Source organism: Phyllostomus hastatus, unplaced genomic scaffold (assembly GCF_019186645.2).
Source record: "Phyllostomus hastatus isolate PE091 unplaced genomic scaffold, TTU_PhHast_1.1 phas_contig_283, whole genome shotgun sequence".
Lineage (NCBI taxonomy): Eukaryota > Metazoa > Chordata > Mammalia > Chiroptera > Phyllostomidae > Phyllostomus > Phyllostomus hastatus.
The window spans coordinates 12,389,104-12,595,067 of record NW_025333833.1 but is presented as its reverse complement, the minus strand read 5'-3'; the positions used below and the strand labels follow the sequence as shown (position 1 = coordinate 12,595,067).

Sequence of the window (205,964 nt, the reverse complement as noted above, 5' to 3'; positions counted from 1 at the left end):
TGTCAATCTAACAGCAAAACATTCAAAGCTTAAGAGTCCCACCAGAGTACCTGGATTTGTGGTGTGTTAGCAACCCTTGGTGTTCCTCGTGTGGTATTAGTCTTTAATACAATAACAGATGTTGCATTAATCGTAATTCATTGTGTATTTAGCATAGCCCCTCTTGGACCATAATAAGAAATTTACGGGAGAATGGGAAGGGTTTACAGGAACAAATTTAAAGGACACATGGACAAAAACTAGGGGGAGGGTGGTAATGGGAGGGAAGTGGGGAGGGTTGGGTGGATGGGCTGGAATGGGAGTAAAAGGGAGAAAACTGTACTTGAACAATGATTAAAATTAAAACCAAGAAATTTACATTAAAAATGTTGTGTTGAGTCACTGAAATTTATTTAACTGAGGTCAGCAGCATTGGTCAACCAAAGACACGCATTCTGTGGGTCAGGAGACTTCTAACGAATCCATATCTGAAATCCCTTCTATGAAGGACACAGAGAGAGAAAAGCTCTGTCCTTTCACCTGTGGTCAGGGCGCTGTCGGCGCCCCTTGTCCTGGTTTGTGTTCACAGGTGGACGGGCAGGAGCCAGAGCCAGGAGCGCTGCTCTGTGGTATGAATAGGATTAGGAAAACAAAGGAGTGATGATGGAAACTCAAATTTTTCTTAATGCTGACTGTTAGGAAATGAGTTCTTTAAATGAGTGTGCATAGCTCTTTGTTTCGGGGAAAATGAAAACCAGCCACAATTCAAAAAATAATGTCTGGGAAATCTGTATAGGTCATCAACTAAAACATAAGTAAGGTTGTTCTTTGAAAAATAATTTAAATGTTTCTTGCAAGTATTAAAACTACTTAAAACTAGTGGCATGTTTTTTTTTGTTAAGTAGGCTAAAGCTACCTTAATTGTATCCGTTCAGCTCCCTGAGCCTCAGTATCAACAAAGAAGCTGCCTTAATTCCTAATTTCAGATAAAACACCACGGTGCAAATGTGTATATTAAAGCGAAAAGCAGTGGTGCGTGACACAGGCTCAGTGTATTAAGAGCATAGGCTTTTGAGCCAGAAAAATTGAGTTGATGTGAAGTTCTAGCTGCTGTTTAATTTGGAGTGAGGGACAACAGCCTCATATCCTGAACCAGGGGTGTCCAACCTTTTGGCGTCTCTGCACCCCACTGGAAGAAGAAGAGGTGTCTTGGGTCACACACTGAATACATTGTGGCACATAATCACATAAAAATCTCCTAACATTTTAAGTAAATTTACGATTCTGTGTTGGGCCACCTTCACAGCCATCCTGGGCTGCAGTAGCGATATATATATTCACCTGCAGCCAGGTCGTGAGGCTTAGATAACGTGCATCCGAAATGACTAGACGTGATAGATGGCTAACGAGTGTTACTCGTTTTATTATTCAGCGTGTTCTTGGTAGATAGACCAGTGCACTGATCTGTACTTGTCTCGCTATTCTGTCCTCATCAGGATTTGACTTTAGAGTAATAGAATTTGCTTAATTATATGTAACAACTTGTCATCCTCACTGAGAGTCCTGTTAGATGGGAAGTAAATAATCCGTAGCCCGCTATTTTCGGCAAGCAGTCATTCCAGCCGGGGTCCAGATGATGAAAAACAGAAAATGGAGATGCAAGATCCGAGGGCGAGAGAATAAAAAACAACTCTTGGACAACACTGAGGAAATGGATAGTTTCAAGGCAAACAATCCATTCAAAAATAAGAAATAGCATTAGATCTGTGTAGTGAATTTTGTGTTTTGAGCTGACATGGCCAGTGCTAAAGCCTTTCATATATTTAATGACCTTGTAGTCTGTTAAGTAGCTAAGTGATTGTTATTTTTATGTATTTTATGCAGCAAAATAAATGGCTATTTAAGTGCTTTTTGATGTGCGAAGCAATGTACTTGTTAATTGCCACTAGGAAGTGTCCTTCATTTAGTGAAATCTCTCCCCTGTCTGTTGATGGTTTTGCTTCCCTGGGCTGCCAGCCAATGGTCTAAGGCAATTCTGTTGTTGAAGACTACCCAGACTGGAAAATCGAAAGATCTCTGCTGGGCATTAGTAGCTCAGCGGGCTGCTCTGTTAATGATTCTGGTTAGATTTTACATCATTGTCTCTTTGACATCATTGTCACTACTTGAGCAGTGCCAAGGCCAAACCTGGACCCTGTGATTCTAAGACGGGAGGAAACCTGTCGATAAGTCACGTCCAACAGAAAACCCACGGGAGTTATGTTCATATTCATTCATTCTTGACAAGCCCTCTTTTTTCTCAGGTGAGGGTGAGGAATAAAGACTATAATCATTTTGGCCCTGACCTCTGTGGCTCAGTGGTCACACCAACCTGTGAAGCAAATGACTCCTGGTTCGATTCCAAGTCAGGGCACACTCCTGGGTTGCAGGCCAGGTCCCCAGTAGGGGGCATGTGAGAGGCAACCACACATTGATGTTAAAAAAAAAAAGACTATAATCATTTTGAGAATAGTAAAACATCTTTTTACTAATAATACAAAAAGAATAACCTCGTACAAAGGTCATTTTACAAGTATACAAATAATCTTATATGATACATTGCAAAAGTGGAATGGCTTTCTCCGGGAGGATGCACATTTTAATGTTGATGGGTATGCAAATTACGATAATTTCCACTCTGGCCAGCAATGTATGAGAGAGCCTGTTTTCCACACTTTCCTCAACAGGGGATGGGATCCAGGGAATAGTACCTCAGTGTAGTTTCAATGTGAAGTTCCCTTTTTATGAAAATTACGCATCTTTTCTTATACTTAAGAGCCATTTGTTTGCCAACACACCTATTAATGTGCTTTATCGTTTCCTATTTTGGTGGCGGTGTTTTTTCACAGACTTAAGGGAATCCTTTATGTATTAGGTTCATCTGTGGTTCAAATTGCAAATTTTTTCCAACTTTTTGTTTGTCTTTTGACTTGTGATATTTTTTAATGGAGAATTTTAAATATTTATATGGATTTATCAACTTTTCCTTATGGGGCCTCCAGGTTTTTTTAACGTTGCATTATAGTGATAATGAAATTGACATCTTTAAAACAAATCAGATATCTAAGAAATTTTATAGTAAAGTAAAAAAATAACCCAGGCCCTGGCTGGTGTAGCTCAGTGGATTGAGTGTGGGCCGTGAACCACAGTGTTGCAGGTTCAATTCCCAGTCAGGGTACATGCCTGGGTTGCAGGCCATGACCCCCAGCAACCGCACATTGATGTTTTTCTCTCTCTCTCTCTCTTTTTCTCCCTTCCTTCCCTCTCTAAAAATAAATCATTAAAATCTTTTTTAAAAACCCATCTTATTAAAAAAATAACCCAATGGGCATAAAGTTATATTCTTATACGAGGTACCTTTAGGGTGTATATGTTTGGTATCCTCTTTTTTTTTGTCTCACATAAACATTGCAACATGACTTAAAGTGTGATGGTTTATTCAACAATTATTCCATCTAGATGGGACCTCAAAACTTTTGTGTCGAACTTGGAAAGGCTTTCACTAATTCAAGATTATAGAAGAGTCTTCCCATAGTTTTGTGCAGTACTTTTTAAATTATATTTTCATGTCTCAAGAATCTATTTTTATGTAAAGTTTGAGGGTTTTTTTCCCCAGGTGACTACCAGTTGTTGCAATAAAATACTATAAACCAGTTAAAATGTTGTTGGCTGTAAGTGACAAAAGCCAACAACAACAACAACAACAAAAAACAGTTTAAAAATTCAATACGTTTACTGACTCACATAACAAAAAAGTGTGGGTTAGGGTCATCCCAGAGTTAACTCAGGGGTTCAGGAACGACCCTGGTTCGTTCCACTTTTTCAGTGTGTTGACTTCATTCCTTTACTCAAACTGAAAGGCTGTGTCTTTTTTACAATGTACTCAAAACAAGCTTGGTGTTATGTCATTTAATAAGATAACGAAATGTTTGTACCACTAAACTTAGATGGCCAGGTTTGCAGAATCCTTTCACACTGTAAATAAATCAAACCACATCTTTCAAAAGTTTCAGGTATTGAGTCCATTACAACAAAAGTGACTTTATTATTCTCATGGAGGCTATGTGCTTACACCCTGGAGCGGAATTTGGGAAAATTGGATTCAACTACCGCGGAATCAGCCATGAACTACCTCAGCTCCTTACCAAACCCCACAGCCCACCTGCATGTGAACCCAGGCCCCTGTCTCCCTAGAGTTATAGTGGAAGATGCGTCTTTGCTCTGTCAAGGCCGAAGTCCAACCCTTCCACTTGGCTGGGGAACTTCGTTACTCCCTTGCTCTCCTTTATCACCCAATCCTTTCCCTCTGCTTGACTGTTTCCATGAGCAGCCTAGTGTATCTCTCCTGGCCCCCCACCTCCCTCCTTCCACCACTCCATCTTTCTTCCTCCCCCAATGGAAACATTTCTGAAAGCTACTGTTTGTCTCCCCTCCCATTCTACCTCCTCCAGCTTCAGTCAGGCTTTCATTTCCCCACTCTCCCACCCCCACATTAATAAGAGACAATTCCTATTAAGGTTGCCTGTGGAGACATCCATGAAGTCAGGCCCTTCTGATTTTCCTCTGACTTGCTGCCTGCTGGCTCTTTCTCAGCCCTTTTCCGGCTCCTCTGCCCCCAGCATACCTCTTGCAGAGCTCCAGGTTCCAGTCTCCCTCAGGTCTTCCCCTTAAATACCTGCACTCCCTCCCAGCGGCAGGACCTTGAATGTATTCCATTTACAGATCACTTCCCAATCCATGCCCCCTCTCCTGTCCTGTAGCCAGCAGTTCATGCTAATTTATACAACTACTTTCAGGCATTTCCACTTGGGTGTCAAAGTCAACATGTCCAAAGGAGAACCAATCATTTCTCCTGTCCTCACAAGTCATTCTTCCCAGAGTCTTCCTCATGACCAATGAGATGCAAACGGCATCTTCACTTACCCAAATGCTTATGTGCATTTACCAGCAAGTCTCCTTAGAGAACGTGTCTTGAGTCCAGTTACCGCTACCCCCTAGTTGAAGTGAGCGCCACGCAGCCTGGGTTACTGGGGCAGTCTCATCCTGCCCACAGCCTCCTCTCTCCCTCACTCCACTCTCTTCTCCGCACAGCAGTCAGTGTGCTTTTCTGCAATGAAAACAGTTCTATTTCCCCCTCTTCTCAAAACCGTTTCAATGGTGTCTCATTGATAGGGCACTCAAAACTTGGAAAATTTTAGCTTAAGGCAAATAGCCATAAATCTAGCAAGTAATGTGTATGTTAAGCTTTTTGTTTCAGAAACTACAGATAAGGCCCATCTGGTGCCTGAAGAAAAAAAAAAAACAGTTGACCTTCTGGGGTGCTGGCTGGAGATACCGCATGGAGACATCTGTACCAAGTGACTACGCCTCCCCTTGGAATTTCAAGGCTTTCGCCAACCCGTTTGTCCTTCCCCAACCCCCTTATAAAAGATCTGGCCAGGAAAGAAAGGGGAAGATGGTTTGTTAGGGTATGAGCCCGCCATCTTCTTGGATTGCAGGCCAGCTGAATAAAGCGCCTATAAAAGATTCAATCACTGTCATTGCTTATTGGATTTGGTAGTGACAGGCAGCCGAACGCCGGTGTCTTTTCTGGTTAGATCATCACCCCCTGTAACAAAATGCAGCTCCTTTCCCCGATACACAGGGCTCTACAGTGTGCGGTGTCACCTGCCTAGCCTCATCTCTGTCGTTTTCCCTCCTCCTCCTTCCAGGTGAAGCACGCGTATTGTTTTTCTTTCCATCAAGCACGCCGAGCTCGTTGCCATCTGAGGACCTTGGCGCTTACACTGGGGATACTCTTCCTCCATACGTTTGCATGGATGTGTCCTCATTATCGGGGCTCAGCTCAGGTGAGAGTTCTCAGCGAATCCTGTGCTTAGTAATCTGATTCAATTTCTCCCTACCCTCCATCTTTCTCCACCACAAAATTCTATGTCAGTATTTACACAGCATTGTTGTATAGGACCCGAAATTATCTTACTTATTAACACGTTAATCATCTCTCCCCACTGGAAGGTAAGCTCTTTTGAAGGCAGGGACAGTGGCCGTGTCATGCTCTGCTGTACCCCGGTTATCTGAGACAGTGCCGAGCATGCATTCAGTAGTGGGCATCCCATACGTGTTTGTTAATGATTTACTCCCCCATCTCTGTTTTTTTAAAGATGTTATTTATTTATTTTTAGAGAGGGAAGGGAGGGAGAAAGAGAGAGAGAGAGAGAGAGAGAGAGAGAGAGAGAGAGAAACATCAATGTGCGGTTGCTGGGGGTCATGGCCTGCAACCCAGGCATGTGCCCTGACTGGGAATCGGACCTGAGACACTTTGGTTCGCAGCCCATGCTCAATCCACTGAGCTATGCCTGCCAGGGCCCCCATCTCTGTTTTGTGCAGTCACTTTACCTCTGCTGATCTCATTTTACTCAATATGAAGATAAGGAAGCTTAAGAAAAAAAGGATACCTGAAATGCCTTCTGGCTCAGTCTACCTCAATGACTATGTCCTATTAAAAGAAAAATCTTGTTCCACCAAAGATTTGTATCTATTGTAGACCTTTCGTTCATTCAGTAAGCCTTTCTGAGTGCTGACCGTAAGCCTGGTACTGTTCTAGGTATCAGAGGCCAACTCAGCCGTCAGGATGACAGTGCATCAGTCTTAACAAACACACCAACAGAAATCCAGAGGACGATGCTATTCTTGTTCTCCAGGCAGTTATTTACTGATGCTGCATTTTCAGGGCAGCTTCCTTGATATTATCCACACTGGGCTCTCTCTAGGTCAGCTATTACTCTTACAGTAGTTAATTGCCAAGAATTCTAGGTCAATGGATATAATTTATGTGGCTATAACTTTAGTGAAACCATGTAAAACTTAGCCATTAAGGCTGCAAAATTTCTGCAAATCTGATTTAGTTCTAATCCAAACTCTGCCATGCTTCCTAATTTAATTTCAGCATGACTTGAAATAAGAAAATTTGAATTTTATGAATCTAATGGTTTAAAAAATGAATAAAATGAGAGTAAAAAGGGACTCTATGTATATACAATCAGGTCATGATGGGCGGAAGAACTGCTAATTCTCTTGTCAAAATTTGAGCCGATTTAAAATCTGAATTGGAATGAGTGTGTGGGTAGAGAGAATACTTAATCAAGTGTCTAGAATGAAAATAAATCACTTTCAGAACTGACTACAGAGAATGAAAAATAGCTAAGAAAAGTGAATTGTAATACATTGTCATTTGCTGCCATTTGCAAATGGCATTGTCACTGCCATTTGCTGGCATATGCTGCAAATCACTCATAGAAAGCAATGTGTGCTTACATTTGCTTTAATCAATTATATAAAAGGATAGAATATAGTTATAGAATGCTTTAATCTTGACTATAAGCCCTATATTTAAAGCCTTATATTGGTCAAAATGCTTGCGGTTGGGAAGGAAAACAGAAATCCAATACAAATTCACTTAATAAACAAAAATGGGGAGCATTTATTTTTTTCATGTAACTGGGCAAGCCAAAACACGACTAATGTGATGTCATCGGTGAATTATTTCCTTCTAATCAGAGGGGCTCTCCTTCTGGTGGCAGCTCAGCATTCACATCCTGCCAGCTTATCAAACCCGGAAAGTCTACTGCAGCTCCAATAAAGAAATCCTAGGCAAGATCCCAACTGGCTGTTAGGAAAGACTAGCCAAATGTATTTAAAGGTGCTTCTCCTAGCTTTTGCTTTTCTCCTTCAAAACTGCTATTCCTGTAGTCAGCTGAGTTTTAGGTAAATTTTAGGAGGCTGTAATCTGACTAAATGGATTCACCTTAAGATATTTACTGTGATAGCTTTATCATTTGTAACCTGAATGAACTGAAAATTGGTATAACATCAAAATAAGAAAGGGAATTTAAGGCAGTGTGGATGAAGACCGTTGTAAGCAGGTACAAGAAGTTAACCCAACATAGAAGATGTTGTAGTCTTTCCATACACACGGCATGCAAATCTGGCCATCTCTGCCCGACTACCCACAACACTGGTGAGAGCGAATATTTGGAGGTGTACTGGGGAATGCTGTGGAAATGGTCTACCGTTGATTCAGTCTGTAAGGGTACACTGTCTGTAGAGAACAGAAAAGCAATGACAAAACTAAGTCAGCTTGCCTTATTTTTATCGCCATGTAGGGAAATTCTAAACCTTGTCAGTGATACAATCTCCCTCCCCACCTTGATGGACCAGGCCCACTGTCCCTGCATCCCCTTGGAGTTTCTTGCCAATACTTCCATGTCCCCATTCCAGCGTACCAGAATAGAAGTCAGAGCCCTGGCATACTGTTTTCTGCAACTATTAACACCCAACTAAGAGAACTAATGAGTTGGTGACTTGCAGTACAAGGAAAAGAGTGAACTATAATTCCAAGAAAATTAATCCAAAGACTGTGCTTCATAAAATGGATTACAATTACTGTCAGAGTATGTTATAAGCTGCCCTGGCTGGTGTGACTCAGTGGATTGAGCACTGGCCTGCGAACCAAAGGGCCGCTGGTTCGATTCCCAGTCAGGGCACATGTCTGGGTTGTGGGAGAGGTCCCCAGTAGGGGGCGCATGAGAGGCAACCACACATTGATGTTTCTCTCCCTCTCTTTTTTCCTCCCTTCCCCTTTCTAAAAACCAAATAAATGAAATCTTTTAAAAATGTGTCATAAGCAGTAAATACAAGCTTGGATCATAAAATAATAGAATTAGACACCCAAATTAATTCAGATGAGCAAAAGAAACTTGTGACAAATAGCTGAATAATGTTAAATAACTGTTAAACTAATTTGAAAGCAAGCATATGAATTTGATTTGGACCAGAGGCTGTGCCATTTCCCTCATGACCTTGTTAAGTCCTGCCCCTGCATGGAGTATCACTTCTAGTCCAGCAGGTGGCACTCTTCCCTTTGTGCACTAGTACTAAACTAACCACTTGCTGTGTACAAGGTAGAGTTTAGAGTCTTGCCTTCCGGAGAACCAGTAGAGTCTGCTTATCTATGGCAATAACATGGTTATAACTTTTATAAGGGCAACTGTGCTGATCTGGTCTTTGTCAAATCTGAAGATTGGTATCTATGAATCTAAATGCCCCTTGGTTCTAGAGTTTGTCATTCTTAGTTCTAAGCCTTTCCTGGTTTTTTGTTAAAATACTTGGACTCAGTGTCTAGGGTCTTATGCAATGCTAGAGACCCATATAAAATTGTGACAACTCATATTTGAAAATTATGTTGAGCAAAAGCAATGTTTCTCAATTTAAAAAATCTTTTTCTAATAAAAATTCCACATCCTCCTGGAGCTCCTGAAAACTTCCCCTGAAGAATCATTGCTGAGCCCTGGCCAGTGTGGCTCAGCTGGTTGAAACATCATCCAGTGGACCAATGGGGTTCAATCCCTGGTGGGGGCACACACGAGAAGGTTGATGTTTCTCTCCCTCCCTCCCTCCCTCTCTCTCTCCCTCTCTCTCCCTTTCTCTCTCTCTCTTTCAAAGGAATGAAAAAATGTCCTCGGGTGTGATTTTTTTAAAAAGAATCATTGATGAACAGAAGTTGGATTCCACCTCCTACCCTTTCTCCCTAGAGATGATTTTATCCAGCTTAGTTTTCTATTGTTTGTATTATGAAAACAGCTTTTTATGTCTTTCAAATCTACACTTAAATATAAGACGTACATGTTTTTCCTTTTCAAAATTGGCCCTGGTGCCTTGCCTCCTGTAAAGTGTGATTTGGTGGTCACAAAACAAAGGCACTATGATAAGAATAAGAAGAAAAAGAACAATTATTAATATGTTAGTAAAGTAGTTAATAAACAGTTAGACATCTTTTCATGTATTCTTGTCACACTAGCTTCATTTAGGGAATACTAAATATGTGCCAGGCATAGTAATATACATATAGTGAATTACATCTATGACCTCATTTAATTTTCACGGATACCCATTTAAAAAATGAGGACTATAAGTCTTAGAACACTTATGTTATTTTTCCCAAACCATGTGGCAAGTTAATATCAGAATGAGGACTAGAGCTTCTAAAGCTTATTTCCCTGAGAAAGACGGAACATATTAGATTATTCCAACAATCTTGCTAGTAAGTGAAGGAGCTTCACTAAGAAAAAATTATACAATGACTTTCAATTTTATAGTTGACTTACTTTGTAGAACAACCTATTAAAGATATTGTTGATAGGGTGAGGCGTTCTTCCGAAACTGTACAAAGAAGAAAGTGTTAAGGAAAGGAAAGGTAGGAGTGGGGCAGAGACCAATTTAATTGATTTTATAGTTTCCCTATGGTTGGCACAATCTTCAAAGAAGATAATTCAATAAAGAACATAGGAATAGACATTTTAATAGGCAAAATGTGTTAATTTGCAAGGTGTGTCACAGTAAATGGGTCAATGTGTTCAATATGTAGAAAGCTCTTCCAGATCAATAATAAGAAATAAATAGAAGAAAGCCAAGTACAAGAACAGTCAATTCACAGAGGAACAAGTATAGCCAGAAAACCCACAGAAAAAAATAATTCTTCCTCTAAATTAAACAATAGGAAGTTAAACAATAAAGTGAACTCCCTAATTGTCAAATATTAAAAGGGATCATGAAAATAATGGTGATAAGAAAACAATGAAAGAGATGAAGATGTGGTTGAGGAACAGGGGAAGAGGTATGCGTACATTGCTGGTAGATAAGTGAATTAAACCACATTTATTCAATGAACTATCACCGACCTGGGTCTAAATATTTATTTAAGTGGAAACTTTGCAAATGAAAAATTATGACACAAATTATAGAATACATACATAAAGCATCATTTTGTTTTGATAAACAGGTAATTATAAATAAGCTTATATATAACTATAAAATATAATTGCATATATGTAAATCTGTAGGACTATAAATCAAGCTTGGAGTTATTTGTAATTGGGGTTATCTAAAGATATTGATGGTGAGATTTGGGTGATGGTCCCCTTTTTCACCTTGTTTATCAATAGTTTGTTTACCAATAGTTTCTAATTTTCTATAGTAAAACCTAGATTTCTTATGTAAATAAACAAAAGCAAGATTTAAGGTAAAAGCAGTAGGGCGGTGGTTGAGAGGATGAACTCTGGAGTCCGATAACCCCAAGGGGCAAGTGGCCTCAGATAAACCCCTTAAACGTATTAACCTTGGTTTCCTCCTCTGTAAACTGATGACAATGATGGCGCCTACCTCAGCGGGTTTTCGTGCAGGGTATATTAGGTAAATATGTAACTCTCTGTGTACTTATTAATCAGTCAAGTCATTACCAAGTTCCTGCTTCTGTGTTACAGGGCAGTGCAAGGTGCCTGGGGCAGTGCAGAGACGTTGGAGATGGTCTCTCCTCTGCAGGCAGCTAAATAGACAAGGGTGCTCACTGCCCAGATAGGCAGATGTCACTGAGTCCAATGAGAACGTGGCAGCCAAGAGAGTCGTGGTTCTATGACATGCAAGAGAATCCCAAAACACACATTTGAGAGGTAATAAATGTCTATTTAACTAATTTGCTCCTTTAAAAAAAGGTCATCTAAATGGTGAATTTTATGTATATGAATACATCTCAATGAAGATGCTTTTAAAAGGCAATGATTTTAGTATGTGTTCCTTACCTGAAAGAAATGGTCTTAAGAATATTTCAACACAAAATACACGGATACAACACGAAACCGAACATTGCATAAGAAATTTTCTAAGCTAGCTGATTTGAGCCATCCGAAGTTGAATCTGGTTCATAAAATTATTGAATTGCTTGGAGACTCATTTTTAGTGTGTGATTAATAAAATGATGCCCACATAGGATTTGCGAATGTTAAATACTATGACTCAAATAATGAATTCCTTAATTTTTCCTGTAAACCGATTGGGAAAAAAAAGTGCTTTATTTGTTTGGGTGAAAAAGGGAACAGAAGTCCTTCTGATTTTCAAGGTCTAATTAAAGTTCCGCTCTCTCTAGAAAATCGCTTCCTGGACCACCGTTGTCATTATTGATCATAATAGCCCCAGCTTCCATCTACTGAACACTGTGATCCCAGGAATATGGTATGTGCCTCACAGACCAGATCAAATTCAATTTTGACAATAGCCCATGACGTGTTAGTAGCTCTATTTAATAGATGAGGAGACTGAGAGAAGTAAGTTAAGCAGCTTGCCCAGGTCCAATGGCTATTAAATTATCAGGTGAGGCTTTGAAGCCAGGACTGTCAAGTTACAAAGCTTGTTAACACTACGCCACGCAAATCCGTCCTGGCACCTCGTCCCATCAGTGCACGCTGCAAACGAGCAAAGAATGGTAGATCGGAATAATCAGTCTTTTCTTCACGTGTTCCCAAACAAAAGGTGACAGGCTAACACTATGTTCTGGCAGAAGATCCAAATTAGTTTTCTTTAATAATAGCAGTATTCTGAGACACAATTATAGCAATTTATATAATGAAAGGAATTACTGCTCCGAGAAGATGTGCTTAATTGTAAAAGCCAATATTGAGAAAAGAACTGAACACTGAATAGTTTAAATCATTGTGTAGGTAATGATCTGGAGATGCTCTTCAGTCACTGAGATCACAGCTTGTATGGAGTCCAGATTCTTATATTTTATATTTCATTCATTCACTTATTCAGTGGCTATGTACTGAGGACCTACTATGTGCCAGGTCCTGTTTTAGGCATTTGAGATACATCAGAGAATATAATGAATTCAAATCCCGCTCTTAAAGAAAAATAATAATAAAACAAATAAAAAACAAACAAAAGAAATAGCATCACCAAAGAAAATCCCTGACCTTATGGAGTTTCCGTCTCAGTGGGCAGAGACGAACGGAGAAATATTTGCCAGATGATACTAAGTGATACGTACAGACGTATGAAGCACAAGGAGCAGAGAGATGAGGGCCGGTGTTTAAACAGGGGGTCAAGAAAACCCTCTCCGAGGTGTTAGTGTGTTCGGGGAGGTTTAAATGAAGTGGGAGGCTTAGAGAGTGAACCGTGTGAACGTCTGAGGGAAGAGTAAGGGATTCCCAGGCAAAGTAAGAGCTGGTGCAAAGGCACCTGGTGTGGTCCTAGCGGAGCAAATCGGCCACCAGGCCTGGAACAGACAGAGGAAGGGGAGAGTTGTCATGATCAGGGCAGAGGAGAATGTAGGCCTAGTATCGGTGACAGACTGTGGCTTTCTCTCTGAAGAAGGGAGAACAGTTAGTTAGGAGGCTATTGTGATTGTCCAGGTGAGAAACGGTGGGGGTGATAGCAGTGCAGGGGATGAAAAATGATTGGGTATTGGAGCTATTTTGAAAGTACACGACCCTTGAACAGTATAGGGGATCGATTAGCGGTATCAACCCTCCCATTCGCAAAACTCACATATGACTTTGGATTCCCCCAGTACTCAGTATCCCCAGGGGACTAGTCACAGTATCCCCACAGATACCAAAAACCACGAATTTGAAACTGGGGGATACCCAAATCTGACTCTATATTTATTGAAAAAACCCTGCATATAAGTGGACCTGCAAGGTTTGAACCCATGACATTGAAGGGTTCACTGTAGAACTGAGAGAATTCCTGGACGAACTGGAGTGCAGGGTGGGAGAGACCGGGTGTGAGACGTGAGAAATCTTCACGTGAACGTCCTGGCGGGTTAACCGTGGAGGGAAGAGCCTTCGAAGTCTGGCTCTGTGTGCCCAGGCCATTTGACCTTGGAGGTTAAGTCAACAGGAGTCATTAAAACCCTCACTACTAAGAATAGGAAGAAATGAGTGATGTCCCTTCTGCCCAAGCTGGTTCTTATTTGGGAGAAGCTGCCAAGCTAAATTGTGGCCGTGGGAAAAGAACAGATGCCCTTTCTAACGAAATATTTTCGATCTGTCAAGGAGATAAACTGCACCTAGAGGTCTAAGAACAGGCTGATCGAGTCTAAGCTTTGGGGCTGGGAGCACACTGTAGGACCCAGCCCCGGGTTTTCCCTAAGTGTTTCGATTTCTCATTCTTTTTTTCCTTTCATGCGCCACTTCCTCCCTGGCCCAACTTCTTGCCTGCAGGAAGGTACAGTTTACCCTTGGTTCTCAAACTCCAGCAGGTGTCAGAATTAGCTGGGGGGCCTGTGGAAACACAGATCACTGCGCCCACTCCCAGAGTTTCCAACTGGGGCAGCGTGTGGTGGGGATGGGGGGGCCTGAGGCGGGAGGGAGCCGAAATTTTGCGTTTCTAACCGGTTCTTGGGTCATGCTTGGGAAGAGCTCTTGCTGCTTGCACCAGAAGGTGTGCAAAGCGATGAGACCTAGAACTTCACCTGGTGGGATGTTAAGTGGGTAAGGTGCCAGCTCACAGATGTCTCCAGTCACCAGGGAAATGGTCCATTTACTCCAAGGTGTTTCTGGGCGGCCCTAAACTTCTGAGAATAAGAAGCAGAAGCCGACGAAGAGAAGAAGCAGAAGGTCCTTCCAGACTAGACACCCCCTTGCAGCTGAGCGCAGAGGCGAGGGCGGGAGGAAGGCCCGGGGCCAGCCCACAGCTCCTCGGAGGGCGCGGACCTGGAGGCGGCGTCCCAGAAGGCGGCGCCTCTCGGAGGAAGTTGGTCCTTTAACTGTAGAGCCCGCTACCCGTCGCTTCAGCCTCCAGAAGCGAGCAGCGGGCACGCACCGGAGTCGCCAGTGCCGCCTGACGTGTGGGCCGGGCCGCCACTGCGCTCAGCACCCGCGCTCCCCGCAGCCATGGGCGCCTCGGCCTCCAGCCAGCTGGACGAGGGCAAGTGCGCCTACATCCGAGGTACGCCTCCCGGGGGACTCTTGGGACGGAAGGGCCGCCTGTGCACTGGCCCCAGAGGGGACGTCCTGAGCAGGTGCCCGCAGCCCGTCCCGGCCTCCACGCCCCGCTCTCTACCTGCCGGCGTTGGGGGTCCCTGTGTTCCACCCAGGGCGGGTGCAGCTGGACGGCGCGCCCCGGTCGGGTGGGGCCGGGGATGCTCGGGGAAGCGCCGCGGGAGGGCTGGGAGAGACAGGTGCAGGCTGCGGGGTGGGGCAGGACCTCCTTCCCTCCGCTGCGGCCGCCTGGGGCTCGGCTCCCCCAACCGCCGACCCACCCGGGCCAGAAACACCTGGCTTTCCTGTCTCTGGACGTAGTGGTTCTGAGCTGTTTCGGAACTTGCCGCAGAACACCGCAGGGGGTATCCCCCGCTTCTGGAGATTTCCCTGGGGATTCCTGACCTAGCGAGCAGAATTTCCCTCCTGGTCCTTCGGGTCTGGTTTTGTAAAACGCAGCCTCCGCCACAGCTTCACTTGAACTTCAGAGCGTCCCTTGCGGGGATGATTTCATCAGAGGCAGGAGGGACAGCGTCATCAGGCTCCCAGGTTGTAGGGTCCCCTTCCCTCCCTGGAGAGGGTGGGGGCAAGCAAAAGAGGAACAGGAGCATAGCTTGTAACTGTTGCAAAAGTCATAGATGGGGAGAAACTCATTTTGAGAAACTTTCAGAGATGTGGTGATTCAGAAAAGAGTGTGAGGCAGAAGAAGAAAAAAAAAAAACCCAGACTGAACTGAAACTGCAGGAAATCATGACTCTCGAGCTCCTGAGTACGGTGGGCCTCCCCGTCTCCCCTCCTCATAGCCTTGCCCACAACCGCCACCTGACACTTGGTTGTCTTGAGAAGTTAGTGTTTCTCTGGCGCTCGAAGTACCTTCTAAACGGGGCATGACACCCTAATTCTGTAAAGAAATGATTACGTTCTTCCTGATACCTCTTTCTGGCCCCTGAGCCTTGTGCTAAGAAGAAGGCATTTATTTGTGTTCTTATAATCCATATATATTTTTTTTAGCACCATAACACCTAAACCCACTTGGAAAGTCAGGGCACTTCAGCGCCGTGTAATTGATTCTGTGGATTTCCGCGGTAGTGTTTTCGGCACTTGAAGGTCATCCACATCCCATATGGTCAGGGGATAAAACTTGGTCAAGGATCCCTTTGCTGTTGTTTATTTAAAATGGGAAAAAGACGGATGACCTGTTTACATTAGCAAAAGAGCATAAAGTAAGCTGGCCTTAGCCGTACATGTTTGGCTACAGTCTTGTGGTACAGGGCACTGAGTTAATATACGTAATAGAGCACGTGAGAAGGGGCTTGCATGGAGCTATTAGCAAAGCAAGTTTCTGGCACTTCTTTTATAAGACTTCATCTCACCGCAAAGCCTAGAAACACCGGAAGTTGGAGCTTGGCCATCTGTAGTCATCAATGGAAGTCAGCAATGAGTGAGTTAACTAGCTTGAGAAGACTTCATGGTCCTGACTATCCTTGATGCCAACGTCGTACTCATGATAAGAGAATGTGTTATCTCCTTATTCCTGAAATTAGATTATTATACACACAGAAGGATGAGATAGCTAGCACCCAGGAAGGACTTACAGGACAGTCACCGCATCCTCTAGTTTTGTTCAACTTTATCTCCTCATTCTTTGTCTGGGAGGGCACTTTCAAGGGGTGTAGGGACAGAGGGAAGAGTTAACGTTAGAATACCTCCAGAGAAAATGAGACGTTGCCTGATTTGAGCGCACAAGTCTTGCCAAAGAAGAAAAGTGTGTTGGAATAACGCATGGGGTTGTGAATTGTTAGTGGATGAGCAAACAAAAGTCATGGGACTATGATTTCCTGATGGCTTTGAAGCCCCAGATCCTGGGGGGAAAGAATGAGGCAAACCATAACCCTACCTTCACGTCTTTGCCCATCCTTCAGCCCATAAATTTCTCAAGCTAGGATTCAATTGTAAGCAGAATGATTGAAAGTATGATAGTAAAGTTTAAATACATTTTATGACCCGTTTTTCATAAAGTAGCTGCCAGTGAAATATTTTAGATTTGAAAGCTCTTTTAGCTGAGACAATAACTTCCTTTCAAGCTTGATAAACTTGCTAACATATGGAGAATAACTTGTCAGTGTATGAGTACTTGGAGTGCGTTTTGTTAACTTAATCTTGTATGTGTTAGAAGCAGCTGTCTGAATCAACATTTACTTTTAGATGAATCATTTGACAGCTGCCATTTGGTTTGTGTGCCTCGAAACTTGTTTTAATAGGGACTGTTGTCACATGGATGGGTAAAGGGTTATCAGAAGTGTTACGGACTTACTTCATTTCTAAAGATGTTAGTTTTGCAAATTATTTCAACACTCATGTTTCTTACAACAAAATAAAGTTTCAGGAATGTTCCTAGAAGACTTTCAGTAATTTCCCTCGATAAGATGCTTTTATTAATGAACAACAGAGACCAACCTGTGATCACAAGGGCAGTGTCATCTGTTGGCTTTCAGTGAGGACCTGAATGTGTCCTTTAATGAGAAAGAAAGCTCAGGGGCCAATTTAGGACACTTCTCTCTCTCTCTCTCTCTCTCTTTTTTCTTTTTCAAAGATTTTATCTAATTTTAGAGAGAGGGGAAGAGAAGGAGAGAAACATCAATGTGTGGTTGCCTGTCACATGCCCCCAACTGGGGACCTGGCCCAAAACCTAGGCACGTACTTTGACTGGGAATCGAACCAGCAACCTTTTGGTTCACAGGCTGGCGCTCAATCCACTGAGCCACACCAGCCAGGACACTTTTCTTTTTTTATGCCTTATTTCCTTTTTCTTTCGAAACCGTTGGCATGCCTGAAAGTGAATTATAACTTCAAAAATACAATGCTTTCCTGTTTAAACAATCTTTTTTTTTTCTTTTAAAAATTACCATTGAATTGTAATTCAATGGGTGGGGGCTGGTGGACACTTCTAGGCCTGGTAGCAACAAATAGCAGTTAGGGAAACTGTTCTTTTCCTGGACTTACTCATAGTCAGCCACACGTATCGTATAAAGAGCCCATTGGCTCCCTCTGAAATGCTCATTAGTGATCTGATGCTTTAAAGTGAGAAATGAGTTTCTGCTTAAATACAACATGTATTTCTCTCAGGGGAATTTTATCAGATTTATACGGTAAAGGTTAACTTGGGTGACTGTATAAGAAACTTATGCAGGTAACAGTGTCTAACGTGAAGTCTCCAAGGACGAGGTAAGTGAAAGGTGGGAGAGCTGTACATGTTTGCAGGCTTCTCAGTCTGGAAGTGTGGTACCCGTCCACACATTTGCTTATTCTCCTGCCAGGGTTTGTTGGTCAGAGGTGGGCAGAAGACCTGATGTGATTTATCTGGATAATTGTGATAAGGTGATCTTAGAGCTCAATTTATCTGGCTAACAATGGTAGTAGGAAGTGGGTAAAGATTACACCACTGCTATTTATCTCAGTTCCTAATTTGTAGAAAGGAGTGGATTCTCCTAAGAGATGGGGACCTGCAGCTCTCCAGGTGGGAGGGGCAGGGATAGGCGAAAGAAGGAGAGGACCCAGTACAAACAATGTACAAACATATATCGACCCCAGTGTATTTTGATTTAAAAAAAATGCCTTTAAGCATGCCAAACTACTGATGAAGCTAGTAGGAGTTTAAAATTATGAAAATGATTGCAGATTGAGAATTTCTAGTGGCAATAATTACTTTCTACCACCTTTAGTTTTTGTGACTGGAAACCAAGAGTTTGGAAACATAGTGTGAATTGAGAATTTCTGAAGTTCAGCTGAAATAAAGACACAAAACCGAGACAGATTTACATTTTCTCCTGTACTTGGGGAAGAAACTGTGACCTTCCTTCTTGGGTCCCCATTCATGCTTTGCTGAACTCATAGAGTCAGTCAGATAGTAAGTCACGATCTGCTCTTGATGAAACACATCTTTTTGCTGTGAGCATTGGCTGCAAGAGGACCTCATCCCCAAAGCTCCTTTAGGGGCAGTAAGTCCTAACGTGACAGTAGCCATTTTCCTGTCTGGACGTTGAAGTTTCCTTTTGCTGTGGACTACTGAACTGACTGTAGGTTCACTCCGTTGTAACCTTTGGGCAGGGCTGAAGTGGGTTCCCAGGGAGAAAGTGCAAGAGCAGGAGCTCAATTTGTAACAGTAGTTTCTAATATAACTAAAATAAATGCACCGTGAAAGTTTTAGAAAATATGCAGTGTGCATTGTGGTGGTGAATTTTAATCTCCTAAAGGGAAATTTTAATTTTTTTTTGTCGATAAAGCTAGGTGATACCATTTAAAGAAAAAAGATACACATAGCAATTTTTTTAAATTTTATTTTAATCATTGTTCAAGTACTGTTTTCTGCCTTTTACTCCCATTCCAGCCCGCCCACCCATCCTTCCCCACTTCCCTCCCATTACCACCGCCCCCCCCCCAGTTTTTGTCCATGTGTCCTTTAAATTTGTTCCTGTAACACAAAGCAATTTGCATTGTGAAATGCAAAATGGAGGTGGAGAGAAGGTAAAAGAATAATGGAAAGGAAGACAAAGGAATAAAAGGGCATGATTAATCTGTTTCAGTCTATTTAAGCCACTCGAGTAACGCTTAGGACTTGAGGGCTAAAATTCTAACAGTTGCAAACTAACATACACACACACCACCACCACCACCACCGTCACCACCACCGTCACCATCACCACCACACAAAACTGCAAATGCAATACAGATTTTCTCCTTGGAAAATGAAAATTCATTTTTAAAAGACACTAGCAAGTTGCTGCCAATAGGAAAATGCAAGCCAGCTTATAAAAGTGCCTATTATTTTTTCTTGGTCCTACATGTTTTTTCTCACTTAGAGGAGAGAGGGAAAGGTTTAGGGATGTGAAAGCAATTAATTCCGTTCAGGATATGGCAAGGTCTAGGACCCGAAGTTTATGTTTTCGTGCTTGATGTTGTTCGGATCTTGATGTCTGCAGGATTAGAATAAATTAATAGTTTTTACTAGGGGCCCCGCAGTGATTTAGAAAAAGTCCATAGCCTGAAGGAATTTTGGAAAAAGACTAAATGTCCCTATGCCAAATCATGTGGATTTTTCCTTTTTTTTTTTTCAAATAAAATATAGGTTTGGAAAACCACATGATACAAATGCTGAGCTTAGTGAGTCATTTTCAGGCCCGTATCCTTGCACCATCACCCAGGTCAAGAAATGAAAGGGCTTCACGAGCCGTGGCAGACGCCTTCACTCGGGGGCTCCGTTCCCAGTCCTGGACCTTTTTGTCTCTCCCCCCAAATAACCATTGCCTTCAGTTATCTCTTGCTGCCCCCAAGCTCCCCCAAAAGATCATTGCTCTTACAACAACTACTTATTTGCCCACAATTCTGCTACCTGTCCTAGGTCCAGCTGGGCAGTTTTACACTTTGTACTGCCCGGTAGGTATCCATTCCTGTGGCTGCTTTCTGCTGGCAGATTGGCTGGTGGCTGACCTCAACTCGGAGGGCTTTCTGTCCCCCTTGGTCTGGGTGGCCTTTTTATCTGTGTCTCCAGTAGGATACTGGTCTTTTAAAGTGATAGGTCAGGATTTACAAGAGTGCAAAAGTTTCTAGAAGCTGCCAGGGTTTCTTATGTTTTAGGCCCGGAACGGCTCAGCATTACTCGCTACATTCGATTGTTAAATTAAGTCTGAGGCCAGCCCTAAGGCAAGGGGAGGGGACTCTGCAAAGTCAAAGACACCACGAGTTAAGGCTCCTTGGAGGTGGCTGCGGTAGCCGACCACCACACCACTCACTCATCCAAGATTTTATAGGAATGGCATCCTTGTGTTACCCCATGGTTCTATCACCCAGCTATGCATCTTTAAGCACTGTAGTGTAGTCTTGCCCATTTTAAAAAATATCTGTTTTAACTTTCTTTTAATCTGCAGTTTCCCCCTCCATCTCTGTCTCTTACTTGCTTATTATCTGTTGAAGGATCTGGGCCATTTGGCAGGCAGGGTTTTCCACAGTCTGGAATTTGCTAGTGATGCAAATGCCACATATTTCTCTTGGATTTCCTGCAAATTGACAGCGTGACAGTGAGACTTGATCAGACTGGGGATCCATGGTTTTGAGAAGACTACAGGTGGTGCTGTGTCCTTCATCTGGGGGCACATGGCATCTGGTTGTCTCTTTTTGTGGTGTTAGCAACCGTTGAAGGTCATTGCCAGGACCCAACACTTCACTGGGGGGGTTAGATTATGGTGCTGTTCTAATTATGTCATTTCATTTTTATTTATTAGCCAGAATAATTTTATAGAGTGCTACTTCCCTTCACTATATTTGGTTCCTCTGTGTTATAGTTCATATAGGAAAGGCAGGATTCAACCTTTATCCTTTCCTTTCATTTACCAGTTTTCCAGGTGATTTATTGCTTTCCTGTCATCCTCTGAAGGTGATCGAGTAACTTAAGAAATATTATGAATCCATGAATGCCACTAGAATTCTTATCCTCACTGAAGCTCCAATTTTCCATCGGCAATGAAAAACTCTTCAAGTTGGCTTCCGAGTCCTTTTGAAATACCCCTAACCGTATTTGGTAGCTTCCTTGCCATCTGGTAGGTCAGGATGTATTCGAGGCTCATCTTGTGTATTTCCTATCCTATCTTTACAAAAGAGAAATAGTATCTTAAGATGACTCTTTCTCTCAGTGGGAAATACTAGTCTAAGATGACAGTTTGGGCCTCAGGAGGCTTATTGCCATGACTGGGTTGGCCATTGTTTCGGGACCTTTCTGGTAAACAAAACTAGGAAAAAGTGTATATTTCTTACATTATATTTATATCTCATTTTTCTTGGTTCTCAAAACACAGAATGAAAGAATCCCCAAATTCACATTTGCTTTAACCCACCCAATATATACAAGAGGATCCGGCAACAACGTGAATGCTACCACCATCAGTTACGGTTGTAGAAAACTATTGAACTGTTTTAAGAAAGAGTAACAAAATTTTTGTATATGCTGTCTCCATTCTCTGCCAATTTTGTTTTAGAATTTTACTAAGTCAGAGAAGTAACCATCGTATTACATGTCTTCCCTTCCCTACTCATTTTTAGAAATAAGTATTATTTAATACCTCAGTCCTTATGGTGCTCTCTCTCTGATGTTTGAAGCTCAGGGTCTAGTAGGTTCCTCAAGAAAGCTCATGGGAACAGAAAAAAGTAGGAAGATAGGCTAATTTGGTGATACAGCGTTATCGCCAAAGGTCAGCTTATTTTTAATCTTTCTACCCTCTTTCTACTAAGACTGGCTTCCCTTATGGTTGCAAGATGACTCGAAGTATCACGTTCTTAGGTAAAACAGCATCTCAGAGGCTGGAAAGAGGACTGTCTCTCCTTTGAGCCTCTTCATGCGAGCATACCATTTCCAGATGCCTCACTAGCAGACTCCCACCGACCAGAACTGGGTCACATATGCCTTCAAGCTAATCCATCCCTGGCAAGAGTGTGGAAATATCACGATTTGGTTAGATGGATCCAGATTCACCCCAGGGCTGGGGCCAAGGGCGGCCTTTTCTGAAGCATTTGGCTGTATGGAGTATCATGGATACCGGAGCAAAATCAGGTTCAGTTAGCAAGGAAAAAGCATGAATAGCTAGTAGGTAGATAACCAACATTACAGGTTTAAATGTCATGCAGGGGATAAAAAGGGGACTGAGACAGTAAACCAATGGTAATGATGGGGCAAGGAGAAGAGGTGTACTTAGCCTAGGGTGCTCAGGAGGACGGTAAGTGAGTATTCACGTGAAGAACCAGGGGAAGAACATTCTGAGTAGAGAGAATAGCGTGTAGAAGGGAAAAGAGGGGGTGAAGCTTGAAGGAACCAAAGAAAGGGGGTACGGCTGGAGCATAGGAGCGTAGTGAGCAAGAGAGAGAGGGCTTTGATGGGAGGGGATCCTCACAGCACTGTTGCCAAGAGACAGGTGATGTGATATGTTTACTTGTTAAAGTTTTATTCCCTATCTACCACCGCCAGCACATAAGCTCCATGAAAACAAGACGCATTGCTGTTTGTTCTCAACAAATAGATCACCGCATGGTGCATGGTTTGTTACCAATAAATATCTGATTAATAAATGAATGAAAGGAAAACAAATTTTAAAACAATAATGAATATTCTAAAATATAAGAGAAGCATTGAGTTTGTAAAACAAGTTCAGGATGCAGTGAAGAAATGACAATAATAGAATAAGAAGTAGCTCTTGGAGATTAAATGTCTAATGATGGATGTTTTACAAAACCCAAGTGTTGCTTTGGAAAATAAAGTTGAGGAAATCTTGTAGCAAACAGAAGAAAAAAAATCAAAAGATGGAAAATAGAAGAGTCAATATTAAAAGCAATTAAAGGGTCAATCTAAAAATTTTAATATCTGACTCACAGAAGTCCCAGAAAACAGAGAACATAGAAAATGAAAGGGAGAACATTATTAAAGAAATAATACAAAACCTTTCCTAGAACAGCAGATGGTGTGTGTCTGGATCTATAGAGCCAAACAATTCCTGGCACTCATCCAGGCTGAGAATAGTCCATGTTCCCAGCATCCAAAATAGAAAGACCTTGTAATACACAGGACATTGTATAGAGTTCGCAGTAGTAGTGAGCAGAAATTAGCCCTTGACTACAAGACTGCCCTGGACCTGCTCTCATAAAAAAAAAAGATGTAAAAACAAACCTCAGCAAGACCAAACTGATCCTAAATAACTTAACTGCATGCCTGAATGAAGTCCAACATTCTTTATAGGAACACAACAAAATACGCATCCAGCAATGTAACATTCACAATATCCAGTATCCAATCAACAATCACCAGGCACATGAAGAAGCAGGAAAAGATCTGTAACTCTAAGGGAAAAGACCCACCTACAGAAACAGGAATCACAGACATGAGGAAATGAGCAGACGAGGATGCTAAGACAGTTTTTAGAAAAATGTTCCATATGCTAAAGGGAAAGACGTGGACACGATGAGGAGAGAAATGGAAGATGTGAAAAATGATTCTCCTCTCCAGTCCTTAGGAAAGAACAATACGACTACTGTGCTTTCGCAGTCTGTGGGAGCGTCTGTTGGAGAGCGCAGGGCACCCCCTGTCACCTGCATTCTCAGTAGGTCCGGGAGGGAAGCGGAGGGAAGCGGAGCGGATCCGCACGCACGTGGAGCTGCTGACGCGTGCTGGTCCGGGGCCAGAACCAATGAGCAGGATCGACTCAGCAGCAAAACTGGGGGCATTCTTTCACAAAGGACAGTGTCGGGAACGGTCCTGTGCCATTATCTTTGGGGGTCACACAGGACGGGTGTTAATTTCTGCGATTAGCTCAAAAGAATTCAGAGGTGTGCCCCAATTTCAATGGAATGCATTTGTTTTGAAAGGTTATTTCCTGCGTACGTTATGCTGAATGAGTTAGATAGGTATGACTGAGTGGTTGCCTGAACAAAACGGACACGGGCGTGGAGTTAGGTTAAGATAAATTTTCTGAGCAACAATGGAAAAACGCGTGATATCTGCTGTATAAACACCTAACATGGTTTCATCAGAGAGCATTATTAGTAACATTTATTAAAAGGTACTGTTTAAACTTAAAGTAAGTAAGAATTTTATAGCATGACAAAGACCTAAGAGTATGACTGGGATGTCAATTCTTGTTTTTTATTTTGATTTTTTGATTTATTAAAAATTGTTTTTCAATTACAGTTGACATTCCATATTATTTTGGTTTAGTTTCAGGTGTACAGAATAGTGGTTAGACAGTCATACACTTTACAAATGTCCCCCCTGGTATTTCCAGTACCCAATTGGCACCATACAGAGCGATTACAATATTGCTGACTGTGTTTCTTATCCTGTACTTTACATGGGATGTCAGCTTTTCATGAAAAATGATAACTTCGAGTCTGTGGAATGATGATAATTATAAGAATAAACACTAGTATTTATCGAACACTTACGAAGTGCCAGGAAGGAGCTGTCTCAGAGAAAAGTTAACAGGATCGCAAATGTTCTTTCAGAAATAACCAGAGCTTGTCCATGTAACCTTTTCTTTCATGGAAAGAAATATCAGCTCGATAGGATTTGAACAGTGATGTATTTACTTTATGAACTGAACCAGTAATGTGTCCTTTGGTCTAAATTGAAACATTTACTAAACCCTTGTTTCTGTATCTTCCTTCTAAATAATTGGACTATTGTTCGAAGTGAATATTTTCGGAGGATGAGATTATAAATAGCTTAATCCAGAAATTAAAAATCTATCTAAATGTTAGCAAAACATAACACAGAATTTACAAACAGGTGCAAGCAGGTCTACTGTGTTAACTTTAAAACTTGAAGTAAAATGGTTGCTTTAGGTACCTTCTCTCTTAAAGAAGAAAATATTTACGTTTGTGAAGAAAGCCACAAAAGACTCATAAGTGGAGCTTTCAAACTTGAAAAGCAGACGTGACAGTAATCTCCCGAGGACTCACTGAATCCGAAGCTGGATTCTCTGTAGGTACTGCATCTGCCGTCTGGCTGGCTTCAATTTCTGAGATGTAAAGTGAGGACAGGAATGCCCAGTGGGATGGAAAGAGCTCAGGAATGAAGGTAATGCGATTCGCTGGTCTCCTGATCCTACTGTTATGCTAATAAATTTGTTTTTACTATCAGAAATGGTACCCGGCCTTCCCAGAGTGAATAATTGGCTTTCAGATGCTGCCAAATAATACCTATCTCACACATTGGTTCTGCACGCAGACTAATTAATGTTTCAGTGTGTTTAAACACAATGCCTCTACAGAAGCAATGGCATTATAATTTGTTGGGACACTCTAGGATTGTAATTAGTACTAATTAGATTCTTTTCAGCAGCTTGTGGCATTTACAAATTACTGCATCGAAGGTATTTTGCTTTATGTATTCATTATGAAAGAGTCAGGCACAGTTGCTTAAACAGGAGTCTTTAAACAATTATTCTCAAGATTCTACCATGCTGCTCCCCTCAAATTAGGTGAGGGCGGCAGCAACACAGCTTTCTAGGCAGGGTCACGGGGGAGAGCGGGCCCCGTGGGGTGCCAGGAATGGGCTCCCACTGTCTGGCAAGCACTGGATCTGGGCATCCCTTCTGGACTCAGAGTTTAGGGACATCATGTTGGGAGCCTTGCAATCAGCCTCGCCGGTCGTTTTGTTTTGTTTTGTTTTGTCTTGAGACCCAGCTTACCAGCACGCACTGCTAGTGCCCCTCTCTCTCTTCAGGGCATGGAATCCGGTTGCTGTGAGAAGCGGTTGCTGGCAGCCAGGAGCCATATTTCCGTCGTAGCTTGCACTGGGCTGACTGCCGAAACGAACACTCCCCAGACCTCGGGAGCTGGACGTGATAATGATTTCTATCTCACTCATTACACAATCCAATGTGATTCTCCACGGGACAGAGACAGGGTGGGGTCATCCAGGGCCCCAGACTCCTTCTGTCTAGTGCGTCGTGGCATGGGCCGCCGGGCAGTCTGGTGAGCCCTGTGGATCCCTTCTCAGAGTGACATTTTTAAATGAAAAAGAAACAGACGTACAAAAGAAACCAATTTTACGACAATGCAGTTATTAATTTTGGGCCATTGTGTATTTAAATTATATTTACGATAAGAGTTAAGATTTTTAAAGGCCCTACTTTAAATGATATATTACCACTGTTTCCCTTGGAGGACTTTTTAATAATGTAAGTGATTTTGAATCATATACCTTGCTATTGAAATTGAAATAACCTAGTACCTTACTCAGACTCTTTGGGAAAGATTGTATGTCCTCTGCATTCTGGGATGTTCCATGTTCTCTGTCCTGGCATTTCTCTGCATTTTCAGTGGTCTACAGAATGCTAAGTTCTGAGAGGAGCCATAAGAATGCCTCCTGCTCTATGATAACGTTAGTGGCCCACCTTCCAACATGTTTCGTGTTTGGTATTTCCTTCTCCAGTATTATAAGAGAGACTCTCGAGGCATAGCACAACGACTTTGCTTACTTCAGATCATCACAGCTGTGGGCGTTGATGGATGTCCAAGAAAGAATGCAAGCTCTTGGTGTTTCCATGTGTTTTTTTATGAAAATACAAGATGCCGTGAGAGGTGTTGATAGCCAAACTCAGCATTTCTCTGGGGATAGTTTTAATCTTTGCATTGTTCATTAAAAGGAGAAATATATACATATGATATATTTTGCAAATGAGTGTAAGACATTAAGATTTATAATAAAAGCTTTCAAAATGATACTTATGATATGTCTGACCCATTTTCAGAAAAGTAGACAAAATAAAAAGAACTTACCAAGCAGATGGGTCCTTATGAAACATTCATCATAAATGTTAAATGTACAGCTTTCTTGATTCGTCAGACCGTTGGCTCTGCAGGCACACCCCCCAAGTTCAGGTACGCCAGTACCCGTGGCTTGCTAGTGTGGCAACCTTTTGAAGTTCTCTAATCTCCTCTAACCTTGGTTTCTGCCCCTGCAAAACGGGGTTCATGGTACTGCCTGGAACTGGGACTGAGCTGATATACATTTTCTATAATTTGTGGAGGTAAGACTATAAAGCATGCTCCAGATTCATTAGAAAGCATGGACTTTTGGGACAACTACATGAAATCTGCTACAGAAGCGGTTGTTTGAAGCTTGGTTCTCATACTTACCATGGGACTCTGGGCTTGTCTTTAGGCCTCAGTTCTCTTCTTAGTGAAAAGGTTGTTTAATTGATTAAGACTCTCCAAAGAATCTTACTGAGGAGGAGCATGTAAAACGTCATGGAACACATCGATTTCTGATGGCAAGGCATTCATGTCATACCTTTTGTTCTAGCCATCAGGTAGAATGTGCCGTTCTGTGAACTGAGATGCATAGAACAGACTGAACTGCTCTCAAGGGACTTCCTTATGGAGATGGTAATGGGGAGAAAGAAGGAGACAAATAATTAGATGGTGCATGGTAATAAAATTATGGAGATACATAAGAGCAGGGAAGAGAAAAGGGTGTGGTGAGGTATGCCACTTCAGACCAGGGTCAGGGAATTCCTCACTAACATCTGCATGAAATGCCGGAGTGGGATGCGGGAGCATCTGGGGGAGGTACACCCCAGGTAGAGGAAATAGGAAGTTCAAAGGCTCTGAATTTGGAACGGAGCTTGTCTTGTCTTAGGAACAGCATTCTTGCTGTTCTGAGGAGGCGCACGCCGTGTGTGCTAATAAAGATGGCATGGAGGTAGGTGGGGCCACATCACAGAGGGACTCGCAGGCCATTGTAAAGACTTGGGCCTGAGAGATCCTGGGGAGTTCCAGGCACAGGAATGACATAATCTGATTTCTCGGAGGGGCAAGGGAGGAAACAGGAGGCCAGTTAGGAAGCTAGAGCTGTAATCCAGGTCGGGAGGGCTAGGGCTAGGGGGTTGCTGGAGGTAGTGGAAGTGGTTGGGTTATCAATGTATTTTGGAGGCCGAGCTAACAGGTCTGTGGGTAGGAGGAAGTTAGTGACTTCAACACAACTCCAAGGTTTCTGACAGGAGCAATGGAAAGAGTGGACTTGCCACTTGTTGAAACAGAGAGGGCCGGAGGTGGGGGTGTGTGCGAAAATGAAGACTTCACTTTCAAACATGCTAAGGTGGATATCCAAATGGAGATATCAGATAGGCAGATGGCATAACAATAATAATGAAAATAATAGTAATGATGATGATAACTGTTTTTTTTGTTAAGCAAGGCTTTTAATCAGCTGCCAGGCACTATGTTGAAAACTTTATATGTGTTACCTCATTTAAATCCTCACAATAATCCTCTGAAATGGGTACAACCTTTTGCAGATGGCAAGAGAGGCCCAGGGAGGTAAAGTCCATGGTTAAGGACACACGTGGAATCCTAAACGGATGACATTCTCCCTGAAGCCAGTCCTGGCCTCAGGTACCACATCACTGTGCAGCCACAAGAGGCAGAGACAGGACTCAGAATACCTGAGCTGACCCCCTCCTTTCCAGAGGAGTTGGCTGAATGGCTCTGTGTCGGTTGCTTTGACCTCTTGGTGTCTTAATTCTTTTTGGCACCTTGGAGGTTGTGGAATTCTGGTCAGGAGCGTCATTTATTATTTAAGAGCGGAAAGATGCTGATGATATAGCATTTACAACATATTTCACTTCTGAGGAATGCAAATGGTTTTTACTGCCAAATACTATAATTTCAGGAGAGCAGTAAGGACTGTCATCTGATGAAATTATTGTTTTCAAAGGAAATAAGCTTGGATGCTGATCTATGTCCATTATTGTCCTCTTTTATAGCTGCATTAGGCATTGGGCCATGAATTTTCATTTCCAGCCTGTCCTACTCTGAAACCAGCTCCTTATTTGTGATGCTACGAGCAAGTGAAAATTTTCCCTCTGTATACCATGATAGCCTCTAGACGAAGCAGAAGTATAATCATGATGTTCTCATTTGCATAGGCATCTCCCTGACAGGTCATCAGACATCTTTATTGTTCTTGGGTACATTTCATGGGCTGCTGAAGGCGTGTATAAACATCCCCAGCAATTCGTCTTCTTGCTTAGTTTAATGGCCCCTGTTACATATCAGGAGAATGATGGGGTGGAAAGGCAGCGTGTCCAGGGCTTGCCTGCCTGAGAATATGGAGTACATCACAGTGGAGAATCACTTACATTAGCTCTTTCTCATTAGTCAGGTACCTTTTGCAAATTCCCCCTCACCAGGTTCAACATTCGTGGATGGCCTAGAAAAAGCACATTTGTGTACCTTCTCACCAACAGTCTCAGATTCCTCGTTCAGTGTCAAGCTAATTCAAGGGTGTCAAACGCATTTTCCCTGGGGGCCCATCAGCCTCACAGTTGCCTTCAAAGGGGGGAATGTAATTGTAGGACTGTGTAAATGTAACTACTCCTTAATTAGGGGCAAGGAGCTCGGCTGGGTGCTGCCACTGGGTAGGAACAAGGGGCCGGGCCAAGGTGGAGGGCTGAATTCGGCCCACGGGCCTTGTGTTTGCCACCTGTGCTTATAAGTGGTCAATCATGAGACCATCAACTTCTAAATCAAGGAAGACTCCTCCACTCTAGTGAATGGGACTAATACAGTCACTCTGGTTGGGAGTGGGTAGGCTCCTTACTTTATAACCCTTGATTCAAAAAACTGGTTTGGAGATAAAGCAGATAAAAAAATCATTATCTTGATTGAGTTGTTTTAAGTCAGCACTCCATAGAACAATCTCTTTATTGCGTCTTTCTTGGCCTCCACTCAACGGTGATGATGGCGATAGTGGATGGTGATTTTCGCTGTCTGCTTCCTGGCCCGAGAGCCTTATTTATGGCAGGTCTGTGGCAAAGCAGGGACCCCCATCCCAGTGCTACATAATTTTCTATAAATATTATCATCCTCAATTTCCAGATTAGGAATTGAGACTTAAATTCCAGTTTGGGACTTCACACTTGAATATGTGTGATTTATGCCCCTTAGCATTGCCCTAGCTCAGTTTTGATAGTTATTCTAAGAAAAGCATGATCACAAGTTTAATGACTGCTTTGTTTTGAGAGGAAAGTGCACTGTGTTATCTCCTTGGGTCATATTCTTATACAAGTCTGTACACTGCTGCTGCACACTGTATCACAAACAATTCCCTTACCACTACTTCACTAAATATTCTTCTAAAGCTTAAGTTTTATTGGCTGTGGAGTACTCCAGCTTCCACACGGCCTATAATTTACTTACCCATTCTCCTCTTGTTAGACTTGAAGGTCATTTTCAGATTTTTATTATTATAAATAATATTTTGGTGAGCATCCTAATGCATAAATATTTATGTGCCTCCGTGATTATTTTCTTAGAAGCACTTCTTAGATGTCAAAGAGTGTGAACAATTTTTAAAATTATAGCTTTAAAATGAAAGGCACAATAGAAGTGCCATCTATCACTCACACTGTTTCTGAACCTCCTGGAACACAGTAACTAATCTGAGCTCTTGGTAACGGAAAATGTGTCTTATTTTCCTATCCTTTTTGTATTCCATGATCTGTCCTCAGGACTTGTGTGTTGAATGAATGAATACATCAATAAATAGACGCTTTGAACTGGAGGTGACTGAATCTAGACCTCAATGGAAATGTATCTGAATTAGTCCTGTCTCAGCACCATGTTTACCTATGAATCCCTTGGGAAAAATCCATAAACATATGCGATAATCATCATCATATTTGACAATTCTTATTCCTAAGGATTTTTTCTTCTGGCTACATATTTTTGAATATCTTGATTGCGCTTAGCTGGGAGCAGTAGAATAACTAATTAATCTAAGAAATTTTTTTCATCCCCATTATTTTTCCACTTCATCACTATTTGGGGTTATCACTCTATAAGCCTCATAGTTTAAGGAGATTTTGTGAAAAGAACAAACATCACTTGCTCGCCGCTCAGGAAGGGAATTTGAAGGAAGTTAAAGGTCAGCTTAGCTTGAGTGCCCTTACTAAACCCATGAGCGGTTTTCAAGATAGTATGTCCATTGGGAAACTCATTATCTCCTAGTAGAGGTGTTCAATGGGCTGCATGCGGCCCAGGGTGGCTATGAATGTGGCCCAACACAAAATCATAAATTTACTTAAAACATTATGAGGTTTTTTTTGTTTTCGTTAGTGTTTGTGTATTTGATGTGTGGCCTGAGATAACTTTTCCTCTTCCAGTGTGGCCCAGAGAGGCCAAAAGGTCAGACACCCCCATACCTACAGCCAGTCAATTGGTGTCTCAACAGCTTATTTTGTGAGTGAACTGTGCCAGAACTGAATTCTTCCTCATTTCCACCCCTGCTGCTTGTCTCGCACCGAGCTTCTGGCCCAGGCCTTCTGCCACCCGCTCTGACTGCACACCAGCCAGTTCTCCCCGTGTCTAGTCCCCAGTCAGCTCTAGTTCCCAGCGTGTAGGGAAGGGGCTCAACCTATAATTCTGGGACTCAAACCCAGGTCTGTTTGGTCAAAGCCAGATCTCTTTTTCATTGTGGTAAAATAAACATAACATAGTATTTATCATTTTGATCTTTTATAAGTGTATAGTTTGGTGGCATTAAAATATTCACAATCTTGTGTAACCATCACCACTCTCTATATGCAAATTTTTTGCACCATTTCCACTATAAACGCATGTAGCATTAAATAATAACCTTTATTTTGCTTTCTGTCTATGAATTTGTCTATTCACTTCATATAAGTGGAATTATACAAGATGTATGATTTATCCTTCTGCGTCTGAAGCTGGACTTCTTTTTCCCACAACACCCTACCTTCACGGTATTGTTCTCCATCACTGATGCATGTTGCCTATGTAGCTTCCTCAGCTAGGTTGGTTCCAAAAACTGCCACACTTCTATGAGGATCTCAGATGTTTTGCCTGAACGTCATTTGCTTGACAAGAAAGCAAGGCAGGAGACACAGTGCTTTCCTTTGTCTTAAACTCTGAGCTCCTCTTCGGGCACTTTCTCCGTTCTGTTGTACCAGAGTCGCTTTTATGAATATATGGAGAATGGGGGATATTGTTCCCTGCATCCCCGGTAGCAATCGGTCTGGTTTTGATCCTGCATAGTTTGTTTTTTTTAAAGAAATGGCTCTATTTTTTCTCCAATAGATTTGATCATTGCTTTTAGTTTGAAACAGAATCTATTTATGATCTATTTTTTATTTTGAAATTTCAAATGATCCCATTAATAGCAACTCTATCCTCTTTCCTGGTATTAAAAAAATTAAATTCAAAGGCCTGTAGTTGCAAAATCTGCATTCACTTCTCCTTTTTATTTATTTGTTTTTTAAGAATCAGGTCTACCTTTGTCTACTCAGCTCTCCCAGAACCTCTACTGGTTGGCAATAGCTTAGCAATCTTACTTGTGAATTTTCTCAACACACAGGGTTATAGTTACTTTACAGCCCTGTGTCCTGCTGCTCACTTTAAAGCTCTTTATCAATTTCGGATTTTCTTTTTCTCTTATCATACTTAGACTTCTATTTTAAGTACAAAAATCATTTTTTAAAATATTTTATTTATTTATTTTTAGAAAGAAGGGAAGGGAGGGAGAAAGAGAGGGAGAGAAACATCAATGTGTGATTGCCTCTCATATGCTACTTGTTGGGGACCTGGCCTGCAACCCAGTCTTGTGCTCTGACTAGGAATTGAACTGGCTACCCGTTGGTTCATAGACTGGCACTCAATCCACTGAGCCACACCAGCCAGGGACAAAAATTATTTGTTTTTAATGTATTGACTTAAGAGAGAGAGAGAGAGCGCAATCTGTGCTTCCACTCATCCATGCACTCATTCATTGATTCATTGATTCTTGTACGCTCCCTGACTGGGGATTGAGCTGCAACCTTAACATAAACTGCAAGCTTGCTGTATCAAGATGATGCTCCAACTAACTGAACTACCAGGCCAGGGCTAAAAAGCATTCTTCATGGAAGAGAAGACAAGGATAAAAATAATAACGGAGCCATTTTTCTTTCTCTCTGTTATTCCACCAACATCATGTCATGGGTGCCATGCATCTCATTTATCTCTTCCTCACATTCCTTATGTCTCTAACATAACTAAAAGACACTCTGTCTATCTGTCACTGTTTTTGGAGAGCCTGAGCACTCCCTTACATTTTTTCTTGGGGAACGCCCTTTTCTAATTTTTTTATGCTAGCCCTGTTGAAATCAGAGGTCACGATAAAACTATGTACAGGAAACCCCGTCACTGTCCCGTGGTGGAATCACAATACGTGATTGTGCAGACAGAATCACAGACTATGTGGGCAGATGGGCACCACTCAACCCTCTGCCAGAGTCTGTTGCCGCAGAGTCATGGTCCTGCTTCTGCTGAGCCTCGTGAATTCCGCCTCCTGGAAGGAAGTTCAGGTGTTACCATCACAGTTTTGACCACCCGCTGCCTGACTGTCAAAATTGCCGAGATACGAGCCTTTTATCTGTTGCTATTGGAATGAAGTCTGACAATTAATAAAAGAGACAAATTAGCATATTATAAAAGGATCATATGTCTTGAATATTTTAACTTAAACCATATTAATGAAACAAATTTATTCATTCCCAGTCATTTGGCATACAGCAAAGACCTTTCAAAAAATTGATTAGAGTTCCTACTGTCATTTTTGGTATTATCTATAATTTTCCGTTTTTATTTCAAGTTGGGTGAGTCTTGTTTTAAAGATTCTGGTCACAGCATCCAAGCACATCTATACATTTCATGGTTTTTCAAATGATGTTCACTGTTGAACTGCCTATACCTCATTTAGCAATCCTTTTTAGAACTCTTTATCAAAACCTTCCAAAACATTTAACTTAGTTAACAACAGTTCTTTTCTTCTTGCACTAATAGTCAGTTTGTGTAATATTAAATTTAAATTACTTATCCACAATAATTGCAACTGGGATGAATAGGTTTGGAAGGAAGCACAACCGATAGGCACACAGCTTGGAGGTGAAGCAGAGGTAATAGAGAGTAGTCTGTTGAACTTGAACCCCAGGTCCCTGTGCATCAGCAAGTTCATTTTACAGACAGAATGAAAAGCCTTGGGTGAGTGGAGGATGGCTAAGAAGGCTCTGTCATACGCTACCATGACATCATTACTTTCACCCAAAGTTTATTTCATTTCACTAGCTGTTTAGAATTAGATCCAAGTAGCAGTTCCCTTGGTTTTACTTCCTCTCTGTACAGAGAAATAAAGTTGCAGCACAGGCAGTAATTTGTGAGACATTCTGCTTTTAGTTGAGCGTCTCCAATTGAACGTTTGGTCATTGACATTTCCCATTCCAACTGTTTTTGCGCCTCCGTGCCGACATTGTAAACTAACTCAGGAACACATCATCCCTTTCCCCCATTGGGCCATCTAGTTTGTTAATGTCAGTTTCGGCTACAGCATGATATCTTCTCCTCTCATCGAATCCTTATTCAAATGCCTCTTCATCATCCTTACTACCCAGGTTCATGGATTTTTCACACAGATGGTGAGTGATATTTCTCTACCTCCCTTCCTTACAGGTATTTCTTTGGAATACTACCAATTCCCAGCAGTTATAATGTGATTGTGTTTACCATCTTATTCTCAAGTTACCATGCTTTGTGCTAGTCCCACACAACCGTGAGAGCCTTGGGAATATCATTTTTGGGAACTTTTCCCAGTTGTTTTCTTACAGGAGCATTATGGCTCTTCTTAACTAGTATTATGGCTCTTCCTTAACTAGTATTATGGCTCTTCCTTAACTAGCCTTCTTGGTTTCCCCATGACATGACTGCAGACCTGTCTGGTAACTGGTTTCACGGTTTTACATGTGCATTGCTTTCTTTTTTTTCCGTATTTAATTTAAAGACCAACTAGTCATCCTCAAGGCTTTCTTTCCTATCTTCATGAAATGTATTGCAACCCAACCCTAAGTCCATCATCACAGTACTTTAAGGCATCAAACAGAAAATGACATCCTATGCTCCAGTCACCTCTTCACGGTCAGCTGTTCGCTGCTGCCTCAGTATTTCCACTTTCCCAAAGTCCTAACCATTGACAGGAAGAGGCATCAGAACCCTGCTTGTGTTCCTGGGTCTTGTAGTCTCTAGCCTGTGACTTCCTTGGTGCAAATGATGCTCTTTGTGCACCCTAGTGATGTGATCCATTCCCATGAAGATGCAAGGTCTGAATCACGGGTTAATGGGGCCTAGAATATTCCCGTAGACTATTATATTCCAGAACTAGGCCCCAGAAAGATGGACAGCAAGCACGACTGACCAAATCTTATCTGCACAGAGCCCTTTGCACTGCCTGCTAGGAGTGGTGACCGTTACCCATCCTTTTCTGCCCAGGGCTGTAGCAGGTTCCTTTATTCCAGGGGTGCCCGGATGTTCTGCATCTGCCTGCTGATGCTCCACGTACACAAAGACAGCACGCGGTAGTGTCCACAGAGGCAACTGGGTAGCGATGGCTGGACAGCGAGGCAGGGATAAGAGTAGTACATGAGTTTTTCACTTTTTTTTTTTTGAAGATCATCTTACTCACTCTACCTCTGATTTGGTCATAAGCTTCAAATCCTGAGCTTTCTTTCCTCGCTCTGGGTCATATTCTCCCATAGTGAACTGTATACCCTTTTATATCACCCACTGTGTCTAGTAGAGTGTGCTCGAGAGTTTAGCACTAAGGAAAGATTTTTAAGGTTAATTCACATAAAAGCAAAGGTTTGGGAAGTCATTTTTGAACAGTAGTTTGCAGTTTGCTGAGCTATTGGCTTTGACCTGCTACGCTGCATTTCCTTAGCAAGCTGCAAATAGGCAGCAAGAGATGTGGTCGACTTATAAATAGTCTGGTTGTTGTTTAGTTTTTTGTTTTTTGTCACTCAGTATGAACATGTGCTGGCTTTATAACTAAATCAGATACAAGCTGTCTGTCGTGTCTACTAGTAAAACAGAAATTTCTCCCTAAGAAATGGCATTGATGCATCGGTATATTAAGGTTGCTGTGACTGTGGACCTATTAATTCCGAAGAGTCATCATTTTAAAAATTGAATTTAAAGTCTGAACAAAAACGTGAAATAACGTTAGATGTAATTTCCTCTTTTCCTTGACTCTTTCGGGGCGAGCCCATTGGTTTTTCATTTGTGGGCCCATGCGGACTTCCCACAGACCTCAGCTCATGCTCATCTAACTTTCTAACAGAACCTTGTTCTTGCAGGCCTTGCAAGGATGCTTCACAGACATCTAAACCAAAATCTTTTCATTTGGGGTCAGGGAATTTGAAGTGGCAGAATTTTGTGGTTTCATGTATTTTTCTGGCACCCAAAACTATCAGCCCCTTTATTCTTAAAGCGGCCTATGATGAAAAAGCCAAACCATTTTGCTAGGCATCACAGGTTATGAGAAAATGTATCCCTTTCCAAAACAAGCAAAACACAGGCTCACATTCTCATTGGTGTTCGTATCTTTGTACGTTTCTTTTTCCTGTTCTGGGTTGAGGGTTTTTCTGAAACATCATTGATTTTCAAGTCCTCTGGAGGTATTTGGTGTGACAAGTCACAGGGGCTGGTTTTCTTGTTTGTACCCGGAGATGGGAGTGAGAGACTGCGCCCACCAGACACGACCTCGGTGCTGCATGCGGGCACTCAGAGTTGTCAGCAGACAGTGTCCCAGAGAAACACGAGTCTTTCAAAGGTGGCAGGTCTTACAAATGCTGAGTGAGCGCCCAGGGACCTATAAAGAAGGGAGAGAGTATTACTGCATTTTTTTGTTGGGGGGGGGGGGATAAAAACTAATGAAACTCAGTTATTTTTTTTAATTTAATTTTTTTTATTGTTTTTAACCTGCCCCACTCATCCCCCATCTTCCACTTTCAATCTTCCTCCCATTTTCTTTGTCCATGGGTCCTTTATACATGTTCCTTGACTTGACCCTTCCCCTTTTAGAAAGCAATGTCGAAACTAATTTAGTATGTAGAACCTGTCCCAGGGTTCCTGGCCCTGACTGTTGTCCCTGACCTTTATCCTGGATTCTGAAAGTAACCAGGAACCTGCTGGTCTTCTTTCTAAAAGGGCTTTGTCATCTGAGGGCAGTGTCGCTGTCAGAGCCCCGGCCCCGGAGGACAGCACAGCCCAGCTAGTGGGAAATGATTTCCTTTATTTTTAAAGATGTAATGTATTTATTCTTAGAGAGAGGGGGAGGGATGGAGAAAGAGAAGGAGAGAAACATCAACCAGTTGCCTCTTGTACTCACGACTTGTTAACATGGGGTAGCAGGCCAAAGAATACCCCCTAAAGGTATCAGGTCTGAATCCCTGGAACCTGTACATGTTACCCTATTTGGGAAAAGGCTATTTGCAGATGTGATTGAGTTTAAGGATCTTGAGACAAGGTCCTTAAATGCAGCCACATGTATTCTTATAAGAGGGGTGGAGGGAGATCACACACATGTGTGTACACACGCACACACACGGAGATGGCAGTGGTGTTGCTACACAGCACGGAATGCCAGCAGCTGGAAGAAGCAAGGCACGGGTTCTCTCCGAGACCCTCTGGAGGGAGAGCGGGCCTGCCAGCAGAGGGTGGGCCGGCTGACACTTTGATTTCATCCTCCTGATACTGATTTAAACTTCTGGCCTGCGCAACTGTGAGAGAGTACATTTCCATTATTTTTAGCTTGTGATAATTTGTTTCGGCAAGCACAGGAAACTAATGCACACTGGGAGGCGACAGTCTGGGGATAGGGTGAGTGTGAGGCCCCATCATACTTCTGTGGATGGCTCTTCATCCCTCTTCCCCTGGAAAGCTTTCTATTTTCCCTTTCCAGGGGGTCAAGAAGAGAGTGTCTACCTCTTGAACTGTGTTCCTGGAATTCTCGGGCTCTCCAGTAGTTCCTTCCTTTTCCAGGGTCCTCTGATCCCGGGCCCATCCCAGGTTGGGCGGGGCTTGTGTGCACGGAGCACAGAAGGCTTTCACTGGCTGGTGATGGAATCCGGGAACACAGCTCTATTTGGATGAGGTCAGTTACAAGTGGGCAGGCTCGTGTTACTTAATTAGCTCAGCATACATGTAAACCTTTAAATAGGCTCAACTTTCCCCTGCCGTTGGGTCTGTCACAAGAATAGGTTTGATTAGATAATGGCTACAGATCCTTCCAACTCTGAAATCCTGTCGCGCTCTCACTTGTCTGTATTTGCTTTCAACCTCGGGCCTGTCGCTTTTTGTCATTGTACAGCTTTATCCTCTATGGTTAGACCCCAGCTGGGCTCTCTCTCAGCTAGTGAGTTCCTAGAGAAGGAGGATTGTTTTTCTTTCTGGATCCCAGATCCTGGTCAAAGCTTCAGAAAATAACTTGGTTCTTGACTCACTTGGCCTTCCTGGATTCGGGGGTGGGAAAGTACCCGGCTAGGCTTTCCTTGGTCACAGGTCCTTCCGTTTCACCTGGTGTCTGGGAACAGAGTTTCATCAGGCCAGTCTGAATTCTTGTATACTTGCTTCTCTTTTCTTCTCGTGCATTTCTAGCTTGTTGTTTACTTTAGACTTCCCGGTCTCTATCAGGCCAACGTAAGTTATTTCCCCTTTCTGGGACCAGTGATTTTCTCACGTACATTCTGGCACCCTTCGCAGCTCTCACCCCCAGTTCCAACAAGGGGCCCGTACGTGCCCACGTCCCACAGTGTCAGGAGGGTCAGCTGGTGCTCAGACCCTCATCTCCACATTATCATGAACCAGCCTTGTATTCACCAGAATGCTCAGAACTCAACTTGCTTTGTATATACATTATGACCATCTATTATAAGCCAGACATTTCATATAGTTAGTGTTCAAAGTACACATCAGAATGTTTTAAAATTCCATCCTAATAGAGAAGGTTAGGTGACCACACACATAATAAGGTCAAGTGAATGCTGCTGAAATAGTGATGGAAATAAACCTAGTCTCGGCCCCCAACTTGCTATGAATGGGAATTGGCGAGCCCAGGTTTTCCCATGTGCCCAGTGGGTCCATGGAGAGTCTGCCCAGTGACGCCGTTGTGAGGATTAGATGATGTAAGTGTGTGTGAAAGTGCCCGGGATTAGCCCTGGCATATAGCAGGAGGTCAGTAACAGATTCTGAAATTGAAATAATAAAAGAGAGGAGGACTCCAAGGAGGGAGAGATCACAGCTGAGTGGATACAAAAGGCTTTGTGGAAGATGCCGCTTTGAAGACAGGTCAGGCGGGCGGCTCCTCGGGGCAGGCACCTTCCGAATGACCTTTTGAAAATCCTTCTTGTTCTGCACATAGACTGTGCTGAATCTGTGTTGAACAAATGGACTGTGAAGGATGCATAGGATTCTGGCGGGTTGAACTGGACTTGGAGGAAGGGCGTTCCAGGCAGAGAGCACGGCGTGCTGGCAGGACCACAGTTTGCCTGGACTGTAGGGAAGGACAAGACATGAGAGTGAATGTACGCTGGGAGTATTATGTGGGCACTGAGAGGGCTCCCAGTGTTAGACTCGGGGGGTTGTACTCTTTCACGTATTGTTAAGGAAAAAAGTGTGGCCAATTACGTTTACCGATCATCTCGCACTGCACGTGAGTTGGCCGTACTGGCCCAGTGTTGCTTTGCCGCTCCTGGCCTCTCTTCTGAGATATTTAGCTCTTTAGCTTGCTTTCGACTGTATTATTTAGTGCAAAGTAAACAGTCCTTTGCATGTATCTTTGTAACAAAATGCAACCTTGATTTTTCTACCACTTGTTTAGATCCCCAAAAAACAGTTGATTGTTGCTTTGCAATCAAATAAGGAATTGTTATTCCACTAACCCCAAATTTACCCTACAACTCCCTTTCCATGCCTTTTTATTCCCACAATAATTTTTGTTTTGACATTGATAGTCTTTTAAAGGATAGTCTTTTAAAGATGCATTAAAATGATGATTAAACTCAGTGCCACCTACAAGCAAAGCCCAGTTAATGTGGCAGCAGACTGAACAGCTTTGATCCGGGTTTGTGCAGATGCCACCATGTCGCGATAGCCACTTCGTGGAAGACAGTTACACGGCCCTATTGATTAGAAGATGCACTCCCAGTTTAGAGACATCAAGATGTGAAGAAGCTATGCATTTGAAGAGCAGTGAAATACACTTGCATTAAAACATGCCCAGGGACTCACCGACCACTGACTGAAGTATTGCCTCTGTCACTAAACTCTACACGGACTGAGCCACATCCCTTTGTGGTTTCTTGTTGTGCACTGACATGTGTCCTAAAACCATAATATGTATTGGGTGACCACAGCCATTGTATCAAAGGGGTCTGCCAGGAAGGACGCTGAAACACTGAACATCCAAACTCCTGGACTCTGCTTCCCAAGTTGGTGGTTGTGTTTACGTGTGGGGGCACCGTAGACCTATTCGCTCTTGCTCCCTTCCATCTATAATATGCGTGTGCTGCTTAGGTTTATTTAGTCTTTAAAGATGTGTTTATTTACATGGCCAACAGTGTGGTGATTGCTGGGGGGAGGTGGGGAGAGACAGTGGAGGAGGGGATGGGGCGATAAATGATGACGGACAGAAACGTGACTTGGGGTGAACACACAATACAGTGTCCAGATGACGTGTTGTAGAGTTGTGCACCTGAAATCTGCGTAATTCTGACACCCAGTGTCACCCCAAGAAATTTAATAAAAAATAAAAATAAAAATGTGTATTTCGTGGATGCTTTTGTGCGTGTCTTATCTGATTTTCTTCTTGATGGTCTTCACTTAGTGAAGCATATTTTCATGTACACACAGGAAGTGCAGAATGAAATCACATAACACATCTCTGAGTCAGTTTCATTTCTTAGCACTTTGAGCATGCTCACTTCAGGCATCCGTGTACCTTGCAGTGCGCCCCACCAATTGAGATGTGGGAAACCTGCTGAAAGAAATCGAACTGTCAGTCTCTCTATCTCCCAGGCTGAGGATTGACAGACACACCTGTTTTGGCAGCCTTCACTCTGCATTGAGGAGATTTCAAACTTTCCTGCCAGTTAGTCTACCTAGATTTAATCTCTGAAGACATTTATTTCATTGCTGATCCTTTAAAAGATGGAATGGATTTGCGTTTCACCCTATTCTTTTATCCCCCAGTTATTTACTGGTAAAAGAAACCCTGAGTAGGAAGTTGTGCAAGAGGATAAAGCAACACCCAGCAAACTGGAGAGCGCTGAGACGCCTGTGAGGGACGACACGTAAAGGAGCCAGTGGGGGCTTTGTGGTTTGGCAGCCAAGTTCCTCGGAGAATGAAGAGGACACCTTCAGCTTCGAGCAGGGGGCACCGATTCTCTGGGCGTTCTCTCAGGGTGAAAGCCTTCTTGATTCCTGTGTTTGATCTTTCTCCTGTCACTCTCTTCGGAGCGTTGCTTTTGTCCTGATCTGCTAGCCTTGTGGCTGCTTAGGTGATGACATGGGACCACTTTTAAAGCACCAGGCACATGGTTCAGTAAAAGTTTGACAAATCTTCCTGTGAGCATTTCATGATAATTTAACCTGTCGGGCACGGACGAAGCTGACACAATGAACCATCCTTTGTTTTATTGTTATATTAAGGAAAAAGGTTTTTTTAGCCCTGGCTGGCGTAGTTCAGTGGATTGAGCGCGGGCTGAGAACCAAAGTGTCGCAGGTTCGATTCCCAGTCAGGGCACATGCCTGGGTTGCAGGCCATGACCCCCAGCAACCACACATTGATGTTTCTCTCTCTCTCTCCCTCCCTTCCCTCTCTAAAAATAAATAAATAAAATCTTAAAAAAAGAAAGAAGTTTTTTTAAGTGTGCATATATTTGGTGGAGGAAAAAAGGACATACTTTTAGAGGGAAATTCCTATTACAAGTGAGTTTTGTTTCTTCAAAACTAAATGAATGCTTTAAAACTTATATTTCTTCATTTTTGGAGGTACAAAACATCTTCTAGGAAGTTGTTATTTACAAACACTAAGTGGCAACAGCCTTCCTTTCGAACTTTTAGAAACCAGACTTACTCAGTCTCACTCAATACATCACAGGCAACACTATCTGGAAGCATTTTAAATATTATGACTTCAGGATACTTAAATTGTTTTTTTAAAACTGGGTTTTGGGGAGTGATAAAGATATTTTATATCATGATGATGTGGTAGTTGTAAAATTATAAACATTTGTCAAAACTCATTCAGTTGCACTCTTCAAATTAGTTTTATTATATGTAAGTTATACTTCCATAGCAGTGACAAAAAAATGTTTTGGGATTTAGAAAAAGACAGGCTGGGACTCCAAGGAAGGGTGTGTCTGTGAACAAACAATGACACCAAGATTATAGCTGGGAACAGAAATTATTGCTTTAATCAGAAGCTGAAAGTAGTGAAACTTAAGAGAAATGATCGAGGGTCGTTGTGTTTTATCTGCTTATTGCACTTCCCGGGCATTTGAGCTGTTTGCCCAGGGATGTTACAACTGTCTCTGTGTGGAGGTAGAGTAGGAGGGGGTGATGGGGTGGGGGTGGGGTGCCTCACCTGAGGTTGAAAGGAAGGAAGAAGGGAATCTGTGGGAACTCTGCCCAGTGGGGAGAGTTCCTTCTTTTAGCTCTGCCCCTGTCAATTCACTTACTAACATTTTGTGCTTATAGCAAACATTTAATATATAGTGAAAGAGTCACTTCAAAATTGGGATGTAAAAGCAAAAGCAAGAAAAGAAACAGCTAAGCCCAAATTGCTCTTATTATATAATCACTGGTTCTTTAAAGTTGGGCCACATGGCTAAAATAACCAGAACACAGAATCATATTTTAGCTAAACCAATTGCTTATTTTAACTGGGTAAATATGCCTGAAAATGATGGCAGAATTGATGCTGTCTGAGAGATTATTATTGATTATTTTTACTCTTACAATGATTGGATTGATTTTGCTGTGTTTTGGCAGTTAATGGGACACCATTTACCTTAATTTTTAAATACTAATTTAATAATATGTAATGTTTTTATTTGGGCTGGCTAGGTAGGTTTTTTTGGACCTTAACTAAGCAGGTTATTACTTTTTCTGTACTGTTTCTCTGGATAAAGGGTTTTTTGTTGTTGTTGTTATTCCCATTTTAAAATGAAACATGTCTACAAAGTATGGCCCTTATAAAAACAGAAGGAAAAAAATTCATCCATGGGCCTATTACTCAGGGATAACCACTGTTATTGCCTCCATTTTGTTCCTTCCAGTCTTTTCTCCCTGCCTAGCTGGTCTTGTTTCTTTTATATCTTTGTGTTCGTCTCTCCTGATAAGTCTGTGGTCACTTTTTGGGTGTTGTTGCTTACTTTGATGACCTGCATTTTTACATGCTAGTTTCTTCTCATAAATGTATTTTTAATGGTAGCATTCAACTGAAAACATACCGTATTTACTCCCTTGATCGTACCACTTTCTTATACTTTATTTACATAATTAAGTAAGAAAATACATTTCTTTTTTGATGGAAAAAGTTCTATTTGCTTCAAATTTTATATTGAAACTTTAGTGTCAATAAACAAATTGTATAACAATTAAGATACCTAAGGTCAAACTAACACATTTTAAATTATCTCAGATGTTTATATAATTTAAAAAGGGCTATTCTCATTTCACATTTAAAATGTTTTCTTTAGATTTTTAAGGATTAAATGATTTGCATACATTTGGATGGAAAATTTCAAAGGTTTTGTATGTAATACACCTTCTGTCTTTTTGATCTCTCTTGATTATCTTTTTATATCTTCAAATAACCATAAAAGGCTGTTTGGTTGGATTATGCACATCTTTGTGATAGTTTAGTCATGGGCTCTGAGTTTCTTTCTTAAGATGGGACCCTTGATTTTCCATTTTTACACTTCTTGTGGGTTTCCTACTCCTCACTCTCCTCCGTTGCTGATGCAAAGCCACTTCCTCTTAAAAGTTTGCCTCATTTCCTGTCATTCATTCCGCTGGTTTTGGTTGGCAGGTCTTATTTACTGACAACCATAACAACTAAGATAACATACGTGTGTGTGTGTGTATATATATATATATATTCCCCCCTCTTTCTACCCTGGGGCAACTTAACGAGACAAGATTTTTCATTTCTTTCCCTTGTAAAGGAAGCCTCCTCAATCTGGAGATATTTTTGAGAATGTGTGGTTACATTTTTTTATTATTGTTTGTTATGTGTTTTGTTTGTTTGTTTACCTGGAGATAGAAGGCACTGTGTATTCAAGTATAGTTTGCACTCATTACCTGCATGTTTACAGAACGTCCCCTCCCCCCAGTTAACATGCAGCAGCTTTTTGCTCCCCGCCCGTTGCCGTTACCCGGACACAGCGGAGTCTGCAGACCCTTCCTGGAACAGACACCCTTCCTGGAAAATGGCGACACACATGACAACAGAGTTCACTTCTCTTCTCCTAAAGGTCTCTCTTTTAAAGTCATTCCCAGCATAAATCTGGGTCTGTTTCATTTTTCTAAAAGTAGTGAATTTCTAATATTTAGACTGTTTAAACTAAATTCTCCCTCCCCCCGCACTTGTTAAATTGGATTAAATCAACCAAGAGCTTTTTTGTGCCACATAAACATGGTCTTAATCTAAATTTTCATCTCATGGCTTGCTTTGTAGAGGTAGTTGTGGTGACTGGCTCCCCCCAAACCAGTGAACTTCAGATCCGATTGGGAGAAAAGGGATAAAAGGCTCCTCCTGCGCGAGGTCCCCCCCTGCAGCCCCAGGCTGCTGGGAGCTGGCCACCCTGATTCATCAACAATCCAGGGGTGTCCAGTTTGTACCAAATCACCACATAGCTAAACATGTTGCTTTAGGACAAGTCTTTCTGACAAATCACTATTTATTTGAAGTCTTTCTGGTTATCTAACGAAGGGAAAATAAGTTCACAGTATGTAAGAAATAACAGTTTTGAGATTATAGAGAAAACAGTTTTAAAGGATTATAGAGGTGCCAGTTTAAATGGAGGGAGAGGGAGACTATAAATATGAATTAGATAGAAGGAGGAGAGAATGTGGTAGGTAAGGAGTGGTGTTTTCATGCACACCCAGTTCGTTCCTTCATACATTCGTTTGTTCAGTAAAAATATTTATTTTTGTTCTATTATTATAAATATTTAATATTTCATTACATTGAATGGAACAAACAACTTCCAGTCTTATCTCAGAAAATCAAATATGTTACTTCTTAAAAAAAACTCTCATTATAGCCCTGGTTGGGTTCAGTTCATTAGAATGTTGACCTCATCCACCAAGGTCCTGGGTTTGATCCCCAGTCAGGGCACATAGATAAGTGGAACAACAAATCAATGTTTCTCTCTCTCTCCCCCTCCCTAAAATCAATCAATAAAAAAGGATTTTAAAAACCTCTTACATTAAAGCTTTGGCCAAGTTATATGTAATTTATTTGGTTTTCTTAACATAATCAATTATTCAAAGGGGATAAGGAAGAATTAATGAATTATTTTACATTTCTGAATATAGCTGGGTTATCTTCCATCTGCTGTAGTAGTAAAATAAAAGTTAAATTTTGCAGTTAGCCAAACATTATAATATACATACAATTAAAGAAAGTGAAATTTAAAATGTAAACGTGAGTGAAATTCCCAGCCCACACTTCTTTTAGCTTTACTGGCATATACTTTTTTTTTTTTTACCTCATTGCAGTTTCCTTCTTCCCCTCCTGATCATCCTTGGATTCCCTGGTTTTGATATCTCTGCTACAAAGAGACCCAATGGCATCTATACAATTTCAGATCCATTTTCTTGATGAGAAGAGCCCAGAGAAGCCATAATAGACACTTTTTAGCTGGTGATGTTTCTGCTTCTGCAACTAACACCCTTAATGTTTAATGTTTAATCTTTTATTTGGAGAGCCTCAAGTACTCTGAAAGAATCTCATACATTCTCTTAAAGAAAGTAGAGAAGCAGATGGTTTCCATATCCACAAAACGGGGATGCTCATGGATTCTGGAACTACACTGAAATTTTAGAATTCCCTCTGGTGGTTGTATAATATGTTCCTTGAAACAACAGCAAATTCAGGAATGGACTAGAATGCAAGCCATTTGCCCCCCCCCCACCCCGCTTCCCCCAAAAGCCATTTTTTAAATCCTATTGAGATCTTTCTTTCCCCTAGTTCATAAAGTTAACAACTTTGACATTAGTAAAGCCTTCACTATGCAAAAAAAATTTTTTCTGCCCTCCCCTCTCTTTCTCTCTTTTACTTCTGTTTTTCAAATTACCTTGATGGTATAGTTACATGTTAAATTGGAGTTTTCTATTTCCTCCCAGATTTCCAAATCCCCTCACCAGATTTCCCATAAAATATACCCCTTCCAATAGAGGTGAGATCATCCGGTCTTCAAACTACTCATCATCAGCTTCATACCTTATATTGTTCTATTTCTTCTCATTGCAACAGAACAAAGGAAGACTGGGCATGTGCTCTCGGCCTTCTGAGCACCCTGACACTCAGACGTTTTAAAACTAGACTATCTTACCGTACATCAGAGACCTTTGGTTGGTGTACTTCCCTCTGCCCTCTTAAAATCAGTGGCTGGGGCCTGTGATTTAAACTGATAAAAGGTAAAATAACAGGAGAAAACAAACATTTTCTTATGCACACAGCACAAATACACACAGGAGTGATCAGTACATCTCAAAAGAGTGGTTACCGTCTGGGACTTGTAGATCGTGTTAACCAAGGGTGACACGTTTGTGGAGGAATGACAAGACAAAGGAAAAAGGGTGTGGGCTTTAGGGAAGTAGATTGTGTCGGTAAATGTGTGGGGGAAATGAATGAAAGTTAAGGGGTAGTTTCGTAAGATTTGTCTGTGCAGACCCATCTGGATGCCAACTTTCCGTCCCCAGCAATAATGGTGGTTTTCTTCCTCCTGGTGTGGGGTGGGGGACACACTCACAAAGGGAAATGTATGCCCCGCTTTGCGACTATTAGGGGGCGGCAGAAAGCTCTTTCTGCATTTGCTGCTCCTTAATTGCCTTCAGCTCAAGATAAGCCTTATGTGAAAGCAGCATAGCTTGGGGTTGCATTTTCTGAGCCCCTTCAGTACTTTAGATCCTAGCGAGCCCTGTGTTAGCCCAACTCTCGGACTTCTGCAGAGCATGCACCTTCTTGCTCTGGGGTGTGTCGTGTGCTCAGCAACTTGCAAATACTTAACAGATATCAGTATCTAGTCTTTATTGCAATGCTGTAACTTAAATACCACAATAACCAACTGGAGCAACATATTGAAAATACCGGACTTCTAGTCTCTCCTGGTACATTCTGACTCAGTGGGTCTGATGTAGGGAATGGAATTTTATCCGTTTTTACCAGGCAGCCTAGGAGAATCTTGACCAGTAAAATGAAGGAAAACACTGAGATTTTTATCCCCATTTTAAGATGAAGGCATGGACGTTTTCTAGAGCTTCGCAACTTAGCATGGCAGCCATTAACCCCCATGTGGTTATTAAAATTCAAATGAACTGAAACTGGCTAAAATATTAATTCAGTTTCTCTGTCCCACTAACCACCTTTCAGTAGCCCTTCTACACAGAACGGGTGCAGAATGTCTTCATCACAACAGAAACTTCTACTAAACAACACTGTCCTAGAGATAAAGTAACTTGCCTCGGGTCATAGAATAACGAGTGGTGAGGACAATTTAACGGGCATTTGGACTTAACACCGATTGGAAGCAGAATCCTTTGCCCCTGGATGTCCAACTGGGTTCAGCAGACGATGGATCTGTCCAAGGGAAAGGCTTGAAAAATTGCTCTGTGCTCAGACTGAACCCGCCATCTTCAGAGGTGTCTGAAACCATAGACTTCCCCCTTTGGGGGTGTTAGTTTTGAAACCAGATGGGCCCCCTGAGACTGCTTGGTGTGAACCTCAATAGTTGGGGCCGTGCAGATAGATGGCAGCCACAGATGGGACTGAACGACAAGTGAACTTGCGTCCACGCGAGCAGCCTGCCTCTGGTGCACATTTAGTCAGCATCTGGAAGTTCACGGGAAGAGAGGGTCTACTTTGGAAATGCTTCCCTTTTGCGGCGACTTAGTATAATAACAGTCTCTCTTCTCCTGTCTAGACAGCCCTTCGTGGACTTCACATGTTTCAATTATGTGAGTGGTTGGGATTTTGCAATACCTTTCTTCCCCTGTGGAGACAAGGTTATAACTGTTGGCTGATTTCCAGGCTGGCCTACAAAAAATCTGCAACGTATGTAAGAGAAATGATCACTTAAATTACGGAGGTATCAACACAATATTAGTTATACTTAATTGCCATTTACCAGTCTTCTTTTCAGGCTATTCAATAAATAGTTCCAGAAGAATTAGTTATCTGTGTGGAAATTATGTATTCCTAAATCATACCCTACACAAAAATTAATTCTAGGTTGTAAAAAGCTGTAATGCTAAAGCACTTTTCGAAGAAAATATAGGAGAATATTCTTATGAAAAAATCGTAAGGAAGGAAATTCTAAGCCATACCCTAAACACACAAACTAGGGAGAATAGGGTAGTTAAATCTGACTCCTCCACTGAACTTTAAAACTTTCGTGCGGCACTGTCATCAAAGGGAAGAGACAGCCGCCAGGTTTACAGCTGAGAAGCGTGCGTGCCCAGAATGGACAGGCAATGCCCACACATCAGTAGGGAGAAGACTGGGTAGCGAGAGGCTGGACCCAGAGAGTAAGAAACCCGTATAGGCAATAAATATAGGAAAAGATGCACAGCTCACTGGTAATCGGATAAACATAAATGAAGGCACCATTTTTTAAAAATCCATCAAAATAGACACAAACGTGTAAGTAGGACAGTACCTAGAGTTTCTAAGCATTGGGAGGAGGAGACTCTCGTGCTCAGCATGTGACTGTCAAGCTACTTTGGAGAGAAATTGAGGGGATCAGAGGCAGGTGAAGATGCCCACTCTTCACCCTGCTATTCCAGACACACACTCTGGAAAACTCCCCCATTTACGTACCACATACGTTCACATCAGTATTGAGTGTAAGAACAAGAAGAGAAGAAACACATGGGAGGTCCATCAACACGGAGTTAAATGAGTTGTGGTATATATCAGAAGTATAGATAGCAGCTTACATTAGGAAACTAGAATTAAATATCCCATATATGAGATGCATGATATCTCTCTATCTGTAATAATATGGTAAAAAATAAAACAAGCGACAGAATGACAGGAAGAATCAAGTCTGAAAATATGCTTAACAATGCTATTGATTATGTATGGATACATATGCATATGGTAAGGGTCTAAAATGATTTATAGGAACAGACATCACTCTGAGCATTAGTGATGTGGGGTGGGGTGGGGGTCTACAAATGTAGCTGCAGTGTTTTGTTTAAACATTTTTGAGGCAAGTATGGCCTAATGTCAAGATGTATTCGCCTGGATACTGGAAATGTATGTTACTTCCCTTATTGTCCTGTATGTTTGAAATAGTTCCTAATTTTAAACAACACATCATACAGAACCCTTGTTATTAGTTGTCTGTGAGCAACATATCTCTTGACTCATATAAATTAACACAGAGAGAAGAAACTAGAGACGTTTTATTAAACACATTTCAAGTATCATGCAGGTGGCTGGGCTGGTTCATAGCAGTACCTTTTAACCCTAATTTGGTGCAAAACTGATTCTTAATGAGTAGATAAGAAAATCTACTTAGTGACTTTCCCAGGGAGTCTTCTATCAGCCAGCAGCTTTGATAGAGATGGAGACGCCGCTTAACTGGAGCACATGATGAGATTAAGGGGCACACAGAGAAGGGCAGCTCGTTTCTCCTGTGCCCGGAGCTCTGCTGGGCCTCTGCCTTCTTGCTGGCCACGTCTGCCAGTTGGGAGGAACCCGAGCCAAATGCTTTCGCTTGTACTGCAGGGTGCTTTCTGAAATGCAGTCACAGGCTGGTTCGGCCGATAAAGTGAGAACTCATGGCATTGAAGCACTAAACATGTGTATTGCTCTTAACTTGTCATTGATCCAATAGTTTAATATTCATTAAATAAGTTGATAATTATGCTGGGACTCAGTATGTATTCCAGTGGATGATCTCTGCCCATAAAAAGAAGTGCTTAGATTCTTCCACAAAAATCAATGTAGTATTTGTAGAGATAAAAACTGTTAAAAACATTAATATTGTTTTTTCTTTTCATACATATCCCATTACTGACTTGTGACCAGGGGCCAATTAATTTCTTGATCTGAAAACAGGAGGACGCTAGGATGGAAATAAGCATCACCATCCCATCCGGCTCCAGAAGCCTGTCATCTGTGGTCTTTTCGTCAGTGTGGGGAAGCTGGAATGTGACTGCCGTCGGCCTGTCTGTGCTCCCATCCGGAGGACTCAGGCTGCTTTCTTAGGGGCACGGCGGAAGGTGTTCTCAGTTACTTACGGTCCTACTTGCTTGGTGCATGTCACGACTAGTTAGAGTAATTGAATCTCACTTGTGAGGCTTGGACTCCAAGCAGAGCTAATCTTATGAGCTTCTAGCACACTTATCAAGTGCCATGTGGACTCACTTTATAGAAGAGCAATTTCTATAGAAATAAAAGGGGTGATTTTAAAGAATTTGGGAATATCTAAATAGTTGGTGCTATCTCTCTCTCTTCTCTCTCTCTCTCTCTCTCCACCCTCTGTCTCCATCTGTCTCTTTCTCTCTGTTTTTAGAACATCACATAGCTTTGGATAATTTTTCACTACTGTATGAGGTCTGTCCAGAAGGTAGCCAGCCATGTAATATGAAAAATAGAGACATTTATTGAGAAAGATACAAGATGCAAGGAACATTGTACATGGGACAATGATGTCGCAGTCTCCTTCAAAGTAGGCACCTTGGGACCTCACACAGTTCTTCCAAATGCCATCAGCTGCCCCATCGTATTTTCCTGAATCTCATCAGTGATCTGAAATCTCTTCCCTTTCAAAGGTGATTTTAATTTTGGGAAAAGCCAGAAGTTGCAGGGTGTCAAATCTTGGCTGTAGGAGGGCTGAGTCACCTGGGTAATTTGATATTTCACCAAAAAACTGCACGGGATGTGATGCATGAGTAGGCACGTTGTCGTGATGAAGCTGTGAATCACCAGTTGCCCATAACTGCAGCCTTCTGAGTCATCCGAATAGTTTCCACAGGGGAATGTTCAAGCTTAATGCAAACTTTGATGCAGATTCATTGTTCTACTTGCTCAGTCATTTTGAATGTGACAGCCACACAGTGCACATGCTCACTCAACAGTGTCTTCCACCCCCACTGACTAGAATAGTGAAGTTGTCACTGTTCACGCATGCACATTCCAGTCCTCTCTCCTTAGCTGCCAGGTTACACCAATGTCTCACAAACCATTCTCGTTATATTAACAATGGCTGGACTTTCTCTGGGTAGACCTCGTACATCGCCCACGAATTTTTAAATGCAGTGATTAACTGATCCACTGACTGACAGTCCTTACATTGTCAAAAAAGCAAAATTTGACTGTGTGATAAGCTGACCTTGGGCTGTGCTAGGTCAGACTTTCTTATTGGAGATGTTTGGTTTGTTATCAAGAAAACCACAGTCGGAGGACACAGAGCCTGACCACATCTAGTGGATGCGAGTCACAGTCGCTTTGGCAGTTCTCGCATTCTTGTGAGGATAAGTCAGTGCCTGTTAAGATCATTTTCCCTAATGAGTACCTCGTCTGCCTTATAAGTCGTTTCCGAAAGTCAGCTGGCCTGCATACACGTGGAACGGCATATGAGCGCTTTCCTGGACTCCCCGGCCCCCACCCGCAAGCCTAGCAAGGTCACCTTTCATTTTCCCAGCCAAGCCCACTTTTCTCTTGTTGTCTGTAGCCCCAGAATAACACAGCACAGGCATAGCTGGGCCCCAAGCGCAGTTCTCCAGAAATGTTTTTTCTTTCTTTTTACATTCATGGTATATATTCTCGAGAGAGAAGTAGAAACTATAAGAGAAAGCATTTCAGATGGATATCCTTCTGTGTGGAGAGAAGAAAAGTGGAAAGTGGAATGAAGAAAAAGAAAGGATATAGTTAGGAAAATAAAAAAGAGAGACCTGGAAGAGACAGCAGAACTTATTGGTTTGGAAGGAGAATCGCTTAGTAAAATTCCTAGGCTCGTTGCCTGGCTTAAGTCTGGCCTGATTTCTCTGAATGTTCCTGCTGTGCTCGTTTGCACAGCCACCGTCTTAAAGCAAAGCGTATTTTCAGGATTTTGGAATAATCTGAGAGCCTCTGATAAAACATGTGTAGAGAGAATTTAATGACTATAATTAGACTGAAAAAAAAAATCAAAGGGAACCTCACTATTTTCAGTTCCTGAATTGGAGTGATCTATGAACTTCAAAACCCCAAACAGTTGTCTAATGGGCAAAAATATTATTATGCCTCCCGAATTCATAGTTCTTGTGATGCCTTCAGAAGATGTATTAATAATATCTGTGTCAGCTTGATTCAGTTTTATCTTTCACACTCTTCCCTCTCTTCTCTGTGAAGGAAAAGACAGCCGATCTTCAGCTCCCCTGGAGGACACTAGGCAGCTCGGGAAGGGGCAAAGTGAGCACGACTCACTCTCATCAGTTGTGCCGTAAGCACTGGATGTGTGCTGTGAGGTCATGGGAAAATTATCTTGAAAATGTCCAAGCACTGCTTCCAAACGAAATGTGAGGAAGTTTCAAGTTAGCTTCTGTCTAATTATGGCTAAAGAAAGACACGTGCATGAAAGTATGGGCATGTATGTTTTTCCAGCAATGCTATCGGTTTCTTCCTCTCAAAAAGAGGAGACAAGACTTAAGCATCCCAGTTCCAGAAAGCTGTTCTCTGGAATAGCTGACCACAGTGAAGACTGTGTTTTGTTTTGTTTTTTTCATAAAATAAGATAAAGGGAACTGTAGCTTATAAAATAGCAGTGTATTTTTCCTTTTTAAATGTCTCCTGCCATGTCTCTCACTTATATTGAGCTGTGAAGGTATTGTCCTTCTCCATAGCAGAAAATGGGAACCTTAACTTATTCCAGTGGCTGTGATCGCTGGCAGAAAGCGCTTTAACTTCAGCCTCCCCACTGGAGCTGGTGCAGCATCCTAAGGGCATGTGGCTTCACTGAATGCCCTTCGCGGGTTAAGTTTGCAGCCGATTAAAGATGCTGGCCTGCTTTTAGAATAGGAATAGGGAAAAACTGAGGGTCTCTCACAGTCCAAGCTCAAGTACGCTGCAAGCCTGACTCAGAGTTTGGATCTCCATGAGTGTGAGTTTTGGAAACCAGGAAACAGTTCTGTTGTTTGTCCCTAAACGCGTCTGCTTTCCCTCCAGATGCTTTCTGAATCTGGAGAGGGTCCTGGAATGACTTTGGTGTATTTAATATAAGCTCTGGGAATGTAACTGTTTATGTTTCTCTTCTGTGGATTCATATCTGAAGTAAATCATAGAGAATGCAAGTTGATTTATATGTCTCTTATTTTTAGCTCAAAGTGATGTTTCTGTTGGGTACAATGCAGGGACTTACTGCCCGGGAAAAGTTTCTGACTCTGCCTAGTAGAGGCTGTGCAAAAATCTGCCACTCAAGCACCAGTAATAAATGTGCTTAAACACACACACACACACACACACACACACCATTTAGTTCAATTATGATGAAACTTATTCCCATTCTCCAAAGGCAGAGATTTTCAACTAGTGTGCCAGGGCACACCTGTGTGCTTCAAAAATTTTGAAACCATGCAGTACCTGACTGTTTAGTCAGGGGCACTGACCTCTTTTTCCTTAGATCGTAAAATTAAAAAAAAAATGACGGCCCTGGCTGGCATAGCTCAGTGCATTGAGTGTGGGCTGCAAACCAAAATGTCGCAGGTTCGATTCCCAGTCAGGGCACATTCCTGGGTTGCAGGCTACGGCCCCTAGCAACCGCACATTGATGTTTCTCTCTCTCTCTCTCTCTTTCTCCCTCCCTCTCCTCTCTAAAAATGAATAAATAAATAAATCTTTTAAAAAATGACAAAAGCCAACATAACAATAGCTGACTGGTGTGAGTAAATCAGAATTATACCTGTTTTTTTGTGTGTGTCAGATTGGAAAAATATTTTTTTGACGTGCTGCAGAATTTAAGTAATTAGTTTATGTGTGCCATGAGATGAAAAAAGTTGGAAATCACTGCTCTAAGGCATTTACTAGAAGACAGAGAGAACTCCTGGGCATTATTCTGTGTAATTAGATTTTTGCACCTTTGTGTCGTGAATTGGGATTTCGATTTTTTTCCACCCGAAGGTGCAAAGTGATGGTGCTTAGAAACCTGAGGATAAAGCTGATGCTATAATTCATCAGGACTTTTAAGCTTTTATGACCTGAGAAACTCTAGGGAAAATAAACAATAGCGGATAGTATATGCTATTTTATAAATACACTGGGTTAAAAATAGTCTTAGAGCCACTTCCTTGTTTCCCCAAATGAATCTTCACCTGAAACCTCAACAGGTTTTAAGAAAACGTTCCAAAGGCCTAGTTAATCCTCTCTCCCAGGCGGATTTGCCGGCATTCCCAGGAAACAGCCACTTTGTTAAAATAAACCTACTTTTTAAATTATATATTTCTCTTTCTTTTTTTAAGATTTTAAAAAAGATTTTATTTATTTATTTTTAGAGAGGGAAGGGAGAGAGAAAGAGAGATAGAGATAGAGATAGAGATAGAGAGAGAGATAGAGATAGAGAGAGAGATAGAGAGAGAGAGAGAGAGAAACATCAATGTGCGGTTGCTGGGGGCTGTGGCCTGCAACCCAGGCATGTGCCCTGACTGGGAATTGAACCTGAGATGCTTTGGTTCGCAGCATATATTTCTCTTTCATAGTAACAATAAAAATGTAACATCTTTAGAATATTAATCTATTTTGGTAATGTCATAGGAAAAAACCCAAAGGTGAATGTTACGTAAATAAAACTGGATGTAAAATATAATACATTCAACTATTTAAAAATAATTGTAAAAGGAATTAGAAGGAAGTACAGCCAAAATAGTGTTTGGATTTTTTGATATCTTTCTGTACTTGTGAGCTGCTTTCCTAAAAGTGATTGAATAAGGAAAGAATCTGTGTATTTCAGGGAAGATTCTGTAATACATCATATAGTTGCATTGACACCAGGAATAATGGGGGAACCAGGAACAATCCACTATAGACAGTATCTTTCAAGGAAGAGAACTAATGAGAAAGACTAGATTTGAGTTGAACCAGTATAGAATTGGCAGGTTAACAAAGAACCTTCTAGAACGAGACACTATACAAATCTTTTAGGCTCTTCAGACTTCACGGTAGTTTCACCTAGACCTTTATATTATATAATCCCATGTTTACAGACTACTCAAGAAAAAGGAAGAAAAGCTTCTGTGGGTAAATAATTTCCCACCTATAATTTCATGGACAAAATTCATTCAAAAACTTAGGAGGAATTAATCAGGAAGAGTCTGACGTTTTTCAGAAACACATAGTTGAACTTCAAGAGCGCGTATTTTTAATAATAAGTATTGGAGCAGAGAACTGCGCATCTCTCCTTTCACGGGGTACTGCCATGGGTCCCACGATTATGAGGCATTGTACTTTGCTTCCCTCTTAAACATTTACACAGCCACTCTTTTGTTCATCCGACAAATATTTGCTGGGTCCATAAACACGGTGTACCCTTGGAGGAGAGATAAGCCGTATTTAAACAGCTGTAGCAAATTGGTACACAGTTTCGGGAGAATACAAGAGAAGGAGAGTGCTTTCAGCTGGGGAGAGCCAAAAAGGCTTTTTCTTGGGCTGGGATTACCCTCTGGGTGGGAAGGGTCTGGCAACGGCTGGCAGGGTGCTTCTGGGGAGGTGGAGGGCTGAAGGATGGGCATGTCCAGGGGACAAGGAGTAGAGTTGGAGTAGGAGGGGTAGGAGGTGAGGGCAGTGGGAGCCAGGTCACAGGCTAAGTGGTTACTGCCCTGGGGAGTAGCAGTGGGGGGCTGTTGAAGGTTTTCACAAAGGTAGTGACATGGTCTTGAAACGACATGACAAATGAAACTTGTCAGAGAGGGACACAGAGGATCATGCCTCTGCTACTGGAGATGTGACTCTTAGGGCGCTCAAAGAGTTCCCTGGCAGTGCCGACGGCAAGACTTGGCTCTGAAAGACAGCTCTCCACTCACACCTTGGCCCTCGGTGGCTCATGCCAGCTTTGCCTTGAGTGGCACGACGGCGGCCGGCTTGGCTGCAGCCTCCCCTGTTCTGCTCCGTCGGCCCTCCGTTCAACACTTTCTCGGTCCAGCGCTTCCCAGAACCTGCCTGTCTGCCACCCTGACCACACTGTGGCTTATATCCCACAATCCTCCAGGGTCCGTGTAACAGCCGCATCCCTCCTTCTCCCACTCGGGTTTTGACTTCTCCGTTGCTCTTTTAGGACTGGATGCTACCAAGTGTTTTGGCGCTGCTGTGATAATGACATAGGGCAGACGAAGAGACCTTACAGCATTCTTAAAAAGATGATAAAGACTTGGTTAAAGGTGTATGAGATGGGGAAAAAGGGGCGGATTCAAGAAATACTGTGCAAATAGAAGTGGCAAGATCTGATTATTGAATCTGGGCGTCAGGGGGAAGGAACCAAACAGCAGTGCTGAGATTTTGAATTTCTCTGAATCCAAATGGTTGTGAAAGGGCCAGAAGACACTTTCCTTAACTTTGACAGAGCTGAACTGAAGCTAAGTGTTGTGGTCAGAGCTCCGGAAGAGGCTGTTTTAAGCTTTAGGGACGATTATCCCGAAGGGTGTTGTGAACAGCCTGGTGGAGTTAGTTGTAGCAACACCGTGTCCGGCACAGGCAGTAATAAGGGGGGAGGACTGGGAGAAATATGCACCAAAAATGCTGCTGTGACCAAGCGTGGACAAAGTGTGGCCCTTCTATTGTTCTAGTCTTTGTATTATGGAGTAACATCCTTTCAGTGCGAGGCCTGGCCCTGCGTTTTGCAAACAGTTCAGGAAAGGGAACGCGATTCTAAATTGGGAAGAGGGACGGGAATGAAGACACTCCTACACCCAAGAATCCTGAACACTGAAAACAAGCCGGCTCAGCCTGTGTGCCAGTTCGCTTTATTTGAATGCTTTCTCAGCCGAATATAAAATAATAGTAATAATAGTCAAAATGTATTGAGCAACTGAAGTGTCAGGTGCTGGTCTAGGCTCTCTTTTACCTGAACACTATCTCATTTCGTCCAGACAAAGTGTGAAATGACTGTCTTACTACTCCCATTTTACAGGGAAGAAAATTGAGGCACAGAGAGAGGGGCTTGACGTAATACAGCTCCTAACTCGCGCTTTTGCTTTGGCTCATTCATGCCAACGTTGTATTTCACTGGTTTCAATTCAGGGATGTACCGCGGGCCTCTGATGTGCTGATGAGTGTTCCTGAAACATCTGTGACAGTGTAGGTTACGTTTGTTTGGAGCCTGTGATGACTGGGACCATTGTTTGCTGTGCATCAAACAGGGTGGCCCCAGGTACAGAGCTGCTGTGGACAACCTGCTCTTGGCTTCTCCTTGATTTCTTTGTTCAGCTGAAGGACATTCCCTTGGTAGTTGGCTCTGGTGCTCCATCCTCACCATTATCATCAACTTAATTACTGTGGATTATTGAACACTTTCTATGTGCCAACGACAGTGCCAAGCCCTTGCCCGCATTATTTCCTGTCATTACAATAACACTATGAGATGGCTCTACTTGTCTTCATTTTACGCAAGAGGAAGCTGCCACTGCTGGTAAATAGCAGAGATGGGACTCAAACCTACGTCTGTCTGACTCCAGAGTCCATCGTCCTAACCACAGTGACACGCTGCTCCAGCACGAGGCTTTTCTCAAAGGGTCAAAGATCCCTACATTGGGCTTTCCTTTATTTGGGCTTAGAGAGGCTTGATCTGAAACCTAGATGCATTTTAGAAATTGCTTTAGGTTTTCCTTCCCCTAGAACTTGTGATGTCCTGAATAAACTGTTTTATTCCCATTTTGAACCAGTCGTTAGGTTAATTACCCAAGGAAGCTGTATCCCCTTTTTTTAATAAGTGTTGCCTGGTGGATGATGTGCTGATGGTACCATGTGCAATTTTCAAATCACAGAGGCACTTTTCTCATGCAGTGGGAGGGAGTGGCGGCATCATCACACTTCAGTAGGAGCCAGGCATCCTTTAAGAGGCTGGGTGATGGAGCAGGAAAGCAACTTTCAAGGCTTTGTAAAGCTCATTATAAAACAACAGCCATCTCCTTTCATTTAAATCCAAGTTCTTGCAGGAGTGCAAAAATTAGCATCAGAAATTAACAGGCTGTTCTTCTGCCAGACAAAATAGTGGCTACTTGGATCCAAAGGGCAAATTTTGTTAATTGTTCGTGTTTCGGCGAGGTGAGACCCATTCTCCTTGTGGGAATTCTTAAGGATGTCCCATTCCTATGTAAGCAAATTATAAGCAAGAAGATTGAAGTTTACTTCTTATGCACTCTATAAAAGTTAATGAAAATAATAACCAATTAGGCAGTTATAAAGCCCAAGCGTGTTAAGGTGTTATGCAAATATTGATTAATAGTAATACCATAAACTCATAGAGCAAGCAAAAGCATGCCTGGTTCAAATTATAGGAGCTTTCATTTGCATTTCCACAGAAACTATTATTAGTGGGTCTCAAAGCACCTTACAATGAATAACTATTAAAGCCCATAAATATGGTCAGGAAATATCTTTTTATTGAGGGCATAAGCAAGAAGTTCCCTTTGCCTCACATATATCGTGAGATCTAAATGCCTGAGTTAAAGTAAACTTCTCTATATAAAGAGAATTTTCATGCATTATGGGCTTTGGGGTGTGTTACTATTGGCTAGAAGTTGACAGCTACGGATCCAAGGTTCTTGTATTGAGTATCTCAGTCTATGTGGTTAGAACTCTCTACTTATTTTTAAAATTTTATATGTGCAATAGCTCTAAGCAAATCTTGACAGTATGTTATATTTTAATATTTCTCTGTTGATGGTGATATCAAGTTTGAAAACAAACATTATGCCAAATTCACATGAAAGTATTTCAAAATACTTTGGAGTGTTGTATCAGGTTTACTTTTTCTCAGGCTAATATCTTATTCCAAGGGCTGAGAGCTTTTAAGCACAGTCCAAAGGACCTGTATTTATTTCTATACTCTGCAGCAAGGGCTCGAAAGATTGTGAAGATTTCTAATCTGCTTTAGAATACTCCTTGGCCCTCTCTCCCTTATTTGTCCTCCCTTCTCCTTCCTCTGCAACTACCCTGTTCTCTAAAGGTAAGCACAGGTTGGAAAAGCTCAAGAATATTCCCAGTGCCTGGCTCTTCCTCTCCATCTCGAGTCCTCGAGCTGCCGCCCCATGGCTGTTTCTCAGCTTTATTTTCTGCTGGCGCTGAGAGACCGTATTGTTGTCACGGGTCACTATTATGAGGCCACTGTACATTCATGGTTATACTTCCAGTTCACATAGATTCCAAGAACAGGGTGGACTGGTTGGCATTTTCCTTTAGAGTTAGGGGGTTGTGAGAACCTGGGCAGAATAAAAGATTTGACAGAGGCCCTGCAGCCGGTTTCTCTCTTAGTAGAACTGGGACCAGAACTCAGGACTCTGGACTGATAAAGCTTTTCTCTCTACCTCACAGAAATTAGGTGATGCTTTGAACCACACACAAAGCATTATACTGAAACATAGGACCAGAGCTAGAAGAAGTAGTTTGTTGATATTGCATCCAGGGCTGTGCATCAGCAGGAGGAGAGGGAGGAGCCTCAGGGCTCTGAAGACAAATGGAGTGAGACGAGTGCAGAGCTGAAGCGGTGGGCCCTGGCATGATTGCTGTGTAGGAGCTGAATGATAGAGGCGAATGAAGAGCCAGTGGAAGTGAGAACAGGGTGAGGGAGAGTGGGAGTTGTAAGGGATTGGAAGGATGTTGAGTTATGGCCATGGCAATGGGTTGTTGATGTAAAATGAAGAAAAACTCTCTTGGTGCCCAGATGGATGGATGCTGTCTAGGGACAACAGAGTATCTCAGGATGGTCTCAGAAGAGAGGCAAGATAAAGGCATGTGCAACAAGCATCATAGTTCTCAGGGCACGTGGACCTTCCTGGGGGACAGCGGTGTGAGGGAGACGGGAGGAGTGATTACGGAATGAGGTAGACACGTGTCTATTCTGTGAGAAAGGCTACATTTCTAAATTCTGACTTTTATGTTTCCCCAGGGAAAACTGAGGCTGCTATCAAAAACTTCAGCCCCTTCTACAGCCGCCAGTACTCGGTGGCTTTCTGCGATCACGTGCGCAGCGAAGTGGAGCAGCAAAGAGATGTGACATCACAGCTCTTGAAGACCAAGGTAACCCATGGCCTCCTGGCTCGTGCATTTCTCCCCCTGCGTACGGCTTTATAACTCGTAATAGATCCGAAAGAAATAATCATTTGAATGGCTGATTTTTAAAAATATGCTCTCAAATCATTTCATGCTCAAAACGCTCTATTTACCTGGGAGTTAGAACATATGAATTTTTGTTGATGGTGTAATCTGTATTTAAACCCCCCCCCAGCATGACCCATTTTTAATATGTTTTCCCCACATTGATGCTTTGATATCAGGAAATTTGACTTGCTCTAGTGAAATTCAATTTTTTAAAGTCACTTATTCTTTTTCTTTGGCTCCATTGTAATGATTATCCATGATCTCAGCAAATAACTGTGGACACCTACTGTGTGCCAGGCCTTATTCCAACAACTGGGGAAGAAGTCAAATTCTCTGTCTTCCTATTTATAGTCAAATATAGGAGACAGACAATAAACGAACAAATGAATATTAGGGGATGTCAGGTGAGGGCAAATGCTACAAAGAAAAATAAAGCAGGAAGCTTATTTTAGAGAAGACGGTCAGAGAAGCCCTCTGCGGGGGCGACACTGGAGCAGAAATGGGAGTGAAGTGAGCGTAGGCTGTGTGCGCGTCTGTGGGAAGAGTGTGCCGAGCACGTGACAGGACCAGTCCAGAGACCCTGCAGCAGCCTCAGGCACACCAGGAAGGTGGAGTGTTGAGGGCGGTATAAGCAAGGGAGCAGGGACGAGAAATGACTGCAGAGTGACAGGTAGGGACTAGACCGTGTGGGACCCATGGACTACAATTGGGTGTTTATTTTCAGTGTGGTAGAGAGTTATTGAAAGGTATTGAATACAGAGTGTCTTCTAACTTGAAGTGATCTTTCTGGCCTCTCTACAGTGAAAAGACGATGGGGAAGGACAAGGAGGGAGATGGGGGACCAGCGAGGAGGACAGCATAGCAGCTCAGGAGAAGGGTGATGGCAAATGGCACTGGGGTGGTGATGGCAGCAGTTTGAGGACAGGTCCAGGTCAAGGTGGTTGAGACAGAGCTGACAGGACTTGCTGATGGCCTGGAGAAAGGAGAGTAAGAGAGAACAGAGAAGGGAGAAATCAGCGTTGACTTCTTGCAAGTAAGTGGATGGAGGTGCCTTTCAGATGGAAGAGTTGGAAGTGGATAGGAAACATGAGTTCACTTTTGACATCTTAACTTTAAGACACTTATTTAATATATATTATGGAAATTTTGAGGAGGTAGTCGAATCCTCTGATCTGGAGCTCCGTGGAGAAGGTGAAGCTAGAGAACAGAAATTTGGGATTTCTTAGCTTATAACTGGTAGCAAAGCCATGGGACCTAATTGAGAGAGAATATAGAGGAAAGAAGGGTTTCACGACCAACCTTTGGCCCCTTCAATAGTTGGGACTGGAAAAGGAAGAATCCTGCCAGGTGGACAGAGAAGAAATAGCCTGCAGAGTAGGAGAAAAGCCATGGATGTGAAATGTTCCAGAAGGCAAGAAAAAGGAGTTTTAGGAAGTTGGGAGTGTGAAATGGGTCACGTACTGCCGAGAGGTTGAGTCAGGTGACTGATGGGTTTAGTAGCGTGTCTGTGTAGGGATAACTGATTGTCATCTCCACAAAACAGTGGTTCTCAAAATTCAGAGAGACTGTTAAGATACACATTCTGGCCCATACTCCTAGAGATTCTGTTATAGTAAGTCTAGGGTGAAGCCACATTTTAAACGAGCGTGTCAATTGATTTCAGTGGCCCAGGCTTAAGAAATGCCACACATAAGGACTGTAAAGGGTTCCGCTTACATATGGTTTCAGTCTCCTGTAGAGAGAAAAATGAGGTCCTCTCAACCTGTTAATGAGGCAAGATAAGAGACTGCCTTATTATTTGTGAGGACAGAATATTAAGCCCTGGACTCGGGAAAGGAATTTATTTCATCCCTCAGACCATTCTCAGAAAGATTAGCATATCTACCTGCTCAGTGCTGTTTTCGAAGCGGAGGGTTGAGTTTCTAAAGGCGGTAAGATTTTTTTAATAAAGTTAAAATAGACGTAAATTCACGTGGAAGACAGAAGGTCCATTCCTGCATTTTGAGATAAAACAGGAATTGCACCGGGAGGCAGGGTGGGACTGATTCCGTGCACGGTCAGCCAGGTGGGAGACGTAACTGGAGGTCTCCCAGAGACTCCCCTGCAGCACCCGGGGCCACCAGAATGCATGAGAAACCCTCAGACTTGTAAGTACCAGGGGCAGAGCAGAGCTGGTTGTCCTGCTTGTTCTTTGACCAGAGAGCCAACGTATTTTTCTTGAGAACAGGCACGGGTTCAGTGTGTGCACCCTGAGTTCCCGCAGCCTTGGGCCTGGGAGAACCACTCAGCACTGACTCTTGAGGATGCTTGGAGGTGTGGTGAATAGGAGAACAGCCTGTTAATTCTCCAGTCTCTGGGGGATTAAACCTGAGGCATATTCCTGGTGTCGGGATAGAATTCTGCAACCTATACCTAACTGCTTTGCTCCCTCTCTTCCACAGAGTTTATCAAGGATTTATTAAGTGCCACATGTATACCAGGCACAACCTTATTACCATAACCCCTCCCACCATTTGCTGCTGTTTCTATAGCATAATGGAGGGAAATGAGAGCCACAAAAATATTGATAAGACACATATGTGCGTTTGGACGGGAGGAGAAGGAAAGGGAAGTGTGGAGGGAGGGGAAGAAGCAGCCACTTCGCCAGGATTTCAGCCCAAGACAGTTTCCTAAAATAGTCCTCGACATGCATGGGCAGACTTAGTGGTAGCACGGTATGTCAACTTCTATTATCATGATTAATTGTTTTCATCTTCTTTAAGCCACCCTTGGATCCTGGCACTGTTTTATATGAAGCAGAACTATCACAGTTTGCTGAAGACATAAAGAAATGGAAGGAGAGATATGTCGTGGTTAAAAATGATTTCGCTGTGGAGAGCTATGAGAACAAAGAGGTGAGCTATTTCCTTGTTACCCTTGGTTCTTGCAATATTCCTGAAAATCCGGTGGATTGATTTTCATGCCCTCTTCCTCAGAACTGATGGTTTTAATAAGGCCTCACTCTCGAGCAGGTGCTCATATCAGGTAACAGATGTTTATTGAGTGCCTATTATGTGCCATGTCATGAGAGGTTCTGGGCATAGAACAGCAGGGCAGAGAGATGTTTGCAGTCTGGTGGGCCAGAGAGACTTTGAACAAGCCATTGCAAATGAGTGTGAAAATAGGTCATGCCAGGTGACCAGTGCAGGAGCCTTTCCTGCAATTCCTCGGCTTCAAGGTCGCTGTCCTGGTATCTGTCCCTTTGCTCTGTGTCTCCATGTCTTCCCATTCTTAAGCCTCCTACAGGACAGGTGGCTGAGGAGTTATTTAATAAGATTGTGGTTGAATTTGCATGAGTTCCTAGGAATTCAGGACACTTCATATACTTATTTTGCTTATATTTTACGGATTTTTTCCTTCTAACCAATTCTTGGTTATCTCATTCTTTTTCTTGTCTGTGAAATGCGGAGAAAATGAGATAATGTATGTGAAGTGCCCAGCATGTGGGAGAACGTCAGTTTTTATGGGCTCCTGTTTGTTTCTCCTGCGGAGAGTATAGTGCTATAGAGGGAGGAACACTGGGCCGTGAACTTGGGAAACTAAAGCTTAGTTTGGGTTTCAGTGAAACTGGAGAGTTAGGCTGAATGATCCTAACGATTCCATTCACATGGAATCGTACATATTTTAAATCTACATAGATTCTCAAGCTGCCTTTGAAATAAGTAGCTATTATTTATCAGTTAAAAGTTGTAACCAATCGAAAACTCTGCTCTCTGGACCCTAAGTTCAAGAGCAGCCAGGACACCACCACAGATACTCTGAGCAATATCCCTGATGCTAAATCTTTAGGAGGAGGTGTCAGGCTGACAGACCAAGGTGTTTCCTTCCCACTTCTGGTGGAAAATAGAAATAAAATGCAATACAAACTTATTCCGCAGGCAGCCAGGTAATGCCATCTTGAGTAGCCTTATTCTTTTCAACACTCATTAACTAATATTTTCTCTGTTTATCTATGTTAGGATTTTATGCAACTCTTGACATGCTCTCTCAAGCAAATTCCCAATGCACTACAAATAACAATGACAATAATAGCAAATCATTTTTATGTTGTATGGCACGCTACGCTGTCCTCTCAGGGAAGCTTGCAAAGAGGCAAGATGGTGTAATGGTTAAGATTGTGGACTTTGAATCACACCTTTATCTGGCACTAGATGTGTCCTTTCATTAGCTGTAAATCTTCTTGAGCCTAACCTTTCTCATCCGTAAAATGGTGAGCGTGCTCCCTTGCTCACAATGTCGCTGTGAGGATTAGACAAAGGAGGGCATTGAAGTACTCAGCATGCGGCTGAGCGCTGGCAGAGACCGATATAGGGCAGCTGTTGGCACAATTACCACTCGGTCGTTGGGAGGAAACACTCAGAGAGCTTCCTCTTGGATTTATTATGGTTTTCGCCATATTTGGCACTAACCGAAGTTTCATTTTGAATCAAAATGGGTGTTTTTCCTCTTTTCATTTTTAAAGCTTTCTCCCTCAATTTTCAATTTATTTGCTCCTTATTTTCAAATGAACCTGTTTGGATTTCCAAGATATAGTTACTGAATTGGATAATAACCAGGTATAAACAATTTTTTTGCTCATCATTTTCAAATGCTCCTGTTTGGATTTTTAAGATATGGTTACTGAATTTGATAATAAACAAGTATTAAAGAAAACTTGGAAATTAAGAAAAATACCATGCAGCTTGCCATGATTCCTCTAAGTTTTATTAATGTCTTATTTTTCATTTATAGAATGTGTTCTTAAAAATTATACCTAAGAGTTATGCACAAAGTACCTACAAATTGCCGGCTATTTTATGGAGGGTTCAGTTTTGGCTGGTAATTGAGCAGGAAAAATAAGCAGTCTCAGTTGATAACCATCTCACTGGTGCACCTGCGCTGGACTGAAAGCCCAGGTGCGAATCCAGGATTCGTCACCTACTCACCGATGGGCCGTTGGCAGGTTATTTAACCCCTCTTCTCATTTATGAAATGGAGATAATAGCTAATTCTTAGTGTCATTTTTAAGATTAAGTAACGTCATGCTTATAAAAGCCCAGATTGGGGCCTGTTATAACAAATAAACACAGTTGAGGTTTGAGGTCAGTCAATCACACAACTTTCAATTCTCTCTGGGTCCCTGATGCTCATAAGCAGTTGAGTAGCAGTTGAAAACGACCTTCTTAGATATATGAGAGTTTGTTTTGTCTGGGTCTCTTCAGTCACTACCTTGTTGATGGAGAGTGTGTTATTCTTACTCTGATTATGTGGCCCCCTGATCAACATTGGTTCAGTTATTCCCCTGATCAACATTCGTTCAGTTATTCCCAGGAGTCCACTCTATGTTTTGGGTTGCCCAGTTCCTCGGTGTCAATTCCCAACTGGCCTTTAGTTTGTCATTCTCAAACTTTTGCCTTGACTTAGGCCCTGCCGTCAGCATCAGATGCACCCACCTAACTGTACCTTAACTGTGTGCCCTTGCGGGCCTCTCTGCTTTGCAAATGCTTTTCAGTGTCTTAGCAATGCTCTGCACCTGAACCGCAGAGCTTTCTGTCTGCTGGCTGGCCTGTGTTACGACATCATGATAATGCCCTTCCAGCCCAGATCATGTTACTATAAAACAGTCTCACGCCCCGGGGCCAAGTGGTGGCATCTTCATCATGGCAACGTGTTTTTGTTTTTGGTGGAAATCCATGGCAACTGTGATTGCAGTCACCTGGCCCACAGTCTGGTTAGTCACCAGTCAGCCGGCATAGTGAACGTCTGCGTGTACATCACCCTTGTGGGTATCAGAATGATTCGGCTGCCAGTGCCTGCGATGGTATGGTGCAGGACTTCTGGAAATTACTAAGACGGTGTTTTCCTCATCTGAGAAACATACCTACAGGGAATCTCCCCGAGATGAGGGAGCCTGATTTACCATGTTGCGACCATCACACAAAAGCACTAAGGGAATATCTTGCAAGCAGCAGTTATGCAAAATGTATTTTATTAAGTGCATGGCTCGTACTCAATAACATAGGGTGGGAATTGCTTATCTTGGAGTGTCTGGGTCTGTCTATTTCTAATATTCCTGATATTTTTCAAAATGCCAAATGGGGGAAAATAATCGCTCATGTATGCTTTTCCCTTCCCAGGCCTATCAGAGAGGAGCTGCTCCTAAAAGCCGCCTTCTTCCAGCGGGAGGCAAAGTGTTAACCTCAGAAGAGGAATACAATTTATTATCTGATCGGCATTTCCCAGACCCTCTTGGTGAGTGGCTGAGCATTCTTTCCCAAGGCAACATGCCTAGACTTGCTTTGTTTAGCTGGTGGTTCTCAACGGGGGAGGGAGATCTCTCTCTCCGGGGACATTGGGCAGGGTCTGGAGACATTTTTGGTCGTCACAGCTTGGAAGGATGGTGCTTCAGGCATCTGGTGGGCGGAGCCCCATGATGCTGTTAAACACCCTGCAATGAACAGAGCCAGCCCTGAAAATGGAGACTTATCTGACAGAAAATATCAGGGGTTGCTGAAGTTGAGAAACTCTGGGTTAGATACACAGGCTCCACAGACAAATGGGAGACGTAATTTTCCTAATTTAGGTAAACATTGTACCACTTCTATTATTTTAAGTCACGTTCAGTGATATGTAAGTCCGTTCCTGTGTTTCTAGTGCATCGAGAGCGTGCCACTGGTTGGCGTCTTAAGGCTTTTGGAATACATTGGAGGCTTTGGCAGCACTGCCCAGGAGAGCAGAAATAAATAGGTGGGGCTCAGTCTGTAAAATGTTCAATCTTGTCTTCCAGTAAGCATGTCAAGGGAATATCACTTTTCTAATTTTAGGAAGATATGCAATAGAATATCCCAACCCGACAAAATGTTTTTTAACAAGCGTTACAGTAACTCATAGCTACGGTGTAAAAAAGCATTGTGTTAATTAGCATTTTTATAAATAATGGCCAAATGCTGCCATGGAAAGCACGTTGAACTGAGAACTGGAAGACCAGATTTTTATCTGGTTCTAACTGTGCCCCTTAGCAAATGTGTATCCTAGTGTTACTAAACCTCTGTGATTACTGTTTCTCCAATACCAGGGCCTTGACCTTTGAAAATCTAGAAGGATCTTTTCATCTCTGATGTACTTGGATTCTCATTCATTCTACCTTTTTCACGTAGAGAAAGTGATGGATAACATGTGTGTATAGACCAAGCAGTGCATTTCATAGAGATTCATGAACTGTGGATAATGCAATAATTCCATCTGGCTTTGTGTAAATCACACTGCACAGTAATTACTTGGTTTCTTGAAGAGAGTGCTGGTTCTTATTAATGGATATAATCATTTCATTAGAATTTATGGAGAAAATGGAGTCATTGTTTTCAACTGTTATTTTGGCGCAGAATTCTCAGCATAGTGTTTTTAATGGCACTATTATTAGATTAGTACATGGACCATAAACCTAGATCAACAAACTATTATTAAATATGCAGTAACTCAAGCTAAAACAACACTTTATATGCACTATACATATTATTATATTTTCTTTTGACATCTGCTTACATGTCACCTTGGCTCTGGGGCTGCCGCTGGAAATGGGAATACCAACATGCTGATTCTTCGGAATCTCTCCGAAAGGACTTTCCAATGGAATCAGTCAGAACAGACAATATATTGACTGGTTAATTGATGAAATCATGTCAGAAGGAATGAAGAGGAATAAAAAACACAAGTCCTGTGTGACCAATGCCGTTTGGCTCAGGGCTTCCGATCGGGGCATTTCATGACTCTTTCCTTATTGTGTGGTGTGGCCTTCTGAGTTTTAAAAATAAAACATTCTACAGTAGATCATTTGTGAAAGTCTTGTAACTCAGCTCAGAAAAAATGCCGACGAATGGCATCTGGAAAATTGTTGTAAAAGGTTAAATAGGAGTGTGTTTTATGGGGCTTTCTGAAGCTTTTAAATGCAGAAGGTCCATGTTCCTGTCAGTTGTTTGTATAAAACTGTGACATCTTGGAAAGGGCAAGAATTGCTTCACAGAGCCGCGTGAAAAGAAGGACTCCCCGTGTGACACTAATTCGACTGGAAAGGATTTTACAGACTGGAAAGGCACAAGAAAGATGGAAGGAATTAACCTCACTTGAGAAAAAGTACTAGAGGCTTGTCAGTGAATACGTCTTTTTACTAAGATGATGTATTATAGGTGCCCTCATGTCTTGCTGAAGTGACTCATTTATTTGGCATTTTATTAGTTAGAATCTAGTTTGCCACACACAACAAAAAAACTCAAATTAAATACGTCAAGTTCTATTGTCTTGCTGAAAACATTTGACTTTCGCAGTCCAGGGCTGGCAGGACAATTCCATGAGTGTCAGGGACTCATTCTAGCTTTCTCCCCCTTTATTTCTAAGTTGTGGCCCTTTTCACATAGCCCAAGGTGGCTGCTGGAGAGCCAGCCGGGCGTTCTCCTCCCAGGCAGCAGGAAGGAGAGAAGGGGAGGAGACAAACGCATTCCCTCCCTTTAGGGATACTTCCAGGAAGTGTCGCTGCCTCTTCCATTCCGGGGTGTCCAACCCACACCCTGTGGGCTGCATACAGCCCAGGATGGCTAATGAACGTGGCCCAACACAAAATTGTAAATTTACTTGAAACCTATTTTTTTTTTGCTCATCAGTTTTCGTTAGCGTTTGTGTATTTCATGTGTGGCCCAACATAACTCTCCTTCCAGTGTGGCCCAGGGACACCACGAGGTTGGACACCCCTGCCACCCCATTAGTCAGAACTTACTGGCTGTGGCACTCGAAGCTGAAGTGAGGGCTGGACATGCAGCATTTGCTGAATGAAAAGTCAAGGATTTTATTCCTGAGAAAGAAGGGGAAATAGACACGTGTTACTAATAGAGGTCTCTGCTACAGCATTCATTCATTCATTCATTCATTCATTCATTCGTTCGTTCGTTCGTTTGTTCACTCACATACTGACTCATTCTTAGGTTGTTATGGGCCAGGTATTTCGCTGGTGGTTCCAGCGCATTTTACTAGGAGACCTACAGGTTTCAGGACATGGAAACATCGCCCACATGTGCGCAGGGAAATATGTTCTTTTTCTAAGCCTATCTTGACTTATTAACTTGCCAGTAGCAATGCTCGGGTGTGGAGCCACCCTTATGTTGTGTTCCATTTCTTTGTATGCCTAGAGCTTTCTTTGGCCTTTTGGAGGGTCCTTCTTCTCTTCCTTGCCCTGAGATCAGAGCGTACGGTATAGGCGGGGTGCACAGGGATAATTTTTCATCTACGTGTTCTCCACAACTCAAGGGAGGAGCTGGGTTTCATTTAACCAAGCGCAATGCCATATCATCGTAATGCATGAAAGGGAATAGAGCTTAGGTGGGGCATCTGAGTACTAGTACGGCTTAGCATGAGTCTCTTGGAATTGAGTTTGAGGAAAGAGGTAAAAGTCCCCATTATTTAAGCCCTTTAAAATTTCCTTGGACAACGTAGCACATTCATTCATTCATTCAGTAGTTCCACATCCACTAGTTCCATGACTGTGCCGTGAGTGGAGGGTACAAAGATATGTCAGATGCAGTCTCCCTCTCCTGGGGCTCCCAGGGCAGTGGGGCAGCTTCCTGGGGGGAGCGTCAGTGCGAGAGCTGCTGTCAGTCTGTGCCCCTCGCCCTCAGTGTGGGTGCCAGACGTGGAAACAGATCACTACTATATTTGGGGAGAACAAGGTAGGGAGCACCCAACTCTGTCTCTGGTAGCAGGGGAGGTGCCAGCAAAGGCACCTCAAAGCAGGTGGCTTTTGCATTGACTTTTGCTGGATGTGAGACGTCCCTGTGCAAAATTGTGATGGGAGGGAAGGAGGAGAGGTGACACGAACAGCAGAGGCAATCTGCAGAGTCATGGGGTGGATGGTGGCACCTGGGGAGAGTGGAGACCAGGAGTGAAGTGGACACCAGGACAGAACAGGGAACAAGTGCCCTCACTCACCTGGGGGATGCAGAGAAAGGGCAGAAGAACCAATAAAGGGGACAAAGAAGGAACACTTGTTTAAAAGCACGAAGGACACCAGGAGAGACATGCTTTTAGAAGTCATGGCAAGGGAATGTTTTCACAAGACGGGGTAGCCGGCAGCAACAGATGTTTCAGATCGGGTTAACAGCATAGATAATAAAGAGGAAGCCACAGGCTGGCAGCCAGGGTGACATGAGTGACCTCAGCAATTTGGTTTCTGGGCTGGCGGGGCAGGAACAAGACCGAGGTGAGAAGGGGGGTTGGCGGGGTGAAGACAGTGGGGGCAGGGAGGAGGGACAGCGTGCAGGGTAGAGAGCAGATCCGGTGGCGCAAGAGCCTGGGGCTGGGGGGAGAAGTGTGACCATCTGCACGGGTGGTCAGGACAGCTTGTGGAGAGCCAGTGGGGGAGAGGGAGCTCTGTTTGCTGATTTCGTGGATTTGGGGAAGTCTGGAATGATCGTGTCTGATGGCCTTGGTGGTCCCCCAGGGGTAGCAGGTGAGGCCACCTGCTGGAGTGAGACAGGTGAAGCTGGCGGAGGGATACAGGAGGAGCCTGGACTCTCATTCCCCCAAGCCCCCCCAAACATCTCACAGCACCCTTCCACCCCGTGGCCTGCCCTAGAGAACTACCTCCACAGCCTGACATAAGTAGTTTAAGAAAAGATGTACATTTTGAAACATCTTTGTGTCTTCAATATCTCTGCAGCATCCGTTGAGAAGGAGAACGCCCAGCCCTTTGTGGTCCTGCCGAAGGAATTCCCCGTGTACCTGTGGCTGCCCTTCCTCAGACACGGCTACTTCTGCTTCCACGAGGCCGCGGACCAGAAGAAGTTCAGCGCTCTCCTGAACGACTGCATCAGACATGTCAACCACGGTACGGCCCGCCCGCCCCCAGCTGGGCTGCTTCTTCTCAGTTGACCTGCTCAGTCATCTGTTAGAGTGCTTCCTAGAAAGAGCCACAGGTGGCGTTGCCCCCCTGGGTGTGCCGAGTGAGAGTCTTGCACGCGGGGAGCGTGGAGAACCTGCCGGTTGTTTAGTCTGGTCTGCATGTCTCTGTGGGACCGAATGCGGAGCAGGTGTTCGACCCCACACGTAGGCACGCATTTGAGGCCCCATCTTCCACACGTAATTTTGCATATAATTCATCCTCCTCCTTGTAACTGATGGTTTAAAATCTACATGACAGCAAGAGTGTATCGGGTGTCCCTGGCAAAATCCCAGTCCTTATGACATTTCTTGCTTATTCCTGCCTTCCTCTGAATACTAGTTACTCAAAACCTTAAGGTACGTAAGAATCACCTAGAGAACTTAAACACAGATTTGGGGGCCCAATTCTCAGCTATTCTGACTCACTGGGTCTACAGCGGGTCCCCGACTTTGCTCATCTAAACAAACTGCCAGCGCTGGTGGCACTGTTGGCCCCCCGGGCCACGCTGCAGAGGCGTGGCCTCAGACCACGGTGCCTCGAGGTACGCATTCAATTAACTTTGTGTCTCTAATAAAGCTTTTCATTCCGATACATCATGTTTTTGCTGACTGGATGGGACTGCTGGTTTTCTGGCCCCCATGAGCCTTCAGTTACAGGCACTGCAGGAGAGAACTCGGTAGTTATCAGCGTGTTAGGGAGTCACTAGAGGTTACCACCCAGGGAGGAAGGGGCCTCGGTGCTTCAGCCTCTTGGAGCAGGTAGCAGTGGAGTTGCCGCCTCATCCCCTGTGCCCTGACTTCCTAATAAGGCTGATTTCATTGTGCACTTAGTTTAAAGCTCTGGGGTTTCCCTGAGGGCATCAGGCCAACGGAGCACGAGTCACTAGTGGCGCCTGTCAGCCCGTTCTTGCTTTTCGCTTGTGTATTGATAGACCAAGTGGAAAAAGATAATGTCACTCGATTTCACTATAGCAACTCTGAACAACATGGGTCATAATATTGTCTCATAACCAGCTAGGGACTTTATAAAAGTGACACCCTTGTTAATATCTTGCCTTGTGGTTTTGGTGTTTTAGAGACAGAATCACCCTGCACTGCCGGCGCTGTCTGGCTCATTTCTCAGCGCACTCCCACCTCTGGGTCCGGGGCTTTGGTCTAGTACGAGCATGCACTTGGCACTCAGTGCAGACAGCCACAGAGTTTCCTAAGCAGGGAGTATTCTCGGCCCAGCCAGATGGGACTTGCTGCACTCCCCTTCCACGGACATAATAGGAATTTCTCCGGGGAGTCTTTGGATGGCGTGCGGCCTGCGTTCAGACTCCATTTATGGAAGTGTTCAGGCGGCTGAGAACCCAGCTCTGCTCTCCAGTGTGTTATCTCGGGCAGTAAGATCGTGAGGCCCTGTTGCACGGTCCTGCTTCCGAGTCACATTCCTCTGTCCCGAAACCACTTTTCCTGACGGGGGGCTTTATGCAGACTTACTGTGATTTGGCACAATTTCCAGTAGCTCCAGTCAGAGCTGGAGGCGATCACAACATCTCAGGGGACAGTCCCTGACCCTCCCGGCGATGAGCTCATGGGTCTTTCCCTTCTGGCCTGCGTTTGTGGGTGTTGGAGAGCACAGCACAGCCCCTCCCGCCTTCATCTCGGTCTCCACCTGTTGTTATTCAATGTGGGATCTTGAGTAAACTAGTAAGAGAATTCTCAGACAGCTAGTTACCCATTATTCTTTCCATAATTGCTAGAAGGGATGAGAAGTTAGGGCTGTGATACCTGCCAGAAACCTGGAGGGGACTCAGGAAGGTGGCCGACTTCTACCCCCAGGTAACTGGAGTAAGCCCCGCCCCCTGCTTCCCTGCGCCACGGACTCCGGCCACTGCGCGCCTCTGTTGAGAACTAGGAGTAAGGCATCAGCTGGTGCTGGGCCCTGTTGACCCCGTCTGCTCACAAGTCCTCAGGGGTCCTTCCCCTCCCCAGTTTTACTGAGATGGAAGGGACATATAATATTGTAGCAGTTTAAGAGGTATAGTATACTGATTTATGCACATTTTGCAAAATGGCCACCAAAATAATTTTCGTTAACATTCGTCACTCACATACTTACAATTTTTTCTCGTGATGAGAACTTTGAAGATCTACTCTCTTGGCAGCTTTTAGTGGACAGTAAAGTAACGTTAACTGGAGTCGCCACATCGCAAGTGACATCCCAGAATACCTTTGGGCCCCTTTTCACTCATTTCTTCCACCACCTACCCCTTGCCTCTGCAACTACCAATCTGTGCTCTGTTTCTGGGAGTTTGGTTTTTTAAGATATCAAGTGTCAGTGAGATAGCACAGTATCGGTTTTCTCTGCCTGGCTTATCCCACTCAGCTTGAAGCCCTCAAGGGATGTTCCAGGGAAGGTCATTTCATTGCCTTTGGGCTGAGTTCCGTTGAGGACGGCTGTCACTTGGGGTTCCAGGATGGTTCCTTAGTGCTCAGATCCGACCAGAGCCCAACCCACTTGCCCCGGGAGTGCTGGGCTCGGACTGGTCTCGGTATCCACGTCCATTTTGAATCCAGAACTGCTTCTCTTGTTCTTCCTTATGGGTTAGGCTCAGTTCTTATTTAACCCTGACAGAGGGCCTGATTACACCCTGTTCTTGGAAAATACGTCCTAAGGGAGGGAAGGATAAGTAGAGGACTCGCTGCTCCTCCTTCCTTCAAGAGAGGAAGCTGCTTCTGGAAGCCTCAAAGGTTATTTACACTTCTGAGTAGCACGGAGGCAATGTGTGTTGTGTGTGTGTGTGTGTGTGTGTGTGTGTGTGTGTGTGTGTTTTGTTTCTGTTACCTCCTCACTGAACAGGCATAAGAAAACTCCATGATGAACCTTTAGCAGAACACCTCCCTCCAGCACACTGGACTAAATATCCAACTCACTGCGTAACCTGTGCCTACAACACCTGCTGACTCATGAGCTTTGGAACTAACCCCATAATCCCTTGTCCCAGATGAGGCAAGGCCAGGATCTAAATGTCCCACACCACAAAATGGGATTTATATAAAGCCATGATATTCCAAGATGGTTCTGTTGCCCAAAGTTCAGTCTATTCTTCAGAATTTTATATGCGAAATATTGAATCTATACTATACTTCAGTTACAGGGATACAGCTGAAACTCATATTAATGCAGAGGGTGGTACACATGCAATGTGGAGTGATGATCGTTATTAATGCGTGTCTGTCCTTGCAGCTCCAGATAATCCTTTTTCGGCGTGGGAATTTGCTGGGAAGGGGAAAAATGTTTCTGGCAGGCAGAATAGGGTATGTAGAGGCCAGAAAGAAAGGGTCAGAGCATGGACCATTAGAGGAACTGAAAGGACCATTTTGTGTGGCTGGTGCTTAGAGAGGAGACCCAGCCAAGTGAGGATGGGAAGACGGGCAGGATTCAGGCCATAAAGGGCTTTGCAATGCATATTAAGGGATTTGCACTTTATTCGAACAGCAACAGGAAACCATTAAAGGGTTTTAAGCAGATAAGCCACTCAGCCTATATTCATTTTAGAAAGGTCACACTGGCTGGTGTGTGGGCAGTGGAGGGGAGGGTTGCATGCCAGGAGGCCACTTAGGAAGTTTTGGCAGCAACAGATGGTGGTAGCATGCCCCGAAGAGGTGACTGTGGAGATGGCAGGAGGTGGCTGGGTGAGAGAGTTATCCAGGAAGTTGAGTCAACAGAAATTAAAGGTAGATAATGTGGGGAGTGGGGCAGCAGTGGGACAACCCAAGAAGAGCTCCCCATGTTTCCGCCATTCTCCAAGATGGGTCTTTGTGCGAGGAGGAGTTGTGTCCAGGGAAAGGGGGTGGTGTCCAGTGTTGCAGATGTTGTGAAGGAGATCTCTGGGCACACTCAGGTGAGAAGGTCTCTTACACAGATGCATGGACAAGGCTGGAGAGAGCAGGAGCACACACTGATGTGGAGACACAGCAGGGAGGTCAGCTGCCTCGTGTGGTCGTTGAGGGCAGGGCTGACTCTGTAGGAAGGATCTCGCTGGCAAGCTCCCTCCCTCAGAGGCACAGGCTCTCTTTTATCTCTGTATCCCTGGCAAATGGCCAAGGGCCTGGCACCTGGTACAGGCCCTGCAAATATGTCCACCCTCCATCCTTAGATGGACTTGCAAACATGCCCATGTGGGAAGAAGCGTGGGGCATGTGTGTTCGTGCACCTCACAGCTGCTTGTACTCAAACTTTAAACATGAAAGTAAAACTTTCGTGTTTAAAACTTTAAACATGGTGCTTTTGTGTTAAGCACTAACTTATTCACTCACTACATGGACCTATGATTTTACCTTTGGAAGTTTAAGCAGCATATTTGTTAGGAATCCAAAGCCCTCGTGAAATTCAGTGACTCAGGCTCTTTGACTCACCCTCTTTGTACTCAATTGCCAGTGTCTCTTCTGTGCTTTATTTCAAGTTCATTGCTACCACCCTACTTTGGGACTCATATAAAACATGTCCAGAGGTTTTTAGTTGATCTTACTTTTGCCAGTTACTGCCACCTCCTTCTGCATGTGACAGTCAGATGAACCATCTCCTGAAGCACAGTTTTTGATTACAATCTTTCAATGACATTGCTATGGTCCGAAAGAGGAAACACTTCATTCTAAAGACACTGACTGGCTGGGTCTCATTTCCTACTGTCCTCAAGCATAAGCCTACTTCGCCCCCAACCTTGCCACACTCTCCCACCCGCCCGAGTCAAATGGAATTTTTCCATGCACATCTTTGGCCCTTTAATATACCTGGAACAGCCACTCCTCACCTATTCCAATTCTCTCTTGCCTCTTTAAGAATAAGTGGCAGCCTGACCCGAGTCATGCAGGTCACAGGGAGGACTTCCCCAGCACCTCTTATCTGTCCCACTGACGGAGCACTCACTGTGTCCCTCCTTCCACTATTCATTCTCGTGTCTGGTCGCCCTGCTTCTCTAGCTCTACCCCACTGCCTCAAGGGAGATCTCTTGGCACACTTTGTCCCCGGCCCTGCTCAGATATCTTGTGTTTTCTAAAATGGTTTGAAGACACTAACGATTTCAGAGTTTAAGTGTGATTTTAGGAATGGCAATTATAACTGTGGTTTTTGGGCAAACTCACTTTGGCGTCAGTGAGTGGAGGAATTGGTCACTATGACAGTGTAACGCTGCCAGGCACTGCATGAGTGGTGATTCTGGGAAGGAGAGGGGATGCGGGTGAAGTCTGGTCCAGCAGCACTGAGCTAGCTTGAAGGACAGCCAGGGTGGCCACTAAACAAATGCCAGCGTCCCCATCACCATGAACACTAAGGGAGAGGGGACAGTAGAGTGTCTGGGAAGCATGAAGGTGCATGAGTTGAGAAAAATGAGTATAAAAGAAGAGCTCAGAGGATTCTGATGAAAAGAACACAGTCATGAAATGAGACTCTGCAAACCTCAAGTTGAGTCTTCAATCATCCACGACAAGTGTGGCATTTGAGGGTGCTGGTGATGGAGTGAGCCAGGCTGGGCCTGGAACTGACTCGGGCATCGGTTGCTGCGGGGTTGTACGCCTGGGCTCTTACCCCAGAAATCCCATGTCCAATCAAATGCCCTCATTACATTTGATGTTGACGCTTGCACATTTTAGTTCAGTGTTGCTAAATCAAATTGACTTTTAAGACACAAAAGAATCTTATGATTCAAATGAGAGCAAATCCTTTCTGGTGTGTTTATTTAAGCACAATGTTCTGTACTCTTGGTACTCAACAGCAGATCTGAAATCTTTCCACTAACGTAATTTCTACTCGGCTGGTTATCATCTAGGAAGCGAGTTCATTACTTGAGGGACTAAGTGATGTGGGCATCAATTACTTTTACTAAAAATGTATAATGAGTTTTATTTTGTTACATATGAAAACATACTTCTGATTTGTGGCACATGCTTATATTTACAGGCACATCTGTGAGTCTGAAAATTCTAACTATGCTTGGGCTCTTTGGGACACTGCAAATGAATAATATTTGGACATAGATAAAGAAAAGTACAATTTTTATAAATATCTCTGTATGCTTTTACTTATATAAGGTATTCTGTGGTGTACTTTGGTCAAAATGCATAAAAACTTCTTTGCATTATAAGCAACAGTACTTGCTAAATTACTGTTTAATTCCAGTCTCCATAGGATTGTCCTAAATGAAATTCCTTAAAAGGACTCACTCTGCAAGGAGACTTCATTCTTTCCTTAAATTTAATCTGTGCTCTTTGCCTCACACAGTTAATACTCTACAAATTATAAATGTTTCTCTCTTTCCCTTTGTGGCATGTTTCTCTCTTTCCCTTTATGGCATTTTCTCTTAAGTTATCACTTCCCCTCTCTGACCCTTGCTTACTGTTCATAAAACTCTAAATTTGGAAGGAAACTTAGAGGTTACCTATTCTAACCTTTCCGAGTAGATTTATGATAAGGTTAAGATAGGGACTTACTTGCCCCAGGTGACAGCTAGTTAGAGGTATAGGGCCAGTTGTCCCTCGACACCTGGTTCTTGACATCAGTTTCAATTGTACATATCATAGTGTCTCTTCAGCATTACTTTCGAAAAGACTTTCTCATCTTTGTCTTTTAAAACTCATCACCATTAAATCAAACTACCCCTGCAGTACGTTTCCATGACCCAAAGAGAAGCAAACCCGGGCGTAGTCACCTCAGGTCATGTGAGACGTGGGATAGGTCTGATTTCCTGATAAGTAATACGGAGTTTAACTCAGTATTTTGTTCACCAGCTAAGCATGAGTACATCTTCTAGCTTAGATACGCTCTGAAGATAAAATATTTGATCATGTAGCTTGTTTACTGGTTAAATTATGTGCAGTGTAAAATGTAAACCATATATGTAAATAAAAGCAAATATGCTTTTAGGAGGGTTACACTGCTTATAAGGACATGGGTTGGAATACTTTAAAAATAACAGGTCTAAAATAAGCCAGACAGAGGAAAACCAATATTGCATGGAATCCCTTATATAGGGAGCCTAAGAAAAGGTGGAGTCGTAGAAACCCAGGAGAATGAGGTTGCTGGGGAGGGGGAGAGGGAGAACTAGGGAGAGCCTGATAATAGGACATAAAGTTTCCGCTGTCAGATGGATTAGGTCCGCTGGTCTCAGGTCAAACGTGGCGACTATATTGATAACACTGTGCTATGTAACTGAGATTTGCCAAGGGAGTAGAACTGAAATGTTCTCACCCCCACAAAAAGTAAATGCGTATGATGATGGATAAGTTCATTAACTAGATGGGGGAATCTTTTCACAATGTGTGTATATGTATGTCTCAAAGCACCATGATGTACATTTTAAATATCTTCTAATTTTATATGTCAAGTATACCTCAATCAGGCTGGAATAATAGATCCAAATGCGGTTTATTCAGCCATATTATTTATCCTTATGGATAAACAATACTTTAGTAATAATATCCTTATGGATATTATTTATCCTTATGGACCCTATGGATATTATTTATCCTTATGGACCTTATGGATATTATTTATCCTTATGGATAAATAATACTTTAGTAATAATATCCGTATGTAATAATACTTTAGTAATAATATCCTTATGTAACAATACTTTAGTAATAATATCCTTATGGATATTATTTATCCTTATGGACCTTATGGATATTATTTATCCTTATGGATAAATAATACTTTAGTAATAATATCCGTATGTAATAATACTTTAGTAATAATATCCTTATGTAATAATACTTTAGTAATAATATCCTTATGGATATTATTTATCCTTATGGACCCTATGGATATTATTTATCCTTATGGATAAATAATACTTTAACCACTTTATAAATAATACTTTAACCACTTGAAGCCTTCAAAATAATCTAAGAGTTAGAACCGACAGAACAGGTCTCCGTCAGAAGCTGGAATAAACAGAACTGCTGTCTCTTCGCCATTTAGCATGTGTCACCTCCAGTACATGCAGAGACTTAGAGTTATTTGTTGCCTAAAGCTACGTTGTCATGGAAATACTTCTCAATACTTCTTTTGGCCTGTGAAACACAGCTATCATTTCAGTAAACCATTGATTCTTGCCCATGCCCCCACTACTTCCCATGAACCAATAGCTATCTCGGTAGGAGGGTCTAAAAGTTGTGTTATTGTGGTAGTTAAGGGTGACAAATTGCAACAATAATAAAAAAGACTAAACAGAGAGTTGAAGCTAATTCAAGCAGTTTTTTTTTGTCTGTGCAATTTGGACTGGGTAAATTCCCAAATCACTGGACAGTTCGTGATGTTATTAGGATGGACTTTGCGAAGCTTAAATAGCTTTCAAGTTTTTTTTTTAGTTGTGGGTGGAATACAGTGAGATTGGACACACTTCTTAAAATGACAGGGCAAGTGGGATGGCTGTTTTAACATGTGTCTAGATAACCAACATTATGAAATAACTCTATTTGGCCTTCATTTCCGGACTTGTTTTAAAAATCAACAGTCAGGGGAGCTTGGAGAAAATTCTCACCGAGTGTTATGTAATGGTGGGCCACAGCTCCCCGCCTCAGACTGAGAACAAGCTTAGAGAATGGGAGATGGTGGAGAACCATGCTAAGCTGGCTTTTGTGCATTCTATGAGATGTTTGGAGTTTTTACATTAAGTATTGAGTAGTCCTAAAAGAATGCTTATGAAGTATGGAGAGCGTTACTGCTACTTCTGTTATTTCCCCAGTGCCCCAATCCTATTACCTCTTTTTCCCGTTGACAGAGCACCATCCTGGATTTTGTGTTTTGCTTTTTATTTTTTTTACAGCTGTATTATGTATGTATAATCAATTTTGCATGTCCTTAGACTTTATCCTGTGGAATTTAATTACATGTCTTCTTCCATGACCTCCTCTTTCAATACTATACTCCAGTGATTCGCGCCCGTTATTCCTTGCAGCTGTATTTCATTGATTTCACTGCAGAATATAATCTATTCTATTAACACACCGTAATTTGTAATATCCATTTTACTGTTGACAGGCACTTGGGCTGTGTCCATTATTTATTAATAACAATGCTGCCATGAACACTTTTTCTTTGTTGCTGGTGTATAGAAACATAACTTGGATTTGGTTTGCCTGTATTTGAAGGAATGTTTACATCTGTGTTTGAGTGCGTTTTGCCTGCAGTTGTTCTATTTTGCAATGACATCTTTAGATTTTGCTGTCAGGATCAACCTGGCTTCATAACACGAGTTAGAGAGTTTGCCCCGTCCCTTTTTCTTTCTCGATGGTCTACACTTGATTGTGCAGAACTGAAATTATTTGTATTTTTAATATTTGAGGGAGGTATCTATAAAGTCCTCCTAGCCTGGCTTTCTTTTTTTGAGGGGAGATGTCAAACTCCTGACTTAGGTTTTTAAACTGTTAGAGGGTTATTTAGTGTTTCTATTTCTCGTCAGTCTCAGTAGGTTGCAGTTTCTAGAAATTTATCCACTTTGTTTATATTTTAAAATTTAGTGGCACAAGTTATGCATAATATCCTCTTATTTTTAAGCCCCTGTTATTCTCTGTGGAGTCTGTTGTTGTCCCCTCTTGATTTCTAATGGTGGTTCCTTGTACCTCCCCTCTGTTTTTAATGGTCAGTCTCCCTAGAAGTTTGTCAATATTGTGAACTTTTCTAAAAACCAAACTTCAGCTTTGCAGGTTATTGCATGTTTGTCTTCTGTGGTGCTGATTTCTGATGTTATCATTTTAATTGCTTGCCCTCTATTTCCCTGGGCCTTATTTTGCTAGGTTTCTCCCCACTCACCTCTAAAGGTAGCCGCTTAGCTCATTGTGATTGTTTTAAAATGCTTGCAAATTCTTGGACACGCTTTCCTTCAGAAAGTTGGGGCCCAGGTTTCCTCCTCTTGAATGTGGGCCAGGCTTGGTGACTCACTTATTACAAATTGAATGTGGCAGAAGTGATGGCAGATGACTTTCAAGAATAGGTCACAAAAAGAACAGCTTCTGCCCGGCAACTTTTCCTCTTCTGGGCCACTCACTTGGGAGAACCTCGCCGCCATTAGGGAGAACACACAAGCGACCCTCTACGGAGGCTCCTGTGGAGGGAAGCCTTGTTGGCCACGGGAGGGAATGACCTAGGAAGTGGGTGCTTCTGCTTCAGTCAAGCCTTCCGATGACAGTAGCTTTGGCCAACGTGCGACTGCAACCCCACCAAAAACCTTAAGCTGGAACCATGCAGCTGCGTGGCTTTTGAATCCCTCACCCATGAACTGTGAGATGGGATAAATACTGATTGTTGTTTTAAGCCATTCGCCTTTGAGGTAGTTTGTTTTGTAACAAGAGTAAACTAATAGCCCTGGCTGGCATAGCTCCGTGGAGTGAGCACAGGCTGTGAACCAAAGCATCGCAGGTTCGATTCCCAGTCAGGGCACATGCCTGGGTTGCAGGCCATGGCCCCCAGCAACCGCACATTGATGTTTCTCTCTCTCTCTCTCTCTCTTTCTCCCTCCCTTCCCTCTCTAAAAAATAAATAAATAAAATCTTTAAAAAAAGAGTAAACTAATATACTCACTAATCATCAGCCCTTTTGGGGTAGTGTGTTCTGAACCTTGTTACTCTCTACCACCTTTCCCTTAGAGATAGCTATAAAATCTTAGAACTAAACATATACCTCTAGAAGTTATGCAGTGTGTTCCCCTTTCTGTTCCACTGTCTTGGAAGCTGTGCTTAGTGAGGGTAGGAACCTTGTGTTTTAAAAATTTGAGTTAACCCAGCTACTGCCTTTCAGTGTTATACAGATCAGTAGTCATAGTAACAGGAGTTAACAGCCAGTGAGGGCTCTCTGAGAGCTGCCGTGTGCATGGGAATAAAAAGAACTGTGCTGTGGTCCTGCAAAGGAAGCTCAATTGGTTGAAGCATCGTCCCTGTACGCCAAGGTTGTGGGTTCGATCCTTGGCCAGGGCACATACTAGAATCAACCAATGAATGCATAAATAAGTGGAACAACAAATCGAAGTTCCCTTCTCTATGCCTTCCTCTCTCTCTAAAGTAAATAATTTTTTTTTACAAAGGAATGGTGCTGTCTGCTCTAGAGACATTAACTCAATGATTCTCCGACTCCTGTGGGCATCAGAATCCTGTGGAGGGCCTGTTAAAACACAGATTCTGGGGCCCCGTCCCCAGAGTCTCTGAATCAGCAGGCCTTGGTCTGGCACTAAGAATTTGCATTTCTGACACGGTCTTTGATGACGCTGATGCTTGTACTAGCAACCGTACTTGCAAAACCACCGAATTCACCCATTTGCTCCTCCCTGCAGCCCTGCGAGGTGTCACTCTGATCCTCATCCTCTCCATTTTATAGGTGAGGATCTTGAGGCAGCTGCGGAGGCAGCTGGTGATTAGTGTGTTGTAAGCCCAGGTGGCTGGACTCTAAAGCCCATGCTCTGTCCAGCCCTCTGTGCCATGTGACTTTTTAATCAGCAAGTACTTATTAAGCACCTACTGTGTACCGTGTTTGACTAACTACTATAAAAACAAAATTGAATCCAGTTCTTATTCATGGCCAGATGATTTGGAGTTAGTCACATCTTACTGAACTGGACCCAGCATGGCTAGTTTCATAATGTCTGTCTAAAAGGGAAGTCAGATGTTGCACATTTGTTGAAATCCAGGTGGCAGTTGAGAGATAGAAGTTTAGGTTTTTCCGCTGCTGGGAAACGTGAAGTTGTGCCTTAACCCAGATGGGCGTTGCCATGGTAAACCGTGAACTGTAAAAATGCTCTCCAAAGTCAGAATGTTCTGGCTTATGTAAATACGCTGCTGAGAATAATTTTGTGGGGTGTGTTGCAGAGGTGGGGTTGAGACTTCATGGCACCTTGTATGCATGACCATCTCCTTATGCTTGAAGTACTTAGCCCTTAGTATTATTTTTTCCTTCCAGCATTTTCGTATGCTGACTGGATCCCTACTGTGGCTACTGGTTGGGGGAAGCTCTGACTTGACCTGAATTTTCAGTGGAGACCACACATCATACTTCAAGTGACCGCCATCTGGCTGTTGGTGGGACCTTGCTATTTTGAGGGACTTAGAACAGGAGATGAAGGAGAAGGAAGTTGGAGCAGAACAGTGACATCATAACATCCACTTTCAGGCCCAGCTACTCCCCATCCAGTTCCCTTTTCTGGGGGCGATCAGGGCACGGGCTCTGCATGGAGAGCGAGGCTAGGAGCTGAGACTTCTCTTCCTTCGTACTTCCCTGTTCCTTCCCCAGCTTTCCCCAGAAAGCGGAAGATTGCCCAGACTGCCCAAATGCCCCATTTCGTGTATCTATGTGATGGGCAAATGATGGGCAAATGAGACCTTAAATGGCAAGGCAGGCAAAAATGGGACATAAATACCTTTATTCGGTGTCTACCGTACCCAGAACATTGTCTTAGGTGCTGGATGTGGGAAACAAACTAGAAACGTACAGCCACTGCTTGTAAACAAGACTCAGGTGTAAGGGTCGCCTGTTCAACCAATAACGGAGATATTTGGGAATCATTTCCTCCTGGCTTTCAAGGAGACATGAGGTAAAAGAACCTGAAATTAGACGGGGAACATCATCTCACCCCATTCCATCTCCCTTCAAGTCGGCTCTTGCCCAGGCCAAAGCAGCTCCGTTCTAAAGAACACGGTGAGTCAGACCAGATGCCCTCCGGCAACACATCTCGTCCTGTCCCGTCCCGTCCTTCTTCAGTCCCTGGGAGGAAGATCACAGCGGAGGGTCGCCCGTCTTTTTTTCTTTTTTAAGACACCAGATGTCTTCAGTGTTCTGAGAATCGAAAGCCTTTGCACGAAGTTGTAGAGTCCTCTGATAACAGCCGTGAGTCATTCTTGCCGGGAACACAGGTAGCCGGCACCCGTCTAGCACTTCGTGTCGGAAGGAGCCTCCCCTACACAGGCTGAGCAGCACTTCCTGGCGTGGTGTGCCCCACTCACAAACCACACAGTTCTGCCACTCGGCGCTCAGCGAGGGCGTTCGGCTGGGCCACTTTTGATAGGTGTATTGTGTGTGGGTGCACGCATGCGTGGGTTGTGTTGTGTCCGGTGAGGACCACGCCCCCGCTTCTGGTTGGCCTTCCCGGTGCCGCTCCATTCACGCAGGTGTGCACCTCGTATCCTTAGTGCGCATGCAAGTCATCATATTGGGTTTTTGCCTTTAAAGCGAACCAGCCTCCCCGCGTGTGTGCTGATGAATGAGCAAGGATAGGAGGAAAAAGAGATACTGACTTCTGGTTGTCTGAAGCAGGTGCAAAACTTCCAGTGTTTCTTCTCGAAGGAATTTGCAAACAAAAGCTTCTTAAGATTGCCAGGAAGTTCTAAATATCTTTGATTTTGAGATAGATTGGTTGACATTTGTGGTTGGGTTTGTTTGTGATGAATTGTAGAGAAATATCCCGCATAGGTGAGTGAGTTGCCCTTGAACAGAGAAAGTGGCCTAAAATCTTTCTATCTCTGGTTTCTCTTCTGATTGGTAGTTTTATGTAATGTTTTGTGGTTTTAAATGAATCTGGTACTACTCTATTCATACTGTTTGGCCTTGTACCAGGTCAGGAATCTAAGTCACTTATGGCCTGATTAAGATGTTCCTAGAAATGTGAATTTAATAACTGGAGAGAACAGAGCAGATTAAAAATTGAGATATTAAAAAAAGAGAGCTAACAGTTGGGGCTAAATGGACTGTTACACATTATAATCTTGAAATTATATTTTTGTCTTCTTAAGTTTCCACCAAAGAACATACCCTTGGATTATGATCTATTTTCACCACTTTGTGCTGCTTTCTGCCTTAGAAATAAATCCTGGGCCAGTAGCTCACTCGGGGCTCCTTAGTTTGATTTTTCTGAAAGCCTTAACTTACATGCAATTACCCCTGGAAAGAGTTTCTTAATCTTGATGAAAGCTCCTCTGATTTTCTTCTTTCTATCCATCCATTCATCTTTCCTCCCTATTCTTGCTTCTACCACAGTGCTTACCACGCTTTATTTTCATGGACTGCTTGCTGATCTAACTCCTAAAACTGGAAACCCTTTGAGGCTGGGCCAATGCCCTTCTACTATTTCATCTCAGCCCCTGTCACCAGGCCTATGGTATAAAAAGCATTTTCCTTTGTTTTCACTTTCTTTTATTTTATTGTTGTAACTCATTTTATTTTAGTCTTGTAACTGAATGAATGCGTGTAGAGAGGAGGAAGTCATTATTTGAAGAAGCGCCTGGAAATAGTATGCATGGTTAATAAAGCTGCCCAGGGTGTTTGCAAGAAGGGTCCCGTTGACTCATGATCATACTGAAGACAGTTTCCTTGGAGGATTCTGCTTTCTTCCTCAACTGTCCGAGGGGTAATTTGCTTGCTTTTCATTGCCCCAAAGGTGCATCCACTTTGCAACTTTTTCTCACGCTCTTTGTCACTTCCTGTCATTTCTGTTTGGGCTTTCTTCTTGATGTAAAACAAAACTTTTGCCTTATTTTCTGGATGATTTGTGAAAACCAATCTTACTAGTCAGATTTCTGACTGCTGAGACTGGCCAGGCAAAGGGAAATGTGTGGCATTACCCATTTATTTAAATGAATCCCTTCGCTGGCTCTGCTCCATTAAACAGCCCTTCATTTTAGCTAACAATTCCTTTAGTATTTTTTATGTGCTTTCATTTCACACATACTTCTTTACAGTCACATTGTTAACTTAACTGTCACTTTGGTAAAAGCAATTTAGGAAGAGAAGAATGCGAACAATATTGCTTCCCTTCCTGGGCCTTTTCCTCTCACATTGAAGTGACTCCTGAGACCTCTCCCTTCCATGCAGCTTTACCGGAATGATGCAAAGGAGGACAATACCTTCTTCCAGTCCTACCCTGTTCAAACATGCAGTTCACCCTTGTTCACTAAAATAATACATGTATAGAATGTTTATGTATTATTACGTAACTCATGGAGGAAGGAAATGGAAATGAAATGTTTTATACATTATAGCTTGTCCGAGATAAGATTGCCAATTGTAAGGGTAAAATATTAGTTAACACGGGCTAATGTTTATTGCACACCTGCTATGTGCCAGGCATTGTGCTGAGGCTGATTTCAACTGTGTGGATACGGCTGTTCTCCTGAGGAATCTGAGGCTTGGACACATAAAGGAACCTGCGAGAGGTAGACAGTTACCAAGTGATGCCCTCAGAATTCAGTCCTGAACCTTTGACGCCAAAGCCCACGTTGCTAACTGCTGTGTGATAAATAGCTCAGCACCTGGAGACTTATATTTAGTTTTCCCAGCCACAGTTTAGAGGGATTTTTGAAAGTAATAACGTAGCACCCAGTTATTGAACGTCCGCTAAGACAGCTAAGGTACTAGGTTCTTGATACACGGCTCTTTTAATCCCCATGACAGTTCTAAGGAGGACTCATCTTTAACCCCACTTTGCAAATGAAGAAACTGAGATGCATGGAAATTAAAAATTTGTTTATGGTTACCAGCTCTCAGCTCAACCTGATCCCTGCACAGGCCTGCATTCTGGCTGCTGCAGTGTCAGAGTGTGCTCAGAGGGGTGCTGAATGAGCGGGGTCAGGAAACGAGGTGGGGGACGGAGGGCTTGGCGGATGTCGTCAACGCTCTGAAAGGTGAAAGTGTCTCTTGCACATGATCCAGATTCTGAAATCCCAACTGCAGCTGCAGACATTGACTCTGCAATTTAAAACTGAGGGCTGTTCAAGCCCGAGAGTGGTTTCTGTTACATGCATCTTCTAAACGTGCGTCTGCGTTGTGTTCGAAGGAAGGGCGCTTCTGTACCAACAGAGGTAAAACCAAGGTTGTTACATATCTGCACAATGAAAACAAAAATCATCTCACCTTTCTTCTTTTTGTCCTTCTAGGAAGGAGGTGTCCGTAGTTGCAAAGGAGCTGGTGGGGTAGACGAGGGGAATCGCCTTAGTGCTGTAAGCCTGCATCAGGCAGAGGGCAGTGGTCAAGGCAACCACAACACCCGCCCTAATAGTGTGGCTACGAGGTGAGAGTCAGCTGCGAACTGTGACATTTTCGGAGCTCCCTAGAGGAGGCACGTGAGGTTAAACTAATAACACTCAGTGAGACATTGAGCGCCGACCAGGAAGGGATGTGAAGGGGATCCAGACCCAGCTCTGCACAGCCCGAGAATTGGCTAGTCCCTTCCTATCACAGTACTGTGGCTGATGTCAATAGGCCAGGGGGAGCATTTAAGGAGAGACTGGCAGTGCCCAGGGCAGGTCCACAGGTGGTTTGCTAATACAGACTTGGGCGTGGTCTGATACTGACTCGGTATCAGGGAGAGACCCGCTGCATCTTACAGTGGGCGCCCTTGTACTTGTGGAGGAAGTGTAGAAAATGTGTTTTTCATTTACAGAAAAGGACTCTGGGTCCTTTGGTTCTTCATGGTCCTGTAAAACTGCGCAGTACTAGTCACAGAGGCGCTCGGGAAGGTCTGTCGAGAACGCACTAATTCCATCCAGAACACAGAACCAGGTGAAGTAGGAGGAACTGCCGCCCCCACCCCCATTCCCTCTGCCAACTCCCTGAGCACCTTTTGTAGATCAAGTACTGGACAGGTGCTGGAATCCAGTGGTGTACAAAGCAGATACGGTCCTGCCTTCTTAGAAGTTGCAAACTAGTAATAATGAAGAAAAACTGAAATGTATATATGAAAGATTACAAAAAATTATAATGGCACGACTTGATTTTGATTGGTCGAAGGGCAGGATTACGTGAAGGAGCAACATGCAAATTAGCCCTGAAGAACCTGTGGGCTCCAGGGAAGAGCTGGCCGACTGCGGTCTGCAGGCCGCATCTGGCCGCCACCTGTTTCTGGGTGAAACTCGGCCACACCCTCTGCCTGGGCATCCTCTGGCTGCTTTTCCTGCACTGATTTGGGTACTTGCAGCAGAGACTGTGTGGCTGCAGAACCTAAAATATTTCCTGTTTTGTGTGTAACAGGAAAAGTTTGTTGACCCTTGGTCTAAAACATGCTTGAAAACAAGAGCGGTGGTATTTAGTGTGACCCATACATTTTCAGGCACCATGGACCGTAGAGGGTGTGACCGAAACATCTGTGCACACAAAGTGTTTGGACAAGAATAGTGTATGTCTCTTCATGAAAAAGGCTTTGAGCGGACAAGAAACTGTCTTTGAAACTTGACATTGCCTATTTCAAATGGCTTTTCTGTTTGTGGAGAATATTAGGCCATGGTGGTCCTAAGCTTTACATTTGGAATCAGATAGTTTTGGATTCAAGTTCTGGCTTCACTGCTGAGGTTCTCCTCATTCCTCTTCAGTTCTCTCATCTGTCAGGCAGAGGTACTCTGAAAACAGGCCCAAGAACTGTGGTGTTGGGGTGGGTTGGAATTAAAGCTGTAGGATTAATATATTTATTTTGTGAGATCTATTTATTGTGAAAATTATAGGAGATAATGCAAGAGAGGACTTAGGGCAATGATTGACACACAGTAATGCAGAATTCATATCACATATTATTACTATACACAACTATTTTCATAAAATCATGTGTCAATCTTGTAATGTCATCCCATAAATAATTCACATGTTTTTCTTTGTTTTATTTATTTATTTATTAAAGATTTTATTTGTTTCTTTTCAGAGGGGGGAAAGGAGGGTGAAAGAGGGGGAGAGAAACATCAATGTGTGGTTGCCTCTCACACGCCACCTACTGGAGACCTGGCCCACAACCCAGGCATGTGCCCTGACTGGGAATTGAACCAGCCATCTTTCTGTTCGTAGGCTGGTGCTCCATCCACTGAGCCACACCAGCCAGGGCTTTCTTTGTTTCATTTTAAAGCAAAAATTTTGATGATGCCTAGGATAAATAAAATTGGTGACTACTCAGTCCCAATTTCATAATCTTATTATGACACCAATCTTACAATACTTTGAAATGTTTAGCCATGTTTACAAAATTAAATTCCTTTTACTCTGGAAATTTAAAGAATTTTCCTACTATGCCCCCACTACCTTCTTCCCTACCCCGCAGTGACATACATACTTAGGGGTGGGTGTGTACTTCTTACTGAACTCCAATCCTTACCTCGACTGCCTACAGCTTTGCTTTGCATATCTCTAAATACCCATCAGTGCATAACTTCCTTCTCACTGCTTCCTCAGTCTACAGCCCTGACCTATATTAATCTTAGAGCTTTTTTTTAAAGATTTTATTTATTTATTTTTAGAGTGGGGAGGGAGAGAGAGAAAGAGAGAGAGAGAGAGACATCAATGTGCAGTTGCTGGGGGCCATGGCCTGCAACCTAGGCATGTGCCCTGACTGGGAATTGAACCTGCGATGCCTGGTTCACAGCCTGCGCTCAGTCCACTGAGCTACGCCAGCCAGGGCTATCCTAGAGCTTTAATTCCAACCCCATTGACCACCACAGTTCTTGGGTTTACTTTTAGCTCGGTATGAGAGGGCCTATTCTTCCAACCTTTTATTTTTTTCTTTTTCTGTGTCATCTACAGTTCTGATCCATCCACTCCCCCAACCTCACCCTAACCCATTCTGCCCTGAAGTCCTGGCTTAGGTTCCAGTTCCTGTGTCTCTGATGTGCAGGAGCACATGGGTGCTGAATGAATGTCATCAGAAAAGCTGGGAGGAGAATGGGTGGCAAGGGTGAAAGCTGACTGCCTGCCTCCCACCCACCCTGGTCAGCTGTCCTCTTTCCTGTTCCAGGTCTCAGTTCCCTTGCTGAGCCATGGAGTTCTCACCGTGCTGCTCATGAAACTGGCACCCAGCTTTCCCTTAAAATGATTATTGCGTGGCCAGCAGTCACCCGACAGAAATGCAGTCAGCATTGCGGAGCACACCAGCAGTGCACAGCAAGTGAGCGCGTGTACACCACAGGGAGGGCCCCATAGCATCATGAAAATAACAATTGGCTTGATTGCCTGGTCAAGGAAAAAAAATGAGAATGGGTAAAACAGAAACCAGGTAGTGGAATATCGTCTGTTTCTGCTTTCTGAGCCTGTTTGATTTGTTGCCATAAGCTCCATGGTGACTGGGGCAATAAAAACGTAGCCTTGTGTTCTCTGAACTGAGTGACGTGGGATGCAGAAGCATCAAATGATGTCAGAGCTGGCAAGAGCCTTAGAGATTGAGTGCACCCCTGCCACCCTTTGACAGACGAGGACCCTGGGAGGTTGAGCACCTCACCCAGAGTCACATGGAGGGCGAGCAGCATGGACCACTGTGGGTGGGCGGCGGACACATTGGCCGGCAGCAGAGAGGGTTTTAATGAGCCAAATGATTCTCAGAGCCAGATTTTGTTTCCTTTTGTTTTACTTTATTTAAAAATTCTGTCATCTGCCCTGGCTGGTGCAGCTCAGTGGATTGAGCGTGGGCTGTGAACCAAAGTGTCGCAGGTTCGATTCCCAGTCAGGGCACATGCCTGGGTTGCAGGCCACAGCCCCCAGCAACCGCACATTGATGTTTCTCTCTCTCTCTTTCTCCCTCCCTTCCCTCTCTAAAAATAAATAAATAAAATCTTAAAAAAATAAAAAATAAAAATAAAAAATTCTGTCATCTATCCATGCATTCATCCACTGATAGATATCTATAAAATATACACACATAATTTTATATAAATGCGTAAATTTGGATCATATTACAAACGCTAGGCTATTTTTTCTTGTTCTCTCCTCCAATTCTCTTCATTCCTCCATAAACAATATTACAAACTCTGAGTCTTTCCATTTCCCCCCGATATACGTCTATACATTACAGGTTTGTTGTTTCGTTAGGGAGGGAGGGGTTGGTCACCGTTGTGTTTTTTTTTTTTAATCAAACTGTGTGATACATACTTTTCTGCCTTCTGATGTTCTTACTCAGGAGGGCTTCATGGACATCTATCCAAGTCATCTGACATAGTTATAAACTGTTTATTAGTGACTACGTAACACCCTGCGGTTTGTATTCTACCTTATTCAACCATTGTCCTATCGATGGCCCTAACTTTCTCTCCAGCTTTTCCGCTATAATTCATCATAAAATGAATATCTGGTGCATAAATCTTCATGTTCTTACTTTTATGAGACAGTGTCCAGGAAGTGGGATTGCTAGGCTTAAAGGTAAATCTATTTTTGATTGAGTGGATGTTGCCAGGTGAGTTTTCAGGGGGACCGGCACGTTTCGCATTGCTGCGGGGTAGGAGAGCATCCCCGTGCTGCACCCCTGCCACCCGGCCTCGCTGCTCTTCCTCCTTGACACGCTGAGAGGGGAGGAGGGAGTCTCCCTGTTACTCTGACTGCCTTTCCCCGACTGCCAGTCAGTCTGAGCACCTCGTCCAGTATTTAGTACCACTGGGATTTCGTTTTATTTGAATTGTTCATCAGCGCTCTTTGCCCATTTTCATTTATCCATTCTCTTGTTCTTCAAAGAACTCTGTAACCATTTAGATATTAACTCCTTTCTGTATTTCCATGAAAAACATTTTTCTCAAATTCATTATTTGTCTTTATCACTGATGAATTACATTGTCATTAACCTTTAATTATAATATATTTTGCTGTGCAAAAGTATCTCATGTTTATGCAGCCAAATATGGTCATTTTTTATGGCTTCTGAATTTCCTGCTTTTGTTAAGATTTCTCTGCTCCTCGATCATTTTTGTAATTACTTTTATTTTCCTTGAAGTTTTTATATCGCTTTATTTTTAACATTTAAGTCTCTAGTGTGCCTGGAAGTCATGTGTATCTACATATGTCAGAAGTCTAAAATTTACCCTTTTAATGAATAAGCAATTATGCCAGCACCGTTTCTTAATTATAACCTCCCCCATTGAATTAAGCTACTATCTTTCCCATTTTAATTACATGTATAAAATATGTAATATCATATGTTATCTAGAGGTTGTCTAAATATCTTCTTTTTCATTGATTTATATATTCCTACATTAATGTCATTTTGATTCTATTATAGTAAATTTCTGTTGTATGTTCTTACCTGATAAGAAAAATTTCCCCTTATAATTCGTTCCTAGTATACTTTTTTAACTCTTCTAAGGTATATATTTTTTTGGTGAATTTATGTTCATTGTAGCTAATTATCCCTTAGCGCCTACTGGGATTCTAATTGCAATCACATTAATTTATAAATTACTTTAGAAAATATTATTACCATATTTCATGTTCTACTCAGTGGCAGATTTTAGAAACTAATTTTTTCCCTTTACTTTTATTGTTGACACTGTTACAGATGTCCCCGTTTCCTCCTCCCCTCCTTTGCTGCCCTCCCCCAGGCCCCGCCCCCCTGCCCTCTGGCCACGCCCACACTGTTGTTGTCCGTGGGTTATGCCTACCTGCTCTTTAGCTAATTCCTTCACGGTCTTTCATTCAGTCTAAAAATTCATTTTAAAGACCAGACTCACACCGATGGGGATAGTCTAAGTGTAGTAACTCAAGTCTGCAGTCAGGACGCTGAGTGGAGGACAGGAGGGAATGCCACTAACTGCCATGGAGGCTCCGCGGGTGCCAGGCTGTGAGCTCCTGGCATCTCACGTCCAGACAACAGCACTTGGGTCCCGTCAGGAAGACCCTGGGCCTCTTGGCCTCCAGAGCCCATGGGCTTGCACCCTGTCTGTCTGAAGCCTTTGTAACTGCAGAATCTTATACTCGCCCCTAACATGAATGAAAAACTCTGCAGGTTGGTTTGAAGATTGCATGGCTTGGGGGTTTAGAAACGGAAATGCTGTGTGGTTTACCTGTGTGCTTTGGGTCGGGATCCGCCTTTCGCCTTGGACACAGTCCAGCCTCCCCCATCGGTTTAGCTCCCTGCTCCGGGGCGATGTCCCCTCCGCATCAGAGAGAGCCCACCCCTCTGAACTCCCAGGGGCCTTTGCTTCTCCCAAAGCCCTTATCCCAGGCTTTGTTGTACTGTGGATAACGGAGCATCTTTTTCACCAAACTTTTACCAGACTGAGCATCTGCCTTGTGGTTGTGTTGGGGTGCTGGAGGTACAATGGCGAACAGGTGGTGGATTTATCATTGTTTCCCACAGTGAGCCAAAGCTCGTTCCCTTGTCTTCAGAGCGCCCTCCACAGTGACTCAGACACGGAATACGTTCACCAGGGTTCGGTCAGTGGGTGAATATGCGATGGGGATTAGGTCGTGAGAGCCATAATTCTGGTTGAAATATGGTTTTCTCAGCTCTACGTCAATTATCATTTTTTCCTTAGCTTTTACATGTTTACCCTTGTTTTGAATATACTGTATTTGTTGACTTTTTTCCCCCTCAAATATCCTTGGTCAGATTTTTCTAAGTTTGCCAGAATTAATTTTTCACTAGATAAATAAATGAATTTAGAGCCTTACTATATTTCAGACATCAGATAAGCTTTGGGGATAAAATCCAAATCAAAAATAAACTCACATCAATAGGTCTGTTTTCTCCAGATGACATGTAGGCACAATATTTTTAAATCTAAAACCATGAAATCTAACATAATACACAGAAAGATACCAGTCAGGAGCCTAAAATAGATTTAATATTTTATTTCTATATATAAATTGAGAAATGAATGAGCATAATTCTGAACATTGTAGGCTTATCAACTCAGTATTTATTATTGGGGGAATACAGGAATAAGTTAGAAATAATCAGTACTCCTAATTCTTCATTCTAAAGAACCTAACTTTTTAAAGAATGAATTCTACCAGTATAACCCACTTTCTTCTATATTGTAATAAAATGAACATTTATTTTGAATTTAGACATTCAATTTTGTCTTGCCCAATATACTTATCAATCAAATAGCAACATGGGTTGGGATAAATACTTATATATTCATTTAATTTGACATTGTGTGGATTTACACTCATCAGATCTACATTCATTTATTCAACAAATATTTGTCGAGCATCTCCCATGGCCACACAGTGTTCTGGGCTCTCAGGATACAACAGGGAGCCGAACAAAGATCCCTGCTCTCGTGACACTTACATTATAGGTAGACACCAATGGTGGAGACAGAAAGTAAATCATAGACATAATAAATACGCAAATTATGTGACATGAGAGAAGGCACTGAGTACTATGGAAAAATAGTACAGTAGAGAAAGGGAGTTCAAGAGAGCCGGAGGCGGAGGGGGAGGGCAGGCTGCAGTATATAATAAAGTCATTTTAAACATGCACAGAATTAAACAAGGAGAACTATGCCTCACATAAACCCACCTAAAATGTAAGAGATGGAGGTCTGGCTGGTGCGGCTCAGTGCATTGAGCATGAGCGTGAACGTCAGCCTGTGAACCAAAGGGTTACCAGTTCAATTCCCAGTCAGGGCGCATGCCTGGGTTGTAGGCCCGGGATGTGTGAAAGGCAACCACACATTGATGTTTCTCTCCCTCTCTTTCTCCCTCCTTTCCCCTCTCTCTAAAAATAAATAAATGATTTTTTTTAAATGTAAGAAATGAAAAAAAATTTTAAGGGGGTGGAGTGGTAGGGGAGGCAGAAAACTGTACTTAAACAACAATAAAAAACATAAAAATAAAAAATAAATAAAAATAGAAATGTAAGAAATGGAGTTGTACAGTGTTGGAGGAGATCCGAAAACGAAGGCATGGGGTTGGAAAAGAAACACTGTAAGGAGTGCGAGAGATGCATGTGTTACTCAGCTTGAAATAAGAGGTCTGAGAGACACAATGATTTTGCAATGGTACTTCTAACTCCGCTGAAGATGCTACTTGCAAAAATGTCCTAATTGTAGTCAATAACATGAGAAATGCAGGTCGCCCACGAGAGAGAAATGCCTGATAACGAGAACTCCTGTACTTTAAAATGTGGTCTATGGAAGGATTAAGGGGACGTCTTCTGAAGGAGTTAAACTTGATGAATTTAAATTTGTAAACCCACATGGAATGCGTTACTTAATAAATATTTGCTCTTGCAATTTTAAATAATGAGCATAGGTCTGGAATTAATTATATGCTGTTTCATTTATTTAATAAATAAATGCCACACTATTAGGAGAGAAATGAGTAGACATTAAAAGCCCATTCAGATTCTGTGGCTCTATCATGTCTTTCTTAATGGTAAAAATTCCATTAAGAACTGCGAACAATCAAAAGACATTTCCTTGTAAGTAACATGTCTATCAGAGGTGATGTGCACATACATCCTCCCTGTCTCTCCCTCCCTCCCCCTCCTCCCTCCCTCCCTCCTTCCTTCCCCCACCCCTTCCTCCTTCCTTCCCCCACCCTGTCATACATTCAGAAGCACTGACACTTCCAACATAGGAATTGAGGTTTTGTTTTCATTTCCTCTTTCTCTGATATGGGAATTAGATCATTGGGCCAATTCTTCCAAATAGTTTCACAGGATGAATTATTTGCATCATGTGCGTCGAGTCTACAGCAACTGCGGAGATCGTCTGCAGTAGGAACAGGAGGCACCTAAGTCCATCAGGCATTTCAGTTGTTTCTTTTTGGCAGCGGGTAAGAGAGGGGTGACCAGTTTGTTACAATAAATATAGCAGATTGTTGTAAGGCTATATCCTGTTTGGAAGTGATCTCATCTAATGTGCCGGTTGGTGGTTAGCAGTTTTCTGCTACACAGGACCGTGGTAGCGTGGCATTGTGAAAGCTGAAGCCCCGAGGATTCCTCACGGCCCATACTGCAGGGTTTCTGAGTGAGATATCATTGTCAGGGCTCTTAAACCCTAACCTTAGTGCATACAGGGACTTGTTACAAGTCATCTGATTGCTTATTTCTGTGCGTTACTTTGACCCGGGGCTTGTTCTGTTAGATGAACTGTGCTGTGTGTATAATGATGAAAGAGAAAGTCAGAGGCCTTCCTTCTTTATTGATTTAGAGTAGAAACATGTCAGGACAGATCCACCTTGTCATAATGCCGTCTGAACACGGTTTGGGTGTCTGGTGGCACGCCCACTTTTACCGCCCTCTGCTCTGTTCCCACGCAGGTAAGCCGTGTAACTCCTAAACCATGGACATTTACAGCTGTGCTGTCCAGGGTGGGGGACACCAGCCCCACCCGGCTGCTGACCACTTGAAATGAGGCTGCTTTGAAATGAAACATGCCATAGTGTAAAATACACGGGATTTCAGAATCTTAGTCCTGAAAAAAGATGAGAAGATGTCTTGTGAATCACTTTATAGAGCTTGCGTATTTCAGGTATATTGGTGTAAATAAAATGCACTATTAAAATTAGTCTAAACTGTTTCTTTTGACTTTTCTGATGTGGATACTATAAGATTTAAAGTTGTATATGTGGCTTTTATCACATTTCTATTGGACAGAGCTGGTCCAGAGTGTCTTCACCCTCCCACTTCCCCTTTCCTCACCCTGGAGGAGGCCTTTACAGCCAGTAAGGACTACTGTCTGCAGCCCAGGGCAATACTTGTGCCTGTGTTGGGGGCAGGAGTGGAGACCGGAGAACGTTCAGGGGGAAGGAGGAGGAGCAGAGGGAGGGAGAGAAGTGAGCGGTTTCGATCCATTTTGGTCTGAGATGCCACGCAGTCTCGCTTGAAGAAGGAGGAATAGCTGAGCCAAGTCAGTTCCCCCCAAGGCCGCTCTGCTCTTTGTTTTAAAATAGGCTGGATCACTGGGACGGCGGACTCATCTGATTGCAAAATAAATACATGCACAGCTTCTGTAACTGCAGCACAGAAAAGCACGCACCACGTTTGAAGAATCATTGTCGTGGCTGTCCTTAGTCAACAGAGATCATCAAGGACTGGCTTGTCCGCCATTGGATAGTTCAGATTTGGACAAAGGACGTGATCGTTTTTGTTCTGCCGCATTTCGTAAAAGAGAAATTTCTCACCGATGTCTAATTTTTAATGGCTTTATATATAGTTTAGACTCAAATAAACACCTGAGAGGATAAAAATGGTGGTTTTTCTGGAGAACTGGAAGAATTTTTGAAAATCACCGTGCTTTTGTGAAACGTTAAATGAAGAGATACCAGGCGGTTTCTCCTTTTTCAAGAGGAAAGAATCGGTATTTTAGAGACCAAGCCCATGGGATCACCTAAGTTGATGATTTAGTGTTTTAGATGAGACAAACCAGTTCTATTATAATCTTGTCATAGACCATGAAACGGCAAACTTGAATCTTTTCACTCTTTTATTAGCTCAGTTAATTAAACAGCCCATGTGGTGGGCCCAGGGGAAATGCCCATGAATTGAACTGTCATTCAGGTGAAATGGAAAAGGAAAAGGGAGGACGAAGAGCCCCAGATCGGAACAGAACTATGCTGAGAGCCGCATATGTAATTCCGGGTTTCCCAGTAGCCATACCGATGACTGCCTGCATCCCGGAGAAAGGTGCGCATTGGAGCGAGAGAGGGTAGTGGGGAGGAAAGGGTGAGGTGGGCCTGCAGCTGGAGCTTCACGCCCCCAGCTGGGAGCGCTGCCACGGGAAGTGCTACCCGAATGTCGATAACCTAGCTGCACTTGCAGCGCCGCATCATAGAATGACTCTATTCCAGAGCTAGAAAGGGAGGTCCGACCACCAGTCTCTCATGTCGAATGCGAGAAACTGGGCCCAGAGGGGCAACGTGGCTCACCTCGGTTCCCACAGCCCAAGGGGCAGCAGTAGCAAGAGCACCCAGTTTTCATGCCCACCAGACAGCCGTCCCACTACTGCGTGCTGCCTCCGTATCATTGAGTCACTCATTTCTCTGCTCCCTGGCCTATCCAAAGAACACTTGGTGCCAGGTGCTGTGCTGTGGCCTTAGGGTTCAACAATGCATACGACAGACTTTGTCCTCAAGGACATTATAGTGTAAGGCCTACGAGTCACCCAGTTGCGTCTCAGAGGGACCTCCTGGAACCATCCCCCTGACCTTGCTCTGCGTTCATGGCAAGCAGGGGATCCCAATACTGCTTTAAAGGACACTTGTGACAGGCCCACAGGTGCTTCAAGGCACAAGGGTTTCCCCTCCATTGATGGGAAGAAAACACATGCAGGAGGCAGCAGAAACCTCTTCTGAGTACACCGCACTGAACAGTGTCTTTAAGGAGAGGAAAAAGGAATGACTTCTTCGGTTGAAATCCCACTGGCACCTGCTCAGTGGACTGAGAGGAGGAGCCAGGCTCGAGGTCCACCCCTCCTGGAGGAGAGAAAGGCTGTTTCACTCTCGTCTGTGCATTCACTTCACAAGCACCTCAGTATGGACCCTGGAACAGGCCACGATTCGGCAGCTGCCGGTGCTCAGGCGCTCTCTGGGGGCTCTCGTTGGCTCACTGCTACCAGACTGTTTCAGCTCCGGAAAGGCAACTATTGTTCATGAGCAGATGGGTTAAAAAAAAAAAGTCATTAGCTCAGCACAGATTTTCCTAAGAATAATAGCATAACACTTCATAACGTTTGACCCACAAATACAAAACCCCCCATAACTCACTTTTCATTCCTCATGCATTCCTTTTTGATCGTTGCTCTTAAGGGCGAAGATCTTACCTTGCTTAATCAGGATGTATGCATAATTTTTATAATCTGGTTTCTGCAATTAAAATGATCTCCAAACCACTTTTTCATGATGGGCCTAAATCATCGTAGTTATTATTTTAAGGGCTGCGTAATACTGCATGTAGTAATTCTATTGTGGGTTACTTAAACTTGTTATTAACCAAGCTACCCCTTGGACTTCACTGAAAATACTTGTGCATGCTGAGACTTTTCACAATCAAATTGCACATTTACTTTACGAGTAAAGCCACACTCAGCGGACCCCGTAGCGAGGCAACTTAACGCTGATCCAGAGTCACAGGCCTTCAACCACCCCAGTGTCTTTTGGCTTAAAGCAATCACGCAAAGCTGGTACACGTTGTGGGCTCAGCTAACCCAGAAATTAAAAAGAATTCTGTTGGCAGCCCTGCCATTTCTGTAATAGGTCTGGAATGCAGACGCTGTTTTTATTGGTGCATGACTGCTCAAGTTTCTACAAAACGATCTGGTCCCCAAGACCTGGAGGCCTGAGTTGCGTGCAGCCTCCTGAACCTGAGGAGGAGGCCGCGAGATCAAGCGGGGTCACGTGCCCAGTCAGGTTGTCCGCGGCTGCCTCTTTGGAAGGGAATGGGGCATGGGTCAATTTAATTTTTTTTAAAGGTTGTATTTATTTATTTTTAAAGAGGGAAGGGAGGGAGAAAGAGAGAGAGAGAGAGAGAGAGAGAGAGAGAGAAACATCAATGTGCAGTTGCCGGGGGTCATGGCCTGCAACCCAGGCATGTACCCTGACTGGGAATCGAACCTGAGACACTTTGGTTTGCAGCCCATGCTCAATCCACTGAGCTACACCAGCCAGGGCTCAATTTAATTTTTTAGGTCTTTGGGGAAATGTCACAAATCAGGAAACTGAGCTATTTTATCCTAGACAAAAGTAGATACAACTTCTGCTGCAGTTGCACGTTTTAAGTGAGATTAGGTCCTTGTGGAAAGTGAGTCTGTATGAAACCAGACATTTGTTTTATCCTGTTATTTTCTTACTCTCACTTGCTGACCCAGTAAAATGAGTGGCACATTGATATGACACTGGGCAATGACTCACACTTCTTTGATTTTCAGTTGTTACTATTTTCCATTTTCTGCCTGGGAATGATCACCTTTGGCTTACCTGTCTCCAGAGACGGCTGTGAGAATCCAGTGAGATGTAAACAGTAAAATCTTCTGACAAGCACCAACTGGATGCCCTTCTTAACCACTGCGGGTGATGATGAGCGGAAAATCCCCTGAGAGCCCCATCAGAGAGCGCGGTGCTCTGGGGGTGTGCCTGGCTGGGATCTGATGATGCCGGTGGACACCGGGGATGTGTTCTGTGAGGCACAACCGGCCGTCACTCCACTGTCTGCCTTTATTTGTAGGAAACTCGCTCCCCTGGGTGAGCGTGACACGAGGCAAGGTGTTCTGAGCTCACGAGATGAAGGGTGCCCACATATCTGTCAGGAAGAATTTCCTTAATATGCTCGTGTGCTCCAGTGACAAATTCAACCAAGACCTGTGCATGAACAGTCATTTCCAGGAAAAAGAGAAAGTGTCATAAAACATAAAGCACGTGTCCGTGGCTAAATGGAGCATCTTCTCTGTTTGTTTGAAAACTCAAGCTGCCTTCTAGGGGTGTCCAGGTTGTGCGGTCAGTGTCTGCCTGTGGGGACTCGGCCACGCGGCTCGCCACAATGTCACCAAGTAGCACATGACCCAGTTTCTGGGGTCAGGGCCGAAAGATCGCCTGAGCCTCTGCACTCCCACAGCCGTTTGTCCCACTCCACAGCTACCGCTTTTTTCCAATTTACTTTTTAAAGAGGAAATTCGATCATTTGCATTTGTTTTGCTCAGATTTGGGGGTATAATTTATTTTTCCTCTGAGGGCATTTCAGCACCATCTACCGGTAGTTATTAAGGGGTTGGGTGATAGTTCTGCACTCACTGTGTTAGAATACACAGTCTCACCCATGAAAGGCCATATGTATGTGTCCTGGGCTGATAGGAAATAACTGTGTCCTTGTTCCCTTGGTCAGACACTGCCCAGGGATCAAAGGTGCGCAAGGTGACAGATGAAGAAGACTTTGGGGCCAAGGGCCACATATTTAGTGGACATGGCTTCAGGGCTGAGTACCTTCATGGTATTCGGAAAGGAGAAACCCTCTCTCATCCCTTACTTGGAGTCTGATGACGTCATCCCTAGTTTCGGAAGGGATGGGAACATGGGTCATTTTTATGTTTTTAAGGCTTTGAAAAAAAGACTTTAAGTAAAGGAAACTGCTAGAGGAAAGAAGGCTGCCACAGAGAAAATACAGTCCACACAGCCACTGAGTGCCCAGAAAGGGAAGAGGAGATGCACCAAGGTGACCCCTGAGGATTTATGTCCAGACAAGATGATTGCTTCTAAAGGAAGTGGGCGTTCCCTCCCACGGGCAGAGTTCTAGCTGTTTGGGATAATAATGTCCTTATAAACCGGCCTGAGGTGGTGACTCCTTACCCGCAGGCCTTTTGATAAAGCTTCATCATAGCACTATTTTTATATACCACTTTGAGGAAGTTTCAGGGTTCATCTGTGTTAAGTGGGTGAGCATTTAGAAGTGGTATTTCTTAACCTGATAATGAGGGGGCGAAGTCGTTAAGACCCTGCTTAGAGTCTGCTTCAAGAGTTATGGTCTTCCGTTGTATCTTTTCTAGGCATATATTTTTTCTCAAAATACGGTCTGTAAGTCACCTGCAACCGAATCACCAAAAGAGCGTCTTTAAATGCAGATTCCTTGGTCACCCCTGGGCCTGCTGGGTCAGAATCTCTGGCACAAAGTTAAAAATCTCAGTGTTAATGAGCACTCCAGTGCTCATGAAGCATCTCCTCTCCTGGGGGGAAACTTTTGACATCCTATTGCAGCGTATTTTACCTTGTATCGAATCAAAGTCTGCCACTCTCTACTTTATTTTTTTTTTAAATTTTTCACCATTGTCCATAATGATAATAATAACGTATTTTATTTTTCTTGTTTCTCCTCCTTTTTATTTTTAGGTTAAATAAATGTTCAATTACAGTTGACATTCAATATTGTATTATTTCAGAGGTATAGCGCAGTGATTAGACATTTGCATAACTTACAAAGTGATCCCCCCAGCAGGTCCAGTCCCCACCTGACACCATGCATAGTATTTCAATATTATTGACAGCACATTATTCTGTGTCCTGTACTTGGCATCCCTGGGACTATTGTGTAACTGCCATGTATGCTTCTGAGTCCTTCACCTTCTTCACTCAATCCGGACCTTAGTACTTGAATCCACATATAACAAGTCCGTTCCTCTTGTACATCGTAGATCTTCCCATCGATGAAAATCTCCTCCCTCCAGGCTGTGTCTTGGAAAGAGACTGGGAGATTCCTCATTCATTTGGTTGTCTTCAGAAGTACTCCACCTTTTTTTTTTCTTTATTTGAAAAATGTTTGCAAAATCTGCTGCTTAGCATGAGCTAGAAGTATGAAACAATATGCTCAGAATCCATCTACGACTGCCCCTGTCCTTGTCATTTATACTCCACGTGCCTGTGGCCCATCCCCACCTGCTGTGCGACCCCGGTGTCCCCCCACTGACTTGCACTGACCTCACAGTTAAGTGAGACCCTGGATTCATCTCTCTGCCTGTCTATTACCTTTCCCCAGTAATTGCAAATGTTTAAGGGCAGGCCCTATAGATTTTCCTGTGGGGGATCAGTAACCTCAGCCTTTGAAACAGCACCTACCATGTAGGCTGCTTAATTCTTTGATTGCATTCATTGCCATTTCCAACCACTCTAAACTTTTTTCAGTATGTCCATCAAAGTCATGCAAGACTTTAATTGTTGCCTTGATAAAATCTAGATGCAGGATGCCTCCAACGGCCTCCTCTCCCACCAGTCTGATATGTGGGTCTAAAGGAAGTGAGCGCAGCCTGTCTTCACGCCTGCTAGTAATCGCCACTTCCTTCTCCCTGCTGACAAACCGCCTTCTGCTGCTTGTGGGCAAGTCGGGGATTCGTGAGCTGCCCTGTTCTTAGTCAGATGAGGTGTGCGGCATTTTTCTGTACGCTTTCAAATTTTAGTCAAAACAATATGCGCACTAGAAACTTCCATTTCTTTGGGAAGCCTTTTATATTCTCTGTGGGAGACCAGAGCAAGAGTATTTTCACCCAGAGCAGTACTGTTAGAACCCATCTCGGGGTCCCTGTCTCTCGGTGAGATACATATTTTTTTCTTGGCTTATGCCTTTTCTCTTCCTGGTTGGTTGTGTGTCCACTAACACAGATGTGATCTGGTCAGCGGGTGGACACTTTAGTCTAGTAGTTTTCAAGGGGCAGTTCAGGAACTTCTAAGTGATCCTGGGGCTAGTGCTCAGAAGGGTTATCACTTATCAATGGCAATAAATATTTGCACAGGTTGGTCATGAATAAACAAGACTTGAATAAAAACCAGAGCTTGGATCACCATTTCGTGAAAGTGGACATCATTCATTTTTAATTCCAGGGAGGGGCATTTATTTTGTTTTATTTGTAATGAGGTCACATCACATTCTGTCACTCATTAAATGAGTGAATTGGACTGGATGGCCGCTCTGAAATACTCAAACTCTGGAATTATATGATTCTAAACTTTGAGAAGGGAAGGATATGTAAGATCATTTAAAAACACAAACACACACCCGTGTGCATGAGCCCCCATATTGCAGTGATGGAATCTGAATGCGGCGGTTAGGTTGTGACGACGTCAGTGTCTTGGTTGTGCTATTATATTATAGTTTTGCAAGATATTCCCATGAAGAGAAACTGGGTGAAGGCAGAAGCCTTAGATATATCTGTATTATTTCTCACAAAAACTTGTGAAGCTACAGTTTTCTCAAGATAAAAAGCTCTTAAAAATCAAGCCATAGCGTGTCATAACAGGACTCTGGAAGTAATGAGCCTTTCTGAAACTCAGTTGCTTTGCTCTAAGTGGGGGATGAATTCCTGCCTGATGGGATTGTCGGAAGGATTATGTGAGACAACAGTGTGTGTAGACATCTCACGTGGTTCCTACTCCATGATGGCCTCCAGTACACGTTGGTTACGCTCCCCTGTGCTTCTTGGTCTTTGTCTTAGGGAAGAAACCAGGGCAGACAGGCTTGCTCCAGCTCTCCTAGCAGAGACACATGGCCTGAAGCTAAAGGCAGTTTAGAAGCAAACATTAGGACGCTGAACCTCATAGCCGTGCAGTGAGTAATGCTGTTACATAACGCTTGCAAATCGCCAGGCGGATCAGCTAACAGGGTTTGGCGCAGCTGACCGATGAAACCAGGCGGCTTCCAAGCCCAGCCCCAGCCAGGGAGTCCCGGCCGAGCAGCCAGAGTCGAATCTGGAGTAACCACACGGGCCTCGGAGCTTTGGGGTTGCGTTGGCCTCAGACGTGCTATGAATCTGCGTGAGTGGAAAAAACAAAAGTGATTTCTCTCTGGCTGATCCCCTGCCTGACTGTCCCCAAGGGGCCTGGAACAGCTTTCCTTCCCTCGAAAAATCCGTAATCACATGTCCTGAATATGAGTTTTCCAGGCAGCTGCACAGATGAGAGGGAGGGAGAGATGGCAGAGAAGAGCCGTGCCTTGGTCCTCAGGATGTGGCCGCTGAAGGAATGGCCGAGATGTGTCTCCCACACGTTTCCCGAAACGTTTAGACTTTCCCAGGGCTCTGTCGCTGCCCTTGACCTGACGAACGTTTGCAGCGGTCAGAGGGGGGAGGAACCCCAAGGGCAGCCTCGCCGACATTTTTAATGACACCGAGGCGAAAGGGGGTTCGGGGACAGAATTATCCTTTTTAAATGTTTTTGGCAGGTTCTGGGGCACTCAGCTGATCACAGTAAGTTGTAATTTACTAGGGGGAATGTCTGAACCTGCCCCTCAAAATCCAAAGCCAAGTTCAAGTCAGGAAAGGCTTAGATGAAGAAGGGTTTTACATGAGAAAAGGTATAGGGGTTTTATTTGGCTACAGAAAGGTATGAGTCAACGGTGTGAGGTGGCTGTAAAAAAAAAAGAGGTTAGGGACCTGGAAAAAGAAAATAATCTTTCTACCTTATGTAATTTGCACTAGTTAGACAATACTCAGAGTGCTATACTCAGGCTAGGGGCCAAGTTTAAGAAAGATATTGACACATTGGCATTGGTCACTAAAGGAAGAAAGGAAAAAAAAGGACCACGTTCAAAAACTCCAAAAACTCCACTCTTTAAAGAATGGCTGAAGGAAAATAAGGCTATTTAGCTATCTTCTGCAGTTACCATATGGAAGAGAAATAAACGTCTATTTTGCTCTGAAAGACGGAAATGGGATTAATCAGAGAGAGTTCATGGAAACAGATTTTGGCTCCATAGAAGGAAAAATTTTCAAATAATTGGAGCTGTCCAGTGACTAAAAGGACCACTTCATTAAATTGTGAGGTCCTCATCCCTGGAAATACTCCAGCTAAGGCCGGACAAGGGTCTGTCTGGGGTTCCGAAGGCCCTCGGCGTTGAAGGAGAGCTTGGGGTCGGTGATCTTGAAGATTACTTCTAATTCCCATAGTTTATGATTGAAGTAAGCATGAATGCCAAGGTCACTTATGACATGCCAGAGCCACTTTTTCAACTCTTGGCTCTGATTCTGACCAGCTGTGTGACCTTCAGCTGAGAAATGAACCATTTCTTCTTCCAGTTTCCCCAACCGTAAAACAAGGGAGCTGGATTTAGTAATGACGTCCGAGTTCTCCCCAGCACGTCTGTCTCCCGAAGCATCCTCACAACGACAGCACGACAGCACGTTTGGAAAGGAGACTCTGAGCTGATACCTGGCATTTCTTCCTAGGTCTGCTTGCAGGGAGAAGGCTTTTAAAGAACAAACACCATTGTTGATTCTGGGGCCATTGAACCGAAGTCTCAATTGTTTGTTGGCAGGAGACTGGGTGATTGTGACCCTAGCTAGAACCTGCTCCCACGAGACCTGAGGCAGGAAGTTGATCGAATGACTGGTAATCTGCTTCCTCTCAAACACCTGTGCTTTTTGGCTGAGTTCAGCAATGCCTTTGCAAACAACTCAGAAGAAATGGAGATCATGTTACCATTGCAACATAGTTGTGCATTTTGCAAAGCAAGGCTTTGTTCTTTATGTCCTCAATAATCTAGCTGTTGCTGCTGAACGGTGTTTATAATCATAAAAACCAGTGTCCATAAGGCAACTTACTATGTGGCAGACAGTGTTCTTAAAGTTTTATATAAATTAATTTAATTTGTTTATAAGATGAAAAATCGAATGATGAATCAGTAGATTAGATCCTTCTTCCCCTCTGGAAAAGGATTAGTTAAAATCCATTAATGTCTGTCTTAACGGTAAGGAGTCCAGAATTCAGATCCACACCCTCATTCTTTCAGCCATTACTGCTGCTGTTCAACTACTGTCATTTCTTCTGGGGTCCATTTGATCACCCATACTTTTCTCCGGCTCTGTGAAGGTGCCCTGCCCTCCCGCACGACTCCCTTCCATCACTTCTGTGTCTTCTTTGACAACACTCTGACTCACACCTCGTCGTCTCAAATCTCTTTCCTTCAGTTATTTTTTTCCCAGCGACTTCCAGTGATGCAACCTGCAATGGGAGTGTCATCATTTGTTTTGCTATAGAAATAAAAAGTATGTACAGGATTTCAAGTACCTCCTCCAGTTACTGAGATCAATGGGGGAAGAACTAAGTACACTTATGCTTCTTGTAAGGACGGAAGAATTTCACACTTCATTCCCAGGCTCTCTCGAGGGTCTGGCACCACTCACCCCATCCAACTGCCACATTTTACTCCACCTCTCCATTTCCCGAGGTCGGGAATGAAGACAGCTGGTAAGAATAAGAGCACATGAGTCAATCTTGAACTTCAATGTGATCATTACAGTTTCCAGCTCGGTGGGCAAAGCCCCTCCCAATGTTGTGAGCTCACTTACTGTCAATTTTATATGAAGACCTTAATTTTTGTTTTCCAAGGCTCTAAGATTAAAGACTAAATCAATTGCCAAACCAGAAAAAAAAATAACAAGGAAAAAAATGCTTCGACTTAAAAACTTGAGTCTTGGGACATGCTTTGAAAACTCTGATTTAGATTCTGACCACATCTCTATGGTGTTACTAGAAATATCAGTTACTGCTCCACGTTTTTGAAGACGGAGCTTCTAGGCTTCTCGGTAGCCTCACTGTGGAGAATTCTGCTTGGGCTCTCACAGAGGCGATGCCTTGAATTTTGTTTTCTCTTTCCCGTGACCTAATATACCAATCTCAGAAGAGTCAACCACAGCCTATTAATTGTCACATTTCAGAGCACATTGACCCTTATTTAGCTCTGCTCAGTCCCCACATGAGCCATTGAACCCCTGACTGTCTCAAGCTCGAAGGTGCCCAGTGAATCAGCTGACAAAGCGAAGATTGCCGTAGAAATGCAGATCCCGGGCGACTGGCCAGAGAACTGTGTGCCCTACATGGGCAGCAGCAGGGGGTGCAAGACGCGGCTTGGAATCACTTAACTCTGCCCACTTTGTTTCCCCTTTCTGCAATTTGATTTCTTTGTTGTTAGATGGTATTGTTATCATAATTCATTTTCTGCTAAGATATGTATAATTCTGTTATCACTGTACCCTCCAAGAGCTAGTTTTTCGTGTTGAAAATTGTCTTGGTCAGTTTGGACTGTGGTAACAAAAATGCCATCGTCTCGGAGGTCCAAGATGGAGGCACTGGTAAATCCAGTGTTTGGAGGGAGAGAGGGGCAGAGGGAAGGGAGGGGGAGAGAGACACCACGTTTCCTTGTGTGAGGGCACTGACCTGGGCTCCGCCATCATAACCTAGCTACTAGCTACCTGCCTTTCGCTCCATCTCCAGATGCCATCACGCTGAGGATTAAGGTTTCAACATGTGAATCTGGGGGGACAAAAACACTCAATCCATAGCAGAAATGAGGACATTTGCATGCGCATTGTGACTTGTGGAATTCTGGGATGACCATTCAGCCACAATTAAAATCCTATCATTAGATATTAATTTCTTTGTGGTGGGATATTACCTCTCAGATATGACACCTTTCAAAACCCACTATGCTTGCTGGGGTGGACCCATACAGTTCATATGTGTGGTAGTAGAGTGTGGTTGTTAGAAGCAGGCTGTGCATCAGACCACCCAAATTCACATCCTTACTAGTCTTATGACCTTGGGCAATTAACTCATCTCTCTGTGTTTTGGGTCTCATCATCTGTAAAACAGGGATGGTAACTTCTCAGAGGTTTTTGTGAGGCTGCAATGAAATACGTGATGAGCTTAAAAGAACAACAGCCTGCTCTGTACATGTTTGCAATGATCACTCTGTGTTTGCATAAATCAGCATATGGTATGCATGTCCTTTAGACAGTGAGCTGATGTCATGTCACAGAGAAACTGGAGTTTTGTTCAGGGAACTGGGAAGGAATGGAGACCATGGGTACACGAGGCCTCATTGAGGAAGGGCTGGCCTCAGTGTGAGGGGTTGCAGTGGATCGTGTAAGGCCACCAGGTGCCTGAGACAGGGAAGCAATTATGAAAGAGAGAAAGAGGGACGGATCCGCCTGTAGTCCTAGCAAGTACGCCCAGTAACTGCTAGGCTTAATCAGCTAGTACGGTGAGCAAGTGGCATGATGTGTACACCTGCAAACGAACTCTGAATTCAGTATCCACTTAATCTTTCTGTCTCGTAATTCTGCTCCTTGTAACAATCAGGTAATGCTAGGTTTCTGAACCAGTACGTGTGAAGAACCACAGACACATGTAAAATAAAGTGTTTTTCTTTGCTAAATGCCCTTGCCTCTTTCTTTTAGATTACATGAAGCAGACCACGTTTGAAGCCCAGGCCTTTTTAGAAGCTGTGCAGTTCTTCCGGCAGGAGAAAGGTCACTACGGCTCGTGGGAGATGATGACTGGAGATGAAACCCAGGTGACACGGAGCTCAGGGGTTTGGATCTCGTTCTCTGCCTGGGAGGCAGGGGGTCAGGGTCATAACAAACAATCAGACAGACAAAGTTGCAAGAATGGAAGCTGCAGAACCAAAGACCATTTCTCTCAAGGTCTAGAAAGTGATCGTCAGCCTTTATCATCTCATGGCACACACGAACTAATTGCTGACATTCTGCAGCATGCCAAAAAATATATCTTTTGCCAATCAGCCAAAAATAGGTATAATTTGAATGAATCAAAATTATACCTATTTCTCTAGTATTGTCCTGTTGGCTGTTGTCATTTTTTTTATTTGACAGTCTCAGGGAAAAGAGGGCAGTGCCCCTGATTAAATAGTCGGGTACTGCATGTTCTAAACATTCTCGCACACACCGGTGTGCGGGGCATGCAGCCCCACCATCGCCGGCCTAGAAGCATGGGGTCTGCATGCCCACAGCCGGGCACCCATTCCAAGGACCGCCAGCTGGGCACGAAGCAGGGCAGCCAGACACTGCACGGGCAATGAGGAGAGCTGCTTCTCCTTGTCCTGTGAAAGTGATTATTCTCTCCGATGACCTCCTGCTTCCAGCGCAGAAGCAAATGTGAACAGCATGGTTGAGTAAAAAGTCTGTGGTGGGGGTTTGGGGCAGCGGCCTTGGGTTACATCTCGCCAAGTTATTTCACCTCTTTCAGGCTCAGGTAACTCCTCCGAAGGAAAGACACATTTCGGCTTGCAGGGCTGGGGGAATTAAATGAGATGTTTGGGAAAACAATCTGGCACACAGTTGTCTTTATCCTTTGAGTGATGGATAAATGAAGTCATGAAAGGAGACACATTTTAGGAGCATGAGACAGTTTTCATTTACATTTTCTAGCTTTCCATTCTCTGTGGCCCAGTATAATTTTTTATGACCTTAATGAAATGCCAGTCATAGGCTCAATGCCATGACTGGGCCCCTGGGACCTTGTTACGAATCTCTAATGAAACCGTGTCTCACGACGTGAGCCCGTCCTGCACGGGGACAATGGTCACCGAGCCGATTTGGCTGGTGGGAGGGAGGGAGGCTGGGCATGGCCGTTGTGTAATTAGAGGCACACAGGAATGGTGTTCGTTAACTTCCCCTCATCTTCCAGAGTGCCTCTTGTGGGGGCCAGTGAAATTTGTTATTAGGGGACAATATTCGGAAGATGCCAGATGGTGCCTTGCCTGTGGATGGTTATTAAACAGCTACAGCCACAGACACTCTCAGGATGATGGGGCTGTTCTTTATGGTTTTACCATGTGACTCAGAATCCTTTTATTCTTTTTCGGTGGATTCTAAACTCCTTTATTTCCTGCCCTGAGACTTATTCAAGAACTTGAACCAATTATTTTAAGCAGTATTTTTAAATGTTGGAAGAGGGAGTGCCTTTTTAAAAAAAGATTTTATTTATTAATTTGTTTGTTTTTAGAGAGAGGGGAGGGTAGGGAGAGAGGGAGAGAAGCTTCAGTGTGTCTTTGCCTCTTGTGCGCCCCCTACTGGAGGCCTGGCCTACAACCCAAGCACGTGCCCTGACTGGGAATCGAACCAGTGATTCTTTGGTTCACAGGCTGGAGCTCAACCCACTGAGCCACACTAGACAAGGCAAGAACTTTAACCAATTCTCAGTTTCTGATATTTTGGGGAAACACCTCAATTTATTAATCTGAGAGGACTAATGGCTAACCGTACTTATGCCAAAAAGCAAACAAAAGGATAAGGGAAGGCTGAAGTGTTTCGACCCTGAGTGTTCTGTCATAGGACAAACGTATGTGGTAGATTTGCCAGAATTGCGTCTGTGCTATACTGTTTAATGTTCATATCCTAATTCTGTCTGTTCATCTTACCCATCGATCTCATGAGGTGGGTAGAGCAGTTATTGTTATTCCCATTTGGCAAACGAGAAAATTGAGGCAGGCATCGAGGTGTTAAGCAACTTCCCCAGTTTCCTTCATCTGATGACTGTTTACTGAGCCACCCTACTCCAGGCTGTCTGTGGGGGGCCAGTGACCCAGAGGCAGGCAGGGCACATGGGTCCCTGTGCTGGGGAGCTGATCATTTCAGGGCCCCATACTAAAGGGACAAATGGCAAAGGAAATGAGAGCTTCTGACTCCTACTCCCATGGAAGCTCCACACCAGCCGTGGGGATGCACTGGGTTACATGACTCTTCAGGTCCTTGAGTCCGGCTGCGCCACTTGTTTCATTTTTCCCCTCCATTTCACATCGCATGTCAGCTCCCATTCCTTCACCTTGCCATTGACAGCCGGCGCTTAGTCGGTCCTTCCCGGGGGTTGAGTATTGAGTCGGCTGTGTTTGCTTTTGTTGACTTTCTGCGCTCTGCTTTGGGCTGACGTGCATGAGGTGCTCTGAGGTGCGAGAGAACTAAATGGCTCATCCCGTGCCCTCGGTGCAGCAAGGCCTGCCTAGAAGCATCCAGAGAACAAGGCAGCGTCAGAAGTGCATGTGGGTGCACACTGGGCCTGTGCACATGCGGACCTCTCAGAGCTTTAGTGCAAAGCGAGTGTGGGAAGGTGCTAGTTTGGCAGTGTCACATGACCCGACCTGGGAAAGCAAAACACACACCAGAGATCAGTGAAGCTGGAGTTAGCAAGTTGCCCAAGAAGTTCTGCTCCTCCTGGAGCCTGAGTATCTTTGGTGAAATCATAGATTCCTAAAATGTGGGCGGTGGGTATGGGGGTGGCCTTTCAGGACCATTTGCCCAGCGTCCTTGGGGGAGAGAAAGAACCTTCGGAGAAGTTAGTTGGCTGACGTTGAAATCGCAAAGCCAGCCTGTGATGGAAATGCGTTCTGAGCCATGTCAGGCCATCCTTGGAGAAACCGGTGGAAGGAAGTGGCTTCCAGAACTCTCCCCGGGTGGGGCCTGGGGAGGGGGAGCTTCCCCGCAACCTCGTACACACAGAGCTGAAGCATGTCTGTCCCCGACTCACACACAGAAAAGAGGCGAGGGGCCCTGAGTGGCTGCCAAGAAGTTAAAGAATGTGGCATGGCGTTACTGGTGTAAGAATATGACATCTTTTGTTTAAAGCACTGCTCTCTTATTTGCACCGTTTCTGCTAAGAACTTAATCATAAAGCTGTCCTAACTCCTCTAACCCGAGGGGCCAGTATTTCGATTTTCGTCATTGTTACTTTATTATCTTCTTAGTCGTGACTCACGCAGCAAGTATGGCAGGCCCTCGTGGCCATGGAGATTTCAGGCACACGTCCAGGCAAAGCAAAGGTCCTAGACTGACTTGCCTGACAGACTGTTAATACAAAATATCCGTACGGGTGAAAACACAATAGTTCCCCCTTATCTGTAGCTTTGCTTTCCACAGTTTCAGTCACCTGTGGTCAACCATGGTCTGAAAATACTGAGTGGAAAATTCCAGAAATAAACAATGCATACGTTTTGAATGGCGCACCAATCTGAGCAGCGTGATGAAATCTCTCACACAGTCCCGCTGCATTCTGCCTGGGACGTGAATCCTCCTTTCGCCCACTGTGTCCCCACTGTGTGTGTCCCCACTGTGTGTATCCCCACCGGGTCCCCACTGTGTCCCCCATCAGTCATGAAGTAGCTGTCTTGGTTGTCAGGTCAGCTTCCAGAGAGAGAGAGAAAGAGAGAGACCACATTCACATAAACTTTTATTACAGTACACTATTATGATTGTTCCATTTTATTACTTGCTTACCACAGATGTGCATATATATCATCTGCGGTTTGGGGCATCCCCTGGGGTCTTGGAAGGCATTCCTCACAGATAAGGAGGGACGACTGTATTTGTACACCAGTAAATATATTTTTTGCCCCAGCTGGTGTGGCTCAGTGGATTGAGCACTGGCCTGTGAACCAAGATCGCTGGTTCAATTCCAAGTTAAGGCACATGCCTGGGTTGCAGGTCAGGTCCCCCAGTAGGGGGCGTTCGAAAGGCAACCACACATTGATGTTTCTCTCCCTCTCTTTCTCCCTCCTTTCCCCTCTCTCTAAAACTAAATAAATAAAATCTTTAAAATATATATATATATTTTTTTCTACTTATGAATATAAATGTGTCATTGGAAAGCACTTTGCAAAATGTGATGATCTAGTTATTTGTTATTTGCCTTTAAATTAACCCCCTGGGCCGAGAGAGCAGCACCCCCACAGAGTAGGGGGCCTCAGTCCAAGAAAACGACCCCATTTTTTAGTCCTCGTCCCTAGGTTTCAGGGTTGGAGGAAGCCACACGCTGCCCCGCCCTGTGGCTGATCCTCAGCCCCGTCCTTGCAGCCCAGTCTCATCCACTCCTTTTGTTCCTAGAAGATATGTTTCCTTTTCAATCGCTTCAGTTATAAAAATAGAACAAAATCGGTTGGAACATTGCATGGGAAACACTCAAAGAAAACCATCAGCCCACCCAAATGGAATACTTACTTTCTTTGGCCTTTGTAACATTTTCGTCTTTTCAAACCCATTTCATGCTTAGGCTCAGAGTCCAACCAATCTCTCTGCAAATGGATGAATTAGCGTAATTAATATTACTAGGGCAATTATCTTGAATTTCATGCTTTTCAAGTGAGGCAATATTTCCCACTGGTTTTAAGTTCTGGTTTCAGTCTCCGTATGCTCCGAGCTCGCTCTCCCCACACCACACTCTCATCCCTCTTGGGCAGGCGTGTTCCAAAGGAGAATGGACTGCATTGAGCCGGGTGGGGGCCCAGGATTATTAATTACCCACTTCAGTCTACTTGTCGGACCTCCTGATTTCCATGGAATTTGCACGCCAAGTTCTTAAGTTCCTCATAATGCTGGTTCACCTTTTGCCTCCCCCCAGGAAATGGTTATGAGAGTCAGAAGCATCCCCACCAATGCACTACCAGGACCAGTGGAAATCATGTCTCCCTTTTACCCTGTCACACCACAGAGTTCCACATCACAGAGGACAGGCCCCCCAGCTTGCTGCATTGACCCGAGCAGCTGTCTCTCCCAGGACCCCACAGGCACAGGGAGGGCTGGATGGCTTGCCCACCTCCACACGGGAGTGTTCCTCTTCAGTTCAGCTCTAGCGTTACACCCCGCCATGGCAGACCCTGAAGAAAGGCCACATCTAATGAGTTCATGGGTATTTCCACTAGCAGGTGGCTGACTGATGACCTCAGAGCAAATCTTTCTTAATTCCCCCAGTTTCATTTGAATTTCTATGAGGTCGATTATTGTGCACAAATATTTTTGTAAGGGCATGGAGCAGATGTCAAATGATCCTGTAGTGTTGTGCCTGCCTCCATTCCCCCAAATGACACTCATTTTTTGTAAGTCTTGGTCTATGGCCTGACCTTGAAAGCTGAGCTGTGAGCCCTGAAACACTCATGGCAAAGTGACTTTGAACAAGAAGACTGCTCCAGTTGGGGTGCAGGTGGGGTGAAGAAGGAAGGGCCAGGGTAACTGGGAGTGTTATCTGGGGACGTGTGGAATACTGCTGATTCAGCAGAAACACTTTCATTGAACCAAGCAAAATTTTAGGAGAGACTTAGGATCAATTTTAAAAATCACCCTGAACGCTTTAGACCTCCCCCACGTATATTCTGCCTGCCCCACAAGATCTAGTTATTTCAAAGCATCTGTTAACTCCTACTTTTTCTGAACTTTCAAGAGAATGGAGGTGGGGTTCAGGGGGCGGTCACATCAAAGACGTGAAGACACTCAGATCCCAAGGGAACAGTGGTCTCTGCAGCCGCAGAACAGGACTCAAGGCACCATAACCACGCCTGCCCCCTTTACCATTTGGCTAAGGATGCCCTCCACCAGAACTGACGTTTTCCCTCTTTTCCTAAATGCACTAGCTTCTTCTAATTTACACATGAGAAGTTTGAATTTGAGGACTGTGTCCTTTCTGATGGGAAAACATTAGCAGATGTTATTGCTGCTTGTGGATGTTGAGGAATGTTTAGCCCCTAGGGTTGTCTTAGTTGAGGTTTCCGTGGCCTGGGGCCCGGAGGAAAACTACTGACCTAGCACGTTTCACGTGGCTAAGGACAGTCTTCTGTGGCCAGGGTGGGCACAGCTAGATGTCGTCAGTCGCTGTGATGCTTGGATTTCGCTGTCACCAACTAACAGACTTGGGGGCTTTCTTCCTCTTCCGCTCTGCAGATCCTGAGCCACCTGGTGATGGAGGAGCTGCTGCCAACCCTTCAGACAGACCTTCTGCCTAAGATGAAGGGGAAGAAGAATGACAGGAAGAGGGCCTGGCTCGGCGTAAGTGATGGCTCTGCCCTGCATCTGTGCTACTCAGAATAAGCGCCCTTTCCCTTCTCCTTTCAGGGTAACCTTTTTAAAAAAATGAATCCCTTCCCTGGTACAGAGCAGACTATCTTGAGTTTGCTCAATCTTACCTAAATAAGGACTAATCCAAACAGGCTCTGACTTTGAAAGAAAAATCAGAAGGTGTGTGCAGTTTTGTTTAAATTACAATTACCCGGGATTAATCCTCCTTCCCGCACGCGACCCCGTCGGGGTCTTACACGCGACGGAGCCCCGATTTACGTGTGGGTCCCTGTTGCAGCTCCTGGAGGAGGCCTACAACCTGGTCCGGCAGCAGGTTTCAGAGGGACTCAGCGCCTTGAAGGAGGAATGCAGAGCCCTGACGAAGGGCCTGGAAGGAACCATCCGCTCCGACATGGATCAGATCGTGAACTCAAAGAACTTTCTGACTGGGAAGATCAAAGGTTAGTGGCAATAATTCATGTTCTGCTAACAAAACAAGCTCTTCACTCAGGGCTGCATCACATAGCTAGAATTCCTGGTTTCAGAGGAGAACTGAGCCGAGGGAATGGGGAAGAAGTGGTAACAGCGGTAACAGGAGCTTGCCCGGAGCTCTTGAGGGCTGGCCCTCCCATGGCAGCTTCAGTGAAACCAGCTGGAGGAAGCTTTGCTTCTTGCCTTGGGTGGTGCCTCTGTATTCTGATGCCACCTGCACCTCCCCCATTGGAGCGCTTCTTGCACTGAATGAATAGTCACGGCCTACGACCCAGGTTCATGATCATGCTGAAATTCCAATGAGATGCTTTTCAAATAGGTCTTCTCTCAAAGTTAACTGGTAAAAATAATTCATTATTCTCCTGGCAAAAAAAAATGTTGTATTTGGGTAGCAAGCAAGCCATTTTTAGAACTCATAGATGGCTTCTTATTTGAATCATGCAACTGAAGGCCTTTTTTCCCTAATAATTCTATGACTTGCTTAATATTCCATATCCCAAATATTTATGAGCTAAACATAATATTAATAGTATTGATCATCTTCAGTTGTCAGAATACAAGGCAGTATGATCCTCTATCACTCTGTGAAATATATCTGTGAGTTGACATAAGGATGTGACCATTCATCTCGCCGTAGGCGAGTTATTCACCAGTGAAAACTTAAGAAGTGTAGTTCCGTTCCTGCGCACTAGGATGTGGCCTGGGCCCAGCCATCGAACATCTCCGGGCCTCTGTGTTCCCATCTGTACAATGGAGGATGGGACAGCCAGATCAGTGTGAACCCCCTTTTCAGTTCGGCGCTGCTCTGACTAGTCCACGTGACTTTCGTAGCTCCTCCAAGCCAGCCCCCCAGCCCAGCCTCAGGCTTCCTTCGTGGGATCGCTGCTTCCAAACCCGGCCAGTCGCAGAATCACCTTAGCACTGAACAACAATGACAAAAAACAATAACAACACATGTTGCCATGTCCTTGCTTGGCTTCCTGAGGCAGAGTCTTTGCTGTGCTCTTCCTCTTCTGAGCAAAGGGCGGTTTTGCCTCTGGGAAGAGGGGGTGTGGTTACATTTATTTCCATCCCTCGTTCTGATTTTTGGGGCTCTTCCCATTTTTTGTCCCTGCTCATGCTGTCCTCGATTACCAGAACCAAAAATAGTGTTTTTTAAACACTGGGGGTGGACGTGGGAGGTGGGGTGACAGACTGAGAGGAATTTGTTTTCCATTTGCCCAAGAGAAGACTGTACTTGAGTTTTAAAAAGTCTCTTGAGGAAGGGAGAGGGGAATTGAATTGTATTGATTGATTGTTAGAGAAATGAATTAAGACGTAATAAATTGTTGGATACAAATGATTAATCATTATTTTAGGCACCTGAAACTAGTATAATGCTCTGTGTCAATTATACCTCAGTTTAGAAAAACTTAATGAATTGTGTTTTTAGGAGACAAACTCTGCGTGTACAATGACAATGAGTGATGGGGCGCTGGCATTTTCTTTTTTGCATTAGGCATGGCGTGTTTATCGGGCCAAGCAGGGAAATGCATTTCGCCCCAGCAGAGAGCTGGGGGAGTGGAGAGATTCTGTTTGTTTCCGTTTTCAAGGCACCTCGTGGTTTTCTTTCCCAGCGAATGCCAGTGCGGACCTCCCTGTGCTGGTCCTCAGTGCCGTTTGAGCTCGCCGTTCAGTGGCGCTGTAGGGCGACCAGCCCGCTCTGGCCTGGCCCCAGCGCCCTGGAGTCCGATCTTGCCCTAAGTCACGGTTTTCCCGCTCTTCCCTCCCGCAGCGATGGCGGCCCAGCCCGCAGAGAAGAGCTGTGCCGAGAGCGTGCAGCCGTTCCTGGCGTCCATTCTGGAGGAGCTCATGGGGCCCGTGAGCTCGGGATTCAGTGAAGTACGCTCGCTCTTTGAGAAAGAAGTGGATGAACTGAGCCAGAACTTTCAGACCAGCAAAGACGGTGCCCAGCTAAAGGAGGTGGGATGTGAAGCCAGGGAGCTCTGTGTGAATGGTCTGCCCGGGGCTGCCTTTTCCGTGGGCTGTGTCTGCATTCATCTCCGCTTTCCTTCCCTCCACCCCCCTACTACCCCTCCCTTGCTCCCTTCGTGCATCTGCCTTCCATCCATTCATGGAGTCTGCCTCCCATTCACCCCACAACTTGCTCATCCATCCATCTACCCCCTTCACTTATTAATAGTTTTAAGTTGCAAAAATAATCACATGCATATATATATATGCAAAATGAATCACCCGAACCCACCAGACCCTTGTCCACCTCCAACTCCTAGGCCACCTCGCCTCCCGACTCCCTGAATTAACTAACATAAGCAGCTTAAAATGTGTTTTCACGTACTTTCTCCTCGTTCACACAAATATACAAGCCTATAGCCTCATTTATATACATTTTGTTTGTTGGTTTGTTTCTGAAAATATAGACTCATGATACGAACCAATGTTTCTCAAAGTGTGGTCGTTAGACCAGCAGCTGCATCAACATCCGGCTGTTAATCATGCAAATTCTTAGCCCCGCCCCCAAAGATCTACCGAATCAGAAGCTCTGGGGGTGGGCCCAGCCGAGCGTTCTTAACAAGACTTCCAGAGGGTTCGATGCACCCTGAAGTGTGCGGATCCCTGATGGACACAACTTGCCGACTGGGTTTTACACTTGACACAGGATGGGCATTCCTACCGGTCAGTGGATAGGACCAGATGCGCCTGTTCCTTTTCCTTTTGTACTTCTCTGTGCATACCCACACACGGCACTGTCATCAGCGAGATCATCTGTATCTACACTGAGGTTTCTTACTGCAGCCTTCTTTATAAACGTGCCTTTACTTTCGCTCTGCCCCACAGGCCATCCACCTCCCCTCAAGTAATCAGTGTCCACACCTCGGCCTGTGCCACCCGGCAACGCCCCATGCTTATAGAGCCTGTAACACACACACATCCACGGGCTATTTTAGATTGCCTGGTTTTAGCAGAACGGGATTACATTACCTAGACTACTGTGCTTGTCAGTATTCTCACTTGAAAGTGCCCCATGGAACTGTGTCCGAGTTGACCGTTCTAGCTCCAAATCGTGCATTGTAATGGCTGCGTAACATTGCATGTCTGATTCATTCAACTGCCCTAATGTCGCCACCATAGAACAAAGCTGTGACAGATAACCTCATAACATACATTCTCACACCCGATGCTTCCGTTTCTACAGGATAGATTCGTAGGACAGGCTTGGTAGGCTGAAAGGTAGGTTCATCCCTCATGTTAATATTCCCATTTGCATTCCACAAAAGGGATTTAAAATCCACATTTCCACCAACTGTGTATGGCGGAAGACACCCCCACTGCCCAGGTCCATATTCCCATTAGAAATAAGTCTTATCAGTGGTTTAAACTTTCACCAATCTGCCAGGAGCAAAGTCACAACCCATTTTTCCTCTCTTGTCTGCTTAATTGGTGTTTCTTTAAAATGGTCACATGACATGTGTTGTGACGAGGGGCAAGTTCAAGCATCATTAATTCCACGTTAGTGGGCCTGTCTATTGAGCACTTCTTAAAGGGAGTGATACTTTCCCATTACAAACACAGTGAGGACGAGCCCCCTTTAAATTTCTGCTCAGAGCAGTCTGGGAATGCGGACCGACCTCTGCTCTGCACCCTGAAAACACGACAGCACATCCTGTGTAACGCACACTGGCCCCTGTACTCTACGGCCCTCCCCGGCCTCCGTTTTCACCCCCTGTCTTCCTGTCTGTCTGCACCTGCTCTCTCGTGTATTCCTGCTCTCCCATACTCGGTTTTAGCATTATTGTAGAATAAGCGTGGGCAGTAAAATGCATGCTGTTGGCGACAGTACTCATAGTGTCTGAGTGTGTCAGCGCCCCCTGAAATCACTGGGAGATGAGGTGTGTTGCTGGCCCCTTGCTGGAAGCCTCCGTGGTCAAGTCTGCACTTGTGCAAACTAGAGAAGCAGGGACCCGGGTTTTTGAAACTGGGTACCTCTCCCTGACCAGGCCCCTTCCTACTCCTGCGTCCTGTCCGCTGGTGCCATAGACAGCCTGCAGCAGAGGGAAGTCCTGTGCACCCTGACAGAGCCTTGGGAAACTCTGAGGACTCTGGCCTCACATCCAGGAGTCAGGGATCACCCTGACCTCACATCCAGGAGTCCGGGGTCACCCTGACCCCGCTGGGATTTTCTGAGAGGGACGGCACTCCTTTATAAAAGCTGTGGGAGCTCATGGGCCCGGTAACATCCCATGTGCCAAAGGACCTACCTGCCGAGCTCTTGAGTTCTGGAAGTGGGAGCCGGGAGGCAGTCCATCAAGAGCGCATGAAGACTGGAGCCCTGGATGCCTCCCTGGGTCTTCCCATCATCCCCCTGATTCTTCTCCCGGTCTCTGTCGGAGCAGCAGGGCTGACCTGGGGACCCACTGCAGGGAGGAAGACAACTGAAGAAATCACAGATGTAGCGATTGGGAAGTGATTCATGCTAATAACACCCGTTGGATTGTTGAGAATTTATGGAGTATGTAATATGTGAGTAACATTGCTCCTGAGTCCGATGGTGTTTCACTTTTCTCCTCCCCCAAACGCAGCATCTGGACCAGCTTATGAACCTCCCGCTGGATTCCGTGAAGATGGAACCTTGTTACGTCCAAGTCAACCAGCTTCAGGAGCGCTTGCAGGACCTCAAGAGCCGCTTCAGGTTCCCCCACGTCGACCTCGTGGTGCAGCAGACACAGAACTGCATGCAAGAGGTGGGTGCCACAGGGGCGTCCTGGGGCTGAGGACGCAGCTGGGTGGGGGCGGGGAAAGCAGGCGCTGGCGGATGGGACCCGCGGGCCGGGTCGCTCAGGTGTGCGGCCATCACCTCTGTCGTCATATCCGTCCTCCCAGCAGGCTTCATCTTCCCTCCGTACTGATGAATGACCTACAGTAGGGACATCTCCAGGAAATAAAGTGACATTAATTAATAACTGCTTCATTGAACCGCAGGTGCACATGAGAATCGTGTGGGGGCTTTTAAGAAATACTAGGCCCCTCCTCCAGTGATTCTGATTACACACATATATTTTTTGAAATGATTTTTTAGTTATTGAAATTATATATCTATAATTCAATCATTTTTAAAATTTTAATAGTTTAAAATGAGGTTTTAAGTGATTTAATAATTTAAAAATATTATATTTTAATAAGTTAAAAAATTTTCCTACTCGTTCCCACGGCTTCTAATACGTGTCCAGGACTGAGGCCCACTGGCTACAATTAGTTCCCCGATCCAGGTTAGAAGGAATCGGGCCCTCAGTCCCCGCTTTACGATTGGATTTCTTGCGTTTACCTGGTAGGTTCCTTTCCCCCGAGAGGGGCAGGAGTGCACAGCCCGGACTTCCCCGTAGTCTGGCGGTGTACACGTGCAGACAGGGTGTGCTCGCTGCAGCTGTGAGAGTGCGGTCCCGTCTCACAGATTCCCCAGGGGAGCCCACTGGGAGGCTGGACCCTGTGCCGCTCCCTCTTCAGGGAGCTGAGAGGGAGGCAGGCTCTCAGATAAATTCACCCCGGAGTTGAGAATGTGGCAAGGAGGGTGTGTGTTGGAATCACAGGCTTGGGAAAGAAAGGCACATTCTTTTTCTTAAATGTTATAGGCAGGATTAAGTGACCCATCTTACTATCTGACCCATCTTACTCTCTGAGTTGTGGGGATTAAAGAGGGACGAGGAACCACACCGGGCAGCCATTTCACAGAGTCCCTGTGAGAACACCGAATGCTGGCGAAGCTTACACAGGTGCAAGGGCAGAGAGTGAGAAATCTGAGCACATTTGCCCCGAGCCCCGCCCCTGCCCCTTTCCAACCTGGCAGAGTTGTGAGCGGGTGGGTAGGAGGGGGACAGAGAGACGCGCTGGGTGGTTTACCTCCACCTGAAAGTGTGTGTGCAGAATTAAGGCAGCCAGAAATAATTGGAGATGACTCCCACCTCATCTCGTTAAGCCCTGGATGCGGGTACCAGAGGGTGGAGGGAAGGGATGACCACAGGAGACGATGGTGTTTTCAATCCCATGGTCTGGGGTTTTCCAGTGCAGAGTGGAAGGAGGAGACATGCAAAGAAAGGATGCATAGGATGCACATAGGTATACATGCATACATATGCATGCACACATATATGTGCATTCCTGGTCTCTTACTGACCCCACGGTGAGTCACAGCTCAGGCAGTGGGATGAGGACCTGTCGCCCTGGGTCACTCTCAGAGCAGTGCCTGAGGGGACTCCTCTCGGATGCTCGGGCCCCCCTTCTGTGCCGCCGTCCTAGACGGACTGGACCAGGGCAGCGCCCCCTCCCTGACTGTGCTGTTTCTGTGTCGCGTTGGCCTGCAGCTCATGGGGAATGCGGTGTTCACCTTCGCACAGCTGCTCTCCCCACATCTCGGGGCAGAGGCCTCCAAGACAGCAGTTGCCATGGAGAAGGTGAAGCTCCGAGTCTTAAAGGTAAAACCGTTTTTTCACTTGTGGGAAGCATAAAACAAGGATGTGACCCCAGGGGGAGGTAGAAGGGGTAAAGGGGGACAAATGGTGATGGAAGGACACTTCACTTGGGGTGGTGAGCACACAGTACCATATGCAGGTGATGTATCATAGAGTTGTACGCCTGAAACCTACATAATTTTATTAGCCAATATCACCCCAATGTATTCAGTAACACAGAAGGAAAATAAAAGAACAGGACTGCTGTTTCTTTTTAAGGGGGAAATACCGAGGTCTTTCACGTGCCCCCTTTTCTTTCTCATCTTTCCCATCTGTCCTCCCTGAGGTTCCTGTGACTAGCAGGTGTGTTTCCCCAGCACGACTCTCAGGCCTCTTCTGCCATCTAGTGGCTTTTTTAGGGACCACAGGTCCTCAGCATCCTTGCCCATCACCTGAAGTGACATGTCCCCGTTTAATTTAAAGCACTTGCCCTTGGTATGTATTGGCTGGCCACTACAAGCAAAGCAGTGCGATTGGTATTGCATGGAATATAAAAATAGACCAGGCACAGCCTATTTCTTCAAATAGTTTACATTTAAATTAGCCAACATATGTTAAAAAAAATCAGCACCTCATGGCAAAGGAAATATACTCCAAGTAAAAGATAAATGCCAAACATTTTTTAAAAGAAAAAAAGAAGAGATGCCTGCCACGTGAAATTGTTTTATTTTTAATAGGCTTCCTGTTTAAGTATCTATAAAAATGGTTTCAATAATAAGAGCTTGCACAGACATGCTATATTTTTAAAGCTTTTTAAAAGCTTATCCTGTTTCATTTGACCCTCAGTGGAACTTGCAAGATAATTAGAATATGTCCCCATTTTAGATATGAGGAAACTGACTCTCTGAGAGCTAATATGACTTCTGTAAGCTCAGTGGGTTAGTCAAGGTGAACTAGAGCTTAAAATATACTTAAACCTAATGCACTGATTTTTTACTTCTTCCTGCCCCTAAACCAGTGATTTTCAAAAAGCGTGGCACAAGAATTTTTAAAACATGCAGAACCTGACTATTTAGTCAGGGCCACTGTCCTCTTTCCTCTTAGATTATCAAATTTAAAAATGACAACAGCCAACACAACAATTCCTGTCTGGTGTGAATGAATCAAAATCATACCTATTTTGATGGAATAGATCAGCAAAAAAAAATGCAATATTATTTTGTGTGGCACAGAATCTTAGTAGCTAGTTTATGTGTGCCACGAGGTGAAGAGCATTGAAAATCACTGCCCTACACAGTGCTTGGAGCAGAAGATAAAGTTCCACAGAGCCAGGAAGGGGGTCCCTGGGTTTCAGACCTGATCTTGAGGTCTCACAGACAGCAGGAAACTCTGGCAATCAAATTATTGAAAAGCAAAGCAGCCCTGGCTGGTGTGGCTCAATGGATTGAGCACCAGCCTGTGAACCAAACGGTTGCCAGTTCGATTCCCAGTCAGGGCACATGCCTGGGTTGTCGGCCAGGACCCCAGTAGGGGGCGTATGAGAGGCACCCAATCAATGCATCTCTCATACATTGATGTTCCTCTTTCCTCCCTTTCCCTCTCTCTTAAAAAAAATCTATAAATAAAGTCTTTAAAAAGAGAAATTAAAATTAATACATATCATGGTAACACAACTCATAATGAACTTGAAACTGAGGAAGAAAAGATATCGATGTGAATACCACCCCCAGTGTCAGGACACTTTCTCCCTCTTAGGACAGCCCATTTCTTCTCTGTACACAGGCAAGTGCAAGTGCATGCTTCCTAATGTTAAAGCCGAGGTTCTCAGCGGTCGTCAGTCTAGTTCTACCCTCTGTGTTAATGTTCTTCTTCCACGTGGCAGCCTCCTGTTGTTGGAACACAGCTCTAATCTAGCCCCAAATTGCTACCTCTGGTATAAATGGCTTCATCTCTTCAAACACTCTTTATGGGGCCTGACCATTCTGCTCACGTGCCTGTGACTGTGCTTTGGTGTGCCTGTGGTCCCCTTAACGTGACACTGAAGACCACACTCTAGTCTCTCGGTGTGGACGATCCATGTGGTACAAAGTGAATCCTCATCTTTCTTGTTCTAGATGCGAAACTCCTTTGATTAACATGCCACAGTGTCAGTGTAGCTACGAGCCAGAGCCTCTCTTCCCTCACAGAAATCCTTTCAGCCCACAAAGCCTGCTTTTAGGATGTAGAATGAAAGCAGTAGATGACTGTGGCTCCCAGGACCCACCCAGAACAGGGGGGACAAAGTACAAATTCACCCCCCAGTTCCACCCCCAGCTTCTTTATCATGCAGAAATTGCTGTGTTGATCTTGTCTCAGTTTCCGTATCTGTAAGAGGGGAGGGCCAGATGGGTGATTAGCAGTCATAACCTCCACCTAGAGTGGAGAGAATCGCATAGAAAGATCTCCGAGACCTCAGGGACACCATAGGGCACTCAGAAATTAGAGGGGAAAAGGCGATGAAGTAGGTGGCTGAGATTTTTGTTGAAGCGAAAGTTAACAGATTGCACTGTTGCTATTGAGCATATGTTTTCTGTCTCTGTATTGACAGCAATACGATTACGACAGCAGCACCATGCGGAAGAGGATATTTCAGGAGGCGCTGGTTCAAATCACACTTCCCACCGTGCAGAAGGCCCTGGCGTCCACATGCAAACCAGTAAGGGCTGGGTCACTCCAGAGAGCCTGCTCTTATCGCCTGCGAAGTCCAAGCACTTTTCAGGGGGTGAGGGGGGACCAGGATGTGCTTGCAAACAGTAGAAGGGGTTGGCAAACTTTTTCTGTAAATGGTCCAATAGTAAATATTTTAGGCTTCATGGGCCATGCTATTTCTGATGCAACTACTCAGTTCTGTTGTTGCAGCCCCGAAGCAGGCATAGACTGTGCACAGCCAAATGGGCAGATCGGAGTTTCAGCGTAGCTTTATTTACAAAACCAAGCAGCTGGTGAGCTTTGCCGACCCCTGGACCAGACAGAAATCTCAGAGGGTGACCATGTGAGTTTGAGCCAAGCTAGGGGTTGCCACAGAGCACCAGCGAATGCCAGATGTTCCTCATTAAAGTCTGACTCATAATTCCTACATGGTCTCTGAAACTTGACCACCACGTCCAGGAAAAGATCTTAAGTAACGTGATTGATTACAGGAGATTTGTTCTGTTAAATCCAGTAACATTTGTTTGGTGAAATCAATGAAATGAATCGTTTAAAGCTGTTACAAACCCCAGGCGACCAGTGACAGCCATGACTACGAAGTGTGACTTGGTCTGCAGAGTGATGAGTGAGGTGACTCTGGAGGCTGGGTCAAGACCTGGGTTCAAGTCCTGGCTCCTACAGTTATCGGCTCTTGGGCTTTGGACAAACCACTTTTTGCTCTCTTTTGGTCTAGATTTCACTTTCCAGAAAATGGAGATAGTAATACCTTGCAGTACCCTTGTTAAGATGGAGAAGACTAGAAGGAGGCAATTAGCATCCGATGAGTGCTTACCACATGCCAGGCGCTGTGTTAAGCGCTGTGCCTGGATTAACTCAATGATTTTCAGGAAACCCTATGGGGAGGTTCTATTTATATCCTCATTGTCGTAAGGAGGAACCCTGAGGGCTTAGGTGGCGGGCCCAAGATCACAGAGCTGGCCCCCGGCCGAGTCTGCACCCCGATCACATCACTGGTGCATGTGATGCTTGCAGTGAGTGGTAAACACTGCTTTTACTGTTTCTGCATTTCAGAAAGGATCTGTGAGCCTGGACATGTGCAGGGCTCTTACAGCAAATGATAAGGAGCATGTAGAATTTAAAAAGGGCTTTTTGGCAGCGTAAAGAGTCTCCAGGCATTGGACGCTTACAATCCTTCCCATGAGTCATTGTACCGGGACAGTGGGGCAGTGTCTTCAGTCATGTTCACATTCTATCAATGGTGTTTTTCTTCAAAGTGTCATCAGCATGTCTCGTCCCCCGGCGTTTGTTTCTGGGGGTGTATTTCCTTCATAGGAAGGGATCAGATGATGCCAGGAGAGCAATCTGTCTACATGGACAGCCCTTGGCCTTCGTGGTTGGAAAAGTTCAACCACTGAGAGGATGACTCAGTCCACCTCGGGACGTGTGGGCACACGGACTCTCTGCTAAGCTCATTTTCCTCTTCCGATCCCAAAGGCAGCCTGAGGGCCTTGGGACCTCCTCCTCCTCCTCCCAGAAGAGGGGGAGGGGGAAGAAAGCCCTCTGTCCTCCTGCCCTCCTCGTTCCAAACACCGGCACAGCTGCACCCAACTCGAAAGGAGCTCTCGTGACTTTTAATCAAGAGAGACTGGTTTCTAAGGAGCCCGTGACCTGGAGTTTCCTGCACTGAAGGACATGATATCAGTGTCAAGAGATTTTTAAACATCTGGATTTACAGACCAGATAAATTAGGGGAGTTCCAGCTTCGGAGGAGAATCCTTTCTTTTATTGAAGTGTGGTTCTTCTTGGCTCTTCAAGTCGCAGCTCCCTAGACCTGTGGCACTGAACTCGAGATGCACGCTAGAATTGCCGAGGAAGCTTTGGAAAAAGTCTGATTCCCCAAGATCCTCCCTCAGGGATTCAACTTCATTGACCCAGGGAATTCAACATAGGAATGTTGAATCTATGTCATCTAGAAGGTCTGTTTTGTGAAGCCGGCCATGTGACAAGTGTATAAATGTCCCTAGAAATGATTTCTTTCCACAGAATTGTTCAGCTAGTTGAAATTTTGAAGGTCTCCTGTTTATTCAGCAAACGTGTATCAAACATGTCTCAGATGCCATCCAGGCCCTGGGCCCGGCCCATGGCCCTGCCGTCTGTCCCCGGAGCTCATTCACAGCCAACGGGCAGGGGACAGGATGCCATGTGACGAGCTCAGCAGGAGCCTTATGGGGGCAGTTCCTCCTGTGGGAGTTCCGAGGAGGTTGCCTCGCTCGGCTGGTGGGGTCGGGGAGGGCCATCCAGAATCCTGCTTTTGCCCCGTCCTGAGGGTGAATGACTGTCGGGGGAATGCGGGATGAGAGACCAGGCGGGAGACCAGGCGGGAGACCAGGCGGGAACATGCAAGGGTGCTGCAGACATGAGCCTGTGCCCCTCACTTCCCAGAGGAGGAGAGGGGCTCAGACAGGTCTTCCCTCCAAAGTGCATATATATATAAAGGGACCCCATGAGAGCCCTCTGTGACCTGGTCCCGGGCTGCGGCAGAGCCCCCAGCCCTGGCACCGAGAGCTGTCTGAAGTGGTGGCCTCTGACCCCCGTTGTCAACCCCGTCACTCCAGGCCAAAGGCATCAAATCCTGCTGCTCAGCCCCTGGCTGTCTAGGAGGCGTGTGCCAGGCGCCGTTTCCAGCACCCTCGGGTGCAAGGGTTGCTGAGTTAAACTCGGGGGATGGGATTGGGTGCTTCTCAGTCCCTGCTCCATCCTCATGCTGATAACAGGCAAGCCGTTTGGGAACCCGCGGGAAGCAGGAAGGGTTAAAGGACTTTGCACCCAGCGCCAGGGCCAGCTGGAGGGAAAGAGGAGAACATTCCTGAATTCCGGAAGAGTCCTTGACTAGAGATTCTTACACCCGAAAAGGGGCCACGTTTAATAAAGTCAAACACACATCCACTCCAGGACCCAGCAGTCTATTTCCAGGTACCTACTCAAGACAAGAAAGTCCTTAAATCTACAGGAATCATGCACGAGAATGCTCATAGCATCTCTGCTCTTCACAGTCCAAAAGGGGGAGAAAAATCTCAATATCCATCAATAGGAGTGTGGATTAACAATTTTAGTTGATCCATATGATGGAAGTCTTATCAATAACAAAGAACAAGCCGCTGATACCTGTGGCAACATGGATGACTCTCGAAATCAAACACAAAGGAATAGCCAATTCCACCTACATGAAGTTCAAGAACAAGAGAAACTAGGCCACTGTGACAGATGTCCAATCAGTGCTTATCTCTGGGGGACGTGGACAGGAAACAGGCATAGAAGTGATGTCCTCTGTCCTGATTTGCGTTGGGGTTTCATGAGGTTATTTATGTATTTAAAATCATTGAGCCGTACTTTTCATGTTTGCATTTTATTGTGTGTAACATATACCTCGGTAAGCACTGTTGGCACTTAGAAAAATGAAGAAGGAAATACTTTGGTTATGATGGGGTAGAGTCTGGGTCCCAGACTCACTGACACCCCTTGAGGTGATCAAATCTCTGGTCTACCCCTTAAGTGCGTGTAGGGTGCACCCGGGGTTAGGGGCGGTGTCCCGGGGCTCAGGAGCAGGACTCGTCCTTCCTGTGCCTCCCCCACACGCTGGCATCTCATGCCGGGTCCTCTCTGTCCCTCGCTCTGCAGGAACTTCAGAAATACGAGCAGTTCATCTTCGCAGATCACACCAACATGATCCACGTGGAAAACGTGTACGAGGAGATTTTACACCAGATCCTCCTCGATGAAACTCTGAAAGGTGAGGGGGGTTTACCCGATGCTGGGGGGGAGCTCTGGATAGAGGGGAGCACCCCAGAAATGGGACCCAGTGCGGCCAGCTCGATTTCCTCAGCAGAAAGGAAAGGGGCAGGGCCAGCGCTGCTGGGGAGGCGGAGGTGGGAGAGAAGGAAGGGGGAGGCGGGAGGGACACTAACCCTGACTGCGCACATGCTATACTGGGACCGTTAGGTAGCCTTTCTCTCTCCATACAAATGAGGACGCTGTGGGATGGAGTGTTAAGCTTCATTTTTCAGATGAGACGACTGAGGTTTGGAGAGATTAAACGCAGGGTGCCTCATGACCAGCTGTCTTCCTCCAGCTGTTCCAGACAGAACAAAGGACAAAGGGCTCCCCTTAGTCACAGGCCCACAGCCCCGCCCGCAGCGGGAGGCGGGAGGAGGTGACCTCGGAGCAGCTGCCCCCCCCAGCACATTCCTCGCCTCCTCTCAGCTGCACGGAAGAGAGACCGGGGCGGTGACACCGTGCACTGGGAGGCTGGCTGGGGCTTGGGCTCCCCGTGGGGAAGCAGGCCTTGCTCGGGACCGGGTGTGGACAAGGAAAGCTTGGGCAGAGATGGGGAGGGCAGCCCACAATACTGTAGGCCTGACACGAAGCTGGTCTCCATGGGGAAGGCGTTGAGCATCCCAAAACTCTGCCCCAAAGGAGACTGGCCAAGCGCAAGCCCCGGGTCCCAGCAGCTCATGGCTGGGGGTCTAATGAGATAAGGGATGGAAAGGTGTCCGCACAGTGTCTGCCCAGAGGACGGGCTCAGTCAAGGCCACTGCCGGGCCACCGCGGCACCTGGGGAGAATTAGAAAAAAGCTTCCTTCACCTGAAGCCTATATGACTTTATTAACCAATGTCTCCCCAATAAACTCAATTTTAAAAAATTAGAAGTTACACAATAGTCACAAGGATGTAGTAGAACATAGGAAACATATTGTAATAATTTGACTACGTACGAGGCCAGGTGGGTGGTGGAAATACTGGGGGGAAACACCTTGTGAAATATATGATTGTCTAACCACTACCCTGTGCACCTGAAACTAATGCAAAATAACACTGAATAATACTGAATGTAAACTGTAATTGAGAGAAACATCGATCGGTTGTCTCCCATATGTGCCCTGGCCGGGGATCGAACCCGCAACCTTTTCTGGTGTACAGGACGATGCTCCAAACAACTGAGCCACCCGGCCAGGGCTGAATGTAAACTGTAATTGAAAAATAACATTTTAATTAAAAAAAAAGAATTTGTCTAATCTAGAGAGGGAAATGCTAGCAACAGCAATAAAATAATTCCTTATTAAAAAAAAAAAGAAAAAGACTCCTTTCCTGCAGACCCGTGACTGCTCTCCGTCCAAAAATGGCCACGACGTGCGGATCGTGTGAGAGCAGCCACGCTTCTGCAGCTGCTGCAGGCGACTGCGCTCGAACCCGAGCTGCCTCTGCTGACCAGGGTGCCTGCCCCCAACCCCTGCCCCGGGATGAGACACTCTTGCGCTCTGTGCAGCCTGCACGGCCATCAGCAGGGGCTCATTGTCAGAAGTGTCTGCTGCTGTCGTTATTGGTGTCGCTGTTCCTCCTCCCCAGGCCTCGAGGCTGAGCTGATGGACATAGGTCTCCATCTTGGTGTGTCCGGCATTTTTGCCAGAGCATCTTTGCTGCAGGCATTTTTGCCACAAACATTTTCAGCCCAGAACTAATTGGCCAAAAGGCAATTTTTTTGCATGAGAAAGATAAAATTATGTCAAATAAAAGAGGGACATGAAAACTGAACAACAAAATGTGAAAAGACTTGATTGCCAAATGCAAATGTTTGAATACATTTAATATGTGTGTCGATGGACGGCAATTGACTGCACAAGTAACCGATTTTATCCTGGGGAGTGTACCCAAGGCCTTGCCTTTGTTCTATGGGGCACGAGGGTTCAACTCTGCACCCTCAGAGGCCCTTGGGCGCCTCTCCTTCTCTTCCTAATGTAGTGTTTCAAAATAAGGAACCAACTAACTCTTGGGGCAAAAATCATCATCATCTGGGAAAAAAATGCTAACTATTTTAAGATGGCCACGATTTATTTGCTCCACTACTTTGTCAATGGAGAAATGAAACCAAACCTGACTAAAAATAAATAAATAACCCTAAAAACAAAAATAAACCAATGCAAAAAAACAAACTATCAACCAGTTATTTTATTATCTTTTATGGTGCTTGATTCACCAATGAAGAAATGAAACCAAAAGACAAAAAAAAAAAACACAGTCAACCAGCTATTTACTCTTTTTTAGAACAAAATAGCCTTACAGCCCGTTAGTTATGCAGCAAAAAACGCTCGCAGCAAAGTTGCTTGCGGCAGAGGCCTCTACAGCAAAGAGGCTATGGCGACAGTGCAATGGTCAGCCGGGCTCCTGTCTCTGGGTGCTCAGGGCCGAGAACCTGTCACACGCTCAGAACTGCACTTGGGGAAAGCGGAGAAAAGCAGGCCAGCTCCTGCCCTCGAGGGGTCTCAGGCAAGGCAGCTACAAACTGATGCCGCACAGATCGGCCGCTAATAAAAGGCGATGGGGGCCGTAGGAGTAATCCAAGTGCTGCCGTCCTGGATTGCGAGCTCCCTGACAGCAAAGGCTGTATTTTCTTCGTCTCCGGGTTCCCAGAGCCTGCCCTGTAGTCAGTGCCCGGGAAGTGTGTGCTGTTTGAGTACATGAATGTGTGGAAGAGCGAATGGAGGAACAGTGGGGAGGTCCAGCATTGGGTGTGAGTTTCCAGGCTTCCATCTTCACGGCAGGCTACCCGGAAGAGAGGGAGTGTAAGCTGGAACTTGAACTTGAGACGTTTGGATAGCCAGAGAAGTTGAGAGGAGAGCCTGCCTTCTGGGTAAAACCAGAAAAGCCAAATCCACCGGGGCGGAGCTCTAACGTCCTGTTTTGTTTTCTGGTGCCCCAGTGATAAAGGAAGCTGCTGTCCTGAAGAAACACAACTTATTTGAAGACAACGTGGCCTTGCCCAGTGAAAGCGTGTCCAGCCTCACAGATCTGAAGACCCCCGCGGGGTCAAACCAGGCCAGCCCCGCCAGGAGAACCTCCGCCCTGCTGCTGGGAGCTGCCGACAGCGAGGCCGCCAGCAACGAAGTATTCCAGGAACCAGGGGAAGCAAAGCAGCCTGGGGTCCCCAGTCCGACGGCCCAGGAAGAAAGCCTTTCTTTCCCAGGTGGGGACGGGCAGGTGATCACTGCAAGCATGGGTGGCCCTGTTGTGACTCTGGTGGCTGCAGAGGACGCGGCAGCAGCCCCAGGCACGCACCCGCCAGAGCTGGAGCTTGGAGGGACCCCTGAGAACGGAGAACCCGCCCAGGAAAAGCGGGAATCCATCTCTGCCGCAGGCTCCGTGAAGGAGCTCCGAGATTTGTTGACAGTGACCATCGAAGTGCCAGTGGAGTCTGCGGCCCCTGAGACGGAGAAAGATGCACCTCAGGAGACCCTTGTGCCCCAAGAAGTTGAAAAAGAAGAGGAAACGACCCCAACCTGCCCAGAGGCCAATCAAACAGCTGCCTCCAGCCAGGACACCTGTGAGGACGGTGGAGTCAGGGAGAGGGAGGCCCCTTCTCCTGCCACTACAGAGGCTGAGGCCGGTGGGGTGGAGTTGGGAGGCTGTGCAGAGGTTCAGCCAGCCTGCAGAGAGCTCAGCCAGGGCGACAGCGGCCCGGGCACCACAGAGAAGCACGCAGAGGCAGAGGAGCCCAATGGGAGGGAGCCCCCAGGCAGGCCTTCCAGTCCTGGTGCCCAGGAAGGAGGTATGGCCATGCCGCAAGGAGATTGCATTGTAAGTTCTGAGCCCGGCGGCCCTGGGGAGAGCCAGGGCTCTGTGGAAGAGGAGGCGGTGGGAGGGGAGGACAGCAAGGCCCAGGCAGCTGCCAGCACAGGTGCAGAGGAGATCAAGGGTGCCCGGGTTCACGAGTGTCAGTGGGTGGTCAAGGATGCTCCCGACACCGACATCCCAGGTCCCCAGAAGGAGGACGAGAGGGAGAGTCCCCCAGAGCCCCCCGCAGAGGAGTGAAAGGGACGATTTGGCAGAAGCATTTCTTTGAACAGACTGACCCTCAATGGGTTAGTCACGGGTACATTTAGGGTTTGCATATGTGTTGTTACCAAACAAAAATTTGTGAAGCACTTCCTTAATTTGTATTGAAATCAGATGGAATGCACAGAGGGCGTGAGCACGGAGGAGACCCTTTGTGGAATGGAACAGCTCCGCCGTGAATTATTGCTTTCTCATTTTAATCAGAATTACAAAGGTGGCGCAGTGCTTGGGGCTAGAGGGAGCTGAGGGTGCCCGAGGGTGGGAGCGGGTGTCGCACTGGGGATTCAGAAAGCAGCAGGAGCACTGTGGTCAGTACACTCTGCACATTTTCTTCTAATGCACTTTAAGGCTTTTCAGTTCTTCGTAAGAATGCAAACACGGGCTGTAAATCCAGCTCCCCCGTCTACTACACCCACTTCACTGTCTCTTAAGGACTCAGTCGTTGTCCACGGTCTGGCTGGTCTGGCTGGTCTGGCTGCCCGAAAGCGAGGGTGGCCCTCGGCAGTGCCCAGGGGTGGGGGTGGGGGTGGGGGTAGCCCCCGCGGAGCCTGAGTGAGGGCAGGGGGCGCTGAGCAGAAACCCAGGCAGGCCGTGGTCTGCGGGACTGCCCGGGCCTGTTCCTAACTCTGCTCTCCACGTCCTGGCAGTGGATCTTGTGGACTCTTCGTCATCAATCACCTTCTGGGGAAATTCAAACGAGGCAAGAAAACTTCCCTCGCACATTGAAGCGCTCCAAATTAGCCTTAGGCTGTGCAGAGAGAGCTTAGCTAAATTATTGGGTGTGAAGCCTACCAATTAAACAAATGTTACTGAAACAGCTACTCTTTGCCTCATGCTGAGTTAAGCATAATACCAAAAAAAAAAAAAGAAAGAAAAGAAAAAGGAAAAAGAAGAAGAAAAAGAGATAAGGTGCTTTTGTTCAGTATAAATTAAAAGGCTCAATAGAATTTAAGAAAATGTCAGTTTTCAAATGATGAGCTTTCTGCGCTGCCAGGAAAGCTGTCTGTCTTTCTATTGAAGCAGTCCTGGTTCACTCCCAGAAGGAAATAAAGTGAATAAATGAATAAAATGAATTAAAAAAGAGAGAGAGAAGAAGAGAGAGAAAAGCCAAGATATATCCATAGCATCAAGCTCCAAAGATGTTACCAAGGGCAGAGATCACTTGTTCAGTCAGTTAGCAGGTTAATGGAGTCTGTTGTGCCCCAGGCACTGGAGCCCTGTGCTTTAAAAGATCTGTTCCTTTCTCCCAGAACCGACACTTTAGCAGAAATAGACACAAATACATCTTCCACATCGATTGAGACCTATGCCTGTTAATGGTACAGGTAGAATGGACTTCCAAAACATTAAAGGAAGAACTATTCTATTGTCCTTCAGAAAATACCAGTTTATTGCCTACCTGGTGTGGCTCAGTGGATTAAGTGCCAGCCTGCAAACCAAAAGGTTGCAGGTTCAATTCCCAGTCAGGTCACATGCTCAGGTTGTGGACCAGGTCTCCAGTAAGGGGCGAGCAAATGGTGACTGATTGATGTGTCTCTCACACATCAATGTTTCTCTCCCTTTCTTTCTCTTTCCCTTCCCCTCTCTCTAAAAATAAATAAAATCTAAAAAAAAAGAAAAAATATTAGTTTATTTCCTAAAAGCTTCAGAACCAGCACTATATCTTCATCTTTCTTTCCACAAATTTTATTAATAGATCCCAATATATTGCCCAAGAGCTGTGTTCGATCATCATCAACAAGGAAGTTTGTATCAGCTCTCTAGAGGATTTATCCCACAGTTCAGCCATTTAAGCAGGAATTCAAAATGGATTTCTAGGTCTTCAAGGATGTAGCATAATCAGTATCATGATGTATAATCTCCTGTTCCCAGTGCTTCCCTCCTCACACCGAGGAAGGATCTCCTGACAGGTGAAGAAGGTAGAGGCCACTCCCCCTTGGTCCCTGTGACACCAATACCCGCTGATATCCTTGCACTTAGCATGAAACACTGAAATTCTCTCTACTTACTGCCTCTTCCAGGGGCTCTTCTCTTCCAGGGCAGAAATGAGGGTTTAGCCTTTAGATGTGCTTCCTGTGAGAAGCACACAGCCTTGAATAATGGCTCTCTGCCTCCTCGGGTCACATGAACGTCCCTAGTGCCCAGCGAGGAACTGGCCTGTGCCCGGCTGCTCAGGACATGTGAGAACCCACCACCCACCGCTCCGCTGGGCTGTGGCTCTTTGGAGCCTGCTGTCAGCCAGGGAGATGTTTTCCAGTTGGGCTTCCTGCCCTTGCCCAGTCGTCCCCTAAATCAAGCCCAGATGGCCACGTGGTCCGATTCTGTGCCCAGCAAGGCAAGGAGCCAAAGGAACAGTGCCCAGCCCTGCCCAGGGCTGTCCTTCCCTCCAGGAGAGTTGTGGCGAGGGAGGAGGTCACAGCCCAGGCTGCCACCACCCCGGTGCTCCCCGGCTTTCTTCCTTTCCTCGCATCAGGGCTTCTCAAACTCTCAGAAAGCGGGGTGATTCTTTCCAACCCTGAAAGGGGGTGCATCTCACTACATTGGGTGGATGGACATCAGTGCCCTTCCTTGGCCCGACCTGCAGGCCCGAGGGGACTGGGCACGAAGTGGGAGGACACGCTTGAGAATGCAAAGCACCTTTCTGTACGTGTTCCACAGAAGACAAGTTCACTCGACTACGCAGGGTGATTGTCCCATTTGCAGATGGAACAGGAAACTAAAGTGCATTAAAAATATTCCTTATTCATTTTAACGCGTTGCATGAAATACCTTCACATTAGCGTGAGTTTGTTGCTTCTCACACGGACTTCTCTGTGGTGCCGCAGTGGTTTCCAGGTCGGAGCAAGGTCGCTGTGGTTCCAGCGAGCAGCGCAGACGGGCCTCTGCAGGCCGCCCCAGGGCTCTCCTCTGCGGGCAAGTCTGTTAGAAAGGCAGCAGACCTCATGATGGGCTATCGGGCAAAAATCCCATGACTTTGAAGGAGTTATATCATTGTTGACCTTCCACAAATAAATAATATGGTTCTTTCCTTAAACAAACAAACAAACAAATTTCATTCCTTAAAGAAATTAACTTGTCCTCTTCTCCTTTGCAGCTTGGACTAGTGCCTTACATTATGGAGAGTAAATTCTCTTTCCAAAAAAAAAATAGTATGTTGGAGACCACAAGGGTGAAACTCCAGTTTGTCCAAAAGCTTTCTAAAGAGGCTGGGTGTGAAAACCTTGCAGGTCAGAAGGCCTGATCCTCTACATTTGATTAAGAAGATCCTCAAGTCTGGTCTTCTAACCTCCAGGCTGCAGCCAGTGATTTCAAAGGGCTTCCCAATTCTCCCAGACAGGTGACTTTCTTTCTTCCTAATAAGTGCTAGGTAATATATGCTACATGGCAATTTTAACATGGGGAAGGGGAGGGTGCCCCTGACTCAAACAGAAACACAGTCCATTCGGTAAAGCGCTGGCTACATACACCTTCTTCACCGTAAACAAACGGGTTTGGGGATTTGCCTTCTGAGGTCTGCAACTTCAAGAAAAAAAAATCAACACCGTGGATGGATATGTTTTTTAGTCACTATGTAAAGCAAATAAATTTAAAACACTTTGTAACCGTGCATATACTCTGCCAAGTGCCTATATTCCAATAAAATGTTCACCCTTGAAGAGACGTCCAGATGTCCTGTTTCTTTGGAATGGGGCTCGTTTCATCTCTTAAGCAAATGTCGTCAGCTGAGCTGGGAGGAGCAGCCCTCGGTGATGAAAAGGTGAGTCTCTGTTCCGAGTTATGGAACTTTTAATTTTCTGTCACCAGGAAGAAATCCACAGGGAAGTCCCTTCGTGTCAGATGTAATTACGCTTCGAAACTGCGTGCGCTTGTTTCGCTAGGAATTAGATTATGTCTAACTACAGCCATGGGCAATTACTCTTGACGTAATTGAACGGCTGTGCAAACACATTTATTCTCAGTGGGTAACACTGAGTGACACATTCGTTCTGTCTCTAATTGTAAATAAGACAATACTTACTCGCCAATGTCAACAGTTGCTCATTCCTCCACGAGTTCACTTCATCCCAAAAGTAATGATGGCGGATTGATTACATGCCGGCACTCTAGTGGGTGCTGGGTAAACAGGTACACAGGGTGGACACGGGCCTGACATCGGCAAACTCAAATTTGCAGGGCGAACATGGCCAGGGAGAGCCCAAAAGAGGCATCTGCTTCCTCTCCTGGCATAAACATTGTCTATAATCTCAGCCTTAGTTCTATGGCACCAACAGCTTCAGACTACAGAGGAAGGGACACTGGAGAAATCAAGGCAGGGGTGACGGGACAGTGAGTGTGGTGGAAACCTCACCACCGGCCTCTTCCCGCCATACCAAGCACCCAGTATGCGAGAACCCTTCCCAGAGCAGCTCCTCCGCAACTGCTGTTGAGGGCCAACGATCAGATTGGAATCGGGGGTGAGCAGGTTGATGTGAAACTGCTTCTGCATAGTTTTTCTTAGATTATATGTTTATTTGGTGTGGCTAGGATGAGGCGGATGGGGGTCTTGAGAGGAGTCAACTAAACTTGTATGCCACTTCTATAGTTGCAGTATCAACAATTGTCAAAAACTAGAAAACAACTCGTATGTCCTTTTAGGTGGTGAATGTACAGACTGTGGTACATGCATACAATAGACTACTACTCAACAATAAAAAGAACTGCTCCACTGACATACACGGTGGTAACATGGACGAGTCTCAGAATAACTAGAGTGAAAAAAGCCAGACAAAAAGGGATGTGTCCGATATGCTTCCTTTTATACGACATGCTGGGAAAGGGAAAACTATAAAGCTAAAAATAGATCATTGGTTGCCTGCAGTTACGGGTAATGGGAGGGATTGATTGCCAAGTGGCAGGTAAGGGAATTTTGGGGGTGAATTGTTTATATCTTTCTTTAAAGATTTTATTTATTTATTTGTGGAGAGAGGGGAAAGGCAAGAGAAGGAGAGGGAGAGAAACATTAATGTGTGGTTGCCTCTCGAGCGCCCCCCACTGGGGACCTGGCCCATGACGCAGGCATGTGCCCTGACTGGGAATCGAACTGGCAACCCTCTGGTTCAGAGGCTGGCACTTGATCCACTGAGCCACACCAGCTGGGACTTGATAGCTTGATTACAGTTCTATATCTTGATTATAGCGCTTGCTCCAGGCCTGTATATGTGTTTGTTAATACTCATGTAACTGTATACAGAAAAGGTGCATGTTAGTCCTATGTAAATTATACCTGGATAAACATGACTAAAAATATATTTTCTTAAATGGCCCAAGTTTTCAACAATAAGGAAATTACTAGCTATATTGTGGAACTTTATACAGTAAAGCATTACACAGTTGCTTTGGGCTTTGTTAGACTTTTTCTCTGCCTAGCAGGTTATGAATATCCTTTGTGTATAGTGTGGGGTGGCTCTTCCAGAAGGGCCCACCCCCAGGCCCCCCCACCCCCCGCCCCCCACCTGCCACAGTTGAGAATAAGTCTACCAAGACATGATCTGCTTGGGGAGGAAAGGTGGCCAATCTCTCAAAGGAGAAGGGCCAGGAGCCTGTTCCTCAATGGGCTTTTATTGGGTTCATTTGCATAAGAATACAGGTAAAGCTCATTAATCATTGTCAGGCAGTAAGGATCTAACAATAGATAACAAAGAACTCTGAGGGCCTACTTTGAGTCAGGGTCAGATAGCTAAAGAGCTATACAACTTTGAGGAACAAACTCACTTCTTGCTTGGACCCTTATCATTTAATTGAGAGCATTCTAAACAAAGCCAATTTTACAGGATTTTACATATTCTTTCTTAAGCCTGATTGCCCCAGGGAACCTGCCCTTTCCAGCCGAGGGCTGCACCACCCTCTGTCATTGTTTCAGGCTCAAGTCAGGCAGGGGAAGTAAGGCAGCCAAGAGATTAGGAGACTTCCTGCAGACAGAATGAGGACTCAGGCTTTGTCAAAGCCGAGGGATGAGGGTCCATCACCCTCTTTTGCTGTAGCCCCCCAAGGTCCTTCCCTGGCAGCCTCCCATGTGACCGTGCCTGTCTTAGGTTGTTCCGCCCTTAGGGAATCTTACCTGTCATTGGCTAACCGATCAAGCATTGGGGGCCAGTTATGGATGAAGTAAAAGGAGCAGAAGTGGTGCTCCTGCTAGGGAGATAAGCTTTTGTCTCCTTGCTGGCTTAAGGTCCAAAGTCACTCCCTCAGCCTTAGCCTTGGCGGAGGTTACAGCTTCTGAAACCAGGCAGGGCAGTTCCCAACCGTATCGGTGAAATTGGTTTCTAATTAGAAGTGGCCAATGTGTTTTTCCACTTTCCCTTGTAGCCAGGGCATGGGTACACGATGTATGCTCCATCAGTCAGTCTCACTCTTATAACATTTGGATTCAATAGAGTGGTAAGAAGAAGGAGGTGTCTATGAAAAATCTATTCTGCTGCGGTGGTGGACCCCTGCAGGGAGACACCAGCTCTGAGGGGGCAGTGACAGAGGGTCTAGTAGTGAGTGTCCCACCTCCAAAGTCAGCAGTAGAGTTAAATTCCTGGAGCATTCTGGTGCTATGATTTGAGAAGTGTATTCCTCAAGCCTGGCTGTCATGCCCTCCAAGATTTCAACATATTTACATTCATTTAAGTTTTAAATGAATTCATGGAATGAGCCAGAGTGTTGTTTGCAACCAAGAACCTGGAGTGACAGAACAGTCATTAAAAATTATGTGTATGACCAGATCCTCACCAATGTGAGCTAAGACTGCATCACGGATACAGTGGCTGAGGCCGTCACCATGCAATGTGACTTGTGACCGGTGATGACGTCCATACCACGAGCACGTGGCGGAGGTGAATGCTGTCATCTCCAGCAAGAAGCTCTACAACAAGGTACAGCCCCAGTCACTCATCTAACAAAGTGGAAGCGGAGTCTCCACTTTAAATGCAGGAAGAAGAGAGAGGAGAACCAACCACGTTCTCCACCTGCAGGTCCCCCGACTCATGGGTGCCCTGAACGTAAAATGTAAAAGCACTAGGAAAAGCTACTTAGAGCTTTCTGCTGAGCTGTTTTATTTTCACTGTATTGGAGTGTACCAGCCAACCTCAGAAAGAATTGTTTACAAACAGTTTGCAATACTGTGGGAAAGGCTTAGTTACAGTTTTGAGTTCTTAAAAATATCACAAGATTACTATACATGCATAGGCCAAAAAAAAAAAAAGCCTCTAAGAAAATGTAATGGAATGGAAAATGTGGTTTGAGCTGCTGAGATTTTATACGGTTATTATTTTCTTTTAAATCTTCTCCCTGCCCCTCGCATTCCATAATGAAGATGTACTACAGTCAAAACCAGGAAAACTTGAATGTTTAAAAATATTTTAAACTGGAATCTAAATTTGGCCAAAGGTTCTTCTGTTTTCCCAGGATCCCATCTGTCAAGGAATTCTTTGGGTGCATTTCCTCCTATCTTTAGGGCCATTAACAACCGTGTGTAATGGGGAGTGATATATAAAGGAAAAGGGGAGGAAAAAAACCACACTAGACACAGTTGCCACGGTAAAATTGGTTCCCTAAAATAACTCTTTGACGGGTACTGTTCTGAAGGGCTGAGCTGCTTCTTTGAAGTTGTGCTCTTGGCTCAACTCCTCTTCCCCAGAATCCCTAGGTGATGCCCTGGCATCTGCCAGACCATCCTGCTGGCGCTGCCTTCCCACCACCGGGATGCAGGTGCCCGGGCATGGCAAGTTCTGACAGACAGCCCAGTGGGGAGGTAGGAACTCCTAGGGTCAACTTTCAGTCGCGTGTTACTGATGAATCTCCCCAGAGGTCTAACATGAAAGACAACTCGATTTATTTAAGGCCATTCCCGCCTTCTTGATATGCTTTCAGAAATTACAAACACAAGAGAGATCACACTCATTAACGCACAGCGTGGCACGCTGTGGAAAACACAACAGATGTTTATTTGAAGTCTGAAAAGCCTGAAGTTTAAGTTTTTCTTCTGAACAGCCTTTGATGTATAAACCTTTCTTTCTTTCTTTCTTTTGATTCTTTGAAAAATAGTGATTCCTAGAGCAAAACCACAAGGGGAAACTTTCTCTAGGTGGGTAAAAACACCTGAAGATAAAATTGCTAGACTCCGTTAATGGATGAGATTAAACATATGGACACAAAGCATTTTAAACAAATCTCCATGAACGAGACAATCCCACAATTACTCTATAAAATCTAACGAGACCATAAAAATTGGAGAGACACTCCTTTAAATGAAATATATATTTTTTTCGCTTTTAGTTACATAACAGTCATCATAAAAGCAAAGCTCTGTTCCACTTAATTAAAACTGAGGACCCTTTATAAATTATACCCAGCTGCCATCATCAAGATTTATTTTCAAAAATACTAGTTTGGAATTAGCAAGGCTATATTAAAGCCCTTGACCATGGGATTATGCGTTAAAATTTTGTGCTGAAGACCTCTTGCTAACCAAACCGATGCTGGGATGTAAGTGATGAAGTTACCTGTGAGGCACCTAAAAGTTGCTTTCTTCCCCTCTATTGTTTTCCTGCACCTTCACCTCCCATCCCTCAGCCTGCAGCTAGGATTTGTTTCTCAGTGCTTTGTTCTTGTATTTTAGCTGCACCAGTAAGATGTTAGTCACCAAGTGCTACTCTCAGAAAATGCTGTTTTGGATGCCAGTGACAAAACACTACTCAAACTGGCTTAGGCAAAATGAGGAGTAAGCGTCTCGTGGAAACGAAAGAACCTGAAATTCATCAGGAGGTAATTTCCCCATCTGTCTCTATGCCTCAGGTGACCCAGTCTCCCGTCTTTGCTTCTCTGTGCAGAGCTGTCCCATTCTCCTCTCTGCAGCAGAGCTTTCTCTACTCGCCTGTGCACAGGGAGGCCCGTGACGAACTCACAGCCCCTGACTCTATTTACTCCCACATCCAGGAACCAGCAAAGACTATAACTTCTGAATCTTGATTCCAAATTCCTGGGAGAGAGACTCTGTAAGACCCAGTGTGGATTAGGCATCTGTCTACCCCACTGTAGCCAGGTGTTGGGAACCACCTTGCCTGGTTTCAGAAGCTGTAAGTCCCCATGACTAAGGCTGAGTGAGAGACCTTGGGACCCTAAGCCCCTAAGGAGACAAAGCTTATCTCCCTGGTAGGGGTGCCACCTCTGCCCCCTTTACTTCACCCTGCTTGGCCCCAAGCCTGACTAGCTAGCCAATGATGGGTAAGATTCCTCAAGGGAGGGACAACCTAAGACAGAGACAGTCACAAAGGGGCCCCCAGGGAAGGACATGGGGAGCTACAGCAAAAGGGGGTGATGGACCCTCGTCCCTCGGCTTTGACAAAGCCTGAGTCCTCATTCTGTCTGCAAGAAGTTTCCTAATCTCTTGGCTGCCTTACTTCCCCTGCCTGACTTAAGCCTGAAACAAGGACAGAGGGTGGTGCAGCCCTGTGCTGGAAAGGGCGGGTTTCCTAGGGCAATCAGGCCTGAGAAAGAATATGTAAAATCCTGTGAAACTTGCTTTGCTAAGAATGCGCTCAATTTTCTGATAAGGGTCCGAGCAGAATATGAATTTGTTTCCCAAAGTTTTATAGCCCCTTTGCTAACTGACCCTGACTCAGAATAAGCCCTCATAGTTCTTTGTATGTTATCTATTGTTTGATTCTTACTGCCTGACAATGAGTAATGAGCTTTACCTGTATTCCTGTGCAAACTGAACCCAATAAAAGCCCATTGAGGAAAAGGCTCCTCGCCCTTCTCCTTTGGGAGACTGGCCACCTTTCCTCCCCAAGCAGATCATGTCTTGGTAGACTTATTTTCATCTGTGGCGGCTGGGGGCGGGGCCTGCGGGCAGAGCCCCCCACAGCCAGGGGGTGCGGTGACATTAAAAAAGTGAAAAGAAACAGGTGAACACATTAGCTCATAATGTGTTTTATTTAACCCAACATATCTAAAATATGCTCACTTAAACAATGTAATCAATGTTAAAATCGTCACATAGTCTCCATTACTTTTTCGTAACAGATCTTTGAAATCCAGTATACGTTGATGAAATAACCGCATTTTGTGTGCTCAAGAGCCAAATGTGGCAAGTGGCTACCACATTTACCAGCGTGGTTCTAGAATCTGCCATTAATGAAATCATGAATCAGATTTCTGGAAGTGAAAAACAAAGAAAACTTCATAATGCATGAAAATGGTGTCTAAACTCCAGGTTCCCTGGCATCCTGAAGGAGTGGAAGTGCTAAGAGAACACTTCTGTTTAACTAGTGTACATTCATACTTCCTTGGGTACCTGCTTCCTAATGTCCCTGCTTTCTCAAAAACTAATATCCAGGAAATTAAACGACTTGGCAAACCATTAAGATTTCTTATCAACTTCTAACAGACTCCACCTGTCCAAGTGGACCAGTGAATAACAGCCCTCTAGTGCTTTTGGTTAATCCTATTATGTTTAATTCTTTTATTCCAGGAGCGACTGCAGCGACTCATAGTACTGCTTTTACTGTTTACTAGCTGCATCTTTTATTGCCAAGAGACTGAAGTACTCTCAAGGGAAGCTGCCTGGAAGTATTTCCAGTAACACATTATCTCTTTGCATCTTAGACAGAGGAGAAAGGAAAAGGCAAGTCCTCCAGATAAGCAATTGTAAAATCTACCCAAGGCTCAGACAAAGTAATGATTTTTTTTAAACACCTCTCCAAGGAGATCCTATTATTTGTTGATAATACTTAAGAATTTGAGAGATAAACTATATACAATAAGCAAAATTAAAAGTAAAATGGCACAGGTTTTTCAGTTAGCCTATTTTAGGAATCCATGAGGATATCAAAAGTCATATTTGCATCTTCGCTGTGAGTATAACTGTTGGGAACCGCCCTGCCTGGTTTCAGAAGATGTAACCCCCGCCAAGGCTAAGGCTGAGGGAGCAACCTTGGACTGTAAGCCACTAAGGAGACAAAAGCTTATCTCCCTGGCAGGAGCACCACTTCTGCTCCTTTTACTTCATCCATAACTGGCCCCCAATGCTTGGTCGGTTAGCCAATGACAGGTAAGATTCCCTAAGGGCGGAACAACCTAAGACAGGCACAGTCACATGGGAGGCTGCCAGGGAAGGACCTTGGGGGCTACAGCAAAAGAGGGTGATGGACCCTCATCCCTCAGCTTTGACAAAGCCTGAGTCCTCATTCTGTCTGCAGGAAGTCTCCTAATCTCTTGGCTGCCTTACTTCCCCTGCCTGACTTAAGCCTGAAACAATGACAGAGGGTGGTGCAGCCCTGGGCTGGAAAGGGCGGGTTCCCTGGGGCAATCAGGCCTAAGAAAGAATATGTAAAATCCTGTGAGACCTGCTTTGTTTAGAATGCTCTCAATTAAATGATAAGGGTCCTAGCAAGAAGTGAGTTTGTTCCTCCAAGTTTCACAGCTCTTTAGCTATCTGACCCTGACTCAAAATAGGCCCTCAGAGTTCTTTGTTATCTATTGTTAGATCCTTACTGCCTGACAATGAGTAATGAGCTTTACCTGTATTCCTATGCAAATGAACCCAATAAAATTCCTTTGAGGAATAGGCTCCTAGCCCTTCTCCTCTGAGAGATTGGCCACCTTTCCTCCCCAAGCAGATCATGTCTCAGTAGACTTACTCTCATCAGTGGCAGATGGGGGGCTCTGCGGGCAAAGCTCCACCACATATAACCATGACTGTAAAAATACCAAAGCAAGGCTTTGGCATAGAATGACAATGGTCTCCTAATATTTGGTATCCTCTTCTCCTTTCTAATTATAGAATTGATGTTTAAGCTGGGCATATACCTTCCCAGTTAGAAGCTAAAATGTCAGTTGATCAACTCCTTTCCAATGAGCCATGAGCATCAGTGAAGTGTGGACCTTCCTGGTCACATCCTTTATAAAGGAAACTGCTTGCCCTGCCCTCTCTCTTTCTCGTCCAGGCTGGCTGAAAGGTTTATGGGATGCTGGTAAACCTGCTTCTACCATAGAAATTCCTACCAGGGACAGAATAGCACCTGAGGTCCTGGATGACTTTGAGGGGTAGAATTACCCACTGGCCCTGAACCACCCTCCTGTTTCTGATATTATCTGGGAGATAAACAACTTTCTTGTATAAATCATTGTATGTGGGATCTCTTTCTTGTAGTACCTTGGCTTATACTGTGACAGGGTGCAGCCAAGGGGATCCCCAAACAGGGATTTATAATGGGGTCCAGAACTCAGGGTGTTCAGGAAATATTAGAGAAAAATATATATATGATGTCCTCACCCCCACCAGTCTGAGCTGGGGGATGGGACACATGGAGCAGGGCCATTGAGAGCTGTTTTAAATAGCAACAGCTTTGCAGCTAACCTCTGGCATGGTCATTTAACATCTCTATGACCTTTAACTGGTTCCATAGATATATTAAATAGCTGTGGCCATGTGTTGAGCCAAGGGGATGGGAGTGACTTCAACCCAGGTGGTAACTGGGATGCAATCCGCCCCCCTGGTCACAGAGCCTGCGTGAGAGCTTAGAGGTGATTGGCTCCACACCATGGGGCCATGCCTGCCTGGACTTACTATGACAGCCCAGTAAAGCTGGAAGAAGACAGGAATGCTGGCAGGTGTAACTGATTGTGGGAGGAGTGCGAAGTGGGGCTGCAGAGGAAGATTGGCGCAGGGATTTAAATCCTGGCGCAGCAGCCATACCGAGGAGGATCATGTGGCTTTGGCGAGAGTTAGGACCACTTGGCTTTGGGGTGCTCCCTTTTGCCACATGGCTTAGGTAGCAGGAGAGACTTTGCCTGGAAGAAAAGGGGAGAAAGGACTCTTGCTGGTGGGCATGAGAAGGTGCCACATGGCTCCTGAATTAACTGGAGATCACAGCAGTGACACAGCGGATGGGGCCAGGCTGGAGGCGCTGCCTGAACCACTGGCTTCTACTTCTTTTCCTGAGATGTGGTACCCTGGACTGGGCAGAGGGAGAAGGAAGGACTGTGCATCTGTGGGTATTCTAAAAGACTTTAGTATTTTAATGAAGACATTAAGTCATTACTCTAAGTCTGTATAACTTTTAAATAAATAATTCCTTTCCTTTTCACCAATCTCTGGCATTGAGAGATGTCTTTCCTCTGGTAGCAGGCAAAGTTAACCTAGTAGGTGGGGGGAATTCCTGGAGAAAAAAGGGGGGTCCTTTTGGTAACAGTATTTCCTTCACTCCGCCCCCCCACCCAGTGTGCTCTGTAACAATACCATTACTAATAAAAGGGTTTAGCATTATTGTCACTATCATTTGTGCTATATTCAAAGCTTTTGTCTATTTTTAATCATTTTCATATATGAGACTGTATCTCTTTAAAAGACAGAAGGACTTTTTTTTTTTTTTAACTTAAAAAGAAGGCTTCCATGACTAGTTGCTCGAGGGAATTGTTGCCATTTATTAAATGATACAATACAGTGTTTATGAAACCTTCATAAACTTAAAAGGGTTGCAAAGAAGAAGTCATTATTTTAATCTTAAACTAACAATCCATGACAGTAGGACGTTCACGGTATTTCTGCAAACATTTTAGCTAGCTGACATGGCCCCCCTCCCAGGTATCATTATCCAGTCGACACACACAAGCTTCCAGAATAATTAACGTTTCAGGCATTGTAATGTAGCAGAAGAATGGATATGGAGGTACGTCAAAACGGCATCTTTTCAATTCTTTCATGGGAGTGGCCGCTCACTTTGCTTGTGTGTAAAGGTAGTTCAGTTGACTTCATAACGTGGCCTCATAAGTACTGTCGAATTTCACGTTTCATTTGTTCATATAAAAGCAAATCTGCTTAATCCTTCCATTGACATATCCATTTTACTTGTACTTTGCTCCTCTCCAACTGCTGAATGGATTAATTATTCTGTCAACATTTACGGAGCATTCAGGGCTTACATAACCCACCCTGAGGGAATGTGCAAGTAAGATAAATACCTTTCTGTCCTTATCTTATTTGAACTTCCTGCAGCTTAGGACACCCCGGGCCACGGCCCTGTGGACATTTTCTCATTCCTTGATTTCTGTAGCTCTTTTCTCTGGTTCACTGCCCAACTTTCCGATCTTCTTTCCTGCGGTCTCGACTGCACTCATCATCTATCCCCTCTCCCCAACTGCTCTCCATCCTCTGGTTTCCATCTTGGTGAGTGGCCCCAGCACGCAATAAATGGCTCAAGTGATGAAAAAGATTCAGGGCTGAGAGTAAAACCAGGCCCCTGGGGGCTGTGGGGCAGCTGCGTCCGCCCTGGAATCTCACTTTCAACTGTGACTTTCTAGCCCATTATAATGAGAGTATCGATAGCTGCTATTTATTGAGCCCTTTCAAACTGCTAAATATTTTACACACATCATCTGATTATCTTGACAAGACCCCTGTAAGGAAGGTATTCCAACAATTAAACCATTTAATCTTCCTGGAAAAAAAAAACAAAAACAAAAAAACCACTGAGCGAGGTACCACAGCTGGCCCTTGGTATGGTTAGGGGATTGGTTCCGGGATCCCCGCAGACACCCAAATCGACAGATGCTCGTGTCCCTCATGTAAAATGGCATAGTGTTTGCATATACATCCAAGCACAGCCTTCTGTCCACTTTCAATCATCTCTAGGTTACTTATAACACCTAACACAATGTGAATGCTATGTGAGTGATTGCACTGTATTGTTTAGGGAATAATGGCAAGAAAAAAAACAATATGTGCATGTTCACTACAGGGGCAACCGTTATAGGTCTGGTCTAACCATGCACCACATGCCAGCAACAGTGGAAGTTTGTGAGGGAGTATTTTCTGACCTCGGATGGTTGAATCCTGGATACAGGATCCAGAAATAACAGAGGGCCCACTGTGTTCTTATTCCTGTTTACAAATGAGGAAACTAAGGCACAAAGAAATTCAGTAATCTGCTTAAGATAACACAGCTATGAAGTGGCAGAGCTGGCTGGGAACCCTGGGAACCCTTGTTCTCGGCCCCTGCGCCGCCTCTGCTACCTGTGTGGAATGCTGTTGAATGGGGCAGACTTAACACCTGTGTGCCCACACTGACATGTCAAGTAAAATCTGCATGAATAGTGCAAAATGAGGATTTAGGAGAGGGGCCAGGGGCAAGATGCACCAGCTTGTGAAGAGCCATGTCATTTTTTTTTGTTTTGTTTCATTTTCTGATACATAATGGAAAATGGCTACTAACTGACAGACCCAACCACAAGAATGAGCTTAACATTAAGCATGACTCAGGAGCAAAATCTCTGGCTTGAGAGAGCTGGCGTGCACGGGTGTTAGTGAGAGAAGTGAAACAGTAATCTGGAGCTGAAGTGATTGTGAAGATCTCAAATCGTGATCTGGAAACATCATTAGGGGGAGTACATCGCCCAAACTCCCCACTCTCTGTCTTTGCGTTTGGATAAATCAAGCAGACAGCCAGACATGGAGTCAGCCTACAACACTCCCCGAGTACGTTTCATATGAAGTACTTTTTCCAGCGCCGTATAGTCTCAAGCTGTGGATGTAGAATAAGTACTGTCTTTTTTTTTTTTTTAGTGTTTACAAGATTGGGTTCTCAAAAAGAAAAGTGTTCTGTAAATGCCACACACTATCATATCATAGGAAAAGTGATTTGAAGAATGACAAAATCACCACTCCAAAATTCCACCCCAGAGTTTAGGAGTAAACAGATCTGTCCTATTAAAGAATTCAAATCATTTAGCGGCAACTGCTGCTCTATCGTCAGTGTCCCACAGCTGGTCGCAGCCTCCGGGGACTGTGTCTGAGCCACAATATTCAAGTGGAGACTCTCCCTTGTGTGTGAATCCATAGGATTCTAACCAGGACTCCCACCCCGCCCCAACTCCTGGTCCATCCAGGCAAGTAAACAAAGGGAACACCAAGTGAGCATGCGTGTTTACATAAACCACAAGGCCGTGCAAACAAACTCTTAACTGGTTAAAGGGCATCTTATTAATGACTCTTATTTCTTGCCATTTTTAATGAGCTTTACCCATCTAAAATCTTGTCCATGTTCTTTAAAAGTCCTTATCCCTTTTCTCCTTATTGCTTCTCACAAGCGTTTCTCCCCCTGCGTAACACGCCCAAGTCTCTCTTGTGTAACTCCCATATCCTTTTCATCGCTGAGTGTATAGGTTCTAAAACAATGTGTGTAGGTTTTTAAAGAAGAAACGTAAATTTTTCCTAGTGTCTGCAAACTGCCCATTAGCTGAGAATTTCTATTCTTTCCATTAAGGGGTTAAAATGGATTCTCTTTTGTAATGTGCTCTGCAAATATATTTTTCTTTCACTTCTGGGGCTCCACTTTGGAAATGACAAGCTGCAGTCCCAACATTCCCTCTTGGGGTTTTGCAGAGATCAGGCGGAAATGGACTCAATCATTGGCTAGAAATTGAATTTCAGTGAGGGAGAAAAAGATGCTTGTTATTTAGCAAGTCAACAAAGAACATATTCTAGGTTCTCATTATACATTTCTAAAATGCAATGTTAGTTTGAAAACAAACAAATAGGCCACAGGAGAAAAAAAGAGAAAATTCTACAGAGGAAAGGCCAGTATTAAATGTCACCGACTATTTTGCTGTTCTCTTTGTTCTTAGTTTTCAAATACTGGATGGTGGGTGTTGACCTTCATCTCATCCTGTTCTCTATGCCAGGACCCAGAACAATGCACAGGTATTATTTATTTAGTTAACTTCATCATTAAAGCTGCCAAAGAGGATCCAGGGCGGAACCAACATAGGGTTGCAGGTCCATAAGAAGGACTAAATTAAATATTGTACAGCAATGACCTCGTGGGTTTTCACAACCTCCACAGTAAGTAGATAAGGAAACTGAAGGAATAAAGGAACAAGCATGTCCAACACTTATGGAAAATCTGTAGCAGGAGAGGCACAGAGCTCAGTCATTGATCAGACATGTAAATAAGCTAACGTCAATACCCTCCACACAGTCGCACTCTAGTGGATGTGGCTGACTGAAAAACAATAATAAAGACACAGAGTGCAATGGAAGAAGAGAGGCCAGGATGACTTGTAAGGACTGGAGGTTTTGAAAGGGTTTTTTGGAGATGGAGTCTGAGACTTAATGGGTGGGGAGTGTTCTACAGAGACGGCAGGATGGATGAAGGTACAGTAAGAGCAAAGGCATAGAAAAGATGTAATATGAGAATCTATTAGTTATCGTATTGGGGTACAGGGCAGGGCAGGGGTAGAAGGGAGATGATGTGTTCAGAGAGTTTACAGATGTCCTCAAGTGCTAACTCTGGTAGCAATGTACAGAAAAGTAGGTTGGCAGGGAACTAATTTAGGAGGCCATTGCCATGGTTCAGGAAAGAGGTGATGGAGCTTGGGACTGAGTAGAAGTAGGAGTGTAAAGGCAGTGATCGCAGATGTAGAATCTATTTAATTTGGCAACTGATTGGGCATGAACTACAAAGGAGGAAGATGGGCTGAAGACGATTCTGATGCATTCATTTGAACCAGTGAACCCGTGACGCTTGAGCCATCCTTGGGCCAGACAGAAGGGACTTTCTGCTAGGGAGGTGGGGATGTGTGTCTATAGATCAGGACAGATACTGATTTAGAAATCAACCTCAAGGATATGACAGTTGAATCCACCTGAGTGGAAGAAATCACCAAGGATCAGAGTATAAAGAGGAAAAAAAAAAAGACAAAAAGAAAACCTTAACATGCAGAGAGGCAGGAAAGGAACAGGAGTCACTGATGTCACCAGTCCCAGAGGGAAGTGGCTGATGCAAGGTGACAGAATTCAAGGAAGACAAGTTTCCAGAAAGAGAGCTGAATGCGTCTGAGGGAGTGAGTAAGCGATTTCTTGCGGTCGCAGAACTCACCTCCAAGCTCCCAAACTCTGCACATACCTATTGAATTATCACAGATTAAAAACAATGTGGTTTCTCAAGAGGAGCCTACGCCTCACTTTACGAGTGGTTAACACGGGACTCTGTCATTAAAAATAAATTGCAGGTTCCAATCTCCTGCATTAAACTTTCTCTGCAGCTCACACCCCTGTCCTTCCAGTGAGCTTTTTAGATAACTGTTATTAATCAAGTCTGAGGCCTCACGTGCTCTCCTTCACTCTCGTGGTATTACGCCGTGGTTACATGCAAGAGCTCCCAGGGTCATAAGGCTGGCTAGACTCCGATCTAACCTAGGCTTGTTCCCTAACTTCCCTAGCCTGAGCTTCCTCGTTTGCAAGTTGCAAATGGTCTTACCTATCACAGTTGGGAAGGGTGCATGAGAGACTGCAAGTAAAACTCTCAGCATACTGACGTGGAAGCCTCAACTCTTTATTGCTGTTACAGTTTTGTAATCTCCCTGAGGGCAGAGGATCACTCCAAACAACGCTATTCCCTAAAGTGTGTGGCACCGAACCAGGGACATGTGAGCCTCGTCCTGCCAACCGTCAGGGAAACGTCATTCGCGGCAAGACGGATAAAGAGCTGACCAGCTCAGGGAAGGAAGGGCTGGCCGCAGGGAGCCGGGCAAAGGCGGATCCCGAGAACCGCCCGTGACCCTCCGAGGGCCACCCGACCCAGGATGCAGAGCGCCCACCCCGAGTGGGAACTCAGCTAGGCGGAGTCGGAGTCGGGGTGCCGGACCTCCAGGGAAGAAGCAGTGCACGCTGGGACCTGTAGTCTTCAGTCTCCAAGTTCACGGGTCGGAGGAGGGCCCAAGCGCCAGAGCCGTCCGCAGTCCCGCCTTTTGTCCACGTCTCCTGTCTCCGGGCCAATGCGGCCCCCTGCCCCCGGAGCCAGCCCCTCTGCGCTGCGGCCCCCATTGGTCCTGAGGCGCCCTACCCGGAAGTAGCGCCGGGGGAGGCGGTTTCCTAGACTACGACACCGGAAAGCTGGGGGAGGTGCTCCGGCTGGAAGGGCGGAGGGTGCTGGCAGCGCTGGCGCTGGCGCTGGGGACCTGCTCGGCGGCTTCGGGAGACCGTCCGGCGACGGCGACAGCTCGCTTTCTTCCGCATCCCGCCCTCGGCACGGCTCGCAGTCCTCTTGCCACCTGCGTCCGGCAATGTGTCCCGCCGGCCGGGCGTAGCCGCTGCGCGTGCGCGGAACCACGGGGCCATGAGCGAAGCCGGTGGCGGCCGGGGCTGTGGGTCCGCGGTCCCCCAGCGAGCACCATGGAACTTGTTGGCGACGACGGCCGCGCTGTACCTAGTGATGGCCACGTCGGTGTGGACGGCTGGGGCCGCGCCCATGAGTAGGGAGGAAAAACAGAAGCTTGGGTAAGGGTGCTTGGCAGACTGGGGTGGGTTTCCTTGTGTGCCTGACCACAGGTGCCTGTCATTTCGAGCCAGGCATTTAGTGGCCTCGCGTCGCGATGGGATGTTTGTGGCCTCCAGAGGACCCCGGCGGGGTGGACAGGTTCCGGGGAGGTGGGGGCCGCCACCTGCGTCGTGACCCCAGGGGACTGTAAGGGTGTCGCCTTGGTCGTCGGTGACATGTGTAGGTTCCTTGAGGCCAGCCGTGTGTCGACGCGGCTGCCATGTCAGTGGCCCGTGAAGTGGGCTACAGCCTCTGTTGCTGCGCGGGAGAATCCTGCGGTTGTGTGTCCTGTGAGATATGATTGGATTTCTCGCACAAGTGAGCTCCCCTCTGGGAAAATGTTGCTGATCTTACAGTAGTTGAGGAAATATGTTTGCACCTGTTACGGAGAAAGAGGGCGGTCATTGGCACTTGGGCATGACACGTTTTACCGTTTCTTGCACTGCATATTCACAACAGAACAATATTCGGTGGTGTTTCCAAAAGCCCCAATTAAGTATACCTATTCACTTTACTCCAAATAGTTTTATCAGTCTGAAAGTGTCATAAACTTATCAGTTATAATTATAGAATTTCAGAGTCAATGTTCCCAACATATACTGGGTCCCAGGAATGTGTAAGAAAAAGCCAAGAACCTGTAGAAAATGGGCAAAGGGCTTGAAGGTTTAACTCATACAAGAAGAAATGCAAATGATCAATAAACATGAAAAGTGACTCAACCTCATGAATGTGAAAGAGGCATCTTAAAGCAGTGAGACAGCTGGTTTTTTAAATAATCAGATTGATAAATACAAAACATATGGATAGAGCACTTGGCTAGTTGAGGTGTGAGAAGTAAACCTTGGTGGGAGTGATTTGCTGTTAACTGCTGAAACTTAAATTGTATGTACTCTGATTCAGTAATCCCACCTCCAGGACTCTATCCTGTAGAAATACAAGTGCTGTTAATGTAGAGGTAGGTATACAAGGGTGTGCATTTTGAAAGAACAAAATTGTTCCTTGGAGTGACATATTATGGAATGATGTTTAGACATTAAGGAGGAGGTAGGTCATTGGAAGGCTATCCAGGATGTATTATCCCAAGACCAACAGCAACAAAAAATATTGTAGAATAATATGTATAGTACCTTCCCATTTTTTTTTTTTAAATAGGAAAGAAATTGTCTAAGCTCAGAAAAACGTAGAAAGACGATTACCTTCAGGGGTTGGGAGGTCAGGCGAAACCATCAGGTTTTACTTTATATACTTCCTATTGTTTATATTGTTGCAAGGGTCTTGTATTTTTAAGTAAAATAGCAATAAAAGACCTTGGTGAAAAAAAAGATTAAATATCAGCTATTAAAACAAAATCACCACTAACCTCTAATAAGCATCTTTAATTTTCTCTTTTGAATTTAATGTGTCACTGGTATTGAAAACTGTATGTGGTGCCAGGCACTTCCATGTTATCTCTGTAATCCGCCCTGTTTCTTAATGAGGTGGATGTGATCCCCATGTTGCAGATTTGGAAATAGAGACTCAGGGTTGACTTGTTCAAAGTCATTGAGCTACTAAATGGTAGAGCCAGTATTCAAACCCGTAAGAGTTGGAGAAAGAAGCTTCAAGCAAGTATCTTGTTTGACCACCCCTCCCGTCTCCGTTTTCTATTAAAATCTTCTAGTTGACGAATATGTCACTTTTGACCCGAGTTAATTTTCAACTGGAAAAACCCAACCAATGCAGATCAGTTTTGAGATCATTTGTGAAAGGAAAGTTACAATAACTCAGGCTTGTTGATTTAGATTTCTTTATAATATGGTAAGTGTGGAATAAGAATTTAGGGCTATAAACTACATATATACACAATTGCTTGACTGCTTTTCCCTCTGGAAATTTTCAGCAAATGAACCCTTGATTCATGAAGTTTACCTGTGGGATATGCGTAAAGCCCAAAGAATGATTTATGATAGAAAGCAGAATTCCCCACCCCTTTTCTCCTCCCCTGGAATCAAATTGGCAATAAAGACTGGAATTATCCAGAATAGTAAGCGGTTGAATAGTTTCTTGAAGTTTATAGTTCCTGGAATTATTTACCTAGTCCTATGTAGCCTTCACCTTCCTGGAACAACTTATCTTTTGCTTTTGTGTTTTAAATGTTACAGCAGTTCATACTACCTTTTCATATAAAAGAAGTATAAAACAATCCAGTTTCTGTAGCACGTTGGCAGGCAATGTAACTTTAGAAAAAGCTGACTTATAGGAATTATTTAGAAATGAAGAAAGAGACATAATTTTTGAACTATGGATCTGATTTCCAGTATATTTTAATTGGATCTGTTAAATAGATATACATCTTTACAGAAACACTTTTTGTTTAATATAGTAATTACCCTACCATTCTGTATTTAAATAGACTTTGTTATGACTTTTATGTTAAAGTAAGAGAGAAGGTTAACTGGACATTAAGTATCTTCAGTTTGAAGTATGTGTTGTGGAATTTGCTGGTCATGTGCTGTATAACTGTAAGGACTGAAAAATAATGTGTCCTTGTATGCATTCATAATATACTCATAGTCTTGAAAATTGAATGCTTGCAAAGTGGGTCAACAGGTTAAAGCTTATGTTTTCCGTAGTACATATGTCTGCGCACTGCCATTGACACAGGAATTTCTGCTTCTTGGTAACAATCTTGTATTTTAGTTCAGGGGAAGGAAAAAGAATCCCTATATTCCATTTATTGATATCATTGCCTGAAAGGGAAATTTTAACTTCTCATATGTTTTTGGTTTATTAGCTGATTAGAGATATCTTTATCACTTGCAAGACAATGAATGTCTAGAAGAATTCTTTAAGATACTTGGTAATTTTCTTAGATAAGTCAATCTATATCTTATACATATAAACACAAAGAATTATGTTTTAGTAAAGGGATAAAGTCTTATTTTTGGTGAGTAAGTGTTGCTGAACAATTAATATAAAAAGTTGTCAGGACTAAGTTTATTCACTTCACAAGTTTGATTTTTGATTTCGTGGCTATAGGATCTGGAAATTAGTCCTTTTCTGTTTGCTAACTTTATTATCACCAGTATTTCATCATCCATGATTACAGTTTTTAAACTGACAGTTGCAATATAACACACCCAGTCATCTCCTCTAACACTTCTGCAATTCTTGCCATTAGGTACTTGGGAATCATAGTAAGAGTTAATAAGGTACTATTAAATATTTTTTCCCTTCCTAATTATTGAGAAACCTAAGCCATAGCATTAACTTTTACAGTTTTTCCGATAGTTCTCAAGTCCCCAAACTTGAGAGCGTGTAATTGGAGGCTGATCCTTGCTTCCAGCCTTGCAGATTTGACTTAGTAAATCTGGGGTGGACATCAGAAATCACCATTTTAAACAGCCAGCTTGGGGATTTTGACAAACAGCCAAAGCATGCAAATCTCTTTTTGAGGGTACGTTCTCTCATTTTAGAGGTGAATATTTTTTATTTGTTTTTTGACAGTTTTTTTTTAAAGGAGGTGAGAGTACACCATGAAGTCATCAAATGTATCTTCTGAAAACGTGACAGACTAAACACTCGTGATTTTATCCAGTTTGAGAGGAGAGGCAGAGGCTTGACAGTATCGCTATTTCCTATCAGTGCATACACACACCCACAACTGTCTTTGGTAGAACACACAGTGTAAGCAGTAGTACTTTCTTCTGGGGGCGCTCGAGCAACATTCCCCTTTTCTGGACAGATGTTAAATAATTTTGTTAAGAGGTAATTGTTTTTCAGCATCAGGTTTCCTTCTTTCTGCGTGGCATGCATCATTCATCAATTTTCTTTGGAAAAATTATAAGATGAATTTTACATGAGTCGCTGGGAAGGAATACTAATGGCCTGGCCCAGCTCTGGTGGGTCACGAAGGCTCACTGACCAGCGCTGGTGCACTTCCTGTCCCTTCCCGAGTAAATATTTTTATTTTTTTTTCTACTGGTGTGTGCTTGTGAAGGAACATTTACTTTTTGGAAGACAATAAGTAGAATATACTTAACTTTTTTCTCTTTCTGCTCTTTTAAAATTAGGAATCAAGTACTGGAAATGTTTGATCATGCTTACGGTAACTATATGGTAAGTAGAAAGCTTATCTTTATATTCCATTCATGTGAACAGATTATTATGTGAGCACAGTCCTGGGAATTTTGAAACCTGAATTAATAGAACTTTTTTTTTTAAACTTAAGTTTTTGAAAACTGGTGCAAACATAGGCTAACAGAGTATTCCTGGGAGTGGTTGTTAGAGGACCAGTTTATTGAATGGATAAGACTACGTCAAATTAGATTAGGAAACTGAACAGTTTCCCCTGATGCTGTCAGCAGTGTTCATTGAGTGCTTTCTGTAGCTGGACATTGTGGCTGCAAACATGCATAAGATGTTGTCTCTGGCATTAAGAGAGATTACTTTAAGTAAAAAAACATATATTTCCAGTCATGTTTTACATGCTCTATAAAGAAAACCATTACTTAAAAGAGACAGACTGTTTTGTATTCTTGTCCTCTCTGCCCAAATTATGTCCTCATGGTGGGCTTAGATTTGGATATATTTTGCTTTCTGATCCATACGGTTTTAGAATGTCTTAGGGCTTACTTGAGATGCAATAGCAGTTTTAGCTTTTCAGGATGAAAAAGTTCTGGACATCTGTTGCACAACACTTACTATACTTAAACCTGCTGAAGTTACAGTTAAAAATGGTAAATTTTATTTATTTATTTTTTACCACAATTAATGTAAGTCCCTCATTGTACAGGGAAGGTGAGAGGCGGGGAGGAGGGCCTGCTTCCTGTGGTGGGGCTTGGGGGGGTGCCGCAGCTGCGCCCCCCCCCCCATTTATCCCCGCTTCTTCCCTTCAGTAGACTGCAAAAAAAATTTTTTTTTAATTTTTAGAAAGATAACAAGCAGATTTTAAAGTTCAAAAGAAAATTTCATGTGTAATTTTGTAAAGACTTCAATCCAGTTATTCTGATAATTACTGCTTATGACCTTGTTTTTATTCCTTAAAATGTCAGGGTGTTTTCTTTTATGACTAAGGCCTGTAAAAATGTGATTGGGAGAGATTCGACAGAGAACTAACTGTAGTTTGCTTTTAAATATTTTTTAGGTGAGTTTGTGAATTCATTTTTCATTATGTATTACTCATATATCTTCATATATAAACATTATAATATACAAGTACATATACTTTTTCCAATTTTGTATTTTTTTAACACATTTGTTGGTCCTTGTTCCCTTTTATATTGCACATTTTTAAGAGTATATACTGACTTCTTAATGTTTTTAGAATATGATGGTGATGAAGTTTTAGGTACTTTTAGCTGTATTGAAAGCTTAAATTTATTTTGTAGGATCTCAGCCATTTCCTTCATACGCTTTTTTTCCAGAATCATTTATCTTATTTAAAAAGGGGGCTTCTGCGGTGAGTGGTACGTGTGGGGCCGTGCGCCTGCTCTACGTGCGGGGCAACGTCAAGAGGCTTTGGAAGCGTCATTTTTGGTGTCTGGGCAGCTGGCGGTTGTTGGTCCTGGTGCCCATGGGGATAAAGAAATCATTTATCCCTGATTAATTCAGTTTGGGCAAAGTGTAATTGAACAAGTTTCAGCTAATGGTTTTGAGGTGGCCAAGTGGGTCCATGACATACCCTCAAATCTTAGCCGTCTCAGAAATGCCTGCTTTTGGATCCAAAGTTAAATGAAATGCTGTATGGCTGCATCAGTTCAATACATCCCACTGTAAAGAGGGTCTTTTTTTAATGAGGCACAGTGTCTTTAATACCTTGTCACTTACTGGGTGAACAGCAGAAAGGTTTATCACTATACTTCTCCCGCCCTGGCAGGTGGGGCTCAGTGGATTGAGCATGGGCCTGCGAAACAAAGGGTCGCCAGTTCTACTCCCAGTGAGGGCACATGCCTGGGTTGCGGGCCAGGTCCCCACTGAGGGGCATGTGAGAGGCAACCACGCATTGATGTTTCTCTCCCTCTCTTTCTCCCTTCCCCTCTCTCTAAAAATGAATACATAAAATCTTAAAACCATATATACTTTTCCTATTATAGAATGCAATTAACAAGTGGGTTTGTGGCAGAGCAGGTGTTGAGGGCAGCCCTGAGGGGACTTCCTCTTCCAATTCCTGCTTGCTGGACCCTGGCTGGGTCACTTCCTATTACAACTACCCACTTATAAGACCTAAAGGAGAGGAATTTCAGCTCCAAAGACTGGCAACTACCGGAATTAACCCTTCCCTCCCTTTTCCTGGTAGAGGGACACCCATCTGCAATTGGTGCAATACTTATTTTAAAACGTTCACCTGTTTTACAACATGCGTGATCCTCATAGTGTACTTGTGTTATGCTCATTTTATGCGAGTTTTGTAAGCCAAGATTTAGTCTAGAATTTACGCTTCCCCTTTTCAGGTTCTCCACTAACATGAAACAGTTCTAAAATATTAAACACAGAGCAGGTGCCCTGTGTTTGTTATTTGAAGTCAGTGGAAAATTTTTTCTAGTTCTCACCCTCAGAAGCGCTGCTAGCGTGCTCTAGAGTAAAAGTGTGTGGGTTTTGGGGTGAGACGGGTTTGAGTTCAAATCCCATCCCGGTGGTTTCGTAGCCTGGACCCTGCACAGGCCATGTAACCCGGAGCAGCGTTATTCTGTGGGAAAGGGGGATGGTTGCAGAGGGCGTAAGATTATAGAGTATAAGGTTTTTTGGAAATAGGGAACCTTTTATTTAATATTTAATAAGTTCATCTCTTATATGTTCTGTACCTGGCACCATGACTGGTATGTAAATACTAAGTTTTTTTTTTTTTGAAAGAACTAAATTGAATTCTTGTGAAGAGTCAGTCAAATAGTGCTTAATTTTGTGCATTCAATTATTGTGATACATCTTTGCCTTTTAAATTCAAGGAAATCATTTAGTAAACTTCATTAAAAGTATAGGTTTATGGTGAATTGGGGGATATATAAGCTTTAAGTTTAATTTGGTTTTTAATAGTCAGTTGCCCACTGTGCTAAAATGCAAAGCCACCTGATTCATGGTGGGCCTTTAGTAAATGCTGAAAGCTTTTCATTTTTCACTAGGTTTTTTCATATTACTCTCCAATCTAGTCTACAATTAGAATAGATCCCTTTTACCTTCTTGGCTCCCAGGAAAACAGTGGTATTTTCCAGAGACAGGCAGTAGAGATGACTAAGAGCGAGAACCCTGGACGTGGAGCAGGACACCTGGAAGCGGCCCTGCCGCCTCCCAGCTGGGCCGCAGCCTCCCCAGGCTGTCCGCATCTCTTTGAAATGCTCCGCTTGCCTCACGGCGTTGTCGTTGTGGCGTTGTCGTTGTCGCGTTGTCGTAAGGGCTCAGCATGTGAGTGCTTCGCACTGGTGTCCTGCAAGTAGGACGCACCGTGTGAGTTGACTGCTGCCACCGACCACTGCTGCTTCTGTCACTGCTGCTGTCACGGTTCATTCTCTGCCTGAGGTTGAAACTGCCTCTTAACATTCAGCAACTCATTCCCCAGATTGTACACAGAACTTCCTTAAAATGTACACGTCCTTCCCTGTTCTAGGCATGTACTTTTTGAGGGTGTTTTTTTCCTTTTTGGTTCCCCAGCTTCTGTTAACACTGTTTCCCAGGAACGGTGCCCTGCCAGCCTTAGGTAGATTGCTATGTCTGTGCCATCCCTGGTGTTACATCCAGGAATTTTCTGATTTTATCAATGACGGGCATACACGTTAACATTGGAACAGCTATGTCTGACAAGTCTCTAGGCCCAGTCAGCCTGCAGTTTATTCCCAGTGAATTGCACAGATGGCTTTCTCTTTTCCCTAAATAACATGGAATTTGATTGTTTTGGCAGTCTTTGTGTGCCCTGCCTTAACCTCAGACTACAGGCACTTTAGGTCTTCTGTTCGCCCGTTCTCAGTGTTTGTGCTGAGGTCAGCCTGCAGACTAATTTAGACGACAGGAGGACATGCACCGAGGCTCCCAGCTGCAGAGCCGTGTTGGAGCTGAGCTCTGGTCTGATGCCTGTCCTCCAGCATTTTCCCTGTCCGCTGCAGACAGCGCAGTCAGACTGTGGTGAGCAAAAGCTGGACTTTGGTGGAGCCCTGAGCATTTCAAATGGACTCTAAAGGAGCATGCGCACTTCCCTTTGACTAGGAGAGTCGTACCTACCAACCGCTTCTGCAGAAACAGATGAGTCTTTTCATCCTTCAAGCCAAAGGAACTGTTCTGAAATGTATCTTCTTTCTGGATTTATGTGCATTTTCTTAGAACTGCTTTTTTCCTACTAATGTTTATTTTAAGACATTTTTATTATGGCAAAATGTTCATAACAAAATTTGCCATTTTAACCATTTTTAAGTGTACAGTTTTGTAGCATTTAGTACATTCGCATTAGGTGACCATCATTGTCTCTGGAATTATTTCATATTCCCTATTTGATAATCTGTACCTAATGTTTTCTTTTTATGGCTTGTTCATTAAAAGGAGTAATCCTGTAAATGAAGTAGTCTAGAAGTGGTACTGATGACTCGGAGGAGGGAAGATAAAAATTTGTCATTTTTGTGTGTGTGGATGATTGTGGGGCTACTTTTTGTTAACCGTTGTTCCTTGTTCCTTGGCCTGTACTTCTAGAACACCATGAAACTGCCAAAATGACATAAGAAAATCTGGCCCAGCTGGTGTGGCTCAATGGATTGAGTTCCCGGCTGTGAACCAGGGGTCGCTGGTTTGATTCCCTGTCAGGGCACATGCCAGGGTTGTGGGCCAGGTCCCCAGTAGGGGGCGTGTTAGAAGCAGCCCATTGATGATGTTTCTCTCAAAAACATCGATGTTTCCCTCTCTTTCTCCCTTCCTTCCCGTCTCTAAAAATAAATAAGCAAAATCTTTAAAAAAAAATTATGTGGTATCCTCTCACATTGTTTTATCATCACACTCTGATACTCCATATAACTCAGAAGAACCAGTAGATTTTAACTCAGTAGAACCAAATCTTTCTGCTTAATCAGGTAAAGTTCACAGAGAAGAATTTTCTGACTTTAAGTGCTGACTTTGACCGTCGTATGCAGTTGTTGACCCTCACAGGTGTGGCAGGGAGCATTTCCGCCACCCCCAAAAGCTCCCTTGTCCTCCTTTGTAGTTCTCTCCACCTAACTAGCCTCCAGCACTGCTGTGACCTGCTGTTTTGTCCCTGCAGCTTTCCCTTTTCTAGGATGCCATCTGATTGCCGCCATAGTGGATGTATTCTTTCCGTTCGGATTCTGTGGTTTAGCATGACGCTTTTGAGATTTATCCATGTTGTTGGATATATTGTCACTTCTCTGTTTCGCTCAGGAGTATTTAGTTGATTTGATAGAATACCATTTGCTTATCCATTCAACACTTGATGCGTTTTTGGCTTGTTTCTGGTCTTTGGCTGTTATTAAAGAGACTGCTATGAACCTGTGAACGTGATTTTTTGTGTAGACACACATTTTTTTTCATGTATTTACCCCGTAGGAATGGGCTTGCTGGGTCATATGGGAAGGGTAAGTTTAAGTTCATAAGAAACTGCCAAACTTTCCTAAAGTGGCTGCTACAGGTTGCAGTTCCTGCCAGCAGTGTATAAGTTTCAGTTACTCCACATCCTGTCCAGCGCTTGGCCTTTTCAGTCTTTTAATTTTAGTCATTCTAGTGAGTGTATGGAGATATTTGTGGTGATTTTAATTTGATTTTTTCTGATGACTAATATATTGACAATCTTTCCATGTGCTTTGTGTATCCTTTGTTTTTTTTGAAGTGTGTTCAAATCTCTTACCCATTTTAAAATCAGGTCGTTTGTCCTGTTTCTACTGAGTCGTAAGAGCTGTATGTTCTAGATGTCAGTCCTGTATCACATATACAGGGGTGGGCAAAAGTAGGTTAATAGTAAATAATAATAACCCAACAACTAATCAATAATGATACAAGAATAAACTGTTTTATGCACTCAACAACTGTAAACCTACTTTTGCTCACCCCTCACCCCTAGTCTGTCTATGTATCACCCCTGGTCTGTGCTTTGCCTTTGAGTTTTCTTACCGATGTCATGTGAAATGCGAATGTTTTCAATCGTGACCAAGTCCCATTTACCCTTCGTTCTTTTATGATTCATGTCTTTTATATCCTACCTAAATAATACTTGCCTAGCCCAGAGTCATAAAGATTTTCTTGTTTCCTTCTAGGTGTTTATAACTTCAGCCTATTTATTTAGCTCTCACCCATTTTAAGTTATGTTTGTATGTGGTGTGAAGTAAAAGTTGATTTTTATGTATTTTTTTTCTGTGTGGATGTCCAGTTGTTCTAGCATTGTTTGTTCCAGCATTGGAAAGAATACCCTTTCCGCGCTGAATTACTTTGGCGCCTGTGTGAAGTCAGTTAACCTTGAATGCATGTGTCTGTTTCTAGACTCTAGTTTTTCCCCCATTGATCTAAGTACTTACTTGTATACCAATCTCACAGTGTCCTAAATGTGATGTTAAGTCTTCCAGCTTTGTTCTTTTTAAAATTGTTTAGAACACGTGAGGTTCTCTGCATTTCCGTGTAAACTTGAGATCATGTAGTCAAGTTCTAAAAAACAAGGAAAAGTGTCGAGCCATCGGCTGGGGTTCTGTTGACTGCCGGTCAGCTTTGGGAGGTCGGCTTCGCGCTCGCGAGCCTCCCACTCCAGCTCGGGGTCTCCGTCCGTTTCGTTCGCGTCAGCGTGTGTTGTGGTTTTCACTACACGGGTCTTGCACATCTTGTGTTAAATTTATTCATAAATATTTCATATTTTTGATGTTGCAAATTGCAGTTTTTTCACATTTTATTTTCCAGTGGTCCATCAATCTTATACAGAAATACAAAAACATTTTTACCTGTCGGCTCTGTATCCTGCGATCTTGCCGAACTCACTTATTATTTCTAGTAGCTTCTGGCGGTAGATTCCTCAGGATTTTCCACATGGTCAGTCATGTCCTCTACAAACAGAGACTTTTCCTTCTTTCTCTTCAATCGATATACCTTTTATTTCTTCTTCTTCTTGCAGTGCTTAGGACTTTTAGTATTATGTTGAAAAGACGTGAAATCCTTGCCTTACTCCGGATCTTAGGGAAAAAGCAGTTGCCTTTCACAATATATTAAGTGTGATGTTGGCTGTTGGTTGTTCTAGACATCCTGTACTAGATTTAGTTCCTTTCTGTTTCTAGTTGGCTGATCATTTGCATCATTACAGAGTATTGAATTTTGTCAAGTGCGTTTTCTGCATCTGTTGATGTAATCTTCCTAAAAAAATCTGTTAATAGCAGGACTTCATTTCATTATAACTTTATTACTTATTATCATTTATTTCAGATAACATTTCATAAGGTTGATTTACTTTATCACTGATCAGATTCAAATAAATGCAATTTTAAACCTGAAAAATAGTTTGCTAAGTGAATATAAATAGTGAACAAAAGGGAATAGAGAGTTTTGACCTGGGATGAAAAGATAAATGATAAATTATGCAAGTTCACTAATTAGCATGTGCTATTGGTATGTGATAGTTTATTAAATATCGTTTAGTGTTTATTTCAGGAAGGAATATCTTATCTGCCTCAAGGAGGGAGGTCCTTATTGATCTAGAATAAAACATTTAAAAATATACATAACTTTATTGGAAATGAAAGATTTGATATTTTCAGTAACTCACTTTAATTATACTTTTGTTTTAGTGCTTTAGTAGAATGAAGTAGAGACTTCATTTTGTATAGTTTTTGGTGTTGGTGTTACAAAAAGTCAGTTTTTGAGGCTGCTTTGACTCGGGTGTTTTCAGACGGAGTTTGATCACTTCAAAGTGCTAGTAGTAATTGAGAATCTGTGTGGAGAGTCTGCCATGTTTTGTTTTATGTTTTCTGTCTTGCTTTTAGCAAGACACATATTCTATTTAGTTCATTTTGAATCCTTATCACCTGAGTTTTGTTCCTGAGTGATAATTATGAAATGTTCTTCATGACTCTGAGTCATAGCAATGTGAATTACCCCTAGTTCTGGCATTACATTGTGAAGAGAAAGTATTACTGCACCTCAGATAGCCAGGATGTTCGAAGCATAATATGGCTGTTTACTTGCCACGTATGCATTATTCTGGATTTATGCAAACCAACTGTAGTTTGCTTTGTGGTTAACCCAAAGAAAAGGCTGTGGTTTTCTTTTTATTCTTAATCTTGAAACAGGAACACGAAGTATTTTTACAGCTGGTTCAAAACTCCCTTATTTGATTATTCTGTTTTGCAGTTGCTATTTATATTTTTCTTATCTGGATAAGCTTAGGGTTGGAGTTTCATATGTAATTGCAGACACGCCGCCCATCTAGGTGTGTGTGTTGCAAAACCCCCCAAATAGCAGCACGGAGCTTTCTAAACAGTGGCTTCAGTGACTCTGGATGTTAAAGGAACTTTTAAAAGTCAAATTAACATTTGGATGATATCTTTCAAAATACATCAGCAAGTTTAAAAAATGTTACTTTTCTTGAATTACTTTTCAGTGTTTTTCTATGTGTTATGTACAAAACTACAGAGCAATGGAAATAGTGGATATTCTGGGAGTCACAGTGCCATTGGAATTAACACTGAAAAAGTAGCAACTTGACATGTAAAAGACACATGTTAAAATAATTATTAATTTATACTGAAAATCAATGTAGTAATTAAAACGACAACATATTGAATTCAAAATTTAATAGTTGCATGTGGATTCTAATGATATCAAAACTTTTGTTGCCTGGAATCTTTAAATTGGGAAATTAATTATTATAGAGCACTGAACTTTTTTAAATACCTAAAGGCTTGCAATCTTTAGTGCTTTTTGTATTCTTTATCCTACTTCAGTTATTGGGACTATTTGGGGGGAGGGCGTCTTTTCCTTTCTGTTGACCGTCCGTTCAGTGTCCTTGCCCTCGATTCTCGTTTTCTGCTGCTGATGTGCTGCAAGTTTGGCATTAACGTAACTGAGTTTAATAACAGGTAGTAAGTTAGAGTTGGACATGAAATCAGGAATATTTTTGCTGAACTTTAAGAATCATATAGGTACACAAGTGTCAGAGGGACAAGAAAGAGTGTAAATTGATGTCTTCAGTTTGATAGTAGCTACCAAAAATTAAATAGCCATACCTTTGACCCATGGGGTCTGTTCCTAAGCATTTAATCCATAGCAGTACAAGCATATGTGCAAAATATACATGCATATAGATGTTTATTGCAGTGTTGTGATGCAGTGAAAAGCTGAGTTCAACCTGCATGTTTATCAGTAGAGGAACAAGTAAACTTGAGCATGTCTGTACTTTGGACTCCTGTGAGGAGAAGGCACTGAGAACTGTGGACACTGTGGAGCTAGGTGGTCAGGTGTGAATTCTGGATCTGTCCTTTGCCCGTTGCATGGCGTGGGCTCACTTACCTCCTCTGGGCCTCGGTTTTCTTATCTATAGAATAGAGGTAATTGAATCTATTTCAGAGGGTTGTGTGGCAGTTAAATGAACTAAAGTGTACAGAACAGTGCTTACAACATACGTACTCCATAACATCAGCCTGTGCAGAAGTATGACTCTGCAGTTGGAGTGGCACTGTGGCACTAGTTAATTCGTCCCGGAACTCCGGACAAGTGCTGAAACCGGCGAGCGCCAAATGATGAAGCATTTTCTCTTGCGGGGTGGTGCCATGACTCACGCCAGTTCTAGAAGTGCGACACGTCCCGAGCAAGTGCCGAGTGGGAAATAGTTTTTTCTTATCAAAATGCAACGAGTACAGGGTTTGACGAGTTCTGAAGCTGAGTACCAAGGAATAAGACGTCTACAAAATTCTCGTATGGAAAAACCGTGATTTAAGTAAACAGATTGTGGGGCACTGTGTTCGTTCGTGTGACATGCACACCTACTGTGGATAAGATTTTAACACGACATATGCTCACGCATGTTGACATGTGCTGGTAAATCTGGGAGGGCAAACTCCAGTCCTAACTGTAGTTATCTCGGGAGAGTGGGATTGGGTGGAGGGGAAGCAGATTACCAGATTTTTTATTTAATTTAACTTTTCTATCCTCACCCAAGGATATTTTTTTATTGCTTTTAGAGAGAGGAAAGGGGGAGAGAGAGAAACATTGATGTGAGAAGGAAACATCAAATCCCTGCCTTCTCGCATGTGCCCCAACTGGGGATCAAACCCACAACCTGGGTATGTGCCCTGACTGGGAATTGAACTGGTGACCCTTTGGTCCACGGGACAATGTTCCTACCAAATGAGCCTCACTGGCCAGGGCCAATTATGAGATTTTAAAGAAATGTTTTCTTATATAATTTTTCAAGCATGTATTACATTTACAACCAAGCTTTTTGGTAAAAAAAAAAAAAAAGATTCAATAGATTGTAAGGATAGTAGAATTTTTTGATTGACCTTTATTTTACTTTTAAAAAAAAAATACTGAAAAAGTTATGTTCTCTAAGTGATGTATGCTTTCTCTTATTTTCCTAGTGACTCACTCAGATTCTCCTTGCAGGAACATGCTTACCCAGCGGATGAACTCATGCCTTTAACCTGCAGAGGCCGCGTCAGAGGCCAGGAGCCGAGTCGGGGTGATGTGGATGACGCCCTGGGCAAGTGAGTGTCAGCACGGCTGGCGTGGCGTCACCCAGTCCCCAGGCCTGCGGTTCTTAGAGGTGGTTGACAGTAGTGTTCCTGGGGATTGCCTGCATTTCAAGGGCTGCTTTAATATTACGTTAAGTTTCCTTATTCCCTGTGCTATCTTTTGTAAAAACGTCAGTTTGGCTCTTCGATCGGTGGAAAGTTGAGTTGTTGAAGTAAGATGAATGTCACTTTTAACATGTATGTAAAGCCATCGACATGTTATAAGGTTTGAGGCTTTAATATTTTTATTTGCTTTAAAAAGAGCTAATGAATATTTCTATTCATTTTGAGGGATGTGGAGCTGAAAATAAATGTAATGTTAAGGCTTTTCAGGTTCTCCCAGTGCTTTGTGGGTTCCGTTGTGCTGTCGATGCGTGGAGTGCTAGGGAGTAGGAACTGCCAGTCAGCAGGGTGTAGACACGCCTGCCTGTGCGTTCATTCGTGGATAAAGTACTCAGAATTCTGATGTCTTGTGTCTTGTACTTGTTTCTTAGATTTTCCCTGACACTGATCGATTCTTTGGACACTCTCGTGGTAGGTTTAATTTTTCTTGAATTTACTTATTTTATAAATTTCATAATAGACACACAGTCTGAAATTCTGAAGGCTTTTCAGAATTTCAGAGGTACCGATCTTTGCTTCAAAATAAATCCTTCACAGTATTGAATGAATAATGTCATGTGAATGCCAATTGAAATTATGTAGAATCATGGAGATACTCAAATAATTTATAGTATGTCAGCTTATATGATGGCACCTTAATCAGGGAGATTGTTGCTGCAGAATTTATATGGACTCTGAGATTGAGAAGGGAAAGCAGTCAATTTAAAATCGGGGTTCATATTATATTTTACTTGCAGCTTACCCAGAATTTTACTGGAATTTTAATCAGGTACTCTTATGGAATATTTTCTGTCTAGGTAGAATTTTTAGTGAAAGTGTCAAATCAAGTGAAGGAAAGCACTACAAAATATTATCAAATGAAAAGATTAAACAGTCAAGGAAAGGAAAAGCTAATTTTAATGGTTTATTTTCTTTTCTTCCAGGTATTAAATAAAACTAAAGAATTTGAAGATGCAGTGAGGAAAGTGTTAAGAGATGTTAACTTAGATAATGATGTAGTCGTATCAGTCTTTGAAACAAACATCAGAGTTCTCGGGTAAGTGTGAGGACACTAAGGCCATAACTTCAGTAACAGAAAGGCTTAGGGTATAGTGTTTATTTCTTGATGCTAATGAGGAAAGCAAGACAGTTTTTATTTTTAAAAGACAAAAGTTGGGATATTATGAAACAGAGGCTGTGGGGGGACCCTGCATTAAATCAGGGTCAGGCAGCAGCAGGCTTTGGAAAAAGTTGCAGACTCAAATCAGAGGTAATCTCTTTGATTTTTGTATATTGTTAAGAAAGGAACACAGGTTGAACATTGGCATATTAGCTACATTACAGGTTTTTTACTAGCAGTAAGGTTTGCTAGCCTTTGCTAGCACCTCTTCAAGCCAAATAAAAGTAAATTTATAGGATTACCTTTCAACTACACAATTTGAAGTACTCTTGGAACATTTAAAAATACAGAATTACAGGATTTATTAACTCAAATTTCAATATTATTAATTTTTATATTTAATAAGGTTACTCTTGTTTTATTGTAACTCATTTCCTTTTGTCAAAGTGAGTCTATTCTTCAATTAAATTTAAGAAATAATTTTTTAAATAAAAAAATTTAAGAAATAGTTATGTAGCTTTCCAGAGTTTGTTACATTTAATGTTAGTGGGTTTTTTTTTATTTTTTTAATGTTACACTAAGAATTAAAGCTTTCATAATGGTGTTAGTTAAATTTAAATTTTGTTAAAGTTAAATTTTTCAAATTTGTTAAAATAAGTGACTACTTTGATGTTCTTTTCTCTAGGAAAACTTAAGGTTTTAAGAATACCAAACCCTTTACAGCAGGTAGAACATCCGTATTCTTTTTTATACTGGCTGCCCAGTGTAAAGGTCTGCCATAAAGGAGTAGGCAGAGTTTAGTGGAAGATGGAGCTCTTCTGCGGTCTTTCCCCGTGTGTGCAAGGTCGTCGCCAACAAGACGCCTGCGTCCGTGTGGGCGGTGACGCGCAGGTGCCGTGGATGTGGACCGCGTCTCCTCTCTGTGATTGCAGGGGCCTGTTGGGGGGACACTCGCTGGCGATCATGCTGAAGGAGAAGGGCGAGTACATGCAGTGGTACAACGACGAGCTCCTGCAGATGGCCAAGCAGTTGGGTTACAAACTTTTACCAGCTTTCAATACTACCAGTGGCCTTCCTTATCCACGGGTAAGTGATCCCGAGAAATGTGGAAGCGTTTCAGTGCTTCCTTTGCTATCTAAAGTGAAAACCAGCAGTGAATTTTTGTGATTGCAGCCATTGTGCGTCACCCACTCGAGGCTGGAGACAGGTGCCGCATAGCTAGATAACACGTTTATATTGACATTTCAGCTAATTTGGATTTGAGTAGTGTGAGAATTTAGATGAGTTTTAAGCCTTTTATGTGTCACTCATGACACATTAGATTGTGGCGCCGAAGGAAGAAACTGTGCTGGACTGCAGTCTGGGCGCAGAATGATCCGTGCAGAAGATGCAGCTGAGGCAGTGAGAGCAGCTGTGGGCTGTCCAGGGAGAGGGCAGTGAAGGACACCGGACGGAGGGGAGCGAGGAGGAAGCGGAGCTGCGAGGAGGAGAGAGCACAGAGGGAGGAGGAAGACCACAAAGTAGCTCATGGCGTCAGAAAGTCATACACAGAAAGCTTCGGTAGGAGATGTTCTAGAAAACATTAGTGCTAGGTGCACAGAGAGCCTTGAAGAAGTAATGTGGTAGAATACAGGGGGAAGAGGCGTCCAGGCAGTGAAAGTGTCGGACCCTTTGTTTAGAGATTTCTTCTCTGCTGGTTAAAGCGAGTTGGCAGCAGAATCATTTGAAGGAGCTTCGTGTTTTCCCCCCCAAGAGAAAAAGGTTATGCTTAGAGTGGAGGGAAAGAGGCCATTGAAGATAGAAAGAACTCTCCCTTCTGACTTATTTCATTCTTTATTAACACTATTACTCTCTCTCTCTCATTCCAGGCAGACACCTCAGCCATTACCAAGCTTCTTTTTTCTTCTCTTGTTGCTGCTACACAAGTTAAAACTGATATAATTTTATTCCAAAGCTATTGTAAATTCTTGTCTTATTCTTTTCTCTCTGGTTTATGGTTCAGAGCCTTAAAAATTAATCTTACTAAAATGTTTTTATCAAAATGCCCTCAGAAATTGTACTGACTCTTCCTGTTGTGCTAAGTGCCTTTTCACTTTCAGAATTCCTTACGGTTTGCCAGTTGGCTTCCTGTCTGATTTCTCTCCTACCCAGAATCCCAGTGGCATGAGTATTCCCTCCTTTTCAAAACAAGCTGTTAGTGTCCCTCAGACCACCTAGGGTTTTATTTTTTTGGTTTAGTTTTATTATTTTTTTTTTCATTGTGCTGCCTTTAAGCATCATCTCTATAGTCTGAAATAACTTCTCTACCAATGTAAATAAAATAAGACTCATCTCCTTCATCAGGACACTTCGGTGCTCTTCAAATCAGAGGTCGCAGCCCATTGACTTTACCCCTCCGTTTAGAGGGTTGTAACCAACACTTTTTTTCTGAAACAGACTACTATTAAATCTCTTATCTAAATTTCTGTTTTTTGATATTTGAAATAGTCCTTTATACACATCTTTTTACCTGTTTCTTCCTTAGGATACAGTACTAGAAGAGGAAATAAAGTCACAGAAGTAGGGAAGGCCTCTTAGGTACTTATTGCCCAATTGTTCTCCAGAAAGCTTCTACACTTGCAGTTCCTGAGTGTTGTATAAAAGCACATGTCACTGTACAGTTGCCATTATAATAGTGTTTTACCATTCTTTTGTCAGTTTAACAAGGAAAAATGGAATCATTTTGTGCAGTACTGAAGCCCACATAGTGACCCTGCATCACCTACATGTCACTTTAGTCGTTTTTTCCTGGTGTGTCCTGTCTCAGGGCTCAGACCTCCATGGAGTCTGTGGACTGACACTGTTCGGGTCATAAGCATACCTAGCTACTGAGTTCTGCAGACCTGTAGAAATAAAGTTATTTCAGCTTCTCTTTATAAGAATTCGAATAACTGATTTGGAAACATACTCATGATATTCAACATTTGATTTTTTTGTTTGTTTTTATGCAAAATCCTTGGCATATGCTTGGGTTTTGGTTATTTATTTGGACTACAGAAAAACATTCTATTTTTAATCAGTTTCTAGTCAGTTTAGTTTGGTTAATGAAGGTTTATACTGTGGTATTATAAAAAGGCAGTATGACTGTCTTTGAATTATAAAACAAAATAGTCCTTTGAAATAATTTTTTGTGTGTTGTTAGTCCATTAGCAAGGCAATGTATTTTATATTTTAAAACTTTTTAAACCTGAAAACAGAATTTTAATGTCTTTTTAAATACATACCATAACTTGATCAGTGCTTTCTCTGTGAAGACCTATTTAATATAGTACTGGTTTTTCACAAATTCTCAATTAAACCTAATTTCTTCTAGGGTTGGTCTATCTAGTTGCCAATTCTTGTACTAATTAGTTCAAACTGTCCTGCAAACAGAATTGTTATAGAAGTTATTTTCTCTATGTAATTTTTATAATGATACTGAATTTCAATATCATTGAGGAAGGAACTCAATGAAAACTTATTTGTGTGCATAGAATATATTCCCTAGATAATAATAATTGGAAAGTCACAAAGATCATCAGATTGAATTTAAGTAGTTATTTTGTGAATTATGTTCACGTTTTGATAAGAAGTCTTTTTTAAAGGTTTTTTTGTTTGTTTGTTTTAAAGATTTTATTCACTTGTAGAGGAGAAGGGAAGGAGAAAGGGAGAGAAACAGCAACATGGGAGAGATACATCGATCAGTTGCCTCTCTCACGCCCCCTACTGGGGACCTGGCCTATAACCCAGGCACGTGCCCTGACTGGGAAACAACCGTGATCTTTCAGTTCGCAGGCCGGCATTTGTCCACTAAAAGCCACACCAGCCAGGGCTGATAAGAAGTCTTGATTGAAAAATATTCTTGTGCAGGAGGCATTATCTCTTTAATTGCCAATAACCATCTTCTGATTTTATTTAGATTAATTTAAAGTTTGGAATCAGGAAACCAGAAGCCCGGACAGGGACTGAGACCGACACCTGTACAGCGTGTGCAGGTACCTTGATCCTTGAGTTTGCTGCTTTAAGTCGGTTCACGGGAGCAACAATATTCGAGGTTTGCTTTTCACAGTCTTTGATCTCCTGGGCATTGGGCGTAGCTAACTTTGTATCGTTTTCCCTGGGTCAGTTGTTAGGATTAATGGTCAGAGGATCACTGTTATTTTAGTGAACTGTGTAAATCCCATCACAGTTTTTGTCAGAAACATAGAAGTCATTGTGAGGCAAATACATGAACTACAACTTCGCATTTTTTCACAAACTATAAAATTCAGGTTTATTCTCAGATTTTTTAAGCCATTTTACTATGAATTTATTTGATGCCACAAATCTCTTACAGGAAATACGACATCTCCAAGTTTTGTATTTGTCCGACTTTGAGGTGTTCTAATGCATTTCTGAAAACTTCGCTAACCTAAAACATGATGAATTTTTTGCATTTAAGTCTTGATTGAGAGTCTTGTCTTTGATAACTTCAGGGGAAAAGTTATTAATTATCCGGAAAACTTAATATCCCTCACGTAGTTTATTGTGGACTAGCAATGTCTCACACTTGAAATTTTTTTTTTTATCTAATTGTTTAAGCTCAGCATTGGAGACAATATTAATATAAAACATTCTCTTTTATAACACGTGCAGCAGGAGGGTTTTAAAAAATTCATCAGGTGAATTCATCAGATGACACACATGAAACAAGCAAAAAGAGGGAAATGTATCTGCTTTAGAGACGTTGGATCTGAGTGTAAATAAAACAAGTCAGATTGTGTATGTGTGCCAAAGTGCCTCACGGACAGGTTTGTCATGTTCGGTTTAGTTTTCATTCTAACCCTGGGTAACTGTTGAGTGGAGACACTTTGGCACACTGATCTGAACCACAGACTCTGAGGCTCGGATGAGGAAAGTGAGGCCCAGAGGGCGGGACGCGCAGCTGGTGGGTGACCGAAGGGAAGTGGAGTTAGAAGCCTTGCCTTTCTGAAGGCGAAGCCGACACGCCTCCCACCGGGCTGCTTCCTGTTTATGAGTAACTCTGTCGAGAGTCATGATTTTTTAAGCTTCTTGAATGGTCAGTAATTTACTATAAGCAACCTAATGCCGTTGATAGAGCACCGATCTGACACAGGATTGGCGGACTACGGTCTTCAGCCGCATTCGGCCAGGGCCTGTTTCTGTGAATGGAATTTTACTGGAGCACAGCCATGCTCATTTATTTATTTTTGTCTGTGGCTGCATTTGTGCTGCAGTGACACAGCTGAAAAATTGTGACAGTGCCTAAAAGACTTAAACTCCCTGGTCCTTGTCAGAAAAAGTTTGCTGACTTTTGGGCTAATCTATAAAGAGACCTCATTGAGTTGTCCTATAATTTAGTTTTAAGCTTTGATTATTAAATCTTTGACTTTACTAGAACTGTTTTCTTAGCTGTAGGATAGGATCGGGAAATATAGTCTTGATGAAACTTTCCAGGTCTGAAACTATAGCATGTAATTAAAGCTGTAATCTGCCTTGTTTTAAAAATCAGCATAAATAGTTTCAATCAAGAATTAAATATCTGCAAAGTGACATGTTGGTTTATGATTTCTTTCTTTTTTAGAACCTCTGCAATGCTAAGTAGATTTATACTTTCAAATTAATTTGAACTTAGAAACTATCTAGTACCTGTCCAAAACGAAGAATTTGATCAGGAATTTAGTGTCCAATGGGTAAAAATAAATGAAAAACAAACAAAAAAACTATTATAAGGTTAAAAGTTTGGTTGTCAAATGAACACTAGTTGATTTACTGACTCTTCTCTAACTAAGAAGAGTTGTTCAGAAAATGGGATCTTTGTCTTGGCTGGTGTGGTTAGTAGATTGGGCGCCAGCCTGTGAACCAAAAGGTTATTGGTTCAAGTCCCAGTCAGGGCACATACGAGGGTTGCAGGCTGGTTCCCCAGTTAGGGGCGTACAAGAGGCAACAGATCAATGTATCTCTTGCACATTGCTGTTTCTCTTTCTCTTTCTCCCCTCCTTCGCCTCTCTCTTTAAAAAAAAAAAAAGAAAGATTTTTAAAAAGATTTTATTTATTTATTTTCCGAGAAAGGGGAAGGGAGGGAAAAAGAAAAGGAGACAAACAGCAATGTGTGGTTGCCTCTCACAGGCCCCCAGCTGGGGACCTGGCCTGCAACCCAGGCATGTGCCCTCACTGGGGAATGAATCATTAACCCCTTGGTTCACAGGCCGGCACTCAGTCCACTGAGCCACACCAGCCAGGGCAGAAGTGGGATCTTAAATGCCTGTTTGTGTTTCAAAGATTGTGTATAAACTTTCAAAGCTCTTCCTATTTTCTAAATATGAATATCTGAGGCGATTTTCACTTTACATCTAAATGACAAATTATTTAATCAAGAGCATTTAATTATGCCAACAATTAACATAATTTAATAATATGTGTGTGTGATTGTGAACTTGTGTTACAAGAGTAGCTGAATCCAGATGATTTCAAACTGAGATCATGGCCACTAAATAGCATTTTCAGAGTCATTCTTTTTAACTAGATTTGATTGGCTGAAAAAGAGCCAAGATTTGACTTGTGAGGAAATGTAACATATATTATTAATGCTTATCTTAGAAATTTTAGTTACTCCTTAAAATATTCTGTGGGCCTTTGATATTTGTTTCGTTGTTTCCTGTTTGCCAGAGACATGAAGTTATTAAACTATGCTTTTCCTTTTTTTAATTATAGGAATATGCAAGAAAAGCTCTTGATTTTCTCTGGGAAAAAAGACAGCGAAGTAGTAATTTAGTGGGTGTGACTATAAATATTCATACTGGAGACTGGGTACGAAAAGGTATGTAAGTTGGGTTCTTTTAAATCAGGCCTTCACGTCCTCGGAATGGTTGGGGTTTTCATTTGTTCAAGTAGCCTGTGGGGCAAGATAAAGCACATTTTTCACAAGATTGCCAGAATTATAACTGATTTAGCCTGATTTTTTTCCTTGGTGTGCCAAACAATAGCACACTTTTTCTAGACAACTTAGTGTGCTACTATTTCATAGCTTACTGGGTATAGCATTTATAGAAAGAGGGTGTCGTAGAGGGGACAGTGGAACGAATGTCTTCGAGGGCCTCAGCCATCTGCGTCCTCAGCCGTCTCACAGGAAGGTGTAAGTGGAACTCTGTGTTCAACAATGTTATTACCAGTTCTTATTGAATGAATTCAAATCGTGAGACAAAGCATGTAACAATGTTATATGAACAAACAGGACTGTATAAAGAATGTAATTTCATCTTTATAGGACACCTTATAAAATAAGCAGAGATGAATGGAAATATACTAGATATTCCTGATGACATCATCTTGCATACATAATTTTCTATTTCCCAAAAGTCTTATGTTACATATAAATAAAAAAGAACTGCTTGCTATTAAATAAATTAAAAGTATAATTATTAATTTGAACATATGACAATTATTGCCTCTACTCAGTATTGTATAAAATTTTTCTAAGTTTTATCTAAATGGTTTCTGAAACTATCTGAATCCTGGCTTCAGAATTTTTCATTCTTTCTTTCTCTTCTTTTTAACTTGCTTTGGAACTCAGGTGCAAATTAATTAATCATAATTAAATCAGTTCTAATTGTTGGCTTATGACACTCTCATCACCGGCCCATGAATGGCCCATTTCACTTGGTCATGTTTGATCTGTGACAAGCACCCGCAAATGGACCCTCTGCTACAGAAGCAACTACTTGTCAGCCCGTTACTTCTGCATGTGGTCCTCCACTCCCCCGCCTCTTCGATTACGCATGCACGGACTGACTGACACCACCTTTATTTCAGCGCATCCCATCTTTTCTGTTTCTCTCTGATGTGTGTGTTTTTAACTGAGCCCTACGTTTGCCTCCTGGTGAGACAGGGACTTCAGTTCAGCACGCTCTCCTGTCCCTTCGTCCCCTCTGCCCGACTCCAGTCCCCATCCGCCTTTGCCTTGATTCATGATGGCGATTGCATCTGTTCACTGTGAAGACGTTTTCTCTCTTTTCTTTTGGTCTTTCTCCCTCTTTCTTTAAAGATAACAAGCTTTATTAAGGTATTTGGTCACCTGTACTTTGTATATTACTTGCAACATCTCTTAGATTTGTCTCTTCTTATTTAAGTATTTATTCCCAACTTTCTTGAGTAGCTTTTAGTAGTTTCTGAGGCCTTACATGCCTGACAGCAGTTTTATTATGATTTCGTGTTTGAGCGACAGTTAGGCAGGATATGATTTTAAGTTCTTTTCACATTCTTGAAAGTGCAGTCTATTGTCTTCTTACATCCTATTAAAAATCTGATATTTATTCTGATTTCTGTGCCCTTGTATATGATCTGCTCTTTCTCTCTGAAAGGTTAAGAGTATCAAAGCCAAAGAAAAAATTCTGAAAATGTTATCACAATTTTAGTCATGGACCTTTATCTCTCCTTTTGGTATTCTCTGAATCCTTTCTATTTAAAATCTTTGTTTGTAATTGCTAAGAAATTGGCCCTTATTTTTTAGATATTTTCTCCTTTTCATTTTTATTTATCTCTCTTTTTATAGTTCCTATTATGTAAATCACTTCCATTTCTATCCTCCGTGTATCTTAACATCCAGATTGTTTTCCCCACCCTGTTTTTCCTCTGGAAGAAGACTCCCGCGGTTTTCAGTTTGCTAGGACGTCCCTCGGCTTGCGCTCCTCCCCGTGATGTTATTGTAACAGTTGTGTTTCTTACTCCATGTATTTCTGCTCAGTTAAAATAGTTTTTTCTTATTTTGTATTGCTAATATCTTCCCTATCCCTTTAATATATCCATTAGGACAATTTAAATTTTTAGCATGCCTATTCTGAGTTTTTTTTCTTCTGATAAACTCTTATTCTAGCGTTTTTCTTTTTAAAAAGTCATGTTGCTTAAATGTTTTGGGCTAATAAGTTCATGTTTCCTTGTCATGTACTTTGTGGCAAAGTTACACTCCAATTCCTCTCCAGCCCAGTGATTTTAGAAATGAATTCCAAGTTTTAAAAAACGTCAGTGCCTGGACCTCGGGACATTCTGATTTGGTTGCCCTGGAAGGTGCCCTAGGTGTAGGAATTTCTGAGATTGTTACTATAATTATCATTTAGACTGTAATTCAGCAGCCTTAGGAGTTTGGAGGGGAAGCGGTGGGGAAGAGAGGGTCTGAAGTTAGTTCCGACTTCATCTGTTCGGTTTCCCATGCAGGGCTTACCCTTGAGAATGCCTGTAGATCTGAGTTGTGGCAGGCGTGACAGGAGACACTGTGTGCCGGGCCGTGGGGGGAGACAGGCAGGAGCTGAGCTCCAGCAGTGTCCCTGCTGTTTGATCCTTCACAGCCGGGCCTGGCTGCCTCTGCTGCAGGCCAAGGCAGCCCTCGTCCCTCTTCCCTCCCCCCTCCCCCTGCCACCAGGATTCCTAATGTTCTTGTTAGTTTCTGTCTTTGAACCTCTATGATGATCTTGGAGGAAGAAGCCAACCATCAGTGCTAATTTTAGCAATTAGACCTGACAACTCCAAATAGTGGCACTCTTGTTTTCATACCTGTTAGAACTTTAAAGATTGATGTCTTCCTGATTAAGGGTCTCATAAAAAAATACATAATTTAGTGCTTCCTCTTTGGAATTCCTCACTGAGAAAATGATCTTAAAAAAATTCATAAAGCTAGTATTTCCTGCTTTTAAATAAGGCCTTTGTAAGCAATTTTGCCAAGTAGCATTTTTAAATATATAAACTATTAGTGAAGGAACTATTATTCATATAGTAATGTTAATACTTATGTAAGTGTGTAATTTTTACTTTAAACAGTTTCATGTTTAGACTGATTTTTCATTCTTAGTGTATTAGTACCCTCCTTTGTACTCTATAAAAGCATTTTTGACCAGTTTAATAAAGACTCACATGTATATGCATTTTCCATAGATAGCGGAGTTGGAGCGGGCATTGATTCCTATTACGAATATCTATTGAAAGCCTATGTCTTGCTTGGAGATGACAGTTTTCTGGAAAGATTTAATACAGTAAGTTGATCCAGTTTTGTATTAACTCTAGAGCCAATTTCATCTGAGTGCCAGATTTTGATAGAAACCCAGTGATCTGAGGGACATTCTGAAAATAATTATTTTTAAATGTGTAGCAGGTTTTTTTGGTTAGTATTTCCTGGTGGTGTTGGACAGGGACGGGGAAAAGCCACATACATCCCAAAAATTAGTCTAAAAAATAGTTTTATTTTCATCTCTTATCAGGAGGTTTCAAGAGCTGCCAGTAAGTAATATGTAGATTTGAGTTTTACCTAGTATTTCATAAAAGGAAGAGAATTTATCGGAATAAATTACTAGTTAACTTTTGCCTTTGGAGATTCTTTTTTTTCTTTTTTTCTTTTTTGGAACTTTGGCATGGTCCTTGATCACATCAGGTATGTAGGGCTGTGGAAACTTGGAGAATCTGCTGGGTATTCATTTCAAAAGAGGTCTGTAAGTCTGAAGTCTGGGTCGGAGCCACAGGCATATTTTTAGGGGCATTGGGGAGTATTACTGAACCCAATTGGATCACCTTTGATTGTAATCGAAGGAAACTGAAATTAATACAGCAGACTCATCAGCTACATCACTGTCCTTTTTGAAGTAATCTACCATTTCTTTGCCCACCCATCAGTTCACCCACATCACGGTGAGACAGTGTGATGCAGAGTTATGTTCCAGAGACCCCCGAGATACGTGAAAATCCTCAAAGTAGTGGCGTTATATTTACTTTATTATTTATATATATTTTAAGGCTTTGTAAACCCTTCCCACACTCCTGTAAACCTTTCCTACTCTTTTATTAACCTTTCCCACACTCTTATAAACACTTTGTATGCTCTTAAACACTTTCTACACTCTTAAACCTGCGTAATTTTAGCAACATATAAAATTCTATATGGGTACTCACCAGTGAAGTATACAGTCGTCCCTCACTCTGTCGCAGTCCACTTATTGCGGCTTCACTGTTTCGAGGTTTTTAAAAAACCCGAGCTAGAGTGAAGCCGCGCTAAGTGAACCGCGATAGAGCGAGGGACGACTGTAATGCACTTTTGCTGCCTGGGTTTCCATCCTGGTTGTACCACTGGTTTTCTGACTTCGGTCAGATAACTCTACACTGTTTGCCTCTGTTCCTCCTCCACAAAATGTGAGTTCTAGTACTCTGCATTTATAGAGTTTGGGGAGGATTAAATGAGTTAATGCATATGGAGTGATTAAATAGTAGATGAGTTAGGAAGACAAAACTAGTAAGAGTAGTAATAAGTCATCAGTTGGATTATAACGAGATTTTCTTGAGGTTAATGACGAGAGATTTTTTTTTTGGCTCATTATCACTCGTGGACTCGAACAGCTCAGCTCGTTACAGTTGAGGAATAACTAGTAGAAGAAGATAAAAGAAGGGGGAAAAAGAGTTTTAGGAGTCTAAGTGGCAGACCTAGCAGACCATAAGAGTAGCAATGGAAATTAGATGCATTAGTTTGGGTAATGGTGAGCATCAGCATATTGTTAGCCAGGGGTCCAAAATTCCTAGATGCAGGAAAAAACTAAGCTAATTCTGTTAATCTAGAAGCCTGTAACTACATTTCAAGAGGATGTAAGAGCGTCCTTGGTCCACAGGGGTCTATCACCATGGGCTAATCCCACAGGACAGTGATACTCAGATCTGCTCCCCCAGAAGGTCCCATATCAATGACAGTCTTCCATATTCTGCATCAGAGTTAAAGGACACAGGGAGTATATACCATATGTTTTAGAAAGATTTGCATCTAAAATAATTTAAATATTTACATAATAATGGTGCTGCAAATTTATTCATAGTGTATGAACTCAGGTTTAATTTCTTTACAATGCTGCTTAATGAAATCCTGTGCTTAGAATAGCTCACCCTTTTTGTCCCCTTTGCTGAACACCTGCCGTGATCTTTCAGCACTACGACGCCATCATGCGGTACATCAGCCAGCCCCCGCTTCTGCTCGACGTGCACATCCACAAGCCCATGCTGAATGCGCGCACCTGGATGGACGCTCTGCTCGCCTTCTTCCCAGGTCTGCAGGTAAAACGACCAGACACTCTGCTGTCCTGATATTGAAGTAAAATAATTATAACCGAGTGCCCTTGTGATCTCTGAAATTGGAGTACCAACAGAGTCACATTTTAAAATTGTATTCAGCTGTACTTTCTTGTTTATAAAATGATTATAGATTAAAAAGTCAGGTAATGTTATTGTTATGTTGACTTTTAGGTCTTGAAGGGGGATATTAGACCTGCTATTGAAACTCATGAAATGTTGTATCAGGTGATTAAAAAACACAATTTTCTACCAGAGGTAAGTAAATTATCTTTGGAATTCTAATTTAAATATACAGTAAATTTCTAATTTAAAGACAGAAAATGTCCATTTTTTTCTATTTTTTCTGCGTTATATAGTTTATTTTTGGCTTACAGAGTATTGTATGTTTTTTTCTTTTCTTCATGTATTCAGAAAAATCTGGTTTATGGCAATTCTGACACTTATTTTATGTAAAAAAAAATCCTGAATTAGAGTTTCTCAGCCTTCGCATTTTCTAAAGCTTATTTTATAGAAACGATATACACTGAGTATACTCCTACCAATCACGCATGTTCCCTGGAAATGTGGGGAATGCAGCTCTTCCTCATGCTGATTGACAGTTACTCCCCCTGCTTTGTAGACACGGTATCAGTAATAGATATTCTTGCTAGCTTCATATGGCAAGATTTTAGTAATACACTTTTTGGCTTTCCAGAAATGTACCATTAAAAATCTCCAAATTCATGTATGGCCTTATTCTGCCCTTGCTTAGTCACTGTCCCCTGTGAGAAACCCAAGCATCGCACCAGGTGCTTAGGAATGAACGCTTCCCCCAGGGTTCGCTTTAGAAAGTAGCATTTTGTCAGCCTTCAGGTGAGTGGGACTGAGCATTGTAGAAAATTCACATTCCCTCAGCATAAACTAAGGCTTCAACTAAATACATGTTATCGCAACTGAGATTTTACTTGGTTCTCATAAGGGTTTTCGTTTGCCTTTAAATCAGTTGGCTCTGTTACTGAGTACGTTTCGAGCGAGACTAGCTTTATTTTTAAATAATGCCTTCCTTATTCCACAGAGAATGTGAGGCTGTTATAAAAGAAAGCATAAGCAAAAATAGAAATATGAGGACTGGGGACTTCATTAAGAGAAAAGCAGAGACAGGGAAAAAGGAGACACAGTTGTGTGGGACTGTCGGGACCCATGTGGTGTCACTACTCAGTTTCACAGTTTTTCTAAGCTTCTCAGCAGCCACAGTGATTATTTAAATTTCATTTAATTGTTACTAATAGGAGCCTGAGCAAAGATGAATTGTGGTTTTTAAGCAGAGAAAATTTTTATTGTCCAGATGAAAATTTTTATCAGTATTCTAATGATTTTTACTTGTTTTTTATCTAATTTATATACTACAATATATTTTAGGCCTAGTTTATTATTTCTAATCACTTTTTTTCCTATTTGAATATTTTTTCTCTAGGCATTTACCACAGATTTCAGAGTACATTGGGCTCAGCATCCTCTAAGACCAGAATTTGCAGAAAGCACCTACTTCTTGTATAAAGTAAGCTGATCTGCCTTCCTTTTCACTGTTTTGTCGTCCCCCCGTCCCCGTTCCCCCCCGTTATAAGAGTAATTCAGAGTCCTCGTTTGGTGTTGTGCTGGTTGGACACCTCAGGATTTTTACTCACCCAGCTCCTAGAGGTATTGGGAGAGGCAAGAACTGATAGCTGAGTTTTAGGCCTTTTCATGGTAGCCATGTAATCATTTCTTTAAAGAGAAATTTCATATTCTAGAGCTGCTTTCTAAAGCATGGCTCTTGCCTTCCTTTAATCAGAAAACCTTCTGGGCATTGGAAACTTTTGTCAAGGTTAAGATACACAATTGGATGGCTTTCCAGTGGTGTGTTTAAGTAATTATATAAAGCAGATTCCACGGCTTATTTTCAGAGCTAGGTTCTATGTAACGTGTGTTCCTGTGCCTGATACAATGCCTGGCACCTAGTAGGTACTCAATAAATATTTGATAAATGAATGTATGGTAATATATAAGATATATATGTGTATATATTCTCCTTTTTAATAGGCTACAGGAGACCCTTACTACCTTGAAGTAGGGAAAACACTTATTGAAAATTTAAATAAGTATGCTAGAGTGCCTTGCGGATTTGCTGCCATGAAGGATGTTCGTACGGGAAGTCATGAGGACAGGTAAAGCATTCCCCAAAATACGGCTGTGCGAGTTCGGACTCCTTAATCCTCTGCAGAGGGTGTGTGAAGATGCAAACCGTAGTTCGTTGGTTTTATTTTTAACTTGCCTCAATGGGCTCATTTTAAATTGTTTGAAGAGTGTATTTTTATCATAGTGCCTGGCATAGAGAAGACGCTCAAACGATTTTTAAAAAGATGAACAAATGAGATTGTTAAATGTCAGAACCTTGGTATTAGGAGTATTAGGAATATTGAGGTTTTATTTTTCCTTTGTCAATAGTTCTTTTATGTTATATAAAATGTTAGAAATTATTGAGGTAATGGTGAATAATCTGGATTATGATCTGTGTTCGGCCAAGAATTCCGCAAAAACCATGTCATGGTCAGTGTGTGTATTACTCACTCTGCTGCAGATCTGGAGGCTGGGAAAGATGATGGGTGGTTTCTGTGTCATTGGGTGCTGGATAGATGTAGACACACGAACTACTCAAGATACAAAAAGTGCGCTTTGGTTAAGGTGATGTTCAGTAGCATTTCAGTTATTCTAAAAGAATAGCAAAGCTTCTTTGTTCATTTGGTTAGCAAATATTCATTCCACAAATATTTACCCAGGTGTCTTATGTGCCAGAGTTACAGTATTTTTGAGGATTAATGATATGGAGACATGTCTTTTCTGTCATTGAATTTCTGAGGACAGGCAGATAAATGGGCTTTAAAACATTGTGTAAGTGCCATGAAGCATATTAAAGGGACATGAAATGCAAAGTGAGATGTAATCACTGAACAGTTTCTGGAAGGTCCTGTGTCCTTCATCTACTCAGGGTTGTCCCGTGGCCCCTCCCTCAGAGTATTTGGGTAGTTGTTCGTCCTGACACCTCCTTCCCGGACCGCAGCTGACGCGGGAGCAAGGGCGGGTTCCCGAAAGCGGGCACACAGAGCAGACGGCCTGTGAGTCCACACTGCTCCCTGCGTCCTCCTAGGCGCTCTTCTGACGAAGCACTTTCGGTGTGTACAACAGCCTTCTGATGTGGCATTTCTGTTATAATCGCCCTTTTCCACGCGAAGAGACCAAGGCACAGAGAGGTTAGGGAACTTGCCCAAGGGCACACATTTGGTAAGGTTAAGTCATTACTAATCAAGGCAGATTGGCTTTTGACTACAGTGCTAATTAATCACTTACTGTATGCGAGGCGCTGCACTTCATTAACCTTGAGGATGGAAAGATAAATTAGAATCAGTCCCTGTCCCCTCATGACTTTTGGTCAGTGAAAATAGGTGTGTAAAGAATTAACTACCAAGTACAGCCTGTGATAGGTGCTGCAGTAGAAAGAGGAGTAGTAGGTTGAGGTATTAGAAAGAAAGACATGATTTACTGTTCAACAAGTTCCAGTTTTCTAAATTTAATACCCCCCCACACTGAATATTCCTTATGTGACATTGTTTCGGGACCTCTTACCCACTGCCTTCGCTCCATTCTGATTGTATTCCAGCATATACAGCGTCTCTTAAAATAGCATGTGGTTAGAGTGTGGTCCAGAACTAACCACACTCAAGGCATGCCTGGCACATCAGCACCGTTGCCGTCTGGACCCGGGCCCGAGGTTGCTCGTTTCCCGAGGGGCTGATGGGCTTACACTCCATGCAGCTGAGGGTCGCCGGGTCATCGACTCAAGGCAGCATGCACCCCTCTGATGCACTGGGCCCAGGAAAAGGCTGAGAACCACTGCTCTTCGTCATACTGTGCTCCTGGACGTGCTTTAGATTTTCAGGCAGCTTTATTATGTTCAGCTCACAGCGAACTTCTGGCCAGTGGGTCTCGGATACTTCATTACGACCTGGTGACAAAGGGGCGTTCCCCACGCTGCTCCTGTGCTACTGGACTTTTTTTTTTAGTGTAAACTTAGAACTTTATACTTATCCCAGCAAAATTTCATGGTTTCTTGTTTTTGGGTTTTTTGAGTGCTTTTAGACCAAAAAGAGAACTTGATTCTCATCTCAGTCATCTAATGTAGTAGCTCAGCTCCCTGTTTTCAGTGATCTGCCGTTTAGATAAGCATGCCTTAAAAATTTCCACCTACAGTTTTGGGAAGAATGTTGGCCAGGACCACGACTTCGTGGCTTTCTGTTATGAGCTCTCCGCCTTTGGCTGTCTCCTCCCCAGCAGGCCTTCCAGTGCCATCGTCTGGCTCCCCAGTGTCCCCCCGCCCCAGTGTTCCACATGGAAGCGTCTGTATTTTCCTAGTAGTAGATGACCGCTGGAGACAATTTAGATGGCAAAAAGAGTATGAGGACCTCCCTAAGACACTTTCCCTACTTGACCACCCTAAGATAACCACTGCTGGAAATTTGATTGACAATACTGTCAATCAAATCCAGACATTTTTAATGCCCGTGTGTTTGCACGTGTGTATGTGTTTATTGACTTTTAACACAAATTAGGTAGATAGGATACCCAACGTGCCAGCTTTACGAAACTCATACGTAGTGACCAGACCATGTCTTTATTCTTTCCCAAGTGTTTCCAGGTGTTTCTCTGTTTTGTAATCAGTTCTAGAATTTGTCAAAAATCAGCATCCTGCTCATGAGTCTACAGTTCTCAAGCTAGCATTTGCTCGTGATAATAACTGTCCTTTGGAAAATGTTAACTCATTGTAGGTGTACGGCAGGTGGAGAGGGAAGTGTTTTATCTGTTCTGTAGAGACTGTCGTCTGAAATGTTCAAAAAGGTTTTGAAGCATGTTGGGTGAGTTGTTGTTTCAGAGTGAATCATCATTTATGTGTAGGGAGGAGAATGGTGGTTCTACTTTTGAGCTCATATGTATACGCCGGGTGCTCTGCTGCATAACGGACACAGAGCACCTCATTTCATCTTCACACAAGTGTCAGGTGTGTAGTGATGATGTTCGTCACAGAAGAATGTGCTGAAGTTCACAGTCCCTGTATCACATCGCCATGGTCAGGGGAAGGTCTTTTCTGTCTCCAAAACCCATGTTCTTTGCCACTATGTTTCACGACCTCTCCAGTTCATTCTTGAGTAATGCTGTGTAGACTTGCATTCAATTCATTAAATGTCTGTTGAGTGCCTACTGTGTTCCAGGAGTTGTGCTTGGCCAGAGGTATGAAACTGTGCAACCTGTCCAGCAAACTGCAAGTTATTACTGTCAAAAACCATGATGCTTTGGGAGGTGGTCCTTTAATTAAGTTTCATATTACTGTCACTCCATCTAACAGCCATGCTCTTTTCCTGCCACTTTTAATTTTATTAAAGCTTTTAAAAATTGTTTATTAAAACATTATGACATTAAATAGTCCATAATGTTACATATTTTTATTGCTTTTATTTTTCTTCACAGGTATTTATAGTTATACTCTGTGTGATTTTGTTATTCTTTTTTTCATGCAACTTTTTGTACCTGATCCCCTTGTCTTTAAAGCCTTTTTGTTTATCACTTGAATAGCTGCGTAGTAAACCCCATCAAAGTTGTATTACTTCATCCCATTCAGTTAATATTAGTTGAAGATTGTACGGTTCTCAGTAGTAGCGTTTCCCTGCATTACCTCCCGACTGCTGGCTCCCTGTAGAGGAAGTGGAGCACTCTCCCTCATTGGAAGGCCAGTAGGAGAATCTGGTCTGCAGTATTGGCAAGGCCCAGTGTACCTGTGTGGTGGGCAGGTGCACTGGTGTTCTTGATTTCCTTGGGAAACACTTGGAGCCCAGGCCGTCATCACCAGGGGATAGATGAGTTCTTCAGTTCTGTGGACGTCTGAATTGGTGTAGACAGATCAGCCCCTGGACTCTGGCCTTCGGATCGTTAGCATTAGGATATTCTTATGCTCTTAAATTTATTTGTGACCTCTTATTTTAGGATGGATTCTTTCTTCTTGGCTGAAATGTTTAAATATCTTTACCTGTTATTTGCGGATAAAGAAGATATTATTTTTGACATAGAAGATTATATATTCACAACAGAAGCTCACCTTTTACCTCTTTGGCTCTCTACTACTAATCAGAGCACCTCCAAGAAGAACACAGTAGGTTATGTTTTTTAATCACAGTCTTATTTTGTATTTTACTTCTCTGTGTTTGTTTTATTTTTCCAAGTGGAAAGTAGTCCGTGACTAGAATTCAGTAACTGTAGTGTGGTGGGAGGAAAAGTACACTCGATGTTTTCTTATTTTGTTTTATTGCATCCCGTGTACACTTACATTTTATTTAACCTCTCCTTTGAACAAGGTATAATGTTAGGTGAAATAGTCACACTCACATAACGTTCTTTTACATTGTAGACTTCAGAGTACATAGAACTGGATGACAGCAATTTCGACTGGACTTGTCCAAACACGCAGATTCTCTTCCCTAACGACCCGCTGTACGCTCAGAGCATTCGCGAGCCCTTGAAAAATGTGGTGGATAAGAGCTGCCCCAGAGGCATCATCAGAGTGTAAGACGTCTTGTTTTACGTTTCCGACCGTTATCAGGGCTATTCTCAGTAGACGACAGAGAACACAGGGGACATGTAAGGGCGGACAGGTACCACTCAGCTCAAAAGTGTTGAGGTGTGTGGTCTCACTGACCCAAACAAAAACTGCTAGTAAAGTTAGATAGCAAAGTTTATTCTGCAGTGTGTTTTATTATTATGAACATTTTCTGTTTATCTTGTTTAATGGACTTAATAGTCAGTGGGCAGCATATAATTTCAGCATGTATAGCTCATTTTTATACAGAATAGTTTCATCAAATATTTTCATATATCTCGTATATGTAGAAAATATTTTTCCTTTTACCTGTAGCTTTTGTGTAGTGGAAATATAGCTTTTCTTTTGTTTGATTTTGTTTTTTCACAAGGTACTTATTCTTAGTTGTTAAATAAGATTTTGGCCTTAATGAGTTCATTTCCTTCCAAGTAGTTAAATTAGAAAGGCCATTAATAGGAAATAAAAATAAAAACTTTTAGTCAGTGTTATCTGTCACTGATGCAACTGTTGTTTTGCTTTTAAAATATGGGGAGAAAAAACTCTTTTTTAAGAAAGAAATCAGTAGTAACACATCCCAAAGCCAACCTACTCTGTGCTTTCAAGTGGTTATAATTCTGTTCACTAATACTACCTTACGGATGGATAATGTACATGGTCTTACAACTGTAAAACAATTATATTTAAAAGCTATACCACTTATTAATATCCTAAGATACAAATATAGGTTAATGCCTGTTTTCAGTTAGTCCATTTTCACTAGTTCTAAAACTAGCAATTTTGCAAGTATCTAACATTATTTTTATTTGCTTTATGTTTCTCCCCAGTTCTGACTTGTAGTTTTTTAAGCCTTGCCTATAATTGCTTTTAGCAGAGAGGAGAGTTTCAGGAGTGGAGCTAAACCCCCTCTGAGAGCCAGAGATTTCATGGCCACTAACCCCGAGCACTTAGAAATCTTGAAGAAGATGGGGGTGAGTTTGATTCACCTCAAAGATGGGAGAGTCCAGTTGGTTCAACATGCAATCCAAGTAAGACATTGCTGTACTAACTAGGTCCAACTCTGCTGTTTCTGGTCTCGTGTGCTTTAATAAGATAATGACAGTGGGCTTTTAAAAACCGTTTAAAGTATGGGTTAAAGTTATAGACTCAAAATTTTAGGACTTGAAAATACGTTGGAAAGCCATCTAATTCAGCCCCTGCATGCTGCAGTGCAACTGAATCTCGAATAGACTGGGTAGTTTGCTTTAGTCAATCAAGTCAAATACAGGACTCATGTCTGAGTTCTCTGTTTCTCAGTCTCTTATCTTTCCATTATGTTGATTTACAGCATAATTTTGTAATAATTAGTTTAATATTTATATCTACATTTTACATTATTTTAGTTTCCAAAGAGCTACTGAATCTAAGCATTTTATTCACTATAGAAATCAAAATTTGCATTCATTTGTCTATGCATAAAAAAGATAACATGTCTTTTGGGGAAATTTTTATTGATTTTTGCTTTAAAAGTATTTATAACATGAGGTCTTTAAAGCGTTCATCTTACTGGTACATTACGTCTGAGAAAACGACGTAGTTTGCTAAGTAATTTCAACCTAGAACCATAATCAGGTATCTGTAAATCTTACATTCACACCTCCCACAGCCTCCCCTGCCCCTCAGATTTCTGTCTCTTCTTTGTTCTTGCCACGTCCATCCTTTCTTCAGAGAACATTCTGCCTGCTTCCTTATGTGTCACTCACCCTTCCACTCCTCAGGAGGAGTGGCATCTCCAATGACATTTAGGCCACCAGTGACATCATTGCCACCCAATGGCCTCCTAATCCTTACAGGATGGAGCTGTTGTGCAGCTGTTGACTGACCCCCTTTTAAAGCATCCCCCTTCCTTGGCCTCCAGGGATGCCCAGCAGCATACATCTTCCCAGGGCCCCGCTCCTGCCGGTGTAGCTGTCCCTTGGCACAACCCGAGCCCCGGTCCCAGCGTTCTCTCTGTGGTGTTCTTCAGCAGCTCGCCTGTCCCTGCAGTTCAGCTGTCATCCCTGCACACTGGGCGGCTTAGATAGTCTTAGTAACCCTGACTCCTGACTTTACTCTTAAAGCCAGCTTGGACCTACCTGTCTACGTTCTGCACCCCAGCCTCAGCCTGTGCAAACCTGAATCACCTCTTCCGGCCCCCGCCTCAGTCCGTCCCTCCTCCTCCGTGTCCCCATCTCAGCAGACACACCACCCTCCTCTGAGTCACCAGAACAGGACATCTCAGGACAGGCTTCCGCGTCTCTGTCTCCCAGCTCCCCCCTCCTCTCCTATCAGGCCCCCCTGGCTTTTCTTGTCAAGTGGCAGGAATCCATCTTTTTTCCACTGTAGCTGGGCATTCTTCAGGTTTTCCTCTGTAAAAACTCCATTCAAATGTCATTCCAAGTATTTTCCAGATCCACACTGGCACAACTGGTCATTTCCTTGTCCACTTTCCCACCTGAAAAATTTAACGTAGCTAATTTTACACGTCTCTCTCCTCTAGATATAAACTTCTTACAGGTTGTCTCCCCAGTGTCTAGTCAAGTGCTGGAATAGAATAGTCGCCTGATAAATATGTTTTGAATTTAATCTGGTAGTTGGTTCATAGTGTCAAAGAAAGGAAGCACGGATCAGGTGTGAGGTTTGGTTCCTGAGAGGGGAGGCCATGGCGAAAACCGGCAGAAGGAGCCTTTAGTCGCTGGGTGGCGGTCAGTTCTCAGTTTGTGTCGAATGTGGTTTATAGAACAGTGAAAGGTACTGGTAAAAACTACAGATGTAATTTTCAGGAAATGTTTCTAAAAGTAATATTTTTTGGAACGAATTGGGCCATAAATATTTGGTAGGGATCAAAACTGAAAAGATTTACAGTGGAAGACTTGAGAAATCAAAAAATTGAATGTTTCCAAAAAAGAAAGAAAGAAAGAAAGAAAAGTGGGCCGTTCCCCGAAAGGATGAAACCGTGTTTCCTGTCCAGGCTGCCAGCTCCATCGACGCGGAGGACGGGCTGCGGTTCATGCAGGAGATGATCGAGCTGTCCAGCCAGCAGCAGAAGGAGCAGCAGCTGCCCCCGCGGGCCGTGCAGATCGTGTCCCACCCGTTCTTCGGCCGGGTGGTGCTCACGGCCGGCCCGGCCCAGTTCGGGCTCGACCTGTCCAAGCACAAGGAGGTGAGCGCACTCCTGACGCCGCGCTTGCGGGAGCCGAGCCAAAGATGCTGTTCGAGTGTTGTCTGGTTTCTTAGTCTCCTTTCTGACTTAGCAGTTTAAATTCATTTTGAAGACCTGAATCTTCAATATCCCAGAATAAAATAAAGTTAAAAACATATCTTGAAATTTTTGAGTCTTAGTTTATATAGACATTATGTTTTCAGAATTTTATTTAAAATATTGTTCGGTTACTGTTCCAATTCTTGGTCTCTTCTCTAAATTAGTACCGTGAATCTAAAATGGTTTTCAGGTTTTTTTTTAACAACTGCTAAAACTTTCTTTGGACAAAAATTGGACTTGGTAGGCTCCACCTCGTGCCAGGGTGCTCAAGTGAAACCTCTTAAAACCTCTGCTTAAGACCTGTTTTGCTCATCAGTTTTTGCTAGTGTTTGTGTATTTAATGTGTGGCCCAAGACAACTCTTCCTCCAATGCGGCCCAGAGATTCCAAAAGGTCGGACGCTTCTAAAAACACGCTTTTAAAAACTTATTACCCCTGATTTAGACAAAGTCTGTGTGCATTTTAAAGCTAGGTAGGTTCATAGATTGTTTACCCATTCAATAGCCCTTGACTGAGTTGCTGCTGCATCTAGGCACTGTGCAGACCCGTGCCCTCCCCAGCACGTTTCCATCCTAGCGCAGCAGTCTTCAGCCGGCGTGCTGTGAGCATGTTTAAAACACACGGCACCTGACTGTTCGGTCAGGGGCACCGGCCTCTCTGCCTCGAGACTGTCAGATAAAGAAATGACAATGGCCAGCACAATAGCCATCTAGTATAAATGAATCAAAATTATACCTATTTTTCTGGTCAGATCAGCAAAAAAAAATATATTTTGGTGTGCTGCAGAATTTCAGTAATTAGTTTGTGTGTGCCATGAGATGAAAAAGTTTAAAAACTGCTGTCCTGGAGGAGTAGGAAAACACTTCTACACTACCGTCCTTGAGACCGGTGTTGCGTGTGGGCGCGGGCGCGCTGTGAGTCTGCCTTCAGGTTCCAGCGCCGCCACTTACTGCCATATGTCTTACAGCAAATTATGTAGCCCGAGACTCAGTTTCCGCATGTGCAAAATTGGGTGCTATCTGTATCATTTCATTCAGGGTTGTTAGGAAGACCGGGTTTAGTACTTTATGTAAAGTGCTTTATAAACTTCCAAGCACGATAGAAATATTGGCGGTATGCTATGACATGCAAAATGTTCAAAGCAAACGTTGATGTTAACCATATATTGGACACGATGGTGTTACTAAAAAAATGAGATCTACCTAAAGCTCTAGATATGGAACTTTTTAAATGACTAGATGGTGATTTGAGAAGATAAAAGAATATTTGTTATCTTTATTTTGACAGACAAGAGGATTTGTTGCAAGCAGCAAACCATACAATGGTTGTTCAGAGCTGACCAACCCCGAGGCAGTGATGGGGAAGATCGCCTTGATACAGAGAGGACAGTGCATGTTTGCGGAGAAGGCACGCCACATCCAGAACGCGGGAGCCATCGGCGGCATTGTCATCGGTACGTCGTCCTCCGCAGCCGCCCGATCCGCTGGCTGGAAGGGAGTCGCTTTCAGGACTTGTCCTTCTGTTTCCCAAAATCGCACAAAAAGTGTGTCGTATTTTTACTTCACTAGACGGCATACTGAACAGGCAGTCCACAGACTCTCTTAGTGATCTCCGTAGGTCTCATATCTTTTCTGAAGGTACTTAGGGACAGGTGTGAAGGTGGGTAGAGGTGAGTGGTAAAGACAGCCAACGTCGTGGATGAGAAAATGTGCCCACAAGACCCAGAGCCCCCAAGGGGCAGAAGTGCATCCCGCTGCCGCCTCCAGTGGGAGCCGCTGGGAGTGTCTCTTCTGCCATGCAGACCTGGGTCTGGAGTTGGGCCGTGGCGGACGGAGCGCCCCAGCTCTGCCACAAAAACGTGGTGTCGCGTCCGCCCGGCTTTACTGGTCTGTGTCTCCAGGGGAGTGTTTTTTGAGCTGCAGTGAAAACGGTGATAAATATCTTTCAGGAGGTTATAAGGTTTGAAGATACTACGTATAAAATGTCTTAGTATAATAGCTGTCATATCGTAGGGATGTGCGCAGGCTGCTAGTAAATTTTTATCTCCTTGGGCCTTTTCCCACTGAAATCACAAACTTCAAATCATTGCACTCGTGTATTTCAACCAGTGTGCTTTGATTTTTTATTTTTCATAGAAAATCACCTAATAGCATATCCAGCAGGCCGTGACTGTCAGGGAAACAGAACTTTTTCCATGCTTTAACTCGGGAGGAGCTCACATTTAGAAAGAACCAAAGACCTGACGTCACATCCTAAACGCAAAGTTGGTTCTCTTGCCAGCTTCTCTCACAGGGGAAATCCACTTTGAATCTTTTCTCTGTTCAGTAGAGATTTCCTTTTTGAATTTAGGGTAAGTAAAAATTACGACATTTAAAACATTAGGATTTATTTCAGTGGAAAGGTATTTACTATTCCTTTTGCTTATCACATATAGACACTCCAGTGTTGGTAGCCTAATGAATGCGTAAATTCCATTAGTTACGTGAGTATTGGGAGAGTTCTGCCTCGTAACTTGAGTCGGTGGTTGGCAGACTCCAGCCTGTGGGCCAGCTCCGGCTCACTGCCCGTTTCCTCCGTAAAGAGAGTTTATTGGGACGCGCCTGCCCGTACGTTTGTGTCTTACCCGTGCCCGCCTCCCTGCGGCGGTGGCGGGGTGTGGCTGCAACAGGGACCTGGAAAGCTGCAAATATTCCCTGCTTAGCCAACTACACAAAACGTTTGCTGGTGCCCGACTGAAATCATTCTTTTATCCTTGGCTATTTTCCGCACTGAGACTTTTTTTTTTAAGAATTTAATAGCTTGACAAACTATCATTTCAAACATCTCTTACTGACAGAAAACGTGTATTAAAAATAAAGTCTAGAACCTATGTGGAAGACTTGAGAGTTCCCCTGTTGGCGGTGAAGTCTCTGATTCTCGCGTATTCTCTGCTCCGTAGGGTGTGTCAGGGCAGACGTTTTCTGTTTCTTACAGAATCCTACACTGAGTTCTGTGCGTTAATAAATTGAGAGGCAATGATCCTTATTCTCAGAAAACTTAATCTTTGAAGGGAAACGTTCTTATGTTGTAACTTCTTTTCCCTAAGTATTTTTTGTTTGTTTCTGATAAGGTATTTGTTTTTTAATGGTTTTAATTGAATATAAATGAGCAAATTAGGACTTTGTTGTTTTTTATTGCTAGTACTAGAAGTGCAGATTATCTTAGAAATCATCTGGCTGCAAGAGACAGTTTATTTAAGTTGGTTTAGCAAGAGAGGTTGGTTTACGATATGGAAAGCAGATTATTTTCATTGAACCAAGAGTAAGAAATGAAACTGAACATTCTAAGGAAGTGGCATTGGCACTAAAAGTCCTCAGGAAAAACTTCACGTTTTTCACATCTCTGTCGCTGTCTCTGGGTCCCGCCCGAGGCACAGAGGGCAGAACTCCCTCCCCAGCTTCTCCCCAGCCTGCTCCCTTTTTGCTCACCAGTTCCCAGATGGCCATTCCCACTGCTAACATTCCCACTGATTTCTTCATGTCACTTGCAGGTCCCCCAGAGAGACCGAGGGTCAGGAGCCCTCCGTTGTCTGATCAGTGATGCTAAGGGGTGGGTCCTGCATGATATCTTCCACTCAGCAGGGCCCATCACAGCAGGCCCTCTGAGAAGGGCGGGCAGGTTCTCCAGGGAGACTGGCACGTGAGATTAAGGGTGGACATGACTGGTGTCACCAGTAAAAGAGTATTCAGCTCTCTGGCTGATGTAGCTCAGTGGATTGAGAACTGGCCTGTGAACCGAAAGGTTGCTGGTTCGATTCCTGGTCAGGGCACTTGCCAGGGTTATTAGCCTAAATAAAATCTTTTTAAAAAACAGTATTTAGCTGTTCTACTACTATTATTTTTGTGAAAGAGAAAGGGAGAGAAACATTGATATGAGAGAGAAACATCTGTCCGTTGCCTCTCATGCCACACCCTATCTGGGGAGGAACCCACAACCCAGGCACGTGCCCCAGCCGGGACTCAAACTGGCGACCCTTCGCTCTGCGGATGGCGCCCAGCCAACTGAGCCGCACCAGCCTGGTGCTCTCACCCGTGCACAGTGACGGACGTGCCCACTCCTCCTCACACGGGAGAACCGCTACAGTCCTAACTGTTTTTTGTGACCAGTATTTAAAACACAGTCATCATTTTGTAATTTGGTAAAAGAATATTATGCCATTAGAGGAAATCTTAAACAGCAGTAAAATTTTATTCATAGTTCTTTTTTTTTAAGATTTTATTTACTTTTAGAGAGGGGAAGGGAGGGAGAAAGAGAGAGAGAAATATCAATGTGTGGTTGCCCCTGGTGCCCTCCCTAGTGGGGGTCTGGCCCACAACCCAGGCGTGTGCCCTGACTGGGAATCGAACCAGCGACCCTTTGGTTTGCAGTCCACACTCAGTCCACTGAGCTATACCAGCCAGGGCTCATTCATAGTTCTATCTTTTTCATCCAACCCTTTGATTTTTTCCCATTTCTAGTCTTTTTCATAAGCGTATGAAATTTTTAATCATATCATAGAATTTTATGTTCTAGTTTTTTCAAGTAACATTTTGTTCTTCCGTTGTTCCATCCGGTAGTCCGCGGTAATGGGTGTATGGTGGCTCCCAGTTGTCCACAAGTACTGACCGTAGGCACTGCGGCAGACTTCTGTGGGCCCAGGCCATGTGCTGCTTTTGCATCACTTCCTCGGGATGAATTTCTGGGGGTAGAATTCGCGGGCCCAGAGAGCCTGCCGGTTTGGCTCTCGGTGCCTAGAGTGCGCACTGCCAGCAGGTGCCGCGCAGGAACGGTGGGCGGATGGACCTTTCCAGGGGACGACGGTTTTCATTAGTCTGCTCTCTCCATTTCTCCGGCTAGATGACAATGAGGGGAGCAGCAGTGACACTGCCCCTCTGTTCCAGATGGCCGGGGACGGGAAGGACACCGATGACATCAAGATCCCCATGCTGTTCTTGTTCAGCAAGGAAGGAAGCATTATTCTGGATGCTCTCCGGGAGTACGAGGAGGTGGAGGTGCTGCTTTCGGACAAAGCGAAAGACCGAGGTAAGCGTAAAGTGGTTTGTTTTCTTTAATGCAGTTTAGCCTCAGTTTGACTAGTTTTATGAAAAAGGGAGTGACAAAAACTTAATTTGGTTGACTGGTAAAATAAGTACAATTTTTAGAAGACGGTTTCAAAATAAATTTTTCATTTGGAAATAAGAGTAATAACATTGATTTGGCTTTGTTTGCGAAGTGAGGATGTTTTTAGAATTCTGTTTTAATGTGTGATTTACAATTTGTGCTTTGATTCTGCCCGGTGATAAAAATACAAGAGATGATGACCTCAGCGGAGTCATTTTCCCACCCACAGAATTCAGCACTCGGTCTCACTGATGCTGCACCTTGCATGTCTTGTATGAGGAGTGAAGGGGGCTGGGCAGAGCGGTGTTGTCTCCAGTCTAGTACAAACTGGGCTTCACCAGCTGCCTGTGGTCACATGACTACGGTTGTGGTGCAGGCAGTAGAAACCCAGCGGCTTCTCCCCTCTGAGATAGACCCGCGTGTAGGCCACAGGAGCTGCAGGCGGCTGCTGTCTGAAGAACAAGATGGCACGCCCTGCTAACGCATGAGGGTGCACGAGTGAGGCCACAGTGTTTGTGAGTGATTTGAATGATCTTTGAAACCCAAATGACTGGGTAAATGCAAGGTCTTACTAGTGTTCTTTATAGCTCCACCCCCAGGAGCAGGGAGAGCTGAGGGGAGGTGGGCCATCAGACGCGGACTGTGACCCTGCCTAGGGCAGCAGTCTCTCCGACGCTCTAGACACACCCACCGCCCACGGTGGGAGCTGTGCAATTTGTATGTGGCTGTGGAATCCCTGGGGTGTTCGTTTGACAGACATGAAGGAAACTGATTCCGTTCATTATATCTTCCCAGTGGAACAGTAAAAAAAAGAAGAAAAGAAATTTTGCAATAATCTGTTGCTATCCAAATCCTTGTTTGGTCTTGTCTTTCCATGTTGCTTTCCTCTCCTTTGAGAGTCTTTCAAATGCCCACTGTTGGACAGCAGTGCGAGGAATAGGGTGTATGTGTGCAAAGGTGTTACACGTGGAAACAATGGCAGAGCGTTCTCGTCTTCCCCAATCCTCCTACGTACCTGGTGTTCGTTATGCGCCCGTTTTCTAACTCAGACCTTTCCTACGTGTGTGCATTTAGGCACACCCAACAGGCAAATTATTATTCCATGCGACTCTTTAATGCCTTTGCTTTTCCCCTCCTATTTTGTGCTACCATTGGAATTTCAGCAGCAATATTAAAAGGTAAAATGATTCCAAGCTACATTATTAATAGTAGTAAGTATCTCAATTAATAAGCCTTAACCTATGTATATATGTATGTATATATGTGTATAAATACGCATACATATATATGCACACGTACATGTACATACATATGATTTTGTTTAAGCAGATACCATGATAGTATCTGGTTTAATACAATCTGAATTTTTTCATGACTAGTCAGGTGTTCTATGATAATTCTTTATGGATCCTGTTATAATAAAACGTCTACATTAAATATCCTGTATAATAAGAATTCACTAGTCCATGTTCGTGCAAGAATCACTAACAAAGACATTGTTGTTTTGGCATGTATTACTTTTGGTCACTTTTTACTTGAACACAGTGTAAAATATTTAAAATATTGACTTGTTTTAAAAACGCATATGTCTGTAAGAGTGCATGACATAGGACTATAAGATTATGTAAAAGCATGTGCTTCCCATACCAGAGATAGATGATACAAAAATAAGAATTCTGCCCTGGCTGGCATAGCTCAGTGGATTGAGCACGGGCTGTGAACCAAAGTGTCGCAGGTTCGATTCCCAGTCAGGGCACATTCCTGGGTTGCAGGCCACGGCCCCCAGCAACCGCACATTGATGTTTCTTTCTCTCTCTCTCTCTCTCTCTCTCTCTCTCTCTCTTTCTCCCTCCCTTCCCTCTCTAAAAAATTAAATAAATAAAATCTTTTAAAAAAAAAGCATTCTGTTATTACCAACAGAAATGATCTGAACAGTATTCCCTTAAGAACCTGGCAGTAAAGGGGTTTTATTTAAACTGCAGTATGTATTTTAAAGTTTTACTAGTCTATAAATGTATTGAACTGTGGTTCTGTATTAGAGTGATCTTTTTAGCGAGTCTTTAAAAACTCCCCTTTGTGTAGCTATTTCAAGCACTGTAGAGCTATATTAACTAAATCAGCAATAAGTTACAGTGTAATTGTTAATATTTATTCATGTAAAAAATCATTGATAATGGTTTTAGGAAACTGAGTGCTTTATTCAGTTGGGAACGTCTCCTAAGAAGCGAGTGTCTGCGGTGGCCGCCGTCAGCGTGTGCCCCGCGCCGTGGCTGCACGCGTCGTGTTGTCCCTGCATCAGAGGCCGCTCGTTGGAAGGGTCAGTTCCCGAGTCCGACTGCAGACCCTTGAGTCAGACTTTCTGAAGGCAGAGAGTCAGAATCTGACATTGTAAACAAGCGTCCCAGGCACTTGCACACTTTGGGAAACACTGAACTAGACTAAGAAGGCACCCCTTTTTATCTCCCAGCTTGTATCTGGACATACTGTACCATCGAGGATCGTAAGTGCACCAGATAGCACCTCCCCTAAACTCCGAGCAACCCGGCGCCCTCCAGAGCGCCCTCACTCCTCAGACACGCACTTCCCTCCTAAAGGCACACGGGTCTGACTGAGCAGGTCTTCCCACGCAGTAATACAGAAAGAGAAGCCCCAGAGCAAGCCCCCCTCCCACCCCTCATTCTGATGGTAAGGCCCAGCATTACTGTGGAAATATCCTCAGTCGCCAGGTCTCCCAGCAAGAGTGTGCAGACACCGCATGGGGCAGTCCCTTCTGATCTGCAGTTTCCCTCTCCGCGGCCTCAGTCACCCTGGTCAGCCATGGTCCGGAAACGGTGAATGGGGAATCTCAGAAACCCGCAGTTCTGACCGTGAGCCATTGGCTCGTCATCTGCACAGGCCCCTCCCCCGCCCACTCATCCCTTAGTAGCCAGGGCAGTTCCAGAATGAGAGACCACATCCACGTAACTTTTGTTGCAGGATAGTGTTTCAGTTGTTCTGTGTAATTATTAGTTATTGTTGTTAGTCTCTCACTGTGTCTGATTTGTAAAGCGAACTTGATTGTAGGTCCGTGTGCATAGGAAAGTACATACAGGGTTCGGTGCTGTCCTTGGCTTCAGGCCCCCACGGGGGGTTGCGATGTGCCCTGTGTACATAGAATGTGGGCTACTGGACGCACTTTCTTTTCAGAAGCAAGAGTTTAGTCCTTTGTCAAGGGGAAATGTTGCCTCTTCCGGTCTAACCAGCCACACTTCTAAAATGTGAAGTCTCCACAGAAATTTTAATACCGTATCTTTCATGTGTCCCATCTTTCCTGAACGTGAGGTTTATGATAGTACTCAATACCAGTCCTAATCCAGTGCCCGTGAGCAAAAGACAGCTTTTACTTTTAGCTCCAAGCTGAAACGGTTTACAATTAAAATTCAGTTTCCTTTCTCAGTATTGTTTCGCAAGGGGAGACTGTCTGTATTTCAGCACCTGTCTGTGCCTGCCGTTTGCGGGGCGGGCCCGCGGGGCCGTGAGAGCTGCGGCAGGTGTGTGCAGGGCTGCTCCTGCCTCTGCGTCTGCCTGGTCCAGGGGCAGATGGGGAGGTGGGGGAAGAAGGCATGGGGCCGGGCCTGAACTGGCAGTGTTACCTCTCCTAAGCCTCTCCTCCACTGAAGCCGGTCGGGGTAACTGTGTCCTGAAGCTGAACTCCGGGAGTCAGGTTGCTGTTGCAAAGGGTTTGATTCTGAGGAGAAAGTCCAGTGTGTGTGCAGATGGCCTCACTGCCAGGAGACTAGCACCCGGACCCTTCCCTGTAGCAGAACTGATGGTCACCTTCCCCCGATCCAACCACGTCATGTATTCTTGCGCACTTTTGCAGTGGCAAAGCCACCTCCCTCTTTCCGGAGGTGCTGTCTTGGTCCCTTTTTCTCTCTGACAGCGTTTAGCCATTCTGAATGCCGAGTTTAAATGCCATCTTCCATAAGACGTTTTCTCTCATTCTTGTCGGTAAAACTGAAGGGCGCCTGTTTGATACAGTTCCCGCTTTGACACCCGTATCACACGGTGCTTTTTTACCTGCTGCTCCCCTCTGGGCTCCTGGCGTTCGGTAAGCCCGGTTGTGGGGGTGAGCGAGTGGTCACAGAACAGCGGCCCCTGAGTCTCGGCCCACGGTTCCCTTGGCCTTGCATGATCGGAGCTTCATTCTCTCCTCCTTGCATCTTGAGATTTTCTTCATTCTTCCTTTGCTTCTGGTGTTTCTGATACACCATTCTGAATTTAACAGTGCAGTCGTTAAGCTCTCAGGACCGTGAAACCCCCTCCCGGGAGGAGAGGCCCCGGGGAAGGAAGGGGTGTGGTGGCGTGACCTGCCTCTGTCCCCTCCTGCCCTCTCCCATCGGGTCTTCGTCTCCCTTCACTTTCCCTGCGCTGCCTCCCTGCTGTCAGTGGGGTGCTCCTTGCTGCGCACTCGGTCGATCGGAGGCTGTGCTGGCTCCTCCTGCCCTCTGATCTCTTTATTGCTGTGCCGATAATGAGACACTTTGCTGTTCCGAATAAATTCAAACATTTGATAAGGCAACGCTCCTCTCACTAACTCTGTTCAGAACTTCTTGACTTCCCTTTGATGTGTGTTCTTCCACAGGAATTTAAAAATAACTCTTACCTGGTCCGAAAAGTAAACAGAAATAAGTAGAAATGGGATTTATTTTAGAATGTTTAATTTCATGCTTTATGTATAAATGGGAAAATTTTGTTAAATATTCAGACTTTCCATCTTAGGAACATACACTTACTTACAAATTTAATCAGATCTTGTTTTTTATTTTCATTAAGATTTTATAGTATTGAGCAATATGGGTCTTTTTCATAATAAATTCAATTCTATGTTTTGTAGCTTTTATTTTCATTATGAAAAGGGTACTTAATTTTATTTCTAACCAGTATTGCTACTATAAAGGGGTTATTGGTTTATGCCTATTTAACTTTTTTTACCTTCCTTATAAAATACTTTTTTAAGTTTTCAAAAATTAAGGGTTACTTCGAGTTTAAATACACAACACAACCTGAAAATAAAGACAATTTGCTCTTTCCCTTTTTGTATATTTACATGGACTATTTTGTTATCCTATTGTGTTAGCTAGATTTCTAAAATAACGTTGTATGATAGGTTATCCCAGGGTGGGGGTTTTTTGTGTTTTGTTTTGTTTTTGTTTTTGCCTAAGGACAGTCTTGATTGCTAGATGAGAAGGCACCACACCTTTTCCTGCCCTTCTGAATTAGATGAATGCCATCTGGAGAGAAGAAACGCGAAGGTTTCTGTTGGTGGCTGTGCTCCCTCCAACTCCGGGGAGCCTAGCGTCAGGGAGCCGGGAGCTGCCAGCTCCCTGCTTTCTCTTCCTCGGGCCCCCACGTGGTTTCCTGGTTGTCTCATTGCCATGCGCCCTTGCCTTGCACAGCTGTGGGGAGGATACGTCCTCGGGCCCAGCTCTCCCTGCCCCCAACCCAGGACCAGTAATCCTGCCTCACCCGTTGGTGTGTGAGCATGCACCCACCTACACTTCCTGCAGGCCTGTGTTTCCTTCACGTTCTCTGGTTTAGAAGAGGCCCATCTCCCCTCCCCGGTTTGACGGACTAATCCACTTACCTTTCAAATCTCAGTTCAAGTGTCAGCATCCGATGAAACCTTCAGGTCCCCTCATTACTCTTTTCTAACCCCAGAACACTGCCACAGAGTGCTTCACCTGCTGTGTGATGCTGTGTAAGGGTCCTTCTCCCCCGCTCCCCCCCGCCACCCCGGGCTGGAAGACCCAGAGAGGCAGGTCTGGCAGCTGGTTCGGTTTGTTCTATCGCAATGCCGCACAGCGGACACTCAGGAGCTATTTGCTGCCCAACCGCAGAGGCCGGGGGCGGGGGGGGGGTGCGGCCTGTGGGCGTGGCGCGGCCTGTGGGCTTGGCTGCTGCTGAAGCGCGGCCGTTGTCAGAACGCTGCTGCGTGAAACGCCCTGCTGGGTTCACTGGACATTCATTATGGGAGGGTTTGACTTACTGTTCAGCCTTCCAGTAGATTTTAAATGATTGTAGCTAATAATTCATAAACCCAACAATAATGAAATTGAAGTTGTATATATAATCTGTTATCTTTATGAAAATATTTTACTTAATCACATTAATGCTCTTAAATTGCCCAGAATTTTGTATTATCTGCATTTTTATGGCTTACCAAGTGGGAATTTTCATTTTCCAAAAGACTACTATCTTAAAATATAGCAATGGTATGTGCTATTTAAAATTCTATTTAATATGCAATCTTCCCTGAATTTAGATATTTAATAAATGTTTGACATATAATGCAAATTTATATGCATTTTAATAGTATTACTGTTTAGTGTATTTCTTGGCATTTACTCATATCCATTGAAGGCAGTCTTATCACTTATTAGACATTCAGTTCAGAAGAATGTTTATTTTCTAATGTTCCATTTTGAAAAATAAATGTACAGAAAAATATAATCGCATTTAACTTTTATTTCTTCATTTGATTATAAGAACCAGAATGCTTTTGAAAGTGTGACAGATTTTTTAAGGGGAAAAGCTTCATGAGGTTTGTTTCTCTTGCATACAGACCCTGACATGGAGAATGAAGAGCAGCCGTTCTCTGAAAGTGACTCTCAGAATCAGAGCGCCGAGCCGCTCGCGCCGGGCTCTCAGGAGGTGGACTTGGGTGATCACGAGTCTCCTGAAGACAGCTCCCTGGACTCGCCCCCAGAGTCCTCGCCTGCAGCAGCTGCAGATGAGGCTGCAGACGTTTCTCCTTCTGAACAGAATTCCGATCCCCTAGAAAACCATGAACCTCCGAGCCTTGACGGTGAATGTACAGATTTAGATAACCAGCTTCAAGAACAATCAGAAACTGAGGAAGACTCCAACCCCAACGTTAGCTGGGGTAAAAAGGACCAGCCCATAGACTCCATACTAGCAGACTGGAATGAAGATATAGAAGCATTTGAAATGATGGAGAAAGACGAACTATGACTCACTGAAGAACGGGGCGGTAGGTATTTAGAACGAGTAGGGGAACTGTGGTTCACAGACACCTCAAACGAAGCAGGCTCTCCAGTGGGAGGGAGGCTTTGAGTACGGTGACGAGCGACCACGTTCTGACCGGGATAGCTGGTGTCATAGGAGCCTGGAGCTTGCTGTGTCAGCATCGACCTTGTTTCAGACTGTCCCACGAGAAGTGGAAACTCACAGTCCCCCTCAGATGGCAGCACCCCAGGCCGGGGGCAGACTGCTGGACTCGCCTGGGAACCAGGGTTCTGCAGGCTCTGGGGGGACGAGAAGCAAATGCGGTTGGTGGTGGCGCGGGGGACAGGATTCGTGCCGCTCTCTGATTGAAGGGAGCGCGCTCTCTCGGCCTCGGGCTCACAGGCCCTTTGGGGAAGCGAGTGCGAGTCCCGGGCGTTCTGCTCGTGCTACCCTCACGGAAACACTCGAAGTGACCCGAGCGGTTAGGAGGCAGGTGACGGTGAAAACAGCCTTTGTTCATCTCTTTCACTTGCTTCATTGTACAACAAATGATGAAGGTGACTTGATTTTTCTTCCCTCTTAACAATGTCCTTTTCATTTAAACCAAAGGTGAAGCCATTGTGCTTTCTCAGCGAGTTCTCTGCATAATGACTAATCATTGGGACCAGGTAACAAGGTCATATAATAATATATTGTGGAAATTGGTTACTTAATACTCCTGAAAAACGGAGCAAGGGAGAAACTAATGTTGCAATATGAACTTGCCGTTGGGCCTTCCACAGGGAAAGCTGTGACTACTCTGCGAAGGAACTTGATGGTATACATCCTTGTAGGGTAAGTGATGAGTCTGTCCAGTGCATTTCTCGGAGAGGTGGTCCCCTCCAGCCCGCAGCCTTACTCCGTCCCACGGCCGGGTTGCCGTTGGAGCCACACGGCCCGTGGGGCTGACGGGGGGTGCATTCTGTTCCAGTTCCGTCTTAGCGAGTTAGGGTAGGGCTGTGGTAGTCACCTGAAAATCCTGGGGTAATACATATTTTTTTCTCATCTTAAACTATGATTTCTAAAGTTGCACCTAAGGAATCTGTCACATTTTCTCTTGAATCATGGTTTTTAAGTTCGCTTTTTTTTTTAAACAAATATTTCTTCTGATGTGGACTTGAAAATTAGTCTATGGTAACCTGTGTAAAAAACTTACACAGTAGCAACTAACATATAGCCATATTATTTAATAAATTTTTCTTTTTGGTGGCAGTCTGGTGCTGGCCACATTTAATTTTTAATTTGTTGTTGATATCTGTAAACAGCCCTATAGTTGAAATAATGGCTTTATTCCGTTTATTTATTTTTAACAACTTACCTGAATCAGTTCTAAAGGAGTGTCTGAGACTTCACTTTATCTCTCTTTGCCACGACATCACCTGGTGACTTTCTCCTAAAACAGCTGTGAGGTGCAGGTGGCCCGCGAGTGGGTGTGGAGCCGTTACAGGGACAGCAGTGCTGTCCTGTAGTTCATGTATATTCCTGTACAGTATGTCTTAGGTCCAGGTAAACATACTCTTTTACAAGGGGGTGAATAGCTGCTTCCAGAAATTCCAGCGAAACCTAATTGGGTCAATGAGTAGTAAATCTCACCGAGCATTCACTTTGGCGTGGGAGGGGGGTGGGCAGTGGGGAAGGAGTAGTAGACAAGAACTTCATTGGCCCTCAATTAAACCTGACACCAGAATGGATATTTTTAGTCACTGCATGTGAAATTTGGTGTAAGAAGATAGAACTATAATACATAGAGTACACAAAAGGGTAGACGTAGTGCTTTGTTCACCTTAATTACAAAGCTGCCAAAGTAGCTGAAGCTTCATCACTTGACTTGCCTGGATTTATAGGACTGGGGCTTGGAGGAAAGGAGCAAATGTTCCTCTGAGAGACTTTGACTAGAGAAGCCTTATGTTTAGTGATTTGTTTGTTTATATCTCAGAGCCATTGTTGTCTAAATCTCACTTTTCTAAAGTTGTCAAAACAATGGAATTTTTTTTCCCAGTAAAGGTTTTGTGGCATATAAGGTGAAGCCAGCTTACTGCTGCTGTCCCTTTCTTTGGCCATAAGGGGGAGCTGTTGCCATTGAGGTCTAGAAGCGACTTGCTCACTTGTTTAGAAAAGCAAATCTTTAAAAAAAAATTATTTTTAAAGGGAAGGAAAAAATTAACACATTATACTCAGCACCCAGAAGGAATTATACTTGACTTTTCCCCCCATTTAAGAAAAGAAGGTATAAGGTTTGGCTTCAAAACTGCAACATTGAGATTGACTCTACATTTCTTATTTGACATAATGCCATGAAGTTGTTTCTGAGCTCATTAAAAAATTCCAGAGCACTAGGGCTTTTTTATGTTTTGCTTTTTTAAATACCATCTATAGAGATTTTACTTACTTCCTAAAGATTCAGGGGATTCTGTGAAACCCTGGATTTTAGAAACATCTGGTCTACCTCAGTTAAGTGTTGACTGCACAGAAATAGAGCTGAAGTATCCACCACAGCCATGAAATTGTGTGACTGAGAAGCATCTCTACAATGTTTACAAGCCCGGAATCAAGGGACGGTTTTCCCCGAAAGTTAAAAGTGAGATATTAGAACAAGGATTTAATTCAGGTATTTTCACGTTTTAAACTTAACTTGTTTACCAACTAAGAACAGCTGTAGTTTTTCTGCTTATGAAAGTCCACTGAAGTGACAGACCCTGACGGGCAACACTTTTCCCATGAAGTTTTAGGCGTGAAGGAATTGTGGTTTACCGGGCGTGTGTGGGGTAGGCTGTTTCGTTGGGCAGGTTTTCTTTTTTCCTTTCAACTTCAATAGGCTTCCAGCAAGAACACAGTGGTTGTTACAGTAAAACCAGCATTTGTTCTCGCACCAAACTCCATGCCAGAGAGGAGCTCGGCAGAAGTAACTCAGACAGGGCTTACAGTTCCGAGGTGTCACAGGGGCAGATTCAGTAAATACTCCAGCCAGTCGTTTTGTGCGCAAGGCTTCCGTCAGAACATAGAAAAAACATTCTGTGAATGAAACATTGTATGTTCAGATTTTATAAAAGACATTTTTAAAAGCCCAATTTACAGCCGTATATTTTCTTATGATGTAATTTATGAAAAAGACGTCTGTACTAACAGGTGCTGTAACACTGCTGTTGTCGGGTTTTATTGTTTGGTGATAAATGTAAACAATATTTCTAAGGGGAGCTATGTACTGTGATGTAAAAGTCTGGGCAAAATGTATATAATCCTTGTATATAATTGTGTATTTGATTATAATTACTGATTGTAAAGATTTAATAAAACATGTAAATATTCTGGTCTAGTTTCAATTTGAATCTTTAGCATCCCTTTGCACACGTTTATACTTCGATATCTTTTAAAACTTTCCCACTGCACCTTCCCTTTAATTTTCACCTTACTCCAGGGGAGGGAGGAAATTTGGAGGCATCTCCAGGGTTAGAAACATAAACTTACACTCAACAGTTGTCCAGCTCAGCAAGGGCCAGCGACCCTCAGCGTAGAGTGAGTGGCCCACAGTGGCAG

The 205,964-nt window shown here is 43.7% G+C and overlaps 2 protein-coding genes and 1 non-coding gene across 6 annotated transcripts; all 3 read left to right on the top strand.

Moving 5' to 3' along the window:
• Positions 1–14,554: 14,554 nt before the first annotated feature.
• NIBAN1 (niban apoptosis regulator 1) lies at positions 14,555–136,628 on the top strand. The gene is made up of 14 exons (XM_045838460.1): positions 14,555–14,799; positions 60,572–60,702; positions 63,546–63,677; positions 66,939–67,053; positions 71,504–71,671; positions 109,081–109,196; positions 115,345–115,449; positions 115,757–115,919; positions 117,725–117,912; positions 120,531–120,692; positions 122,307–122,417; positions 124,981–125,088; positions 128,760–128,871; positions 131,836–136,628. The coding sequence occupies exons 1-14, from the start codon at positions 14,745–14,747 to the stop codon at positions 132,942–132,944; spliced, it is 2,775 nt and encodes a 924-aa protein (XP_045694416.1). The 5' UTR covers positions 14,555–14,744; the 3' UTR covers positions 132,945–136,628.
• Positions 136,629–151,864: 15,236 nt separating this feature from the next.
• Positions 151,865–205,739, top strand: EDEM3 (ER degradation enhancing alpha-mannosidase like protein 3). 4 transcript variants are annotated; one of them, XM_045838444.1, is made up of 20 exons: positions 151,865–152,268; positions 156,361–156,406; positions 166,850–166,950; positions 167,472–167,511; positions 168,024–168,136; positions 169,132–169,285; positions 172,137–172,271; positions 174,932–175,037; positions 178,142–178,239; positions 180,167–180,292; positions 180,482–180,565; positions 181,764–181,847; positions 182,369–182,493; positions 186,359–186,524; positions 186,780–186,934; positions 187,840–187,936; positions 189,955–190,146; positions 191,532–191,697; positions 195,120–195,305; positions 201,988–205,739. In XM_045838444.1, the coding sequence occupies exons 1-20, from the start codon at positions 152,108–152,110 to the stop codon at positions 202,395–202,397; spliced, it is 2,745 nt and encodes a 914-aa protein (XP_045694400.1). In that variant the 5' UTR covers positions 151,865–152,107; the 3' UTR covers positions 202,398–205,739. The 4 variants fall into 4 exon arrangements, with proteins under 4 accessions (XP_045694400.1, XP_045694397.1, XP_045694398.1 ...); XM_045838441.1 differs by having other exon boundaries at positions 187,840–187,993; XM_045838442.1 differs by having other exon boundaries at positions 187,837–187,936.
• On the top strand, positions 157,731–157,864 carry LOC123818595. Its single transcript, XR_006785664.1, has one exon. It is a non-coding gene; the product is annotated as a U11 spliceosomal RNA (small nuclear RNA).
• Positions 205,740–205,964: the final 225 nt, after the last annotated feature.

Excerpts from the sequence above, each read along its gene's own strand:
- NIBAN1 (XM_045838460.1), top strand. The coding sequence starts at position 14,745 with ATGGGCGCCTCGGCCTCCAGCCAGCTGGACGAGGGCAAGTGCGCCTAC. Across the intron at positions 14,800-60,571 it reads CAAGTGCGCCTACATCCGAG|GGAAAACTGAGGCTGCTATC; the intron begins GTACGCCTCCCG and ends ATGTTTCCCCAG. Across the intron at positions 109,197-115,344 it reads TGACTGGAGATGAAACCCAG|ATCCTGAGCCACCTGGTGAT; the intron begins GTGACACGGAGC and ends TCCGCTCTGCAG.
- EDEM3 (XM_045838440.1), top strand. The coding sequence starts at position 152,108 with ATGAGCGAAGCCGGTGGCGGCCGGGGCTGTGGGTCCGCGGTCCCCCAG. Across the intron at positions 178,240-180,166 it reads TTCTGGAAAGATTTAATACA|CACTACGACGCCATCATGCG; the intron begins GTAAGTTGATCC and ends GTGATCTTTCAG. Across the intron at positions 187,994-189,954 it reads TGGTTCAACATGCAATCCAA|GCTGCCAGCTCCATCGACGC; the intron begins GTAAGACATTGC and ends TTTCCTGTCCAG.